Genomic DNA, 215,155 nt, shown 5'->3' with positions numbered 1-215,155 from the left:
TGTCCTGTCATTGGGCACCACCGAAAAGAGCCTGGCACCATCCCCTTGGCACCCGCCTTGGAGATATTTATATGCATTGACAGATCCCCACTCAGTCTTCTCTTCTCTAGACTAAACAGGCCCAGCTCTCAAGAGTTTCTCCTCATAATAGAGATGCTCCAGATCCTTCATCATCCTTGTGGTCCTCCACTGGACCCCCTCCAGGAGCTCCGTGTCTTCCTTGTACTGACTAGCCCAGAACGGGACACAGCGCTCCAGATGTGGCCTCAGTGGGGCTGAGTAGTGGGGGAGGATCCCTCCCTCGACCTGCTGGCCACTCTCCCCGATGCAGCCTTCGCCATGCACCTCGGGGGCCCTCCGCCCTCCCCCTCCTCTGTTCGCACTGGCGGGGCCGTGTTGGGGCGGGATCCTCCTCCAGTCATAAAAACTGGTCTTAAACCTCCAGGTTTTGCTCTTCTCCGCGGTCCTGGCCGGGCGCGTCAGTGTGGGGCAGGAAGGCGGTGGGACAGCTCCGGGCAGTCATCCCCGGCCGCTGCCGGGCTGCTGCCTCCCCCTGTCGCCGAGCACTTACACCGCTCAAACAGCCTGTTGGGTGCCGCAAAGGGAATTTATGAATGACTTATTGCTATTTGTTTTATCGGCTGTTTCCTGAACGGCGGTGAGCCGCCTGACAGCTGCGGGCACGCCGCGGCCTCGGGCGAGCACCGCCGCCGGCGTTGCCTTGCGGGACTCAGCCTCTGGAGCGCCTGAAATCTTTAGCCTTACTCTGGCATTGCTGTGGGTGGAATCCCGGGATCGGAACGGCCCGCGCCAAGACAAAAATCCCCATCTCCCTGCCGAGTGACAGGCTGCTCGCGCCGGCTGCGCGTCCCCAGCCCCAGGCGGCTCCCGCGGCGCTCCGGTGCCATCTGGCGGCGGCAGGAGGGACCGCCCGAGCCGAGCCGGGGCTGCCCCGCCCCGGGGAAACAGACAGCATCCACAGGGAACAGACAGCATCCCATCCCTAGGGTACAGACAGCATCCCATCCCTAGGGTACAGACAGCATGCCATCCATGGGGTACAGACAGCATCCCATCCATGGGGTACAGACAGCATCCACAGGGAACAGACAGCATCCCATCCCTAGGGTACAGACAGCATGCCATCCATGGGGTACAGGCAGCATCCACAGGGAACAGACAGCATCCCATCCATGAGGTATAGACAGCATGCCATCCATGGGGTACAGACAGCATCCACAGGGAACAGACAGCATCCCATCCATGAGGTATAGACAGCATCCACAGGGAACAGACAGCATCCCATCCATGGGGTACAGACAGCATCCATAAGGAACAGACAGCATCCCATCCCTAGGGTACAGATAGCATCCCATCCATGGGGTACAGACAGCATCCATAAGGAACAGACAGCATCCTTACGGTGAGGCTGGAACAGCTCAGAGGGGTACCCTGAAAGGAGAAGGCTTGGACACAAGAGGACTGGGGGGCCTGGGGTCCCGCAGTCCCTGCGAGTTCAAGGCCAGACTGGATGGGGCCATGAGCAACCTGATCTAGTCGGTGTCCCTGCCCATAGCAGAGGAGTTGAAATGAAATGATCTTTAAGGTCCCTTCCAACCCAAACCATTCTGTGATCCTCTGATCCTCTGAACAGCTAACAGGCTAGGGACATCCTGGCCAAATGCCCAAGGCACAGTCTCTGTATGTGTACGAACGTGTGTGTGTTCATCTGGGTATCAGAGCAGAGGAATGAAGCAGTGACCTCTGGCCCTGATGTACAGAATATAACTATGGAGCAGGGAGATGTGCCCAGGGATCATGGAAGGATGAAGATCAGTCTGGGATCAACTCTGTGTACGGACATGCTTGTGTATGCTGTGTATGGGAGCAGGATCAGGACAGTATGGAAGTGGATTGCAAGACTGTATGCAGTAGTGCAAGGGCTGTAAAAGAAAGGGATTGCAGGAGAGGGAGAGAGCTGGCGTAAGAACTTGGTGTGGCCCATTCCTAATGGAGAGCTGTACAGCAAGGGAGAAGTGACTGGTTACATTGACAGCATCGTGGTCATGGGGTCTAGTCACTCTTGAGAAGTACTGATAAGGATGAAGCAGTTTGGATTTAATGTGAACTAGGACAGTCCTGGTCTGATGTGCTGGTTAGCATATCAGGGATATAGTTAAAGTATTCCAGTTCCTCTAACCTTCATTAATTTTGGCACCTGGGGACATGCTTGAGTGGTAAAGATGGCAGTGCTGGGTTAGCAGATGGACTTAATGAACTTAGAGGTCTTTTCCAACCTTAATGATTTTGTGATTCTGTTTAAGGTTGTCAAAACATGCCACAGCTGCTGGCATGTGCTTTACCTCGAGATCTCATGGGACTGTTAACACTTAGCCTCAAGACAATGGGAAAGGATTTAAATGCTTGGCGTCTAAATAATATTCGTTAATAATGCTTTTAGAAGTACCTGATTTTATACAAGTTTGATACTTGTATGTGCTTTTAATCATTCAATCGCTGTGTTAGTTTCTTTGTAGTGTATTCAGTGAAGAGACATCATACTCCCAAGCCTTTAGGAATCTAAAGAGAAGGCACCTGGACCTGGGAAGCAAAGTTACAAACAACTTTTACTAAGCATGTGCTGTGTGTAGCTGGCTGTTACTGTGCACTGACCCTCCTCCTGGCTGTGTTCCACCAACTTTCCTGACAAAATCTCACAGCCCTTCACAATAAGCACAATTCCTAACACAGAGCACAGCCATGAATAAAGAGGCTTAGCCAGCAAACAGTTCACTATGGTAGGGAAGATGTGAGGGGATCCACCATGGCGCTCCCCACCCCAGTCTTCTTTGCTGATGCTAACTCCAATTTCACCCACAGGGATATCAGTGAAGCCATGTGCATGTTGACATTCCCCCCTTTCATCACATCCATACTGAGCTGCAGGAACAGCCACCATGCGTGGTTTGGATGGAGCTGACGCTGGCAAAGCTGGAAGCTGTAACATGGCCAGTATTTCAGTGCCCTGGGTAGGATGGAAGGCCAGTGGCAGCAGCATAAACCTAGCACAGGACAAACTATTTTTGACCAGCTACTACCCAGCAACATTTCTGTGCAGTGTTTCCATAATGACAGGAACTGAAGTGAAACTGAATTAAACAAGGACAACACCAAGGTTGTGAGGTGGCAGAGAGGGACTATTTATCCCCAGGCAGTGCCCCCCACTGAGGAGTTTCACTGCACTAGAAGCCCTTTGGCACTGCTGGCAGGGACTATCATCTTCCACTTCTGAAAGCCACCTGGGATGTCTCTACAAGGACCTCTTGAGAAGAAATCAGCTTCTTGAACAGAAGCCAAGCAGGGTGGAAGGAAGCTCTGCTAGAAATCATTGAGCACCTGTTTGGTGCAGCTTGTGCAAACTTTACTGTGTCATTTCTGGGGAGGGACAAATGATGACACTTGAAGCAGAATCTGGGAAGATGAAGAGCAACTCAGAATGCCATGTTGTGGGAATAGCTGCTCACCACACTCACTGGATCCCATGACTGTCGAAGATAGGAAGAAAAAAAAAAGGCATCTCTTGTCCATTTTCACATCACACCTCCATTTCTGGCTGCCCACCTGCTTTAGCCACACTAAAAAAATGTGTAAGAGAAGTCAAACATTTCCCTTTGCAGCCTCAGCACCAGTTAGGGTCTGTTGCAGTCTTCCAGATGTTTGTTGGTCCTAGAGCAAGACACTGCAAACACTCCAGTTACTCAGGATTTCTCTCTTTACTATTTAGATCTTATAATCTACAACAATTTCATCTCCATTTTGCTTCTGTATTTTTCCCCACTCAAAGTAGCTCATCTTAAATTCCAGGAACATGCAATCCCCAAGCAGAAGCAACTTCTTAGATGGAGACTGATGCAAAACCATAATTTGTCTCATTTATTCCTTGTAATATGAGACAAATCAATTTCTTGGAGGTTTTGCGTTTCTGATGTACACATAAAACCAACTGAGATTATGTCAAGTATTTGCTCTTCACATTCCAGTATGGATCACGTACTCCTGTACACATGAACTACAAGTGATTAGTTGCCCTTGTTTGCATTGGATCAAATATATAAATTGTGAGGACACATTTTTGGTCAGACAGCATTTAAAAAAACTAATTTCAGTCATACTGATTTAGTCCTTGCTTACCTAGCATCCTTTTGTTCAGTCATATCCACATTTCCTAAATTTTTCATTTATTCGAATAGAATTTTGTTTCTTCTAGTAGCATTGTTTCTTTTAACTTTAGGACTTATCATTTAATTAGTGTCCTTTTCTCAAGATTAGTGGCAAAACATCACATTTTGGTATCCTTTCTTTCAATAGCAAATGTAATCATCTACCCTGTGACTCATCTGCCATTGCTCTAGGAAATACCTTCTGTGCATTTTTAAAGAGATGTACACAATGTTTTCAGTAATGTTTGCTCATTCCAATCGTATCAATCTCAAAGTAGATTAAAACACAGTCAGAGGCCACATAATTAAAAAAAAAATCTGTACCCTGAAAAAGAAGAGGATTTTAAAAACACTTTATTGGCAAGTCTTAAACTAAAACAATTAGCTTTCTTGGGGGCAATTTAGAGCTACCAGTTGCTCCATGGGCTAATATTAAAACTGACAAATTTCCCCTAAAGCAGTGGACCTGGGGCATAGTGTTGTGGTAGAACACCTCTGTAGTACATCCTTTCTCCAGGAAAGTGCTTGTGGCATTCACAAAGTACAGGTTTAGTCCAGCAAGGCTCATCTTCTGTGCTCCCTTTGCAGTCCATGGAAAAAGGCCAGGCCCTCCAAGGTTGTTTCAGAGCAGCAAGCTTGCATCTGAAATCACATGAGAAAAACTCCCACACATTGCTCTGAATTACCTATGGAATATCCCTCCTCCCAGCTTTTCAAATCTGCGTGTCTGAAACTTGGCCAAGATAAATCCAATCCTAACAGTATTCTGCAAGGTGGTGTGTTTATTCTCCCACAGCCTCTTGCCTCCCATGTTACTTCCACCACTCAGTCAGCTTGGAAAGGCAGGCCACCCTTCTGCCAGAAGCAAGAGAATCATAGAATCATTTAAACAAGACTTCCAAGATCATCAAGTCCAGCCATTAATTAACCCAGCACTGCCATGTCTACCACCACTAAACCATGTCCCCAAGTACCACATCAGCTTCAACACCTCCAGGAATGGTGACACAACTGCCTCCCTGGGCAGCCTATTCCAGTGCTTGCTTCCTTTATGTGAAGTACTTTTCCCTAGTATCCAATCTAAACTCACATTGGGCACATAGGTGAGGAAAAACATGGCCTTCTGCTTCTCAGGGCATGAGGTGCTGTGTCCAAGCCCATGCAGGTGGGTGCACTGCTGAGCAGGCTCCCTGTGGATGCCGGTGTGCAGCAGCAGCAGCCGGGCTGCGAGGACAGCAAGCAGAGCTCTGTGCTAGGGCACTCCAGTTAATGAACTGGAAACGTTATTAACTAAGCCAATACCAGCCTAATGGGAAATCTGTCTCCACATAGGTTGCACGATTTTTTAAAATTATTGAACCAACTAGGAATTGTTTAATCAACAAAGCCAACAGGAAACACTCAAATATCATGAGAGTGAAGAGACACGTACTTGTTTGCTGATTAATTTTGTGCATGCTGAAGTCTCTCAGGTTTTCTGTCCTGCAAAGGGCTTTCGGCTTCTTGTTGGGTGACATCTTCAGTTTCTGTAGAAGGAGCTTCTGTGGCCAGCTGGGCACTAAAAATCTGTGTCTACATCTGCCACGCTCATCTTCATGCTTCCCCTGTGACCAACTGCATTACAGGAGCTGTTGTTGGGACAACTTGGATCTCACTAGTAATGACCACAACATCATTTGGGCATGTATTTTCTGTTTAGAATGACTAAAGACTTTTTTCTGCACTGGAGTAGTTTCCTGACCCAGCTGTGACTATTTTATAGGAAAAATTAAAACTGAAGGTATGAGGCATGCTTACCCTCTCCTATGAGAACTCCAGCATGAGAAGAAAACAGTATTTTTAATTTTTAATGTATACTTATTGATCCATTTCTATGTTTTAGTCAAAGTATGGTCAATATACCTGAATTTTACACTTCCTCTAAGCAACAGGGTTGTTCCCATTCTTGCCCTTTATTGGGCAGTGATCCTTATTTTGTTCTATGCACTGGACATGTGAAGTGCCATGAAACCACAGCCCATGGCCTGGCTCGTTTGTCTGCTATGCAGAACATGTACTACTCATTGTCGCCTGTTCTGTTGCAACCTGACAACTTGAGTCAAACCCAGAGGGACTTCAGCTTTTAGAAAGAGGCTTGTACTAACTGAGACACCAGAATTAATTTCTAGAAACAACCAGTGAGTTTCTGTTACTTCTAGGATATCACACTGCATTTTTGCCTTTGCTTCCTTTGGAAATGAAGAATAAATGGTTCTTAAACATTACCTTAAAGTAAACAAACAAAGAAATGTAAAAAGTGTTATTATAGGGATACAACAACTACAAGTCTGTAAAGGAGTTTTATGCTGTAAGTGGCTGCATTTGCTCTTGTGTATCCTTTTGATATATGTTATACCAATTTTTGAGACTTCTGCAATGTGCAATGTGTTCATCTTTATTCCACATAGCATTCAGATGCAATGTTGCAGACTAAATAAAAATCAATTTTATTTAGTTTATCTTTCTGTTCAGAGGAAGAGTTCCTAATGTTAAAACAAGTCATAATTGATATGTTTAGATTGGCATCTGGCATGAATCTTAAACTAAATTGTGCTGAGTAATGCCGACAGACGGGCTGCAAATACCATACAGTCACTAGAAGGAACTAAAACATCAAACACTAAAACTATGATGAATTTCTTAAAAACCAGGGTTTATCTAAATACATAAATATCTCTTTCAACCTAAGGTATTTAAAATGAGAAATTATTTTAAGACTGTTTTAGAAAGCATTTTAGTTGACAAATAACAATAAACTACAAATTAAACACAGAGTCTGATTCTTCAAGCCTGATGGACAAGTCATCCCTGGCCTTTAAAGGAGTTCCTTCCTGATTGCACTTTCAGGATAACTTCTGAAAATGACTCATAACTCTATTTTAATTCCCATTTTTTTTTTTTTTACTAGAGACACAAAATTCTTATAAAACCCAAGCATGTATCTTTGCTTTTCCTCTGAACTTGGCACCAAAGCTTTTGCTGAAAAATAAAACTTGAAATCCCTGAAAGCAGATACTGCTGATTGCACAAACCCAGATAGAAATGAGCACTGAGGAATTAAACTTCTAGATACACTAAAGCTAAATGAGTTGATTTTTCCAAAAGAAAACCAAACAGCTTGTAAGAAGGAACTAATTAGTAAACAAAACAAAACCACAAAAGCAATAAAAACCATCATAAACCTATTAGCTTCACACAGAATAAAATGTTAGGGAATAATCTCCATTCCAAAGTAAAAACGATTTGCCAAAATATTAACAGCAACAAATAAAAGGCAGCCTTGCATTAAAGCCAGAGCTGGCACAAAGCACACTTTGGGTGAACACAACACACACTTCTGTGCCGCAGAAGTTCTTTTTCAATAGTGTCATTTTTTGGATAATTTGGTGAAGTGCAGCTGGCTGTGGTACTGTGGTGCCAGTCCCACTGCCCCACCTTTGCTCCCACCACCAGAAGCAACAAGCAATTTCCAAACACACAAAGTAAACCAGCCACCTGGTATGCTGCTGCCCACAGAGCACTGCACGAGTCCAGTTTGAGGGGAGGGGGCTGAGGTGTTTACTGTATTTGGATTCTTTCCACATGGTTAATTTCATTTGGATCATTTCCTGGGGGAAAAGGGATCCTTGATGGTCACTGGTGCCTGATCTTCCAGACAGTCTCAGGACACCCCCACAGGCATGTCTGGGTGCATGTCCATGACAGGACTCCAAGCATTATCTCTTTAACACTTTAGATTAAAACTCCAGGCTGAGGCCATCCATGGAAGAGCTGCTTTGCTGGCCTCTCACTCTGTTCCCTAGGAGAGATCACAGTGCCAAGGCTTGGGCAGTAGGACCTGTCCTCAGCACAAATCTGCCTGACAGCTACTGACACACCAAACGCATTCTCAGTAATCTCAGTATTCCTCAGGTGGGACCTTTAGGGTTTCCCAATGCATTCTCTACTGTCCCTGCACTGAGTGCAAGCTGCCCTGATGTCTCACCTATCATGGAAATCTCCCCTCTTCTCACATAACCCAAAGAAATGACAACCAAGCACCACACGTTCAGCTTAGTTACAACTTTAAGAAAAACACAGCTGCTGTCATGCAAAGAAGGGATGGATATTTCCTCACTGAGTGGTGAGATTTCTTGGTTATTTTTCTTGAGACATTTCCCTAGTCCATGTTTTGAGTCTATTATCTCTGTTATCACTAACCTGTCCTGAAAGGTTAAGCTTTACCCCAGCCAACTCAGACAACTGACGGGGGGGGGGAAAGAGGAAGAACCTTGACAGCTTTACAGATAAGTCTATCTCCTTTATATCATGACCAATCAGGAAGAGTGATCTGGACCTGTGACTATTGGCTCCTGGGATTGCAAGAAAGACAAAACATGTAATGTGCACACCTGTGTACACAAGAGATGCACCTTATGTTATTGCTAAAAAGTGTTCATCTGTAATTTAAATTTTAAAAATTTATCTGTAATTTAAAATTTAAAAAGTGTTAGTCTTGATTTGTCCCTCCTTTTAGTGTTTAAGATCTTAGGTCTAATTTTGCATATGGAATAATAAACATTTGTACTTGTTTTTTTATTGGACATATTACTTCAACAATTGCTTATTATAACCTTGAATTCCTGAGATACTTCAGCTTTCCCTGTCACAGTCTTTAGTAAGATAAAACAACTACTGGTTATGCATTCATCTTCTGCAATACAATTAAAGCAAAATAGTCATGAGTCAAATTCTACCACTGTTTTGATAGAATGAGGATTTTTTTCTTCTCATTTATACTTTGTGGAGGAGATCTGAGACACTCAATGCACACTCATTGATCAATGTACAACTGTACAACTGTAAAGCCTGCATCAAGCCTATCACTCTTGTATTTCCAGTTTAATATTAACACCATGAAGGCAGACAAAGCAGACATCCACACAGGAAATGGTGTAATCAAGCACCAGGAACCAGCACATGAGCAGATCCCCATAACGAGGTGTGAATTTTCCTTTTTGATTTAGAATAACTTGATTTAAAATGTGTTGTGCAAGTGATTTTGCCTTGTCGACCTCTGCCCTTACTGGAGAAGGAGAGCTGCTGTGTTAGTGGCTAACTGAAATGATGTCCACTCCTTCAACAGGAGATGATACTGCTGTGACGTTCCTGTCTGGGGGCACTGTTAAATCCTGTTTGTCCTGTATCCTACAGTGCAGGGTCAGACACCACAGAGCAGTAAACAACACCATTCCCCAAAACAAGAGTACTTCTGTATGGAGGTCAAAAGCGATACCAGTTCTGTAAACCACATTGATTGCACTGGAACAATTATAAAATTATTGCATTAGAGTCTGGGTTAATGAAACTTTAAGTATAGCTAAAAAAAAGAGCACTTTTGATTCAGTTATTATGTAAACAGGACAGATAAACTCTCCTAAAGAAAAACCATTTAAACAAAAGAAAAATGGACTGCTTTAAAAAGGACTTTTCCCAGTTTGCTTCCACAGTTCTTTGGCTCCTTTAATGCTTTCTTTTTTCACACACTTCCAGAAACCTTGAATGCCTTGCTGCTGTGGTACCTGTTAATAAAGTTAAAGTGTGTTTAGCATTTACTCAAAACAGACTCCTATTCTCAGACTGTGTAAATACAATATATAATGTTGTGCTGCTGCTTCCATAGTTCACATGTGCAATAACAAGTTCTTAGTGTCAGCACTCCTCCCAGATTCATATGCAGTAAGGGCTATCCAGTTTAAAATATATATCTTTTTCTATTCATTAACTCTACCTGTGTTTCTACAAGCATTTGCAAGATACTTGTAGCAATCATCTGTGGTATTTACAAACAATTATGTCAGTTTGTTACCCTCAAACCTCGATGAATTCGGTTCCTCACGACGCCAAGAAACTCGCTGTGGCTGAGGCAGTCATCTCCATCTAGATCAAAAATCTTGAAGATGGTATCCAAAACATTATCTGACAGATCCTGTCCTGTTGCCACCTTCACTGCTCTCTTGAACTCAGCTAATAAAGACATAACATTACATCACAGGTGACTGAAATTGCAAAGAAAATGGAAAGCACATAAATAGCAGGATTCTGTCCAGTTTACAATGTCTCATGGGTATCCTAACTGTAGAATCTGGATGTGTACACTAGTAAACTATTAGGAGGCCTCAGTTCATGTATTCTTGAGCTTGCTTATTCTTTTGTAACACTATCCTTATTAATTTTAAGCCTTTGCAATGCACTACTTCTCAAGCAACAGTATGAGTGATAATTTTTGCTAGAAGTAGATGAAAACTTACATACTTTTGTCTGTTACCTGTTCATAGGAATGGTGTTTGCCTCACTATGCTCTCATAAAGAACCTTACCATTTTATCTCAGCCAGTTTCATGACAATTCATTCTGCAAGAAAACTCTTCTCCTCAGAGAACAGTACATTATGATACGCTCCACCTCAACTAACCATCTCCTCAGCAACTCTGCAGAAACACCGACCATCAAATGGTCAATGCACTGCTTACAGCACATGGCTTTATACACCTGCAGTTTTGGTTTTGAGAGAAGTTGGCTACCTCTTAAATGATATTGAAGAGTTAATGAGGGCTTGTGGCAGAAAAAGCTGCCATACCTCTCTGGAGACGTATTTTCATCTTCAGTTTTTTTTTTCTTCTCTCTTTAAACCACCATGTGCACTACAGAAATACCCACTATCCCCACTTTTGGTCCTGTGGTGCACAGAATTTGGAGTTTTGACTCAAGGAAGATGAGGAAGTGTGTGGGGCTGCCACAAAACAGCAGCTCATAGGAGTGACAGGATTATTATTTATTATGGCAAGCACAATTGCAACACATGAATTGGATGCATTTTTGAAGGCATCATGGAAGTGTGAATTTCAAAAAGGAAGTGGAGGTTATTGATGTATAGCAGCATTACAGATTATTACAGCAAGTTGTCCAATGAAGTAATAAATGCAGTATTAATGTGCTTCTGCTTTCATAAACAAGGGCTGTTTATAAATAGCGCTATAAATATGATTAGCTCTGAAGCTTACTAGAGGGAATGGCATTCCTGACATAGCTCTCATCTTTGTCTCTTTCAACAATTCCTGTATAAATGTAGTTGATTATTTCACAGTTGGTTTAAATAGAATTAAGTTGAAAATCCTTCTGTAAAAGTATACCACAACTTGAAAAAGACATAAAATATGGGATGTTTATAGTAGTCTTAATTTGGTCTTTGAAAAGATGTTAACTGTTTCAGCTCTTGAAGCTGAATTTGAATCCAGATATGGCACTGTAGTTTTTTTGAATACAATATGAAAAAAAGGAGAAAGATCTTCTACAATAGTGGGGCATAACAATCTTCAAACCAAGAAGGGCCACCTTATCAGAGACAAAAGATGAGAAGAAGTAAGAAGAAAAGTAAGTTTAGAATAAAAGGAAGGACTAAAAGACTGTCTTATTTTTAGATAAATGTTCATGTGTATGAATACACACACATGCAAACAGCAAAATGAAGAACTCAGCCAGATTCAGGAGAGGATTAGACATGTAGACACGTAACATCCATGAGTTACCTCAGCAGCTGACTGCTTTCCATCACAGAGGGGTTCAGTGCATAAACAGAGTAGTAATGAAAGTCACGAGTTCTAAATCCCCCAGTTTTCTTTGGTTCAAATCCCATCCAAACACTTCTCTTTCAAGAACATGTATTTCTTCTTCCCGTCTCCTCACATCTCTCACCTTTTTTCACGTGAGCCCATCAAATATTAATTTCAATGGATGTTAATACCTCCTCACATTTCCGTAGCAACTTTTTATGTTGCTATTTTGAAATAACTTATGAGAGTTGTCCTTCTTCAAGTGCAACAACTAAGTAACAACCTCAAGATTAGAACAAAAAGCATTTCTAGGTCCACAAAACTTTTGTTGCATTGCTCCCGTTTCTTCTATATGGGAAGGAGTCAACTCCCCTCCTCCAAAACTTTATTTTAAATCCCACTTTACTACATTGTTTCTTTTTGATAGACATAATTGCATAACACTACATAAGCACATGGAGAAAGCAATATGGGCAAAGCAAGAGATTTCTATTGTTTAGTTTCTTCAGGAAACTATAAGGGAAGAGCTTTGTTACTACAAACTGTTACTAAAGCATATATTGTTTCAGTAAATCCTTCCTCATCTAGAATTAACTTGGACTGAGAGCAGCCCTGTGGAGGAAGGACTTAGGGATTTTGATGGATGAAAAATTGGACATGACCCAGCCATGTGCCCTCACAGCCCAGAAAGCCAGAGGTGTCCTGGGCTGCATCCAAAGCAGTGTGGGCAGCAGGGCCAGGGAGGGGATTCTGCCCCTCTGCTCTGCTCTGGTGAGACCCCACCTGCAGTGCTGCATCCAGCTCTGGGGTCCCAGCACAGGGAGGACATGGAGTGAGTCCAGAGGAGGGCCACAAAAATTATGTGGTAATTTTTGGGATAGAGCGCCTCTTCAGTGAAGAAAGGCCAAGAGAGTTGGAGATGCTCAGTCTGGAGAAGAGATACCTCTGGGCAGACTTTACTGTAGACTTTCACTATATCAAGGGGGCTTATAAGAAAGAGAGTTTTTACCAAGGCCTGTAGTGACAGGACAAGGCAAAATGCTTTCAAACTGAAAAATGGTAGATTTATACTGGGCATAAGGAACTGTACAAAGTTGTGGCTGTCCCATCACTGAAAGTGTTCAAGGTCTGGTTGGGTGGGGATTTGGAACAACCTGATCTACTGACAGAGTTCCCTGCCTATGGCAGAGGGTTTGGAAAAATGACCTTTAAAGGTCCCTTCCAACCCAAACCATTTTAGGATTATGCTTTAGTCTGCTGTGATTAATCCACATATGACAGCACATTAGAACTTATAAATGAAAACATTTTGGAAACTTTCTGTTATTATTTTTTCATGAAATAGAACTAAGTCCAAATACAGAGCAGTATAGTATTTTTGGACTTCACTGTGTTACTTTGGGATAACTCATTTACATTAGTTCCATAATTAAAATGAATTTTTTTTCCTTTAAGAAAACCCATATGAAAGGTGTACAGCACTTACCCCGCTTAACAGGACGATTGGCTACAGTAAACATCTGCATGGCAATAGAAAAGTCTTCCAGGTTATTTGTGAACTTGCAAAAAGTCTTGAATTCTTCCAAACTGATGTTCTAGAATATCACAGAATTCAGATGATATATAATGAACAATACATTCAAATCCCAATTATTCTATGTCATTAAATCTGGTGAGACTTAGTGTTTAGATGTGATTGCCTACTCATTGTTGATATTCGTATTTCTCAGTTGGCAAATCATCATTGCTCTTATTTGTATAAAATTCAAGGGCTGCAAGAATTCATTTGGCAACTGGTTACCTCATTAGATAACCACATTCAAATGAAAACCTGTGCACACAAAGGAAGAAGCAAAACAAAGCATACTTTGGGTACCAACCTCTCCTGCGTCAATTCTGTCTTTCACATTCTGCCAGTAAATTTCATTGTTTTCCTCATCAGTGAAGTACAGCAACCATGCTGCAAAGTCTTCTTTTCTCATGACGCTCAAACCCTTTGCAAACTTGATGAATTCCATTTCTTGGACTTCTGTTTGCAGATTTTCCATGAATCTAAGTGCAAACAGATATTTTCCAACAGTTGATACTTCCATCCCTGATCACCACTACTCCCTTAGCTACTAAGTGCAGCAGACACCAGCTCTGAGCCACAGACACTGTCGACACTGTTGTTTAAAAACACCCTCACTGGTTTAATTTTCCCGGTGCTCGCGGATGTTTCCACGGCTGCATTTCCACAAGGACACCAGCAGGACGCGCTCTCGGCCTGCACAGGCGGCTGCTGCCAGCAGAACTTAGGGACACACTAGACATCTCGGTTTACTCGTGTTTAAAAATGCGCAGATAACCAGATAAAAGAATTGGTAAGGCAGCAGCATAATGAATAAATGAAAAAGGACATGGTAACTGAAGGCCTGACACATGATTTATGAGGTTTCATATTAATAAGAGAGGAATGACAGGACTGGAAAGTCTAAAAAGATGAGGCCATAATAATCACAAAGGTGAAAGAGGAAACTTGAATTAATGGCTGTAGGAGAAGACGACTGAAAGTCTCAAAGACTGTAACTACATACAGAGGTTTGGCAAATCAGTTTTGTGCTCACTAGAGGATGGATTAGAGGGGATTACAATTGACTTGTACAGAGTTCTGAAGAGCACAGAAAATGATGTTGCAGGGGTTTGGGAAGGTAAGAAGAGAGCTGTCTGAAAGTTAACATCAAGGTTTTTAGGAGACACCCATTCTTTCAGGAAGGAAAGAAAAAAATATTAAAAGAAGCAAGTAACAACCTGCAGGTACAGAGCTGGAACTGTTAAGGTGAGTTGTAGCTTTGAGTTTCCCCAGTTTGGTCTACATGGCTAGCATTAATTTTGAAAAAGTTAACACAGACAATACTGTGTGATCCATTTGATATTTTCCCCTTCAGAAATGGGGCAATCCAAAAACAAGTGATGACTTTTAAATAAAGGCTAGGACCAGTGGTGCTTTCCAGAATGCCTTCAGTATTTCAGAAGAACCCTGCTTTATTGAGTTGCAAAAATTATTGACAGGAGGGAACGAAGTACTCCCATATTGGGACAAAGCAATTAGTTGGAGAAGAGGACAGCTAAAGGTCTATGTAGCCAATATCAGCAGAGGCTCATTTGCTCATCAGTGTTTGCATGGCCTCACTGGGTTTGAATTCTTTCCCTTGAAATTACGGCATTTGAGTCCGCACAGCTATCTTTAGTTCTTTAATGAGATCACTTGGACAATTAGTAGCTCAAAGCTCTATGAAGTCTGTAAGGGCTTAGCTGAAGACTGCTGCTCCAGCATAAGCTCTCTCTTGCATTTTTTCCTCTAACAGGTAGAGCTGCACATGCAAATAAAGGGCCAACAAATGCTTCACAGCTCAGGACATGCAGGTAAATAAAAGCCTGATAGTGGAAGTGAATTTATGTTTCAGGCTAGGGCTGAATTAGGGTAATACTGAGGAGGGGTATAAAACACTGTCACATTTTATATGTGCCTTTTTCTGGTCTAGGAAACGGGATTCCACAGTATAGCCTAACACTACCTCCACAGTCCACCTTAAGACTTGACACACTTTCAATTCCCCCACTCTACCTCTCAGAAGTGGATGAAACACCAAAGGACCAGTTAGTGCAAACCAGTGTGACCGGGCAGCTCCTTGTCTTGCGGAGCGGTGAGAGCTGCCTCGCACAGCTTGCAAACCACTCTTCTGTTTTCAGGCCCAGCTCCTGTCTTTGTAACTCACGAGGAGACCGCTGCCTCTAGCCAGCACCACAGCCAGTGTGTGCCAGGGAGACTGGCTCCATGGGCTGGCACAAGCAGCCCTGCTGCACCCACAGCCCCCAAGAGTCTCCTCAGGTCTTGGGAAAGGAGGTCGAGGAGCAGAGGGAGAGAACAGCATGGACCTGGCCTGTAGACCAGGCATGGAGTCAGCCCAGCAGAGACTGACTAGGGCCACTTGGCTGCATTTTGAGAGTGGTCATCACAGGCAAGGAGAAGATGGTATCTGGGATGTGTGGTTTGTACTTGGCTGGAAGTCACAGCCAAGACTGCAGAACAGTATCTTTGTAGTTTCTAACCCATGTAACGTCTGGTCTGGAGGAGAAGAAGTTGCTGAAAATGAGGTCACTTAAAGAAATATGCCTAGAACTTGGGTGCAGGGAAATGAGATAACGTGTTTTGTTTTCTTGAATTTTTATCTATGGAAGGTGGACATATTTTGCAACAGACTTAAGGTCTTGAGACCTGAGCTACTTATCTTGGGGCGCAAGCTCTCAGTCATTTGCTTTACATCGCTAGCCACAAGCGGCGACATAGAAACAAATTCTTCCACTTTTTCTGAATATTGCATTTCCTTAAGCAGAAAAGCCTTGGTGACCTGCCCTCTAGCCACACCCAATAAAGGCAGGAAAGCTGAAAGATCAATCATTTCAACATGATGAGGAAGGAGACCACCAAGCCGCACACACCAAGGGGCAGCAAAGCCACAGCAAACAGTGAAAGGTTTGGCTGTGGCATTTTCAGCGTGTTCGTGCTTCTGCACCCTCTTCTAATTGAAGTTCATTTTAACTTGTAGGCTTGCTCCTGGCAAGCCAGAGTGGGAAGATTTCCTGCTGTATCAACTGCTACTTGGAGCAGTAGCTGAAATGTGCAATTTAAATTTTATGTGATAGCTTCCCATATTACAATAATTAAAATACTATGAATCATCGCATCAGCATTCTAGGTCACTCTTATTCCCAGATGTGAGAGTTAAAAATCCTAATGAGGTTTTTTTTAAGTGAAAGTTATTAAAAGTTATTAAAAATAACTTTCTGGTTAGGAAGTAAAACTTGATACATAAATGTCAAGACACCACTAGGGATACTTCCTTTTGTATCTTCTGGATCACAGTGCAATGAGTTTCAGCTGCAAAGTCCTCAAAATGGATCCAGATATTAGAAAAAACAAGCACAGGAATGAAATTCCTACACTCCCAAAGTCAGTGGGATCTTGGCTGGGGACTTTGTAGGGAGTCAGAATTCAAGTACAGGAACAGGATTCTGATGTGCTCTACAATTAAAAAATAATTACACTGGGAATACTCTTATGCTATAGTAGGTTGAAAATAAAAGAAAGCTCCAAGTTTCCAAGTAACAAAAAGGAGAGGTAAACCATAAATTTATAAGATGAGGAAAAGGCTAGGAAAAGAGAGTACTTTTGTTAAGACAGCCCACTTTATCCACACTCTCTAAAACACCCACGTTGAAGGCCAATGGCCAAATTTGTTATCGTGTTACAACAGCATCCAGAAACCTTATCAGGATTTATCCCTCATTTTCTAATGTGCTCTACTTTAGAAAGAGGGAGTCTCTCAAGGCTTTTGGCAGCTCAGCTTTAATAGTGTTAATCCACCACAAATAGAAATGAAAATGAAGAAGAGAGTGGAGACCTCAGGAATGCAGCTATTCCCCCTCCAAGTGGAGAAGTGCTGGCATTGTATTCTTTATGGCACACAAAGTAGTAGATTGAAACATTAAAGGAAATGTTAGGGAAAGTTTTTTTTCTACCTCTTGACCTGAACTGTCTGTGCAGAGCTTTAACATTCTTAATACAGAACTGACCAGTTCCTGTCGCACAGATTTTTAGGAAGGAAATCTAACAACAAAGTTAGTGATGGATATACCAGCCCAGCATTTGTACCATGCTTTGGCTCCTCTTTGGACACCAAAGTCCTTTTGAAGAATTGATAACCCTCTCTGCACCAAAAGACTGTGGCAAACCAGCTTTGAGTTGCCTTTTTGCAATATGACTTTCAAATCAAAATATAGAAAATCTAACAAAGGCTTGACCATTAACCTTTAGAGAACATTTAGATCTATGCCTGTAAATTCAGGTTTGCAAGTGTTAAGACAGTGAATTGATCTCTCAATTTTCAGAATTGCAGGCAAAACCCTCTTTGATTTACTATCCTTAACATTTCCAAACCAAACAAACCAAACAACTCACTTGCATTTTGTGTTCTGTAGAAACTAACCAAGCTATTCTTTTGCTAAGCTTACAGGAAATAAAGAAAAATATTTTTCTCAACCTCTTTACTAAGTATTTGGGAAATATTCAGATTGAGTTATGATAGGAATATCATGAGGCCAGATTGTTGCTGTTCTCCACTTCCTCACTGCCTGATCTTGGCTGTACTTGATGTAATCTCTGTGTGTATTAGGATTCTCTCTATATGCACACACATAGATAAAAGTGTAGGAACAGAGACAAGTAAGGAGGCAATCACACTCTATTTCTGCAAAGCAATTCCAAATCCCCAGATGAAAATCACTGAAAATGTACAAGCTGTCATCACAGCAGAAGCACTGCTTGCTGGCTGACAATGTTACTTGAAAGAGATCCTGCATCCATGCACCGGCACACACACACCACAGCCCCCCAAAAATGTCAGCACTAGCAGTGGGGTCCAGCCTGGATCAATCCGGCTTCTTAAATGAAAGGTTTCAAATAAAATGTATCAAGAAATTCAAAATACTGAAAGAAAGAAACAGGATAGGTAGGGAAAAGGCATGATCTGTGTATGGTTTTACCATTTGTGACCTTCAATCTAAAGCAGAAATTAAAAAAGAACCATAATTAAACAATATTTCTGGTACAAAATTCTATTAACTGATGAAAAGTTTGGAAGCAAGAAATCAGGTAAGAAAATGCCATAATTTTCCTCATACAGTTAAAAGATGCCCATTATTTAACCATACTGGGAAGTACTTTTTTGTAAGACATCCCAGGAAAAAAACAACAATCAGTGAGTTTTTTTGAATATCCTTTCCATACTCTCTGCACTTTTTTTTTTTCCATCAAGGAGACTGTGACAGATTTAAGCTTGCTTGGGGACAGATTACAGAAAAAAATCACAGCAGTCGTAAACTGTTTAGGGAGTGAAATACTGTCTCCTCTTTTATTCGGGATTAGACATACTTAAACAAGATCAGTAAGGGATGTTTTTCAGGGGAAAAAAACCCCCAGTGTCTGTCAGGAAGAAATATTTCCTATATCTAGAAAATTAAATAGTTTCCTACTCAGAATAAAAGATAGTACATATGATACAGCTGCAAATTAAAGCACAAGTTAAATTTGTTTTTCGGAAGGAAAAGACCAAAAGTTATTTCTGTATTAAAAACCAGGAGAAATCCATACAAAAGAATAAAAAAGCCTTGAATTCTGGGGCCATTCTCTAAGATAGGATCTGGTATTAGAAGACGAAAGATTGCTGAGGTGTAGAACTGAGTGGTGGTCATGTGAAACAGAAACTTGTTCAGATCTTCTGAGAAGAAAGTCGACTTCCTGTATTAAATCTAACCTTCTCTGGTACATGATTTTAGGCTTACTGAATATTCTTCTACATTTTCTTAAAATGTTACAGGAAAATACTGCTCCAGCTGTATTTGACTAAGAGGCCACACCTTTAGTAGTGATATACATAAAAATACTCCAGAAATTTAAATTTCCTAACATTTGCTAGGGAAACAAGCTCTCACTTTTGAAATTGTAAATTCTTATTAATAATTACTATATTGTCCTTATGTTAAGGACAATACAACTAATAAGAACTAATCTAGTAGTCTGGAGCTGAACATGTGTTCCCTGAGTCCTACCTTAAGGAGTCTGAAGATCTCTGAAAGTACCTTTACATTTGATGAAAAAAACACCTGAGGATTGTCCATGTGTGTATCAATACCTGTGATTTCCCAAGGAGCAAGCACCAGCTGGAGACAGATGCCTAACCATTTTCCCTCCCTATCCTAATTGTGTCTCCTGTGTTCAGGGCAGTAGGAAGGGAGACACAAGAACTGCTTTACAACAGCCTCATTGCTCCAAGAGATGTAGACAGTTTCCATTTTCTTTGTGCCATCTGAATGCAAAGAAAGAAGAAGAGGGCAATTTAATTGCCCTGGTATATCGACTGTGGCTGTCTGACATTTTTAAAATGTTTGGACTGTGGGCTAAAAGGCTTTGACAAGGCTGGTGTACATGTAGTTACAGATGGTTACACACTTACAAATGGATTTTCTAATGCCAGACAAACTGAAAAGAGGGAGCATGAGGAAAATATATGTAAGTGATGAGATGAGAACAGTGGTCTCAGCTTTCAGAATTCCCAGGTAAGTACAGTGAAATTTCACAATGAAAGTATTCCTGTTTTTTGGGGGAGGGGGTTCTTTTTATATTTTTTGTGTAGGGTTTTTTTTTAGTGGTTTTGAGATTTTTTTTTTTTTTTTAGTTTTTAAGGACTCTGCAGCACAGCAATATTGTGTATTTAACTAACGTGACAAGTTTTAGTGTGTCCTAATCAAACTTAATCACCTCTACTTTCTACTAGGTACTACACTGATCAATGGAAAAGCTTTCTAGGCAAGAACTTGGAAAATGATAAAAGCATTTACCATCATTATTTTCAGCTTTTGACAATGATCTATGTCTGTACAGCTCATCAGTCATTTCTTGCAAAAACAGTGTGGCACTTTGATCAAACAGCCAACAATAGCTTCCCGCATAAGGTAAAGTGTTATGAGAGGCCATCAGATAGAAATCACATTTTCTCTGAACAATAGGAACCCAGAAATGATGTGCTTGATTTACTAGCAAATAAAATCATGTGAAAGGTGATATCCTCACAGAGGTTAAAAAGACAGCAATCCTTTTATTCACCTTTCTGTGTGTTAAATAAACTCCACTGTCACGCTGCAGCTGAGATGGAGTGTCTACGCAGTGATAAAGAGACACATTCCAGCCCTACCAAACGTAACTGCCATTGTTGAAAAATTACCTGCATTAAACCTTACACTTATCCCACAAATTTTAAGAGCAAGATGTGGGAGTTTGATTTTGATTACAGGCCTCTATCTGTGTGGCAGGCAAAGGTCTTTAACCTATGCGTTCTGAATGTACAAGGTACATAGTTTCATCAATGTCATGCCTCATTGGGTCAATGTAGGATTTTATCTAAAACCTGAGACTTTTCAGTTTACACTGTATATGCAAACACAACCTTTTACTGGTGCTCTCTGCCTTTTGTTTCATTGAGAGGATCTATGGTATTTATAGAAAAGGGAGCTGGAGACATCTTAAACTTATTTTACTCACTTAGATTCCTATTGAGCTGACGTCTTCAAAAGGGAAAGGTTGTTTATTTGAAGACTGGTATGTACCAGAGCCACTGGAGCCAAACACTTTTTAGTCTACTGATTGCAAAAACATTCATTTTTAAGAGCACTGCCACACATTCTCCACTTCTGAATACAAACTGAAGTAAAACACATTATTCTATTTTTGCAGTCTGTAAATGATTGATTATTTTTGTAGAAAAGGTAATACTGATGTAGATAATCTTCTCTTGATGCCATCTCAAGATGTCTGTCAAGATTCAAACAGGTATCTGCATAGTCCTATTGCAGAAGTAGTTCAAAGGGTAAAGGCACAGGGAAAGTTTCAACAGAATTTGGAATTTGAAGCAAGTGGAGAAGTTGCCTGTAGCTTACCGTGACAGCTCTAATGGGGAAGGAGGTATCTCAGCTCAGAAAGTATTTTTTAATTGATTAGAAATAACTTCTTTTGTCATTTGGTCACAAAAAATACTCATGAATCACATTGTTTTAAGGTATACCACCACACAGCTGCCAAGAATGGGAGTCCCAACCCTCCCAGCCCGCTGCTGCTTGGAGTTATCACAGTGCTCAGCTCCTGCAGACAGCAGACTCTAGGAGCTAAATGGGGAATTCAATCATGCAAAATCATGAATAATCTCCACTTCATTGCTTAACTTTCTGAATCAGCTCAGTGTGAGGTCAGATTAATGCCAGCGTTGGTACAAAGCACGGGGGGTAGGAACAAGACTGGTTCCTGTTAGGCTTGCCTAGCTGAAAAAATACCTGAAAAACTCGGAAAAGCGAAGTTTTTCCTTTCCTTGTTTTCCAAAGAAATGTACCAGCAACATGGTATTAACACCACAGCTGTCCAGTTCTGTTTCCTATAAAACAAAAGAACTATATGATTGTTATGCATTGCATGACCATTAATACTCACCATGAATCTAAAAATATTTATTTGAACTAGAATTTCACATGAGATACTTGAAATTTAATTACTGTTCCCAAAGCTATCACGCAGCATCTCAGAGTTAAACAACTCTTCCACATCAACTGCTAATAGTGTATTATAAATACACTTCTAAATACTCTGTATGAAAGATAAGAACAATTTCCAACCACCATCAGTGCATTTTATTATCAAAATGGAGAAGGTTGCAAGTTAAATCTTTAAGAACCTTTATTCTTAGGTGAATAGAAGGCTTAAATAAAGTTAATATATGTAAGGAAGTTCTCAGTCAGGTATTTCTAACGTTACAGCCATTTAAAAACATTTATGATAGTCTAATAAATGAAGCTAGGAAAATATAAACACTGACAACACTCTATTACAATATTGTCTTACCAGGCTTCTTGGAAATTTTCAGTGTTAGTGACTTTTAAAAATGTTTTTAAAATCTGAAGAAAAAATTTCTGCAGCGAAGTGATACACACTATTTCAACTCAATCTTTAACAAGCCTAAACCCACACATAATGCCGGATTTCTGCTCTATTCTTCTTTCAGCACTAGCATACTGGCATTTCTTTGAACACAACAAAACACTAAGAAACATGAAGAGAAATTTTTTTTTTAATGTCTGTAGGGATTTCAGCAAACTATTCCTATGACATCCAAATAGCCTCTGTGTCTTTTATCTGGTTGAAGTGGTAAGATGAAAGACAAGAGTCTATTCATAAGATTTAACACTAATGATTATTTAGCTTTCAGCATCATCAATAACAAGTCCCATTAGTTCTCCATGTTTCATGCTTACTGCATACATGACACAGTTATTTTATAGTTAAAGCAGTAACATTCCTCATTTCTACTACAAGCTACAGTTCACCAGATGCCACTGATATGAGTTATGTATGAGTGAACCTAGAAAAAAAACACTTTTCAAGCCATATGCAAGCTGTACTTACTGAAGTTTTATCATTTAATTGCAGGCAAAGAATATTTAAATACCCACAAGATCCATCCTTCTGAAGTTTAAACACTTCAGATTACTGTGAAGACTGATGCATAAACATTGGTATATGCTTTTTTGAAAGCCAAAAGTCAAAAATTCATGTATGCTTATTTGAAATTCAAACCCAAACTATTTATATCAGAATGCAAAGTTTTCTAAGAAGAAACAGAGGAGAATCCACGCATCCCTCACTGCAGCTAGATTCTAATCTGCTTTTTGTGGGTTTTGCTTACATGTTTAAAGGAGACTTGAAAAATGCAAGAAGTAAATTTGCTGATGTAATTTTATAAACTGAATTCATGATTCCACAATTTAATGCTTCTAATTTAATTACTCCATATTATAATCAGTGTTGTATTGAAAACAAACTGAAAAATGAGGTTTAAAACAACCTTTTCAAAACTGAGTCTCTGACAGAAAAAGCTCTTTTCTTCTATTCATATTTCTCTAGTTACAAGATAGAAAAGGCATACAAACAATACCTACCTCATCTTATCTAAGATGACAAAGCCTATCCCTGGATTTATAACAAATATGCACCTACTTGCTGACTACCTTCTTTATCAGTTGAAATTCCACAGTGAAGTTGGCAGATGTCCAAACACTATGTTAGTGAGAGTTAAATATATTTTAAAACTACAAAACAGTACATTTCTTTAAAGCATAAAATGCAATAGGAGACCACAGAGACTACACCTTAAGGGTAAAATTTCAAAAAATTGCTTTTCCTAAAGTTAATGCTATTAAATTAAAGTACATGTTAGTACATAATTCCTTTTTGTCCACAGAACCATTAGGAGCTTTTGCTGCTGATCTGTATGAATTAGTACCAACATGACAAATCTTTGTTAGAAGATAATGAGAATTCTATTAATATTTCCAACACCTCGCCCTCCTGAGCTTGGGTAAAAGAATAACTTACACTTGGAATGTCTCTCTTGGCAATGAGAATGAAATGGTAACCCAATCCCAAGCTGTAAAGCGGACCAGACTGGTAGCTTTGAATCACTATCTAAACGGAGTGAAAGTTTGTATTCTGGTGTATCTGGGTGCTTCAGGCCCTGGGAGGGTGCACCATAGAACCCTTTTGATCTGTGCATTTTACAGAAAGCTGAGGCACAGAGTGGAAAAAGAATGGATCACAATGGTCTGAGTTTCATCTTGATAGAAGCACAGGATGAGGCAGAGACATGCATCACAACTGGGGAACTCAGATGTGTTCCAGGGTCCATTGGTTCAGACAAAGAATCCCAAAGACCACACAATCTGATGCCACACAAGTCTATGAATTAATGAACATGTGTGCACATATTACAAACATAGGCTAATTTTCCTAGAGTAATGTTAACGCCTCCTACACTTTTCAAAAGCAACATGAACTGCTGAATTATGCAATTATTCCTTTTTAAGTAAGATCAGATAACACAAGTTATTTCCTTATTACATTACACAGGCTGTTAACATAAGAGGCCTGATGCTGCAAACACTGAGTCATGGGCAAAGACCTACCTAATCCTGTAGCTCCCCACTGAGCTTTTGACATTAAGGACCTGATACTGCAGCAAGTACCAACAAGTGCCACTGAGAAGAAACTTATCGCACAGTGAGATGGGATTTTCAGAATAATGTACCTAACTGATTTTCAAAACTCATCTGAAATGTTAATAGACTTGCTGTCTCTAGATTCTTACCACCTTTCCTTGCAGATTTTGCCTGAGGCATGACTGGAAAGCATTCATCATGATTAAAATCTGCAATTCACTTCTTGTTCTCTTGCTTGCTTCCTGAGAGATGGTATTTGCTGTGCAATGTCTTATTTCACTAGATATTGTAGAAATAATACGTCTTTTGGATTGAATATTTTTTTTAGTTAAGATAGAAGGAGAGTGAGTAGATGGAAGAATGGGTAGAGAAGTGAGGTTGGGCAAGGAGGACAATATCTTAGTTTCTGTCTGCTAGTGGTGTCCCAAATCTTTCCAAAGGTAAGACTAAATCTTTGCAAATTTTTCTGAGTCCACTTCTCTGAAATCCTCTTTGTTCTTAAGCTGCGAGCTCAGTCAATTCATCATGCCAGGCTTCTATCCCAGGCTAGCTTTGCCCACTGCTCATGAGAATTCAAGCTTTCTGTCATTTTGAGAGTCTCCAAGATGCTGGGATATATATCCTACAACTCAGTTCTGGTAAGAAGGTTTAAAAGATGTGTCCATTATGAAGTTTATCCTAACAGTTACAGTCAGTCAAAAGAACTGTAAACAGGCCAGCTAGTGGGACCAGGAGATCCAGATTTCCAAAAGCAGGCCTTTCTGGCAAAGCCCAGACAGGCTCAAGTGGGTTCCAGATGGAAACTATGTATTTTATGATGAATCAACTTTCACCATAACGTAAATGCATACTAAAGTTTCTTCATGTTTTGCAATGCATAATCTTACTAGGTAGGATTTAAGAATACCTCAGGTCTGATGCAGAAGGGCTACAATGTGTACAGCTCATTCTACAGATGGTATAATAGACAATATTTGAGAAGTCTGATAGAACATCTTCTAAACAATAAACAGCATCCAATAACACCCATAATTCCTATTACTGGGAGGATTAGTTGCTTTTTAATGACAATTAATGCCATGGAATCACTCTGCTATACACTTAGGGCCTTTAGTAATGAAGAACATGTAACTTCATGGACATCCTCAGGTACCAGTGCATCAACCACAGTTCTGCATCAATTCATAAGGAGGTACAGAATAAAAATGGTTTCCAGCCCAAAGGGGCTAAAACTAATCTGGGAGTAGATGCTGTAGGAGATACTTTATGCCCCAAACAGAAACAGGTTGAAACTTGTCTTGTGAGCAGGTCGACTGTGCCAAGCAGTCAGGGAATGGCACTGTTGCACTGCAAAGCCCAAGGCTGCCTGACTGATGCCCTGCTGGCAGCCTGGAAAAGCAGCTCCTACACACAGCTGGGGACAGCTCCTCACAAGAACTCAGGCCCTGCTTCTCTGTTGTGGCGTGCTTTAAAAATATGACTTTACACAAAAAGAAGAGATTCCATAATGATGACCCCCTCGGGAGGCGTGATGTGCTATGAAACCCACTCTTGATCAAGGCAGACTTGGCCTCAAAGGCTGAGCACATCCATCCTCAGCACACACAAACCCTCTTGCTCTCGGTGCTGAAAATGGCACAGGTGGCCTGTGACCAACTCCTGGGACAGCCAGTCCCTGTTCAGACATGTTTCTTTCTCTCTCTTGAGGTTATGATGTCATCAGATCAAATGGAAAAATAAAGTAATTTCCTTGTCCATGAGGTAAAAAATGACCCAGCACTTTTTGAATAGCCTAATACTTTGGTGTCACTTTGGTTCTTTTGGGCATTTACCTGTCTGGAGAGCTTTCTTTAAAGCACACAGGAACATCACACTTCTTGGTTTAAAGTATTGAAAAGCTTTCCAACAAAATTTAATGTTAAATTGCTGATAGCAAACATACACATTTATGTTGGATAAGGTAGGTCAAGAAAAAATGTGCATTCCATCTGAACTGAGGGGTTACAAGATTAATGACAGACTCTTTGGGGAGGGATATTAATTTTAGTCTTGGACTAGATTCTTGTAAAATTTGATGTGTAGCACCCCTGTTACAGAGTACTGCTGCACTACAAGAGCATAGCTCCCAACCACCACCTTCCCTCAGTTTTAGGCAGTCTTTAGTTATACTGAACTATGCAGACTTTGAAGCACTGGGTATAAAACTTTAAACCAGTTAGAGATTCTAGGGGAGCAGATGGGCAAGTTAAGACCGCCTGCACAGTTCCTGTGGCTGAGGAGATGTACCACAATTCTGCAATGTCCGAAGGTCCAAGTGTAAATCCTCATACTGACCAGGTAAGCAGTGACAAATATGTGAATGACTAATGCCATTTACCTCGTTTAGAACCACAGAAAAAAATTATAAAAAACGAGAAGTAGACAGGTTAAAACAACTGATACACGAATAACAGGAAATTATTAATGTGTGAGTCTAAAAGTACACTGCATATAGTCAGACTCAATTTTAATTCAAAAGTTTTCTGTTTAAAAGAGATTAGTAGCTGTGTTTCCAACTAGTAGCTAAATGTTAAAAAAACCCCAATCATACTTTTCACACTTTGTATGAAAATGTAGTCACTAGGGAATGCAGAAGCATATGTTTAATCATCCGGAAATGAGACAATGCACATATTTCCCAACATTAATTTCATTTCAAGAACAAATATAGAACACTCTGTATTGTCATTCCTTTTCTAACAGTACCTAAAACTAATTTATAAGTTTACCCATTACATAAAGCACATTAAATTAGAAGTATTGGAAGTACTAAATTGAAGGGCCTGAGAGCAAAGTCCCTGATCTAGACAACTGGTCTGTCCAGTAGATATTTGCCCCCATTAGCACAGTTTTCATGGCCAGAACACTAAAGCACCTTACACTGTTAGAGTATCCTTTTAAGGAACTCAGGGCAGTAACACAAAAGCAACAGGTGCTGTTCACTGGGCAACACCTTTTCAAAATAAACCTAATCTCCTAGTTCATGCATTTTCCTACTGTAATCTAGACCACTTCCAGGCAGGGAGTTTGGCTCTCCTCTTCCACGAACCATGGTCACACGTTCAGCTCGATGTTTCATATGAAGAACAGTTCTGCAGGACGCCAGACGGAGCATTTCCTTTGGCCTGTGGGGAGGGTGTTTGAGCTGAGGCAGTCACTGCCTCTCTTGACTTCTGCATCATTTTCTCCAGTCTGATTAGAAAGAAGCAGGTTCCAGTCTTTTAAGTCTCTCTGCAGCTCTCCTTCACCATGTGCATCTCTGCTACGAGATTGCCAGATTGCCTGCTCTGCAAAATTTAGCATGGAACTTTCCAAAAGATGGGGTCAGTTAAGGCTGGGCAGATTTTTTTTTTGCTTTTCTTCCAGCATCAATTAAAATGTTGGAAAAATAAAAGCCCTCAATTGAAATACAAGTATCTGGATATGCACTTTCACTGTAATCCCATTCAAGGGCCATTACTAAATGGTGAAAATTTGAATTTTAGGCATGTAAGTCAAAGTCTCAGTAAAAAAGGCAGGGATACAAGCACCCTGGGAGAACAGCAAGCTGCTTTTTCTTTTCCTCATATAGTAACTTGATAAGTGTTAAATGGTACTACCATACAGTAAATAAATGCCCGGGACCTTTGTCTACACACTGTACAAGGAACACACCTGGATATACCTCCTGGTTAAACAAAGTTGCAGACTACCACTTAAACTGTATTTTCCTAGGTTGGTGACATTTGCCATCTGGTATCAGAGACTGGGTTTACTCTGAAAAACCAGTGAACTGAGAAGGTGTTGTAAAAATAAAGAACCATTCCAAACACCAAAATTCTGTTGCAGTATCTCAATTTTCAAAAAACATAGTCAACTTAAGCCCCATATTTTTATGCTTCATTGGCTTTGCTTGAAAGCAATACTATGACTGCCGTAATTATTAAAAATAAAGGGTAAAAACATATCCACCAACTACATTGTATAGTTACATTCACTGCTTACAAAGATAACCAATTTCTTTTGTAAGAGACCAAGACAGGAAGGAAAATTAAAATTAGGAGAAATGTGATAATTTGGATTTTGCCAAGTAGAGATATAGAAACCAGAGTAATTTCAAGTTAGCTGTACTCCCCATAGCTATTTAATTCTTCTTTCATACTATAATTCCATTTATAATCTTCTAAGAAACTGTATTAAATAACATTTTCTGGTTACAATAACTTTAGATTTTTCTCAATGGAGAACTCTGAAGACAAATTTTGAAGCAAGACAAAAACAAAATAGAGACATTCCGGCTCAGGTATTTAATTAGCTCACAATAAGCTTATGTGCTTATAACTAATCTGTCCAACTGTATCAAAGTTTCTCTGGAAATTTTATACTACAGCTGTGCATTCATGCAGAATAAAGATCCTTTTTCTTTTACTGTCATGGCAGTTAAGTCTCAATTGAAATAGGTTTTGAGGAGCAGACAACCCTATTAATCCTAGCTATTTTAATCTGGTGACTGATGAAAAGATTCAAGAAAGGAGATGGTTGTTAGTCAATCAAATAATTTTTAACTGAGCTGAATACACACTGAGGGAGGAAAACCTTTGTGAATCAGAAGACAGTTTATGCCTAATAAATTTTAATGGTGTCAGCAATAGCCACTTCCACTTTTTCCTCAGGCAGGTGAAAAAGTAAAGAACGTGAGCAACTGTGTAGAAACTGCTGATGCATGATTCACAAAGCAGAGCCCTGTATAAACTCCTTACTGAATGCTTCCAACATGAGCAGCCACTGCCTCATGCCCAGAGTAAACGGAAAGTTTACAGCTGAAAGCAAGTTGCTGATGTAAGCAGCATCTTATGGTAATAGATGGAGATAATCCAACTGTACTCTCACCTTCCTTAGAATCATAGAATCATTTAGGTTGGAAAAGATCTCTAAGAACATTGAGTCCAACTATCAATCCAGTACTGCCAAGTCCATCACTAAACCATGTCTCTATGCACCACACCCACATGTGTTTTGAACACTTTCAGGGATGGTGATCCACCACTTCCCTGGGCAGCCTGTTCCAGTGTTTGACCATCCCGTAAGTGAAAATTTTTTCCTAATATCCAGTCTAACCTCCCCTGGTGCAACTTGAGCCCATTTTCCCTTGTCCTATTGGTTGTTAAATGGTTCATCAGCTTCTTCTGAGGTGTTTTCAGTATGCTCAGGATTCCTCATCTCCATTTTCAGTTTCACTCAATGTCACCCAGGCTACAGAATATCTTGTTTCTGTGCTGACTACAGACTGAAGAAGAGACTCTTCCTGAGAAGAAGGGAGGTTGTAGGTGGCTGGATTCAAAGGAAAACAGAAGAGAGCAGGAATTTACCTGTCCCTTTCACTGATGAGATATATTTACCATTTGCTAGTGGTCCACCAAACAGCAAAACCTCTTTCCCAACTGGGAGATCATACTCTAGGATTGTTTCTTCTGGTCTGCATCTATGCCATCTCTTTCTGGAAGTGGACTTAACTTAAGTAATCCTTGCCTTTGTCACCTCAGTGACAATAACCACGTTTCAAACAAACTCAGTATAAGCTGATACCACTGCAACAGCAGCACTTGGGTAAGCTTAAGCTGTTGATTTCTGTTTGGAAAGCCTTCTATTCTCATATGGCACTATGGAGTTTTTTCTGAGTTTTTCATAAATAGAAGAGAGTTACTTTGAAAGAGAGGCTCATGGAAACCAAAGAACCAAGTGAGAACACAGTCATGAAACACACTGATTGCATACATTTCATCAGAAGGCTCAGAAATGACAAGCATTTTTCTTCCCCAGTTAGAAAGCAGTTGACAAATCATGCCCTTTCATTTAATTAAAGCACTAATACTAAGGCTTACATACTTATCTAAAAACTCTGAAAAAATAACAAAGTTCATGGGGAACATGACAATGTTTTTGTAAGGAAAATGTATCTCTGTTTCATACCCGAAGTACTGTTTCGTCTCCAGCTGCTTTCAAGTCATCTTCCTTCCCAATGATTCTCTGTAGCTGTTATTTGTTGAAACATGAGAAAAGACCAGGAAAATTACAAATTTGATCTTGTAAGAGTCTTCTTTTTCTGAACCTTGCTTTAATTGCACCTTTCCTTAGTTATGCATATCTGCAAGGTTCTCTAGTCATGACAAAATATTTGCATACTTGAGGATATTTTGCTATTCAGACACACTTTTTCCCAGGAATGTCTTATCTACTGTGGTTAATATAACCAAACATGAATCTACCTCTTGCAGCCCAGTGCTTACTCTATTTTTAGAGGAGATTTTCTTGCACCAGAAGCTTAGTTTTCACTTCAGAAGATTTTCAAACTCTGGGGTATAACATCAAGGATCATTCCAGAAATAAAAATGATCCTGATTTTCATGCTGTCCTTCTAGATGGTTTTACATAGTTCTGTTATAAACATGATCTTCTAAACATGAAAAACATACCTGTTCAAATGAGGTACTACAATAAACGAACAATTAAGAATAATTTAATAAAATAAGGAAACATTTTTTTCACTACTGGCATTTGGCAGAATGTGGTTTGAGTTTTCCCCTCTACCCCCAGAATAAATTAATCTTCAATGTATTAGCTAAGAAGATTTTTAGAATTACTAAAATGATTCACATTTAAAAACATAATTTCCACTGTCCCAAATAAAGCTTTAAGGTAATATAAACAGTGCATTAATTTGCAGTACCTCAAGTATATCAGAGCTGCAAGGTTTCTTTGACTGTATTTCAGCTTTGGAGGTGAACATTGCCAAAAGAATGAGTGATTTAATATAGCACAAAGCACACTTACCTTTCAGACATTTGCATGAATCCTCAAAAGGACAGCAGAAATGAAAGAACAAGGGACTTAATACATTTCAGGTAGAGATATGGACTTACACTGATCATTCTGGATTGGCAAACTTTAGAAAAGATGCTTTTAAAGCTCAAGGATTTCAAAACTACTGGTTTGCTTCTCAAACATTTCTGAGTGATTCCTCAACCTGCTCATTGAAACTGGGAATAAGTTCATTACCAAACTTCCACAGCCATTATTCTGGGGAGTTTTTAAAACTCTCCTTTGGTCTTTTCTTTTTTTAAAATTTTTTTTCTGTTCAGAGCAGCAGTATGGGCTTTTTCGGATTTGTTTGCTTTTTTATCCTCATTTTTTTAGTTTCTCAGGATAGGTACTTTCTATTATTAGTTTTGAATGGCATGTCTTGATAGAACTTATCAAAAGAAATGCTATAAAACAAGGCAATTAAACAGCACTTGTTCCTCCAAATTATCTTAGTTTTTGATCATTTACAAAACAAATGACTAGTACAGTAAAAGCATTATGAATTTCTTCATAGCAAAACAGCATTATAGAGCTCTGGATAAAACCACAATTACTTGTCCATATTCTCACTGAAAAATCACATTTTTTCTTACCTGAAAAATCAATCTCTTGATCACACATTAGAAATGCAACTGCAAATACTTTCCAAACAAGAGATAATATGATTTAAAAAAAAAAATTATTTTATTTCTAAAGGACACTTGAAAAAATCTGCAGGGGCTACTAAAGAGCACAGACAGTATAATTATTTTCACAAGTATTCTGAAAGATTTTGCTTATTGTTTTCTTACACTGTATGCACATTCTTACAGTGCTTGAAACTATTTCCAGAAGTTGATTTTTTCCAGCACAGTGCAGCAACTACTCACCAGAGGGAGAAGAATTCTGCCCTCGAGAAATGGACTCCTCCATGTAACATTAATGTGTATTAATATTTATATCTGTTCACCACTCATGATACTAATGGCTAATTAAAAGATAATGAGACCTATTATGCACAAGTGGAGCCTCTACTAAAGACAGAAGTAATCTGTTCTGAACAAGCTGGCAGAAAGACTATATCAGGCTTTAAAAAAAAAAAAAAAGGGTGATTTTGCAGTTTGATTCTTCCAGTTGCTTGAGAGGGATCAGTGCTTGTGGATGCTCTAGGACTGGAGAAATGCTCTGTGCCAAACCACCACAACTGCTGAGTGTCAGGCACTGGTTCATTCAGCCCTAGATGAAGCTCTGCAAGTATTTTGTGGTACCTGCTCTCCAGCAGAAGTGTATAGACAGTCTACTTAGAAAGTCTGAGTCATAAAGCTCTTGCATGTGCCATCAGAGCTACTCTGCCTTTATTCCCAATAGTTCTGCACTGTCATTAATTTTACTGAGACATCTTTAATCAGGACAGATTTAGAGAGTTAGGGAAATTCCTTACTTGCTGGGGATTTTGGGAACTTTGTTAGCCTTATTCTTGGTGGGAGGTCTGATTAATGTGCATAGGTCTGGAAATCCCCCTCACCAAGTCTCAAGTGAGTATCTTGTAAGTGCAGAGTTCACAGAAGTATCTTACTGTCCTCACAGAGATGCAGATAACGTGGCTCTGAGAAATGATTCTGCACTCTGTCAGGGGCTTATTAAAGGGTGGCAACTAGCATCTGTGAACATGCCATTTCCAACTCGTCTTCCTCACCCTGGAGTTCCAGAGCAAAGCAACAAAACCTTCTTGGCCCTAATACTGAAATGTCTCTTGCATTGTGACTGTTTACCACTGAAACGTGGATGAAGCAGAATTACACTGGCTTCAACCCAAAGAAATAGGGAGGAGAGAGAACAAGGGTATCCCTGTGAAGGGAGAGACTTTTACTGGAAATGAGGAAAATGTGCACTGGAACGGAAAGGCTATGGAGGACAAGATGAGCTCTCTTGTTGAAAACATGGGATTGCATTCAAGATCTCCTTTCCTGAACATCCATTTTTGTTAGCAGAAAACACTGGGAAATTCTGCATCTCACATTCCTTAAGTGTCTGATCCATACATATTTGAACAGCCTATATCCATGATGTAATGCAGGCACTGAGGACTGGGGCTGGAGTTTCTGCTTGTCACACATCTCCTTTTCCTGAATGACCTGCTTGACACATCTTGTGCCCGTTCATCCAGGATCATGTGAGAATTGAGATACACACAATTCAAAGAATGATGGACAGTCCGGAAACCAAAAGGCAAGTTCTTACCTCAAAGACTCTACAGTCAGACTACACAGACATACATAGATGTCTAATCTATGGGATTATCTAATCTATGGGATGTCTAATCAGTAGATAACGATGGGAAGTGGGGAGAACAAGAGGTGACGAAATAAGAGGATGAAGTAGCAATGAAATTACTTTTCCCACTGCACCCTGCTTACTGACACTGCCTCCTGATTACTGCTTCTTCATTATCCTTTTCCACTGCATTCTCCTTACATACATTTCCTGATGTTATTGTCAAATACAGTGTGGAAGTCACTATACAATAGTTCAGATATATTTTCCTAAGATGCCAACTGGGACAAGACAAATGACAGATTAGCCACACAATTTACTAATTTATTAGCTATCTAGAAACTTTCCATGATGCATACAGAACTAGAGTATACAGATTAACACGTACATTTTTTTCACATTCTTACATTAAAAAAAATTTATTTTTAAACCTAATCTATAAGGTTTTGCTTGAAGTCTCCTCTGTAAATGTTAAGTAAACAGTCATGAGAGAAAACTCATCTTCTGACTAACTTGCATCCTGTGGGACTTCTTTGAATTTAATGATTCTTGTGAGTTGACAGAGTAATTTATATGTTGTTTTTTTTTTTTTTTTACCAATCTGTATTATTTTATCAATATAGCCCAACAAGGAAATGCAAAGTAACAATCTATCTAGCTAGAATAATTTTCATTTAACTTGATTGCCTCTACACAAATCAAATTATTTTTAATGATTTATATAATGTTTTCACCTCTCCATTTGATGACTTTCTGTTGTTCGTACTGGCTGATTCAATTAGAATCACCTGAAAAGGATAATGGATATTAAATACATAACATACTGCACATCTCCCCAGGAGAGCTGTGCTGTGTTTCTGTAAGAATCTCCTTATTTGTTTAACTGACAGTACGTATTTAAAGGAAGCACTGCTAATGTGGCATTTTGGTGCAGAGGCACTACAAGCTGAACATGTTCACTCGTGGAATTACTTTCCCTTGTAACATACTGTTTTTCAGGTGAATAATACAGCCATAACAGACTTCTTTTGGTAATCAGGGCATGGATAATCTGATAACAATTCACCATGATTCCACCTGGTTTATTAGGTTAAAAATATAGGCTTTACTAGAACTTGATTTCTTTTGAATCAGCAGAATAATTAACATTTTAATAGAACAAATTCTTCAAAATTATAAGATATTGTGTAGCAACAAATGAGTGTAGGGCTGTTTGTTGGTTTTGGCTGGGGCAGAGCTAATTTCCTTGACAGTGGCTGGTACTGGGCTGTGTTTTGGATTTGTGCTGAACAGACTGCTGATAATACAGAGATGTTTTTGTCATTGCTGAGCAGGGCTTGCACAGAGCCAAGGCCTTTTCTGCTTCTGTACTGCCAGGCCGGGGAGGGGGCTGGGGATGCATGGGAGGTTGGGAGGAGACACAGCCAGGACAGGTGACCCCAAATGACCCAAGGGATGTTCCAGACAGTGTGACATCATGCTCAGTGTAGAAACTGGGGGGGAGAAGGAGGAAGGGGGGATGTTTACAGTGATGGCGTTTGTCTTCCCAAGTCACCATTGCATGTGATGGGTCCCTGCTCTCCTGGGGATGGCTGAACACCTGCCTGCCCAAGGGAAGCAGTGAATTAATCCCTTGCTTTACTTTGCTTGTGTGCATGGCTTTTCTTTGCCTATTAACCTGTCTTCATCTCAACCCACGAGTTTTCCACCTCTTACCCGTCTGATTCTCTCCCTGATCCAGCTGATAGGAGAGAGAACAAGCAGCTGTCTGGGGCTTGGTTACTGGCTGGGGTTACACCAAAACAAGGATATCTGCAGGTTCAGTTAGGGGCTTCTGGGAACATTGTCTTGTAAAATGATCTAATTTAAAGTATTATTTTCAAATAGTACTACTAAATCTAAAAGTATTTTTCAACATTTTAAAATAGATTTAAAGTATGACTCATCAATCGTAACCTTGCTAAGAGACAATTCACTGAAAAAAAGGTGATCAGTGCAAAACACATGTGAACAGCTACTGTATTATTAATTCAGAGTTTAAGGCTATGAAACATGTTTAAGGCTATCAACAGGTCCATCTTTAAAAGTTTTAGATTTTAAGGTTCTCTAGAGTTGTGTGTTCATGTTTAGTTTTAACTTTACCTTAGTGACAGAAAATAATCTGAATTGTAGTAGCCATGTCAGCTTCTTATATAAATGTCTCTCCAGTTGCCTCCAGTAAGAATTAAGGATCTGATCTAAGTTGAGGGTGTCTATTAAAAATTCTGATTGTTAATTCTGCATTCAACTTTTGACAAGAAGCACTTAGTTAGTCTCCTGATAAATATTTAAAAGTTGAATAAGCTGTATAATTAAGCCAATTCTTCTTTAAAAAATCAGAGCAAGATTTTCTTAACTTTTAAAGCATCTACTTTTCTCCTCCATAGTTTATATAAAATATGGGATAAAACCTGCTGTTTCTCTTCAAAGTGTGAATTGATAAAAATTTTTCTGCAACAGCAAGCAAAATTAATAAAGACCAAAATAGGATGGTGTATTAAATAAATTATTCAACACATTTAGAAAACAAAAGGCTCTTCCAGATGATTATTTAAATTAGCTCATGGGACTAAGGGATGTACACTAATTCCTACCCTCCCAGTAGAAGATTTTTAGATACCATTCAAAGGTAACATTTTTAAAAGCGGATTCAAACATGATAAGTACTTCTATCACAATACTTTGGTATGTGCTCCTTTCATATAAAATATTTTAGTAAGTATATAATCATAAAATGGACTGAAAAATAGGCTGATTTTAATGAACCTTCATTTAGCAAATATAACCCATGGATCTATTTAAATGCTTTAAAATTAAAATGTGTAAATACACCTACCTTAAAGAATTCTTTCTTTTCAACTTGCTCATTGCCATCTGCATCCAACATTTTAAAGGCAATCTGAAGTCCAGTCCGGGGTTCTGCAACAAATTGTGAAAGAACTTTATTGAAAATATCACACACACTAGAACTCAAACACTGAATGTAAAATGAATATGGACTCTGTTTCAGTTCTCCATTGTTATGTACATACATGGTATTTCCAGTGAACCATACACAGCTCTTCCAATATAAGCAAACTATTTAAAAACCTTTTTACTGTCATTTCAAGGGATAATTAATGCAATGGCAAAGTAAGAAATGCCAGCAGTGCCTAAGTACAACCATGAATGTCCATCTGACCCCAGCGAAAATACTGTATCTCTTACTGGCCAGGTCTTAAGATATTCCTGAAGGGTATCTCTATAATCCCATGTCACTTCTGCAGTCTAGCCCTGCCTTGTTTATTAGAGCTCCTTTTCAGGTGAGAAGAGTGGAAATTGCCTTCAGAAGCCAGTAATCACTGCCACAGTGGGTGAAGGAGCTAGTGTACTCCTCAGGCACTTCGTGCATGCATGACTGTATGCCAGCACTTGCAGTCTCCCTAGCAGACAGACTGATGCTGTGAAGGGAGCCAGCTCTCTTGGCTCCTGCTCCTGCTGTGTTAGCCCAAAGCCTTTTTCTCCCTTCCCTTCTCCTTCCTCCCTAAACAATATTCTCAGATGTTACTGTGATGTAATAAACTACTCTTTCTGGCTGGTTTTGATGAAAGCATGTTTTGTGTGACCCCCATCAAGCTGATGTTTTTCAGGAATTCTACACAATTTTCCCCTGCATTTCCTTCACGGAGTGAATGTTTCTTTTCAACACAAAAATGTAATGAGCTCTGAATCTTGAAGGTGCTATAAAAGCATGGTGTGTTTTGAGCTCCTTCCCACAATTTCCTGATCTTACTTCGCTTACAGGAGGTGGCCTTGATCATTAGCAAGCCCACACAGGAGCAGCATGCTGCTGAAATGTAGTTACAGTTCACTGCAGTAGCAAGCCCATATCCCAGTAATCTCTGGAGCAGGTGAATTAATTCCACAACGCAGTCTGTCAGGCATTAATATGAAAGCCATGGACTTATTGTCTCTGGAATATATTGATGCTTCCAAGAATAATGCTGGACTCATGAGGAGAGTGAAGCAGTATCTCCAAAAAACTCTAATGCCTTCAGAATTTTGCTTTGGCAAATATATTCTTCTGGTTGCATTCTGTAAAGTTTTAAGCCTTGCTTTTTTTTTAGAGAATCTTTCTGCAAAGGGAACAAGTTAAAGAAATATCCCATTCCTTTTAAGTCATAACAAGATGGTTAAAAAAAGTATTATTTTTACATTTTAGAAATAACTATCTTCAGCAGTCAACTAATGTTTTATGTGAAGCAATCTTGTGATGCAGGGATATTTTATAAATACCACTGCAATCTGCACAGCAGAGCTGTCCCCAGCAACTGGGTTGATTTAATAATCAAAACTGGCTTCCTTTCCAAGGAAATGCCACATGCAAAATTTGTGTTACTAGTACAAAAGCAAGAAAAGGCTATCCAATAACATATTTAGAGAATAAAAGTAATTGATGTATTTAATAGCAATTCATACCATCTGTGTTCCAATTTTCAGATAAGAGAGCTGTTAGTGAAAATATAGACCTAAAGCTGCTTATACTGTTCAGAGATGACATACTTATCTGATATGATGTCACCCCAAAGGTATGTGTTCGTAAAATAAGCATAGTTCAAAGACTACCACAGATATATTTGTATTTAATTAGAATCAGGCAAAATTCCAAAATCTGAACAGAAGAGCTTCATTCTGGCTGTGAGTGCAGGTTAGACCTAGGTGCTTCCTCTCCTGACCAAGCTGTCAACTTGTGTGACTGGGTAATTGAAACAAAGCTCCAAGTAAAGGTGACAACTTCAGTTCCTGGGCTTCCTCGCCAGGCAGGGCTCCATTAACCTATTGCTAGAAATGAAATTCAATACAGCACTGGAAGAAAAAAGATAGTGATGATACAAGGCATACTTAAAAGAGAAAAGAAGGTCGGGGGTGAAAAATAAAACCTTTGTCTGCCACAAAATTACATTTTCAAGTTCAGTGTTGTTACAGAATCTGACTTTGTATGACAGGCAGCATGGTCTGGTCAGCAGTGTCCTTGGAACCAAGAGCCTGATGACTCTTTTTCTGTTTCCCTATTGCTCTGTTGGTGACTTGGAAGCAATTTAAATATTGATGTCTGCTTTAAGAAATCTCACTTTAATTCTGACTAGTGAGAGAGACAGATTGTGTAACTCGGGGCTGACTGACATGGGATACTTGTTAGGCAAAGACAGAGGCACCAACACTTGTTGACATTTGCTTTCAAACTGGTAAGTATGATAACCCTCTGTGTAACCAAAGCAGCAACATAACCACTGCATTTTTATCCTGCATCTAAAAGTGCCTTGTTTTTGCAGTTCAATACATTTCTATATAAATTCTGTGAAAAATAATGTTACTTGATTGTCTGGAGAAGTGGAACAACTTGCTCTGATACTGCTTCAATTTTCTAATTGTTTCAGCCAATAATTCAGCATGAATTCACTTTCAGCTGCCATAAATTTCTAAAGAAATAGAATCTTTGGCACCTTGTACCGGTTTGGCCAAATTTAGAAATATATACCCTGAGAGAAGGCACAACCACCCCTCCCCCACCAGGTTCGGGAAAAAAATAAATTTTCCTCGAAGGAAAGTGAAGAAGATAAAACTATTTATTTAACAAACACACGGGAAAGGAAAATGAGGTTAAATGGTAAAATCTTTTGCTGTGGAGGAAAAAACCTGGGAAAGCGTTAGAGTCCTTCCTTTGGTCTCCTCGGAGCCGGGGCTTGGCCCAGGGCCAGGCCCTCTGTGCCCGACGAAAAGTCCTCCCGATGTGCTCTGAGGCTGAAAAGCAGTCCAGTAGCAAAGGGAGAAAAATCCGGAATTCCAGAGAAGGAAAAGCAAAGTCCAGCTCTCAGTCTCTCTCCGGAGAACCAGAAACTGAAACAACTGGCCAAAAGCTGACTGGAACACAGCAAGTCGGGTGCTTCCTCACTCCCCTGCCGCGGCTGGGAAGAAAAAAAACCTCCTATCTTTAAGTGACCTTGAACAAGCTGCAAACTGCTTTGAGAAAGTTTTGCTCAGTTTTTTTCTTCTCCCTCTCAGGCTCAGTTGAGAGGCACAGAAAGGCACAAAAATTAATTCCTGGGCATAGGCAGCGATATGGGATACACATCATAACGTCACCCCAAGACATTCCACCCCTTATCCCATATTGTTGGCTCAATGCCCAAACTAAGATATTCTAATTCTACACACACATTAATACATATATATATATACACAGCTATATATGAACAGTGACAGTGACAATCAGTAAGCAGGGGTATACAAGCATTTCACACTACAATCAGATCTCCCTGTGGTACACAACGTGTTGTTCCATCTTTCTTCATTACCCACCATGTGCAACCAGGTCCCTGGGCGAAGACAACCCCACGGGTGGGTTTGTCTGTACTCGAGGCAGATTTTACCCACACAGTCTTTCCTAACAGACCTCTGACATGCACTACTGGGACCTTATCTCCATCTGTTGTATGCAGGGATTCAGATTGGGCTGGACCAGCTCTATTGGTGGAACCTCGGGTGTTAACTAACCAGGTGGCCTTTGCTAGATGCTGTTCCCAATTTTTGAAAGTTCCCCCACCTAGTGCCTTCAAAGTGGTTTTCAACAATCCATTACACCGTTCCACTTTGCCTGCAGCTGGTGCATGGTAAGGGATGTGGTACACCCACTCAATGCCATGTTCTCTAGCCCAGGTGTTAATAAGGCTGTTCTTAAAATGAGTCCCATTATCAGATTCAATTCTCTCAGGGGTACCGTGCCTCCAAAGGACTTGCTTTTCGAGGCCCAGGATGGTGTTCCGGGCTGTAGCATGAGGCACAGGGTAGGTCTCCAGCCATCCAGTGGTGGCTTCTACCATTGTGAGCACATGGCGCTTGCCTTGGCGGGTTTGAGGCAGTGTGATGTAATCAATCTGCCAGGCCTCCCCATACTTGTATTTGGACCACCGCCCACCATACCACAGGGGCTTCACCCGCTTGGCCTGCTTGATCGCAGCGCATGTCTCACAGTCATGGATGACCTGGGAGATACTGTCCATGGTTAGATCCACCCCTCGGTCTCGTGCCCACTTATAGGTGGCATCTCTGCCCTGATGGCCTGAGGCATCATGGGCCCATCGAGCTAGGAACAACTCTCCCTTGTGTTTCCAGTCCAAGTCTACCTGTGACACTTCTATCTTTGCAGCCTGATCTACCTGCTTGTTGTTTTGGTGTTCTTCATTAGCCCTACTCTTGGGGACATGAGCATCTACATGGCGGACTTTCACAACCAGCTTTCTTACTCGGGCAGCAATGTTTTTCCACTCTTCAGCAGCCCAGATTGGTTTTCCCCTACGCTGCCAATTAGCTTTTTCCCACTTCTCTAACCATCCCCACAGAGCATTGGCTACCATCCATGAATCAGTGTAGAGGTAGAGCTTTGGCCACTTCTCTCTTTCAGCAATGTCCAGGGCTAGTTGAACAGCTTTGAGTTCAGCGAGTTGGCTTGATCCACCTTCTCCCTCAGTAGCTTCTGCAACCCGTCGTGTGGGACTCCATACGGCTGCTTTCCACTTTCGTTTCATCCCTACGATGCGACAAGAACCGTCGGTGAAAAGAGCGTAGCGTGTGTCTTCTGATGGCAGTTGGTTGTACGGTGGAGCTTCTTCAGCACGTGTCACTTGTTCTTCTTCATCAGCGAGACCAAAGTTTTCACCTTCAGGCCAATTTGTGATTATTTCCAAAATCCCAGGGCGATTCAGTTTTCCAATACAGGCGCGCTGTGTGATGAGAGCAATCCATTTGCTCCATGTGGCATTGGTGGCGTGGTGGGTAGAGGGAACCTCTGCTTTGAACATCCACCCCAGCACTGGTAGTCGGGGTGCCAAGAGGAGTTGTGCCTCAGTTCCAATTACCTCTGAGGCGGCTTTGATTCCTTCATAGGCTGCCAGGATTTCCTTCTCTGTGGGAGTGTAGTTGGCTTCAGACCCTCTGTAGCTTCGGCTCCAAAACCCCAGTGGTCGACCACGAGTCTCACCAGACACCTTCTGCCAGAGGCTCCAGGACAGGCCATGGCTCCCAGCTGCAGAGTAGAGCACGTTCTTCACTTCGGGTCCTGTCCTAACTGGGCCAAGGGCTACCGCATGAGCGATTTCCTGCTTGATTTGGGTGAAAGCTTGTTGCTGCTCGGGGCCCCAGTGGAAATCGTTCTTCTTGCGGGTAACCAGGTAGAGAGGACTCACAATCTGGCTGTACTCGGGAATGTGCATCCTCCAAAAGCCTATGGCACCTAGGAAAGCTTGTGTTTCCTTCTTGTTGGTTGGTGGAGACATTGCAGTGATCTTATTGATGACCTCAACAGGAATCTGACGTCGTCCATCTTGCCACTTTACTCCCAGGAACTGGATCTCTCGGGCAGGTCCCTTGACTTTACTCTTCTTGATGGCGAAACCAGCTTCCAGGAGAATCCGGATAACTTTCTCTCCTTTCTCAAACACTTCTGCTGCAGTGTTCCCCCACACAATGATGTCATCAATGTACTGCAGATGTTCTGGAGCCTCACCCTTTTCTAGTGCAGTCTGGATTAGTCCATGGCAGATGGTGGGACTGTGCTTCCACCCCTGGGGCAGTCGGTTCCAGGTGTACTGCACACCTCTCCAGGTGAAAGCAAACTGAGGCCTGCACTCTGCTGCCAGAGGGATGGAGAAAAATGCATTGGCAATGTCAATAGTGGCATACCACTTCGCTGCTTTGGACTCCAGCTCATACTGGAGCTCCAACATGTCCGGCACAGCAGCACTCAGTGGTGGAGTCACTTCATTCAAGGCACGATAGTCCACAGTCAATCTCCATTCTCCTTCAGATTTGCGCACAGGCCAAATGGGGCTGTTGAAGGGTGAGTGGGTCTTGCTGACCACCCCTTGGCTCTCCAGCTCACGGATCATCTTGTGGATGGGGATCACAGCATCTCGAGTTGTCCGGTACTGTCGGCGATGCACTGTCGAGGTGGCAATTGGTACTTTTTGTTCTTCCACCTTCAGAAGGCCGACTGCAGACGGGTTCTCTGATAGCCCAGGCAAAGTGTTCAATTGCTTACTGCCCTCTGTCTCCACAGCAGCTATTCCAAAAGCCCACTTGAGTCCCTTTGGGTCTCTAAAATACCCGTTCCGGAGGAAGTCTATGCCCAAAATGCACGGGGCCTGTGGGCCAGTCACAATGAGGTGCTTCTTCCACTCAGTTCCAGTCAGGCTCACCTCAGCTTCCACCAAGGTCAAATTTTGTGATCCACCCGTTACACCAGAAATAGAAACAGATTCTACCCCCACATGCTGCGATGGAATTATTGTACACTGCGCACCAGTGTCAACCAAGGCATCATATTTTTGTGGTTCTGATGTACCAGGCCAACGAATCCACACAGTCCAAAAAACACGGTTTTCCCTGACCTCTACCTGGCTAGAGGCAGGGCCCCTCTATGCCTGGTTATCCTTCTTTCCCTGGGCCTGTATCTTAGAGGTTCCTTCATGGGAATTGGACATGCCATCGTCTTTTCCATCATTTCCGGCAGTTTGGCTACAGGCAACTGGTGCTACTTCCTTTTTGGTAGATCCTCCTTTCTGAGACTTGCGCTCCTTCAATTCACGCACTCGTGCTGCCAGAGCAGAAGTGGGTTGTCCACCCCACTTCCTCATGTTTTCCCCACTGTCACACAGGAAATCCCACAGCTCACTTCGTGGGATGTGCCTTCTCTCTGGGGAACGTCCGCGGAGAAGGCACTCTTTAATCTCCTGGAGACTCTTCTCCATCTTATCTTCCATTCTCTTCACATGTGTTTCCACAGCTGCGATCCTTGCATGTGTTGGGCCATGCACAGAGTCTGCATATGCTCGGAGCTTCACTGCCATATCCTTCACAGTCTCATTCGCACCGTAGTCCGGTTTCATTATTGCTAAAGCAGAAGCGTATTCTGGTGGCCCAAGTTGTATGAGTTTTCGCCACATGTATGGAATAACTCTGGCCCGGTCTGGACTCCTCAATCCTGGGTCATTTGCAAAGACAACCTCTACCACCCCTAGTTCTCTCAGGCGTTGGATCCCTTGCTCTATGGTCTTCCACGGGGTTTGCTGCATGTAGAGATCATCTCCACACATATATCTTTCAATCACGCCTGTCAAAACTCGTCTCCAGACACTGGTAGAGTCAGTCCCCCTTTTCATCGCTTGGTCAATCACTGGATCATGTGACAGGGATCCCAAATGCCTCGCTTCAGCACCATCCAGCATCACATCATCACCTGCCGCATCCCAAATACGGACCATCCAACTTATTATGGATTCATCAGACCGTCGGGTGTAATCCTTTCTTAGGCTGTGAAGGTCCTTTATGGACATGGACTCAGTAATGGTTTCTGTGCCTGAGTCAGATGGTGGTTTTGAGGTTCCTTCCCCTGCATCTTTTGAGGTTCCTTCCCCTCCATTATCCTCATCTTTCACTGGGCGATCAGTTTTGGTTATGTGCTTTTTCCTTGTAACAGGAGCCACTGTCAGTGGCTTAGACTCTCCATCTGGTTTGGGCTTGCTGTCTGGTTTATCTGCAGCCTGAGTGACTGGGGTATCTGCAGGCTTTGCTGATTGATCTTCCTGCCTCTCTACCCTTACCGGCTGCAGTGTGCGATAGGCATATGCCAAAACCCAACATATTGCAAGGAGCTTGTTCGTATTAGAATTGTCATTGTATTTCTCTTTCAGATATTTCGCCACCTCAGCTGGTTTCTGAACTTGTTCAGGGGAGAAATTGCAAACCATTGGGTCAGAGAATTTCTTCAGGATTAGGCCTATATCCTCCCATTCCCCACACCACTCAGGATGCTCCACCTCTGGGTCAGGTGTCTCATCAGTCACCCTGGAAATCTGAGCTCTTATTCTAGACAAGCTGCAAACCACATAGAGGAAGATTACCAGATTAAATACCAGGAGGGTGGTCTCTTTAACATCCAGGGGAAACTGAACACTCTCAAAAGAAAACCTATCAAATTTAAAGGGAAGGGAAACCCCGACTCCTCCTCCTCTAACAATCTGGGTGCAGTTACTAATAAATTCCCAAAGCAGGCTACTGAAGCTAGGACTGGGGTTAGGAGGGAGAAACCATTTATCATACACACTTTGAACAGATGCCTGTACCTCTGTCAACTTCTTATAAATCATTATCACCGAGCACAGCAAAATAGAAATCCGAATTCGTGTCCCTGCTCTGCAAAAATTCCTTATCAAGGATAAGATCGGACCAAGTTGTGGATAGGCAAATAAGCCTAGGGACCAGAAAGGCACTAGCACCTTAAACAAGCCTACGGACCAGAAATACATGAATATATCAAGCCAGAGAAATGTTATGAACTCAACCAACATGATGACTATTTTACTCCAGCACAGAATAAGTAAAAACAAACCAAAATGTAATTAGCACAGGTTTTTCACTTTCCTTCGAGCCCCACGTTGGGCGCCACTAAATTTGTACCGGTTTGGCCAAATTTAGAAATATATACCCTGAGAGAAGGCACAACCACCCCTCCCCCACCAGGTTCGGGAAAAAAATAAATTTTCCTCGAAGGAAAGTGAAGAAGATAAAACTATTTATTTAACAAACACACGGGAAAGGAAAATGAGGTTAAATGGTAAAATCTTTTGCTGTGGAGGAAAAAACCTGGGAAAGCGTTAGAGTCCTTCCTTTGGTCTCCTCGGAGCCGGGGCTTGGCCCAGGGCCAGGCCCTCTGTGCCCGACGAAAAGTCCTCCCGATGTGCTCTGAGGCTGAAAAGCAGTCCAGTAGCAAAGGGAGAAAAATCCGGAATTCCAGAGAAGGAAAAGCAAAGTCCAGCTCTCAGTCTCTCTCCGGAGAACCAGAAACTGAAACAACTGGCCAAAAGCTGACTGGAACACAGCAAGTCGGGTGCTTCCTCACTCCCCTGCCGCGGCTGGGAAGAAAAAAAACCTCCTATCTTTAAGTGACCTTGAACAAGCTGCAAACTGCTTTGAGAAAGTTTTGCTCAGTTTTTTTCTTCTCCCTCTCAGGCTCAGTTGAGAGGCACAGAAAGGCACAAAAATTAATTCCTGGGCATAGGCAGCGATATGGGATACACATCATAACGTCACCCCAAGACACACCTCTTCCTGCAACTTTCATGTATTCTTCTGAAGTTATAATTTGGCTGTCATGGTTGTCCTTTTTTAACATAAATCCATCTTTTTTGAGTTGCAACAAATGTTTGAAAATCAGTATCCTAAATGGGCTAAACTCCTGTCTCTGATTTTAAAAGCCACTTGAACACACAGTGTAACTCATGTTCAAGCAGTGTGTAGCATGGGACAGACACCACTGCTGAAGCAGTGTATTTGTACATTAAATCTTAATGCATATATATACATACACATACTGTGTGCTAGCTGAAGTTGCCAAAGAGATTACCCACCCTTCATGCTGTGTAACAGGAACTAATGCAGTTCTGCTGAGAAATGAGGTAAGCTGCAGAAGGGCCCCTTGAACTGTGCAAGAGGTGTGTACTGATGGAAAGCTGGACATACTCTCTCCACTCTCTGGAAACCAATGTTATTTGTTCATACTACACCATGAGAGGGCGGATTTCCAGAGCAAGGAAAACTTGTCAACTTATTTAAGCCCCAGCCACAGACCTTGCAGCCATGGAAGTGATGAGGGTCACGTGAGAGTCATCCCTCTACAGTCTGTCAGGAAAGAAGTGACTGCTTCCTTCTTTCCTTTCCCCATCCACTGATACAATAAATCTATTATGCCTGGCTTTGTCCCTTGCTGAAAAAGTTAGACCTGTGTAAGTCAGTCAAACAAGACTGCATGTGGACAATTCCATGGACATGCATATGGACCACTTCTAGGGGTCTTGCCATGTAATGCTCACTGACACATCTCAAATCTTGGTGTTTTTCAGCATCACTTACAGATCAGAACAAAATGGGGTGACGAGCATGGCACAGAGTAAGTACCAGACAATCCCAGATTACTTCCATGCACAAAACCAAAAAATGCCTGTTGCTTGTAGAGAAAGCAAGTACCAAATAAAGGTTGTTTTAAAAAAAAGCGCCTGAGAGAAAAAGGAAGGAAGCAAAGGAGGGGGACAGAAATACGTGTACAATACTGGGAGGAAATAAAGTCAAAAGGAACATAGAATAAAGAAAAAGGACTTAAAAGTCAGACAAAAAGACACTGAAGAATTTTGCTGTTTCTGTATTGCATGCATTGCATATCTGAACACGAGAAAAACGGGCAGTGACCTGTGAGACCCTACAGTAGTTTTTCACACCACTGCATGAGCCATACTGCTAATGTCTCATTGTCCAAAATGACTAAAACTACTGTCCAGAAGAAAAATTATTTCTCTTCCCATCCAGTTCTTCTTCCCCTTATTATGTTCTGTAACCAATGTCCCCCCCTCTCAAAGTATTTCAAAAGACTTTTCTGATCCCATGTTGCAGTGAGTACCATGATTTTTGAAGTATTGCTATGGACCAATGATGACACTGATATCCATTTACATTAATGCATTATCACTCTATATACAACAGTTTTTTATGTTTTACTGTAATGCAGAAATCTAGAAGCAAAAAGGTACCAGAAAAAAGTTCTTGGTGAGCTGTTAGTAGCTGAGTATTTGTGCCTATGTATTTTAAATATATAATACTTACTCGTAAGAATTGTCAGCAAAAACAGATATTCTGCATAAGATATCAACCCTGAAAAAGAAGTTAAAAATTACTTGTGGAAAAACCCAAAAACTTACAGCAAGATTTGAAAGATTAAATCTTACAAATATTAAAAATGTAATTTGACATTACATTAAATACATTTATTAAAATAAGCCAAGTTACTATATAATAAATTTTTCACTTCTGTTTCTAATATTCTGAAGGCAAAATTCCCTAACCCGAGACTCATCAATGTTCATGTCTAACCAAGAAAGTAAGGTTTATTTGGTATTAACAAAAGGCCTACACTAAATCTTAGGATTCTCACTGAAAACATTCAATGTTTATATAAAAGACAAATAAATTAAATGAGCTTTGTCACATTTAGTACCTGGGAGGAGAACTACTCTAACATTACCCTGAAGGATCAAAGTCCTCCATCCTTTGGCAGGCTCGCAAAAGGCGGAGAATAGCTTCCCTCTAATTCTCAAGGGAACATGGCAACACGCAAAGCTGCCAAGCTGCTAGATTGTGCTGATAGTACTGCTGGGCCTCGTGCCAAGAGGAGGCTTCTTTTTTTTTTTTTTTTTTAAATAGGAACATGTCCTTTCTACAAGGTGAAAGTATTTTCCCCCCTTTTGAAGGAAAATTCCAGTGTTTTCTTTTGAAATACCGCCTTAAGTGAAAAGCCTGAACAAACACAAAGATGTGATAGCGTCAAAATAGAGTGTGCAAGCTAAAGATAGAGAGTGCAGAATGAGGGTGGCTAAACAACAGAATCTGAACCATCTGCCCTGCAATAATGTTTGGGGAAAAAAATGTAAAGGGCTTTTTTATAAATCACTTTTCAAAATAACTGAGCTACTTTTAACCTGTGAGCTAAACATTGTATAATGCTGAAGCTGCTTAAAATAATGAAGTTCAAACATGCCTATCTGTGCAAAGATAAATTATTTTTGTAATTTATATTTAGTTAATTGATAGATAAGGAATCCACTTAAGCTTCAGTGATAAACAATTAACTTCTGATAAACTACTATGCAGAAGCAACAGCATTTGTATTTGACCTCAGATAGTGACTTAACACTTCTAAGTACCAGAGCTCAGAAATATTAAATTGCTAAATGCAAGAATCTGAAAATCAAAGAACAAGTCTTAGCGAAAGGGAGGTCTAATGTTGATCCTGTTGCCAACTCACTCTGGTTCCATATCTCAGCTTTCCCCTCCATCAAAATAGGGCTATTTACCCTATTATTCTACATGAATTGTGTAAACCAGCACAGTACTACAATCATACAATACACTGTGGAAATGAAAAATACTTACAGCTCAAAGACTTAGTCTTGCTTACAAGTTTTAGCATTTCTGCCATTGCAAGAATGCAAATTATTATTTTCATTGCTGTAAAACTTGGAATGGTATTCTTAGATGAAACATCTAGGTTTTCTACAAGTTCAAAACCAAATAAACAGAGAAAGAACTCCTGCCTCATCTTTTTTAGCTTATATGCCTAAGACAAGATTTAAAAAAAAAAAAAAGGGTAGAAACTAATAGGTAGTGAAAAGAATTCAAGCAAATAGTGTGATAAGTAGTGATCAAGATTCCTAATTTTGTTTCGTGTGTGACACAGCAAAAGAATGTTTAAGGGAAGAATATAAAAGAAGACAAGGAGGCAACTTTTCAGGTCTGTATAGAAAACACCTCCCAGTCAATGACTGCCGTTGTGTCAGCACAAAGATCCCTGACTGAAAATGTAACCACCAAGCAATGAAGGACAGCATCACTGGGCAAGAAGTGGAAGTCTGCCTCTTGGCTGTCTTGAGATGCTCTGCACAGGGATAGTCTAATGAAGACCTGGAAGCTGAAGACAAGTGGCTTATGCTAGGCAAAACAGAACCCGGAGAGCCCAGTGTGGGGATACAAAATAAGAGATGACACAGTCCAAGAAGTTGTGAAAGAAAAACATGTTTATTAAAGCTTTTGAAAGGATATTAACATGGCTGTTAAAGTATGAGAAAAAATAAAGTTGTAATAATTGAGATACAAAATACTGAGCCCCTGGAGAATTTTAGCTTTATAGATAGACAGGGGTCATTATACCTTATAAAATTTTGCAGGAAGAATCTGCAAAGTTTTTACAGAGATGGTGGGATGTGGAGAAAAGGTCAATTTAGAGGTAACACCCTGCTGATTGGCTCAAGGGAGAAGCACTTGAAGAGGGCTGGAAAGAGGATCCTTGCAAGAAATGGCAGGATTGAGACACAGACTCTGTTTTTGTCATCTTACTGTAATCAGATTGAAAAGTTGCTATAGTGAAATTGGTAAAAAGGTAAATATAATAAAAATATGTAGAAATACTCTGGATTGCTCTTTAAAACCTGACTCGATGCTTTAAAGAAAACTCACAGCCTGACCGATATTTTCTGGAAGACTGATTGTACTAAAATAATTTACCCTAAGATTTTTGAATTTGTGGACTATTTCCATTAAAAAACCATTTTAATTTAATTGTCATTTTACTATGTGCAGTGAGTGGCCAATTTACCTCATCCATAAAGTAAATTAAATATCTTGGTAATTTTCTTTTTTATTTTACAGCAATCATTACAAAGGCACTCAAATTAAAAGATTTAATGCAGCAAACTTAAAAAACCCAAAATAAAACAACCCACTGAAAATTAAATTCATATCCAAGCAAAATTTAAAGACAAAAGCTTCACGCACTGTTGAATGACTCAGCATACTTGCATCCAAGAATGTGCATTGGCAAAATACTGTCACATTTTCTAAAGCTAAAGGAACCTTCCCTATCCCTCCCTAGAAATATCTGTCCTCAAACTTACCAGCAAATGCTGACAGTACAATATTCTTATTTCTGAATAAATCGTAAGTATACCTACAAAATACGACACAAATTTTCAAACTGCCCACTAGAAGGCAGAATCCCCTAGCATTATGTTTTACAAACTGGACTGATGGCAGTTTTCCCTCTCCTTGACATTTAAATAACAAATTGAAGATAGTTAAAATAACCTCAGCTAAACAGTTAGATGGGGTAGATTCATTATTCTGGTACTTGTAAAAGCATAAATATTTTCATTTTTAAACTGTGATAATAATGCATCTCAAAGCAAAAGCATCAAAGTCACTAAACAAGCATCATGACCAAAAATTGTAAAAACTCTAAGTGTTGTGGGGACATATGGATGACTGCACTGAATGTTCCTGCATCATCTCAAACTCCTACCAGACCTCTGAAGGACAGGGATTCAGACACACAGTGCTAAGCAAGGGCAGATCTTCGCCAGAATGCAGAAGACACCAACTCTGAGAGTATCACTGAGCCCACTTTCTGCCAAGCACTCAAATGGGAAAGGTGCAGTAAGAGGAGGCTGCACTGATTTGCTGTTTTCAAATTCTCTTGCTGGATTCCCAGTTTTCCCAGGCAGCATGGTCTGGGGATTTGCATCACTAGAAAAAGAAAGGCTCTAAAAAAGCAGGTATAGAGAGACAATATCCAAGAATTCAAGACTGGGAATGCTTTAAACCCAATCCTGGGAAGCCTGTGATGATCAGTACTTTGAAAAGGCAGGGAGTGACAGTTTAGTACAAAATCCAGCCTTCCCTAGGATAGAATTGTTAACTTGTTCAGAGATGTTTCAGGGCTTCTAGGGTAGGCTGGGGCTTTCAGGAGTGGACTGACAAGCAAGGCACTCATCTGGAGACTCTTGCAGGTCTGCACAAGGATGCAAGAAATGAACTGCAGGCAGAAGAGGCTGGGAGGCCGAACGGAAGGTGAAATACCGCAGGCTGAGATCAAGGGCTGCTCTCTTGGCATAAGCTGCCAGCCATGTCTGAGGATCTGCTGTGCATGGAGAGAGCATGGCTCATGCCTGCCAAGGAACTGCAGCAGTGCAACAGCAGCTTTATTTTCCAGAAATGTCCATGAGAGAAGGGATTCAGGCTGAACTGTATGATACAGAAAGTTTGTGAATAGGTGCTGTTGGTCTTTCTCATTAGTTTGGGAATTTTGGTCTTTGTTACTGTGAAATGGTTAATTGCTTATCTATTTGGTTTTCTTGATCCTCTTGTTTCTTTTCTCTCTTCAATTAATTTATGCTAATGAGATGTTTATTTGGTGTCCTTTAATTCCCTGTTGTTACACTAACAATATTCCAGCTCTTAGTTTTCTCTTTATGTAGTCCAGTACAAAGTGGAAATGCTGGGTGAAAAGAAAACAAAGCACATCAACACTGTGAAGGGTCGCAGAGCTCCTGAAGAGGGAGAAATAAGTTCAACTGCTCTTGGAATCAGGGATACCACTTAAGGTAGCTAGGTACAAATTTTGTTTTTATTTTTAGTTTCCATGCATTTAAGTTATATAGAGAAACAGGTTATTAACAAAAAGTCCTTGAAGTCCATTTTGTGTTCAAGTCATCCCTTTAGCCCCTTTCTCTTCCAAGTAGGCTTTTCAGTTTCTTTCATGTCTCCTCCTGCACCTCAGAAGGCTTTCAATTCCCAGCCCCTTTACTCTCTCTTGTGTAACTGAGAGATTTGCCAAGGAGGCAGCTACTGGATAGATGGAGAAGAAGTAAAATCCATGCAAACGTCTTTAAAAATACATTTGACTCATACCATATAATGAGATGAAAAGCAAGATGTATTTTTCAGTATCAAAAGTGCTCATTACCTTTATCACCAAGCTCTCTAAAAAAGGTTGGTCCTGGTTTAGCTTTGGCAACACACAGCAGTGCAGCATCTACCTCCTTCAAAGACACAAACAAGAAAATATAAAGCCAGTTTTGAAAGAGACTTAATCACTTCAGTAACAGAAAGAATGCAAGTTCTTTTGAAGAAGGAAAGGAACATTTTGCTTACCTTTTTTGTCAGTTTCTTGGCTGAGGCTTTGCCTATAATAAAAAAAAATCGTCATCATTCAATAACAAACTGACTTTAAACTTTGATCAGGTTCTGTGGCATTTCTTCAGAATTTTATGGGAAAATGCTAAGTAATATGAAACAGAATATTTTGCAACAGACAGTTTGTTTCTAATTCCCATAACGATCATGAAAGGACAAGATTTAAAAATAATATGAGCAATCTGTTCAAATGTTCTCTCAGCCTAGATTAAACCTCAGCCCACTTTCATTTCAACGACCAATTTACTAGTATGACTTTGCATACTGCGAGCTACAAATGTCACACAGATTCCAAAGCAAGACTACACAGTAAAAAACAACTGTAGTATTTACAAAGGGATTTCCAGGCACACATGATGATCCTTGAAGTGCAGGTTGAGAATGTGAAAGCTAAGAAATACTAAAAAGAAAAAAGAAAATTAAAATGTTGGTGTTTCTATTAAGCAGAAGTAAATTGAACAACTCTGCTTTCTGAAAGAGCATAAGACAAAAATCACGCAAACTCCTAAGTGTTTCTTAGCAGGTTCAAGTCTATACACTTGAATAGAGGAGCCACTGGCAGCAGTATAGGTTGTGCTCCTGTGTAAATCACACGTTTAAGGAGCTGCAGTGTATCAAGGGTGGAACACTCCAGCTGGTTAGGAAGGGATCACAGAAACCCTGTGGTCACGGACCCGCAGGAGCTGTGCTCCATTCCTTCTCAGTCTATCTCCTCAGCATTTCTCCTCAAACAGTTCTCCAAACCCTGTTGTCCTTCACTCTTACCACTCTCAGCCCATCACTCTCTTCATTCACTACCATTTCCTCTGGATTCCAGCCAGCCATTCCTGCCTATTTATTCACACTGAGTAAGCACAAGCTGAGCCACTTGGACTTGCTCTGCAGACTGGTGCCCCTGTGTGCAGCAGCCTGCTTTGCTCCACGCTCAGTCTCCAAGGTTACTTCGCTGCTTCACAGGCATTTTGCATCCAAAGGGTGACCAGTGTAGCACCACTATCTAGAAATGGACATGATGGAGGCAGCCTGGTGGGCAGTTGTCAACAAACATCTACCGAGCATTTCCACAGGCCCATAATTTGGCCAGACGGAGGTGCTTTGTCAGCAAAACAGCGAATTTCCAGTGCTGGCAAATGGCATGCCCAGTTGCAAGGGGTCTCCACTGGCAACTTTTGGCTTGGAACATCTCAACTAGCAATAACTCATTTTTCAGCACAGGCAAACCAGTGCCCTGGCCTCTGCTCCCTGAACTAGCAGTAACAGTTTTGCTGATAAATTCCTCTCCCCATACCCCCTCCCCCAAATCAGCCTAAGGCAGACACCTGGCACATAACATTTCAACACAAATGTTTAAGTTTGACAAAAGTTATAAGCAACTAAAATGAGGCTTTTAATACTGGAGTGTTGAGTGACCCCAGCAACAGGTGTTCCCAGTACCACCTGTTACTGTGGATGAATACATTTTTGTGCAATGCCTATACATACATTTACACCCATACACACATACATTTACACCCATACACACACATATATATAAAGCTCCATAGGTAGATACCTCCTAAGTCAAACAACGTATGAAATCCTCTACTTTGCCTCATTTGAGACAAAAGAAGTCAGACTAATAACAGTCTGGGAGAAGAAGCAACAATAGCTACATTCAGTAAGGCTGAGTCCTGAGCAGTGTGGTGTAACGCCACAGTTACATCTAACACCATTCCCTGCTGCAGAGCATTTTCATGAATGGCTGTTTAGCAAATTAAATGATTTAGAGCTCAGCTTTGAAATGTTGCTGCTTCTGTACGGCACGTTTCAATGTGAAACTATACTTCAGCTGTTCTTCTGGCCCTGGCAGACCCACCTAATGACCAGCCTTACAGAAGGGAATGAGTCAGGCTGTAGGTCTGTGAAAAAACAGTATCTGTATGGTTTATTGCTCTGAAAAAAGGGAAAAACCACCCTACAATGCTTTTCCCTGTACACACTCCTTGTACTCGCTGTCTGCACTGAAGCCAGCCATAAACCCTTATTTAGTTAAGAGCAACTCTATTCATTGCATTCTCCTGATGATTCCAAGAACATCACATCTGGAATGGCATCTGATACCACAGCAGTGCACTGGGGAGTAGCCTTCTGCCAGCATCCAGAAGGATGATGAAGGGAGACAAGCTGAACTCTGCGGGCTGGAACAGCAAAGGCATGGATAATTGATGCAAGGTAAGGAGAAAGCACTGGGAGCTACAGCTGAGACAATAGTTGGCTGAGTTTGTGAGGCTCTACACTTGGTTAAGTCTGTGCTTCTCGTCTTTGTGTTGCATTCAGCGCAACAATGCTGAAACTCTTCAGCTACACTGTTTTTTGGGGAACAACATATCCACACTGAGAATTACCCTGTGGTGATAAAAATTAAGAAAGGGAAGGGAAGTCTGTTGTAGATGTATGGGCTCTCTTTTCACCAGCCAGCAGTCACAACTGCCACTGCCTAGAGCTCACAGAAATGGCTGTGACAGCCATCAATATCTGCTGTCTTGCATCCAGCCACAGTCACCCTCCAGAGGATGTTTAAGGTGTTGACATGTTGACTGATGTCTTTCAGAGGTAACAATGACACTGAGATGCTCATGCTATCCTTGCATGGGTGAAAGGACTGCTGGGGGAAAAGAAGTCTTTGCTGAGTGGCAGAAGAGAGAGAGAAGAGTCCTATCACCCCAGGACGTGGTGAGCAGCAGCACCAGTTGGGTCAGAATCGGTCCTTGCAGCGACTGGATGAGAGGCAGCTGCTACAGTAAGACAGGAAAAAAGGCAGGAGGGAAAGGGACAGATTGACAGAGAAACTAAGAGATTTCTACTCTTCAAAGCAGTAAATACACCAAAGTAATAAACGGTGGAGTGTTTTAATGGTGCTCTTCTCACATGAGCAGATGCCTGGAAGCATGTGTACTGAAGGGTAGGAATTTTTTGGAAAAAACACCCTGACACTTGGGACAGTAGTGTTATCTTTCATACTGGGATTTGTGTAAGGTATTAGAATACAACCTTATAATAATATAATCATTTAAACTGTAGAATGAATTTCTTCCAATAATTATTTGCATGTTTTCTAAGAATTAAATCTAGTTATATTTTTTTGGTACTGTCACCATATAAAATCATGTGTGAAGACTCAAACCTCTGTTTTCACTTGGAAACTTTAGCTACTTTTATTGTAGCACTCATAATATTCCTTGAATGATAATTTAGCTCTTGGTACGTATTTTCTCCATTTATTTATTTCCTAACAGTGAGATCTCTTTAAACACCAACAAGGAAATCTCTATTAATATCAAATGTGCAGCCTTCTGAAGAATCAGGTCTTTTAAGACCCTGTCTAAAATAATTAGGAGAAGGTTAAATACTCTCTGCAGAAGATGCACTGCAAAGGTTTGAACAGTTTTCTTAGCCAGTTTGTACACTGAGGAAAAAAAGTGCCTCTTCCTTCCTATGAATTAAATATTGATGCTGTCATTCTTCACACATGAATACAAATACATCAGGATCTAAGTCTCTCTCTGAGGAACACAGGCAACAGATATAATTATTAGGGACTATTTAATCTAATAAGTAAAAGATCTGTATGATTCAATTATCTATGGTTTTATTATTTTACCTTAATAGATTCTTACTAATCAGAAAATTAATGACACACTACAAAACTTGCTTGTAGTAGTTAGAGTCTTACTTAGATGTGAAAAAAAGAAACTTGGAATTTTTATTGTTTTGAACTTGAATAAATGAGAATTTTTTTTTTCCTACAGACCTGTCACAACTATGATGGAATTCTGGCTTAAAGGATAGTGAGCATTTTCAAGGGTTTCTACATATTTTACAGATGCCATCATCTAATTTTCACCATCTATCGCATATCCATGAAACAATGAGGTACAGATGCACTTTTCATCGACAAAAAGTCATTTTAGCTTTTTAAGTTGGATGAATACCGAGTCTACTTATAAACACACAAGTTCTGTGCTGTTAGCCAAGAAAGTTAGTTGACAACTGTAATTAAGAAAACAATGCCAAGAGAGCTCCATCAGTCTCAATTTGCCCTTGGCAAACCAGGGTATTTTGTCACTTATGTTTCTTACAATAGAAGTGTTTCCATCATCTATCATTTTTTACACTAAGATGTAGAAAGGACCTGACAGCAATGTTAGGATTACTGTTAGGAAAGGGCTGAATTAAACAAGGCTGAACTTGCACACACAGTAACACCCATTTACACCTGTAGAGCTAAGGAATGGCTTAGATGTGACAAAAGATGTTTAGATTCAAAGAATGAACAAAACCACTAAGATCAACAATTCTAACAACAATAATCAAAGGACAAAGCAAAAGTAGTTACTACTATTTTCAAAAAAACATGTCTGCAAGATTGCTTTATTTCTGTAATATGGAAATTTAAATTAAATTTTAAATCAATCTTTCTCCACAGCCTGAACTTCAAGTGTGAACAGTATAAATTAGGTATCTTTTCCTAGAAGAACAAACTCCTCCCTCTTTTATCAGTAAAGTCACTAAGATGGCTTGACCCGAATCCCTTTTTAGCTCCATTTCAAACAGCCACAATTACAAACAAAAAAAAAAAAAAGAAAAACTGACCTCCCAGCTTTTTAATTCTGGATGGCATTTACTGCTATCTTTGCTGAATATTGACAGCAAAGGTCATTGGTTCAAGGTCATACTGAGGTACTATAAAACTATTTGGTTTTTCATGAAAAATTAGGATGAGAACAGCATTAAGTATATTCACAATTGAAACAAACTCTCATTCTGTGAGTGAAACAAAGCTTTTAAACTGGATGGGATTTCAGCACTGTCCAAATCGGAGGATCAAGGCATTTTAAAAACCACACACACTGTATGCAGCTCATGCTGTGGCCTTTACAGCAGAGCCCACCCTGCAGCCTTGCCTGCCATGGGAGCAAGAATTTGTATTTCTTCCTTATAACTGGCTGCCAGCTTTCACGCAAGCTGAACTCTCAGAATCCTGCACCAGTGAATTGGGTTAGATAAGAATTGTGTATGTTGATTTCCTTGGGGAGATGCTGTTAAAATTTCTGTTTAAATTAGCCTGAAATGGAAGATCTTTGAAATTCAATAGCTTGTATTTCATTCTCAGCTCTCTTAGATAATTTTAATTAAACTGGACAAGTATGTTATATTAACAAAGTGTGCCTTTTTTACCCACCTTATTTTTGTTCTCATTCTTTAAAGCTCTTCTGTGCATTTATAAAGTACTTACTGCTAACGAAACCAATAAAGGAAAAAATTCAAGGTAGTAATTAGTTCTTTAAGGCCTCCTTTTGAAGTACTGGTGATATTGGAGATAAATTAGGATAGCAAAAAAATTTAAGACTTTTGGAAAGCATGACAAACCAAGTGGTCAGATTGCTATGCTAGCTCCTGGCAAACCAATATCTGAATAATAAATGAGCATGCAATTTAAATGAATTAAGAATCTACTTCAGCTAGAAAGCTTTTACTGAACTACTGCATTTCTCCATTGAAAGATAATTTATAAAAGTAACTTCAATCACGTGAATTAGTGAATTGAAGCACCTGAATTGAATTCAAGTATGCCCAGTGGAAAAGGCAATTTGCAATAATAGAAGCTTCTGCTATGCTTTACAAAACAAGCTTTGCATCTGTCCTTCTTTATTTAAAGCAATCGCTCCTCTGAGGAAACAAGAAATACAGAGTGCTGGGATGGGGCCAGCGCTGGCAAATCTCCATTTCAGAAGAGCAGTTGCATCAGAGCAAGTCAATACCAGGAGGTTTCTCAGTGAGTCAGGCAGCCCGGGGTAAAAAGGGAGGGATGCTGATGCAGGGAGGAAACATCAAAGGATGACACAGTCTTTTAGGAAACTGAAACAGACAAAAGAATTAAGATAAGCAAGTTTTCAAAACCTCTTAAAGAGACCATGGCACCGAGTCACCAGGAGTTCCAAAATAAGCAAAGGCACTGGGGTAAAAGCAGATGCTGTGGTGCCCACTACAATGCTTGCAAACAGCTCAGTCCTAACTGGGACTGTAGCAGGAGTCTTTGGGAATGGCAGGGAGAGCAGGACAACTTCTCCTTAGATATTATTCAGGGAAAGTGACATACTCCCAGATCCACTCTCTTTCTAATAACTGCTGCAATCCAAGCTGCAGGTAAGGAAAAGCTGAGAATATGTTCAAACTTCCAAGCTTACCACAAGACTGGTACTGCAAGGACATACAGAATATACAAAGTCACTTCTCTCCCAAGGAACCAGAACAGTCTAACAGGCCTGTAAGGGCAGCCCTGCAAAGGGAGCATGTGAAGCAAGCTAAGACTTCACATGAAACACACAAGCAGCAAGAAGTCAAGCAGAGAGCACAATTGCAGCTGAGCATTTCCCCAGCAGGAGAGGCTGCCAGTCCTCTGGCAGGCAGAGCTCAGCACTGGACGGAGCATATGGAAAAAAAATGTGTCATGTGAAATGCAAGTCCTCAAAGTCCCAAATAAGCACCTCATGCTTGGTTCCTCTGGCTTCATTTAGATGTCTAAAAATTAGGTGCCTAAATCTGAGTTAGTGATCTCTGTGCTGCTTTGCTGTAACTATGATGGTGTGAGGACAAACACAGAAAAAGGTTTATAATTAACTTCGAAATCTGCTGCTCCTATTTCAGATCTGAAGAAGAGCTCATATGCCCAAAAGCTTGTCTAATTTTTCCAACTTAGAAGAACTGGTCTAATAAAAGATATTATCTCTATCTACAAACTTCATCCTGAGTAATGACCCCAGGCTCTCTTTATACTCAAGTGAGAGAACCAGACACAAAGAAAGAACAATTTATTCCAGGTTGAGACAGGTGTCCAATCCAGGTCTTGGACTCATCTGTTTCCTTCCTTCAGCTTTAAAGAAATGCTACAACTACTTCCTCTGACCTGACATTCAGCTTTTGTATATGTAAATTGAGCAGGTGAGTCCTTCTGCATGCAACCAGATAACTCACACTGTGACTGCTTTCTGTATTTGTTACAGAAATCTGTAATCTGTTTTTTTCCAACCTCCTACCTACCAGCCCAATGTTAGCAGTGCTAAGGGCATGTATTCTCTGTTTTAATAAGAACTTAATCAGATGCAAGGACAAAGTTTACTACAGTTCAAGAGACAGATGGCTGCATAATTGCAGCAATAAAGTCTTATTAAGGACAACTAAGATTACCTGGAAGGAGCAGTATCCATAATACATGTTGCTGAGACCAGAAGGGTGGAGAACAATTCCTGCAACTTACAGAGAACACTATGCAGTTCAGACTTTTGGGGTAGATGGCATTTCCTGACTGCACAAAACCATGGACCTTCCCACAAAGAGCAGGTAAGCAGAGCCTCAACCCCCAAAAATTCCTGTTATAATGTTTGAGATTGTAGTCAGTCTTATCTAGCAAAGAAAACAGCATGAACTAGACTTTGCCTTCGAGAAGATTCAATTAATGAACTTTGATCTACTCTGAATTAAAAAAGGTATAAATTGTGTAGCATCACTCTCTTTAAGTCATCATCTCCTATTACTAACAAAAACTAGTTTTTAAATACTACAGCATCAGAGCACACACTAGGTTAGGATACTAACACCAGAGGAACATAAACTATTATGACAGTCTCCTAGCACTACAGGTTTAATTCTGTTCCTCTACTAGGCAGTGTTAGAAGTCATGATCCCTGGCCTAAGGGTTCTGCAATCTACTTTATGGCTAGAGAAGACTATTATAGAAGAACAAATAAAGAGGGATAAGGACAACAACAATGAAACAACAGTTAAAAATCTGACTGCATGCACAACTTGAGCATTTTAATTGTAAGCAGAGATTAATTTGGATTCAGAACGAAAATGTGTGCAAATCATCCCACAATCAAAATGAAGGAAGAAAAAGTCAACATCTTAACAAAGCCAGAAACTGATTCTTATCTCACTATACAAAACTTGATTTAAGCCTATGTGCTCAATATAAAGTCACCATTACCACTGTAGCAACCACTCCTATTGTCTCATTCAGCTACTTCCTTTACAATATGCATTCTGAAGATCTTCCCTGTCGTGACAAACTGTTACTTTTCACATGCATCTTACAAAAGCCAAAAAAATAATCCCCTAAACCAGTTAAAGACTAAGCACAAGAATATTAAAGATTGCTTATTACAAATTCTGTTCTCTTGCTGGCAAATGTAACTGAGGTGCCAGGTGAAGAATTCATCTGTTGTGTGGGAATTTATCACTAGCATAAAGCTACCCTGCTAACCCTGGAATAAGGCAAAAGAGGACATGTCAGAGAGGACTATCTTTTCCACCTTTTTGCTTTGATGCAATTTATCCCCTAAGCAGGAACTGCAAATAATTTCAAACTCTGTCAAATTATATGAAGTAACTGTATGGTTTATTGCTCTTTGATATGTAATGAACACTCCAACATGAAAGAATTATAGATAATAATGCCAGAAATAACCACATGGGTCAACCACTTTGTCCTACTGCTCCCAATAGACTTTGGCTCATGCATTATCTCATCAGTTTAGCTGCACACAAATACATGTTCACACATTTGAAAGATAGTATCAATACTAAAATTTAGAAAACAGCCTCAAGTGGCACCAGGAGAGGTTTAGACTGGAAAAATTTCTTTACTGAAAGGCTTGTCAAGCTTTGGAACAGGCTGCCCAGGGAAGTTGTAGAGTCATCATCCCTGCAGGTATTTAGAAGACGTGTGAAAATGTTGCTTAGGGCCATGGTTTAGTGGCAGACTCTTTTCTAACCTAAATGATTCTATGATTCCTTGATTTGGCTTCAAAAGACAATAGAATCACTAAGGTTGGAAAAGACCTCGAAGATTATTGAGTCCAACCATTGATGCAGCACTGACAGGTCCACCACTAAACTGTGTCCCTAAGTGCCACATCCATGAGTCTTTTGATTGCTTCCAGGGATGGTAATTTCACTGCTTTTCTGGGCAGCCTGTTCCAATGTCTGATCACCCACTCACTGAAGAATTTTTCCCTAGTACCCAGCCTAAACCTTCCTTGGTGCAATTTGAGGCCATTTCTTCTCATCCTGTCACTTGTTACCTGGAAGAAGAGACTGACCCCCACCTGGCCACAACTTATTTTCATGTGGTTGTAGAGAGCAGTAAGGTCTCCTGAGCCTCCTTTTCTCCAGGCTAAACACTCCCAGCTCCCTCAGCTGCTCCTCACAGCACTTGTGCTCCAGACCCTTCCCCAGCTCCGTTGCCCTTCTCTGGACACGCTCCAGCCCCTCAATGTCTTTCTGGCAGGGAGGGGCCCAGAACTGAGCACAGGATTGGAGGTGTGGCCTCAGCAGTGCCGAGTACAGGGGGACGGTCACTGCCCTGGTCCTGCTGGCCACACCACTGCTGATCCAGGCCAGGATGCCATTGGCCTTCTTGGCCACCTGGGCACAGCTGGATCATGTTCAGCTGCTGTTGACCAGCACTCCCAGGTTCTTTTCCACCAGGCAGCTTTCCAGCCACTGCCCCCAGCCTGTAGCGCTGCCTGGGGTTGCTGTGACCCCAGTGCAGGACCTGGCACTTGGCCTTGTTGAGCCTCACACAATTGGGCTTGACCCATCAATCCAGCCTGTCCAGATCCCTCTGCAGGGCCTTCCTGCCCTCCAGCAAATCAACACTCCCACCCAACCTGGTGTCATCTGTGAATTGACTGAGGGGGCTCTCGATTCCCTCACCCAGATCATTGATAAAGATATTAAACAGAGCTGGCTGTAAAACTGATCCCTTGGGAACACCACTAGTAACCAGCCCCCAGGTGGATATAACTCCATTCCCTACCACTCTCTGGCCACCCAGACATTTATTTTACCCAGTGAACAGTGCACCCACCCAAGCCATGAGCAGCTAGCTTCTCCAGGAGAATGCTGAGGGAAATGGTGTCAAAGACTTTTCTACAGTCTAGGTAGACAACATCCATAGCCTTTCCGTCATCCACTAGGCAGGTCACCTTGGTGAAATTAATTAAACTGCTTTGTTTATGAAACAGTTTGCTTCTTGAACTTATTCATCCAAGCACAAACTTCAGGATACTGTTGATATTGCTTATTCCTAGTGGAACAGAAAGAAAAAAATTTAATGATTTGAAGTAATTTAAAATTTTAAAATCAAAACTGGAAATATTAAGTGGGAAAAATATTTATTAAAGGTATCAGCATGAAAAATGCAGTGATTACTGTAATTCTCATCAGATATAGGACATTTATAGTACTTGTGTCCAAGCAGTAAATAGCTGACATATTAGTGCATCTAGGCAATTTAAATTACTGCAGTGGGTAACCAACCAGGAGCATTGACATTTCACATAAATTGCAGGGGTCCTCAAGAGTACTGTAAATATCAATAGCTACTTAGATCCAGTTTATATAGTAGCTCACTTTTTTTACTGTTTTTCCTGTTTCACCCTATCACATATCAAAATTATTTACACCATCATTAATGTTTTCTCTTTTGTTATGTTTTGTAATCTTTTTAGAAGATTTACTTCCACTACAGCAACACACAGTAAAAGGTCTTAGAAATATTACCAAAAATGGTCAAAGAGGTGATAGCTGATTGGAAAAGTATAATGGAATTTTACTATAAATATCAATTTGGTAAACTAGAAAGAGGTGGCTGATGTTTTCCTATACTGCTATTGTGAAATCTGCACATCTCAACAGCAGGATGTCTGATTTCTATTGCTGCACTATTCTAATGATGGTGGTAATCCTGTTTCATTCTCCTAGTGCCTTGTCCTTCCATCAAGTGTATCGAATTTGAGGCCTTCAGGGCTCCACAGAGCAAACACATCCTTTCCAACGTCCTATTGTTCTTATTTCCTTCCCAGTAGTAACATTCTAGGGAATGTATCACAAACAGCACCTTTTTTGTGATTGTGAAAGGTGGTCTCAGGAGTTTCTGAGAAGCTTGTGGGAAAACCCATGTAGTAGGGCTCCCCCATGGTTAAGGGAAATTACCTCACTCAGAGAATAGCTGAAGTTGGAAGCTATTGCAGTAACTAGAGCTCTGGAAGTTATTGCAGTAACTAGAATGTCCTTATGTTCTCATGATGACAACAGGAAAAAGCTCAAAGCAAGGTCAGTCAGAATATGTTGCCCAAGACCATGCCCAGCTGGGTTTAGCATTTGCTTGCAGACATTTGTTTCTAGAAGGGTTACAAATACAAGACATCTCTCTAATTTAATACAGTCACCTGATCAATCCTTCCAAAAAGAAAATATCCACTTATGTGCTTTTGTAACATACACTAACACCAAATACATGCAATAGTTGGTAGGTTTCATATGCAATTTTAGGATTTTGCCCCCTTCTTTATACTATAAGCAACAACATTCTTATACAGTTGAAGTCTGTAGCCTGGCTTCAATTCTCACTAACAACCTACAAGACAGCCTTTTTGCCTTATTTGTTGAGCCTTGAGAGTACTAAGAACTGGATTTAATAGTGAATTGGGACATTTTACTGAAAGGAAACAATTCTATATTGGTAATTTCATTAATATGAACTGTGAGTTTAAGCTCAAGGCCTGGGACATTTTGTCTTGCTGTCCAGAGCACAATAAACACCAAAAATTCAAAACCTTATTATGCTTCTCTTCCAGAACAAAAGCCCCATTCACAAACATGCAATTTACAGTGACTAGCTGTCTGAGGGCATTGCTTTTGAGTTTACAGAACAATTACTTAGTAAATTATAACCAATATAGATTCTGCTTAGGAATGAAAGGATTAAATGAACACCCACTAGGTGGTGTTCAATTACTGTATGGGGTGACTGGGCTAGGTACAGCTCCTATTCACCTCTGCAGCAGGCTTTTCTTGAAGAAACAACACATACATTTGTATTAGAGGACAAAAAGGGGATGAAATAATTCTCTTAACCAAAAATTTGGAAATGCTTTAGTAAATTATTTACCATCTGTGTTGAACGTCAGTAAGAGGAACTTCTAAAAGATATGACAAATACAAGCAAAAGAAAGCACACAGGGTTGTTTTGGATCTACTTGTTTTATGCAAAAACAATTTTTGCAATTGATGATATTATCCATCTGTTCTCCACCTTCCCAAATTCTGCTGACATCATCCATTGAAAGAAAAGGGTTCATAAACACTCACCAAAGAAACACATCCATTTTGCAATCAGTTTTATTAAAAGGATGAACTTAATTATTATATTCCTACTCTTGCAGAACCTAATGCATCACTTTCTTTTTCAGCAGAATCTCAATAATTGCAACTAATCCCCATTAATGATAGTGAATCATCTTAAGAAAGGAGAGGGGGAAAAAAAAGAAAGTAATAAAACTGATGTTTTAAGGGAAGAGACTTTTGGCATAGGCGCAGTACTGTAGCACTTCAGATGTTTTAGATTCCTGGAGATGACAAGGAAGATGGTGATAAAGGGAATTGCTATTCAGAGTTTAGTTAAGCTAATACTGTCATGTCAGAATTTCCAGAAGGAAGCTTTTCCTTTATAAGGTTCTGAAGTGCAACCTTACATGAAAATTTTAGGAAGGCCATTTTAGTGCAGATGATACCCCAGTGATGACATTACTTGTTCCAAATGCCATCGTAAAAAGCAAAGGACATTCTAGTAACCATGTTTAGGAAATTACAAATAGAAGACACTGTCTACTGCTTGGAGCTTTTACTGATGCTGCACAGCCCTACCTCACTATTTCCATAGCTCTCCAAGTTCAAGCATTATTGCAATCTCTAGTTTTTCTTTCCTTCTTCCTTCTCTTGTTTAATTGGAGCTTCTTTCAGTGGCTGACTTGCTTTCCTTCAGTTGATGGTCCAAGTCATTCTCACCCTTATCTTTAAATTAGCCTGGAGTTTCTTTCCACTTCTAAGATTAGCTCCGTTATTAGCACATACAGAAGCTCTAAGCAAACCAGTAACAGCCCCTGCTGAGTCTGACTTGTTTATACATCATTAACATCTGCCACATAGCAATTAACAGATGTTTGGAAAGTTTTCCTACAGCAGGGGCTCCAAGGGTATGTAAATGATAACAGGATGCTCCTGTTTTTTAAGCTATGAAAGATTTAACCTATTTTTGCCATGCAAAAAGCCTAATGAAGAAATTTTGTTAGGTTCTGTTAGTTTCTCAGAATGAAGAAGAATGAAGCAGCAGAATGAAGACAGCTACATAAAACTAATCTGAAACATTGCCTTTATTCAGTAGACAAGGCGGTAACGGGAAGAGGAGCAGGATCAGGAAAAGTCTGAGAACTCCCTTAAGACTTCAAAGAACTAAAGTAAAGAGAAGTCATGGAAGAGCTTAAAAACAGGTGTTAATCATACCTTATTGCACTGGTCAAAACAGCTTGGTCAATTCGCAACCTAGAAAAAAATTAATGCAGCTAATAGTATGTTTAAAAATTAATTATTGACATGATGTTCATCAGCCTTCTATAGTAGCACAAGCAGAAAGTCTTGTGCACCAATTAGAGCACCTCCTCTACACTAAAGAATGAACTTTTCAGACTGAATAAGAGAAGAAAAGATAAGCCATCATTGACCCTTTGACTTCAACCTCTCACATGATAAAGAAAAAAATCTGGCAGGAAAAAAAAATCTAGACAAAGAAGATCAAGAGTTTCTTTAAAAAAAAAAGTTTTTCTTTTCTAGAATGGTCTTATTTCCTCAGAAAATAACTTTTCTCTCCCTGAATTCAAATAATCTGATGAAGCAAACCTCAGAAACACATTTGGCTTTATTCTGGCTTTTATTTTTCAGCCAAATTTTCTGAAGAATTCTGATCATATTAAACACCAAAGAAAACATTGTAATAGGTCAAGACAGAAATAGAACAGAAATATTTATTCAGTAAATATAATGAAGGAGGCAAATGCAAATGCAGAAATACACTTTACATCAAAATTCCCACTAATGTCTCATTTAACTTGCAGCAGCCTTCAGTATACTGGGCATCTGTGTCCACCACTTCCAACTATCCTTGTTGTCTCCTTCCTGCCATTCTCAGCTTCTCTGACAAAACTAATTTCTCCTCCAAGAGCAATTGTGGACTGAAAAAATGTACAGTTTTTTTCTTTTCATGAGAAAAAGTGTACCTTACTTGAGGGCCCTTGACTGTACAGGACCTCCTAAAACGACATTATTTGCCAGATCTCTCTTTTTCTATTTTAATCGCCATACAATGATTATGTCAAAAATTTCCCCACCTAAGAATGCAGAAAATAATTTGCTCTACCACAGTATCCTCAGCCTGGCAGACACAAGGAGGTACAAATGAGGACCAAAGCACCTGTGATGCTGGAAGCTGTTCTGCATGTAGTGACTGTGAGTGGAGCACAGAATACAAGCATTTCAGCATTTTGCCCAAATGAGCATTGCTTCGTACCATTTTTCTCCTTAACTAAAGCTGCACTTTGACATTTCAGATGTTTCAGCAACAGTATTAATTCAAGAAGTTCCTGACTTCAATCCTTGTTCCATCCCTTAGACCGCAGGGGTTGCTAGCGGAGTGAGCCAGAGAATGACGCTGGCTTTACACAGATAAATCAGACTCAGAAAAGCATGGAATAAAGATACCTACATGAAGCCGTGGAATGGATGGCCTCACCCAGGCAGAGGAGATAAAAATAAACTCAGGTTTGCTTAACCTAACAAGACCAATGCTGAGTGGTAACTTAATTATCTATAATGTATCACAGACCTAAGGTTCAAAAGAAAAAAATCCACTATTTTAGGAAATGGGAAATGTTAGCACAAGAGCAAGAGGGTTTAAACAGACAGTGACTACTTTTAGGGTGGATATCAGCAGAGTTTTTAAGCAACAGAGGAGATTTTGTGTTACAGTTTTCCAGTATAAGCAGTGGTTAGAAATGATTTTAAATTGAGTATGAAAAAAGTGTACGAGGTCTATATTTTAAGTTTGTAAACTGCTGAAATAGGAGCTGACTTTTAGAACACATATGATAAATTTTGAAACACTTAGCTATGAAATGCTTAAGACAAGTACTAAGCCATGAAGTATTTCCCTAACAGAGGATACAAATCCATAAAAACACATTACAAGATATTACATGTTAACTTAGGGGAGCAGTGGCAATAAATATGAGTCTTCTTACAATGGTTTGACTAAACAGATATCCTTTCTTCTCTTTACAGAAATACTGGACATAAAGAATAACTACTGTCCTCTTGAAATGAGCATTTATTTTAGCTGCAGAGGAAAGAAATTGAAATGACGAATGAGATTTTAAATGGGCTTTTTATAGTTCTCAAAGTTGGTACAAATGAAAAGCAAAAAATGGACAGCTTTCTTCTAGTGAAAGTGTAATTTATATTGCCCAGTGTACTTTTAAAATGACCATACTGGTTTAAAATACCTGCTCACTTTTTCAGCAGTAGAGACTGCCTTTACCACCATACAGATGGCAAAAAATGTCTCTCCTTAGCTAGTTCAAAGAAAGCCAGAGAAGCAGATGACATTTTTGAGCATTAGGTTTTATACTTTTTCCCAAGAAACTGACAGTGAAACAAAAGGAAGCTCTCACATTCTATATCACCAACAAATCCACAGAAAGGAAATAAATGCTATTGCCAGGGTGTGGGTGACACACAGATGCACACCCCTTCCCAAGGAGAATCAAAAATGAAACAAAAAACATTTGGAGAGGAACAAAAAAGGAGGAAAAGTCCTCTGTTTTCTGGAACTGGCAGTTTCTCTGGTGGGGTATGTGACTTACGAAGCACTTGTCAATACCGATGCAGCAGCAAGATTTCACTGTCTCAGCAGTTCCAGAAGTATCAGAGGTATTGGCACAAAGGACACGCGTTCAAGACTCGAAAAGAAGGCTGGCACCTGGGAAAACAAGCTGTATCATTCTGAAGACTTCAAACATCAGTCCTGAAAGACAACTGGAATAAACTGGATAACATCAAAAGGTAGCCGTCTTGGCCATGTCTTCTACTTAAATTGCATGCAAGGAGCCCATTTCAAAATTTTTATTAAGCAAAGTACGATTGCAACTCTTGGTGAACAAAGTCCCTGGACACTGGCATTTTATGTATACTGATCAGCTGAAAAAAGCAGCTAGAAAAACCAAAAACCAGGAGTGGACAGGTAGGATGGATTTGAACCTACTAGTAATGCTGAACTACTTTTTGTCTGGTAAGAACCAAGGCAGGATTTGTTGGAAAATGTGGTATTTTTCTGTTAGCTGTGTCTGTAAAATCCTTTCACTTTCAGGCTTTTCCAGGTCTGAGAGGAAAGATTTTTAAAAAAAGACATAACCATCAGAATAATCAGGTGCTCACCAGCCTTATAGATGGTGGTGTGAGGACCTGAGCTCTCTGAGGGACTGGACAACACTGGAAGACTGGTTTGATTACTAAGAATAGTCTCGTCTGCATTCTCCTCTGCAGTAATGAAGCTGGTAACCCAAGGGAGGGCACTGCCACATAAGCAGGTGGCTCTAACAAGAGGAACCTGTGTGTTTTACACATGGAAAAAAAGTCTTTGAACTTGGTCTTTGCTTTTGTTTCACAGCAGATGAGGAAGGCTACTGAGCACAATCGGTGCTATAACCCACTGCAGGTGCAAGGTTGGGGAGTGAAAAACAGAGCATAACCTGGCCAGTTTCTCCCTTAGGGAATCGATGCCAGTGTTCTCCAAACAGGGAGCAATGGAACTTCTCAAAGGTGCCCCTGGAGACGCCAGCTGTTTGGCAAGTAAGGACAAGGCCTCTCACCTACCAAAGTAGGCTGCACACCTTGCCTGCTGCTACTGCCTAGAAGAAAAGTGATTTATACTCTGTGGTTCTACTCTAGGCATTTTTAAAAAACTCATAATGTAACATTTCTGATGAGAACAAGCAGGGAAAAAACAGTAGTCTGTATCAAGGTTACTCAAAATAGGATAAATCATATGACTAATACGATAAAAATTCAGCATTGGCCTAAGGAAAAGCACGGAACCATCAGCACCAAAAGAGTTACAAACAAAATATGAGGCTAGAACGTGTACTAGATTTTGGCAGGAGCCTGACCTGCACTCCTGGCACCTTCTATTGTCTGCCAACGGTCTGCAGATCCTCATCAGTTCTTAAATATCTGAATGCAAGCCAAGGAATTTTAAAACCAGATTGTACTTCTGAGGGATAAACCAAGACCTGTCTGTGTTGAAGACATATGTTGCAAGAAATTAAAATACATTTGAGAGTGAAAAAATTCATTGCGTCTGATTTTCACGCTACATCTGTTAAGACTTAATTGTCAGTTAAGCAGGATGTTTCAGAACTGATTAAGTTCCACTGAGTTATTAAAAAAATAATACTGAAGTAATCCGTCAAAAACTTTTCGGAACCTGTGGGAGAACAAATCCCAGAGATATTTTCTGTGGTATGTTGACAGTGTATTATAAAAGTAGTTGAAAAAGTGTGTGGTGTTCTAAAAGAATAAAAAAAATCTTTAAAGATAGGAAAAATATTTAGAGACCAAGAATGATTGTATGAGCTCTTGAAATGTGCCCATATGTTTAAAAAAAGTGACTTCTCTGTTAGGTATTTTAAGTATCACATTAGCATGTCACAAAACTGGAATACTTGACTAAAGCAGAAACTGTTGCAAGACTTCTGAAATTCTAAGGCAGACGATGTTTATACAACAAGCAGACTCCTGTTATTAATAACCAGATCTTTCCATTACTTGCACTAAAAGTATTCTGTATGCGCACAATGTATTTTCATTCGTTTCAAGGAATCTGTTTTCCATTCAGATGCCATTAAATAACCAATAACTTTCACACTTTAAATAACCAAATCCTTCAAGATGTGCATTGAGACCACTTGCCTCTTGCTCAGAACTCTGCTGAAGCTTGATTGCTTTTATTATTGGTACTATTTTTGTGCTGAGTTTTTAAAAACTGCTTTCATTCATTGAGAAGCTGTAATTTATCTTCTCATTGAACTGTTTTTCAGAAAGCTAAATAGCTAGTAATGTATTTTCAAATCAGGACACCTTGCCAAAGTTTTTACCTAAACAGTAGCATTGCAGTCAATCAAGGTAAGAACTCTCAATCTGCATCGCTCTTCAGCCAGTCATCAATGCCACAAAGAGAGAAATAGGAATCAATCCCAACAGAGGCACCAGCTCAGTACAACCTTACTGTTGTCTCACACAGATATAGCCACAAACATACAAATGTAATTAATGCAATGTCAGTATAAATTTAAGGATCAAAAATATATTTTCCTATTTGACTGTACAAGGAATGTATCTCAGGTACCTTCAACATGGTTGAAGGCTTGGAAATAGAACTGGAGGAAAAAAAAAGACATGCTTCTTTTTAAGTGATTTTGCTTCATGGTTCCCTTTATTCCTGCTCTCCCATCTGACCGTGCATGCTTCCTTGCTGCTGCAGCTGCAGGGCTACGGCGCTGGAAGCCAGCACTCACCTAACACCTCTGCTCTCAGCGCTGCTCCCCTCGCAGCTGTTTCTTGGACTCTCAACCAAAGACATTCTTCTGAAAAATGGGAGCAAACAAGTAAGTTGGTGCAGTGGCCAGTGGCTAACACACCAAAATAGTAGCCTGGCCAACAGAGCAGACTCGAATGCTGCAGGAGGGAACAAGCCATTTCTCCTCAAGAATCCCATCTTTGATTCTGTTGTGTAGTACCTTGTGATGCAACCATCATGAAAGTGCATTAGTGTTTATTTTGAGTTCACAACAAAACATTTGTCCAGATATAAATACACATTATCAAAATTATAGTAATTTCTGCCATATTTCTAAACAAAGAACTATTTACCATCAAATTTGTTTCTAATAAACACACAGCCTATGTACTTTAGTTATCAGGGTTAACATCTAATTGCTGAGGACAAAAGAAGAAACAAAAAACTCCCTTATTTAAGCTTATCTATTTACCAACAATTGGCCGAGGCATAACATTTGATCCAAAACAATATAGTATTTTATGCAGAACACCAATTTTAATGTTCTACTTGGACACTTAAGGCAAAGTAAAAGTATGTTACTTTGCAGACTTTGACAGGGTTGTGGTAGGATTTGCTAATGCTTTTCTGGGTGATGAAGGATAGCTGAAAAATAGTTACAAGGCAGAAATTTTCAGCAATCAATGTTTATCTTTGCTTGTGTGTGCAATTCCTTAACAGGAATATTATTTTCCTTTACTCACAACCCCACATTAAGAAATGAGTAAACAATGATGACTAAGAAGCTTTGGCTAGAAATGGCTGATTTTGTTTCATTGTCTAAAATTCAGAAGAGATTACTATAATGACATTAAACCATCATGTTATTTCTTTGGGTTATCTTCGCTTTACCTTCCATCTAGCACTGGGCAAGGGATCATCCTTGCTCTGCATACTCAGCTTGCAGAGCCTCTACTGTGTTTGGGGGATTTGAGCAACAATGACATATCTGTACTAAAAAACCACTAAATGCACAGATAGACAGAAAACACTTTCTTTGTTAACACATTAGAAATTTGAGAGGATTGAATTCAGTTCCCAGCTGTATCAATGGCTCCCCATATAACACTTCAATCCCTACTTCCCATGTGAAGCCTCTCCATTTAGACAAGCTTCAATCTCACTCTTTGAATCCTAGATTTTAGATCTGACGCTGATGCATGACTCATATTAGTCTGATTAGTTATCGCATATGAAATTCAGGTCAAAATGAAGACACTAAAGTATAGGCGTCTGAACTCCTGTCAAAGCCAAAAAACTCAAGACCCAAAAATAAAAAGACTGACTCAGCTCATTCCGAAGTGCTCATCTACCAGCTGGTCCCTCCTCGCTCTCCTAACACCACTGACTGCACCAGCACTGACCTCAACTAAGGACAATGGAGAAGTCAATTTTTTAGCCACCACAGCCTTGCACTGTGTCCTTTCCTCAGATTCCCTCACGGCCATGACCATGCTGATGCTGTGACATGAAGCCGCCTGCCCTATTATCAAGCCTGCAAACACACCACAACTTTGTGCCAACTCAGAAAGCTTGAACAACTTCTCCAAGGAAACTTAGAATACAGTAATCCTCACTGACAGAAAGGACTCTGCCATGGAAATATTGCCTCTGGTACCCTGGTATTGCAGAACACAGAAAAATCTCTTTCACCATAGCTGAATGAACGAAGACGCTACAACACATTAAATCTAGACTGAGCAGACACACAAGTCTTTACTTAGCAGGTGTCAATTGTTATCAGACAAGGCAACCAGAAGGTTTGTCTTCTACCTGGAAGAGGAATAGAATAACCTTCCCTAGGAAAAAAAATGAACATAAGCACAGTTCAGAGTCAATGCATTGCAAAATCTTCATTTCCTGAAGGACTCTTGCAGTCCTTTTCAAAAATTAACACAGATTTTCTTATATGTTCTGCAACAGCACATCAGAGATGGTATTTCCATGGAGCTCTAACACAGTATTAGTTGTCTAATCTGGAGTATGAGCTCAAGTATGCACAACTGTTTAAGACACAAGTTTTACATCTCAAATATGCTCCTGCATTGCAATGAAAATTCAGTGTAAATCATCAGAGTTTAATCCTTCCCATACCTGTTATCTTAAAAGTGCTAGAATTTCCGATGCAACACAACAAGTTTATACTATTTGTATTGGATATTGCTACACATTGTGAAGTATTTTTACATCACAGTAAGAACAGTAACAGAGAACACTTTTTCACTAAACTATCATGGTATCAGGTATGACGATTTACATGAACACTCCACAGATTACCCAGAAGAACTTGGCTGGTTTTGCAATGGTTTGCCACACATCCCTGTGGTAACATAGTTTAAACACAAGATTACATGGCATATAGCTGTGAATCCAAAATCTCCAATGGTGCATTTAGTATGCACTGCACTAACTAGTAGAAAAAAATGCTGTCATTAGTTTTACACTGGCACAAATGCTGTGCCACACTACCACATCTCATTTACTGTTTGCCACTGTTTATAAAGAGGTGGCTGCTTCCTTTCATAAAATAACTAACAGCAACACAACTAGGTACATATTTACAGAGTAATTTGGTGTGAAGCACTGCCTCTAAAAGCAAGCAAATTTTTTTTTTTGGACGGTGTCTTTATTCCTTTAAAGAGCTGTTTGCTTTGTCAATATGCAGAACAAAAAGTCTGTCAGGAAATTCTGCATTTGTTATCAGCTCATTCTCCTTACATGGCAGTACTATAAATATTTTTCTTCATTATCACCCTGACAGTAAATAACTTTGAAGGTGTGATTTAATTAACAGGAATGCCAATGTTTCACAACTTTTGCCTACCTTAAAGAAAATGAGTAACAGAGAAACCCATGCATCAGGAAACAAATGACCAGAGGTAGTGAACTAAGGTCTACCAGGCAGGGTTCAAGATCACTTAGGCTGGATGACAGCTGATATATTTGCAGTACAGTTCATCTGTTTTCTTATCTGGCAAAGTGTTCTATAATAAATCATAATTTATTGCATGTTTTGCAACGTTGTCAAAGGACACACCTAAGATTTTTGCTTCAGTAATAAATTCCACCCAACTGTGAACAGGAATTCACTTGACAATCTGCACATAGCTAAAATATTTTGGTATTTTCTAATGCTAGCACCAACAACTCATCTGGTTTACACAATACCACATTTACTTTCTACTAAATTCGATTATGTTTAAAAACTAACAGAAGATTTCAAAGTAATTCTCCAGTGACAACCACCCATGAGCAAAAAACCCTAAGGCTGCTGGTCAAGGTCTCCTATTCACAATTCATAACTGTTTCTCATCCCTCTTTTTGCTTGCCTTTTTTCCTTGTGGGAGTATTTATCTCTGAACAGGGACAGATCAACCTCAGCAATATTTCTTGATGTACACAACTAAACTGCTCGTGAAGCTGGTCATATGTTTCTGCATATTGTCTGTAAAAAGAACAGCAGAAACAAAACTTCAGAACAGCCCAAAGTCTTCCATATTACTATAAACAGCATTAAATTGGAAAACTCCAAGCAAATATTTATGAAGATGAATGGTTACTGCCAGGGTGCTTCAGATTCTCCTGAGTGATTTGGGTTTTTTTACTTATTAGTAATTAATCAAAAATAGGTAGAGAATAACCAAATCATTACAGCCTGAAGTTCAGATTATAAGACTCACCATTTGTATGCAGGATCACTTGTTAAAATTGCATCTAAGTATGCAGTAAGTGAAAGGCTTTCTAGGATAAGTGGTGGTGCCGTTTTCCTTTCTAAAGGCACTGTTCAGGGTGAAAGAGAATTATTTTATAATATAAGCAGAAAACTTCCAAAATAGTTGCTGTCTTGCTATTAAGTTCATTTTCTTGACCTACTCTGAATATACCAGGATAGACACTTGAAATAGGTCTGTTTATCTTCCTCATATGAAACTCTTCTAAACACAATGAATAAACCACTGCCTTTAAAATACTTGAAGTGCCATATTTCTCTGCTAGTCTGCATTCTGTGTCTGTTCTAAGTCACATGAAAATGTAAAATCCCAAGCAAGAGAAATCAAGAGAATTGCTTACCACTATGTTTATGCTACTGGCCAAAGAATCCATACCAATGACGGTTAAAAAAAAATTTAAGAACATTAGATTAAGTATCAACACTTTTCTATCAAGCATCTATGATGCTATTGCTGCAAGCCTGACCTCAATTTGAAATGCTAAACAGTCATTAGAGCAAAGATTTTTTTCTTGTCATTATTTATTCGTTTCTGTTTAAAGCTGTTTCCTACTCATATTAGCAAAGCAACTGAAATTAACTTGGCTGCATTACAAATAAATACCACTGCATACCGCTTCATTATACACTGCATGTATACTATTATACTTGGAGTAATCAATTAATATGTATGAACTGCTAGGACTGAAAAACACTTATCTCTCTAACCTTGTTTTCCGAGACAACTGTCTGAAAACCACACCTTCAAAACTAAAAGTTTCTGTATTCACCATCTTTCAGGCTGAAAAACTCAAAATAAGATCTCTTTAAGGTTTTTAGCTTAATGGCTTAAGTTTTGAAGGGGAAAGAAGCCTAACACCCATACATTAAAAAACAGTCTTTTAAAAATCTCCATGACTCTCAAGGTCATAAAGTCCTTCTAAGGATTTATATTCAGCTTTGTGTAATATTAGAATCTGTGTGTCAGCAGTGAATCCATGTATCCTTATCACCTATAGATTTTTGGCAGTTACAGGAAAACTTCTTTTATTATAGATACTTGTGTCCTACTCTTTGACTACTTGCAGCTCTTTTCCACCCTAGGTTTTTGACAAGCTTGAATCAAAGCACATTCTGGTCTCCTTCTTTCTCCCTGTCTCTCAAACCCTTTCACAGGACCTTGAATTCCTTTCTGTATTTCCAGTTCAATACTCCCAAGTCACTACAACATTTGCTGGTAGGTGGGCAGAGCATCCCAGGCTTTGAATGGCTTTTGTTACACAACATGCTCTGCTGGTCAGCATGTGCAGATTGCAGCAAGCAGCTATTAAACCTGGTATTTCTCCCTCTTTCCCTCAGCAGATGAACTAACAGAATATTTGTCCTCTAAGTGACAATCCTCTCTGGAAACTGGAAAACTTAACCTTTCAAAAGCAAAAGTAAAATCTTGTGAAAACTGTAAAACCCAAATTTTTTGAGGAAAAAAGCATATATAATTAAAAAAACTTACGGAAATAACAGAAGATGATACAAAGACAAAAGAAGCTTAAGGAATGGGGCAGAATTAATGAAGCCAGAAAACCTGCAGAAAAGGACAACCACCTATGCACTTTTTATTTGTGTGCTCTTCCTACCTTCTTCTCAGAAAGTATGCTTTTAAAAGTACTTCTTGAAAATACATGTACGATTTTGTTCTTAACTAGGTTTTTTAAAAATCAAAGAAGATTTGAAACCAAAAATGTAGAACTGAACTCTGTACTTTATTACTCTCATGGTGGGAGCACTCCCACCACTGCCTCTTCTAAGAAAACAGGTCACAGAATTACTCACTGGTGAAGTGGATAGAAGATAACAGGGCCAGAAATGGTATGAACAGTATTATATTACACTCAGTCTATTTTCTGGGGCATGTAAATAATTGAGGAACTACATACTGATCAGACATGAAAATTATGCAGAGATGTCATCATCAAGTCACCAGATTTCTAAATCATCAGCCTCACTTCACTTGTGTAAAGGGTAGTGTTGTCTGTAGAATCCATATGGGCAACATTTGTAAGTTGGCTTCTGCTGATTTATGTAACACAAAGGATCTTATCCCAGTGATTTGCAAATGACATCTCTAAGGGGACCTGCAACTTTCTTTTCCTTCACAAATACAATGACGAGTAAACAACTTACGTTCAACTTGATCAAACATTACTGAGAACAAGAAATCTCTTGGTGTCATGTAATATTCTCCTTCATATTCCAGTGATGCAAAATGCATGAAGCGGTGCTTTCGAAGAGACAGTCTTTCATCCACTTCTGCACGAATGACATCTTCCTTCTGAAAAAGAAAAAAAGTCCACTGCATTTGTAGACCAAAGCTGTAATTAGAAAAAAATCCAATACCCAATCTTGATTAACCTTGGTATTTTGCAGGTAGCCACAACAAAAAGCTACCAGCAATTAAAGCCTTTATGGCACAGTCTTAAAGAATGACATGCTTATATATCATGTCAAAGTATTTTTTGCCTTCACTGAGAGCATGCTTTAACAACACAGGCGAGCCAAATTAATGGCTGGATGTCACCAAAGGCTGCTCCTGCTTCCCCACTCCCCTGCTCTTGGCTATATGGTCCTGCACCTCCTTGTTTGCCAGCTCTGCTACTTCTTGGACTCTTGCTGAGCCAAATTCAGCTCTCTAACTCAACAAAAAACCTAAACCCACCAAACAGTAAACAGTATTTTGCCAGTTTAGTGGCTGGCTCAGTAAAGGCTGAAATGTCCTGTGTATCCACGCAAATGACCCATTCCTGAAGTTAACTATCAAACTGTGGAGCAACTACTAAGATGAGAAAATAATGATGTTCTAGTTTAAGTATGGGCCTGTCTTTCAGAGAAGTCAGAAAAATGGGAAAAGCAATGAAAACTCCAACAAGAGAGTCAGAGATTGTATCACCAAACCCAAAGATTCAATTAGTCAAGCAAACAAAAAATTTCCAACTTCACCCTCTCCTTGTAAATATTGAGAGACTCAGGATCAAAACCATGCAAGTTGACAACACTCAATGAGTAGCACCAGCACTTAATGGCAGCAAGAGAGGACACAGACACAGTGAAACTGAGATATTTACACTTTAGGATTTCAGAGATGGTAAGTGACAACAGGAAAAGGAGAAACTCTAAAATTCAGAACTCACACTGTATTTGAACATAAATCAGGGAACAGCAATTAGCATCATAATATTATATCGTACTGTACTAAAATTCTAAATAGAAGGCTTCAATTTGCCATTTAAGCCCACACCTTGCACCTCTGTGTTAGCATTAAGAACTTGTTAAATTATTTCACTGAATGATAGGCTACAAGCACCTGTTATAGTCAATTTTAGTTTCCTGTTGTAATATGTTTGTTTGCCTCAAACCTCAGGTTTCAGTGAAGGGTGGGAGGGAACGAACAACAAGCAAAAAACCAGAATACTCATAATTTAAATTTAAAACAGTCATATTCTGATATGCAAGGAAAATGTGGGCTACCTCTAAGTATCTGAAGCCAAGACTTGCTTTGGTTTAGACAGAACTGCTTTAAGCTTCTTACAGTATAGAGCTCTATCATGGCCTATAACATGAGTGCACTGCTGCTGTTCAGACCTGCATGTTCTGGAAAATGCTGCTTAAAAGTAAATCAAATGTAGCAAGAAATGTAGCTTCATACTTTTAAAAACTTTACGGGACAAGTGACTCTGTAATTAGTTAACAAGACTCAACAAATGCTGCAAATCTCCAATGAATAGTTCATGGTTGCTGGGTATTAACATGCTGCATTCTTACTAAAATCATCTCATAGTAACATAAGCAATTTTTGCCCAACGGCAAATTTTTTTAAAAAGTGGAAAATGATTTCACAGTTGTCCTTTAACCAAAATTATGTAATGAAAAGCAATCTTTCTGCACAAATACAAAATAAAAAAGTTTAGATAAGAAGTAAAAAGCAATTCTACAGCATCTTCAAACCAAGTGGGTTTTCAAGTTTCTTAAGTCTTGCAGCATTTATCTGAATTCTGTCTAAAGCTAAATTTGTTACTGATAACAGAACATTGAATTTCAGCAATCTGTGATTTTAACTGAAATACATAGGTACCAGCTTTGGTCACCACAATATAAGAAAGACATTATGCTGTTAAGAGAGTGTCCAAAAGAGGGCAACAAAGATGGTGAAGGGCCTTGAGAAAAAGTCCTATGTGGAGTAGCTGAGGTTACTTGGTTCTGTTCAGCCTGGAGGAGACTAAGGGAAAACCTCATTGCAGTCTGCAGCTTCCTCATGAGGAGAAGCAGAGGGACAGACACTGATCTCTTTGGTGACCTGAGGACCTGAGGGAATGGCCTGAAGCTGTGTCAGGAGAGGTTTAGGTTGGGTATTAGAAAAAGGTTCTTCACCCAGAGGGTGGTTGGGCACTGGAACAGGCTCCCCAGGGAAGTAGTCACAGCACCAGCCTGACAGAGGTCAAGAAGCATTTGGATAACACTCTCAGGCACAGGGTGTGACTCTTGGGGTGTCCTTTGCAGGGCCAGGAGTTGGACTCGATGATCCGGATTCATTCAATTTCCCATTGGGCCCCTTCAAACTCAGCATATTAGGTGATTCTGTGATGTTCACATATTAATTCTGAAGAGTGCCTTGTACTTGGAAAGGAACCTATCCCCATCAGAATTACAATAACATGTGATTATGGACTCATCAAACCCCCTTTTTTTTGTGAATCTGGCATCCCTGATTTGCAAAATAGCCTTGGCTAACTTCTTATGAATGCCAGCTTCAAAACTAGCACAAATGAGGATGGAACAGGATGAAATATATCAGCTGTGCCATCTTCTACTTTTTTTTCAAAGCTTTTGCAAAATTCCTGACATCCTGTCACTGTTAAAGAAACTTGTCATCTGCAAAGAGCACCCTTCAGAACATGAGCACAAGCTCAGGTAGAGCAGCTATCACCTTGTTTAAAAGCTGTATCCCTCCCTCTTCACCAATACATCTCTCTCCAATCTTCAAAAAGCAGGGATGTCAGACCCAGCAAAGACAGCTGGTAAGGGACAGAAATACATGGGAAGAAGAAGAAAGCTCTTATTTTTTGAAAAAACAAATTATAAGCATAACTGCCATTTGTTCTTTGAAGAGATAAATGTTTGAATAACTATTCTAATCACTATTCCAAGCACCTAACCAAAGATTAAATAAAAATTATGTTTTGAAGAAAAGGCTGATTGAATCACTTTAACATTGATCTTCTTTTGAAGTACCAATCTAAAAAGCGCAGAGGGGAGCAAGCTCTCTCTCCACAGTTCAGTATCCTTCCCACTTCAATTAAATCCTGACTAATTTCCAAGTAGTTTTTCCTGAGTCATCCAATGAGTCCTTCAGATAAAAAACGTTTGCCATTCCTGACATTTTTAAAAACACTGTGAAAGCTCATTTTGCTCATAAAAATGCATGCATTGGGCAAAAAGAAGAGTTCTCCTCTTCAATTCTACTCCACAAAATGAGTTTCAAGTGAAGACAGGTAAACTGTAAGAAATAATTACATATTTAAGGCTGAACCTCAGATATTAAGGTATCTGTAATCTAACACCTCAGCAGCTTCCAACAGTGCAAACTCAAAGCAAGATGGATACAAAAATTCAAATTTAGGAGGCACAATGGGTGAGAAGAATCTATTACTATTACCACAAGATTCTTGTAAGCATAGTTTAAAATAACTCTGGGATTGACTTCAAACCACAAAGAGCTACGTGGCATTAATGGTAAAGCTTGGGCTGAAATTCCACTCTCAGCTTGTTCTCCTGTGTGTGGGTCCAGCCAGGGCTTCAAACACTGGGTGTTCCCGCGTGCTCCACAGCACGCCCACAACCAAGAGAACTGAGAATGGAATTTCAGCTTTAACTTGGAATTTAGTTGCCTTCGTGGTTTTATGTGGAGCCTCCAGTGCCAATTTCAGAATGGGCATGGTAAACCTATGATAGCTGATGGTAAATTAGAATTGAATGACATGAAAAGGGCTACAGGAGGATGCTCTGCAGTTGACATGGCAATAGATCAGGAGTTGACCAGCTACTGGTGTCTACAAGCATTACCAAAGACTGTTGTTTCCTCTTCCGGACTTGCTGCACTGAGAAATACCTAAGGGCAACAACATTACTTCATACAATTAATTTTCAGGTGGATATAATTAATCTGTTTATCATTCAGTCTCTTAAATTTAAGATGCTATTGAAGAATTCATGGTGTTCAATCTTTGGCTTTTTTTTTTTTTGGCATGAAAAATAGCAAGCGTAAGTGAAAGAAACCCCCTATATTTACTGTAGCTTTGAACTTCTTTTTTCAAAGAAAACATTGAATAAAAATGAAGGGTTACATAAATAAAACCTTGATAACCCTTACCTGTGTTTAGAGTAACACTGCTGATCACTGTGATGTAATTTTTGGCAACACTAATTTTGTATCCATTAAAAATCGAAGTCATTCTGTACAAACTCAAATATATGCTGCTGATTATTAGAGAGAAATTACTTAAAAATATCATATGTACTTATCTCTCTCTTCAATTTAAACTCTTCCCCTTTCATTCATTTTACTTTTTCTCCCTTTGCACAGAATTTGGTGTTTTAATGCGCTTATGCCTTTCAGGTTTTCTGTTTTAATCTTTCCTGCTTATAAAATAGAAGACCCTTTCCAGTTAATTCCACATAATTTTTCTTTCTTTACTCTACTCCTCTCCATGCAATCTACTTATTTTGTCTCTTGGTATTCTTTCATTGCCTTCCTTTCTTCCATTAACTACATACCTTCTTTCCTTTTTCCTTGGGAAAAAATAAAATTAAGCTATTTTAAACCTCATCTGAAAAGAGGATCAATAATTTTTTTCCTTCTAATCTGAAAGAATTAACTTGTAACACTCATTTTACCTGCTAAAACGAAACCAATGTGTGAGATGTAATTAAAATCCAGTTGGTGCCAGCGGGATCTCTGGGAGCCTCAGGTTTGGATCCATTAATCCACACTAGATCTACAGAAGGATTTAGCAACTCTGTATCAAATTTCTGTATGACTGATGAAAACTTTGCAGTTAACTAGTGTCACTATTGCATCTCAATTTCAACCCAATCCATTTTGAAATGATCAAAATAACAGAAAATGTAACTCGACCTCCAACCCTGCTGCACATGTTAACACACCCAGCATGCATGCTGAAAGCACAGAGGAATAATGCTCAGAGCTGAACATTTCAACGTTTCATATGATGCAATAATTGATAGATGAAAAAGAGTTTTGACAAGAAATCCATTTGACAGAAATATGTGACTTACCGAAAGCTCAAGATCATAATATTTAAGAAAGCTTGTGTAAGTATGTGAAAATGTAGTTTTTACTTTCACAATAAAGAATGTGAGCCATATCTTGATCAAATGCACCAGTTACCAAACCAACACCAAGTTAAAGAGAGAAGATCAGAACCAAAATGTTCTGATGATGTGAATTGATCTGTATTACTTTCTCCAGCATTATATTTTCTGAGCTTGCTAATCAAACTGCTAGCCTGGACATAAAGTAAGCCAGGGAAAAAAAAAAAGCACAGAACTCATACAGAGAATGTATTTCTCTGGAAATCAATTCTACATATTTAAGTGACCGTTTAGCAGTGTGAAACTAAACAAACAACTACATTACTAAAAGCTCTAACAGTCTTGAAATCCCTAAATATGAAAAGGACAAGAGATCAAAAATACCTTCTCAGGATCTACTTTTGAGATAGAGAACAGACTGTTAAATAAGGACAAGAGAAGAATGAGAATGCTAAAGTCTTGTGTCTGGTTGCTCTTAATGGCTGAATATAAACACTCAAAAATTAGATGAAGCCCTTTCTATGCCCTAACAGGTGCCACTCCCCTCCTTTCTTTCAAATAGCTGCTCAGTCAGTTCTGCTGTGCACCAGAATTAATAAGTGATGGTTATGTTTGAAGCAGCAGCTGAGCAATTTATTTGCATCTAAACCTCTGACAATTTTGGTTTTAGTTTTTCTCTCCCTCCCTTTGCATTTCAGACTAAATTGTGCACACAGAGCAGATCTACTGTTACAAGCACCCATACCAAATGCAGAACTAACTCAAACATGAGGATAATACAGAAAACAGACTCAGTTTATAAAGGTTTTTGATTTCAGCATTTAATTCTAGAACTTCTGCCTTAGCAGAGCTCGTTTTTAAACATAAGCTTAAAACAAAGTAGGAAACAAACACATTTCCCCATACAGAATATAAGAAAGGCAGGTAAGGTACCCAAGCTCTAACAAGCCAGGGAACCAGTTAATTTAACAAACCATACATTTTCACCTCTACTTGCAAGTTATCACACCAGCCTACTTACATATTCCCCTACTGAGGCTGACACACCACTCAAACACACTGGTGCAGAAGTACTAAATACATACAGAGCGGCAGGGGGACCACATCGATGCCTCAAAGACAACACACCCAGGAAACGTGTCCATAGAGCTTTCTGGGAGAGCTCATTACATTGTGTTTGATAGGCAGTAGACTTGGGTGAAAAATGCGTTGTATCTACTTCTCACTGATCTTTCTCAGTCAATCACTTGACATTAAAGTGCAGTTAAAACGTGAAGACACAAATACATTAATCTTTAAAAGTAAGAGGAGCTAGATATTTTTGAAAGATACTATGTATGAATGTTAAACAATACACGGTGCTTAACTATTTGCCTCTAATATCACAGAAACGCAGAATGGGTTGGGTGGGAAGGGACCTTATAATCATCTAGTTTCTATCCCCTGCCATGGGGAGGGACACCTCCAACTAGACCAGGTTGCTCTAAGCCTCATCCAGGCTAGCATGATCACTTTCAGGGAAGGAGCATCCACAACTTCTCTGGACAACCTGCGCTGCTGCCTCAGCACCCTCATAGGAAAGAATTTCTTCCTAATATCCAAACCTGCCCTCTTTCATCTTAGAACCATCACCCCTTGTCACATGCCCTTGTAAAAAGTCCCTCTCCAGCTTTTGTGCAAACCCCCTTTAGGTACCGGAAGGCTGCTTCACAGGAGAGGTGCTCCAGCCGTTCGATCATCTTTGTACCCCTCCACTGGAGGCACTCCAGCACGTACATGTCCTTCTTACCTTGGAGGCCCCAGAGCTGGATGCAATTCTCCACATGGGGTCTCACAAGAGAGTGGAGGGGCAGAAATCACTTTCCTTGACCTGCTGATCAAGCTCATTTTGAAATGCCATAGTATCTTTATCTCCTCCTTCCCAATCCAAATGATGTATGGAGTGTCTCTCAGCACACCCTCTCAGGAGGAGCTGGGAAAGCCTCTAATCCATCTGATTTTGCTTACCCTGAGTTTGCAGATCTTTAGGATTTTCAAGTTGATAGGACTTTACCTCTTAAGTGTGCTTGTGCTGTCAAAGGAAACCATATGCCCTTTCAAATAACTGCTCATTTTGATTGGGTAACTCATATAGTAGCTCTACTTCATCTGTTCTGAACTACATAAAGAGATAACCTATTTATTACATGAGATTCAGTTTTAACTGCACACCCTTCAAAATGGGAAGGGTGGACAGTTAAAACTGAGTATGAGTATATATGCCTGAGTTTGAGAAGTGCAACTTCAAACTGTGGGAAGTTTTGCAGTCCAACTCATGCCAGCTGCATGGTGCCATACATTTACCTGATGATTTATAGCTTTAAAAGGTTTTTACTTGTCATAGTGCTTGGTCCTGCAACAACTGTACAGACAGGAAAAAAAGTTAACTGCTTTAATAGTAGGTGGTTGAATGCTAGACAACTTTTGTTCTGAACAAGACAAATCCTGAACTCAGTGCTCATATGGAAGAATTTAAAGGAGAAAATATTTAATGCTGGACGTAGTGACCTAAGCAGAAGAACCTAAGGGAATGCATGTTTAAAACCAAGACTGGGAGAAGATGACAAAAAGGGGAGCCAATTTTCCAATAAGTAAACTAAGCAGTACAGAGTCAAATGAAATTTAAAGAGATGAAACTCAGGATAAGGAAGCTAGATTTGACGCAGCAGACAATCAAGTTACATAGTAAAAAGCAAAGTGGTTACATTTTCAAGGGGTTTTTTTTTGGTTTTTTTTTTGGTAATTAAACAAATGTATTGTGTTAGCATTTAGTGGTTGTGCATACTTAAATATATCCATGTTCATGTATGAATAAAAGGGACTAGAAACAAGATGGCTACTCTGATCTGTGTAAAGGCTTAAAGGCTTAGCAAGAAGTGGTAAATACAATAGAATGGGAACTAAGATAGGAGGGAGTTTAGTGTTTACTGGAGGAGAAAAGTAAAAAAAAAAAAGAAAAATAAAAAGAAAAGAACACCAGAAACATACCAGAAATTGTCTCACAAGCTTTTTAAAACAACTTCAAAGTGCCTCTGTCAATGGTTACACACACTTTCAAGGGTTCTGTATACTCTACATTTGCAACAAAGTACTCCGGCAAAGCCATTCCACAAGCACGATGTTTTACACACAATGTATATGCTTCAAGGGAAACACTGTGAAAGAAACTGCCTCTCTGTCATCAGAGAACACAGCCACTTGCGTGTTTTCGAAACACATTTCAGAATATCCATCTTGTTTAAGCACTATTCTTAACATGTTTGCACATCCAAAATGCTTTAAACAGTGGCTGATGGCACGGTGCCTCCAACAAGAGTAGATGTGGAAGAGCTTTGGATTGCTGTATCACTGCCTGAAACATGCTGTGTGCCAAATATAATTACGCAAATTCCATTAATTTTTAACCTAGGTACTTTGTACTTGCTCTGCCAGGGAATTTTCATCATGACACTGAGACAACATTACAAGGAAAACACTTGGTGCTTCAGCTGCAAACCAGGCTACCACAGCACTGACCAAAACCAACCATGCAGCAGCAGAACCTATGGACTTACAACTACTTCTCCACCAAAGACAAGCACTCCCCAAGTGGAAATACCCTGTGACTTCATTTTCCTGGACTAAGAGCTATATTTCTGTATTGAAGAGTAAACAGAACTCAAACCAAAGCAAACAGGACATGTACATAAGACCTAAAAATGCTTATATGATGCTATGAAAGAGTGAAAAAACAAGTTAGAATCTTAAATATCCAATTATCATATATGCTAGCTCTCATCAGTTTCTGTAAATGAGTGCTTCTATTTAGTCAGCCTGCAAAGACTAAAAAAAACTTGTAGCTGTTATGATTTATCCAAATTTCAGCATTTCCCTTTTGGAAGGCTTTGACATAAAGAAAACACAGTTTAAAAATGCAATGGTTCTTGGAAGAAAGTTCTGCTGGCCACTGCTCAAATGAGACAGGAGCCCTTAATCTACTCTTCATGCAAAGCAAGATCTACAGGGCTGTGCTTTAAGGCTCTTGTTTTAATCCACACATGTATTTAAGTGTTACAAGTCACTGTACATTATACCAGTGAACATACCAGTTGAATATATTCTTAGGATGGCTTCCTACAGCAAAACCACATAAAAACCAGTAAATACTGGTAAAGGAATTAGGAGTTTTACAGTTTGTGGTTTGTTGGGCTTTTTTAAAATAAAAAAACAAGCAAAAACCACCCACCCCCCCAACAAAATAGAAGAGGCCATTACAAGCATTTGTTATAAATCTTCTGAAATTTAAAAAAAAAAAAAAAAAAAAAAAAAATCACTCTTTAAAACAAATAAAGAGCCCAAATAGTAGGCAATACTCAAAACATACTATTCCCTTAAGAAGAAATGTCTAAGAATGCTAGATGTCAGGAAAACTGTGTTCAGAAAGTGTCAGAATTCCCTTCTGTGATAATGTGACAGAGCTAATTGCATCACTCTTTCCCCAGAAGCCTGAAAACTTAGAAAAAAGTTTTGTGAGCTTTTCTCCATTTATAACAAATTTTTCAAGATAAAGACACCCAAATTGAAAAGAAAAAAAGAAAGGACAGATATATACACTCCAGGTTCTTTTGCATAAACAACCAAATTGAAAACAAAAGGAATCCCTTACTGAATGTCACAATATACTTTTTAATCTACAAGAATTCTATCAGATTTTAACCCCCATTATTAGCTATGTTACACCAAGATATTTTCTCAGTTCTTACAGAGTCTGGTACTTAAAAAGGTGCTATAAGTGAAGGGAAGTTAACTGATTAGGTTGCCATAGGAAAGACTACCACCAACAACCCTCCTAAAGCATTCAGCAGCATCTGGGAAGTGTGAAACTTTTCACTTTATTTCAGTGAACTAACACTATTAGATAAAACTTCCAGAGCAGCAAATTAATCAGAGAATAACAACTTGTAAAAAAAAGAAAACAGAGTATCTTTAAAGCTTTTCTTTCTTTTTTTTAACTTTTTTTCCTCCCTTTATTTATTAAACGTTTAGTCACACAGATGAAAAATGGCTAACAAGTTAAGCTCTTTAGAAGAGTGGTCAGAGTTATGCTCGGAGGATTTAGCAGGTCCCAGGAGGTACCAAAACAAATATCCATATGTCCTGTAAGATTAATACAACAATAACAACAAAGTCATTCCAACCACAAGAAATGTTTATACTGTAATTAAGTTGTAAAATTATATTTATTTCTCCATAAAGCTGCTGATTTCCCTTCTAAACAAATCATTTGTTTTTTGTAGGAGTCACTGATCTTGTGACAATGTCATGTGTAAAACCTGAATGTCTTAAAACACACTATATTTTCCAGTGGCCAGGCATATTTTTCATAGACTTGCTTATTTTTTTTAACTTTCTACCTAGGCAGAATTTTTCTTCTACAGCATTTCCATTTGACACAGAGATTACATATGGAAAGACTGGGTGAAGAGAGACAGCTAAAACAGTTCTGCTGTGCCACTTGTTCAGAAAAACAGAAACCACAGTGAAAATTTTAAATAAATTCTGGTATTCCCATTTACTAATTAAATATTTTCATCAACATTAGTTTCTAAAAAATTCACAGTAAGTTCAAAATATTTGAAAAAATAATTCAGAAACCTAGAATTTCCCCCATTCAAAAGAACATATTACTTTGAACTAAGCACACATTATTTAAGAAAATATTTGTGTAATATTTTAAGTTTTCAATATGTCGCAAAATGCATCACATACAAAACTGGCAAGGATAATCTTTGAAGTTCCAGCACATTGCTGTGTAGATCAGAACGTTTACAATCAGTTTTTGACAGCCCCTAATAGAAAATCCACAGAAAACTGAACAGATGAGATGTAGTTAAGGGCACCAGCAGAAGGTAACAGAACTCTGAATTCATTAAATTAATTAAATTTACACACATACTGTATTTGCAAAGAGGTCTTACTACCTTTAAACTGGATGTCAAGCAGATGATTGTTCAGAATATTAGATTTACATCAGAAATTCAGAAGATCACTTTTCCATTCAGAATTTTCAAGAGTTATCCTAAAAGCTGTATTCAGTATGAAACTCTGTGAATAGAGTAACACTGACAAATATTTATTTCAATTTGAGCTATTAGAGAGTGTAAAACCAGTGTTTTCCTGATTACAGCAGAGTTGTAATGACCCTTCATTTTTTACCAGTGTTTATAAATTCCATTCTCTAATTCTGTACTTTTCTTCTATAATGAAAGTTCAAGTATGTTTTCTCAATCCTCCCTTCAAAGCCTGTCACTGCTGCACCTTCAGAGAGAGCGCAAGGTCACAACTAGAACTAAAATTTTCTTCCCTGCAGCATCTGAATCTAGGAAAACCCAGTACCTAGAAGGTCATCCACTTCTCTATGCTACATTCCTCTGTACTAGAGATAAAGCTGTTTTCAGCCATGCTGGCTGCACCTTAAACAGCTTTTGCAGAGGTTATAGTACAATTTAAGCAGGTCATCAAGCATGTGCTGATTTTCTTTTTCAAGACCTCAGTAGTTATCAGTGTTGCTTCATTTATCAAATCTGCCATATTCTTGGAAGCAGACTGTGCTATTAGCACAAACCTTACATTTCTTTGGGAGGTCCAAAACTCTATCTGATGCAATTCTCTCTTCTCCTCTTCAAAGTCTTTAAGATTATCTTTATCTCAGACTTCTCTAGGGAAATAGTTTGAGTATGGCATTTAATTCAAGAAGGATGAAATGATGTAAAACACAGACTGAGTCAAATTAATGCTATCTTTGTCCAAACTCTTTTCTCTCAATAAAAAATGACTTCTCAGACATCCTAAGACCTCAGGTATGTGTATATTTTTTCAAGACAGACTGCCTATTTGTAAATGTTTACAGTACTAAAAGTACTAAAGTACTAAAAGTAATGCATGATAGTTTTCTCCTGCTCTGCTGGAGAAGATTCACTAGCCACCAGGATAATTAAAGGTTTGAAAGCAAAAAATGGATGACTTGACTTCTAGCTGGTACTAATCATCAACCATAAACCCCAAGTTCATTCTGAGGGTAGCGCTGAAGGCAGGTGAGAGATAGGTAGAAAAATGTTACAGGGTTGTTCTCACTGTGCTTAGGAAAAACCTTGTTCATTTTGAAAGACAATGGAAGAGAAATGTACACTTCTTAGGTCTCCACTGCATCTAGGGCATGGGCTCTGTCAAGCTCAAACTCTCCATGCCATCATATGCATTCATCCAGGCAGCCCTTGGGGAAGCCCTGCAGTGAAAAACAGGGCCCCAGGGCACCCCTTACTGCAAAGAGACATACTCATTTAAGGAAAGAAAATACACTGATACCCTGCTTCTAACTGCAGAAAAAGTGGCTTAGTACCCCTTTGCCCAAGGCTCTATAGCCTTGATTTGGCAGTCAATTTTGTGACTTCCTAGCAGATATAGAGATTTCAAAAGCACTTCTATTCAGAAAAACAAATAAATGCACACATACACTGTAAGACTTAAGCTCATGTTCAGAGCTGAACTCATGCAGTGTCTAGTCCTATTTTGAAAGTATTGAGAAAACATTTAAGGCTGAATTAGGTCACAGATGATCTCAGACGAAAGGAAGAATGACTGCTGGGTCAGGCCAAAGGTCCACCTCATCCAACATGCTTTCTCTTTCCTTATTGGTCTGTGGCTGCAAGGTCAGAGCATCTCTATGAGTTGGACATTGTACTTAAAATCCAACTGCAGTGCGTATGCATCGATTCAAGCATTGGTCAGAAGCAAATGCTTAGGAAGGAATGAAAATATTCTCTCAGTATTAATTTATTTTGAGCTCAGGGACACCCTGAGCTGGATGTAGTTTCTATGTATTTAACAACCCTTGGCTATATAAGTGCCCTTGGCACTTACCCAACATCTCCTTGAGTCCATGCAAACTTCTAGTGCTTTAATGACTTTTGGCATGGAGTTTCACACATCTATTGCCTATTCTGAAGAATTGCACAATGGATAATAGACCCTGGGAATGTAAAGGTCATGTCAAATTGTATGCTAGTTTTGTGACTGAGGCAAACTTAAATATAATTGATTATTTCTCTCTCTAGTATAGATGTTTAATACACTTCAGTCTCACAGTAAGGTGAAAAAAATATCCTAAGTACAGTTTCCGTATCAGTTCATAAACTGCATTAAATAATAAGATGATATCACCACAACCTTTTTCATTAATGACTTATCCAGGGATATAAAACTTTAATTCTAAGAGAAAATGCTATTTCTTAATTCCACTAACCAGCCCTTTAAAAATTCTTTTACAGGCCACCTCTTAAGTCCTTTCTTATCCATTTTAATAAACATTACTTAATAGATCTGCACACTGCCAAAATCCATTATCTTAAGCTGTAAATTGATAGCTGGAAAAAATGCTTTAACTTCAGGCTGAATATAAGCATTGTGCCTGCTATACATTTTGTTTTCTGTGAAACTGCGGCTGCACATTTCAAATTAAACTATACATAGTTTTACTCAAAACTGATCTAGTTTCTCACACGACATTGGTCTCATCAATCCAGCTAGAAGAGTTTTATTATTGCCAAACTGTTTATAAGGTAACATCTGAAGCTCTTCAGACCTGTGTCTAATGACTATGCATATCACTCTTTAACTTTTGGAAACAATCTGAAATGATGTTATCAAAAGCGGGTCAAAAGCAACATGGTTGAAAATCAGATTTTATTTTATTTAATTATTAAAGATTAACATTTAAAAATACACCTTTGGGATAGATTTTTTCCAGAATTCAAGCACTAATTGGGACAGGTGCTAATAACAGAATACATTTCTGGTATCTAAACTGCAGAGATCCCACGGACTCCAGAGTGACTTAAAGATCAGGTTCTTCTCTGGGTATCTAAAGACATGTAAATTTAGATGAGTAAAGTAGCACAAGCCTCCCACACAGTGCCACTTTATGGCAAACATCTGCAAAGTTTTGACTACACTGCAGAGCATCAGGGTACACTCCCCAGGGTAACTCTATGTAAAGCAGCAGTTCTAACTCAGCACTGAGCCTGCAACAGCATGAATAGAATAGTTCCCAGAAGGGCTCAAGCCTTCATGGAGGCCAAGGATGTTTTTAACTGTAGTTAGAGCAGTGCCAAACAGCATGGTATGGCCTTCTGGATAGACATTCCTCAGGACTGAGCAGGAAAGAAGCAAAGCTTGATGTCTCTCAGCCATCAAGCTTGCTGAAAGGAAGGACCCACTGGCAAGGATTCATAAGGGAAAGGAGATCTACGTATAAGTATCTTTGTTTTGCCTCTCCTAGATGCTTGAATTTTCTCTGTTTAAATTTCCAGCTTTTATTGAGATAAAGTCAGTTTGCTCTTTTTGTGGAGCCTCCTACAGGGTATGTTAGAGATGGTTCCCTCTCAGACCATACTTGACTTGCTGTCCCATCATTACATACCATTACAGATACTGAATAATTAAAAAAGGAATCACTGGCTTGACTTTGCTTCCGGGAAGTCAGTTTTTAATGACCTGCTTTAAAGTGATTCTACCTATATTTAGAAATCTGTGCTTTAAAAGCTTCTAGTTTAAAAAATGAGAGAAAAAAATGTAATGGGAATTTGGTTTATATTAACTTTATTCTCAATTCTAGACTCAAACATTTGTATCTATAAAGCCACTGTAAATACGATCTGGTTGCCAAGACTGTGTTAACATGCAGTACCAAGTTTTTCCCATCAGCAAACTGATTTACTGATAGTTCCAGCTCAGCTGGCTAAAAGCAGATTTCTGACAGGCATGGGAACAACTCTGGAAAGCAAATCACTCAGCCTGTGGGAAAGTCATAATGAGTAAAAGCGACACCTTGCTTACGATACAGGTGACAATGTCACCAAGAACCTTCTTCATGACATAACTGAAGACAGTCTATGTCTGTGGCAACATTAAGTATAGAACAGCAATATGTTTGGGTTATCTTTGAGAACTGCACTGGCTGTTTACAAGTCATCACACAAGAGCCCTAATACTTTTATTAGTGATTTTGATGATGGACACAGAAATAGAAGTAAATTGACAGTAATAGGTATGCCTAGAAGCCATGATCTATAAGGAAAAACTGAAGAGAGACCTTTACACTGCAGATATCATGGCTGCTATTTAATTTTGAAGCACTTCAAGTTCTGCTTCTGCATGCTGTCAGGAGCCACCTAAATCTCCCTTGCCACAGGCAAATCAGTTTCTGTCCTATGTCACTCCACCCCAGCTGAGTGAAGAGGCACTGTCACACCCCAGCAAGCAGAGCAGTACCTGGGCAGATTTTTGCTGACACACAGACCCTCCCAAGATCTCTTTTGACATGCACACCCACAGAGCTGCTGATTATTCTGGTGGTCTGCAAGTCACTGGGAGCTGACAAAAAAGGGTCAGCTGCCCTTCACACAGGAACGATACTATCAAATGCTCAGCAACTGGCTTTGATGACAGGCTACTTTCCAACTTGCACTAAATTGCCATTCAGAGTTAACAGCAGCCATTCACACTGGTTTCATTTTGCTGTCTACAAAGCTCCCAGGCTTCATAACTCCCCTTTGGAGCTTCTTCACTCCCTTGGTAATGTATATGTAATGTACATGAAATTTGGGTGCCTGCCTCGGAGGTAGTCTGTTGCAGTCTCGTGAGTGTCTACCTAAAAAGGTAGAATCATAACTGGGCTCTGCTGCATACCTCTGCAGAAGAGAGATAAATGGCCCCAGCACACTAAATACAAAGACTACGGGAGAACTGTCCTCATCGTCACAACTATGTGACAACAGAGAAGAAGCAGTTGGGACCAAGTAACTCCAAAATTTTCAAAGCAGGGTATCAAAATGGAAACAATTTCCTGGAGAAGTTAGCTATTTACACCAAGTTTGATAGGCTGCTTTCTCAAACTTCAGTCCAGTGACCCACTGCATTTGGTTTAGATAGAAAGATGCAGACAGCTAATTTTCTCCACAGAACTGAAGTCCATGGAGTTATCCCTCATTTATTCACATGCTGTCCTACTGCTCCTGCAGCCGCTAGCTAGACATTAAGAGCTAAGCATCCCACCCAGCCAAGTGCTGAATCCTGAAAAAAAGGGATTAAAATAATTTAAAACTTAAATTAAAAAAAATTAAAATAGTTTAATTGCTTTAGCGTATTTTCCATCTTAACTATAGTTTTGCCACTTACACAAACTCTAAATGTCATATTCTTTAATATGCTTCACCTTTCTCTCTCTAGTTTTTTTAATGGAAGAACCAGGATTGACAAAACAGCAAATGCTCTAAAAACATTTCCAGACCTGTGGCAAACTGTGTACTAGCATCATTACCCTACCATGGAATTGCAGAAGCACTAGACAGGCAGCCTTATATTCCAGTTGCAGGTCTCTAAAATACAGAAAAGTGCTGGCAGAATGAAGGAGTTATTCCTAATACACAACATGAAGAATCTGGGTGCTCCCCAATGTACTTAAAACTAGTCTTAGCAGACAAAAAAGCATAACTCATAGAAAAAACCATGTGCCCTCCTCACTACAAGCTGTATTAAGTCTGACAACTATGCAAACTTCACTCAAGTCGCAAACCTTTAAGAGGGAAGGTGGGAAAGGAAACAGCTTAATCTGCCTGCCTTCAAATTTAGAAACCTCAATCACAAATTTATCTAATTTGTCATTCCCTTTAATTCTTTTTATGAAGTCTATAGAATGTATGTATATTTTGTATTCCAATAGACTTTCTGAAATAATAATTTCTTCCAGATCCTTATCACTTTTTATATGCAGTTCTCAGCTGACTATTTCTATTTCCTTATTTTTAAGATTACTCTCAGTTTTTAACCTTGGACAGAGACAAGGATATATCTGTTTTACCAGATCATCTTCCCTAATCTTTAAACATAGAATATTTATCTCTGTTACTGCTTTCTCACTCTTTCCCAGACATTATATTTCTTGTGTGGCACGTTGACCAATACTCTGTACAGTATTCCAGATGGAGCCTAACACTCCTGTAATTGTATCGTCTCTTATTTTGTATTTTATCCCTCTGATACAACCTAGTAACTTACTTTCTTGCAGCTGTGCATAAGCCCCATGGTTTCAATGATTTTTCCACAATAACCCTCAAATCCTTTTCCTAGTCAGTGTGCTGAATGATTGTTCCATTGCAGCACACACTGTGTTTCCTCTGGTTTCTTGCTCCCAGACTAATTATTTTACATTTTTCCACAGTGAACCACATTTGCCAGCTGCTGGTCCAGGCACCTAAACAGTTCTAAATCCTTTTATATCTGATTGTATCGTTCCTAATTCACTGCTCTGAATTTTACTATGAAAAGGGCGGTGGGGAGGATAAATCTCTGCACACAAATATACATTAGTTATATGGGAGCCATATGCATGTGATCAGTATAATTAATCATATGGTTTTGAAATCTATCAGGCAGCTTTGCCCACCTCACTTGCATTTTTCCAATAATCCATCTCTGCTGGGACTACTTCGATCACTCCACACTTCTGACCAGCTTCATACAGCTGCCATAAAAAAACCCCACCTGTCACAAAATCCCCTTTTACTTTCCCAAATGTTATCCTGCCACTTTGAATCACACTTACCTGAAGTACAATATTCAACCTTGAATAGCCAGCAATATTCTGTCCAGGATCTGGGACAAGTTGATGGCTTCTTTCTGTGGACCCCTGAAGATGGAGATGGGAACTAGGTTCACCAAACATTCACAAACTCTACCTATCTAAGCATGCAGCCAACAGCTGTTTCCAGATTCTATTTGCAAGAAAACAACCAGGACTTCAAACAATAGCACTGTGTTTTGCATGACAATTTTTAGTAATATTTCAAGTATTTTAATTTTCCTTCCTAATGATGCAATGTTAAAGGAGTCTCTGCTCATCTCATGCCAACAGCAACTCAAGGACATAGACCACTCATATGAGGGGAGGGCAGATAATCATGTAAGATAAATCATTTAAGTTGCTACCACTCATACAGCCTGGTCTTTATGTACAGTTGCTCCTTCTTTAAAGGAAGTCCTAAATTGCCACTTCCTTGCGAATTTTGAAACTCTGAAAGCTTGATGTAGAATTTTTCACTGTATTAGTGCAACAAGTATTTCCATTGACATTTCCAAGCTTGTGGAGTTACAACTCATAGTTTAAATGATACCCTACCACCTTCTACCTCAATGGGCAAGTTACTGGACTCATCTAGTAGCTGAAAGCTTCCAGCATCACTATATAATCATGCTTTTCTTTCATTGTAAAAGAACAAAGTTCAAGCATTTGCCCCTCTTCAGGCTATCCAGTCAAAAAAACATTTTAGCACTGGCTAACAGTGCTATGGCACTGGCTACTCTCTGTGCTATCAGCTCAGAGAAAGCTTTAACAGAACTTGCAGATTTCCATTATTTCTTCCATCCAATCTTTATTCTCTGCCTTTAATTCCTCTTTCATAAAACAATATCACTGTTGAGACTATCAAAGACATGTTTTAAAGAACCACAATCGTATGTTTGTGATGCCCATTCCTGTGGCATTCCAAGAAAATTACTTAAAGAATAAATACTAGTAAAATCTAAAACCTGATTTAGATTTAGTAAACTTGTACTGATTTGCTGACAAAGATGGTGTGGAACATGAACTAACTTTGAAGACTGCATGCAGTGAAGCATCAGCATTTGGCAACATGCTAGTTCTACCTACACTACAGAAATGCTGCAGAATAATCACAAACTCCCAAATTAAATGTGCTCTGCTTTTTATTCATAACCATTTGAAACGGCATTCTGTGCTTAAACAGACCAAAATAAAATGACTTCAAGCTTTTTAGTTTAATTATTACTTCTGGCTTCTGCCAGAAATCCATTAAGGCTACAGAATCTCACTCTAATTCTTGCCAGTTGTCTGTATTTGATGAAGCAGTTTTCTGCTGCATTCTTATTAATTTCAGGTAGGTTTTGATTAGTTGTTTTTTAATTTTTTTTTTTAACACAGGAAAACATGAACCAACACTTCAATGATTTATTAGAAACCACTAAGTATAAGTTATCTTCAAACAGAAGAAGTTCAACCAATGAACAGAGCTGTTCATTGACTGGTTGACTTCCCCTTTATACTCTCAGTTTATAAACTGCAAAGACCATTTCCTCTGGCAGGGGCACTGAAGTGTGACATTAGTGCCACTTTTTAAAGTACTTGTGGTGTTAAATAAAGTGCAAGAACTCCCAAAAGGAGTTGAAAGCCATACTGAGGCAAAAATCACACTAGTGAAAGATAAATAAAAATTCATTTCTCAGAAGATGAAGTATAAGGAAAGGAGATAGAGTCAATAACTTCTGGCCACTGCAGCAAACAGAAGAAATGAGTTTATCTGAAATTAGTTTAAATTTCTCTTTGAATGTCAAGCAACAGTTAAGCAAGATCACCTAAGATGATGGACAGGTCATTAGCTCAAAGCCCACAGAACTCACTGTCTACATGCTTGTGACAAATTCCCAGATCCAGAGTAAAAAGTAAGAACTTTATCACCCCTGACTCCTCCTGGCTTCAGTAGAGAATGATGGGTGTCTCACTTCTCATAGTATTTGGACACCCAAAATTTGATTTATCCTCTGATAAATCTATGTCTGCCTTAACTCCTTCCTAACCAAGTGTTGTAAGAAATGAGGCATAACAACAGAAGTTGGTAAATAATAATAATAATAATAATAATAATAATAATAATAATACATAAACTATGGCTCACATTAATAACTCCAGCTGCCTGGGAAAGGCAGGAAATCTTTGTTGATGAAAATGAAAATGAAAATGAAAATACTAAGCATTATCACTTTCTTGCCATAACCCAGGAAAAAGAATAGACAACAGCTAATACCCAAGTCACAGCAGTCGTAGCTCTGCAGAGAGAGAAGAAAATGGGAATGCCTATTCCAACTTGCTCCTGCATTTAAAAAGTTTTCTTATTCTTTATGGAAGTGTGAGAATACATCCTAGAAGCAAGCACTACTCAGTTTTAGATAAATTTGGTCAAACCCCAAAGGAATTGTATCAAGAATTACTATTGCCCTCTACCTTTCTAATCCCAAGAAACACCAGAAAGTCCTGCTTTAACTCCTACTTTCATGGTCCAGAGAAAAGGATTTTTGATTTTTCTGATTTTTTTTTTTTTTTACTTATTTTTAAGGTCATATACATGCTATATTTTCTAAAAGTCTAAATATATAAAACCCATATGTTGACCACTATGGTTATCTGGGTTACAATTAAGTAGTAGTAGGTCGTTCTTTCTTTGGTAATTCAGATGCTTGATCATAAATATAACCTATGCTTCTGACTAGAGGGCTGCCTTCATTTTCACTATTTGACACAATTTGTCTGGAACTCAGCATAAATACAGCTCTATAGCAGCAATCAGCTGCGACTCCAAGCAACGTGCTGGATGACTAAATGTTCCATTTTTGACTGCATTGCTGGAAGAGTCAACATAACCCATCACACCAGTGTAAAAACACATCTCAGCAGAACATGCAGATGATGATTGTCCTTCCAAACGTGGAGATGTCAGTGGACTAACACAACTGCACTAACACTAACTAACACAACTAACACTAACTGCAGCCTGCTATTGCACACAAAATCCTGCACCCTGCTGAGCACTATCACCCCATGGACCTGGGCAATGAAAGCAAGAGAGACGCACTGACAGATGTGCGGCGCCACTGCCCTCTGGCCCATGGGAGTTATCCCTGTCTTAGCTGCAGGAGAATCCATGCACACTGCAAGACACTGGGTTGCACCAGCCCACAGCCATTTTGTTAGTGGGAACAAAGGAGCTGTACAAACTTCAGGTTTCATGTATGAGTGATTTAAGGGATTTTTTTGGCTATTGGGCAAGAGCACTCCAATGGTATCTGCAAATGCAGTGACAACATTCTGCTCTTACACCTATGTCACTATCAAAAAAGATGCACTTACAGGTTACTTGGTAAAGGAATCAAGTGCATTCAATAGGACGCTGTTGAAAGCAAGAAAACTGGCTTTGAAACACCTCACTCACCAGAACACTAAGGTAGCTTCTACCAAGCCCCCAAAAGTACACCCAACTTCATCAGAGCATTGCAGCATACTCACTGGAGAACATGTATTAGGATGTACCATAATCATTATTGTGAATAGCATATTTTACTTTTTAGCTTATCTTTGACAGTGCCAACCCATTTTCAAGTTTCAAAATCTGACAAAAAGCATGCCTTCTTCCAAGGTCCCAAAGGACAAAGCTAAGACTGACATGCTCACAGTCTTTAAATTCCTTTCTATAGCCAGAAATGGGTGAAAAACTGGAAAGGAACTCCTTCTGTGTGTTCCATAATATGTTGCAAACACACCTCTGTCTTAAAAACCTCCACACAGTACAAAAATCCTCACACAGAAACAAATAGGAACAGTTATAGTAGATCATGGAGGTGGAGGGGGAGGAGATATCTCCATATAGCTCCATTCCACCTTCTGAAGCATTTTTAGCGAAAGGAGAAAAAGAAGAAAAATTAAACAGTGGAGAGAAATAGAAAAATTAGGAACATTAACTAACTTGATTGGAAAGGACCTGTTAAGACCTTTGCTTATCTTTTTCATGAGCTACTAGGTGCATCTGAAGAAAACACGGACAACGGGGTGAGTTTACATGTGTTCAAAGCACAGTTATCTTGTCTGATCAAGCCTAGGGCTCCTGGGGACTTCATAACGAAAAATCATCTGAGTCATTATTGGACTTGCACTCTCCCTAGTTCCTTTGATCAGCAAACACGTAGTTATCACCCACACTTACATGCTCAGCATTCAGCACTTCATTTAAATGACTAAAAGAGACCAACCATTCTTGAGAGATATATGCTTTCAGAAAATCTAGAAAAATGAAAGATAAGCACAGCACTCCTTAAGTTTATACTTGGATACTTTCTTCACAGTCATAGAAGACACAAATGAATTGCATGGAGTTTCTGCATTACCTATGGAAAAGATCCTGACTCTTTAGCTGAAAAGACAGAGATGGTGTTATACCACATCTTTTGCAATAAATTACTACGAAAAATGCAATTAACATTTCACTATTTGAACACATTAACAAGCCATAATACTGTAGCTTTCAAACTTTACTCAAAGAACCTTATCTGGAGGAATAAACAATACTTTACAAACTCTAACAGTATTGGAACTTGAAAATAAATCTCAGATAACCTTCACAATAGGTGATGTAAGAAGGGATTAGGGTAAAGGAAACATGCTGAGGAGGGAAGAAAGATCAGCTACCAGAAGTAGTATCAGGGAACATTTTCAGAAAGAGATATGCTACAAGCCTCTCTGCATCAACACACAACATGGCAATGCTAGGGAGTGAGACATTTTAACAGAAAATGATAAGCTGTATATTCTCAATTTGTTGGCATCAAGCTAGAACATTTAAATGCTGAATTAACATAATACTGAAGGGCCTAACCTGATGCACGTAGACCACAAGTGGTAGCAGGACCACCCGAAGTGTGTAGACAAAGCTTTTTTCACACTGGCAGCTACCTTTCTCCAACAAGTCCGAGTAAGTCCAGGTGTGTGAGTTTGTAGTTCTGAATTTGAAGGGCAGGATGATGACTGGACGGAGTAACCAGCCCCTCCTGCAGATGTCCACAGAGCAGGGCAAAGACAGAGACTCCTCCTAAAGCCACTAGTGCCTGAGTTTTCATTGGCATGAATTTTGGGAACCCTTCATGTAGTGAAGTATATATCTTATAAGACACTGGCAGGTTACTACTTGAATATTTTCATGCAGCAAAAAGGAAAGCAAACATTTCTCACATATTGCAACAAAGAATTTTACTCTGTGATAGGAAAAGTAACAGCAGACTGTTTGCGATAGATACAACCCCAGGAATGAGTGTTGAAAATGTGAAAACCAATTTTGCTGAGTTTTGCAATAGTGCTTTGAGAACAGACATAAAATATGTCAGACACTGGAGAGATTCTGCTACAATCCCCGTCATATGTTTATCTAAGAACAGTTTCTTTATTAAACTATTATGCACCCAAAGCAAAACTCCAAAAATTTTATGCTAGCAAAGAGTTAAGTCTTCAAATGCAAAACTGACAATGCAGTAACAATGCAAAGAAAGTCTGAAATAAGCAAGCACAATCTGGAAGTAAATTTGAAGCTAATCCCTTCTCTGAGAACCTGTTAGCTAGAAGAGTTGAGATCCTGCCTCAAAAGGTGGTCCACTCTGGAATGACAAGAAGATCAAAGTCCCTTTTGTCCCAATTACACCTGATGGCTATCATGATGCTATATTGTGTGCAAGCAAACTTCAAAGCAGTCTTAAGGGCTCTTACTCTTTTTTTTTTTCCCCCCTAATAAATTTAACAAAACTCCTTGTGTTAGCTAGTTTTGATTACCTCTGGACTTCTCTGAGAATACAAATGAAACAGCTTCATGTTACACATTATCTGCACAATCCCTTACAATGCCCAGACTCTGCACTATGCAGATTTTTTCTCTATCCATCTCCCTGCTTAGGAAATGAAGGGAACTATTCTGTCATCTGACTTGTTGAAGCAGGGTTTCTCTGTGATGTTTTCTAAAGCTTTACTTCAACTTTCCTATTAGAAAAAAACTTATCCATGTAATATTTAGAATTATCAGAATCCAACACAATTTGTCATTTTTTTAAACAGAGTGCTTCATTTTCCCTTTTTAGTTGCAAACATTCAAACTAACAGAAAGTCAATAGTTATTTTCTGGATTGGCCAAGTGCATAAGCTGAAGTGTGAAGAATTGAACTTCTAATTACAAGTTGATTTACATTTTTTAACATGAAACAAGAATGTATTCCATTTCATCACAATAATCTTACAGGTATGCTCAAACCTATGTTCACACTGGAAGAGGTGTAGGTGTTTTATTTATGAGTAGAAAATAGCTAGAGAGAGAAGAAAATTTGGGAGGGAAGGGATGAAACCCTGGAAAAGTAGCAGGATGAGAAGAAAAAAAGTGCTTGCAAAATACAACAGCATAGCTTAATCAGCACTAGAAAAACATATTACATGGATATTACAAATGAAATGATGGACTGATAAAATGACATCAGACTGAAATGATATTCAGTATAACAATTTACTTATCTTCCATTTATCACAAAATAATTTGGGCAAATCTTTTTTGCATATAGAAATGTTGTTTCTGTTGCTAAAAAGATTCAAGATTTGTGGCTTCCTTGTGAAGCATTGCTCCATTGAACTTCAAGACAAAGCTCAAGCTAAACCCAGACAAGATCAGTTCACTGCTGTTTATCCTGAATGATCTGAAATTTCCAGTAGTTCCAAGTGGCAAGTAATTTACACTAACTATGGAAAAAGTGCTGCACCCTTTTTTTGACCTGCTATAAAAACAGGAACATACTGTGCTTGGATACTAAAAACGGTCCCCCTTTACTCAAGAGAAAAGAAAATAACATTATAAACATCTACTATATTGAATATAGAATATTTTTACATGTCTTATATGTTAAATATAATGAAAAATGAAGATCCATTTTTTCCGAATTAATTTAGTTTCCATTACTAACAGTTACATTATAAAAAAGCCAGCATGTTTTACCAGCTTCTAAGGGCCCAGTCACCAACTGTGAATTACTATCCAAATGACTGTATAGTTTGGCTAACTAAAATCGGAATGATTTAAAAAAACCCTTATCAAACCAGCACAATATTCTGCCTGAAGAATATAGGAAGCTAAGCATGAGTGAAGAACAATACCTATTTTTCAAACATACTACAAAAGGAAAATTGACAGGCAGGTAAAGATCTAGCATGGAAAATGAAAAAAACAAAATTAAATATCAGACCTATGGGCCTGATAGACACCACTGTGCTCCAAGCAATTAATATCCTTTCCTCTCTTCCCGGCAAACAATTTTCTACCGGGAAATGGTTAGCACTATTTTCACACACAACCATTACTTAAAAGAATAATGTGAACATTATGCTCTAGAAGGATAAAAACGTAACTAAACTACAAAACCTGGCAATTAATCAACTGCATATGTGATATATTCCTTGGTAAAGCAGAGAAAAATATTTATCAACAGTTAAGTGAACTTCCACACTGATGAATCACTTCACACCTTCAATACTGAAAGCTGGCTTTCTGAATGTCTGATAGGAGGTATTTAATTTAAATATTAAAGCACAAACTTGACACTGCATTAACTTGAAAAAGAAAATGTGTCAATGTTAATGATATGGTCCACTTCAAGAAATTGAAAATCTCTAAGAACTGGGATTAAATACACCTCACTGCAGCAGAAGCTATTTTTTAATTTGACATTTCAGAACAGCAGCCTGTAAAAAGTGGATGGAAACTTTCTACAAACGTAGCATGTCATTTAAAATGAACCAAAATGAGACACCACTTAAAGTCTATATCCGTAAGTAGATGTGTGATTTAGTTAGTCTTAGCAGGAATCATCTAAAGACCAGAAGCCAATTGTGCAAGCCCACACAACTTGTACTCAAAAGGCAAATTTCAGGCAAAAGCCACTGATCTGGCTTTATAACTCACTCAAATTGCTAATGGGATATTACAGCTCCCCTTATTTTCAGTACCCTACAGCAACACAGTTACTTGAGTTACATGGCAAGTTAAAAACATAAAGATCCCTCTGCTAAGAGTAATTTTTAAAACATCAAAGCACATTTTCAAACATAGATACTTTATTTCTGCAGAGAGAGAACGAAGCTGCAAGTGACAGATCATCTACCTCCCCTTCCTCAAAGCACTGTTCTTCAGTACAGACATCAACTAGAGAACAAACTGAAACCACAACATTTGTTTTCGGGACAATGAAGGTGTGCAAGATTTCTTTCTCTGGCTGAGACAAGGAGAACTGATTTTAATCTACAATATAAAATATCTAAAATGCATGCTGTAAAAGCCTTTTACTTACATTAACATTTATGTCTGTATCATGTTTTATTTTAAAATAAAATTATGTCAGTGAAGTCTTTTGATCCTTCTGTTATTAAGAGTTAAAACTTTTGGGCTGTATGCCTTGCATACATTTCAAGCATGTTATAATTGCTGTGGTATTTAACTACACAGGGATTATATGGGAATTACTAGAGGAAGTTTGATCTTTACAGGAAAAGCAAATATTCAATCACCTTTGTAGAACTGATTTTCAAGGTTCATGTGGATATCTTTTCTCTAGACAATTTTCAGCATATTGATTGTGACTTAGATTCACAGAAATGATCTGGCAAAACAAACTTTTATTAAAGTTAGTTATGACTGAGGTACAGTGAAAACTGCATTGCAGACTTTTGTCTAAAACTAAACTAAAAACTATGATGCACGACTAAACATACAAATCTGCAAAATGAAATATTTTACATTTCGGCTTGCAGTTACAATTACACTAGAAAATAGTCCTTTTTTTGTTTATATAAAATATAATAGCAGATGCAACACACTATTTAAAGTACTATTTATTGTTATTTTACAGTATGTTGATGGTTCAGTTTCTGCTACCAGGTTGCAAAAGATAGTGAAAGGAACATGAATGCTATTTATTCATTTCACCTTCAATGTAATGTTAAGCTAATTGTCACCTGTGACCAAAAAAGGGAAATAATAATTAAAAAAAAAGGACAAGGGCATTTAAATTTACCAATAACAAAGCTCTTCAAAAACAACTTCTTGTATACTACAGTCCAATTTATGAGGGATTGGTTAATCATAACTTTTTTTTGCAACCATTGGTCACTTACTCTGTCCATTGCATTAACATAGTGTAAGAATGATGGGATTATGTAAAAGGAACCCTTGGCCTCAGCTAGAGATTAAGTAGTCAAGTCACACTCTTTCTATCCTGCCACCTTGAAAAATATTTCAAAGCCATTCTAAATCCATGCTAAGGTTTTAAATACAGAGAGATTTCAAAAGCCATCTGCAAAAGAAACCATGCTAGAAATAAGCCAGCTAGCCATTTAAAAAATGTCTGTGATTATTAATCTTTAGACAATCACAAAAAGCTTCAGAAAAACTCAACTCTATCAGCTATTTACATTTACATTTACTATCAGCTATTATCATTTACAAAATGATTTTAACAAAAAATCAGTACTTAATCTAAAACCATAAACACAAATCCAATTTGATAGATGAAAAAAGTAAAATACCAGGTAACAATGTTCACCTGTTCTGAGCTTATCACTATTTATATGTTTATTAGAAATTACATCATGGCTGAAACTATGGTAGCAGAATCAGTGCCTGTAATTTTTTTTAAATACTGACTAATTGGAAAGCAATCTAAGAAGTTTAAAAAGCCTTGCAACTTAACCCAGTCTTCCCTGAATAGAGAGGAAACAAAAGGTAGATCCTTAAGTCATCAAGAAAGGAATTATGCTAAAGATATTTCAAACAAGAATACAGTATGTGCCAATGGAAAATACATTGCACCTTATTAATAATTTTTTCTTTGTTATTTCAGATTTTAATAAAATGAACTGCCACACAGCTTACCTCCAGCAAGGTTCAGAAAATAAGAGCTATTTTATGGTTCTCACTGCACTAATACATGAGTGCAATTCAAGGATGCGAATCACCTAAGACTTACTACCAAGCAGTTCTCCTCTTCTATAATCAAATATGTCAAAGCCATTTTTGACACACTCTAAGGCACAGAAATCAGGAGTCCAAAGATTAACAACTAACTTTCTTCAAAACACAGAGCAGAACACCATTTCTGGATGGACCACCTCAAGAATGACTTTCTAGGTAACTGCAGCAGCAGTTATACTGGAACCAGACACACAAAATTATTCTCTCCATCATCTGAATCCAAACTACAAACTTCCTCTCTGATCTCTGTACAAAGAGAGCAACCTCCTCCCTTCACCAAACCACCCCTTGATATAGTCCTGCTTCGAGGTCAGCTCCCTAGGCACTGCAACAGAAATGCAAAATACATCACCTTGCTAGGACAAGAGAAGAGGTCATAGCCCAACATGCTTAACTACATAAAACCAGAAACTTTAGCACTTCTGCTCTGAGTAGAGCCCCTCATCACACCTTCATCAGCCTAAGGATAAGATTTGCCCAAGAAAAATACTCCCAGGAGGAAAAGATCTCTTCTGAGAGGATACAGAGATGGCACAGTAACTTCTTGCAGTACAAACATGAAAAAGTGGACAAAACACAGCTATACCATCCCCTAATGCACCTATAAGTACCTACTATCACAGTCAAAATAATATTTAGTGATAAAACCAGTAACATCCTTCCCTCATAGTTATGTACCTGTCAACAGAAAAACTGATTGTCAGTTGTGTTAACCACGTAAGACAAAACCACTGCTGTAATGAAGAATCTATATCCCTGGCACAGAATGTGCTCTCCTCTGTTCATGAGAGGAAAGTAATCCTAAGGATAAAGAAATCAATCTGCATTCAGGGTGAAAAACAACAAGATTCTGAATTGTGCTAAATGTTTTGTCCAGTGTCCTCTTCTCAACTCTTCTGTGATTTTTTAAAAAAACCAACCCAACCACCTACCACAGTTAATTCAAGCTTTGCCCTCAATTTCTAGTATCTTGATTACTCATATTTCTACTTACTACATGTCATACTGTAGTATAAATGCTGTGTTGAACATTAAGGCCTCAAAATCACAGACTTAGAAAACTGCCTTAGTTATAACTACTACTTCAGTCATAACTCAGCCTTCCTTCTTAAACGTAAGATGGAGTGATAGGACTCTAAGGTGCCCATACCTTCCATACCTTCACTGAACAGTTTCAGAAAAATCCAGCTAAGGCTGACTCCTGGCACAGAGAATTTCAGAGTGAACAGTTACATTTTTACACTTGTGAACAACTGGAAACAGGCTTGTAAAGAGAAAAGTTAGGTAACCTTATCCACCAGCAAGGCCACTGGAGCTACCTGGAAGCTGCAAGCATCTGTGACTTCAGAAGTCCATTAATTTTAATGATGCCCCATAGAAGAGTCAGGGAACAACTGTTGCAGTAGTACTTAAAAGTAGGCATATATATGTAAATAAGTACCTGTGTGCATGCAGACACATAAATGCCACAAGTTATCTGTCCTCTGTGAGAGCTAAATATTTATCTGCAAAAAATGCCGGGTACTTTACCACATTGTATCAGAACACCATGGTTTAACCATGAAGGCACTAAACCACATCCCATTGCCTTTTCTGTTAGGAGGGATATAAAGCAAAATCATTAAATCACCAATAAACAGTTATTAGCAGATGATAATACAGCACTTTCACAAACTAATGTGCTTCAGCAAAACACAGTTTAGGGAGGCAAACATTTTTTTATGGTGGAGAGGTTCAAACATTATGGTGAATATTTCAGGATGTGTTAAAGAGTTGTTCACAAGGACCCAACCTCTAATGTCTGCTAATACACAACCTAAGTGGTTGTAACCATCTCCTTCACAAATCCTTAAAGAGCACTGTAAATATAATGATCTCAAAGTCCATAAGACACTGCCTGTCTTAGCTACCTTACTCAATTAGTTGATAATACAACAAGTATTGCTAAACCAGCGGCTTTATGAAATAACTTTGAGGGTTTATGACAAAACAAAGCTCAGTGAAGATCATGCCTTTCAGAAATATTTGCTTGTCCTTGCTGTTCTCCTTGATGTTTCCGGGACTGCTGCTGTGCACACAGACATATGGCTGTTTCAGAAATGTCAATGATAAAAAGGCAGTTTCAAACAAAATCTGTGAAAACACAGTGTGTCTGCTTGGTCCATCAAATAAATTCATTTGTAAAATGCAGTATGCTGCAAATAAGCATGACTTCTAGTCCTGCCTCTGAGGGTAGTGTTCTGGGAGGCCAAAAGTCATCTGCAGTCACTAGTTTTGACAAGGGAAGGCTAGACCACAAAAGGGTGTCCAGAATACCTCTTTTTCCAGTGTACATAATATGCAATGGCTCACCACCGCCACAGGGTGTCACAAGTTTAATAAAGTTTAACAGAATTCAAAATGTTGCAAGCGAAGATGCAGGGAGAGTCCAATTACAGCTTAACAGAGGGTATTACCTTGGTTAACAGCATCAGCAGCTGGGAAATTTGTTAAAAATTTTAATGATCAACAGCAGCTACAAGCAGGAGTGGGTGGCAGTGAAATGACTACATTTCACAATAGCTATCCACTTGAATCAGTTACTTCTAAATAAAATATTCTAAATGTCTTGCTCCTAACTCAACTTTTGTGCCTATTTAGTCTGAAAATTGTTACCATTAAAAAGAATAATAAATCCTTCTTCAGGATAACCACAATTTCTTACTTTCAGAGGTCAAAAATAAATGAATAACCAATGTATTAATCAAATGATTAATACTTTTGACAGCTATGTTACTTCTGCAAAGGGATCATCACTGGTTTTGATATGGTCCTTTCTTGGAACAGATACATTTCATTTGGTAATACGGAAGCAAGAAAATGTTGGGGGGAGAAGGGTGGGAGGAGAAGGAGGAGATGAAATGTACCCAAATAGGTGAATTTTAACTACTGGAAGAAGAACCCCACATACCCAGCTTGGGATTTTCATATACACGTGTGTGTGTACACAAACACATACACTCTACTGCGTGTGTACTGTACTTTATGTATGTACATATACACAACACACAGATACAGAGAGAGCAGGAACATTCAATACAGGGTATCATTTTATCACTGAAATATTTAAAGGAATGGTATGATTACATATCAAATTATTACTGTTTTTCAAGTTTCTTGTGAATGTGCTCCCAACTCCACGCCAACCCATCACCCCATTTTTCCAAGCAATTTAGCAGGACTGTTTGCTTACATCAAGCTTCACCAACTACTCTAATGCTTGTGTGCAAGCACAGCTCCCTAAATTTTAGAAAAGTATTTAAATGTTGAAGAGGCTGAAAAGGGATTTTAAGTTCTTCTTTTTTCACTCATTAACTTATTTCGTACTTAGCTCGGTAAATATTGATGTTTGATGATGACATTTCAGTTGAGAAGTCTTGAGGGCAGCAGTTTATAGGAATACCACACACTTTGCCAGGTTTCCATTTCTGCTTTTTAATACTGCAAAGGCAGCCGATTGCTACAGAATATGAAGAGAATGTAAGAACTTAAAGTCAAACACCTTTGACCCTGCATCTCCAACATAACAGTCTGGTGTTTACTAGAATCAGGAATACAGGTACTCAGTAGATGATGGCAGATCAGAACAATTAAACACATGCAAAACTTGTTTAAGTCTCTTTCCATTTGACAAAACACTTAAGTCTGTGCTCAGCCCTACAGACACACTTATGCTCACTTAGTTTAACCAGAACTTAAGCAGACAGGGATTAAACATAATTTGAAGATCTCTTTTGCAAAAAAGCCTTTTAGCATGCTTGCTTAGCTGAGTTGTTTTACCACATTTGAACATTAAGTATAAAAATGATGTTCTGTGTGTACACACAGATTGGTCTCTCTCAATGACATAGCACAGAAAAATTCCTAGGCAATTTTTGCATATTCCCCATATTCTGCATTTCAAAGTTAGGTCAAGTTTCCTGATTTGGCTTTCTGCTTTTTAATATTTCTTCAAAGTGGCTGTAGACCATTTAAATTTTGTCCCACCTGCCTTTTCCCATTTTTTGCTAGCTAGTCTCTGCTAAATTTTTCTCTTTTGTAAACCAGGTGAAGCTAGCATAAATCAGAAAACTCAGATGAAGTCAGCGGATTTATCCTGATTATAGATCAGAGAACCAATTTAATTTTTATTAATGTATAAAAAAATTACAAGTCTGGCTGATTTTCAAGTACTGCTCTAAGACTACTAAGCACCAGTCTTAGCTATAACATACACATTTGGACAAGCAGCAGTGCTTTCATTTAAAAATATATAAATACACACATAGATACACACTATTAAGGGAAGCGAGAAAAATAAACCTAATATTCTTAAAAAATGAACACACGGTAAACTGATTGTGGATTTTTAAATAAATACTGAAAATCACTATTTGAATTAAAGAAAGGGGTTTTACTTACATATTCTAAAATTACACTAGTGAATTACCATTATGAATTATAAACCTGTTTCTCATTAATGTCAAAAATATGTAAGTAAGAAGTTGCAAGATTTTTCACAGCAGCAAGCCATTGGTTTTTGTCGCTCTATGACAGCTTTCTGCTGATGAGGCGAGCTGTTTTACTCTGCAAAGTTACAACTAAATCCTCTTCCTTTGATGCACTTTTGAACAAGCCAATGATGTGATCACACTTGTGTCACTAAGCTTTTCTTATAAAACGCATGATGGCTTTTTTTTTTTTTGTTTAAAACAGATTTACGACAAATATTGCACACTCCCGGAACAACAAAAACACTTGTTACCATGCAGTAAAAAACAATTCTATCCTTCACTATCCTAGGACTAAGAAAAGTAACATAATGAAAAGCTCCCTGAACGCCCAGAAATGTACCAAAGCTATGTGTAACATAGACAGACTTCAGATCTCTAATGTCAGAAATGTTGGATCACTGTCTTTTTGTTTTAGCTCTCCAGGGGGGTTGAAAAATCATGACAGGAAAATGCTGTATCAAAAGCTTTATGCAGCATGGTCAGAAGAGAATAGATTCCCTCCTCCCTAACAATAAATAATCTCTTCCTCCAAGTCATAACCTTAATCCAAGTATTGGACTGACAGCTTCCACAAAGAAGGAAGAACAGATGCACGATAATGCATTTCTAATCTCCTAAGGAAGCACAACACAACCAAAGAAAGCCAAAAATAGAAAGTCAGGCCATCAAGGTATCACCAGAGGTGGTTATTGTTCACATTTACAGTGATCTTTCCCCAGATTCTGTAAAGGGCTGAAGTTAATGGAACATTAGCAACGGCCTATTAGAAATAACTGAGAAAGGATCTAGTGACTTGCATGGCCAATGTAAAAGCATCCTTTGGGGAAATTCATTTTACTTCCTTCAGATTTACAGTTCCTAGAGAGAGTTTATTTTCTATGTTTCTAATTTTTTCTCAACTTTAAGGTTGTCATTTTTCATGCCCATTGAAAAGCTTCTATAAAATGAACCACCTACAGGCAGACATAGGAAGGCATAAATTGGACTTTTATTCCTTCCTTCTCTAAGAACTGCCACTTCTCCATGATGAGGAGAATGAAATTACACTATTGTAATTTTCTAATCACCATTATGATATCTAAAGCTTTTAATAATCAAGCTGATACAGGAATGCTCACAGAAAGGAAATAAATAGCACATGAGAAACAGTAATATGATCATAAGTTCTTCTTCAAATCAGAAGAAAAGCTTTGGCATTCACTTAAAAAGAAAGTATAATAAATTGAAAAGTTCTCTTACTCCATTAGCTCATCTAAACAAAATGTGTGAAATTAGGAATGTGTATTAACTGTTCTTTTGAATTCAACGTTTACTTCAAATTGGAACAACATCCATGAAATGGCACAAACAATGCAATAACTGTTTACATTATATTTGTAATAGAGAAAGCCAAGGTATTAACAGTCTTTCATGACAGTAAGGATTTCATGAAGTTCCTTTTAAGAACTACTTTTTGAAAATAAAATAAAAGCATAAATAAGAAACCCCCCCAAAATTAACCACTGAAGAGATTTCAGCTTCCCACCCCAAAAACATTCTTGCTGTCGAGTCAGACAGCATTTTACAGGGAAGATACAGAGCTTCCCTTTGAGGGAAAAAGGAAAGAATGCCAATAATTAGCCACCCAGGAGGCATTTGTTTCACAATATTTTTGTTACTCCATAGCTTCCATTGTGATAGGATTTGTGAAGACTTACAAGCAGCCTTGGAATATAGCTTCTAATTCAACAATGCTGGCTTGCCATAAGTAACCCTCACTTGTTTGTCAGAAATCATCAAGGTCGTTATGTTTTGCTTGACGCTTTCAATGGGCACAGAAAAGCCAGGATTTGAGCTAAAAAACCTCAGCAATTATATAATGCTTTTCTCACTTCCATTTAAAGGGACAAAATTGTTTTTGTTTTAAAAAGCAGAATAGAATACTTACAGCCGATTAAAAACTTGCAGATAGAAGCAGCTGAGTAAAACAAGAATTCTGAAAGCTGATTTTAAAAAGACCTAAATATCATAAGCCCAGATGTAAAAATGTCATAAGAATTCACCAGGATTCTATCCAAAGACACTGTAAAACAAAGTAAAGGAATTACACAGTAGTTGAAATGATGAGTAGAGGTGCTTTCCTCCTGAAACAATGAAAAAAAATTTCTCATAACCAAAACAAATAAAAGGTGCTCTGAAAAGACTATTGTCAGTCCATTTTTACAGTATCTCAGGTCACAGTCTGGGAACAAAACACTGACATCAAAGCATGAAAAAGCCGGATTAGAGCCTACTGGAAAAATGACAGAGCAATTTTCATACAAAAGTTTATGCTTCTAGAACAGGACAGGATTTTAATTTAAACAAAGAAAACCTAATCCTTTTCTTAATGATCTCAACAGGAAAGGCAGAGACAGAGGAGGTAAGACAACCACCACACCAATCCATCCATACTTAGTCACGTGTTTCCTCCACAGCATGCATATTACTGGGACAATGCACAACAGCCATGGGAAGCTTCCTGTCTTTTTTCTCAGCAGGTTCCAATGTGAAAGCATGAACATATATACACATACACAGAGATGTACAATATTAAAGTTATTTAAGTTTATTTTGCTGGATTGTCTATATAGAACTCTAATGCTTCAGTATATGAATGTTGTGAAATAAATCACATTGTGGTTTTGCACAATTTCAAGTCTTTAATTTTATTTTAGAAATTTAAAACTGTGACACATTTTAGAAGAATCCTTCACATAACCTGAAATTCTCCATTGTAACTGCTAGATAGTTTCAACCTACCTGCTTATCTGCTCCAGAACAAGTATTTTGATTTTTCTAAAATCAGCACACTTAAGAAAAACCAAACCATATATCAACTGTAAAACTTCACACCTAGAACTTTTAAGGGAATCAAATGAATCCTTACTCAAATCAACTTTTACTGAACTTTCTCTACTACTTCATCTGTAATGCAAATACACATGTATAACTACAGAAAATACAGCAAAAAGAAAAAGCACAAAATTTGAATTTAATTAGTATACATTTAATTTTACTCATCAAATCCACAACTATCTGAAGCAATAGAAGTAGGTTACCACTGAGTCACGAACAGTAAGTCAACCACACTTCTTCAGCTCCTGCTAGTCTCCTAAGTACACACCTTCTATTCTTGGGCCTAAAACAATTAAGGCTTCCCTGACAAGGAGTAACTTCATTCCTTCCACTCGTCCAGGGACTGCAGCAGTCTTCATCTAACTGATATGATATTCTAAGCAGGTCTGATTTAGAGTAATCATTATCTTTTGGAGGGAACTGATTTACTATAATTGCAGCCACTGGCCTAACCCATACTCCCAAAGTACCAGTTAGAACAAAAGTCATTACTTGAAGCAAAAGTGCTTTAGAGAACACAAATATGTCTTCTGTCATTTCCAGATGAAAACATCCTCATCTCAAATAAAGATGTTATTACACTTTAAACAAACACAGGGCTTTGACATCCATCAAATTAATGACTCAAAAAACTACACCAACAAAAAGAGGCAAATAACTCCAGAACTGGTATAGGCTCCAAGACAGAGAGAGAGCAACTAGAAAGAAAATTTCTCCTATCTATAAATCTAACATAATTGCAGTTAAATATTTGAAAAAAGGATAACTTATTGCACTATCCTAGTTCTAGTCTACATACACTTCTTCCAATCATTATAAAAAAAAAATCGTTGTAACCACACATCTAGATTAGTGTTACAATTATTAAAAATGAAAATTAAGTCTCTAAGCAAAGCTACAATTCTGCACACAGGAATTCCAATTCTTCCTTCATCTCAAGACATCTTCCCAGTTCTCTAAGCAAAGCTACAATTCTGCACACAGGAATTCCAATTCTTCCTTCATCTCAAGACATCTTCCCAGTTATTAACAAGTAGCAGCACCTCAACAGAGTCAGAGGACAATGGAAATAATCAGTTTTAACAGAGTACATTACTATCATACTGTGTATAAACCAATTTAGGAAGAAACCATACAAAAATTTCATAGCTGTCAAACACTTCAGATGTACAGGGTAGCATTTTTTCCAAACACTGGAAATCTTACTAAAGTAAGACTAAAGAGACTCAATTTCGACTCCACACTCTTTATTCAGAATTAACCATGCTTTAATTTGAAATGGCGCCACTCAAAAACAAGAAAAAATTCTGGTTTACATAGTGGAATTAAAAAGAAATTCCACAAGCTCATTCACCTCAGACTAAAAACTCAGAAAAAAGAATTTTCAGATTGTTTTTCCCACAACATAATGATTTGAGGGAAATGACAGACAAATCAAATTCTCTACAGCAAGACTACTTGGAAGTCCCAAATCAATTATTAACCATTCCTCCAAAGCACTCCTTGCTGAGTCTGAGCTGAAGAATTGCAGAGGTATGGTGTCTGGCTAGGAAGCCACACTGGGCACTTCACACCACCTTGACACAAAGGTGACAGCCAGCACAACTGGAAGGGTCATGGCTTTGCTCAGCCCCAGAGGAGGTCCAGGTATTGTCTGCCTCATATTCCCACCTCTGTTGGGTGGTGTGGGAGATGGTTCAGGTGAAAACTGACCCTGGCTTAGAATAGTCTGGAGAGGGTGAGAACTTCCATTCTGACAGATCCGGAAAGTTGAGAGTTGTGAAAGAAGTTTATAATTAACTAAGGGGAAAGGGTAAGCAAAAGAGGAAAGCAAATAAGCATCAGAAACACAGAGGGAAATACTGACCTTAAGCAAGGGTATAATTTTATGGCTACAGACTGTAGGCTTAAGAAAACATGAGTTGTCATCTGGTTAGCAGTGAAAAGTGCCAGTGGGACTGAAATTGTGATAATTTTCAACAAGCGCCAGCACTTCAAGAATAGCAGTGATTTTGAGCAGATATCTGGGCCCAAGAAACAGATTTAAATAAGTCCACCCAGGAGAGCTTAACTCATTGTTAGCTGGAGAAAAAACAGTGCACTGAGCCGTTTGGAGCATGGCTCTACCACTTGCCTTATGAGAGAAGTACAGGTCACATCTTGTCATTCCACTGCAGTTAGAAAATGCAGCTTACAAGATGGATCTCAATGACATGGAAAGGAGGAAAACAGAAAGTCTTTCAGTAATTGATCAGCATGAATCACACTTATAGAACCCTACCAGAGATCAGCATAGCCTCACTTCTGAGACAGTAAGAGAAATATTCATTCATGTGTCACTAATAATATCACATTTACTTGAAAAACCACATAATGACCAGCACATATTTAAGAGACAAAATGTTTTTTTTTTTTTTCTACCTTACACACAGGTAAGGTAGAAAAATGTGTACCTTTGGCACTTGTTGAACATACACAGTATGCAAGGTTTCCTAAATTTTTCCTGAAGTTTTAAGGCTGCAGAAATCCTACGGTGATGGGAAAAAATAGTTTAAAACTTGTCTACAGGCATCTACTTTTATAACTACTAAATCACAGGACTGTTACTCAATTCCTATCAGAAGTTCTACTCTCATCACAGCCCACAGGGGTTTGAAATGGTACTGAATTGCACTTCTTGACAGGAAAGATGAAGTTACTTCAGTAGCATCTTCTTCCTATACTATGACTTTTCACTTAAATCTTATGAAGATATTTTAAAGTATTCACAGCATGGGCAGAAGTTAAAACACTCTTTGAGGATTTGCACTTTCTAAATTTTATTTAAATAATATCCCATGTAGGCGTTCAGAAATTTTAGCCAACCTTTTTAGCTTACCAAAATGTGACCTCTAAAATGAAACACTTACATAACTGGTTTTATAACAATAAGATTATTCCTTTAATAGCAGAAGAAAGTACAGACTTGCCAAATCCTTTTCCCCAATATAGCTGTAGCAGTTCTAGAGCAAGGCATGACATCAGTAGGAAGAGAGGCATATAACAGGTTAGGAGTGACACTGGAGTGGGAAGAGGGAATCCCTCAGCCTTGAATGAGCACAGACCCCCAGAAAAAGAATTTACAGCCCCGCCAGGCCAAACAGAAAGGAAATGTCTGAATCATCAGAGAGCCCTTTTCCCCACCAGGGAGTTTGTCCTTGAGGGCAAAATTAATGAAAAAGACTTCATGAACTGGAAAGACAATTAGAAAAAAAAGGGGAGATTTCTGCCCTGCAGCACAAGCAAATGCCCCTTCAGAATTCAGAAGGATACCCACAAGAGGCAGAAGGCCACCTCATGCCACCAGCAAACACTGCCATGCCACCACACTGCAGCATTTACAGAAATAATTTGAGAACTTCTGAACGTCAGACTCAAATTTCAAATAAAAAAGGAGACAAGACAGATGAAGAAAATACACCTTTAGGTCAAGATAAAAAGGAATCATACTAATTTTTCTCATTTTGTTTCATGCATTTTTATGTACAAGAGAACTACAAGCTTCACCAGGTGGCTTTGCAGTGCAGGAGCACTTGCATTGCATTTCATGGATTTACAACATTAGTCATGTAGTGCAGCTCAGTGAAAGGTACTCTGCGAGGGTATTTCACATCCCATCAAATGAGAGCTGTGAACTTTACATCAGACATCAAAACCAAACATCAGTATCAAACCTTGCAGTAATTTCAGAAAGACAGAGAGAATGTAGCATGTCTAAAAATACAGTAATTATTTCTAAACTGAAAAGTTCAAAAACTGATACCTGTACAGAAATATAGCCTTTAGTAAAATCTGTTGTTTCCTCCCCAAATCAAGCCATTTTCTGTTTCTTTGCAACATAGAAATTCAAAGAAAAGATTTCTTCTAAATTTTCACAGTACATGGCAGCAAGAGATGGTTGTAAAAGAGGTTTCAGCACTGAAAATTTGATGTCTCACGTAGAGATACCATAAAACAAAGACAGGAATCAATTAAATTAAATTATTTAATTAATAGCAATTTGTTCTACAACAGTTTAAAATATGGATGAGACAACCAGCTGCTAAACAGAACAACTCCTTAAATAATTTAATTGGATTAATTATTTTCTAGTTTTGATGTAATTTACTTGTATGACACATAAGTCCATGATTTATACTCAAGGTAGAAATTAATGTTGTCATTTCATTGCATTTTTTCTAAAATAATTTCTTGGTTTCTAGCTGGAAGTGTTTTATAAACACTCAGCTTATGATTATTTTCAAGTACTAGGAAAAGCAAACTGGCTACAGTGCTCCCAGAAGGGGATCAGTATGTACAGTGCTTTCAAATACTTATTGAAAAAAAATCCTAGGGAGGTTTTAAGTGGGCTGTGCCCGTTCTGCAGCTCTATTATACAGGGACAAGAAAACATAAGACAACCTCTCATTCATGCAGGACAAATAGCTGCACCAAAAGCACAAATTACACCTAATTACAGGGTATAACTCTGTCATCTTTCTTTTTATAACCTAGCCATTTACACACTTTGATTTTTACTTCCATTTGGGTTTATTAACATCAAAGCTTTGTCATCACTTATCTGTTTCTACAGACTTTTCTACCTGAGGCAATAAATAAAAACTTCTTTGCATTTCAGCTTTTCGAATACAAGGAAGGTTTAGTCTACATTGTTCTTATGATGTTTCATGCTTATTAAACTTTCCTATGTTGTTATAAAGTTTATTGCCCTTGGCATACCGATCTTAAGTGTACTATAATTAAACTGATTCTCATTGCATATAAATGCATTAGCACTATCCTATGATAAATTTTATTCTTACTGTTAAGGCTTTTTTTCACGTAATTACACTGTCTTGCATAGAAGTGTAATGGACAATTTAGTCTAGTGCATTGTTTAACTTTTGTCAAACATAAAATGGCAATGAATTTTTAATTAAGCTATACGGGGCTTCTTCTCTATACAGATTACAGCAAAAAACCCCATGTAGATGACAATCCTTGAAGAAATGGAGAAAGTAAAGTTAGTCTTAGAAGGCTAAAATAGTCTGGACAGTCATGTTGAAGAGATACCTCTCAAATTCAAATCAGAGAAAGATGACAGACAGATGAAAGCTGTGATTATACAAACACAAATATATTGTCTAAAACTCATTTGAAGATAACAACTGCTAGAATTCAAATTCCTACTAGAGCATTAAAAGGATATTTCAAAACAAATGTCTCTTGAACCAAATATATTTTGTTTGAATCAAGAGAAGAGTTTATCACTTTGACTGTCCAATACCAATAAGATCTCTACAGTCTGGAGCAATCTTTTAATGTTACTTTTATTCCTCTGCCCTCTCCCCACAGAGATGAAGAAAAGGTTTCCTCACTTTTCTTCTCAAAGAAGGTGAATTCAGGTAGGGTGTTGTGCAAATGTAACCGCTGATGTTATCTCACTTCAACCTGTATACTTCTGTTCTGGGCAGTCATTCAGTCAGAAACTTCTAGAAAAATAAAGGTTAAAAAAACAACGTTTTTTAAAAAAATTAATTTCCATCTTACTCTCAAAAGTGGGGAAATCCATAGCTACACATCTTTAACCAGCTCTTCAAAGCCTAGCAACGACAAAAATTCAAAGCCTTCTCATGCAATTTACTTATTATTTCATTAATTGCAATACAGAAATGTTTCTCTAATATCTCCTTTGAGTTCTTCTTGATAAAGTTTTGACTGCTCTTACTTATCAAGAGCACCATCAACACAAGCAACTACTCCTTTACTTCTTCTGCAACAGCCTTTTACACATTAGAAAACCACACTCTTCTTCACTGTCTTTCCTTCCACAGGCTAAACAAATGAAGCATCCTCTAAGGGACTCCTCCTATCTTCTGATCACCTGTGATGCCTCTGCTCAGCCTCAAAGCAGTTCAAGTTTTCCTTGCAACATCTCTCCCCAAGCAGGAAACAGCGTTCCATCAGAGACTTCAACACTGTTCAATCATGAATAAAGTTTAACTTTGCTCATTTTACTGGCTGCACTTCTACCTGTAAATCCCAGTGGCAGGATTATCTTTTGATACAGTATAGTGCTATCAAATGAAAAAAACTATCAAATACTTTTCTGAAGGACTGCACCTACTCATGTGCAGATTATTTTTCCAGTTTTACAAGACCTTTTTGAAGTATGGTCTCGTTCCCCAATCTTTCCCGAGTTTTGTGTCATCTGCAGAATGACTCCAGCTACTCTCTATTCTACCATTAAGTACACCAGGTAAAAAACACAGAAAGGGAACTAGACTCCAGGCAGGTCTGTAGAAAACCCCTGCTCGATATGCCTTTTCACTCTGAGAGCAATCAATTGACAATTAATCAACAGAAATACTAATCCAATCAATTTTGCACTTACTGTACACTAATTTCTCCTAGATCACATTTCTCTGTATTATTTATAAAAATGTTACAAAAGACAGAATTATGAAGGGCTTTAAATAAAGTAAAAATATATGACAGCTACTGTTTTGTTTTTATCGACAGGTTCAACTGTTTTATGATACAGAAAAATTAAACTGATTTGACATTATTTTTCTTGGGAAGCCCATGCTAGCAGTTGTTCCTCTCTTCATTACCTTGCACACACATAAAAACAGTTTTACAAATTTTATTTTTTTTTAGGACATGAGGATTAAGATAGCTGAACTCTCCCTCCTTGACTCCTCTCCCCCCTTTGACAACTGGTACATTTACCCTTCCCAGGCCTCCAGTATTTAATACAGCCTGCACTATTTCTCAGAGATAAGGCTGCTATTAGATACCTTAGGAGGTGATCTGCTAATTCAAATAGCAAACTTTGGCAGCACCGTCCCCAGAGACAGTTTTACCCTCCCTTCTCATATTTCATACATAGGCACCAACTAGAAAAAAAAATCTCAAGAAAGGCAACCTGGAAGCCAGAACTTTTCCAATAAGCAGTCTTTTTGCCTCCCTACTCTCAATAAAACCACTGTAAAAATACTGCATTAATTTGAAGTAATCTAAACTTGGTTATCTTGTCTTTTGTCATGTGTCTCACCCGTACCTGTATTCTTTGTGATTTTTTTTCACTTAAGGTTATCTTCTGGAAACCATAAACTGGTGAAGTAAATCCAACAGGAGTACAACCACCTACCTACTGGAACTATTCTATGACTACAAACATAAGGGAAAAATAAGCACCTCAGAAACCAGAAAACTATAGTGGGAGCTTGACTATATAGAAGATTAAAGGGGATAGTAAGACATGGTAGAAGTCAACCAAATTAAGCTTTATGAAAAGTATTTAAAGACCCTCCTATCTGAAGGTAATGAAAAGGATGATGATATTTATAATGTTGAAATTAAACAGTTGAATAAAATGGAAGTGAAAGATTTTGTCTCAATTTTAGATTAGGAAAGTATGGTAAGACACAATAGAAAAGGGCTTATTATAGGCATTTTGCTGAATACTACAAATTTAATACTTCTGTCAGTGGACAGAAAACAAGGAAATCCTAGAGTATGGGTATCATGTTGCCTTCCCACATAAGCTCATGACACCACGAATATTTAATTTTGGAACTCATTAAGAAAAAATAAACAAGGCAGCAGATAACGTTCAAAGATGAGCTACAATAATCTTGTAAAACACACCTAGAGCTCAATCTATTTCTTCCGTCTAAAAAGAACACAGAGCAATTTATTTTAGTGCTGTTCTTACCTAGAAAATATCACAGTTTCTTTGTTTTGACATGTATAATCTGCAGTCATAACAACAAGTCATAACAACATTAAACAACAAGAAGATGCAAGTTTCAGATTGGGAACGGAGCATAAACAACAACAGTAAAGTGGTGAACTGATGATATCTGTAAGAATAGCAATGAAGATGGCTTTCTTAAGCCCTACAACAAGCAAGCAAAAAAACAATTCAGTGTTTAGGATGGAAAATATACCTTGCTCTGTTCTTTCATGCTTTGTAAAAATAATTTAAGACAGGTAGCACTGGAAAAGACTATCACTGTAACTGGTTGAAATACTAAAATTCCTATTAATCTAAAGGCTAATGCACACTATCTGCCCAGGACTGGGAGTCTGAAACATCAAGCTTCATGCACATGAGCTCCCTGCCACACACACCCACACACAGCTGGAACCACACCAGGCAGCTGCCTTAAGCCACAGACTACCTTACCTGGAAGCATGCCTCTCTCCCTCTCACATACAGTGCACAAGAGATGGGTTTTTTTTGTCATAAAAAACATAGTTATCTTATTTTTGAGGAACTTAAATACAGTTATATACTCTATTTCTTCGTATGTACATGCACAAACACACACAAAGAGCTATATATTAACACCTGTACTCAGCGCCCTATTAACTGGAAAATACTGGTACTGGTATAAAAAAGTTACAAAGTTCATAGTATTAAGTATTTTTTGTGCCTGTTTTTTCTCAGTATTATTGAAAATTTAAAAACCTGATATTTAAAAATATCTATGTGCTTTCTAATTATCCTTGAAACAGAGCAGTAAAATTTTATTAGAAATAAACCCTCTAGAATAAAGTTCAGAAAGTGAGAGGTTACGTTAATACTATTTCTTTATAACATTTGGCAAAACATCATTAGAATTTCCAGTGGTTTCTATATAGATTGCTTTGGCATACACAGACAAGCAAATTGCATAATTTTTTTTCAAGGAAACCAGCAATTTCTTACTCTCAGACAATTTGTGCTTCAGAGTATTTCAAACTTAGAGCAGCAACCTATCTAGAAGCACCATCAAACACACAGATCCACAGAAACCACTAACCTGAGGTTCTCCTTATAGAATTTATCTGTATTGTCTTCTCCACTCCACTGTAGGACCAGGCAACTGTGAGAGACTGGCAAGTTAATGGCTCAGACAATCGACTATTTAAAAAAAATATTGCCCTAGGGTATATTACCGTGTCCCGCAGCCGTGGGGAGGAGGAGAGAAGATCCAGCAGCAGGAATTGTGCAGCAAGATTGATTTATTTAATGATTTTACAAACTCTTTTGTAGACTTTTTTCTTCATAGTCTCATTGGACAAAGGATCAGCCACCCCTTGGGGTGATTGGCTAGAATCCTAAAACATCCATTGTCAAAATATTTTTCTACTGTACTATAAAACAAGACTTTTCAAGGCTGCAGGTGTTTCATTGTTTACAGAACTCTGCTACTATCTCTGTGAGAGAGAAAAAGTCTCTCACGGACTTAGAAAATAGCAAGAAAATCCTTGCTAGCAGCATTTTTGTATCCACAATCGACCATTTCCAAAAGCGGCGGTGCTTTGCTGACAATGCCCAAAGTAACAGCCCCGGTGCAGAAGGGGGGCACACCCACCACTGGAGGCTATATTGTTGCATTTCTATAGATCATATTAACCCCAACAGCTACATTTTAAAATTTGCCAAGTACCTTACTCTACCTTAAAGTTCTAAAGCCTGCACGTAAACATTTGTTATGAACCTCCTGAGAATTTTGTTGTTTCTCCTGCGCACCGCCCAGAGTAAATCAAACAATCTTCCCCTAAAGCCGCCGAGCGGGCTGGGCCATTAGAGCAACACAGATTTCAACCGCTACAAAACTGCTATAACCTTACATCCTAAACCAGATTTACATGTCATTTTCTCCAAAGATACATACACTGAAAAGAGAAAATGTACAAAAAAATACATTACTTTTCTTGAGTCATTTGTTCACAACTGATGAGGGTCTGGGAAACAACCACAGTTAGAATGACAAGCTAAATGTAGTTAAGCATAAAATATTAAATGAAGACACTAAGAGGTACTACCTTCTTTGATTTCTAACAATGGGAGTGCACCTCCCATTAAACTCATCCACTCCAATTTGATTAAACTATTGTCATTGTTGAGAGAGAACTGCTGGAGCACAGAATTAACAACAGCAATTTCAGTTCCAAAAGCTATAAAGAAAGGCAGAAAATCAGACAATATTAGAAAGGGAAGACGACTGGAAAAAACAGAAGTAATTCAGAGCCAAAATATGCCAAACTATGAGAACAGATCTTCAGAAATGTTAGGACAGTTTCTGAGGAAAATTAAAGGAGGAAATTCATTAACTAGACATCTAAAGTAACGGAAGTAATAGGAATAAGTGAACAGTTAAGATTCTATATAGATAGAAAACTAGTAGAGACGTGTAAAACCAAATAAACATTTTTTTCCATAAAAATTTTAAACAGAAGTTTTAAATTATAAATAGAAACCACAACTACAACAAAACATAGTATAGCACAAGAAGGATATCAGAAAAAGAGAACAGGTAGTGGGTGACAGTCATGGTTAAAAAATGCATGTAAATGTCAGACATTTACATCTCTGTATACTAGAGATATAAATGTCTGACATTTCCCAGGTCATAACACCTACCAGCAACCTAAGTTCAGCCAAGTTATTCAACTCAGATAGTTTTGGCAAAAAATGTGCTCCTCAGTAGACAGCAGTAAGGACAAGGGAATTTGAGACATGAATTTTTTAATGCTTCTACTACAAGGCAGAGCTAATTGCACATTGAGTAAAAAAAGGTTTTTAACAGCTGAAATTCAGTGTACATAAGCTGAATGTATATTAATGAAGGAGGATGGAGGGACATAATGCGTAAAACCAGACAGAAATACATAAAAATAAGGAAAGAAAAGGAAATGCTAAGTGATGTGAAAAAACAAAGAGAAGATGCACTAATGGTCACAAATAATACAAACTGCTAAACAATGTACCCAAGGACAGGTAGAAAATGCAATTCTTTTGCTTAAGAATAAAGGAGTGATACATTACGAAAGTTCATACACTACCAACTAATCAGGATCCACAATGGCTCACAATTCTCGAACTGACTAGAACTACTGCAGCACAGCCAAGCAGACCTCAGGAGCTGATGAAAAGATCTCCTGGTTGCAACAAAACAATAATTCCAAGACATATCTGGTTTTGAAGAGTTTCAGGTTTTATTCACCAACAAACTGTAGCATAGCAGCAGGCACATAACTTGGATATTCAACAAAATGGTGCAAGCAATGGCCTGCCTTTAAATACCACTGACAAAAGAAAAGGAAAAACAATCCAGGCAATTAAAGGGAAGAAGAAATTTTACAGAATGCACAGTCCTAGAGAGGTAAGTTTGAGCATATTTCCTTCCCTTCACAAGTTATGCCTTGGAAAGTGACTGATAATCAGCAAATTCCAGACCAAGGAATGCCATTAAAAGGGGAAACAAGCAATGTAAAAAACATCCCTCTGAACACAGAAGAGATGCTTTACAAAATGGAAGAAATTATGCATGGGCCAAAATAAAAAAGAAACAGTATTCTGCAGAAGTACTAATGTTGGGTATTGAAGTAAGGGCAGGTAAGTTTACAGATGAGTCTATAAACAATGATAAATAAGTTAAATAGAAAAACTGTTTAAAGGCAGGGACATTTTTTCATTAGTATCATAGCTTTCTAGCATACCGGTGACCCTAGCCCCTACGATTTGGGGTTTTTAAACATAGATGGTGACAAAGTGGGAAAAAGGGGAAATCGTAGCAGCAGAATATCACTTTTAACATTAGAGAACATTAATTTCTTAATAGAGAAAATGGCACAGAACCTTACAGAGAAAGACCATTTATTCAACAAGATAAACCTATTACTGATGTAAGAACTGGCAGCCATTATCAACACAAGAACATTACACCCAACAGAGAAAGCTCAAATTCTATGACACTCTTAAGAACATGCTACCTAAAGAGCAGCACAGTTTAACAGATTAAATCACTACACTCACTGCAGAGTGCTCACTGCTGCTCCTTTTCCTAAGGATCCCTCAGAGGCAGTAAGACAGCAAATCCTGGGCCACATGTGCTTCCTAAATAGGATTAGAATTTATAATATATCCTTGTTCACCTGACAACACAGAAATGATATTTTTTGTTCCCTTAGAGATGCCAGATGTATTAGCAAGACTATAGCTTAGCTGAGAAAGCTTACTGTTCAGCTGACTTTAACAAAGGACTATGTAAAATGTGCTGTTCTGCAGGTAACTGCAATCCTTCCTGGTTTTGAAATCTCTACCAAATTTAACAATTATTTGAGCATTTATATTGAAATTGCAATAGAAATTAAGCACAATACTTATGCTCTTTGAACCTGCCAGATTCCTGGTTAAGTAAAGCCTAACTTAAACATATTGCCTGCTTTTAAAAAGGTAACATGTTTGCTATTGTGCTTTTGACACTTATGGCTGGATCCAGAACTGGCAACTGCCACCTGCAGCTTACAGATGGACAAAGGATCTTTTAACCCATAGATAGAAAGAAAGAAAAAAGAAGTTTTTCAGCACACCATACAGTACTCCCTAACTCTACTGCAGCTGTTTCTTCATTTGTAAATGTAATTAAAGACAATTCAGACTTTCTCCAAGCTGATCTTCTGCTGAAAGTTTTCAGCGGGACAAAACAGTCATGCTGTGGTGGTAAACCAGCTACTGGTTCTGGGCCACCAGCCTTCCAGTTAAAGCACCACTTCTGCATCTCTTGAGTAGTCTGCAATTTTGGGATCACAATGTAGACCAACCTCAAGAAATCCATAATTTTCTCTACGATGTTTAAAGAACACAAGAAGTGCCCTCATCCTGCGAAGACAATCTGTGCTATTTCTTGCTCTAAGAGAACTACTGAAGACAGGATGAAGAAATGACTAAGCACATCATTATGTTCATCCAACCTGGATGGAACAAGTATATTCACAAACAGAAAGGAATGCTGCATAAATATCTGCTGCTGCATATTTCTGGAATCAGATGTGCTAGATTTCTGAAAGATTTCTGAATTGACAATTCCATTACTTATTTCAAATAGGTTTCATTATGAAAGATGACATCCTTGTTAAAAAGAAGCTTTTAATTTAACTTTGTATCTGTTAATTATACACTTGAGATACTTTGCACTATATTCAACTGCAAATAACAGAATAAAACATTATTTGAATAAAACATTAGAACAGTCCATTTCTAGCTTCCATTTTGACTTTTACCTGAAACATAAAAAAGAGACAGCTGTCTTGGACATCAAATGCTCAAAACCAAAAGGAGATGGTTCATGACATAACCAGCTGCTAGATGCTGCCATTTTATGCTGGAGACACTAAAAATTTTTGAATTCAAGTGAAATCTGGAAATGTTAATTGCAAAGAGAAAAAAAAAAACCTCTAAGCCAGTAAATCCTGAGTAAAAGACAGTTCCTCCTTAGGCTGTTCAACCTCAAGTGGCCAGCATACTACAAAAAGTGCCATATACACTTGCCCAATTCCTCAGTTCTTCCTTGGCTGAACTTGGATGGCTGTTCTCATGTTTTTCTGAGAAAAGAATCACTTCTCAACTGTGAAATCAGAAATATGAGGGAGTTCAGTTGGCAAAGCACAAACTACAAAACCTTGAGCTACATGAGTCACTTTCTTATAATTATTGATAAATAAAATGTCTTACAGAGAATTTCAGCTGATATACTTCTCTTAAGGCAAGCAAGAACAAGAGTGAAAACCATTTTTTTTATTCCAAGTTCAATAAATGAGGACTACAATCCTGTACAACTAAGATCAGAGGTTAGGAGAGCTTTCTCTGGAGGCTCAATCATATGGTACTGAATTCCAACTGAAAAAAAAGTGTTTGAGGATAACAGAGGAAATAATACTACCTGTACAAATTAAGATGGTTCAGACAACAGCAAGTTTCACTAATGGTCTCAATAAAGCTTCTATATTAAATGAAAGACTAAATATTATGTGATTTTCCACAACAAATAAAGGTAGGGCTTCTGTGTATTTGACGTCTCCAAGCTACTTACTGAGATCTAATGGCATTTTCCATCTCTCCATTTATGCTTACACTTCTGCAAGTCTGGAAGTGCCTGAAAGGAACTGGTTTTACTTATACATATTTTCCATTAAGATTGTTTTCATGTCTGTATTCATAACGCTTTTTCTATATATGTTTTCTGAATAGCTGGACCATTAACACTGAAGTAATGACTACCTGTGGATTCCATAATCCTAAAGGTTATTACTTTGCATCAAGCCCGATGAGTTGCAAAAACCAAACCCAAAAACCACAGGGCCAGATACAGTCCAACAACACTATTAGACCATACATCATGAACAACATTCTTATTCAAGTTCTGTGGAGTGCAAATAACATCTAATTGGAACAGCAACAGCCCAAAACATTCCTAACTTTTTCCAGTACCTGTTCCTTTTATTTTAGGAAATACAGTGTTAAAAGAATGTTAGAATTACCTTGTCAATCAGTTCAAAGTTAAAGAGGCCAAAAATTCAACATTAATTCAAGAGCCAGAAAATCCTACTGTGCACCTCCATCAACCTTTTTTTTTAAATCCATCTAGATCCTCTTTATCTCAATTCATACCTACTGTATCTTGTCATCTCCACCACTCACCACTGTGAAGTATCTGTCTCTGTCTTCTTGATTACCTCCTCCTGGGCACTGGAAGGATGCTATTAGGTCCTCTTGAAACTGCTTCTTCTCCAGGTGTAACAAGCGCAGACACCTCAGCTTCTCTTTACTCAGTGTTTCAGCTCCCAGCCATCTTGGTGGCTTCCTACTGAACTCAGTCCAGTTTGTCAATACTTTCTTGTAGTTGGGAGTCTAAGACTGGAGGTGTCTTGGACTATATATGTCTAAGAAATGCCAAGTTAACAGGGATAATCATTTTCCTTCCCTCAATATACTACTGAAACAATCCAGGATACTTTGCTCTCTTTGCAGTGAGGGCACACTGCTAACTTACGTTCAGGATGCTGTACAGCAAAACCCTTATATCCCTTTCCACAGAACTCTCCTCAAGATAGTATTGCTGCAAGGAATTCTTTCTTTGTAGGTGCAGAACTTTGCATTTTTACAATTTCATGAGGTTTCTGTTGTCCCATTTCTCCAGTCTATCTAGGTCTCTTCCCAACAGCAGATCTATTTCTGTCAGCTGGTTGCCTTCAATCTGGTGCTGCCGGCAAGCATGCCAAGTGAACCCTGTCACCTCCTCTGGTTTGTTGGTAAAGATATTAAAAGGACTGGTTCCAGGTCAGACCCCTACACTCCACTTCCACTGGCCTCATTGACCATTATGCTCTGGGGCTGATCAACCCTTTCTTTCACTCATCTTGTCCACCCATCTAGACTGTGGTACCTTAACATAGAGGCAAGAATACTGTGAGAGACAGTGCTGAAGGCCTCACAAACATTTGAAGTAAATACTTCCCACTGTTCTCCCCTCATCCACAGAAAAACCAACAGGTCTGTACCCACAGCATACTATGAGCATGAAATTAAGAGCAGCACTGTAAACCATGTGAACAAGAGTTAATGTAACAGTACTCACATGAAAACTGCAGAAATTATGAAAGCAAAAAAACAACTACTCAGAAACTGAAATCTCTCACTATTACATAGTTAAATACAACACAACTGTGAGAACTAGTATTTTAGACAGCAAAATTATTCCTTCTGTAAGCTGTCATAAAAATTAGAAACCCCTTTTGATGCAGGAGCTCACAGTTCACCATACCAGTTACATCTTGAATCAAAGAGCCACTAATCGTAACTGTAATACATTCACATTAAGGCTGTTTGGAATGACAAAAATTGTATCCTTTGTTATCAAGTTAAATTTCAACAAAGTAAGCTACATAAAAATGAAGAAGCTATTTAGAAGAAGCATCTCAAAGTGTAAATGCTTGCACATGACAGGGATCATCCATCAAAACCACCAAAATGGTTAAACACACACCACCTATTAAAAACAAGCAAGCAAGAATAACAAAAAAAGCCCTGGGAAAAACAGCTTGATTAAAAACAACATTGCAGAATGTTATTTTAGGTAGAAAAGAATCTTTTTAAAAACAGATGTTGCTCCTTAACAATGAAAACAGGATGGGGAAGTATTTCCCATAAACTTTAGCTGGTTAACTAGAAATTGAAAAAAAGGAAAGCAAAATAAGTTTTAAAGCCAACTTTTTAATAGCTTTCTCAATTCACAATTAAAACCAATTGTTCCAAGAACAAGCACGAAGATAAGAAAGAATCGTGAAAGAGCTCAAACAAAAGCACCAAAAAAGCTGATTTTTTTTCTCCCTGATACTCACTATAGAAGAGCAGATGGAATTTGCCACAACAGTCTTTCTCCAGAGGGCTAGAACAGAGACAGCCTTTTATGCAATCAGCATAAGTTAATCTAGATAAAACCATTAACAAGTCATCAAGATCAGACAGTATTCACCCATAATTTCCAGACAAATTAAAATATTAAAATATTAAACAGTTGATCTAACAACTGTAGTGTGAAATTTATTCCCTAAAAGTGCTCTGTAAGACTGCAACGATACTCAAATAGTGTACCATTTAAATAAAAAGATCAGCTTTCTGGGAACAGCCAGGGAAGTTTGGTACACATAAGCCAGGCATGCGCCAAAGGAAACAGTTTAAACTGTAGCAAAACCAGCAAGACTAAGCATATGGATAAATACATGGGAAAAGCCAGTAGCTTTTGTAGTGGTGTTGCCTTTCCCTGGTCTTAAAATTAAGAACCAAACACGGTTTAAGGGAAAAGGGGTTTTTACCTTGGTATTTATTTAAGGGTCCTTAGGGTATACCACTTTGTCCAGGTAGAATGTGCCAAAAAGCACACCAACAATAGATTGTGTATACAATCTACAGACCTTCCAAATTACCATATCTACCAAAGATTCCCCAATGAGAAGCTTAAATGAATAGCATTATATCCCCCCATCCCGAGGAATTCCCCCCTGGATGGGCCTTAGTTTCCAGGATGTGTTCTAGAGAGGACCTTGGTTTCTCAGGATAGCATAGGATGTTCTGGCCCCACCTGCGAGGCCTCCAGGATGTGCGGTCTCCTGGCTTAACAGAATATTAGGACTATTCTAAATTATCTGGCTTAAGAAATTACAAGTATGCATGATAAAAGCACTGAGGATACATAAAAGCTATATGAAAGGGTATATAAAAGGTATATATTAAAAAGGCAAAAAATCATCATGGCATCAGTGGGAAGTCATTACTACTAGTAGCAGCTGAAGAATTGATCAGCTGCTCCGTAAGTGTGATTTCAGTGTCAGGACAGATCTGACTTTTCAAGAAGTTTGGACAAGCTACCTAACAAAAGGTAAGAAACCTCCCAAACAAACTGTGCTAACACAAGACGAAAGAGAAGATCCTACCAGAATTAAATAACTAGTTAAAACAATTACAAGCCAAGAGTGAAAATAAACCATTTTCCATATGAGAGATTTTGCCAGCAGAGCTCCTAGAGCCGGTGTGATTCAGCACACCTAAGGTCTAGAAATCCAGTTTAAAAAAGAAGTCAAAAGGCTTACTAATTATACAAAATTATTTGGCGTGACCAAAAATAAATCTGATCAAAAGGTATAAATGACTGAAGGATAAAATTCCATGTAAATGAAAAAGAAAGCACATAGAAAAAGAAATTACACATGATCACAAAATCATTGGTTGGAAAAGACCTCCAAGATCACCAAGTCCAAGCTTTGACCAAATACCATCAAGCCTACTAAACCAACCATATCATGAAGTGCCACTTCTACTTGTTTTTTGAACACTTCCAGGGACAGTGACTTTACTACTTCCCCAGACAGCCTCTCCAATGCTTAACCAATCTTTCAGTGAATAAATTTTTCCTAATATAAACTTCTGAACTTCTCTTGGTGCAACTTGAGGCCATTTCCCCTTATTCCATCATTTATTATGGGGGAGAAGACCTCCATGAACAACAAAACTGTAGAATGTTTCTTTTCAAGTTACTAACAGCAAGTTTAACACACAACAGGCTCTAAACACAGGGGACTGTTAAGCAGAACTATTTTTTAATACAGGTATCAGTAATTCAAATTACTTTTTTCAAGTTATTTCATAAAGATATACAAGAAAAAGTACAATTCTAATGAAAACAGCATCATCAGACAGCCAAGTAACTACAAGAAATTAAGTGTATTTGCACATTTCTGCTCAAAGTGCATGTCTTTCACATCTTCTACTGCTTATATATTAGTACATCTGAAAAACAGTTCTTGCAGCTGGTATGTCGGTGTCTTTATTGCTACACAGCAAGGTACCAGTCTCTTGCAACGGCAGAGTTCTAGTAAATAGCTGTCAGCAAGTCTATGCGTGACTGAAGTCAAATTACAAATAGTAAAGGAACAGGTTTTTGAACTTAATGCCAGCAAAATATCATGTATCTAATCCATGAAAGAATTACAGACCTTAAGTCTGCTATTATTTTACTATCCATACCATTTACTTTTCGGTCTGCTCCACAGCTTTGTTTAAACTTAATGGTACTTACCAATAACACTTTCCACATATATACAACAGGAAATATTTTTATCTTTAAATTATCTATGTATAATATTACATCTGCAAAATTTATAAATACCTAAAAATGTTACTAGTAAAATTAAATATGCCTTTAGTAACAAGCAACTTGGTTAAGTCCCCTGAAACCTCTGCATCTAACTTTTACAATTACTTATCAAATGCAGCTCTTTCTTGTCAATAAGAAAAGATTTGAATGACTAGAACTGCCTCCTAAGAGAAAAACAGAGTAAAACCCACTACTTTAAAAAAAACAGTAAAACAAACCTAAATGACACACCACATAAACTCATGCTCCCCTCCAATTCCAGAACACGAGAAAGACCCCTCTTTAATTTTCTATGCTCAGAAAGATCTTGCTGACCCCCAAGCACACACAACACGACAGCATCAATGCTTCTGCTTGTTTTCTGGAATGACGTGCCACACCAATTTTGGCCACCTTTCTGCCAGACCAGTTTAAAGCACTGTAATTTTATTCATAATTAAAATAAAAACACCTATATATTAATCTTTATTTAAATTACGTAAGCTACTAACAGCTTAAGAAAACAATCTGCACAGTTATTGAAAGGTACTGAAAGAGGCATGTGCTACAATCAAAACTAATCTCATAAATGAATTATTATAAAGAAAATAATTTCTTGTCTTCTAACACAGTAAGAGCACAGATATTTGTTACAAAGCACTTCACAGATTCCAGTTAAATTCATTGAGTGTTGCTAGGAGAGTGAAGCAGAACAAGTGATTGTAAAAACAACATAGGTTTGCATTTGGTTTTTTTTTTTAAATACACACAAACCCGATAAGAACCACTATACTTTGACGCATAATTTTAGAGGGGATGTCAGGGAAGTCTGCAATTATTATTGAATTCATGTGAAAAACTAGGAAACAGAATATGACAGTCTGGTCTAAAAAGTGAATCAATTACTAAGACGAAAACCCAGATCAAGAAGAACCAAGACTGCTGTGTTAATCCTTCCTGGGCATCACATTACTCAGAAATTCCACATTCTGTATATTTAAATATGGATTTAAAGTAAAGAATGATCACAGGCAGAAGATCTGACACAGAAGATTAATGATAAGTAATGAAGACTATGTGAATGGTCTGTGAATGGCCCAGCATAACACAGGATTAGCATGTCAGAGAACAGTATCTTCTCTCACAACTGCTACATGCCATCACATCACATAACAATGCTAATAAAATGTTAGTCACCATCAAGCCTTAGCCTTTTTAAGATGTAGGCATCAAGTACAGACACATATGGACACAGTAATACAGGAAAAGCAAGAAGTTTTAGTTAATTCCTGAAGTAAAAACATGCATGACATGGAAAAAACTCACCCATTTTTTTAGAAGCATGACAGTCCTTAAAAGATTTAAAAAAAAATCCCTTGTAATTTAATACATTTATACATAGAAGCTAAAAATATTCTAAAAATGAAGCAACTTCAAATGGTCAATACATCTTTAGGGATGGGGAAGAGGTGTCCCAAACAAACACTCAAGGCCTTGCCAACAATATTCATGAGCCTCATAACCAGAGCACCTCATTCAGACAGGTAGCAGAAAACTCACTTCTCTGGTGAAACACCAGTGAGTGTGACTGCTCCTACTACACTATGTTGGCCATTACTGGGTCATAGGTTTGTTTCCTCTTTGATTAGAAGAAAGTATAGAAAGGAAGGCAATAAGCTGGGCTGAGCAGTAATCTGAGAAATTCACTGATAAAATACAGATTCTTATGGTTTCTACCTGGGCTTTAGATAAAACAGCCATTTTGATTACAATCTGTATGTATGATAGCATCTGAAAGCATTATTCAAATAAAGTATAGTCCATTCCTTTCGCTTTAGTGTTGCTGTCTGACATCTCTTAACTTTATATGTCACATGTCAATTTAGCAACCACATATTAAATCCATTTTTCTTGAAGTAATCTTCAATCAAATTTTTCTAAGCTATTATTTTTCCACTTGAAAATATTTAACACCAGAGATCAGAAGCTTTGGGATGCCACTCCCACATCAGCTGGTAACGTCCGTTTTTAAAAATTATTTGGAAGACTTGAAAGGAACTTCCTAAAAGCAATTATGTATTTGGAGGAATACCAAGCAAGAAGTTAGGTACAATGTGCATTCTTATAATATGTGTTGTGCTTCTAGTTTTTCTCAGGTATCAGTGTTATCAACTTAGCTCAATTCAAACATCAATGAAGAGTGCCAACCAAGATGCAATTGTGGAATATTTTGTGTCTCATTTAGCGGGCTTTTTTCCACCCTTGAGGAGCTGGTTTTGGCACAAAACTGAACTCAAAATCCCATCCAAAAGCCCATCTCTCTCTCCTTCCTCTTCTCTCCACCAATACATGCTATATGTATTTCTTATAAAACCAAGCAAATGTAATAAAAATAAAATGAAATTTCAGAGGTTTTAAAATAAGCAATACCAAATAAGATTTTTTGAGTGCCTAGTGTGTCTGCTTAGTAAATTATTAATCCAGGATTGATTTCAATGAAGGGTCAAGTCTAATGGAGCCTACAAAGAAATTACAGCAATGTTTTTCCATATCCTGTTCATGAAATAAAATCAATTTAGCATTTTAATTAGAGAAAACCTTTAAAGAAACATTTAACAGTTGATACTGGGCAACACAATTTACAGTCCTTGAAATTTTATTAATTATTCTAAACCTGTTAATTACCCCCATAGCTAATGTTATGTCTAAATATTAATTCCTTAAAAGAAAATGGCTTCCAGCTAGTCATTAAAGCTTCTACTGAGGGAAGACAAGCTATCTTTAACTCAGTAGCTTAAAAGCCCTGATGAATTATAGAAGGCAAGTAAACAGAATGCATGTAATTACTTTCAGTGTCAATACAAAGTAACTCTTAAAAAATGACATTCCTTTCCAAACTGTATCTTGTGTGCCTTTTCATTACTCATATTTAACATTTTGTACCTATCTACTAAGACACACATTCTCATTATTCATTCAAACATAAAAGTTTGCAGTTTAGGGACCTGTATACTTTACTATGTAAATCACATAATGCTATGTTCTGGTTGGTACAGCAATATCTGTACAAATTAGGTGAAAGAATTTTTAGAAAATTGATTGCTTTACTTACTTGTGCACAGACAACTTGAAGCACATATTTTGTTTCTTTAAGCTATACTACTTACTGTAGAAAGAAAACTATTCCATTGTCTCGAAATCATTTTTCACAGATATTTTTTAGTTTCAAAATAGGATACAGCTCTCCTTTCTTCCTCAAACAGATGCTTGTTTGAATTCAAAATGCACAAAGACGTTCAAAGTGGGAATAGGGTGGCTGAGAACGCTCTTTAGAAGCAAGAGGAAGACAACATAAAACTGAACTGGAAGAAAGAATTAGAAAATTCTTACCTGGGAAGACAAAAATCACAGAATAACCTGAGTAGGAAGGGACCCACAAGACTCATCATCGTCAGCTCCTGGCCCTGCATGGCACCATCCCCAAGAGTCACACCATGTGCCTGAGAGGGTTGTCCAACAGCAGGTCAGAAGTACCAGTGGGCCATTTTCCCATGCTACTCTATATAAGAGCATCAACATAAGATTTCGATATTTATTTTCTTATCTTTTATTTTGATAGGATTATGAATGAACAGATAACAGAGTTGAGAAAGAGATGATAAGCTACTTCTCAGTGCTACAATTTTTTTTTCTTTTAACGTAAACACTACTGCCTTTGGTTCAACTTCATATTAGCTTCTCTTTAGACACCTAAAACACTAAGTGCTCAGGAAAGCTCGGTAAAATTTACTAAAAAAGGATAGTTACATAGCTTGGACAAAGTAGTTCAACTACAATTTTAAAAAATGCCTCTTTTTAGAATCAGAGAGATTTGCCAAAAATGAAGCACGACTCTCCTGTTGGCACAACATACTATCTAGTCTAAGGCCTATTTGATACCATTTCACACTACTATTGCTCAATTACATCTAGTTGTTCTTAAAGACTCTTTGTCTTCTCAAGTGCTTATGGTTCCCCATATTTAACAGGGATGATCTTAATGCCAGTTCTCCTAAATGTGTGAAACATGAACAGGGTTGGACAAGGACTCTAACCAAGAAACACAGTGTTCATCAAATATTGTATCTAAAAGAAGTCTTTCCAGTGTGAGGATGAGGAGCTATAAAGATCACCAGGGTATAAGCTGGCAGCAGCTGTGAATGACTATTTAGGTCCCACGCATAAATAGCTTTGTTCCAGAACCACAGAGAATGTTAAATGACAGCATCAAATTAAACACAAGTTTTTTGGCTTCTTTTTAAGAAAGGCTGTGGGAGTGGAGGAGGACAGACATCAATGTACTACGTTCCCAGGGCTAGAGAAGGAAAGTGCCATCCCTTCCTTTATACTTTCCACTGTCCAGTATTTCTAGTTCTTTGCATCTACAATTATAAACAATATTACGCAGCACTCAAAGTAGGAAGATTTTCTAAGAAGGCAGGAGAGGTGAAAGGCAAATCAGTTTAATTTAACAAGCTTAACTTTTTATAGTACATCTTTGAATAAGGATTAATTGCTATCAACACATCAGAAAAACAAGTTATTTTTAAAATAGATTTTGGTCACTAAGCTTTTAAAAAGTGAGTATAAATACTCACGCTGGAAACGCAGGTCATTTTATATTTTCAAGGCATGGTACCTCAACAAAGTGCAGGTCACAGTTACCTTGGGCATAATGATATCCTTAGATAATCTCAGCTCAGCTTGACATTAAATATTTATCTGAAAGGTCTTGTTACAAAAGAACTTTTCAATAACAATGAAAAGTAATCATAGCTGTTAGCATGAAAAGTTGAAATTAAAAGCTGTAACACTATAAACATTTCTGTTTTGTTAAATGCTTTCATAACACACCTCTTTTATAAAGAGGTTGCACACTACCAAACACACAAAGCTATACCTATACTTTCAGGCTTCCTCTGGTCATTCCATAAAACAAATGGCCAAATAATCCCCATAGTCAAAGACAACCTTGGAGGAATTAACTTCACAAAATGGTGTATCCTTGTCATCAAAAGATCTGAGCATAGGAAGGAGAAGGCCAACCCTGCAAACATTTCTGAGTGTCTTTAAAGTTTATACTTTAGAAGACATAACATAAAGTTTTATGGCTAATTCATCTTGCTTTCAACTGGCCAAGAAAATGGGAAAAGGTGGAAAATTAGGTTGGTGGAGAAAATGAGAATAATATGTCTCAAAGGTTGGAGGATGTAAACTCCCATCCTGGACATGTTTAGGGAGTGAGTTTTACTGTGGTGCTTGATTACTTGTGGAAATATACAGGTGCCTTGCACTGATGGCTAATTCCTTCTTCCTTCTGCTCTTCCTCTTTGTGTTCAGAAAAATGCATCATACAGTTTTTTCCTCCAGTGTTGCTATAAAGTAGCCAACAGCTTCTAGTATCAGAATAAGTTGCTAGCATGACAGAAAGGTTAAAAGGAAATACCACCACCACCACTTAATTTTGCAACTAACCCCAACAGTGCTTATAAAACATTGACTGAAAAGCCATCTTCTTAAGACGACTTGCTTACAACCAGAAACTGAGAGCAGAGACAAGATCCAACACCCAACTCAAAGTAACAGCAAGACGAAAGATGGTGCCTGCAGGGGAGATTCAAATGGAGCTCTCCACGTCCAAGTGTCAGGAGACAAACACTGCCCTGAACTGAAAAAGTGACTACCAACAAGTTGCACTGTTAATGAAATTACCTCCACTGTATGCCTGGCCCCTGGCAGAGTGGGCCATGGGGAAGATGAATTACGCAGAGGGCTCAGCACACTCAGGGATTGCTCTTAATGCCCCGGAATGTGCCTCAGCAGAATGCCCATGTCCGGCACCGCTGGCTGGAATCCAAGCAGATCCATTACCTTCCCTTTATACATCAGCTTACCACATGCTTTGCTGACACCAGAGATATGCCTTTCCTCCTCCTCTTTATTTTTAACTTTAGTATCTTTAACACAACTGAGATGCATACTTCAGGCTATACCATTAAGGAGGATTTTAAACCCAGTTTAGCACTTGGTAAATTATTGTGCTATCTTCCCAACGCTAATCTAATAGTTTTAAAAACAGCCAATTAAACTAACTGATGCCATGAAGATTTTTGCCCTTTCCTTTATACCCCTGTTATACCTTTTTACAACTTCTGTATTCCTAGTGCTTTTTTGCCTACATTCTTGGACTTGTTTGTTAAGCTAAGAGACAAAACATTTTAGAAGCTTCGTAGCCAGAGATCAGTGTGCCCCAGACCCCAAGGTCCTCTCCAGAACACATTCTGTAAACCAAGATAGAACCATCCAGGGGAGAGTTCCTTGGGGAAGGGGGCTCACTTGAGCCTCCTATTGGGGAATCTTTGATAGATATGCTAATTAGTAAAACCTATAATGCTATACCCAATGTTGGGGGAGGAGGAGAGGTGTGGAGACAGAAGACGAAGACAGAGATAGACTTGGTGGGGTACATCTCGATGTATATGACCTGGACGTGTACACCTAAGGATCCTTAAAATAAATACCAAGGTAAAATCCCTTTTCCCCTTCTAACCGTGTGTGACTCCTGATTTTAAGACCAGGAAAAGGCATCATAACAACACAGTTCACACAGATGATTACATGAGTTACAATGAGCTACCTGTACTTTGAACACCAAGTTATCTGCATATGAATCCTTTAAATGTCCCTAAAACCAATTATTTTTGACTCAAAAACAATTACTTCGATTATTTCATTAAGAAAAAAAAATAGTCCTTATCAGGAAGTTTTTAGTATATAGAGGATAGAAAAAAGATAATGATAAATTTCCTTACAAAACTGATTTTCTTCCGTTGTGGATATTTACCCTACCTAGTTGTACCCAAATCTGGTTGAGAAATAGTGTACCTTTGAAATTCTGTGTCTCTTTTGCTCTGGCTCCCAAAGAATCATAATTCTATCCCAGACTAACAGTATCACAAGAACCGAAATATTTTTACTTGGGAAAAAAATAGACAGCACTCCAGAAAGCGCCCTTTTTTTTTTTTTTTCAATAAATCAGCACACACAGTAAGTTGGTTGATAATACACTTATCTGATCTGAAAGATACAGACTGAATTTTGTGTTTTGCTCTATCCAGATCATGGATTTGAGACTAAATAGTTCATATCCCAACCTTCAGACTCTCCTTATTCTGAAAAATTACTTCTCCTCTCGACCCCTGTTGCACACAGTAGAAATCTTCCTAAGATTTGTCAAAACAGCCATATTCCTACTTTGCAGACTACAACTACCTGCTTTGTTTTCAGTGGGAAAAAAACTAATTGAAAAAAAACTTCTGCCCATTCTGCAGCAAACTTACTGCTACAGAATAGTCTGAGGCTTTCTGTACAGAAATGCAGATGCCCAGGACTTACTAGCATAGTTATCATACGCTGAGGTGCAGCCTTGCTGCTTTTAACAAGACCACTAAAAGTCCACACCAAGCCTGGCATTATGAACACAGCTGTTCATTCCTATGCTAATAAGGTGAAGAATTAGAAAAAACCGAACTGCAACACTACACTCCCACACCACCACAAAAAATAACAGGGGGAGCTTTTATTCCCACAGTAAAATCTCAATTCAGGATTCATAGCTCAGGTGTCATAAGTTTACACGTTTTGCTGCAGTACATGAAAACCCTGTTATTAACAATTAACTCAACATACAAGATGCTACAAAAACAACTGACATAAAAACAACCTAAGTTTATATTTCTAAATTATTTCCATGTAACAAAAAATTCCTTCTCACTGTTTTTTCTCTTTTTTCAAACTTAAGATCTTCTCAAGCTGCTTCTGCACAGGAAGTGATCTTCTCCCTCTTTCTCCCTGAAGGTCAGTAGCCCTCAACAAAGCAAGAAAATAAGTCATATGGAGCAAACTCAAACTATTACGAAAGGAGTAGGATATTAAATGGTAGCCAACTAGGAATTCCACAAGATTAAAGCAGTCGTCAATTTCTACAGCCTTTTTTCTATCACTACAGGCTTGTTTTTCACTGTGGTAAGTAGTACCCCTTGGCACTTCAGTGAGGTTTCTCGCCTTGTGATATAACAAATGCCACCAAAGAACTCATCAAGGCTCCTTCCTGCACTTGACTCTAAAGTCTAAACTCTAAAGTAAAGTGTATTTATACATCAATCCTTCCATTTAGTTTCATCATGAATACTAGCAAAGCATTTGATATCAATAAAGTATTAAAGGCCATCATTAAAAACAGTCCTGTGGAGAAGGACTTGAGGTATGGTTGGTAAAAAACTCAACATGAGCTGTCAGTGTCCATTTGCATCCCAGAAAGCCAACTGCATCCTGGGCTGCATCCAAAGCAGCATGGCCAGCAGGGCAAGGGAGGGGATTCTGCCCCTCTGCTCTGGTGAGACCAGCACAGTAATGGTGCTCCCAAAATAAGAAGGACACAGAACTGTTGGAGTAAGTCCAGAGGAGGCCATGCAGTTGGTAAGAGGACTGGAGCACCTCCCCTATGAAGACAGGCTGAGAAAGTTGGGGCTGTTGAGCCCACAGAAAAGGTTGTGTGGAGACCTCACAGCAACCTTCCAGTGTCTGAAGCGGGCCTACAGGGAAGCTGGAGAGGGATTCTTTGTCAGGAACTGCAGTGATAGGACAAGGAGTAATGGGCACAAGCTGAAAGAAAGGCAATTTAGGCTGGATTTTAGGAAGAAATTCTTTACTGGGAGGGTGATGAGATACTGGAACAGGCTAACCACAGAAGCTGTGAATGCCCCAACCCCGGCAGTGTTCAAGGCCAGGCTGGATAAGGCCTTGAGCAACCTGGTCTAGTGAGAGGTGTCCCTGCCCATGGCAGGGCGGTTGGAGATGATCTTTAAGGTCCCTTCCAACTTGTAATATTCTACAATTCTATGAAAGTCACATTATCGTTCACAATACTGAGAAAGAATCTCATCTTTCACTTAAATGCTTCTAGCCCTTACGATCAGAACTTTCAGGCCTGGAGGTTCAAAACTAGTAAAAAGAATCCACACAACCTTAAATAAAAACATTACATTTTCATCCAGTTCAATTTTAAGGCTTGATTTATGATTTCTGAACACATATGACAAGTACATCATCCTACCATGAAATTTCACTTACTCTCTTGTCAAAGCACTGTTTTATCATTGCTATGTGGTACAGAAGTTGCTCATGAATATATATAACAGCTATATAATTTCTTTTAATGTCAGACATTTCATGGATACCTACTTTATGAATAACACAAAATGAATTATGCTATTTCATATACTTATTGCATAGAATAACATTTTTTGAGATAACTGCAACAACACAGGGTGCTTTCCTCAGTGCCTTAGGCATATATCAGTTCCAAAAATACAGTAGAGAAGTCCCTGGAGAAGAAAAGATCCACTTTCTTATCCCCTGCTTCCTCTATTATAAAAGTATTATATTAAACAGGAATATTGCAGGACCAATATTATAAAGGAATAAAAGAAATTTTTGCTACAAAAGCTGAACAACTGCTTTTATGAACTGCCTATAGGAGAAGTTTCACACAATCAGCAAAGTATCTCAACATAGAAAATGATTCAGCTGATGCATAGGCATGCTTTGCATAGTGTTGCTAGCATGTCACCTTCAAATTCTTATGAAAACTATTCATGTTCTCTGCTCCTTGCAAATTATGGCCTGAAGGACCAATGCCCTATCCACAATTAAAAGCACATCATTATTGTCTCATGGCTATGTCAACATAACCTGATCATCATCAGTAACTCATCATCTGTCTATTCAAAGTTTACCAACAGAAAAGACATGTTCTACAGCTTGGTGTGGTGGCCAAAAGCTTGTGCAATCTTCCCAGTTACAAAAGCTGCTCGAATAAAGGATTTTGGGTCCATCAACTTTGTTTTGCCACTCACTCACAGGGACACTCAGTGGGCCAGAAGCATCCCACGAGCATGCAGTGATGGGAAACTTACAATCTCCAGGTCTGACATAGCAGGATAACAGCCTAATCACGACCTCCAGAATGCAAGGAATACTGTATGCATGAAGTTTTATACACTTTGAAGAACTGCAAGCAACTTTTAAATCCACTTACAGTGGTCTAGTCAGATCAGCTGGGTGTTTGCGACGGCCAGAACCGGATGTACGTAACATGAATTCATCGAGGTGATACACAGTCACACACACACTACTGAACCATATGGAAGGGTGTCATTCCATCTTATTAATACCACATCCAGAATTTAATCCCTACGCAGCCTGGCCCAGAGCCACTGTGTCTGCTTTCCATTACTCATCACCTTCTAACTCTGCATTCAAAGCTGAGCCCAGAGCAGTATGTTTGCTTCAGCAATGGAAGCAGTTTTGCTTCCTGCTGGCACATCAGCCCCTCACATGGAGTCTGCTGCTCCTGGAAGTGATGGAGAGTGACCTAACCCACAGGCTACAGGAGATGAAGAAGGAATAAAGATGCCCCATTACTCCCACAACTACAGTCTCACAAATCCTATCCACAAAGGATTCAGCCATGTGATGACTCTCAGGATAACCACTCCCTGTTTGCTGTCAGTACCAGAACTCTGCAACGCTGGAAGTGGTACCTCCAACCACAGAGAGAATGAGCATACCCTGCAAGGAAAAACCCATCTGTACTGGAAAACAGTACACTCCTTTAAAAGTTTTACACCAAGGAATCTGACTACGGTTCCATGATTTCTGACAATGCACCTTGATTGCATTGCTGTCATTTCAAGAAGCAGTACTGTCAAGGGACTCTGCACTGCAGATAATAAAGTGAGGCACCCATGAAAAACATTCAGTAAACAAATGGTGTATTATCAGTGAAAGTGCATTATTTTCCATAAGACTGTTTATATAAAGAATCTAGTATTTATTGCTATACAATCTCTGCTCAATTAGCACATCCAACAGTTCTGGTGCACCTAAATATTTAGATTTTTCTTTATAGTTTTCATTGTTGTGGCTGAAGAGAAGCAAGAACATAAAATTAAAGAATAACAATGCAACACCATTTGGCAATATGACATTGTCAGTTTTCCAAATTTAACAGCAGTTAGGAAAAACGTATGTCAGCAATTTCCCACAGTATTCTTCTGGAAGATTGAGCAGGAACATTACATAAAATCGGTATATTCAGAATAAAAGAAAACAGTGTGTTCTAGGAAAAGTAATTTTATACCCTTTACACTGTTTATCATTCATTATGGTTCTTCAGCTAAACTAAAATCTAAAGTTTTAAGGGATTTTTTTTAAATGCAGAAACAGAAGACTTGCTTTAGTTTTTGCTATTTTTGTTTTCCATGTTGAGTCCTTCCCATAGGTCACAGCCTAAATGCTGTTACTTATGACTTTTTAGATCTTTAGTACTCTTTTTCAAGAAATTTCCAGGAAAGAGCTCAAAAAGACAAGCACAAATGCCTTTGCATAAGTGCTTAGCTACATCTCTATGTGAAAAAATTAACAATTGGTTTTTTTTCCCAGGAGAAATACTGCAACAGTAAAACACACACATACAATAACAAGCAAGCTATAAAACCAAACTCCAGCTCTGACATAATACAGAAGTTGGTTTAATTTGAACGACAAATTACAACACACATTTTACCTGTGTATGACAAAATAGGGTGTATTTCACTATTATAAATTATTCCAAACATATTTTAAGATTTTGTTGAGAAGTTTCCATATAGGATGGTCTGTCTACTCCAATTCAAATGAAAAGAGTTCACAGAGCTTAAAAAATTCTCACTTAAGTAAAGAAAAAAACAGCAGCATGCTCTGCCAGATAATCTAGTGGAGGGTTAGAAGAAAATAGTGGCAGACAAAACAAGTCACAGTGCAGGAAAAGCATCTACACATTGCAGAGCTCACTCAGCTGAACACCACTGGAATCCGCATATTGTTTTAGTAGCTCTCTTTCCATCACTCACTTGTTCCTTATGTGCTTATAAACATCCCTGGCCTAGCCACAGGATTTCTGTAGAATCAGAACATGAAAGACTTAATTTTTCTGACTGCAAACTTGCTAAAACGTATCCACATTTTCCAGGTAGCTGCTGTAGCTGTACCATTGAAAAAAAGTATTCCCCTAAATTACATTAGTGACACAAACATTTCAGAAAGACAAACCAGATCTTGCACTTGTCTGAAGCACTGAAAAAGGGTTTTCTCTGATCTGTGCAGGTTAGCAATAAAACTTGCTTTTAAAGCACACAAACAAATAACTTCCCAGGATGTTCTGCTGTGGACACAACTGTGCTGTTCATGTCTGGAAAAGAATTAATTCTGTGTTTTGGATTTGGAAAAAGTGTTGATACCCACAGGGATGTTTTCCTAACTGCTGAGGAGGGCTCACACAAAGCCAGGGCCTTTTCTGCCTCTCACCCCAGCCCACCAGTGAGTAGACTGGGGGTGCACAAGGAGCTGGGAGGGGACATAGCCCGGACAGCTGACCAAGGGGTGTCATATGGCACCATGCTCAGTGTATAAAGCTGGAAGCAGAAGGAGGACAAGGGGACGTTTGGAGTAATGGTGTTTGCCTCCCCAAGTCACCAATATGCATAGCAGAGCCCTGCTCTCCTGGGGATGGCTGAACACTTACCTGCCCATGGGAAGTGGTGAAAAAAATCCCATTTTGCTTTGTTTGCACACGCAGCTTGCACTTTACCTGTTACACTGTCTGTATCTTAACGCACAAGTTTTCTCCTCTTTACTCTTCCAGCTCCCTCCCCCAAGGAGAGAGGGAATGAGGGGCTGTGAGATGCGTAGTTGACAATCGGGATTAAATGATGACAACAAAAGGTAGGAAAGTTTCTCTTAAGTGGAGATGGATCTCATGAAGAACATCTAAGAACCACAGTACCAAGCCTGAATGAGTTCCAGAACTGTTTGGATAATACTTTCAGGCACATAGTGCGACTCTTTGGGATGGTCCTGTGCAGGGCCAGGAGTTGGATTTGATGATCCTTCAGGGTCGCCTTCAACCGAGCTTATTCTGTGATTCTGTAATGTGAATAACTAAGCCAAGAATTAATTCTCTTCATTTGCTGCTTATTGAACAGTACAGATTTAATATTAATGCTTTACATTAGATAAAATCATCTAAATTGATCTGGGAAATGCTGGTTTTAAATTGATACATGCTGCATATTGTGTTTTTCATCTTTTGGAGATTAGTGTTTCTTCCTGCTGTTCCACAGCTTCAGCAGAAGCCTATAATTGTTTACTTACTCCCAAACACAGCAGTGATACTACTGTATTCCCTGATGCCTAAGACCATCAAGCCTATTTTTCAGTAAAAAAGGTGCCAGATGTTTTATCCATCAGCTTTACTGCATTTCCAAGTAAGAACTATAACCTGAGGGAAAGTCATTAGAGTGTAATGAGCAAGGGAAAACATTTCATCATGACAACCCCAGGCTATTGAGACCACTGTCTCTTTGCATTTAAACACTATAAGGCAATAAAGTAAAGAGCACTTTCTTAGTCTACATGCCGAGCATAATTTTGATTTTGCATTGCCATTAAAAACACCAAATTACTAGACAAGTCCACAGTTGCTTCAAAAACAAGCCCAGAGAGGACTGGTACAGAAGCTGCACTGTATCTCCAAACCAATTATTCTGTCAGCTATGCTATTAAGGTTCGTTATATAAAAGGAAAAGCAGACTGTCAGATAATGTGGTCAATACGTAACCATTAAGACTTTTCTCTCCTGAAAAATAAAGTTCATTTTGGCAAATTTGTGAGATCATAAAATATAATTACAAAGTCCATTTCGTGATGGGGAGCAACACAATATGACAGAACTTCATGCTTTTTGCCTTGGCAAGATCTCACATCAGCGAGCCCATGCAGTCAAGTTCAAAGCCCAGCCTGGTCTGGCAGCACACAGACCTCTGCCTCTTACAGGGCCACCAGAAGAAACTTTTGATAGAACTTCAGGCAGATTTCGTCCTTTAAATTCTGAGCATATCTGTCCATTTAGACTGGAAACTTTCAAAATAAATTCCATAATTTCTCTACTAACACATTCTTATATTTATTTTTTATTATTGTATTCACACAGTCTGTATTTTAAGTATATTTTATACATATGCATACATATCCTTACTAATATATCTAAACTTGCATTACAAATATATATGTACATAGCTTTACATGCAGCTCAGTATATGTTGTTTTAATATTACAGCATTATTTGTTAACATATTATTGTAATATCACAGTATCCCCAATAAAAGGCATTATCAAAGAAAATGCCTACTTTTAAAAAAAAAGGAAGATTAAGAAAAAAGTATTTGGAAACATCAATTTTCTTCATTTCACATAACTTTTCCATCTGTGCTAGAGTTTGTGCAGTTTTTGGAGGCAGATGAAGGAGTTTCTCTGATGATTTGGCAAAGGAGCAGGGAAGGTATCAGTACCGATAATGTTTATTAGCTACATCTGCCAAAAGCGCTTTTTATAGACTACATGAGTGCGAGACAGTCATTCTTGAAATTTCTCCTGCCCTGAAAGGGACACAAACCTTGAGGAATGACTTGAAATGACGTCTGGTGTTTAAAGCTGACAAGACTCCCTTCTCTTGTCTTTTAGTTCTACGTGTAATAAAAAGCTCAGTGAGTAGCACCAAGGAGCTACAGTCTACTATGTGTTCTGAATGAGCATTTCACACAGTTCCATCTTGGATGATTATCTAAACTAGATTCTGAGTTATTTGTTCTTTCTGCCTAGATTATGTTTCCAAAATGCTGAGCCACTTGCCAGGAATATTCAATCAGCCACAATGTTACACAAAAGTCTACAAGTAAGTGTAATACAGAGCTCTCACACTAACCCAGCAAACGCATTTGGAGAACAGTACAAAGCAGCAGCAATAGGAGAATAGTCACTACAGCTTGTACAGAACAGACCTTTTCTTACAAAAACTAAAAAAAGAAAAGGTAATTATCAATATGCTCAAAGTTTCTAGGAAAAAAAAAAGGCAAACAGAGCTTCCATCTAAGAAACCAAATGAGAAAGAAACTTTGTAAGATCTACATTGAAACCATCTACTGTATTTACTGGAGAAAAAGTCTTATATCACCAGTAAATAGATGTTAGTTTCTTCTAGAGGTTCTTTTCTTTAAAATCAGAATATTATTTTGTGCAACTCTTCCTAATCAATCTATTTTTTCTTTTCAGGCAAGTTATTTTATCTGTTTATGTTTGTCCATTAACATAAACAGCCAAAGATTCTCAAACACTAACCTTTTACTGCATTAGCTAAAACACAAAACCATGCAGCTTAACTCACCCCATCTGTCCAAATCTGTCCAAAAATGTATCAAAGTGCCTAGAAAGAATGTTAGTTAGATTTTATTTAATCACTGGAGTCATATAGCAAGAGTGAATTCAAGGAAAAGGTGACAGATCAGATGAAAGATAGATAGCTAAATTTTAACCTTGATCTCTAAGATTACATTTGACATCATGTTGTTTTAGTATCAATGAAGACACCTGCACAAAGAATCTCCATGCACACAGAGAAGGGAATAAATGTAAATATTTTCAAAGCCAGGAACTTCAGGATATAAATATTTCACATTCAAAAAGCTGAAAAGGATACTGAAGTAAACGCCACTTACCACCATATATTTAAAGTTGTGAAACAAATGCACATACATAAGTAATATGTAAGGTTTAATTAATTATAACATCATGGTCCTACAGATTCCACACTCCCTATACCACATTCTATTTTAGGTACATAACGTGACAATGTCTGTATGTCACTAATGCTGAGAATGATGTTTGTGATATATTTAATATCCCAGTTATTGATTTAGACTGCTTGATGGATACCTGATACATACAGTATTTCCATAACACAGTGAAATACAGAATTAAACAAGAGGTAGCTAAGGTTACCCCCACTGGCTGCACAAGAGGAACAGTTTCAGAAATACTGAAGCATACTTAAGATAAAGAAAAAAGATTGGGATAGGCTGAGCTAGCACTCTAATTGCAGGGGAGATGCATATTTATCAATGCTTAAAAAGAGGAGCAATGTTGTTTAAAAATGCATGTTTTGAGCACACACTATTTTCAGAATATTTTGAAACTATTATCCAAAACTCATTCATTGAAGATGAATTTGGAGGCAACAATGTTACAAGTCATTTACACTTGGAACCAAACCAATTGTAGTACTTCAGTTTACTTCTAGATGCACAGTTAAAAAAAAAAAAAAAAAGGAATATATTCACATGATATACCTGAGTTAGAAGGCATGTGCACAAATTATGTTAAACTGTCTCTTTCAGATAGGTACCTGAACGATTTCATTTAAAAAATGACTACCCATTTTCTGTTCAGCAAATCTATTGAATGCATTTACCTACTGAGATGACTGCCTTGTCATGACCTATGACAACACTTTTTTTGGTAATATTTATTGACATAGTAAATATAGTAGTAAAGATACAGTGGAAAATAAACCATGAAGCTGGCAGAGAGATGGATGCTACCACGTGCCAACAAGAACACTGCCTGCAGCTCACCACAGCTGGATAAGGAGCCTCTCCAGTGCTGGGCACTGCTGGAAAGGAACACCAGGGGTTCAAAGCACCTTGAATCCAACTGGATCCTCCTCCAAAGGCTGCCAGTCTTGCAGGCCCTTCATCAGGAAGATTTAAAGGCATCATCCTGTAGATGGTTCAAGGATACAACCTGAAGATGCAGTAAGAATCCTCTAACACCTTCCCAACTATGCTACAACCAGAACAGAAATCTAGGGCTGTGCAGGGAACCACTACCTGGCTCTGCGTGCTGTGTCCTGCTCCACTCAGAACAGCAGCAAGGAGAACAATAACCAGCAGCAAGATAAGATACAAAAAGACAGAAGGACAACATTTTGAGGAAGTTGTCCCTTCCTTTAAGGAAGCTGTAAAGCAAGACAGCGATTTAAAAACCCAAAGAAATAAACAAACAATCCTTGCCTAAAGATGCTCCAACCCACAACAGCAATGATAATTTTCATTACTTTTACATGGCATTGTTTTACTACATAGATTTTAAGTATTAATAACGTAACCCTGTGGTCAGGTTCACACAAGATGAATTCCACTGAGTCTTCTCTGAGGCCTGCAAGCCATCACTAAGCAGCTTGTTTGATGTGGATTACAAACATTTGCACTAAGTTTCAAAAGCATGTTAAAACATTATGATGCAGACTTATGTTATACATGCTTAATTTTACTTAGTGAGCATCCCAGTACTCATCTATGTGCATCTGCATTCTCAATCAATTTCTAATAGAATAAAGACTTGAAGATAAACACTTTAAAATATTACTTAGGAGAAAAGAAGCTATCCTGGCATTTTTACTCCATCAAAAGCAGGCAAACTTTTTCTTTTGATGATACAGTAAACACAAGAATCCTCTTGTATGTTTCTTAGATTAGACTGCATATATCCTTTCTGGTTCTATTTTAGAACCACACTCCTCCCTCCAGGCAATTCTATACATCATTACAAATCCTTATGCAATTTTATCCCAGATTCTATGTTTATCAAGACACCTCATCTTAATAGCAATGTTCTTTCCTCAGCATGAACCAGGCTTTTAAAACATTGCAAAGATGCCTCACAAAAATTCCCATTCTAACACAATTCATCAGTGTCTCACAATTCAAAGGACTAACATGTAACTTTGTAGGAATCATTATTAATGTATAAGAAATACGCTCTTTTTTTCTATTTGGTGACTGAATTTAAACATCACGTGTATTTTTATCTGGCCAAAAAATCCTTTACACGCAGTTATTATGCACAGCTTACCTTCCTAAATAACACTATTCCAAAAAGAACCCCAAAACCACATAAATATAGTGAGTGAGAAAGTGTGGCCTAGAAGCAGTGTATGCATAACTTAAGTCATAAACTGATCCTAGTAACTACGGATATGTAAAAAAACAATTAAAATCCCAGAGTTATGCACTTCTTTGTTCCACTGCTCCATAGAAACTAATTCAGATGATTTAAAGAAAATGCTGTTTTGACCTGCATGCAACTGATTACAGTTGTTTTGGATGTTTTTGCCAGAAGTTACCAATCAAACAAATATATACTAGACAGGTAACATGCTTATAGCAGACATTATTTTGAAAATTTTTTATTGATCTGGGTTGGAAATCTTACCTGAGAAGAAACCATGCACAAAATATTGGAGCTTGCCTAAAACAACTATATTTCAGCGCTCAATCTCTTTGGAGACACAGCTCACATCTCAAAGCGTCACCAAAAAACACAGGCAGGATTACAAAACTTTTAAAACTATTTTTATCAACTTCCTCTGGGAGTCCAGAGGCTTTTACTAAACCCTTGATAAACTTAAGTTGTATTTAATATATATGCTCTCCCTAGATTATCCTGTGAGCTGCTGTACTGAGTTTCCCATAGCCCTAAGATTTGTTTATATACTATTTTGCCTTTCCACAGTGACAGAACCAAGGGAGCATTCCCTGAACAAACCAGCATTTGGAGAATCTTTTACAGTATCCTGGTTTCTTTAAACAATGTACATTTTTGTACACACATTTTTGTGGTGGGTACACACAGAGACCTGGAAAACAAATCTAAGCTCTAGTTTTAATCACTCAAAGTTTTTTACTCCCAGTTGTTCAGAATAACAGTTTTCATATTGTGACATACAAAGTCGCCACTCCCATGTAGTGTGTGGGTAGTGTGACATACAGAGTCACCACTGCCATCTTTGCATCTCTTAAGAATCATTGACACTCGAAAAATGATGAAACATTTAATGCAGTTTAAAGTGAAATAAAAAAATTAATGCAGTACAAAATAGAATTGTTTCAATAACTGTATTTTAAATAAAATTAGAATTTCAGAAACTTAAAAATATTTTATAAATTATCACAAAGTGTTTGTTAATTGTTATAAGCACTATCTTAATATTTTCAGTATGATGAAATACAATGTATGTATTTAAGACCTCCAGGACAAAAACTGAGTCTCCTCTGATCTGGAATAACTGAAGAAGATTACTGATGCAGAACAGTAGCAGTAGAAAAGGTAAGAGAAAGAGAACCAATTACACTGCAATCATGTAACAGTATTAACAAGAATTGACCCCAAAAAAGGCTTTTAGTAGGCTATGTTTTCCTCTTTACCTCAGGTAAGCTTTATCAAATATTTAAGTGCCAGCTAATGCTCCTGCAACCCTAAACAGAGAATGCTGAAACACGATAATGTTTATAAGCAGACAAGACTTTGCACACATAAAGCTTCATATATGTGCTAGTAACAACTCCAGTCAGTCTCATTTGGAAAACAGTGACTTAGACTCGGCACAAATTGTGACACACTGCAGGGATGGCAACTTTTCAAGGGCAAATCAAATGATATTCTTTCTGAAGCAAGTGACCTACACATGGCCATAAAAAACTCAGCAGGGGCAGGATATACTGCCTCTGGCAGCCTGCTGCTTCTCAGAACTTTCTTATCATTTGCAGTTCGCGCGCGTCCAAGATCGAACCCGCAGTCCGTTGGGAAGTTCCTAATTTAGTTGGAGTGGGCCATGTTAGGATAGCAAACTGCAAGCTCTGAGAGAATCAAGGCACAAGAGACGATACTGCAAGTCTGATCAAGGTTACAAACCATATACCATTGTGTCATTTGAATTCCACTACTGAAGAAGAAAAGTAGCCTGTATAGTACCAATGCAGTGTGCAGTGCTGTGTGAACATTTTTGACCTGGCTGTGTTGGTTAGGATAATAGAAGAAGCACTTCTAGGGAATTCAACATAAATCCCTATTCTGAGTTACACTGCTAGAACAAAAGCCCTTATTCCCTCCCTTCTTTTTTTCTCCTCTAGATACAAGCTGATTAGCTCATTTTATTAAAAAAAATGAAAACTGATCTAGTTTTTCCCAACACAAGCTATATCTGGTTTGGGTATTGTCAGTATAGCTTCACTGGTAAATAACAAGTGTAGATAGAACCAAACCCTAGTATCTATAAAAAAAAAGTTTCAGAAATATTATATTCATTTTTTGCTATAATAATCTTTGTAGCATTTAACAATCAACACTTACTCCAACATATATTAGTTATATGTTTCTAAACAGTAGGTCAGCAAATGGAGATAGGGAATGAAGGTAACTTCATAAATCATGAAAGACTACATCTGACATAATATTACATTAAATATAGGAAGTTTTATTACTGAAATGTTAACCACTTAGTGTACACTAAGAACAGATAAGTGAAAATAGTGACAAAAACCTGGCCCAAAGTTTTACAGAAAACCCTGAACTGAAAATTTATTGTCAGAATAAACAATTATATTAAAACACCGTAACCCAAGATAAGCCACTACAAAATAAAACAGACACTATCCATACAACTCACAAAAAGAAAACAGATTATCTGACCCTGCAAGACCATTGATTCTGCATAGACTCATACACAGGCTGGATTTCATTTAATCTGAGCGTAAGTCAGAAGTGCCACTAACCAATATGAGCAGGATTAAACCCACTCCAGCAAGAAGAAAGAACTGGAATTAAAAACAGATTTAAAAACCTACATGCCAAAGGTATCAGTCTTTGATTTTAGAATATTCAAAAGCTTTAGAAGAAAAAAAAAAAAAGTAAATACTGAATTTTAAAAAAAATTATATACTTTGGCATGCTGTTTGCCAGCTTCACTAGAAATTGTATGCTAAAATTGCCTAGAACAAGGAAAAGCTGAAAAACATCTGACTGCTTTGACAGAGACTAGTTTTAGCGAGCAAAACTGAAAATCTAAATAGAATTACTGACTTCAACTACTTAACCTAAACAAACAGGACATATTTCCAGTGAAGTCTGTCTCTGCAACAAAGTTACTAATGGTAGTTAAGTCTCACTTAGGACAAGAATGAAAATTACTCAGTGGCTCAAATTATGCTTACACCAGAGTCACATACAGACATGACATTGGTCTTAATGACAGAACTTTTTAAACATAATGTAATGCTGCTGAAAAGCATAAAATCTTATTATATTGGTTCTTTACAGCATGAAGATACATTGTCACTTTGTCAGTTTCACTCTGTCAAATATTTTAAATTACGACCTATTTTGCAGTAATTCAACAGTCAAGACTATATTACCAAGGAAAATTGAGAAGCACTGTAGCATAATCTCACAGCATTCTCAGGAGTAACCAGTAGGCCTTGTTGATGAGACAGAAGTATAAACACTTCCACTACATGCTCCTCTGTTACAAAGACAATGAAAATTAGGCTGTTTAATTTCAAATACTTGCCTTAACCTGTATTATTTCACACACCATGCTGCCAACATTCCCACTACATAGCATACTACAACAGGAACAAACAGTTCCATATTGTTTGTCAGCATAAATTCAAGCAAGGCTGGTTAAGATTAGTCACAATGAAAAGGCATAATAACAGAAAATAAGGTTATCCACTATGAGAATGTGAAAAGAATCTCCATTTCTCAGGATTCCACAAACTCTGAACTGAAAAAAAGACGGCTTCAAAACTTGTAATAAAGGTGACATACTTGTTTCAACACTGTTTCACTTTGGAATATTTTCCATCAATCAGAAGCCACAAGTCGCATCTAAACTGCCTAAAAGACTTGCAGCGTGCCTCTTTGGCTCTATCACTCTGTTCCTCTGTACACTCTGTTGTGTGTAGCTTTCACAATCCACTTGCAGCATTATGCTCTGCATGGTCATTTCTTAGGTAGTTTAAAAAAGTGCAGTAATGTACATTACCTGCAGGAATATGGCGTACAATACGTATGGAGAACTAGCTTCTTCAAAAATCACTTTACTGGAAAACTGAAAAGTTCAAATTGAACTACTAAACATTTGCAGAGTCCAGCAATTTACTGTCTCCAAAACCAAATCAGTTAAATAGGTCCTAGACTTTTGGACTTCCTCCTGAGAATTATTAAAAGCATACTCGTAGGACTGTCCATGTGTTACATGGAAGTTCTCTCCATGAGAACACATCAGCACCAGAGTGACACCCCTTCACTCAACACCCTTCAAAAGTGATTACTTCCCACATTTAACACTTTTTATATATACCTACATACACATCTATTTAAGCAAGAGTTCCATGCATATATGAAATTGGTCTCAAAGATTTAAAGGACTTTTAAAATGTAATGCAATGCTGCTTAAAAAACTCACATAATTAAACGTAAAAACAACAAAAAGATACGTTTTCAGTAGGACATCTACTAAGTAATAGATGCTTTCCTAGCTAGGAGATGTATACAGAAGATTAAAGTATAGCATGTGCTGTCTAAGGAACCAGGACTACTAGATAATCTATTTAGAAAAATGCTTATCTAATAAAAATTGAGTTTTCTAAGAAGACATAGCTTAGATATCTTCCACACTGAATACTACAATATTAAAAAAAAAAATTTAAAATATCATTCTTTGTTCTTGACTCAAGAATAAAGGTTGTCCTCAAGAATAAAGGTTGGTATTTATCTGCTTGTAGTTCAGCCTGTTTAAACACTGTTAAGAGATAAGACATCAAAGCATACAAACTGTTGAATACTTCCAAAAATTCGTAGATATAAGTAGATGAATGGCACTGCAAGCATAGACTGACCTCTTCCCCCACCCACCTAAACCCTCTGGCCTACAAAGCATTTAGGTCTTCCAGCTCTGAAGTAACAAATCAGCTCTAATTGACAGTGACTTCTTATCTGAAGGAAGAACAGGAAAAAGCTCACAGCCTCCATGAAAAGGATGAAGCTGGGCAACTGTGTCCAAAGAGTTTTTTGTAAACAATAGCGGTCTGTCCTTGAGCATACCCTTCTAATTGCGCCCTGATGCTCCAAGACAATCACATTTTAGCATCCAGAACACACATTTTGGACGTAGTAAAAGGAAATCATTCCGTGTGATGCATTTCAGACAAAGTATGAACTACAAAAGTATACTTTCGTGAAATAATTTTTTTAAGAGACAAAAATGTGCATGACTGTCTTAACAGCACTTTCCCCTGAAAGTTACCAGCAAAACGCGGAGCTCAGTACAGGCCGTGTGTCTGTGCGACACACACGGGTCCATCGGCCGCCACGACCAGGGCCGTCAAGGGGAGAGGGGAAACGCTCCGTGCTAAGGCAAACCCTGCCTTCTCCCGCTGCGGAAATCGGCGGAGTCCGCGTCCATGAGCCGAGTCTGCTCGGCGCAAGTGACACGCTGCTGATGCCACGGGGGCCGGCGACGCGCATTACCTGCTGGACCACCGGGGCCAGGAGGGCTCCCGCAGCCAAGTCTCGCCTCACGACAGGGTCCGACCACCGCGGCCCCGACCCGTCCGCGGGCCGCCGACGGCTGCCCCCGGGCCCCGGCTCCCCGCACGCCCGCCCAGCCCTGCCCGCCGGCGGGAGCGGGGATGCTGCTGCTGCCTTACCTGAGCCAGGACCGTGGGGATCACGCGCGGCCGCCGGCTGTAACACACCGCCAGGCAGCCTCCCCCGACCAGGGCGGCGGCGGCGACGGCCCCCCATGCGGGCGGGCGGCGCTGGCTGCGCGGGGGCCGCATCCCGGCGAGCCGCCCCCGCAGCGGGGCTCGGGCAGCCGCCGCCACCGCCGCTCTCCACGCCGCCGACATCTTCCCGGAAAGCGCCGCGGCGGCCGCGCCGCGCATGCGCAGTGTCGGGCCCGAGGCCGCGGAGCGGGGGCGGCTCCGGCTCGGTCCCGCCGGCATCGGCCCGGCCCCGCTCCGCCAGCGGGAGCGACGCCACCCGCACAACCGGAGGGGACGGAGCTGGCAGAGAGGTAACCTGAAAGGAGGGTGTAGCCAGGTGGGGGTTGGCCTCTTCTCCCAGGCAACGAGCCACAGGACGAGAGAACATAGTCTCAAGCTGCGCCAGGGGAGGTTTAGGTTGGGCATTAGGAGGAACCTCTTCACAGGAAGGGTGATTAGACACTGGAATGGGCTGCCCTCGGAGGTGGTGGAGTCACCGTCCCTGGACGTGTTTAAGGGAAGACTGGACGTGGCACTCAGTGCCATGGTCTGGTTGACATGGCAGTGTTGGGCTACAGGTTGGAGTCGATGATCCCAGAGGTCTTTTCCAACCTAACTGATTCCGTGGTTCTGTAGCGCAGGCGGAGGTGCGCCCGTTCCCTCCGTCCCGGCCCGGGGAGCCCCCCGGTGAGGGGAGGCGGCAGGGCCACCTTCTAGGCTTCGATTTGGAGACGGGCGGGTTCCTGATGGAGAGGAAAGGCGGCCAGGGCAGGGGCCGGGTGTTTGGTCGTGTCAGGGGAGGGGGCACGGAAGGCCGAGCCTGTGCGGTAGGGAGCGAAAAGTGGCGCTGTCAGCAGCGGTCCTCCGGCCCCAGGGGTGTCCCGGCCACCCCCCTGTGTCTGTCGCAGAGCTCAGCTTCGCCTCATTCCTTGTTGTGACTCTTATCCCAGAGCAGACTCCTACTGCTGAGTACAAGAGGAGCAAGGGGTCACGAGCGGGGTTCGAGGCCCTGCGGGAAGCCCGGGGTACTGAGCAAGACAGGTTAGGTGAGCTTCCACAAGCAGAGCTGACCCGGTGCTGATGATTTTCTAGGCATTGATGGCCCATATGGTTGTGTTACTCAGTGTGTGATCCAGATCAGAAACAACAAAAGCATGAGCAAGTTTAGAATATCCTTTTCAAGGGCAGAGTAGAGTTTCTAATGAAATACAGGTGACAGAAGATGAGTTTACAGAAATTGTCGTGGCAGAGGTGTTAACTGAGATGCATTACAGAATGACTTGGTTGGCAGTCATCAGTTGTGCCAAAAGACAGTTATTCACTATGAATGCTTCAGAGTGCTTTTTTTTTTTCTCGCTGCCATAGTTTTAAAAAAGCTCTCTAGGTCTTGGTTGGTTACATGCAAACATTAGTTGATCACATTCAAAAACTGGGCCATCTGGGAATTAATGATAAGGTCATATGAAGTAAAGCAGATAGGAAGTTAAATGTCATTTGTATGTTGGCAGTACCAGTATCTGTGCTATGAAAGTAGTTCACCTAGTGACTCCATGTGAGTGTGGAGAAAGACTGCTGAGAGAACAGCTGCATGCGATTTTCTCTTACTTCGGTCTTTGGTTGAAGGCCTTCAGAAAGTACTCAGTCTGTTTTAGCAAACTGTATCTTTCACCTCTTTTTGGTATGACAGCCAGTACTGTGTTGTCAACATTACAAATGTTGTGGTACAGGCTCTGAAACATGGAAATGCTTTTTTGCCCTCTATCCACCGACAAAAGGTGATCATCCATCACTGCCACCAAAGTAATTTTAGTTCACTCTCCTTCCCTGACCTGAATTCAGTCATGAATTCAGTTTCATAGAGAGTAATTTCAGTCATTTAACTAACGACAGCACAGAATTTATCCAGTCTTCCTTTAGCATGTGGTGTTCAGTGAGTGTCAGTCTGTAAAGTGTTTGAGACATCTTCAGGAATCTCAGGACCCAAGTCCTTTACAGGACACAAACCCTTCAAAAACACCTTCTCTGGGGAACACAAATGACTGCTCATTGCAAAATCACCCAGGAGTGCAACGTTTGGGGTAAATGATTTCCATCTCTACATGCTAATGTACATTGCAAAATCTTTTTCCTATTCCCCGAGACCTAGAAACTAACTCATATGGGAAAAGCCTTTTTAATCCCAATATAAAACATAGGAGCAAAATCTGTCAGTTGTTAAACACACAGCAAAATCCCACTTCTTCTGTAAAACTTGCAGGAAATTCCTGTTGTGTATTTCTGTTTCCCTCTAGACAGACAAAATATTTTTCGTCCCACTCTTACAGTTTGACGCATAGTATTTGAACAAACACCTTATAAGTACTTTACTTTATAAGCCAATAGCAAGCACTTCATGCATGCTGGCAACGTCTTAGAAACATCTTCTAAAGGATGGCTGAGAGATTTGATTTCTGAATGCCAGATCCCTTGATGTTGAGCACACAACCACAGCACAGGCAAGGAGGCTTAATTCATTACTCTAACAGGCATTTTCAGTTTTTCTTTAAGTAAAAACAAATAAGTAGGTCATTTGTCTTTCCTCAGATAACTTTCCTGCCTGGAACAGATACAACTGCAGTGTGAATGGAGAGCTATTCTCATATGGCTGCAAGCACGAAATGCTGATGGGCAAGTTAAGTGTCCTTAGCCACCCCTTCTCTCTCTACAGTAAATTCACCTCGTGGGTGCAGGGTCCAGGAATATGAAGCTACTGCTGCACTAATGCTGCTCACATTAGCTCACAGTCACTGTGCTGGTACAGTTGTGAGTGCTAGAACACACGCCTAAATAGCTAGAAAACACTTGGTGAGTCAGACATAGTCCTGTTTCACCCCATGCAGTATCACTGCAGAGTAGTTTATGACAGAAAGCAAAGATCTCTGTGGTCTGTAAAAATGACAGTGACAGTCTGGTAAATATAACACAAGTTTCACCAGACAAATTGAGTTATGTGGTGACAAATGTCATCAGCTACTATATGCTGCAGCACTAAAATGTTACCTTCCTTTCCCATCCTGCTCAGTTTGCTCTCCTTTGCTCATGTAAGCAGAAATCATTACATTTAGCAAGATACCATACCTGCTTTTTTAAAAAATGCTTTCTATGTGGTGATTTCAGACTTTGTACTAGAGGTGTTTGCGTTGCTGAAAATTTGAAAAAGCAGATGAAAATACTAATAAAATATTTTCTGAAATGTTTAAAATGTATTTTTTCTTTAAGATTCAAAGTCCCACTGAACAGTTATGTAACAATGCTTAAATGCAGTCTTTTCTTTTTAGGCATAATGAATATATTGTAAAGTCACATCAAAAGACAAAAGCATACTACCATAAAACCCTTGTGAGTCTTGTCATTCTTAGGAAATCATGTTTGGCAGAAACTTACTTCTTTTAGGTTACGTTACAAAGTAAAAAAAAAAATTAAAAGTACCAAGTAAACATACATCTCCTGATGCCTGAAGGTCCACTTCCACATCTCAGTGTCTTTTAAGAGTGTTAGGCCAAGTTCCAAGAAGGATTCACTCTGTGCTAGAACTCCAATCCCCTCAAGAGCATTAGGCTTAGTGCCAGCATTCATTTACTATTGGAACAGCTTAAATTAACTCCTGTTACATTCTGTCTAAACCCTTTCTTGCAGTGTAGGACTTGAGAGCTGGATTCAGTCAGTTAGTCTGAGGGCCACCCATCATGCTTGTCAGTCTTCCCGCCCTTCAAATGCTGCGTAAACTGGATTGGAGAAGGCAGTGATCAGCCATTTGTAAGTTGAGGGGGAAGCTGGCAAGCCATCTTTTGTATACATGTCCTCATTTCACGAGAAATAGCGTGGGAGTGGTCTGACTTATTTAACATAAGTACATATGACAGTAAGCTCCAACCAAATGTGAGATTTTAGTAGGCTATGCAGTGTGCTAACAGTATTTTGATACTTTCCTGGCAGAGCTGAGCAGACAAGCTAATCAGAAGACAAGAAATATCAGTGCTTGGCTTTTTAAGTCAGGAACTGGATTGTAAGATTTTATTTTGCCCAAAGCCAGACAGCAGATTGAAATGGAAGGTCTCACAAAGCCAGGCCTTCTCTAGCCCCTTCAAACTTATGTGGTCTCTTAAGAATATAACTTCTATTTTACTTTAGCAAACATGAGAACAATCCATTTGCCTCTGATTACAAGACAAACACTCTGAAGCAGATAAGGATGTAAGCACAGGGAAGACAAGTTTTCCAAAAAGTGATAACACAAAATGTTCTTAGCACACTTAGAAAGGTACAGGGTAATTGGACAGAACTGGACAGTCACAAAAGTTGGCCAGCTGATACCTTGATCTCTATCCAGAGTCTCAAAAGTCCTACCAAGGTCTTCATGTTGAAGGCTAGAAGTTGACTTCAGGGGTTTTCAAAGCTGCTTTGTGTGCTAGAAAGATTATTATTCACAGAATAGTTAGAGCCTTTAAGGGTCACCTAGTCCACCTCCCTCCAATAAGCAGAAACATCTTCGGCTAGGTCAGCTTGCTCAGAGCCCTGTTCAACCTTGAGCATTTTTGTAATTTCTACCCATCCCTCCTCCACAACAAAAAAAACCCCTCCAAACAGCAAATAGAGGAGAGATTAGTTTCAAGGAATCTGAAATACCTTCCTCCGATGAAGAATCTTTTAACATGACAATGGCCTGTTAATTTACAAAAAGTCCATTTGTTTTGTATGCTTTGGAGGTGGTGGAAATGGAAGTAATTACCAGACAGTCAACATTCATCCACTAGTAAAACTGAGAAAAAATGTGAACATTTTGTAGCTAGATAACACTATTCAGGTCATAAATAAGAGTTCACAGCAATCTTTGCATTTAGGAGCTACACTATAAATATAGCTTATCTTCAAATATTTTCAACTTGCTAAAGTTACTTGAAAGCTTATCATGATAGAGTCCATTTAAAAGGAAAAGCATTAAAATTTATCTCAGATATGTGTCCCCAAATACCTCTCATAGCATTCATTTATACTGACCTTTCTAACACACTGTCTCCCCACACTCTTTGTATTTAGTTAGCTGAAAAACATTTCTGGCATATGTAGCAAGTTCCCTCAAACTTCAGAATTACATTTTTTAAGTTAAGGTGAAAATCAGAGAAAAAAGTTGAAAGCAAAATTCTTACTCAAAAAAAAAGTTTGGGAATGGAAGATAACAGTAATGGAATTGGAAGGATTTTAAAATACAATTTCTAAGTTGGCGGTGACCTTTTTGTGATAAATATTTGATTCATAAAAGAAATGGTACACAGACTGCTTAAACACTAATGTGAATACAAAAGGCAAATCAAAACTGGTACTCTCTTGTGAAGGAATATGCATTTTTTTAATTTGAAAAGTATATTTGCTATGACTTTCCAAGTAAGGCCATAGATCTCGATTCTGTGACAAGTTTCATATATTATGCCTAATTTTAAGCAATTTGAAAAATTCTATGGTCTGAAACAAGGCTACTTCAACTGCATAAAATTTGCTGTATACATAAATCTTTGAAGACTGGGGACTTTCTTGCTATTAGGTGAGAACTGTGGTTCAACTGCTGTTTTATCTTTTAGTGATAAGATCCCATGGCGCTTTTTGTAACAATAATAGAGGTCCCCTGAAAACATTTAACGTTTAATAGAATTACATTATGTGTTTTAGCAGTTGTATTTTCCTCATGTTTCCAGCTGAATAGGTTTTACTTCATTTTTCTTCCCTCGCAAAAATTCTTCTGCAATGCTGCTAGCACCGATTAGAAACCTATATCTAAGTGAAATCCTATAATTTTGACTTTTAACCTGTATTTTTATGTACATACAAATATATACACATTTATATATGTATTTTGCTTATAATATATTAATCATAAGATTTCCTGAAATCTTATTACCAGTGCTTCCTATGTAAACATAGAATTGTGTTGCTGGTACCTTGCTGTATTTCAGGGAGTGTTTGTTCTCTTTTCTTTCATTCTCTGAAATGAGTGTGAGCATTGCAACCAATTTTAATTATACCAGTATTTTACCCTAAGTTTTATAGGAAGAGTTGGCAGCAATAACTATAGTTAAGATTGCCTAAGACTTTCTGCTCTATAGATCCTGTACTTAAAAAGAGAGAGGGATAGAAATTGTACACAAGGGTACAATAAAACATGTCAAGATTAGCAAAGTTAATTTTATCTGTGTTACTTGAAAAACCAGAAGGATTTATTAGGGACTCTGACTTTATATTTTTAAATGCAATGTGACTGAGACTGATATAATTTAAAATAATTATTGTTATGTAGTTCAAAAAATACTATAAAGATGGCAAGGCATTACTTCACAGTATTACTAAAGAAACAATTACAGAATTATCAGTATTTTAACCTATAAAATATTTTTAAAATATATGTTTTCTGGAAGTGTTGAAGTAGAAGCAGCATCATATATTTCTTTCTTGTTTCTTTTCCCAGACTGCAGTCTAAAGCAACTCTTGATAACATGTTGCATTGCTACTGTGATTTATTAATGAAAGTTACTTTAACTATCACATCTTTAATACTACTGAAGATGACGAAGTATATATAATTATTTCTGTGAAAAAGAAAGAAATTATAAAACTCTAAATTACTGTTTTCTGTTATGTATTCCATTATTTCAAGCAGCGTTTTCTTCTTTTGCTCAGAACACTATTTATGAGCTGTGATTGCACATATTTTTGTATAAGCAGGGGAAGGCATGATTATTTTCCATATATGTATGTTTAGTAACTAAAATTAGTATGGGGTCTGATCTAACCTAGTAGAATGAGTGTGTGGTAGACACAAACCTTCACTGTAAAAGATTCTGCGATCCTTTCATAAAAAAGTGTTGGAAGTCCTAATACAAAGTTCATTGTAGTCAGCAGAATCTCTTTCCATAGATGTCTGCATTTGGCACTTGCAGACCTGAAAAACAGCTTTACTATTCATGTAAATATTGTGGGCAGTCTTGGTATATTTGCTAGTGAGGGCGCCTCAGTCTGTAGCTGCATCAAAAAGGGCTGTTGGATCCACTCACAAAGGCACAGTAATAATGGCACTAACAAAAATCCCTGACAAAGCTGTGGATAAAGTTGACAGTCCCCATTTGGCACTAGTCATGCAGGAGCTGTTTGGCTGAGTACACCCAGAGGGGATTTTCAAGCCATTACATAACCTTTTTCTAGAGAAGGGAAAGGTCTTGAGGGAACTTGAGGGAGTTGGTATTCTGGAATATCTGAATTGCACGTGTCCAAGAAGGCATAAGCTATACCAAGAGCAAAAAGTTGAGATACACAGACTGTGTCATGTTCACAAGGCTGAGGGAATCTCCTATTCACATGGCATTTTTGTGGGTCTCATGTTCCTGCAGCTTAGGTGTATACTCTCTGTGCCTGGTCTATAATGGAGAGATTCAGTTGAAGTAGTTCAGAGGATCCACAGGAAATCAGCCGTAACTTAAATTCTGAGGAATGGAGGAGACTGGTGGGACTAAAGCATGCACAGGGAAGTTGGTGTAAAAGGGCAGGGGTGTGTAAGACATGGGTAAAGTTCGTCCCACTGAAAAGAAATGTCTCCATACAGGTGTCTGCACCCGAATTTATCACCTTATGCTCTTGTTAATGGAGTAAGTATGCATCTCTGGCATGATTTGTCTCATCCCAAGATAAATGTTGAAGTGGCTCGGTTGAATCTCAGCCAAAGAAATACCCATGTCAGTCTTTCTGACTGTGAGGGGAACCGAGATAATTTTTGTTCAGCTGTAAACATCTACACTGTAAACTGCTTTTCTTTACTGTGTATGGTTGCTGCAGAGATTCTTGGAAAAGAATTCTTGCAGATCTGGATATCAAACTTGCTGGGCACATATGCTGTCAGGGCTCACAACAAAGGAGATAGTCAGACAGAGTTTGATTATGGGGTGCCACCCTGATGACAGATGAAAGCAGGGATGTGTTACTTCAAGGTGTAGCTGAGGGAAGAATGTTGCATGGGAGAAGTTGTGATATCCTCACTCCTTCCCTGTGTACTAACTTGTTGCTGGGCATATGAACATCTGTATTTGGGAGCACTGGAATTTATGTCTTTTTTATGTCTTGACTTGCATGAAAAATATGTATATCCTCTGTCAGTTCAGACATTACTCCTATCATCTGCTGCAGAGAGAGTTTGGAGAGAGCTCACAAAGGTAGATTATCCAGTGTTCCAGAGGATATCTGCCTACTTGCCTGTGGTAGTTGAAGGCATTTAGGAGTGCTCACCATGCCATGCTAGATTGCCCCTAAGCTTAGCTGGGTGGGGTTCTGAGAGAAGGGAGGGGGTGATTGATGACAGCAAGCTATTTATTGTTCTCCACAGCAGCAAGAGAAACTGCCATTTTCACTCAGAGGACCTTAGGTCAGTCAGGAGCCTCCCACTCCTTAAGCCCTGAGAAGCTCCAGAAAGCTGGCACCAGTGAAGCGCTGAGGACCAGAAGAGTCTGTGGGTAACCTGCTGGAAACGGGGGACTATCCATGGTGTGATCATACCCCAAATCTACACAGTGGTCTGTCAGTGCTGATAACATCTCAAACAGCCCACTGCTCTTGTCAGACCTGGATGGACGAAGTGGAAGGCAAGTTTGAGGAATAAGTGTTGCATTATTATATTGAATAAATTGTTTGCTAGCAGTTTTTGTTACAGATTAAGTAGGATCTAAATGACTTAACACTCAGGGAATCCCTTTTGTCTTCTTCTCCTTTTAGTGTATTCTCCTCCTCAATCTCTTTTAATATAATCCCTATTTTATTATATGTAATACTGTGTATATTCAGCAACTAGGTTTACTTGCTGATCACCAGAAACTCAACTGCCACTGGTGGGATGGTACCAGGATCTCTGCAGGGAGAGCAACAGGGGACCTTGCTGCTCTGAAAGGTTAGGGTACCTTATCAAGAACTAGGTATTACAGCATCTGTGGAGGGTCACTAGAGGTTGATTACCTTTATTTTTTTTGTATCGTGGAACACATTAGGCTGAAATGGCTTGCCTAAGATCTTAAAACAAGGCAATGACAGAACTGGAAATAATCCCCGAAGGCAGACACTATGTGTAACACTTTCTGCAAATATTGCTTTATTTGGCCAGTTTCTGGTTGATTATTGCACATTTTAAAAAATAAAATAAAAATTTCTGCATTACCAAACTTTTGGTGTCCATGTTTGATTTTAAATCCAAGGATGTCTGTCAGTCTGATGCTACTACTACCACTTTCTTACTTACCACTTTCTTACGTCCATCTTACATGTAGTTTCTAAATTTTCCTAGCTATAACCCCACTGATTCTAATTTGTTGTAACTTACATTCTGAGGGGATAGGACAGACTATGGTCCAATAAAAGCAAGTAACAAGAAGATGTAAGAAAAAATGTCTAAAGCATGGTGGGAACCACTACCATTACCTTTATGCCTTATTTAGTGTACCTCATTCTAATTCCTTTGTATATAATGATACAAGTTAAAAATCCCTTATATTCCCTGAGACAATCTCTAAGATTTTAAGCTGTTTGAAGTCACTATCAAAACTATTCTGGACTTCAGTCCAGAATTTATCTTTTGTGTTTCTACATACACTTGATGGCCTAAAACCTAATCTGCCTTATTCATCATCTTCATCCCCTACCCTTAGAAACAGCTGAGCCAGAACAAATAGTGAATGTCCTACAGAAGTGGGTTTAGACATTGACATCATCTGTCCTGCCTTCTCCTGTGCATGCTGGAGTTACATACTGGTACTGTACAGAACACAACTCTATTGTCATAGAGGTAATGAAAAATACTGTGTGTTAGGCTTGTGAATACAAAGTGAGGGTTTATACTGTCCTCTAGCAAATCAGAGAATGGTAAGATGTTTACTCACAAAAGGTGTCTTGTCTCGTTTCTCCATAGCTGATCTTACATCAGCTGTTACGAAAGTAGAAACTACTGCTGTCACAAAAAGAGAAATTCTGCAAGAGAAAATTTAATGCAATTTGGACCACTTTGTAGTCTTCAGAATCTGCCACATTTTCCCTGCCACTCAAATGATTTTAAATTATAAGTAGTTTTGCAAAGCTGTTAGCATTATTTTCTCAGCTCACCCAAAGTTTTTGCAAGACTTACTATCTATGATGAATCACATCTTTTATTCATATAGTTATAAGTGCATTAAAGTTGTCAGGTATAATTTGCTGCCTTTTCTCCTTTAGACTCAGCCTGGTTTCTGAAAAGAAGCAAATTTAATAACTAGGGAATCTAAGTTACAATCAAATTTATTATATTTACCAGACTTGAATTTTGGATGGGATAACATTAAAAATGTGCGTGAAGAGGAAAGAACATAATTGCTGGTGGGCATTGAATTAGCAGCCTGAAAAATATCTAATAATGTTGTGATCAAGAGTGTTACAATGATGAGAGGACGAAGAGGAATTCTGTTTGTATTTATCTGTAGCTTTTACTTGTCACAAACTGAAATGAAGGTTAGAACCTCAGCCCAAAATCCTCAATTCAGGGGAAAGAGTGTTCTCTTTTTAGATTTTTCAGTGACTTACAGTGTCCCTTTATAATGTAGCACTGCAACTCTGCCTACAAATCTCTACATTTCTGTTGGAGAGGAGATGCTGCTCTTTATGTGCATATATGAGCACTTGCCTCTTTACACAGCGTACCAGACGTAATCCTGTGAGTTCTGCACCCACTGAATTTCTGCTGAATTCTGGATGGGGTTTGTAATTGGAAGGCTTCTGGATCAGGGTTTCATGTCAGGAAGTGCTGAATAAAAGGCCTGTTCAAAACCAATCAAACAGGAACCCAATAAAAGAAGTCTTTTCCTTTTTTTTGTAGCTCATGTTAGTCTCCTCTGAGTCTTGGTCCCTCAACCCTCTTAACCAAATTTGTGGCACAGATTGTATTTTATGTATCGATATGTGTTAAGACAGCCTGTTATTTTGGGATTACATTAGTTGTATTTGTATTGGGGAGGCTTTTAATTCCAAAGGTGCTGCCAGTCTTTGTACACAATTTAAGCTGAAGCAGAGTTTTTGTTTTTCCTGGGGACTTCTACAGACTTCCAGATATTTAAAATCTGAAGTTGTGGTTCTCTTTGGTTCATCTGTTAAAGACTGCTGGCTGTATTAAAACTGGCAAAAGAGTTAAACAAGAATAAAAAAGAGGTGTTCCAGAGAACCAAGATGTCATAGAGTATTCCTCTCCTGAAGGTACACTGCCACTTAGAAATCACTGAGAATAATGGTCACACAAATACAAAGAAAGAAAGAAAAAAAAGTCTGAAATTTTGCTTAATATTGAAAAGCTTAATTAAAGGAAGAGCTCGAGGTTTGAGCATTTCTACTGACCACTTCGTACAAAGGGGATTGTCTCTGTATGGATGTGGTACATCATTGACAGGACACAGTAAATCAGCTCTTCATCTAGCTCTGCTGTAGCTGTAACCCTCCACAGCTGAGAATGCTCACATCATGAGTGGGAGGAGGAGGAGGATATATTAGCTCCTGGCAGTTCAGAAGATGTCTGTGCTACAAGGCAGAGGTCTTGGTGCTGAAGGTAGTTTTGATAAAGAGGTTATGGTACAGGGGCCATAGCTGATGTGAAGATACATGGTCTTGTTCTTGAATTCCCTATTCTTTTAGTCTCTGTTTTACAGACATAGTTCTTTGAGGAACCTTATAGTTTGAGGATGACAAATTTGGTAAAAAAATGTTGAAGAGGATCTTATTGTTACAGAAGAAGAACTAAATGAACTTTCAGTAGAAAGGGAGGAACATGATGAAATGTCATAATACCCACTGCAAAGTCTCTGGGTGTCATTCTTAAGAGCAAAGTGCTAGAATTTTGTGCTAAATGCTCAGTGATTCAGAGCTTGAGGACACAGTACATGAGTAAGTATTTCTTGCTTTAGTCATCAAACAGCCACATTAAAGCATGACTAAGAAGAAAGGCAAGGCAGCAGTGAAATGTGGAGCTGATGAGATAGCTCCATACTGAGAGCAGAACTGGAGATGAGATCAGAGATGAGTGAATTGAGTTGATTGCGTCTTGCTCAAAAAGTAAAGAAGCAGGGAAGGATAAGAACCTTTCAATAATTATAAGCAATCAGAGGGAGAAAACAAACCCCAGAAGACAACACGTAAAAACAGCTCACATGGCGCTGTAATCTCATAGCTTATACTGTCAGCAAAAAGAGATTGGATGAGTTTCTGCAGACTCAACACTACTTGCCATGCAGCCGCAGTTAGTACTATTGAAATGCTGGAACTGATGGGAGCCAGCTAGGCTGTTGTGACTGGGAACAGACATCCTCCTAAGAGCATGAGACAGCATTCTGCAGCATGAGAAATCCTTGCCTGTCAGTCTAAACTGGTGGTTTGTTTGGTGGACTGGGACCTGTATCTCTCATGAGATAGGAATGTTGCCTTTTTCTTCTTTTGTGTGTTTAAATACCCAGTTTGGTTCTCACTGAAGATGGAACTGTCTTTTTTTTTTTTTTTTTTTTTTGTAAATGCAGCCTGATGGATATTAATTTTCAGCAGTTACATGTATTCTAAATATCAGCATTAGGAGGAGCAAGGGTGCCTGCATTTGTGAATATATTTAAGAAAGAGTGCAATGTCAGGAACTTGTCCTCTCCAGCTCAGTGTGAATTAATGTTTTGTAATGTTCTGGGCATAACTGACCTTGAGTTGAGCTGTTTATATTTCCCCTTGGAGAAAGACTGGTTAAGCTCATGCCGTTCTATACCATCAAGCAGTTGAAACTGGAGCCACTTGTGTGAATCTTGCCTCAGGAGGTTTGAGGTTCCTGCTGAATGAATATTTTCGGCCAGTGGACAGAAGTAGGATTTGCATTTGCAGCCTGACAAGGGTGGGTGAAGTCTTGAGGGTCAAAGCAGCTGCAGTCAGCCCTAAGTCCCTGAACACACAATTGCTGCGAGCTGTATGCCTGTGCTGCCCACCTAAAAAAGTGTAGAGGAGGAGTCAGACTGCCTCCATGTTTAATAAGAAAAGGAGTAAAGACTGTGATTTCTGTGCTTAAATACTATTTAAAGGATGTAAAAACTATATAATTTTACCTTCTACTCAGGAATAGCTTATCTAAGGACTACTCTTGAAAGGAATTGCTGGGAAGGCCAGTTACAGGCAGAATTTAGTATTGAAGTTTGAGATGTTCTTTGTCTCGCGGTGTACATTGCATGCTGTCTTATTGCCTGCACCAGCTTTTCTCTTCAGTTTGCTTAAGAATCATGTGAATAAAAAGGTACCATGAATTAAAAAGTAATATGCTTTTTAGCCTTCTTGGCAGCTCATGTCTGTTCTCCATAACCTGGCGGGATTACCCCTGTGACTACCCAAATACTCTAAAGCAAAGATCATAGCTGTATATCCATGAAATAGGAAATCTTCAGTCTATGTATCCTGTGAAATAGGAAACCTGTAGTGATTAGACTGGGTTGACATAATTTTCAGAAGAGCTAAGGAGGTATGAAGTGATGTAAAGTGAGTATTTTAAATTTTCACATGAAAAAAGTGCCACAAATTAATGGAAGTGTAATCTCACTACAAAAAAGATGAGGCCAGGAATTTTAAACAGTGGGAACTTAACCTCAGGCACTGAAATCCTTATCTTACTTAGGACATAAGTAAATAAATAGTTAAAGATGTTGAGGAGTCACAACAACCCCATACAACATTATAGACTTGGGGCAGAGTGCCTGGAAAGCTGCCTGGTGGAAAAGAACCTGGAGGTGCTGGTCAACAGCAGCTGAACATGATCCAGCTGTGCCCAGGTGGCCAAGAAATCCAATGGCATCCTGGCCTGGATCAGCAGTGGTGTGGCCAGCAGGACCAGGGCAGTGACCGTCCCCCGGTACTCGGCACTGCTGAGGCCACACCTCAAATCCTGTGCTCAGTTCTGGGCCCCTCACTGCCAGAAAGACATTGAGGGGCTGGAGCGTGTCCAGAGAAGGGCAACGGAGCTGGGGAAGGGTCTGGAGCACAAGTGCTGTGAGGAGCAGCTGAGGGAGCTGGGGGTGTTTAGCCTGGAGAGAAGGAGGCTCAGGGGGGACCTTATTGCTCTCTACAGCTGCCTGAAAGGAGGCTGTAGCCAGGTGGGGAATGGTCTCTTGTTCCAGGTAACAAGCAACGGGATGAGAGAGAAAGGCCTCAGGTTGTTCCAGACTAGGTTTTAGGCTGGATATTAGGAAAAATTTCTTCATGGAAAGAGTTGTCAATCATTGGAACAGACTGCCCCAGGAAGTCGTGGAGTCACCATCCCTGGAGGTGTTTAAAAGTCATGTAGATGTGGCACTTAGGGACATGGTTTAGTGTCAGTGGACATGGCAGTGCTGGGTTAATGGTTGGATTCAATTATCTTAGAGTTCTTTTCCAATCTAAACAATTCTATGATTGTATGAAGAGATCTTAATGAACCTATTTTTCTCCCAAGTATTTCCTGCAGTTCACTTACTGAGCACTCAGGTAAGATGTCTTCAGAGGTTTTGAATGTAATTGGCCAAAAAGAGACACCAACAACAGTTCTGAGAATCTTAGCCTTTCAGTCTTAATTTATGCTCCATTTTTTGAGTATTTGCTCTTATAAATGCATAATTTAAAGATATTTCAGTAATGGAAGTTTCTGATTATCTGTTCTTGAGGAGAGACTCCACTTGTAAAACATCCTTATAAATGGCTTACTTTTTTAAAGCATGTTACCAGCATGGTTATTTTTGAGTGTGGCATTTGTGTTACAAATGAGTGTTTGAGATCACTTAAAAACTTACTTAAAAGTCTTAGAGATTTATTTTTACCTTACAGAAATGTTAAGAAATAAGCTTCATTCTCATTGTTAACAGACAACTCTAATGCCTCAACTTTTGAGTAGCATTGAAGTAAAGTTTCAAAGTGATTTTGAAGTGTTTCATAAACTCTGTGGTATATAGAGTTTGCTTAAACTGAAGGAAAATGGAAAATATAATAGTAATAACCCCCAAGACTTGCTCTTGTCTGAATACAGTGCAAAAATGTTTTAAATGACTAGACAAAAAATTATGAAAGCAGCATATGACTTAAATTATAAATAAAATATGGGGACTACTGGACCAAAACCTGCATGCGGGAAAAATTTAGTGACAATCAAATCTACAGAGAGGACTATTCAAGAGCATTTACTGAGCCCTCAGTCCTCACACTTTTACAGTTCAGAGTCACGTATTTTGAGCACCTGGGCTGCAAATGGTCTTTCCAGAAGTTCACTGTGTGACTCTGTAAGTGTTTAAGCAGTTCTTAGATTTTCAGCTCATCTCCCTGTGCTTGGTGTACCTGGGTTTTGCTTTCATCTATTCTTCTGTGGTGACTTCCACAGCTTCCTAATTATGTAAGCTGTGGCTGAGAATGGCCCACAAATTCTGAGTGTTTGCAATGATGAACTATAAAACGATTTTTTACCTGAGGGAATAAAAGACTCAAATTTGCTTGTCTTGCATTCATGTCAATTGTCAAAGCTCCAGCAATGGAGCGGTTCTGTGATAGCTTACCTAAGATGGGAGTTTGCTCTATTTTTTTTTGAGGAGTGGGGTTTGCAGTGTCATCACCATCACCCCACTGGAAGACAAAACCAGAGAACATCTACTCTAGAGAGCGTACAAGCTCAGTGTATCAGAGCTCTCCTTAGCAGCCCCCAGCAGGGCAGCAGAACCGGGTTCCCAGATACAGAGCTGGAACACTCAGATGATTACAGGGACACAAGGTATGAATTCCAGAAAGGTCAAGCAAATTCCTTGTGCTTGTTCATATCAAGATTTATACAAATAGCATAACATGAGGCTTGGCAAGATAATTTTCCTTTGGTTTTGTCATGTGTTTCTTCACAAGCCTGTGCCCCATTAAAAAAAGCAGAATACCTAATACTAGATGTCTGCCTGATGTCTCAATATTGCATGCTTAGTTCTTGTTGGCTGCAGTGCTACTGCAGTGAAGGCAAGGTAGTCACAGCCAATTTGTCCGTATCTGCAGAAGTGAGTTCTCAGTGCTTGGTTGTGCTATAAAGTCAGTCCCTGAGAATCCCTGACAGTAATTTTCATTCTCCTCCTCAAACTTAGAGCAATATATAAAGCAGAGGAAGCACAGGAACCTCTTGAACAGTTTCTTTCCCTGTTGCCTGTCAGTGATTTCACTGCAATGCCTAGAAAAAGCAAAGTAGTTCAGGCAGCATCTATTTCTGGCGTGAAATCCTGGTTGTGGATTCCCAGTGCTGATGTGTTTTTCAGACCCTCTGATGAATTTCTAAGCTCTCTTGGAATAGCAGCTTCTGGGAGGGGGCTGAAATTCCTATGGCAGATTTGAAGTTTGCAGACTTTGATGAAATCTAAACAACAGGGTGGGAAAGCTGCTTTTTGTCAAGAGCAGCTATGAAGGCAGAGAAGCAAATTCTTGTTAGTAGGGAGCTTTTCATCTCCTTGACAATTTTTTCTGAGAAATGAAGGGTAGGATATGGAAACCAGTATGAATTTTGAGGAGTAGGGGCAAAGGAATGGAGAATCTTTTCTGTTCCACTTGTCCTCAGGGAGGAGATATTCTAGCTAGGGATAAAGATACAGCCTGGTACTCAGAAGTGTGTTGGTGACCCTCATAAAAGCAGTGCCTTGAGATCCAGAGAGAGGAAGGGAGAGTCACATTGAGGGCTGTGTAGTAGCTCAGAACCACTGTTGGAAGTTTCTTTTTCCTTCTCTAGAAAGCCTGATTTTCTCTTATTTTAACCTAGAAGAGACAGCTATTGCCATTTATTATCTCCTTGTGTAACAGCAAACATGGGTTGCAGCTGTTCATGGCAAAGATCTGGAGTAGAAAAACTCCTTATCTGTAGATACACATCACAGGCATTTCCAGTTCCTCACCAGCAAATGGGACACTATATAAAATATTTTTGGTGGCTCACATCATCATATGAAAAGATTGCAGTGATGGCAGTTTGTACAATGTGGTCCCTTCTCTTTGCTCCTTCACCTTTTGCCCAGTCCCTTTATAAACTTAATCAGATTGGGCAAACAGAAATGGCTTAAACAGAAGATGGCAGTCCTCTGTGGGGAATGGCTTTGTAATCGTACAGTCCCTCGGCTCCCCACAGCTACTGACTTCTCCAGTTTCTCCCCCTTTGCTCCCTGTACAAGAGGGCAGGGTCTCCAGTCTTGCTGTAAAAGCAGTAAGTTCAGGAGAAACAAGCGAGATTCTAGTCAGAGATACTTTTGTCTTTGCCAACCAAAAGGAAAGCATGAGTATATATCCAGGCTAGTTATTTAAAGCAAACGGTTATATTATTTTCTTTTCCTTCACATCACTGAATCAGAGTGCAGTTACACACTGTTGAGTTATTGGTGAAATAGCAACAGAATGCTTAAGAAAATCATCAGGCAAAACCACGCAAAATATGTTAGTTATCAACAAAGTAATTGGATAACATTTGAGCAAATGAAACAGACACAGGCATGCAAAGGATTATAATAACTGTAGCAGAGTGGAGGTTTCCAAGTGACTGCATTCCAAGTGACCCGACTCTATTCACTACCAGCAAACAGAGGACTTTCTCATCACTACCCTACCTCAAGAAATCACAAAGAGAGAGGATGGCCACCCCAGAGGTATCAGTGATTCCCCAAAAGTGGGAAATTATAAATGAGAGTGAGAGTAGGAAAGCTTTAGAGGAAGAAAACAAACTCAAATTCTGAATTCTGTTAGATGGCTAACAGGCTATATTTCATGAAAAGGATAACTTTTAAGCCTGTTGTCGTTCAGTGGTTACAACAACAGCCAGAGTAAAAATGCAAGATATACTACTGAAAATAATTTTTGAATTTGGGAGGGAGAAAAAGTATAAAATTTTTTTGCAAAATGGGAAAAGTGATAAAGTCAAGCTGAAGTCTACAGGAAGAAAGTCACTGACCGTTTTAAAAAGGAAGATTAATTTTCTAAAACATTTATAAAGCAAGAATTCCTAGTGATGGTGTAAGAACTTTTTTTAGATGGAGATAGTACATTTAAAATAATGTAGGAAAGGACCAAGTTTTTATTGATTTGGAACTGGGAAGGAGGAGGATGATGGAGATGACGATACTGAAATATTTTCTAAACTGTTAGCAGAAAAGGAGAATTCTTAGTAAACACAGGCTAGACAACTTAAATAACTGATCTTCTTATGATGTGTCAGAACACCCCACATGAGCATAGATGTCCTCCCTTTCCCAAACACAGCCTCCAGCACCACTTCCACCCCTACTCAGCTGATGCAGAGCTGCCTCCAGGTCGCTGCATGGCCCCTGCCTGGCACTCCCTTGTCCTCAGCAATTGCTGCCGTCCTCAGCAGCAGCGGGCACACGATGCTTGGCCCAGCAACTAGGGTGCATAGTCCCGTGCTCCCCTTTGGCTCCCCATCCGCAGCTGTGGTCGCCGCTAAGGAGTCATGGTCAGCCACCACAACCGCTGAAGGGATCGCAAAGATGAATGGTGTCTCTGACTGCCCCATTATGGCCTTGCTCGTCAGCTCTTCGTGGTGCTGGTTGGGACCGTGGCGCTGGGTCGCTCTCCCCGCCGCTGGCTGAGCGCTGCTGGCGGCATTGAGAACAGGCGCTCTGCACGGAGCCCTCCTCCTGCCGCGCTGCCCAGCCAGGCTGCCCGGCGCCCGCAGCACAGCCCGGCCCCAAGGCGCGGCCCCGGCCGGTCCGCCCGCGCTGCCGGCGCCGTGCGGCGGGGCTGTCCCGGGGCGCGAGCCGGGCTCCGGCAGAGCGGGCCGCGGGCTCCGGCGTGGCACGGCAGCGCTGGCCGGGGGCACGGCGGGGCCGCCCCGCTGGCTTCGCCCGCTAGAGGGCAAGAGAGCCCCGCACAAGCGCGGCTGCCCCTGCCCCGCGGCCCCCGGCCCGCCGCGCCCGGCCCCTCCTGCCCCGGCGGGGTCAGCGCCGCGGGCCCGTGGGGAGAAGCCCCGCGTGGCCGCTGCAGGCCCGCGCTCAGGGCCATTCGGCATGAGATGTCCTGGGTGGCCACGGTGCCGTGGAGGGAGAGGTAGTCCCTTCCATGGGGAAAGCTCCCAAGGCCTTTGGCCGTTCCAGAAAGCGGGCATAGAGCCATCATGGAGCTGGCACGGACCTCCTCCGTCGGGGGACGGCACACCGGGCTGCTGCTCTGCCTGCCGCGGCGTACATGGAGCGGTAAGTGGGGCACCACCCAGCTCCTGCCGAGATGGGCAGGGCCCGAGAGGCGCCGTATCCCTGCCCGTCAAGGTGGCGAGGACCTGGTTGCTGGCTGCAGCTCCAGTCTAGCACTGGTAAGTAGCGTCCAGCTGATGGTCAAGCTGTGTGCCTTGGTTGGTATATGAAGGCCGCCTCATCTTTCAGGTAGTGAACTATCTACAGAGGAAGAATATCAGCCAAAGGAAGAGCCTCAGGGATGCCCTACAGCCTGCTGGCAAACCCTGCTGAGACTGCAGCTACAACTGAGCACCGACAGTATGGGAGTATGAAGAAGGCAGAAACCTCTGGTGAGACGCCGTGTGTGCTTGGGCAAGAAAGGTGCACAAGGCAAAACGCTAGCCGTGGCAAACAGGTTCTCACAATCAGCAGTTCTGTGAGCCATGCCACACAAATTGGTTGCCATGTGGAGGCCTCTGCAGTCACCGGCACACATCACATGGCAACTCTGATTTCCTACCCTTTTCTCTTTCCAATCAGTGGCCCTTTGGCTCTTGAGCTGGAGGGATTTGAAATGTAGTGGACAATCAATTCATTACTAAAATCAGCAGATAAAAGCTATGTATGAATAAACACATCACAGAAATTTCAAATGTATTTGGCAGCTTTCATACTTATATCACCTTATCTACCTTCAAGTATCACCAACAAGGACATGCATTCAAAAAGATTGTATTGACACCTGTGCCAATGCACTTGACTCTATCTGACTGGTAATGGCAGTATTACTTTTGTGTTTAAATCAAGAAGTCTTAAAATGTGGAACCTAGTAACTCCCTCCCTAGGATGGTCACAAAGATCATATTCTGCCAGTGTTTAATTACGTGAATTCACTAATTCCTACACACAGCAAAATACCATAACACCATGAAAAATCCATATTAGATATTCCACTGTTCCTGTGTACTGCATAGTGACACTGACGCTGGTGTTTTCTTGAAGTTTTCCATCTAAACTACATGTTTTATGCTATTCTAGTGTGAAAATTTGATGAACTGGTAACATGCCCTTTCCTGCTGAATTCTGGAATTCTTATAGGAATCTTTTTTGTCATAAATACTACTGTTTTTTCTACGGTCTCTGAAGTGAGAAAGCAAATATGTTCCTCTAGTTTAAGTTTTCTAAACTTCTAGACATTTTTAAAATTAATCTGGTTAACCTGAATCACATGGCTTTTTTTCTTTGTTTTGTTTTCACACATTTTTTTTATTTCCAGTCAACTTAATGTTTGATAATCATGACTTTCAGTAATTTTTCATTGCTGATATCACATGAGTTTTCTTTGGAGTGTTAATTTGTGTAGCTGTATTAATAGTTTAGTGCCCTCACCAGCCATTCTGGGGAAATGCTCAATCACATGTGTAACACAGCAGGTGGGATCCATGCAGTCCTATCTAGACCTCTGTCATGTAGAAGTCTACATCTAATATAGGCTCCCTCCATACACGAGGAAGAATTAAGCATCTTTAGAGCATGAGTCATGTCATCCTAAAGTAGATGCCTAGAATAGGTCAGATGATTTGTGCCCTAAAATTGCTCCTATTTCTCTATGTTAAAGAACAAGTAGTTTATATCTTGATGTCTCAATTCTAGCAGCCTCAAGTGAGACAAGATTAATTAATAGTCTCATATCCAGGTTTATATCATGCTTTACCCTAAAAATCTTATTTGTCAAGAAAACTGAAAATAGCATTACTTTATATATTATTCTCCATTTATATATATAAAAAGAACTTCTAAAAAGTTTTCTGCCTCAAGACATTTTAGTAAAAATGGCAAATGCCGTGTGTTTCATGGGAAAGTCATAAGACCTCTCTTTTTAATAACGAAGTCTTTCAGTTCTCTGTCTGCAGGGTTGGGAAATAAATGAGTTAGATACATTAAAGGTCCAGAATAAGATCCTGATCTTGGTGAAATTATACAATATGGGGGGATTTAAAAAAACAAAACAAAACAAAAAAGAAACCCAAGAAAAAACTGTTTTGGCAGGCTGAATTATTTTTTGACACTCAAAAATTGATATGTGAAAAGATCTTTTAAAACTGGACTAGTTGGCAGAGTACAGGTGAAACAGTTTTCTTTTAAAAATGTCATAATAACTAAAGCCTGACAGAGATGTCACATTAGTGTGGTACATGTGAAGAGAATGTGTGCCAGGAGCTCCTCAAGAAATGCAGGTTCCTTCTGACCAGTTCTGCTCTCAGGAGTTAAAATCCTGCATAAAGCTGATGAGTAAGCTCTTGATGACTCACTGTGGCAGATGCAGTCTTTAATTCCAGGAGGGTATAAGGGAAGTGGGTGTGAATCTCTAGTAGAGGGGAGTTAGGGATGTTCCTGCCTCAGTGTCTTAGGGATAAAAGTGTAGGTTTTTAATACAGCCCCAGCTATCAGCAATGCCAAACTTCTGTAAGGGGTAAGTTTGACATTACACATCACACATAGATTTTATGTGAAGCAAGGTTGGAACACCACCTACTCACAGATGGGTATAATTTTGGGGATGTCCTGCATAATTCATGTGTGGCTTTGATACTTATGAGTAATTCAGACATTGATGCCTCAACTTAGATAACACTTTTATAACACTAAACTTCCTATAACAAATAACCTATGGGCTTTCATTTAAGTCCCTTAAAAAAAAAAAAAAGGCAACTATATCAATACCTTTGTCTTTACCTTCTGATATTTTTCATAAGGTAAGCTGGTGTGAAGTGCAAGATAGAAAATACTGAAGCCTGGACTAGAGAAAAAAAATTCATATAATACTCTTTACCGGGACTAGAAATGTAAATTTAAAGCACTAGAAAGGCCCTGGGAACCTCTTTCCCAGTTCCTTCTAGACTGAGAGCACACCAGATACGAGGCCCTTATGGTCACTCAACAATATTCCCCTCTGCTTTGCCAGTGGCACAAACCTTCACTTTTCCACAGTCCAATTTTTTAACAAGCAATTTCATGTTCCCTTCCAAGTTAGCCATTATGCATGGAAAAATCTCCCCATTAGTAACCGTAAATCTCCTTTATTGTTCTCCTTCAAATCTCCTTAAAACTTCCTTCTGACACCAAACACTTGTCACAGGCTGGGCCTGTTGCTTTTTATTCTCAAGGCTGTTTTTCCCTTATCCTTCCCCCATGGGTCTGTACTATACACCTGTTGTCTTTCATCATGGGTTAAGATCATAAGCTCTTTGGGCATAGACCATCTCTCTTATTACATGTGTCTACAGTATCCGACACAATGGAACTGTGAGCCCTGAATGGGGCCTCTGGGTACTGCCATGATCCAGTTGATAAAGAATGATGATTTTTGACATGGTGAGTTCTGCAGTTTTTCCCAAGTCATTCTGCAGTTGTTCACACTGATACAACCAGTGTGTGAGAGCAGTGTCCTTAAATCCTAAAAAAAATGGTAAATGCTTCAGAACTATTTGCCAGAGAGAAATGACCAAATGCTTTGGTGGTGTTTTTTTTTTTTTTTCTGTTCTTGCATATTGAAATGCATGGACTGACATGCAGCAACTGTTTCTTTTCGTGGGTTTGTACAGAACTAGAGTGATGTGACCCTGCTCCAAAGCTTCTGCATCCTGTCCTTCAAATTGCAATAAAGACTGCTGGAGTCAAATAAAAGGGGGGTGGCTCATGCGCCACTGGCGTAAGTCAGTTCCCTAAATGTCCGTGTGGATTCAGGACACAGCTTTTCCCTGCTGCAGTTTCCCCGCTAGACATGGAAACTAGTCTCTCTCCCTCCTCTCGTGTTTAGTCACATTGACAAGTGGGGGGATGCAGGAAAGCTGCAACAATCAGAGCTGGACTGCTGGCTTTTGTGGTGGGGAAGGCAAAGAGACCCACCCCCTCTACCGCATGCCCATCGAGCAGGAGGACATGCAGAGTCGATTATTTTTAACTAAACCCCTTGCAAAATTTCCCTTCTCTGGAGTTCTCTTTCCAGGCTCCACCAATGACCTTCCCGGACCCCGCTACCTCAGCGGTGCGCATCATCATTCACACCATGCAATCTCTTCCCCCAGCCCCCAAGATATTATGTTTCTCCTCTTTCTCTCCCTGTCTCTCTCTCCCCCCACCATTCCCAAAAGAGCCTGTCTTTAGATTTTGTGCTCAATATAAGGGGCTGCCGGAGCGTCCTCTCCCTCGTGCAGGGCTCCACATCGTCCTCAGTCCTTGAGCTCTGCTCAAAAACGCTTTTGCAAATGCAGGAGACCCTCTGTCCCTTTGCTGATTCACACAGCTATTTTCGAAGGGCAAACCCACAATAACACCAATTCTCGGCATCATAAGAAGAAACAGAAACCCTCTTTCCCCTCGCCGAGTCTCTCCCGAGAGTTTTAAATAACTTCATTTTGAGAGGGGGGGAGGGGTTGGGGGCAAAGAAAATACGTACTTCGCATTGCACCCCTGTCTCCCCCCATGCCGCCTCCTGCTCGCTTCTTCCTTCCCTCCACCGCACTCTTGAGCGAGGAGCCACGGTTGGCCCGCGGGGCGTCCCGGGCGGCGGCAGGGCCCCGGCGCTGCCCGCACCGGCAGCGGCATCCCGAACTGCCCCCCGGCAGCGCAGGGGCAGAGCGGGAGGGCTGCGGACTGCCGGGGCGTGGGGCCACAGTGGAGAAGGCAAAAAATGCGGCGTGGGCAATAAGGACCCCCACCACCCGCCCCAGCTCCCGAACTTCCCGCGCCCCGCCGGTTTGCTCGCCGGAGCTTGAGTTTGAACCCCGCTTGGGACAGCGGCAGCCCGGTTACCTGCGGCAGAGCGGGCCGGGGCCGGGCTGCGGAGCGGTGCGGGGCGGCCTCGCCTCCGCCTCCCCTGCGGCGGGGCCGGGCCCCGGGCCGAGCTCGGGCTGGGCGGGCAGGGCGCTGCCCGCCCCGCTCCCCCCGCCAATGTCAGGGGGGACTCGGGCTATGCGGGCATCTCCCGAGGAGCCCGCTTCCCGCAGCGGGCGGGCGCGGTATATTTAGCATCGCGTCGCTTTATTCCTCCCCCAAAGTTTCGCCCACTTATTTATTTATTTGCCGGCGAGCGCCGCGCTGCCGCAGAGCAGCAAGAGCCGCTCCGCGCCGTGCCGAGCGCTGGAAGCGGCTCGGTATTGCAGCAGGTAGGGCTGAGCGCTAGGACCTCGGAGAATCCTTCCAGCAGCAATCAGGACTACCTTAAACCCAGCCCAATGCCTCTTCCTGCGCCACTCTGCGTGCTGGATGGAGATCCACAGTCAAGAGCTGCAGCTCAGTGCTGGAGTACAACATTTCACAGGGAGCCCTGCAGAAGCAACACCTGTTTCGAGCCAGCCAAGAAAGACACAAGCACTTGTATGTTGCTGCTTTGCTTGTGGATCGTCAATAATCCTAAACCAGTGGACATCTGCTGAGCCTCCTGAGAATTCTGGATAATAGATTTGGACGTCAAAAGTTTTTTTTCCTTTTTCTTTTTTCCTTTTTTTTTTTTTTTTTTTTTTTTGGATTTATCTCAGCCAACAACGTGAGATTTCCCCCCTCCCCCTTTGCAGGATTCATGCTGATGTATGCAGTCTGTTATAGAGTAAAAACAGCGCATGCCTTTCTGGAGTCAGAATCCATAAATCCTGACGTAGCCTGTGCATCTTAAAAAAAAAAATCCCTATAACGCCTAGGTATTTAAGTTGCTATGGTCATTCTTATCTTAAACCAAATGGAGAAACTACGGATTTTTTTCTTTATTACAGTTGGATGGGCTGAAGACCGTATTGCTTGCTAAGAGCTGGGGATATATGCATTTATATAGATATACACATCTATATGTTTATAAATATGTCAGTGTGTGAGTATAAAGTGGTGGTTTCTTAGACTAACTGGTTTGACCTTGAACCTGTACCAGTCAAAACAGAATATTACTTTTATTTATGCATTTAATGGATTGAAGAAAGAACATTTTCTCTGTAACTGCGCTAGGGAGGGGAGAGGAGTGGAATATACCTAATCTTATATCTCCTGGGTTTGGCACCATCATTATTGTTTATTCTCATTCTCTAAAAGCAGAATCTTCTGATGGCTCCCTTAGGTGAAGTTGGGAACTATTTCGGTGTGCAGGATGCAGTACCCTTTGGGAATGTGCCCGTTTTGCCGGTGGATAGTCCGGTTTTGTTAAGTGACCACCTGGGTCAGTCTGAGGCAGGTGGGCTACCCAGGGGGCCTGCGGTCACGGACTTGGACCATTTAAAGGGGATCCTCAGGCGGAGGCAGCTATACTGCAGGACTGGATTTCATTTAGAAATCTTCCCCAATGGTACTATCCAGGGAACCAGGCAAGACCACAGCAGATTTGGTAGGTATTATCCTTAACCCTTTAGTGGTCATGTGATGAAATAATGGGGCAGAACTGCGGGCGGGGGGACGGTGGGGGGTGCGAGGCGGGCGGGAAGGGGGGTTTGTGTTGATCCGCCGAGGGGAAAAATGAATGTGTCCGGGGGTGCAGATGTACACAAGCGGCACCACCGCGGCGGAGCAGGAGCCCTCGCCGAAGTCGCCGGGTGTTTGGTAGCGATGTTTGTGTAGCCCCAAGTTCTGCTTAAGAGCAGACGCGTACTGGGAGGTGGTGGTGGCCGTGGTGAAATTTTTGTTCGGGACGTTTCTGCTGAATGATTTGATTTCGCGAGTTTAAAGGGTTTTTAATCATTAACCACCACAATTTAAAATTCACCGAGTTTCCTGGAGGGAGTGGCTCTCGTCCTATACGCAAATTGACGAGGGCTTTTCTTTCGTTTTCTCTGCCGATTACCTGCCCTAGTAACTGCCCGAATTGCACACCCTGCCTGGTTCGCTGCTCGGCGAGGATTTACCGGCAGCGCACGCCGACCCGCAGCGGGGCTCGCCGCCCGCCCGAGCCCGCACCCGCACCCGCAGCCGTGCGGCGCTGCCGGTGGCCGGCGCCCCGGGAAAGAGGGAGCGCAGGTGGGGTCCGGAACCAGCCGGGAATCCTGCGCCAAAACCTGCCTTTCTCGAGCTGTGTGGCGTGTCAGGCTGGCAGCGAATTTGAAAAGAGCATTCCCTGTGTTTCCTTTCCAGGGGACACTATTTGTGACTCAGCAGCGAGAGCTGGAAGGCTGATGGCCCCGGCCGCTCCGGAGAGCCTGTGCATGCACACACGCACACATGCACATGCACACGCGAGTCCGGTGGGCCTGGAGCTTCTCGGCTGCCAAGGAGTCTGTTAAAGGCCCGGCAGATTGAATGTAATGAAAGTGACTAAAACAGCCTGGCTGAGCTGATTCTTTGGGTTTTTTTTAAGGAGGGGTGCGGAAAATATGCCAGGTTAGCTCGCCAAGCTCCCAGCTGTTGGAAGGAGTTAACTTGTGAGTGAACCAACCTGACAGCACTTAAATTCGGTCGTAAAAACAAAGTCCTGTGTTGATTTTTTTTTCTCTCTTTGTATTTTAATGCCAGATGTTGAACGATATCTAAGCTGTATTTTATTGCTTTGTGGAGCTATTTAGATAATGCCGGTGTTGTAGGAGATGATCTCCAAAGGGCTCATAAGGGAAGCGGGGAGGGAGGGACGGGGGAGGAGAGGACTGAGGCTCTCGCATGGTCGCAGGTTCATCCTCCATCCCCCTCCATCCGCTGCTCCCTGACACTCTCACGCTGCTTGCAGGCTCTTCCTCCCTCCCACGCCGCCCGCCCAGGGTCTCCGAGGGTGGGTGCGGGGTGAGGGCAGCGTCGCGGCTCTCCCGGGGGCGCAACATCCAAGCTTGCTGGCGAGAAAAAGTGCGGAAAGTGTTTAAGGCAGCCGCGTAGTGAGGGGAACGGGGCGGGGGGGTGTGTTGCAGCTAGGCGTTTTCCTTGGCACGGGCAGACGCCGTGCGTAGCTGCTGAGCCACCGCCGCAGGTTCCCCTTGCCCGCTGCGGTGCGGGCGCAGAGCGGCGGGCGCGGCGCGGGGCCGGGGGGAGGCGCGGTGCGGGGCCGCAGCAGGTGTAGGGCGCTCCGCGCACCGGCAGCCGGGGCGGCGGGGGGCCGGCGGCCCGCGGGGCCCCGCCGTCCCCGGAGGAGGGCCGCCAGCTGTTCCCTTAGCAAGGCGGCGGTGACCACATTATTCGTGGCGTCTATTTTTAAAATGGCTTTCCAGCCGCAGTTGTAGGAAGCTGACAATTCCGAGGGGCAGTTCTTCCATCCCTTGCAGCGCCTTGGCTTTAAATAGATTGATATTTTTTTTGTCCTTGTCGGTTTGATCTCCCTCTTCCCCCCACCAGGACGCGCCTCGGTGATAACTCTTCTCCCCATGCAGCGCGCCGGTGATGCCCCTGCTCGCTCCGGGGCTGGGAAAACCGGGCGCGGCAAACCCATGGGATGCCTTGGGGCTCCCGGCTTCTTTGGGGGCGGGAAGGGGATCTCGGTACTGTTGTATCGGTGCCGTGACATTGCTGTTGTGCTTGCCGGAAGGTCACAGAATAGCAGATGCTATCTGAGTTTTGGTGATTGTAAAGTCTTCTGATGATACTGGGGAGGACTGCATCCCAACTCGGCAGCTGCCCTGGGGAGAGCGGGCTCACATGGTCTCCTGCGAGCGTGTGCGGGAAACCTGCGCGCGCCTGTGGATGGGGGGGGGTACGCGTCAGAAGGAAGTTTTTCTCCAGGAATAAGGAGGACAAAGAGAAAACCCTGGGGGCTGCGCGTAAACTCCTCTCTGGGCTCTGCCCTGTGGGAATCCCCCTCCCCGCACACACCTCTGGAGAGACATCAGATAGGAGTAATTCTTTTGTGATGCTATGTTGGATGTGTGCCTATTGCGTACGATAAACCGAGCCATATTGTGTGTCTATACTCGCCCGGTTCTGGGAGCCCTGGCATTTCGCAATTCCTGCAGCAAGATGCCCATCTCTAAAAGAAAAACTCACCGGGAGAACCCGGCTCTGTCCCCCCCGTAATGTGATCTCAGGTGATCAAAGCCTTATCTCTCCTGGGTCACAAAAGAAATTTTTTTGATGCAGTCTCCTTTAGTGTAGGGCATTGGCTAGACAGTAGAGTCATTGTAAATTCAGGAACTCTGTAACAGCGGAGAGGCGTGCCTCTGTGCGTCAGCACAAGTACTGCATGCACAGCATTAAAAAAATAGGAGCATGCAGGAAAAGGAAAAAAAAAAAAGCTTGTCAGCAGGTGACCTCCGCTCCCCGGGACCTGCTGCTACAAGGAACCGCTGCGTTCATCATCTGCGGGAGCCGCGCAGCCGCCCGCCCTCCCGCCTCCCCGGCCCGCCCTGCCTGCTCCGGCGCTGGGCTGGCGGGGCGGGCTCAGCGCCGGGAGGGCGCGGGGGCGGCTCCGGACGGGGGTCCCTGCGGCTGCCCGCCCCTCTGCTGCTGGATGCGGGTGGGCGGGCCTGCCCCCCTCCCCGTGCTGTCTCTGGAGAGAGCCAGCAGACCGGGGCGGGGCGGGGGAGAAGGTGATGCATGCGGGGAAGGCTCTGGCCCCCGGGACTGGGAATCGTGGGCCAGGTTTTAGGGGGAGGGAAAGGCGCCGAGCAGGCCCGACAGTCTCCCCCGCTATCGAGCGTTGCAGAGGGGAGGGGATGAGAGGGGGGCGGGCAAGGGCGCTGTAAGAGCCTGAAACTGAAGCAGGGCCCTGCTGCCTGGGGGTGCTGTGTCTGTCTGCGCTCCCGTCTTTTAATTGGCATCATGTGGGGGAGCGGGCGGGGTGGTGACAGCTGCGACAGGCGGGACGCATCCCGGCGGAGCGCTCAGCCCCGCGTCTCTCCGCGCAGCCCCGCACCGCAGCCTCGGCCGGCGAGCGGGAGGCCGAGAGGGAGGCACCGGGGGCAGGGGGGCGCCGGAGAAGCCCCTTCCCTCGCTCCATCACTGGGCTGACCTCCCGGTGGCTTCTTAGCCACGAAGGGCTCGGCCTTCCTCGCCCCGCTGCTCTCCGCGGCAGCCGGGGGAAAGGACAGTCCGGCGGGTCCCCCGCCGCTCCGCCTGCGCTCCCTTCCCCTGGAAGCCGTGCAAAGAAGTGGCTGGCAGAGATACTTGTTCACCGTCTTCGTTGTCATAGATGGTGTGTTAAGAGTGCTAAAGGAAAGCGAAACTGCTCCAATCCGTTGATACAAAGAAAGCCAACGTGTAGCTGGAGACAAAAATGAGCGAAGGGCAAACCAGCAACAACATGAAACCGTGCAGTTGCAGGGGTGTTCATTGCCTAAAAGCCAAGGAAAATGCTTCTGTAGACCTGCTTTTCACCAGAGCTAGGACAGATGAAAATTAAAATTGCACTTTTTTCAACAACACACCTTCTCTCATCTGTGAGCCTGTCAGAAGAGCACGACCAGCATTTATGTCAGGCTGGTGTCCTGCACCATTCAGCATGGTCTGAGTTGGATCATGTAGAAGAAGGTGTGTGAAGAGCTGGTGCAGACATGTAAGGAATAAATAGCTTCCCTGAAACTTTCTTCCTATCCTTGTGAAGGAATGGGTCTTTGCATTTAAGTGATTTCATGAAAGAAAATGCTCAGTGAGAAGAAATTCAGCACCCCATGTACTGAGACAGTTATTTCCTCTCTACTTGTCTTCCCTTCCACATTTTTAGCTATAAATAGGGCCCTAGCTTTCAAAGTTTGGAGTTGTCCTGATTTTCATTTGATATAGCCTCATTTTGAAAAGGATCATCTATTTAAATATCTAGTTCAGGTCCTAAGTAGTATCTGTATATTATAGAAACTATACAGTGAAAATATTCACAGAACTGTGGGACAAGTGCAATCCTTAAACTGACAAGACTTCTGTAAGACTGTATGCTTGGCCCCAGATAATCTCTTGAAGGACTTAATATGGCACATAAAACTTGCTGTGAGTAGGCTTTTGAGTATTTCAAATGAAGAAGTCTCTATTCTGATCTCAAATACATGGATGCTCTTTGCCAAGTACCTTAAATTAATTTTCTGCACTTATAATAGATGTGACAGTGCTTTTTTTGTTCTTTGATGCACTAAGCAGCATGCATCCAAATATTTGAAATGATGACAGCAATTAAAGACTACATTTGGACTGATATGAAAGATGCCAGACTCACACACTTAACGTAAGATTTGACCTCAGTTAAAATTGCTTGGTAACATGTATCAAGTAATATGATATTTTGGTAAAAGCTTTAGAGAAAAAGCCTTAGTAAGAAATCTGTAAGTATTGCATGTCCTGATATAATGGGAATTTTTAAATGGTTTCAATGGATCAATTGTATCTGAGATACTATATATACCAGATAAACGGCGTGCTGCCACTTAATATTACTTAAAGAATCCATAATTACTAAGTATTTCCTCCCAGTATTTTTTATTTGTGCATATGTAGAGAATAATTTAAAATGCCCAGGCCTTAAAAAAGGGTTATCAAAACAATAATACTGTGGTGTTTGTAGTGCTGAATAATATATAAGGTAATGATCAATAGTCCCTTACAGGGAATACTTTTCATCTTTACATTACCTTGGCTATAAATTTTCCCTATTGGCTTCAAATTGTGCTATGTTAGATCTATGTGATTCAGGCCTGCTATTGATTAGTGCACAACTATTTTGTGGGAGATGCCGAATTAATTGTTAAAAAAAGCCACCAAAGTGCTTTTTTATTGGCCATGTGAGGCTCAACACATACTATACTGTTATTTCAGTGTATCATGTACATATAGTTTCCAATGAGCTTTAAAAAATAGTTACACAGTGTGCTTAGACATGAAAATTCACATAATATATTGAAAATGCTACTCTGTGCAGGACACACTTTATTTTGTGACTCAAAAAGTAGCGCAACACAGCAGCATGCTTCTGAATGTTGCTGGATCACTTCCTGTGAGATCATTACAGTCTTAGATGAGCACTCCTAAAGAGGAAGAAATTTCCATGTCTTTACACAAGATTCCTAGGTTTATGCCAGGTTTGGCCAGTAGCATCCTCACTGAAGAGGTAAGCAATTTGCAGGGAAGGCTGCCAGAAAATCCCCAAACCCTCAGAAGCAGATGAGCCAATACTCGGTACAGACACTTGCTGTACTGTGCACATGGATGCTGAACCTTGGTGATTCACAGAAGCAGTGCTTCTCTGCAGAGTATTCCTACTTCTAAGTGCACAAATGTCTGTGTAAGCTTGCTGTTAGGTGCATGGGTAAACTTAATAATGTACAAACTATTACACTTAGGTGTAGGATGTTTTAATGTCTGAATTTTAGAAGAGTAAATAATAACACATCAGAGAGAATGGTTACTATCTAAACAGAAATGCATGACACTGGACTATACTAAGGATTTTCATATCTCAAGCCTCTGGAAGATCATACTGTGAGTAAACCTTTCCCTGTATTCCTGATTCATTGATGTCTGAAAGTAGATCTTTTGGTACCATGTGTAACATTGTTTTATTTCACAATTCTGATGAAAATATATTTTTTCAGAATTTATTTTGCAAGACAAGTTTCATAGGTTCCTCACTTCTGCTAATTTTGGCAATCTAAAAAGTTTTTTTTCTCTGAATGTATTATCTGTTGTGAAAATCAGTATAACTGAGCTTAAGGTAGATGTTTAGGAATAATGAGAAAGATTGAGAGCAATCTTTTAATTTGATACATTAATGCTGTCTGCAGTGCACCATTCTAACAAAGACCCAAAGTGCTTGAAGTATTATATATTAATTTTGTCCTCATCTTCCAAACAACTCAGAAAGTGGGAAAAAAGCCTTGAAAATAGTTGCTTGGCACTCAGGGATCAGTCATATCTGGAAAAAAAAAAATCTTTCAATGGAAACAATATGTACATTGTTTGCTTTTTCCTTCATTTCATAGGTATACTGGAATTTATCAGTATAGCAGTGGGCTTGGTCAGCATCCGAGGAGTCGACAGTGGACTTTACCTTGGAATGAACGAGAAAGGGGAACTGTATGGCTCGGTAAGTTCCTGCTGCCCTTGGGCAGCTCTGATCCTTACATTCTGTGGGGGAAACACTTGCTAGCTCCTGCAGTCTCCCATTGCACTATGTGTGTGTGTTGTATGAGCACTCTTTCTGCTCTAAATATCTCGCAATCTAATTCAAAACGAGACCCTGTGGGTGATATAATGAATGTCGGAGAAGGAAAAGGTGGCAAAATCAGGAATGAGTAATAATGCAGATGAATGACAATTTAGATACAAACAATGGAGACTGATGGCCAGAGCTGGTTACTGAAGACTGAAGGATGTACTATAAGATTTGTAAATGTCTCCTGTAGAAACCTAAATTGAGACAAGTGTATTCCTTTTGTGTGTAGGCAGAGAGCTTTCTAGGAATTGACAAAATAAGGTAGAGGGGGAGGGAAAGAGTGGCATATGTGGATGAGAAAATGAGAAACAGGAGTGTGACAAAAGTTATAAAAAGTATAGGAATGAGGGCAAGACTCTTGGTGGTCTTGTCCTGAAAGTTGCACAGGTGCTCCCTGAGGGATGGCAGCAGGAGTGAGTAACGGGTGTGAGGGAGGAGTAAAACTTGGTATTTCAGATGTGGGAGTTTGCCAGCCTACCTGCAGCTGGTGGGTGACTGCTCTTGGCAACATGGGCTGTCTTCCAGCAGAACAAAGAGAGAGAGAGTGTGTGTGTGTGTGTATGTGTTGTGTGCGTGTGCATGTGTCTGTATGACATGGCTCTTACCTGGGAATATTTGAGGCATCTGATGTACAATGGGGTTCATACCCTGGGTAGATCATGGGCAGGTGCATCTGGAATTTGGCAGGTAACTCCCCAGATGGTAGAAGGCAACTTCTTCTAGCAGTAAAATATCAATCTCCAAAGCTTACAAGGAACAGAGAAGCAGTTTTATTTGAGGAAGAGGATGGCAGGTTTGAAGAGTAAGCAAATGTCTGAAGTGAAGCTGTGCATTCACTGGAATTCATTAAAAGCAGAGGAGAAGTGACAGCAGCCAATTGATAGTGTAAATATTGCAGAGAAACACTCAAAAAGAAGTTAAAGTGATAGAGAAGGGCTTTGGATGTAGTTGGAGATAGCTGTGTCACAGCAGACTAGCAGTACCAGGGAAAAGGGCAGGGATGGCAATGAGAGTAGGAGAAAACATGAGATGGTGGTGGTGAGTGGGCAGGTGAAAACAGAAGGAGTAAGAGGGAAGTCCATCTTCCATGTATATTATCCATGTAGGAGTGTGAGCAAATGAAACCAGGAAAGTCCAGCAAAAGTGTTTTTGTAAGGGTGTCTAGGTTCACTGATCTCTTTCTGGTAAAATTTTGTGTGAGAGAGAGGAAGAGGATTATCTTCTGAGCAAAGAGCAGGCTAGGTGAGGAAGCCAGAAGATATAGATAATGACAATGTGTGTGGGAGGCAGAAAAAGAGGTGGTAGAATGAGGGGCAAGGCTGGGATGGAGAATGTGTGGACACAGGAGAAGGGAAGATGCCGAGATGGTGAGAGCCTGTGAGTGGGAAAGGCCAAAGAAAAGGGATTTCACATGAATGTCAATATGGAGGAGGTAAAGTTTGGAGGGATGGAGAGGGAGTGGAAAAAAAGGAATGGATGCAATAACAGATATAAAGAAGTTGCCTGTGAGGAGTAAGTTGTCATAAGTCACAATCCTTGTGCAGCTGATGAATGTGATAAAGAACTAGCGGAGTACATGAGTACATCAGGTTCAGTTAGGCAGCAAAAAGGCAGAACAACAACAGTAATATGAATCAGTAATGTTGATAATCATCAGTAAGAGTAATCGCTAAAACATATAAATATAGTGAATCAGTTGGTCTGCATAATTCTGAGAAAGGAAATTTGTTTATTGATAAAGTTTAAATGCATAGACTTGGGAAAGCAAATGTTACATCACTTTTCTGTGCAATTTATGTTTTGCATTTGCAATATGTTTGACTGTCAGAGTGAATTACTCGAGACATTGTTTCCTGAAGAAATGTGCACAAGAAATTCTTTGTAAATTACTTAGCTCACTGCATTTATAAAATAGTTGTTCCATGAAAAGCAGTTCTAAAGGAGCCTGCATTCCTAAGGGGTTGTGTCTCAAAGTAAAAGATGTGGGTCTCTCTGAACTTCTGTCCCTGCAGTAGCACAAATTCCGCAGCCTTTTGTATTTCATGTATGGAGAAAGAGACAGTATTAGCTGTCTGTGCTCACCAGGCTGTCAGTTTGCAGGGATTACATAGCTCACCACTCCCAAGTGGGACGTGCTAATGATTTCTCTTCTTTACCCTGACTCAGATTAGTTGCAAAACCGATAGGAACTTAATTTTCGTGAAGACCTTTGCCTCCTGATTGAAACTGGTTGACAAGCTAAGGAAGGAGAGACAAGCAGGCAAATGGATGTACAGTATAATTAGATAACCTCTTTTTCCTCAGAAATGACACTAAAAATATGAAGCCATTCATAATGGAGAACTGGCAATCTATGAGGCTAGAATGCAAAGTTCAGGTTAAAATCTGATGGATGATACAGCTTATTGTCAGCCTCCAGAGATGGGACATACTAAAGAGTGATGGTAATTGACTAACATTACTTCCAATGAAATATAACCTCTAATGGCTACTCAGTGTGATGATGCTTTAAAGCCTTGTCAACACTAGCAATCCTAGTGCCTATATTTCAGCAACTGTCAGCTCTCTTAGAAACACTGAGATAAGCAGGCCTTGGAGCAGATTTCTGTGTAGAATTGGCTGGACATTTTTAAGTGACAGTGTTTTGCTTTTGGTTTTGGTCAAAAAATGCAATTAATTGAAAATGAAGTTCTCTGATGGGAATAAATGTTGCATTTTGAACTGGAAGCAAGGCACAATCCAGCCCAGAATTATCTCTCTGGCAAAGTAGAAGATCAGTTTAAGTGAGATTAGTTTTGAGACTGATATGTGGTAGACTGTGAAAAAATTAAATCAGTTTTTCACCTGCATTAGGCAGAACAATCTCTTCAGCTGAACTGCTCTGTAGCACCAGTAAGTTGTCCTTGTGCTGCTGTGCTGGGAGGTGTGATGCCTTATCCCTCTGTCATGGTTTCTTCCCTAAGGGCTGTAAATAGCATCAGCTTTGCCGCGGAGCAGGTACCCTTATGGCACTGTAGCTCTGTTTCCTAAGGTGAGAAAACCATTTCCCACAGACAACTAAATAGCAGCCTCAGAAATACTTGGTCTTGCTCTATGTCAGCATTGTGGATCTAAGTAGGTGCTTAGATTCACATCTTGTGAGGCATGCAGTACTTGACACTATTGGAAACGATGCCCTGTGTCTGACACCATCATATTTATATTGAAATTACTGCATGAAAAATACATTAGGCGTGAATCAAATCACTGACCTAAAGGACTTCTATCCTTCTATATTTATGTTTAAAACATTTGACACAGGAAGATCTTTCCCAGCATATTTGTGGTGGCACTGGAATTGGGACATATGGCAAAGCAGAGCAGCCAGGATGAGTGATTGCTGCCAGTTTTCATGAGAGATGACAGCAAAGGCAGTTTCAGCATATCTTGATCCAGACATGTTCCTCTTAGCCTTCTCAAAGTTCTGCTTTCCTCATGGATTTGCTGCCTAACAAACTCTTCCCAGCTTCCCGCTCTTACAGGGGGCAGTTCCTACTGCATTTTCTGGTCAGAAGAGCACGGTGACTCTCATGCTGCTTTCAGGCAGATGTGTAACATAATGTGGCTGTTCTCAAATTCCTCCTCATGCCATGGATTTAGCCAGGGAAAGCTGAAAATACATGCACATAGTACTGCAGAGAAACCAGTGGTAGCCACCTAACAATGACTTGGAGCCTGGTTAGTGCCAGCAGCTTTCCCTCCTGTCTCATCTGTCCCCGCTTTCCCTTTACCTTGCCTTTCCCTGGCAGCCTGCAGCTATGACTCATCATGTTTCACAGCAGCTACTGTGCTTGTCACTGGAAAGGAGGAAAAATGCAAACTACAGATAGGACCCAAAGGGTGTCAAGACAAGACATGAAGACCTTTTCCTTCCCAAGTGCCAAACAGCTCTTGCCAACACGTCTGGCAAGAATATTAGCAAATGTGTCTTAACTGTGTTCTTCAGGCCATGCCATGGAGGGAGGGAGGGAGGTCTTTCTGATCAGTCCCACAACCTTCGTGTTTTTGTGGGCTGTCCCCACTGTCATGCTGCCCTTGGGAATATTAACAGCTGGCTCCCATGTGGCAGGCCGTGATGTGTCCCCACACCACAGGGTGCCTGTCGTTCCCACTTCAGGCTGTCCTCTGAGGAAGTTCTGTGCTACCTCAAGCACAGACCAGGCAGGAACATGGGACACCCTAGCCTCAGCTGCCCTGGCTATCTTGGGCTGTTCTGCAGTAGAGAGCTGTGCGGCATCTGACTGCTGGCAGCCCTTCTACACTGATCTCTGATGGACATGCACCTGCCCCATTCCTCTTCTCAGACTAGGTATAAAGAAAAATCCTTTTATGGTGAGGGTGGTGAGGCATGGGAACAGGTTGCCAAGAGATGCTGTAGATGCCCTGCCGGTAAAAACATTCAAAGTCAGGTTGGGCAGGGCTCTGAGCAACCTGATGTAGTTGGAGATGCTCATTGCAAGGGGGTTGGACTAAATGAGATTTAAAAGTCCTTTTCAACCCAAATCATTCTATGTAATGTGGGTGCCTCCATTGCTCCTTGTGCCCTTGGCAGCCAGCAAAAGACAGCTCAGGTTGGATGCTCAGGAGGAATATTGGTAGTTGGAAGATCTGGAGCAGCTACCCTGAAAGCTGTGTAGGTGGGAGGAGGAAGGCAGGAGTGGAGATGGTGGAGTTGTTGAGGAAAGGGGAAAGAGTGCTTGGAAGGAGAGCTCAAGGGAGTGTACAAAGAGAAGCTTCATTTGCTCACAGAGCAGCTGGGACAGGGCAGAAGAACCCAGATCAGGAGCCAGGGAGGGAAGTTCCACACCTCTGGGTGTCAGACTTTCAGGGTGTGTGCTGCAAGGTGAGATGTAGGAATGCTTTTAACAGGGTAATAAATTGCTGTCCTTCAAAAAGTGAACTGAAAGCTTGATCTGGGAGACTAAACTTGCCTTTTGCTCCTAAAACACTAGGGAGAGGGTGGAGGAGGAGGAGAGAGAGAGAGAGAGAGTACCGTCCTTGAAGAAACATGTTTTCCCAGTAAGAGTGCAGGGAGGTGACGATATGGCTCTTTATTGTCCCAGCAGGGCTGCACCTGCAGTGTTTTATGCTTTTGTTTGGGTCCCCACAGTCCTGGAAGGGCTATGAAGCTACAAAGACTGGTGAACGGAAATTTTTCTGACAAAAAAGGGACAATTTGTCACAGTTCACTGAAAATTGCTTGGTGTAGGCAAGGATTTCTTTGGCTACATTCTAAAAATATCTTTTATGTTCCTGTGCAAATAAAGGAAGGGAATTGTTCAACCCTTCAAATGGTAGGTCAAGGTGCACGGAAACAACATGAAGAAAAACGCAGGTTGAAAGTGCATGTTGGGAACAGCATTTAGGCCAAGTATATCATTACTACAGATATGTAAGAACTGGATAAATAAATAAATTACCCTCCAGTACCATCACACTTTCCTTTTAAATACCTCTGATATGAAACAATTCCATATGTTTCTGATTGATTTTTTAAAAATAATAATCTGGATTACCTGTTCATTATTGTCCAGTCAGGTGCCATGGTTGATGTGAGCCTGGAAACAGGACAGTTTCAGTGCACAATTTTTGGAAGGAGAATTAAAAGCAATTTCCTTGAGTGAAGGCAGAGACTTCTAGGCTGAGAGTGGTCAAATCTCAGGAGGAATAATGGCTGCGGCACCAGCTTTAACACCCTTCTGCCTGTGTTTTTATTATTACTTACAATAATAAGATGCCTTCTAGGAAATGGTATAAATGGAGAGACAGAGGATGATTCCTATGGCAGCTGACTCACAAGGAGTGCTCAGGCTTTCTGCACGAGCATCTTTGCTCAGGAAAACCTGTCACTCCCATGAACAAAAACCCAATGGTGTCTTTTACTGATGACAGTGACTTGTGTCTCCCTGGGTAAATCTGCTTTAAGCAGGAGACTGCAAGAAGCAGGCCTGTAGTTAATTTGATGGGCAAACTCAGAGATCTGAAGAGGCCCAGTTCAAAAAGGTGATTAGGGCTCTGAACGTGAACGAAACTTGAAATTCTGTCAGAGATGCAGAAATCCTGTGGAAATGGTGTCCCAGCAAGGGTGAAACTGCGTGCAAGGAGTTGGAGACTAATAGGCTGTAAGTGCTTGGCAGAGGGTCTGCAGAGAATGGGAGAAGGGCAGGTTGCAGAAAAACTTGTGTCTTAGAGATGTAGAAGCATGGGAATAAGATGGAAATTGCTGCAATAAAGCTGATTTGGGCCCTGAAATGTGTACTGAAAGTTTTACAAGGGGAAAACTTTTTAAGCTATATACCTGGAAAGGGAACAGAAATCTTTACCAACACGGTGTATTCAGATGGGAGTGTAAATGCAATACAGTCTGAATGTGGATGCTAACTGGGCTAGCCCTGTTTCTGATAGACTCCTTTGGGGCTAACATGGGTCTGGGGAGCTCCCTGTTGTGGGATGAACAAAAGGAGAAGGGGCAGCCAACATTGCTACTGAAAGAAGTGGCTATTTTCCCTCCAACCATCCCCTCCCTTTTGCTGGCACAAGTGTTTCTTTGCTGCCTGGGGAATTGAAGCAGGAAACTGGAAAACAGATCTGGCCAAGCAAAAGGGCTTCAGCCATGGCAGTTCCCTCCCAGGTCACTGGAAGGTGCAGCACAAAGGCAGGAGCAAGCCCCAGGTGAGGGAGTGTTTGCTCCCTCCGGGGCAATGCAGGTGTTTTCCAGCCTCGAGTGTAGGTGTACCTGTGGCTATGTGATTTGTGTTTGGCTGGAGGGCTATCAGTCTGACTCGGGATGTGCTTGGGGCATTAGGAGCATGCTTTTAAATGAAGGAGTAGAGGGGGACCTGGAAGTACACGCAAGATGAGTTTACTGAAGCAGGATGAATAGTTTCAGGCAAGCCTAGTATTTTATTTTTGGTAGGAATTTCTTTTTCTAGAAATGGGAAATTGTGCTGATCTGTAGGCCTGTGTTAGGGATAACCCACAGAAGAGAGCGCTTGTTACAGTGGGTAAAATGAGTGTTAGTAGAAGATTTGTATGATAGATGGTGAAAACTCTGAAGAGAAGACAGCAATGGGGAGTGCTGAAAGGTATTAGACTGGAATGAAGCTATTAGTGGAGATTTTATGGATTGTTCCTTGGGCTGGTTTTATTCCCTGGTTTTATTAGGGACATTAAACATCTCATCATAAAAAGGTAGTGGTGTGTTATTGAAATTTTTTGCAAAGCTGGGAAGTATTTCCAGCACAGGAGGCAACCTCACAGAGGGGCCTTGGTGACCTAAAGGGCCTAAAATGTTTACATGTGAGGCTCAGGGAGAGCTCTGTCAGTGCCACTGCATACAGCACTAGGAGGATCCAGTCTGAATGCAAAATGCAATTGGTCACTGTGTTAAAGAAGATGAATTGAAACCAAAAACAGGTGCAGAAAGGGCTTACTGGGATAACCAGAGGGATAAAAACACTATCAAATGATAGACTCTGAAGATCTTCACTTAGCCCGCAGAACGAAAAGCAAGAGGGTACACTCTTGCTCTCTGCAAATACCTTGAGGTGTAACACCAGGGAGGGGAAAAAAAGTCCTAGAAATAGAGTACAAGAATGAATTGGCTTGAATGAGTCACAAGAAAGCTTAGGCTGGATAAAGAGGAAGATGGAGATTGTGAGGAAGTGGGATTCTGAGCTGGCCAGAGGGATTTTTACAGGGAGGTGCGAGATGAGACATAAATACTTTCTCTGCAGTGCACAGTGGGAAACAGCTTTGTGACTGTGGACATTTCTTCTGTGGTGGATATAGGTCTGAGAAAAGTTCTTGAGTTACCTCATCTACTTCACCCTTGTAGGTAGCTCCTCTCAGAATTTGGATGGGCAGCCTTGCTGAAAGCTGGGTACTGTTAACGGGTGTTCCCCACAGGTACCAGCGTGGGGAATGAGAGCAGAAACTGCAACCTGCTCAGCAAGGTGTGAAGGACTGTGTAGAAAAAAAAAGTATTTTGAGATGTGGGTACTGGTGTAGGAAGAACTGATAGGTCAATACATAGACTTGACACAGGTAATATGGGAGAAAGCTCTGTGAGAAACTGCAACTATTATGGTTGTTTTTAAACTATGGCTTTGGTCTTTTTAAAATCAGAATTTCATAACACGTCGCCAAAGAGAAACACTTACCAATCGTGTCCTGCAAGATAGATACTGCACTTTTCCTCAGGTTTTTGATCTTCCTCAGAGGACTTAATTTCAAATGCTTACTAGGTTTGAAGATAACTTTGTATGGGAGAAAACCCTCGGTGATCTCCTTGCCTTAGTCTCAAATTCTAAGCTGATCTTGGTTTCTCACGACATGCCTGGGACAGGAAAGTATTAGAGTATCTTCTATATAAATTATGTGTGTGTGTATATGCATATATATATATTTATATATACGTATGTTTATGTGTGTGTATATAAATAGATATATATAGCTAAGCTTTGGTAAAGCAAGATCCTACTCAAACCTTAGTTTAATGATTTGCTTTCCCCTACCTAAAGATGTCTGAAATTTTGTGTTCTCATGAAAACAGGAGACTAGAGGTGCTGCTTCAGGAGGCAGACAATGTGACCTTGCAGAAAGCCCTTCCAGAAAGGGCAGTTCTGGTTCCCTCCTTGTGCTGCATGCTTCTGTTTTCTTCCGTGCTCCAACACTGGCACTCATCTGACTTGTCAGAAGGTCAGCTTAGGCATATAAAGCCACAGAAAAAAGTTTAGCTTCCTGAACTGGCTTGCTGCCTGCTTGGGCAAGCACTAAGGTTCAGTGGGGGAATCAGGTGCAGTGTGGGATGAGAGAAGGGTTGAGCACCACGCTTTTGACAGCAGGGAGTTGTTAAAATGGCATAGCTGCATTGCAAACCCAAATCCTATCCAGCAAGCAAGAGTGGGACATATTCAGATTCTTTTCTTTGCTTCTGTGTAGCTCCCTGTCACTGCAGCCCTGAGCGTTTTGGGAGCTGGCTGTGCAACCATACAGAGGTGTGAAAAGCTTCAGTGTCTTTGGTTGATCTGAGAGTACTGTGTTGAAGTGACATGCTAAAAGCATCAGCAGCAGTGACACACTGAGATATGCTTGGGGATTATTCACTGCATCAGATAAAGATCTGATGTGCTCTGTTTCTGATTCATGAGCCAGTGGGATGTGAACGTGGCACTCTCTCCCACTTTGCCATTCATCATTTTCAAAGACAGAGTAGAAAAAGTCTGCCCTGTGGGGACTTCATTAGGAATTTTGACTAGGTTGAGATTTGCTTTGCAGTTTGAATGTGCTTAGGCTGATTTGGTGATGTGCAGTAACGTGGTTCATTTGTGTTGCATTCAAAAAGCTTAAGAATTAAAGCTTGTTATAGTGCAAATCCATATTTCCCCTCTCTATAGAGCCCTTTTGTTTCTTTTTCATTCATTTTATACTGGCAGATATCTGCCGCTACTTTTGATTTGAAGAGAAGGTTTTATATTTGTGTTCCACAGGCTGCTGCTGAGGTAAAACTTGTGTTCTGGTGTGGATGCTACATACTTTTGGGGTCTGTCTCAGGCTGTGCATCTTTAATTTGCTAAACTTTGCTCTTCAAATTTAACACATTTATAGAGGCAACTGTGACTCGAGAAATTTTGACTTGACTCTATTATGGTTGAAATACCATAGCCTTCAATGGAATCAGGATTGGACCTGCTCCTGTAAAACCACCAATTAGTTTTATGGTTGTGTCAGCAGATCCCAATCAAGATAAGAGCTGTATTGTATTCATCATTTTAAAAACCTAAATCTAGACAGGGTTCCTGCCTATGAGAGTCTGCAATCTAGAGACAGTCTTCTAACATGTAATCTTACTTTTTCATAACAAGGGGGATTTTGGCCTGCTGATGCCTTTGTCAGGACAGCATATACTGTATAATCTGAACTCAGGACATGAAAGTAATTGGTGAAGGTTTCAGGAAAACCTTTTGATTCATTTTAGAATGTACTAATGTTGTAAAGTTTAAGCAAAATAGGAATTTTTTTAAAAAAACTTTAAAAATCTGAATTATTTGGAAGATCCATGTTTGCAGGTACCCGGGAGACCAACAACCTGGTCTTTGAGCTCTTCAGTCACTAGTTCTGTTGAAGTCGTTATTATATATGTTTTGGGTTTTTTCAGACAGAATGACAACTTCTTTCATCAAAGCTGAAATTAACTGCATGACTAAAGTTTTAGCCATTGAAAGACAGGCCCACCGGTGTGCATGTGAGGAGTAGGGGTCTCGTGGAGCACCAGAGCCACCTGATTTCCTTTAGTGTTTCCCAAAGGCTGGGTCAGCCATATCACTGACAACATAAGTCATGGCATAGAAACACCAAGGATGTGTGGATTTTCTGAGAAATATTAAAGAAATATTTTTTATTCTACTCAGAAAGTGAGATACTAAAAATTGTGTATCAAAATCCATGACATTATGGTGGGATCGCCACTGGGAAAAGGAATGGGGGAAGTGTCCAAAAAGTCATCCCTGGAGAGACTGTTTATGAGAAGTGTGACAAGGTATTTCAAAGCCAATGTGCACATGCACATTATTTACGTGCTCTTAAATTGAGTTACTTTAGCAGAAGAGGAAGCGTGACATCTTTCCTTCAGCAGCAGCTATTTGAAATGCTGGCCTTCCTTCCTGTCCAAAAAAGGTGGCAAAATTAAAAAAGCCTCATTTTTAAACAATTTAAACTGAATATGCAATTGAGTCCTGCTAGGTAAAGATCGTAGTGTGACAATCCTTTGTTGTAGTGCCCACCAAAGCACTGTAGTTTTTAAAATTTCTGTCAAACTTGTTGGTTTCCAAGACTTCAGTGGACATGCAGCATTTCAGTGAGGATCTTTCCAAAATGTGATAGCTTATGATGCTGTGTTTGTTTGATGACCAGAATGTCACCCAGAATGACAATGTGATCAGTAATGTCCTTGTCCTCTGAGCTAGTACTTGGCAAAAAATCAATAGCAAAATTTAGAGACAGCCTTTTGTTCATCAGTCCTTGACCAAATCATCTTGCTGAAAGAATAAAACATTAATTACTTTTATAATATACATTTACATCACTACATATGTATAATGATTATTTGGTCCCCATGGCAAAGTGTTTTAAGAAGGGTCCTGAGCACTCTGCACATCTTTTTCTGATGGCACCTTGTAGCTGAGAGATAAGGTACTTCTACTTCTTTAATGATGGATAAATCCATTTTGTGGGGTATTCACTGAATGTAGAGACTCATGCAGATTAAGTAGTTTTTCTCTCTCACTTTAAAATGTATTTCAGCATGTGAGTTTAGCTCGCTCAAGCAGCACTTTCTGCTAAAGGGGGTCTATCTTTCCTTTAAACCTGTGTTCTGTGCTTAGAGAACCACAAAACAAGGAAAAAAATACTGACAAAATACTTTGTTCCATCTTAGCTGGATTTAAGGAAAGCAGGTTTTATTTAAAAATCTCCATCCAGTTAAAACCTTAACTGGTATTCAGGCTGAAGAGTGTGTGTAGCTGTAGGGTAGCAGCCCTGGTTTGACATACAGGTTGTCTTTTGATAGAAGAGAATTTGTGGAGTGGGGAGCTGGGGGAGGTCAAGTTACAGCTTTCAGTAAATCTGAGCGTGCCTGAAATGGTTCTTTTAGTGTCTTAAAATATTTTCTGCCTTTTTATCATTGCAAGGCTGATCCATGTTCCATTTAAGCTGATGGGAACTCTTCTCCCATCTTCTTTAAAAATTGGCTCTGGCCCCTGTATCAGATTGCATACCACCTTGCTTTCTGATTCCTGGAAGGGTTCAGCCAAGCGTTATGAATTAGATGCTTTGATAACATTGATGACTGCAGTTCTTTATTGTGCCAAGAGAATAAAAAATAAAATAGAGGTCAGAAATGTGACTAGTAAATGACACAGTGTGGGCCTGGTCCTGCTGGCGTGGAAGGGAGGGGAACAGAACTGCTTGTTTATTTGTTTTCTAAGAGTCGACTTTGTCCTGGTCCTGTTCCCTGTTGTGGTGTTGGGAAGGAAGCTTGTCAGCTTCCAGAGAAAAGACACTGTGACAGCTTATGTGGCCTGAGATCTGTCCCTGGAGTTTTGTCATGACTTCCAACAGCATCATGAGCAGATCCTGGGTGTTTAGGTGAAAATGAGTTTTCGTGTCATGCACTTGGCTGAGCAGATATAAACCAAGCCTTTATGAACATGAAGCATGGCTGTTGAAGGGCAGCCTATGCTGGCAGATGAGAGCTCAGGCACAGTGGGGTTGCCCATCCCATAATGATTTCATGTCCAGGGAGGGCATGCTTAAAGCTTGGCAGATGCTGCAAACTTGAAACCTCAAAGGAGAGGATATCAGTAAAACCAAGAGCTGAGGAGCTGGCAGTGGCAAAAATGGATGGAGGCCTAATTGGCATCTCACCCTCATGTCAGAAGAGCTCTTTAAACAGCCCTGGGACAGCATAGTGCTGTATGCCAGTCTGGCCCCTCCAGAGAAGGTCCAGATAGCGTGGAGAGCAAGGGAGTGGGAGAAGAGCAGCAACGGGGCAAAGGGGTAAAGCACTGAAATCCCTCCTGCACTGACAGTGTCCTGGGATTTTACTGTTGATACTGGAGTCTGCTTGCTTTGTTGTCTGCATCAGGATGTGGAAGTACCACAGTGTCTGTATCTATGTAGGTATTGTGGCTTTTGGCAATCATGATCCCAAGGGGGTCAAGTTCTGCTGGGTCTTGGGATCTTTACAAGCTTTTTTTATGAAAGATACTAACCTTTAAACACCATCATAACTGCTCCATGGCAGCAGCACAGAACTGTTACACTTGATTTTTATTTTGTAAGTGGCTATTGATGTAGAATAAAAACTTTATACAAATTAACTAAGAGGTTTAGGGGAAGAAAGTAAGATGAATACTGCACTCTGTGAGAGTACAAGGTGACCTCAGGTAGGGAGAATGCAATTGCCTAACTGTGGTTTTGCCAGGACACCTCGCCTGATTTCCCTCATCTAATTTCACGTGCCGTGAAATATGAAATTTGTATGAGTGGCAGAATTGGTGCCTGTTTGCTTGTCTCTCCTCTGGCCTTGAAGGGTTTCCTGCTGTCTGTCAAAAAGGCTTTTGGAGAACTACTGACACAAACACAAAAAACCAGTCAGCTAGTTCTCTTGGCAGACCCTTTTTTCCGCCATATTTTCTTCATGTTTTGTCAAATTATCAAACAAAGCATTCTGAAAAGACTTTGCTTGGAGAAACTCATCAAAGAAAGCTCTGTGACACTTAACCAAGTCAGACACACAGTGTACAGGGCTTGACTCACACTGTGGTCTCATTTGGAAAAGAAAGTGGTGCTGCTTGGACACTGGTATTTGGCTTCTCATTGTGGCTGGAGGTGGTTCACCCAGCCAGAGACTAACAGGCTTAGCATGAGAGAACAGACAACACTACAGCAAATGCTAAACTAGACCTTTATTTATGACAGCTCTGGATGAGTGTTAATTATTAGCTGAACATAGTCTGTTCTAGAGGCTGTTTGCATTACAGCATGGGAAGGGCCAATGGCATGTAAAATGTGTGTGTTGGTAGGCAGAACAGCAAAGCAAACTGCTTCGGAAGAGAACAGGGCTTTTCTTTGTTTCTCTTCACTATATATGCAGTTTTTAGTAATGCCGTGTGGCCATAATGAGGGATTTGCATGAAATTATTTAGGAGATTATATATTTAAACAAGATTTTTATTAAGAAAGGGTAGATTAACAAGGTATTAGTGTGCAGCAGGTATATAGGAAGTGCTGACTACATCAAATATATCTCTTGTTAATGGTTGTTTGGACTTCTGGATTAGGTGTTTTCCTGTCTCTATTGAATCAGTGTAGCAGTTTGTAAAAGGGAAAACTATACATGGCATAAAACAGAATAGTTTGCTTGGCATGAAAGGTATTTGTTGTGATTTTAGGAATGATGGTCTGAAGAGGCTTTCTTTTGTCGAGTTTCAAAATAAAATGGAGTTTTAGCTCCATAGGGTTATTTAAAAGAAAGAAGGAGTATTGATATGTTTTATACAGGACCCTGTACTGTTCTTTCAAACCAAGCAGCACGAATGTCTTACATTCTTTAGAGTCATTAAACCATTCTCTGAGCAGTGTACATGTGTTTTACATGTTTCTACTTATTTACAGTTAACTACTTCACATGGATAGCTATTTTAAAACAAGCTAGCAAAACTTTCATTGTGATGGCTGTAACTATGCATTTTATTAATTTAGAATCTGACTTTTAATCAATCAGCCTGGAAATAGGATAACATAATTATTTTCCTCCCTTGTTAGATGGTGGAGAATGTAGAAAGGGAAAGGGGTCCTGGGCTTTCTATCACCGACCAGGCATTAGCAGATTTCTGAATTAAATCTGCCTCAGGGTTTTGTCTTTGTGGTAGGCACATTTTTGTACAATTCAATTATTTGAACATTCTGAGCTAAATAACAGGGTAAAAAACCAAACAGGTGAAGTGTAGAAATGCAGCAAAATGAAAATCAATCACTTTGTAGTTGAATACTCTATGAACAGTCCTCACAGAAAACAAGTGGAATGCAGTGCAACATCTGATTTATATAATTTTGAGGTCACCTCCTTATTTGGCCCTGAATTAAATGATTTCAACAAGGCAGGCAGCCTCCCCTTTCACAGGAATGCATGTTACTTTCCATAGCTGTTCCAGTTGGGTATGTTTGGTATTTGTGTCAGCTTTCGACAAAGATGTCCAGCAACTTTAATTATGGTGCAAGGAAATATTTGCACTGGACAACTGATAGAGAAGTTAGTTGCTAGAATAAAAGCTGTATTGTAGGGCTAAATCTTGCTCTTCAAATGTACATAGAGGGACTTTCTAAAAGTCATAGCCAGAAAGAGAAATGTGGTCAGGAAACACCATATCCTTTCCATACTGGGAGAGTTGGTTTTCAGCAAGACTTTCCCATCCTAAGATGGTGAGACAAGAGAGTGGTGTTGGCAGGATGGCTCAGCCTCACCCCTGTGTTATGCTCATTTCTGGCTTGAATAATGACAGGCATACTTAAATGTGCCTGTAAAGTAGTAATGTTACATAGGGTTGTGGTGGTACCTGGTTTAGGAGTAGACTTGGCAGTGTTAGTTTAATGGTTGGACCCAAGGATCTTAAAGGTCTTTTCCAACCCAAAGGATTCTGTGATTCTACATAAATTACTATCCTGGTGTGTGCTGAGTTCTGTCTCTCTTGGTACTAGATGAGACATTATTGTAAGGATCTCCCAGGGCATGGGAAGAAGGATGTTATGGGATTTTAGTGTCCCACATTACTTATAGGATCTGATCCAAAGTCACCAACACTGATTTACTCCAGTGGTGTCTGACCACAACCAGAATTTCTAGGTCTCCTAGAAGGAAAAGGTTTGAATGTATAAAGAAATTATTTCATTTCTTTGAAAGGGTGATTGTTAATGTCCTTACCCATCTGGTCCCACATCCTGATTGCTCTGTCAAGTTCATGTTGAAGTATTTTCATCATGTTTATATGTGAATTTCAGAGAACTTTGAAGAAGGACAAAGGAGATGTAGCTGTCTTGTAAGTGAATAGGAAGTTAAAAAAGGATAAGCTTGTAAAATGAAGATTGACTTTGTGAGCTTGAAATCCATTTGACTCATCCAGAGTGCAATACAATGCAAACCACCTGATTCAGGGTCTAGTTATGTGTGCCACAGCACTGCCATGATCCACCAAACCCGCCAGATAAAGAGAGGCTATTTTAAAGTTTCTCCTTCAGGGCATGGGGAAGTACTGTTCTTGCAAAGATAGAAATTTATGATGATGCTAAAAAAAAATGCAGATGAAGTGAATAATTAATGAATTCACGACAGGACTGAAATATCTTCCTAAAATGCTGCTATTTTTAGCAGGGAGTTCTGCAGTGCTTTTCATGTGATCCTATTGCCTTCTGAGAGCAGGAAAACAATTTAAATTAGTTTCTCTTTCCCCATGGACTGATATAGACCCAGTATATAATACCCCTTGGCATCTGCTTCTGCCTTAAAACAAACACAGATGATTTTAAACCTCATGAAAATAAAACACTAATGAAATCTATACTTAATCTTCACTGCAGCTGAATACCTTTTATAATAGTTTGTACTTTTGAGGCTATACAAGGGGAATACTGCAATGGGCGTAACTGGCAGCTGCTGCTGGTCTGGTAATGCTCAATGTGGCTGCGGTTTTGAGCTGGCAAAGGACATGGAGGCAATTATCAAGAGGAGGTTGCAGGGTATGGCCCATAGATAAGGTTTTAATGTGAACAGGTTTGTTCTTCTTTTGCCTATAACCAGAAGAGACTATTGCTGTTTGAACTACTTTAAACTAAAAATGTCACAGTCAGAAATGCCTCTAAAATAAGTTGTCATATCCACAAAGGGATACGGTCACTGCCATAGTGAATTTTCAGGTGTTTAACACGTGAAACCTGGTCCTGTCTGGGATTTCTCCTTCCTGAGTGGTAATGAGATACCCAGTGCCCATTAAAGAGGAAGTCAGGAGCAGCTTACTTGCTGCCTTTCTTGCTTACTGGAGTTGCCACAGATTTAATTTAGAAGAAACCTCCAAATCCCAAACCTTTAGGAGTTTGGGAGGGCCTGAGGAGGGCTCTTTCTTCGCAGCTCAATTCCCAGTTTGTACAGGTGCAGAGAGGTGTTGGCTTCCTTTCCCCATTTGCACGGGGTTTGTTTCCCCCACTGGGGGGTTTCTGTAAGGTGTGTGGGGCGCTCCTTGGACCTGGCTGGTTCCCAGTCCTGACAGGCTGCAGAGCTCTGCCCTGGGAGCAGAGTGCTTGCCACACGAAGCAGCAGTGAAATATCTGGGCTGAAGCACATTGGTTTGGGAAAGGGTTGTGAGCTGAGTCTCAAGCAGCAGAGGTGGCCCCAAAGGCACCTGCAACCTCAGGGCAAGCTGCAGGCTTTGGTGATGGTAGACCTTGGGAAGCTCCTGGACTAAGTCATGGAGGGTGGTTTCTTAGGGGTGCTTGAGCTGTGGGACCTTAGCTGTGTTCAGGCACAATTTTATGGCTTGGGTGCCATACATACTTTGCTGCATCTGGGCCTTGGTCTCAGTTTTCCCTTCTCTGTACATCTATATAAAAAGACTGTTTTAAGATTTAATGTCTGTAAAACACATGCATTGTATGGAGCTTTGTAATAATTATAAATTGATCCTCAGCTGGAAGCTGGGTGTGATTAATGTGAGTGCTATTGAAATGAAAACTTGTTATGAAAAAAATATATTGAATTATCACTATTTTTTTTTCTTGTGCCAGGTGAAAAGACTATTTTCAGGCTTATTTTCCCCAGCTTTATATCAGCTCTCCCATGCTAGAGCTCTTTTTTCCAGTGTTTTTGCTCAGTCATTTGTGCGAGTCCTTCCTAAAATGAATCTGATTATCAGGTGGCTGCATTTTAAGCACTCTACTAAGCAATTTTTAAAAAGCAGTTTTAAGCAATCTATTTAGACCAAAAGGAAGTAGAAGGCAACTCACAGACTGAAGAAGTGGGTGTGCTGGAAGGAGCAGGAGGGAGTGGGATTCTGTGGTGGCAGGGGGATCTGATGAATGGTTGATGTCCTCAGTGGGTCCTGTCAGTAGGATGGGACACAAGGACAACCCTGGCAGTGCAAGCCTGGAGGGCTTTTCCTCAGGGCTTCATCTCAGCACACAGTGTTCATGTCCCTGTTTGAAGCTCTATTGGGTTGTGACTTTGTGATACAAATAATAAATCAAATGAAGGGTAGCAGATTGTATGTTTTTAAATTAAAGAAATGCATTGAGTTTCATTGACTGCAATGAAAAGATACAGAGATTTTAAGACTGTAAATTTTATTACAGCCCTGCAAACTGGTTCTAGTTTCCTTTATTTATATCTGTTTGTTTGAATGCCTGCACTCATGATTGAAAAAATTAGTTATAGAAGTCCAGTAAGGTCTTGTGAGCTGCTTGGGAACAATCAGAAATAAAAAGTATCTGTTTTCAGCTTTGTTGTTGCTGTATTGATTTGGGAAATGAGGCTTTGGGGAAAATATTTTTTCTTCACATAGGGTTATCCACCCTTGTGACTGCCTCCTGAAATACCCAGCAGTATAGTTTACATTGCTAAAACTGTTTACATAGCTAAAACTGGAAGTATTGAAATAGTTAATTCTGCAATTTAGCGAGGAGGCACCAGTTTCAAGCTATTAAAATAGTAATTCTTTTTAATAAAAAGTAGCTTATTTTAGTGGCTATCTCCTTACTGCTCTTTCTTTTCTTTCCACAGGAAAAATTAACCCAGGAGTGTGTATTCAGAGAGCAATTTGAAGAAAACTGGTATAACACATATTCATCAAATCTATATAAACATGTGGACACTGGAAGACGATACTACGTTGCGTTAAATAAAGATGGGACTCCAAGAGAAGGGACTAGGACTAAACGGCATCAAAAATTTACACATTTTTTACCTAGACCAGTGGACCCTGAGAAAGTACCGGAACTATATAAGGATATTTTAAGCCAAAGTTGACAAAGACAATTCACTTGAGCCCTTAAAAAGTAACCACTATAAAGGTTTCATGCGGTGGGTTCTTATTGATTAGCTGTGTCATCACATCAGCTCCACTGTTGCCAAACTTTGTCGCATGCATAATGTATGATGGAGGCTTGGATGGAACATGCTGATTTTGTTCTGCACTTAAAGGTTTGTCCTCCTGGAGGAGAGCCTATGCCCACTCGCTTGATTTAGTACGAGAGGGAGCGCGAGAGAGTGAGTGCGAGAGAGAGAGAGAAAGGGAGAGGATGAATGGGAGTGAGAGCGCGAGAGAGAGGAACCAAGGGGAGGAGGAGGGTGAGGAGGAGGAGGAAGGCCTGATGCATGCTGGGGAATAGACACGCTTTTAAATTTTTGATCAGTTGTACTTCGTCATATATCAGCATAGCTGCCATACTTCGATTCATCAGGATTTTTGGCTGGTGGCCTGCTCAAGTGTACGCTGCATTTACAAAGGCATGGAGGGTGCAGTCTTACTTAAACAAGAGACTTTTCAGTTAATCGCTCTCTGGGTCTCACCCCACTGAGTTTAAAGCAAAGACCTCTTAGTAAAAAAAAATAAAAATAAAAAGTTAAATTTATTTATAGAAATTCCAAAGGCAACATTTTATTTATTTTATATATTTATTTATTATATAGAGTTTATTTTTAATGAAATATGTACAGGCCAGATAGGCATTTTGGAAGCTTTAGGCTCTGTAAGCATTAAAATGGCAAAGGCCACTATGAACCTGTGGTAAATTCATGCAAGTAAATATAAAGGTGCATGGATAAAAAAAAAAAGCCAACAATAAAAAGGTAATAATAATAAATTCTAGTGACCCTCATGTACTAAAGGCGACAATCTCTTTTGTGCCCGTATTATTGTACAAGTATGCACACCACTCATGACACTGAATCCTCACTCTTCTGACTGCTTGTTTCATAGCTTACCCCAGAGGATTAAAGAGAAAACTGGGTCTTCAACTTTTTTTTATGTGTCTGTAATATTTCCTCTCTGATAAAGTGACTTCTTACATCATTGTAAATTTCACAGCTGTGGAAAATATAGGGGTTGGAATATATTCTACTTGTTAAAACCTATTGCAGATTATACCAAAGCTAAATGATGAATATGCTATTATTTTTTTTTCCTAAAGAGAATGCCAGAAACAACATAAGTAACACCAACAACAATTATACTAATTTTAACAAAGAACACATAAATATTTCAGAGGGCAAGAACCAGGTTAACAGGATCACTCTTGTAAACATGTTTATTTGTGCACTTGACTATCTACTATGAAATTATACAAGTTCCATAGGGGTCATTGTAATATCTTTTATGGAAAATTGCTTTCAGTGTGAACTGTCATAATACATGATATTAGCACCCTTCCTAAAGTAAAACTTGCAAAATGAAACTAATAAATCTCTATCAATAATGACAATGAGGGGGACAGTATTAGACTTATTTTTATTGTTTTCCCTAAAGTATGTTCAAATATTCATGAACCCCAAGGTGAGGAAACAGTATGTAATATTTAAGGGTATGATAAGCACACAAACATATTGATTAGCAGTTACCATTTGGAAATTAACCCTCAGGAAGAGGCATTTTTTTCCCTAATACTCTGAAGAAACAAAAAAAAAAAAGAGAAAAAAATCATGTTAAGGTCCATATGACAAATGCATTTTGTAGTTGTTTTATCCCTTAGGATTTGAATCCAGTGCCATTAAGTTGAGTGTAGCCTTCACCATTGGATATGTTGGGAGCAGGGCTGGTCCTGATACCCTGGCTGTCTGCAAACGCACGGGGGCTGAGCGCAGATGTGCTTTGGATGAGCGATGTAAAAGGTTGTAGCCTACTTGTAATTAAGAAATTTTTGAGCTAAAGCACTCTTGTTCATCTGATTTATATTATTTGAAACTTATTTCTGTTCTGGAATAACCTCTGGCTCGGTGTCCTGAACAAATGTTCCCTTTCTGTACTGAAGCAGGTAGGAGGAGCCATGTCTCAACCAGCAATATCAGTAATCTTAAATGGAACATGGCATTTTGTTGTAATTGTTTATGAATGATAAAATACATAAATTACATTAGTTGATTTGAAGGATACTTGTCGAGGGACTGTTATTGCCTGGGAATTTACAGCCTTGAGCTGCAGCCCACGCGTTTGTCTCCCACCCTTTGGGGCTGCTGAGGGTCAGTCGGGTGCCGGATCATTTGTGTGGGCGAGGCAAAGACCGTAGGGGAAGAAAAGGCACTTCTGGGCAGGACTAGGGCTCATTGCTCTGTGTTAAATGGATCAACCCTACCACGAGGAAGGGAGGTTACAGCCCTCTCCTGTTTCAGTGAATCTGACACACACCAGGAAATTATTTGCAAAGGTTAAAATTACTGTGAGTCGAGGCCGCAATACTAGGCCGCAGTTAAAGTCTTAATGTTAAATTGACTTGGATTTTTAGTCATAGGCTAATCATTACTACTAGTTAACACGTTTTATTTAATTTATTTTTTTTTGTATTTTTCTAAAGAAAGGATTAAACTTGAGAAAAATGTTATGAGTTTATGGCAGTCCTTATAAATAAACTGTAACCGATTTACTCGAATAACCCGTAATGGTGTGTAAATACTGACTTTATGTAAATATAGAAACATGTAATTTAACTTAGGCATTATTGCAAGACTGGAAGGCTCAGGAGCTGGCAGTTTGCCACTCCCTGCAGGTTCACTGGGTCAAATTTGGCCTGTTTCGGGTAGCGAACAACAGATTCTGTTCAGTCCCTTGTGTAAAATGAGCTATTTCTGTTTGTTTTCTGGCGGGGGATGGGCAAAACCATCGTCACCTGGGTGCTGCTTAGCTCCTTTGCCAAGGCATGAAGTGGTACAGATGCCCTCCTGCTCCTTATGTGATCCTGCTAAAACAGGGCTGCAGAGAGCTGACACGGCAAAGCAGGGAGGCTTGCAGTGCCTCTCCTCCTGTGCTGTGGACAAACAGAAGTCTTCATTTTCTTGTGCTGTCCATCTGGCACCTTTCTCGAGCACTAAAATTCACTCGAAGACAAACCTGAGGGAAAAAGAAAAGAACAACTGGTGTTATTTACTTGATATTCTGTAATGGTGTGTAAATAGATACAGAATTCTGTAATTTGTATAAATATATTGCTATAGAATTTTGAAAATTGGTATTATTTGCTTGATGTCCCTTCAGAGCATTTTCTTATAACTGTGCACATGTGTAATAATGGGATGGCAAAGAGATGTCCTTGCTTATTCCTAGAAAGGATGTGAGAATATTCCAGGAAGCCAAAAATCATCAGTATTTTCTATGCCTTTTTGCTAATTTGGAAAAAAGCAGGGAGATGTCTTTTTAGCAAAAATTTTATTAGCATTTCACCTGAAGCAGACCTGTCTGGGCAAGAAGCATGGCCCAAAAGATGATGGAGATCCAGACCAGTGTTAGAGTATGGGCTGGTTTGGAGCTGCATTTGGTAATGTGTAAGGCAGCACTCCCAAATGTAAGTGGGGTGAATGAAACCTGGCAGAGCTGGGCAGTGCAGAGTGGAAAGAGAAAAATCCTAGGAAAATTGCCTTAAGTTACTACCAGTCAGTGCAGGACTCAAACTGCCTGCCAACTGGATGGGAAAAAAGAAGTGAGTCTTTCATAAATGACAGGGTAGAAGATGTGGAGGCTGGAGATGGGACTCTGGCCTTAAAAATCAAGCATTTCTGTCGTCCCCCTGAAAATAAGATAAGTGTGAGTTTAATAAATATACAAATAGGAGGGAGCTGAAGACATGCTTCCGAGGCAGTTTCTTTGTATACAGAATATGACAGGAGGTAAGAGAAGATGCTTCTGTAGCTTGTCTTTCACAGTCACTAGCTTATGCTCTGCTCTGCTTCTTGTATCAAGTAAAGAAGTGACTGTAAGGTCTAGCTCTGTTATTCATGATTATAGGAGTAGAAGCGGATGGGCTGTGAGCCACACTGAATACCTTTTCATGTGAACTCCTGTCCCAGCTAGTGAATTCTTACAATGTGCCCATGAGATACACTAGCAAACCTCGAGATATGACCAGGCTCCTTACAACTGCAGTTTGTTTTGTAAAAATTGAGAGGTTCCAGAGTCTTTGAATTTTTGATGAAAATCTTGGAAACTCAGCCCCCTACTCATGTAGCTGTATAAGTGCAGGCAGCTGTATTTGTAGGTAATCTGTGGAAAGAAGTAACCAACAACATCATCCTCAATATTTTATTCCACATGGCCCATCGTTTACTGATCTGAGAACAAAACCAGAAGACTTCTGTTTTCCAGAATTTTATCTCTGTTCTTATACCGTTAGAGCTCTCCATCTGTTGTTCACAAGGCAGTTCTGTCCTGCCTTGATGTTATCTTTCACCTTACCATAACACTACAAGGTGGTTTTGCCCTCCTGCCCCCAAGGAAGTACCAGTAATAAAAACTCATCTCCTATTGTCAAGAAGCTGCAACAGCCTGCCCTAGAGTTGGTTCCTGAACACTTTGGCCTTGTGAAGAGTGCAGGCCACAGATAACTGGCATATAAAAAAATTTATCCATCAAGGATAAGAAAGACAACTAGTGATTATAAACAAAAAATGCTATTGTGCAAGGTGTCTTGCCAGCTCAGATGCCAGAAGTTTGAAAGCACAAAATGCTTATTGATGTTCTGATAATTTTAAGTGAGAATAATAATCAAATTCCACCTGCAAAGTAATTTATAAAACCCAGTATTTTTGCTTTTTTCCTCTCATGGTTTTATATTTTAATAACTTGTGTGAGTGTTTTCTTCTACCCAACAATATTGGAAAAGATTATTTTATTTTTCATTTATGATTTCCGAAGTCCTGCTGCCTTTTTATAATTTTTCAGAGTTATTCTGGTCTGAACCCTGGGGCAGGAAAATTGCCATGTGATTCTGGGTTAGGATAGAGGATCACATGCATTGCAAAGCTGCTGCTCTTGTCCTCAGAGTAGCTGTTACAGTCCATAGGATGCCTTTGTCTTACCATAGCTATTACATAGAGGGCAACAATGTTAATTGTACCTTAATAGGTTGTATATTGTTATTATCATAGGAGAGACCTTTCCAAATGATCCTCAAGTCATGCCAGCTTTATTAAACTTGCATCTGTTGCTTGAACACGCTCTCACAAATATCCTATCACAGAGATCTGTGTATAAAATAAATTTTAGCTCCATATTGTTTAGTGCTGCAAAAGGGATTTCACTTCATAGCAAAAAAAATTAACCAAACCCGAAAACCCAACCCCCTTTTCTTTAGGTTGAGGGAAGTTATTTTTATGTGCACTACTCACAAGTAGCAACTACATAGTCAAAAGAATTCTGGAATTAGACTGAACTGTCAAAATGTTTCTCACATTTCTGTTTTCTTGAGAAATCACAGGCCGTCAAATTATAGTCATATGCAAAATATGCCCTGTAGATTTTTTTTCATGTCCAGAGGGTCTGGATTTATGTATATCTTACTGTTGGAGGCAGTCAGTCTAGGTGAAAAGAGCATTTCTGTAATGTTGGAACTAATTTATTTTATTGACAACCTTCCCCCTGCCCCCGCAAAGAGTAGCTTTAGTTAAAATTATTATTGTTATTTCTACCCTTGTTGAGAGAGTAGATGTAAACATTGAAAGAGTGTCTTGAAATACTCCCTCACAGCTGTGCTCTTGAATGTATACTTCTTTCTTTTATATTTCTTATGCAGTATGATTTCTATTGCTTTCTAGAAACCTTTATGTTTGTTATGAATGTCCACACACTGAAGTAGTTGCAGTCAAATGATGTACTTCTTTGGTTAAACCAATTTTCTTTTTCTAAACCTCGAATGTTTTGGCAAGGCAAGGCAGTAACTTCTCAGGTAGGACTCTTATTTTTCCTTTTCTCGTCTTCCTGTCACAATCCATCTTTTTTATTCTTGGACTGTAGTTAATTTCACAAACCTTCACAAAGAACCTGCAGGGTAAGACTGTAGGTCCATCTTATCTTCATTCCAGGGAAGCAGAAGACTTGCTGGTAAACAGTTCTCTGTGCATCTTCATTTTTGATATATATTTTGGTTTGACTCCAGATGAAACCAGTGCTTATATCTTCCTGTTCAGGATGGTTCGGGTCTTTATCTCACTGTGTCCCTAGTATGAACAATAGAAGGGTGTTCAATATATAATGTCAGTTTATTCGGGTATGGTGTATCCATTCCATTTCTTCTTTCACTGAATGTTCTGTGCAAGCCTTTGTTTATTATCCATTAGGATCATTTAACATCTAAAGTACCCTGTAGACATCACCTTATTAACTTGAAATCTCTTGATCAGCCACTTCGTATTACTTTGTGTTGGCAACTCATTGAATTACAAGGATGTGTGTTAAAGATGAACAATTTGGTTGTCAATGCCTTTTGTTGTAAGACCTGAACTGTTCTCTGAAGAATGAAAGTCAGGTATGCATCCCCAGTTCCATTAAGGATATTTTCCTCACTGTCTCCAGTCCACTCCACTGTCCTTCAGAGGAAAGCAGTTCTTTTGGCATGTCCAGTGTGTGTGGGGGTCACTCCCAAATGGCCTGCTGTATCACATGCTCTCCTGTATTAGCTCTCTTCCTTCTAACAAAATCCCCACTCTTGCAGTACTTTTGCAGCTGCTTCTTCCTATCACCTTAATCTTCCTAATATGATTTTGTGGTATTTGGGTACTGAGGCCCATACTATCAATGAAACCTGTATTTTGTAATTGGGATTGAGTCCAGTGTAATCTCATTTCCAACCAAGTCAGTCTTTACCCAGTAAAAAAATTTGGAAGAAACAGTGAAGGAAAAGAAAACTGCGTGTTACCCCTTATCTCAAGTGGGTTTGAAGGAGGCTAATGTGAACTTGCCCATGCTAAGATCCCTCTTAACAGATTTCCATATTCTTAACTGTCTTTCTGGGATTCTGTTACGTCCCATTAGTTTCCAAGTGATACTATCTGTCATCCTAGCAAAAGCTTTTGTCAATGTCTATGAAGTTGATGTACAGTGAACTCCATGAATGCTCTGTGAAGAGGATGTTGTTATACACTGCTGTAGTCACTGATATTTTCTGTTTCTTGAGATCAGCCTGCTCTTTTCCAAGTGAAATATCCCCTGCTTGTTCTAACCCCTGTAGGAGTGTGCCTGCCAGGCTGCTACTTTGTGTAGAAAGGAAGCTGTTGTCTTTTGGTTTCTTGTGCTGTACAAGAAGTTCCCTCAGCAAGAGACTACCTTCCTCATTCCAGGACCACAAGAAGGAGTCCATACTTGACTTCAGTCGAGTTTACACTTTTTATCTTTCTCACCTCAGCCCATATTCCATGCACTTAATTAATATTTCTATTTTATGGCCTTACTATCTATCTGAAAAATGCATTTTTTGTGTATGCCAGAAGGCTGTTCTGAGCAGATTGCTGTTTTCCTTCTGGACTGTCTATGAGTTGATATACACACACACACACACACACACACACACACACAGGTACTCTGCTAGAAGCATCTCATAGCCTTCCTTTTCTTTAAGACAAACAGGCCTGATTGGTTAGATTAAGGAAGGATGCTTGTTCCAGGAGTATCCACACTCTTCTCTAGCAGCATCATGGAAAACAAGCAAAGTTCTGATCTCAGTTGTCAATAACTGTCTTTGCTATACAAATTTGGTGGCTGTGACATCTTAAAATAAACCGTCAAACTAGATGAACAACAGGCTTGACAGTACATATGAACCAGTTTATTTCCTGTTCTTCTCTTGCATTGCTTAAATAAACAATTAAAAATCAGCCAAGGTACTCTTGAGTTGAAATTTTGAAGTCAAAGCTGTGTTACTGGTAGTCATATTTTCAGTTGTGATAATAGGTAAGTGCTCCACAGCTCATGAAGTAGTGTGCATCTGAGCATCCATTTCTTTCTTAATGGAAAACATGATTTACTCACAGAAATGTAGTCTTGGAGACCATATTCAGCTGTTACACGGGTATGCAAAGCCTCTAATGCACAGTAGAAGTACTTACCCCCCACCTGCTGCATATGCCCCTTAAACCTCCCCCCAGCTGCTGTTGCCCAGCTCCAGGGTTAACTTCCACTCAGGCAAAGCTTTCACTCAGACAGGCGGAGAAACTTGTCTGTGCTGCAGGGAAAGCCTCTCTGAAACAGGAAAGCTATGTCCCTGTGGAGAGGAGAGAGAGGCAGTAAAGAGAGATGTGTTAAAAACAGGGTTCATCTAAAAAGGGGTATGAGGAAGCTCCTGGGTTTGCCAGGGGGGAATTAGCACACTGTGGAAGCAGGGACAGAGCCATACAGAAATACAAATGCTTCTGTTTCTTCTCCCTGCTTTGCCTGTGTGCTACCCCGTTTCCCACAAGCACACCCTCTCTTCTTCCCTTTCCAGCTATCATGAGTTGAGGCAACAAATGCGTCTTAGCAATGTTAGAAGACCATGTGCTGCACATCCTTAATGAATGATCCATCTTGAGGGTTAGTTCCATGATGGAAGTAGTGGTGCTAAAAGGATTCAGACCAGAGAAGAGGGCTTGGTTTGGGGCTGGGAGACTCTTCCTCCATATACTGAGGTCTGGGACATGAGTAGGTGCTGCAGAGTCTGCTCTGCCAAGGTGTGTACCAGGCTCTGGTGCTGACAACAAAGGTGTCTGCTGAGTAAGGGCTGTGTCTGGTGCCAGGACCTGTCTGTGTTCCTTCTTTGCAAAATTCCCAAGTGACCACAGGCAGCTATTGAAGATACAGGCAATTTGTTCCTAATTTGTCTTTGCATAAGTGAGTTTAGGGCTAAGCCCTGGCTTGGAGGAAATCAAAATCTGCATGATCAGTATAACTGATGCAGGCTTAATAGTGAGAGGAGGAAGGATAGTTGTGGAGTTTTCCTCTCTTCCACAGTTCTCCTCATCACAGACAGGAATCAATAATTTTTGTAGGGGTGTTCCTCTTGCTAGGGTCATGCTTATTCACTGCTTTGTCTCCAACAGCCAGTTAGGATGTATTTTTGGAGCTATAGCCTTCTGTAGGAATAAACAGGATGAAAACAACACCATGAACACCACAGAAAGTGAAAATAACAAGAAAATAAGGTATGTTTACTTCTAGATTGGCCTGAACCCAAAGTCAAACATCTCAAGTAGGACGACTTGGTAACCTCAGGCTACTTCCACTACTGCTGCTGCTGAGACCTGGGGTTTGTCTCTGTGGGCAGCAGCAGGCAGGGTGCACAGTGCCTGATGGGGGAATCTCCCTGCCCTTGACTCACCCTTCCTGGGGTGTTGGGGATAAGGGCTGGTACAGGAAGGATGTAGTGGCCCTCTGATTCAGAGGAGCAAGGAAGGACCAGCCTTTCCAGCCTCTATGCACTCAAACAGTGGCACTGGTGAGCAGGACCAAAGCCATTCCAGTGCTGGCATCAATCCCTAACCTCTCTCTCAGCAAAGGCTCCCGGAATTTCAGAATTAACATCCGGTTTAAAAATGAGGTTTTCTCCTAGAGCTATTATTTGATCAAGATAAATGGGAAAATTTATATCTTGGTGTTATTTTTTCAGGCAAGCTATCAGTCAAGTCCAAAGATCAATGAGTTTTTTCCTCTTTTCTTTGTATTTTACACTTCCTAATAAAAACCACAGGCAATTGAGGACTTCCTCCCTCCTTGAGGAGCTCGTTGGTTCTGCGAAGGCATGGATGGGGGTATGTTATAGAGCAACTTAGGAAATTAAGCTGCACAAAGTATATCATTGCAAGGGGACTAGAACAGTAGAAGATGATTTTTGGACAAAAACCCCCCAACTTTCTTGCTTCTGAAGTCTCTAAGTCATTGGAAAAATGACTTAAACAGCAACCAATAAAATTAATAACTACTTGGTAGTGAGTGGAAGCAGAAGAATGGCAGTGGCTCTGCCACTTGCACCCTTCCACTTCAGCTCACTAAGTAGCTGTTTTATTTACACAATCTTGGAAGCCCATTGGCTTCCCCTTGATTTATTGTCTGCTCCTTTTTTGACTCAGGTCTCATCATCCCTGTCCTTCAGGCAGCG

At 39.9% G+C, this 215,155-nt stretch overlaps 2 protein-coding genes and 1 long non-coding RNA gene across 7 annotated transcripts; 2 read left to right on the top strand and 1 right to left on the bottom strand.

Annotated features, from left to right (window-relative positions):
• Positions 1-8,306: 8,306 nt before the first annotated feature.
• MICU2 (mitochondrial calcium uptake 2) lies at positions 8,307-154,271 on the bottom strand. 2 transcript variants are annotated; one of them, XM_069013545.1, is made up of 13 exons: positions 154,070-154,271; positions 94,585-94,668; positions 76,704-76,851; positions 52,225-52,256; positions 52,037-52,112; positions 47,347-47,394; positions 36,494-36,576; positions 30,475-30,537; positions 21,775-21,872; positions 13,731-13,902; positions 13,337-13,445; positions 10,108-10,265; positions 8,307-9,820 (listed from the first exon to the last, which is right to left on the bottom strand). In XM_069013545.1, the coding sequence occupies exons 1-13, from the start codon at positions 154,268-154,270 to the stop codon at positions 9,716-9,718; spliced, it is 1,377 nt and encodes a 458-aa protein (XP_068869646.1). In that variant the 5' UTR covers position 154,271; the 3' UTR covers positions 8,307-9,715. The 2 variants fall into 2 exon arrangements, with proteins under 2 accessions (XP_068869646.1, XP_068869653.1); XM_069013552.1 differs by lacking the exon at positions 94,585-94,668.
• A 53-nt stretch (positions 154,272-154,324) lies between these two features.
• Positions 154,325-163,339, top strand: LOC138109707 (uncharacterized). 4 transcript variants are annotated; one of them, XR_011150667.1, is made up of 4 exons: positions 154,325-154,437; positions 161,754-161,796; positions 162,528-162,783; positions 162,983-163,339. It is a non-coding gene; the product is annotated as an uncharacterized lncRNA (long non-coding RNA). The 4 variants fall into 4 exon arrangements; XR_011150664.1 differs by adding an exon at positions 157,802-157,921 and having other exon boundaries at positions 162,528-163,339; XR_011150673.1 differs by having other exon boundaries at positions 162,531-163,339.
• A 15,264-nt stretch (positions 163,340-178,603) lies between these two features.
• On the top strand, positions 178,604-208,207 carry FGF9 (fibroblast growth factor 9). Its single transcript, XM_069013563.1, has 3 exons — positions 178,604-179,746; positions 186,231-186,334; positions 204,831-208,207. The coding sequence occupies exons 1-3, from the start codon at positions 179,470-179,472 to the stop codon at positions 205,074-205,076; spliced, it is 627 nt and encodes a 208-aa protein (XP_068869664.1). The 5' UTR covers positions 178,604-179,469; the 3' UTR covers positions 205,077-208,207.
• The last annotated feature ends 6,948 nt before the right edge of the window (positions 208,208-215,155 follow it).

Source organism: Aphelocoma coerulescens, chromosome 1 (genome assembly GCF_041296385.1).
Source record: "Aphelocoma coerulescens isolate FSJ_1873_10779 chromosome 1, UR_Acoe_1.0, whole genome shotgun sequence".
Lineage (NCBI taxonomy): Eukaryota > Metazoa > Chordata > Aves > Passeriformes > Corvidae > Aphelocoma > Aphelocoma coerulescens.
The sequence above is the reverse complement of the archived record's forward strand: the minus strand, read 5'-3'. Positions and strand labels throughout refer to the sequence as shown.

Bases quoted from the DNA above. Each gene is read 5' to 3' on its own strand.
- MICU2 (XM_069013545.1), bottom strand. From the start codon at position 154,270: ATGTCGGCGGCGTGGAGAGCGGCGGTGGCGGCGGCTGCCCGAGCCCCG. The intron at 76,852-94,584 runs GTAAGTGTGATT...TTTCTTTTTCAG, and splicing joins GGTTGAATATTGTACTTCAG to AAGGAAGATGTCATTCGTGC. The intron at 47,395-52,036 runs GTAATGAGCACT...CTTCTTTTTCAG, and splicing joins TAGAGAGCTTGGTGATAAAG to GGTTGATATCTTATGCAGAA.
- FGF9 (XM_069013563.1), top strand. From the start codon at position 179,470: ATGGCTCCCTTAGGTGAAGTTGGGAACTATTTCGGTGTGCAGGATGCA. The intron at 179,747-186,230 runs GTAGGTATTATC...TTCATTTCATAG, and splicing joins GCAAGACCACAGCAGATTTG to GTATACTGGAATTTATCAGT. The intron at 186,335-204,830 runs GTAAGTTCCTGC...TTCTTTCCACAG, and splicing joins AAGGGGAACTGTATGGCTCG to GAAAAATTAACCCAGGAGTG.